Source organism: Podarcis muralis, chromosome 1, assembly GCF_964188315.1.
Source record: "Podarcis muralis chromosome 1, rPodMur119.hap1.1, whole genome shotgun sequence".
Lineage (NCBI taxonomy): Eukaryota > Metazoa > Chordata > Lepidosauria > Squamata > Lacertidae > Podarcis > Podarcis muralis.
The window spans coordinates 109,991,989-110,278,785 of record NC_135655.1 but is presented as its reverse complement, the minus strand read 5'-3'; the positions used below and the strand labels follow the sequence as shown (position 1 = coordinate 110,278,785).

Sequence of the window (286,797 nt, the reverse complement as noted above, 5' to 3'; positions counted from 1 at the left end):
AGCGTTTCCGTGTGCGGCTCTGGCTCGCCAGAGCAGCGATGTCACACTGGCCACGTGACCCGGAAGTGTCTCCGGACAGCGCTGGCCCCCGGCCTCTTGAGTGAGATGGGCGCACAACCCTAGAGTCTGTCAAGACTGGCCCGTACGGGCAGGGGTACCTTTACCTTTACCTTTATGTACCAGGTGCCTTTGGATCACAGAATGATCTACTGTGGCTCAGCTGCACTGAATGCAGTGGGACTTAAAGCTTACACTGATTCTGCTGTAAGTAAAATTAAAATAACTTTTTTCCCCTTTCAGGTTGATGAACAGGGGGATGTAAATGATGTGGACTTGAACCTGTACGTTCCAAAAGCCGTAGATGAGACTGGAATTACAGTAGCAAGTCTGGAACGATTTAGCACATACACTTCGGCTGAAAAAGATGGTAAGATTTGTGTGTTCTGTGTTCTTAAGATCTGCAGTAGTATTTAAACTTTGAAAGGTTATTGATATGTTCGGGATTTTAATTGATATATTCAGGATTGTAGTCAATGAAGCTGCCCTGTTTATGCAAGAACTTGCCCTTGCGCATCGGAATGGCCTTTCCATTCCTTCCCCACACTCCCTCTGATCCCTTCTAGGGGTTCCCCCAACTCACCAGAGCAGATTTGGGAGCAGAGGGAATTCCATTGTTAAAGTGGAAGTCCTTGGCACAAATGGAATTCCGTTACTGGATTCAGCCTTTCATGCATGGGTGTAGGCAGGGGAGACAGCTGCCCCCCCTAAATCGAGAAAATCAATAAAAAAATACTTATTTAACTGAGGTTTTGCCCCCTCCAGCATAAATCCTGGCTATGCCCATGCTTTAATGTTTCGTGCCACAGTGTGTGACTCCTATGTTTTTAATTTATCCTTGCAGTTTGTATATGGAATAGATTGCAAAACATTAACTTGGGTAGGTGGTTCTCTTTTAAAAAGTTACTTATGTATCTTTCCTGTACACGGACATGTATAATGATATATAACATTGTATCCATTATGACCCATCCAGCTCTCTATATAGTGGAATATGGATTGTGTAATAATAATAATAACAATAATGGTTGTGGTGATGATTATGATAATTTTTTAAAAAATCTATACCCTTCCCATCTGGCTGGTATCCATTACCAGCATGAAAATTAAATTTCATCTTTGTAACGATAATGTCACTCATTTCCCCATTCCCCTCCTGTCCATTTCTCATTCTTTCTGAAATCTTCAGGATAGAGACTATGGGAAAATGCATTGGCATATTTAATATCCATTTTCTAGCTCTTGCTGTGGTTTTCTTTGGAACACATTATTTCTAAAGCTGCTAAAATTGTATAGTCACTATACACATATTAAAAAGAGAACATTACTGGCCTACAAGTTTGGAATCTAAAAGACATGAGAAAAAGGGGTGGGGATGATAGGGAGAGGAAAACAAGCAGGCATCAACTATTATTATTATTATTATTAATCATTATTATTTCTACCCCACCCATCTGGCTGGGTTTTCCCAGCCACTCTGGGCGGCTCCCAACAGAATTTAAAACACAATAAAACATCAAACATTGAAAACTTCCCTAAACAGGGCTGCCTTCAGATGTCTTCTAAAAGTCAGATAGTTGTTTATTTCCTTGACATCTGACGGAAGGGTGTTCCACAAGGCGGGAGCCACCATCGAGAAGGCCTGGTCACATAGTTCTTAAAATGACAAGCTTGAATGGAAACTGTTCAGAAAGAGGAGAAACTAAATTACCAACTGATCTTTAAACCGGGTCTATGGAGAGAGGCCTGATGTTCCTTTGCCCTCTGCTACCATTAGGAAAAAGCAAAACAAACAAAAAATCACAGAACAAAAATAAGGGTGGTTTGCTCACTCTGGGAAGTATCTAACAAAGTACTTCGATTAGCACACAAACTTCCAGCTATGCAATGGAACTTCTCCTTCCTCTCCCTTCCCCACAGACTCCCTAAATCTGTTTTGGGGTTTCCCCCACTCCTTGAGCACATTTAGGGAGGGCACAAATGTTTGATTGCACAAATGGAATTCCTAGCGCTAATAGAATTCCTTCATTGGAATCCAATATATATTTTTCAGATACATCAGCCTCACTTTCTAGAGTTGTGTAGCCAATTTTCTTAGCCTGCTTAACATCAGCAGGAAAAATAGGTTGCTGTGTTTAAATGGTACATGGTACAAATTCTTTTCACTTTCAGATAACAAGTTGAGTGAAGCTTCTGGAGGTGGACTGGAGAATGGAGAACAAAGTGATTTGGAAGCTGACAGCGACATGGAAGGCACCCAGGAAAATGGAGTAATTGATGCAGTCCCAGTCGATGAAAATCTTTTTACTGGCGAGGATTTGGAAGAACTAGAAGAAGAACTAAACACACTTGATTTAGAGGAATGAACAAGCAGCACATGAATTTAAAACTACTTGACAACGTTAATACTATCTCCATTCTTATGTGGAGTGCTCTTGGTTCCTCACATGATTCTGGAAAAAAAAACATTAAACAGAAATATCTTTCCCCCCAATTTTTTCCTGATTCAGTCTTAACCAGCTTAATAAACTTCCCAGATAGTACACTGAGAAAGAACTCTCTTAATGTACAATGACGTAATGAAATCCCCGCCAAAAGTAGGAAGTCGATCACAACTTTTCCAGGATGTGTGAAGGGGCGTGTTGCTACCAAGTCCAGGAAGAGGTCAAGAATTTCTTCAGTAGAACTGCATTTGAAATAAGTATTTTGAGTGATTAAGTTTGTGCTACAATACTGTAAGTCGAAGTGATAACAGGTTGAAATGGCTGTGTTCTTAAAAGTGCTGGAATTGCTTTTGATTATTTGACCAAACAAGATACCTAAGGTAGAGATTCATAAAATCACACAAGTATGGTCCCTGCTTCTAAATTTTAAAGTTAATCCACCAAGGTGTAAATAAAGACTATCTGGTTAAAAAAACAAACCATGTTGGTTCTACATTAGTGTATATGCATGTTTTGCAAATATGCAGTAGACCTAAACAAAAGCACTTCTGCAAGTATGATTAATTGCAGTTTAAAGTGTAATTTATAGATTGCCTCTGTGTGAAAAGGCTTCTTCTTCTGCCTGCTGAAAAATCCCAGTATATGCAAAATGTACTTGCCATGACTTCATCATTCTTTCTGGTTTTCAGGCATATCCATTTGTATGTAGTGTAATTTTTGTGAGATTTGGGAATTAGTAGTACTGGAATTCTGCTTTCAGCAATCAAAGCAGGAGATTCCTGCATTCTTTGGACTACAGAGCCAAATGGATTTAAATTTAGCTGTACTGTTGAACAGACAAATAACATATTACAGTGATATTTTTAAAAAATGTCTTAGCCCAGGTAGTTCAACATTAAATACAGCAACTCACTTTGCATTTTTTGTAGCAAAGTTTAGAAGTTTTTCTGGCAGAATAGCTTGCAAACCAGTGATGTGGAGAGAGCTTTCAGACAAATGTTACATTTCATGCGGCACAGACCTCTGGCTTAGAATGTGAATATACCCTCGTTCATTTCAAAAGTGTTTTTAGTCCCATATTTTAGTACGAATGGGATATGTTGCTATATGACCCAAGTACTAAAATCTAGAAATTCTAGATAGATTTTTTTTAAAAATGGAAAATTACCGGTACTTGGAAGGGATATTGTGAACACTGGAAACTGAAAATGCCTTGACTAATCTGTCCAGCTGGTGAGAAGTAATGCTTCATCCAGTACTGGGAGGGAAAGTTAAAACATAATGCTAAATAAGATAATGCTGAAGATTGATTTGTAGAACTGAATGTCACTGGACTAGCCATCAAAGTTCATAGAACCTTCCCAGCCTGTGGCTGGATTAAAATAGAAAAACTTGGATCAGCCTATACCTAAGTGGGATCTGTAGGGTTGCTTATATATTTTATGTGTACTTTATTTTTCACCGTCTCCTTCATTGCTCACTTTTTTTCATGCAGACCTCTTATTGAGTTGAGATTCATTTGAATCACAATGTCTTGCTTATCTGCCTTAATTTTTCCAGAACCAAGTAGAGTTGTGGGCTTCTGTTTGTCATACATCCTGCTTTTTATTTTTTAAAAAGGACTTGAATTATTTTTTTTAGCACTGCAGTATGCTTGTTTTCAAGGAAAATGAAGAGTAAATGTTGAGCATCTTGATGTTATTCTCTTTTTCAAAAGTTTGGAAAACTTTCCTCTCTAAAATGTAGACTGAAGATTAAACAGCAGACCCAGCCATTTTCAGTTGTGGCTAATGTGACCTGCTTATTTTTGAAGTAGCATTACTATGCCAAACAAACCTTAATAAGACACATTCTTTGATTCCTCTATCCTGAAAGTGGGTTAGCCTTTTGAATTGTAGTGGATGATTGTGTTTATACTTGTGCTATTATTTTCCAAAAGACATTGAATAACTTTGTATTCAAGTTCAGTTATAGTGAAGGAAAAGACAAGATCATGTTGAGATTGAATCCTCTGTTTAATTGCAGTGTGCAGTGAACCACATGGAGAAAACGCATCTAGATCATATAACATGGGAATTCTTGTAAATCAGTGGCTCTGCAGCTCTTAATTTTCTCATGTACCTTGTGTTATGAAATGTTCTCTTCCAGAACTATAACATGTTTCCTGACTAAATATTCATTTCAGCCATATTCCTGCACTTGGCAGTGTTTTGTAAAATTATAAATAGCCTTGGTTGAAAGATGACTCCCCCCAAATTTCTTACTAAGTAATATGGTACAAGACAGATTAAACTGGGGGAAGTCTCACAAAATTTTAGAGTAGTTGAAATTTCTACACGTAGTTTAGCAAAATAGTGGCTTTCAAATTTTCATGGTTTGCTAGATTTTGTGTTCCCCCTACTTCAACTGAGGCTGAGGTGTTCCCACTGTTCCTCTGCAGTTGTAAACTTGATTGCCACTAATGATATTTTCATTAAGGGATCCCTGAGAAGTTTGCTAAGTACTCCAGGATTCCCTGAAATATAGTTAGGAAACCACTGTAATAGTCATCTTTTCATATGCGTCCAAAACTGTAGGGACGGGGGATCCCAAACTTACGGTAATCTAGTCAGGTGGTATGGTGTGGTATATCTTTCTAGTCATGTTATAGTCATGACTTTGCTTTGTGGCCCTTAACTTTGTGTTTGGTTGTTTTCTAGAGATCACTGAATTTTTAACCGTGCCTAGAAATGTTTTGTCCCAAGTGGATAATTGGGAGCTCTAGTTTGATCATTCCTAAATTGTAGGATGGTATCCCCGTCAGGTTTGAAATGAACGAAGAGTGGGTGTAAAGACCCTTAGACGCAGCATGTCTTACCTACCACCCAAAGTCCTGGATAGTCCGCAGTGGACACAGCTGTGCTTAAACGATTTTTGTAGGCCTGGGGAGAGGAAACTCCAGCTGTTCCCATTATCCTTGACCATTGACCAAGCAGCCTGAGGCTGCTGGGAGTTGGAATCTGGGGGAATCACAGGTTCCTCACCCTTAGATACTCATGGAGATGATTGACACTTGGGGAGTGGGGGGCAGAAGGTGTAAACTTGGAAAGGGAGCTGAGCTGGAAAAGTTTGAAAATTCTGCCTTACTTTGTTACAAAGGGGTGAGAGAACCTTACAGATGTTGGTCATCTGTATGAGATCTGTAAAGGAACAGCACTTTGCCTACATTTTTCACTTGAAAAGGTGAGTGAAATATCCTCTATTTTTGTACATAGTGTGTGATGTAGGAATCATTTACATCCTGCCTAGCATATTTACTCTTGAATGTGTGTATGTATATTGAGTGGGACGGTCCACCAGTGATCACGATTGGGGAGGTGGCTACTAAAAGAATTCCTATCCTTCAGCACTGAAATCAGTGCATACTTTTGCCTGGGAAGTAAACATGCTTACATGGGTTTAAAAATTGAAAATTGTGATTTTGTAGTCCTCTGTCGATGGAGTTAAGGCAAGGTCTGAATTCAGTGTAGCCCTTTGCTGTGTGGTCTTGCACGTTCACATACTTGTAATAAGGGAGATCCAAAGAATATTATTCACTAGTGAGGGTACTACTCAAATACAGAGCACAACTTAAAACACTTGGTGTCTTAGAATAAGTATTGCCTAGCTACTGTGCAGATCTAGTACATCAGCAAATGGATGCCTTTTGTGACGAGAGAACCAGCTGTTACCTTTATTTAAAACCCTGTTTAAGTGCTCCCATAAGGTGTTTTTTCCAGTTAACTGATGGGCATTGCTGGCAGGTGGTGATGTATATTAAAATAGTTGAAATGGAAATCAGTGAGCCTACAAAATTGCCATTTCACCATCTTCTCAAATTTTCACAGCCCTCTAGTGGCTATCGTGGCTCATTTACCAGAAGTAATGTATTTAATATTAACTCTGGAAGTATATACTCGATTCTGAGCGAACTAGGCTCTCTTGGCATATTTTGCAACCTACAATAAATTAGGCCAAAGATATTTGGGAAACAAGTTACCCACCCCATGTACTGTATTGGCCCAAATATAAGCTGCACCCGAATATAAGCCACACCTTTAAAATTCAAAAAAGACAATACCTGAATATAAGCTGCTCCCTTAAAATTCCGCAGGCACTCACACCCATTCCGTTTTACTGTATGTCTGTTTCAGCAGCGATATCGTAAAAGCCAATTTTTGTAAGGCCGCGAATTTAAGCCGCACTTTAACTTTTCAGGGTCAGAATTTGGTAAAAAAAAGTGAGGCTTATATTCAGGCCAATACGGTATATACTGCATATGCAGAGCCAAGATATGTGCAGGAAAACCTTCACCCCATAAGCAGCACACATTTCCCAGTTAGAAAGAGAGATGTATCCAAACTACAATTCTGTTGTTCGTCTCACTTTAATAACCACCAGGTTTGCATACCCTGTTCTGTTATAAATGCTTTCTTTAGTTTAATTACCTGCTGGTCATTGTGCTGGCATCCAAGAAATGAGCTGTTTCCTATGTTTGTTGCTTCTGCTGTTAATGCTGTGAACCATTAATGAAATGCAGGAGAGCGTGATGTTGAATGCTCATAGACTTGTAGATTTCCTCCTCTGCTCTCAGTCATGTTATGTTATTATCAGAGTGGAAAGTACCCACAGCACCAATCAGATGCTTCTTTCCCATCCCTGCCCCTTAAAGGGAAACTAACCCTGTGAGCCTATACACTGGTACCTCAGGTTACATACACTTCAGGTTACAGACTCCGCTAACCCAGAAAAAATACCTCAGGTTAAGAACTTCGCTTCAAGATGAGAACAGAAATCGTGCTCCGGTGGCACGGCAGCAGTGGGAGGCCCCATTAGCTAAAGTGGTGCTTCAGGTTAAGAACGGACCTCCGGAACGAATTAAGTACGTAACCGGAGGTACCACTGTATAGTTTTACCAAAGAGGAGTTTGAAGCTTCATGTACACATGAGGAGATTTAAGTCTAGATCCTTGTGCATTTGTTTTACCCCATGCAGTCAAATGTGCTAGCAGTTTTTTTGTTGCACCATCCTTTTCAGGCTCTACCATATTATCAACTATTAAATTGTAACCTGCCCCAGGACTCCTATGATGAAGAGTGAGTAAGCAATCTTATAAATAAATAACTTTCGTCTGAGTATAATCCAATGCGCCTTTGAATTGTAGGTTGCATGCTTTCTTGAAGTGACACACATGCACATGGCTACCAGCCCCTTTTAGAAGGGACCACTTTTGTGGGTTCATCCCATAGTGCAGGGATGGCATACCTCAGGACCAGAAACTGAATGCTCCTCTTGTCTGGCCTTTGGAGGTCTCAGTCTACACTCTCCCCAGCCCTCCTTCATAACTTCCTTGAGTGTTTTTGTCTGTCTGGAATGTGTCATTGTTGTCTGATCATGCCTCTTGCTCAGAGGTGGCCTGTCTTGTTTCGCCACCGGAGGCAAAAATGGATTGGGCCACCCTACCACCACCACTTCCATTTTGCACCGGAGCACTCCTCCTTGCCAAACTTGGCAAGAGTGAGGGGGCGTTCTGCAAAGCCCCTTGACGCTCGTCTCTGCCCCAGAGGCAGGGAAGACAAGCGGAAACGCCTTGCGCCAGAACAACCCCCTCTCACTGACTTTGGCAAGAGGAGGACATTCCACCACCGGTGGCAGAAGCAGTGGGGCTTCACCCTGCCTCATCAGTGAGCCGGCTCTGCTCTCACTTGGCTGGATAGAAAGGTGTGGGTGTACAGAAATCATGGGTCATGCATGGCTTTTTTTATCTAGTGACCATTGTAGAGCAACCAACCAAACTCAGTAGGAACATTTGAGTTAAAAAAGAAAGAAAAGCTCAAAGCCAATGACAACTTGCCCTGTTGTTGTTATCACAAAAGTGCTGTAACTGGCTGTAGATAACATGGGTTTAGTCTTGCGGTGAGTGAACAAGTACTCCTTGAGGTAGGCATGTATATCCTGCTGTGGCATTATGGTTCTGGAACTGCAAATGTGGAAACAAAGCTAATCCCATTTAAGATGCTGTTTCTATCCTTTAATCTGTTCAAAATTACGATGCTAAACTGCAAGAAAACAGCAGCATTGACTGGTGACAAAATTTTAGAAAACAGAATTACTGGTTAGAGTCAAATGAGTAAAGGCAGATGTAATCCAGAAACGGAAAACAAAAAGGGATTCTTCCAGCTTTGCCATCTGCATACCAGACTGGTTCAGCCACCAGTCATGTCTCTTTTCCCATGTTAAAGGAAGCATGCCTTGCCTTTAACAAATCAATGTGTGTTTTAAAGCATCTCATGTACATTTCAACTTTGATAACCCTGACCTTTATTTTTTAAATAGGCAAAACTAATTGCCAAAGGCCCGCTGCTATAATGCAATACGTAGCCACTTAAAAAATAAAGATGCTAGACAATTTCCTCCAGCATCAATTGTATTTTAAAGGCTGATTGGCGCATGGATTCTCTGCTAAAAATACAGCCAAGTAAATGCAAGTGGGGCTATCCCATTGATCATTGGAGGGGAAAGTATTGTGGATGAATTAGGAAATTTATCTGCTATAGCAACTAGAGTGCTGCCCTTATATGTAGTTCTAGTCTAAAGCAGCCGAATGTTGTTTTGTGTGAACCTTATGTCTGCATGAAATTACCTACATCTGGACAGCAAAGAAATCAATGCATGTACATAACTGTATGTATGTTCCATAATGTGCAAGCTGGAAAGAAGGTAAGTATACATGCCATTTCCATGGGTACTGATAGGTGGGAACTTCAAGCTCCACTTGCTTGGGGATGGATTTTCCCTCCCTCACACTTTTTTTAAAAAAGAGAGGAAAGAAGTATATGTGTTTTTGCTGTCTAAGATGTAATCAATGGTGTGTGCATGAATGTAATAGGCTGTGCTATGCATTTGAGGGGTGTTCTTAACAAGCCAGAATTAATCGGGAAAAGGGATAAATGTGGGAACAGTTAACATGGCTCTCAGTTGCTATGTATTCACTAACTTCAATTCACTAACCAAGAAACAGGCCACAAAACATTTCTCACTCATTAAAATTATGCGTTTTGATTTGGATCTCCTCTCTGCTTGTCACATTCATCACATTCCAAGATAATCCAGAAGAAGGAAAGAATATATCCCATGTTCTAATAAATAACTTGTGAAATATACAAGGTTACTAGAAGCAAGCCGTTTTCTGTCGGCAACTGAGAACTTTGTACAGCAAAAAGAACTTGGACATCCGCAAATATTTTTACTCTTGGAATGGATGCTGGCTGTTCATGTATCATTCCGTTGCTATTTTTATACACATATAGGAAAATGCCTAATTTTTTCTTAATGCATTTTTTGACATCTGCAAAATAGTTCCTAAGGGGGGAAATGTTTGTTAAGGGGCAGGTCTTCTGAGCATCATTGTTCCATTTTAGAGGCTGGTGGGCTTCCATGTGAGTCTGACTGTGCCTGGCCCTAGTTGGTGGCAAAGTTCTGGTGAGTCATTTATTCATTAGAACAGAGGAAGGAGGAAGGGCGAGACACCATTGATTCTTATCAATATAGAGATTGAGCAGAAACTGAAACGAGCTTTCTGCTCAAGCAACTAACCCTTTAGGTCTGCTTCTTGAACTATATATTGCTTTTCCATAGACCAACCTGATGTCCTACAGCTTTTGGACTACAGCTCCTGTAATCACTCACCATTGGTTATGCTGATGGGAGCTGTAGTCCAAGACATCAGGGCTGGCATAGACCATTGACACTTTGGCAGCCAGGCAGTTCTATTTACCTTCCATGTGTGGCAACTATAAATATTTGGGGAGGGCTGTCAAAAAATCAACATGTGTTGAAATCTGTAGGAGACCCTTGAGCTTATAGTCTAAGCTGCTCTTCCAGTCAGCTTTGCTGAGTGCCCATCTCTCCCACTACCATTCACTGTCTCCCCAGGTTGGTAGAGGTGGCAAGCCTTCCCAGAGTCTCAGTAGAGCATATTCCCACACAAGCCATCAGAATCATTTCAGTGCTGGGGGATTCTGGAACGAGTCCCTCCGTTCCCACCACCAATGAGAGAATATGCTTTGCCATGGCCCCCAGAGGCACCTGCCACCACTGCTAAGGCCCACATCTTTTCCTTGCCCTCTCTAGGTCTGGAGAACAGGGTGGCAGCACGTCCAGGATCAAGGTGTGAGTAGGTCCCCGTTTGCTTCCTTGTTGCTTGCAAGTATTCAAAAGGGGGCCCCTGGTTTTATAAGGGCTTGTGGCTTCACTCGTTACAACTGTCATAAATGAATAACTACGAAGAATGAGCTGCATCAGTTTGGGCATCAATTAGGAAACCCCCTAAACCCTTTGGTCTCTGCTTTTAATCCATGAGCTCAATTGTGCCTTCATGCCTGTGCCATCTATGAATCAGACTGCTGGCCTCAAAGAAACCCTGAGTTACCAGAAACCATGCCGTCTCCAGAGTAAACACTGCCAGGGCTTTGGTTTTCATTTTAATCACCCTCCCATAGAGGCTGCTTAATCAGATTAATGCTGAAGCCTCACTTTTGCTGAGTTCTGGGCCTCCCCACTCAACCACTCAGGGTCTTTTCCTTTCCTTTAGCAATCTGAAGGGGAGAAATGCTTTCGGTGGATTTGCTCAGTGATGCTGTCTGAACCCACCACAAGCTAATGTCGTTCAAGAATCTGGAGCCTGAACCGTCTTTTAGCACCGCAAAACCACCTCTGGTTTTCTAATAAGTTTTCCCCTATTTAATGAATTTATTGCAAGCTGCTTTTTGAGAACATGCTGCACAAAAGCAGCTTTAAAACAAAGATATAAAACTGCCTCCCCACCATCTCTTTAAGATGCATCTATCAATGTCTATTGAGGGACTCGGGTGGCGCTGTGGGTTAAACCACAGAGCCTAGGATGTGCCAATCAGAAGGTCAGCGGTTCGAATCCCCGCGACAGGGTGAGCTCCCGTTGCTCTGTCCCTGCTCCTGCCCACCTAGCAGTTCGAAAGCACATCAAAGTGCAAGTAGATAAATAGGTACCACTCCGACGGGAAGGTAAATGGCGTTTCCGTGCGGTGCTCTGGTTCGCCAGAAGCAGCTTAGTCATGCTGGCCACATGACCCGGAAACTACGCCGGCTCCCTCGGCCAGTAAAGCGAGATGAGTGCCGCAACCCCAGAGTCGGCCACGACTGGACCTAATGGTCAGGGGTCCCTTTACCTTTACCTATCAATGTCTATTAGTCCTGACAGCTGTATACGACCACCATAACATTAGGAAGTTGCCTGAGATTCTACACTGACTTGGAAGCAGGTGGCCAGGGTTTCAGACAGACTTTCCAAGCCCTTCCTTCCTCATGGGCATGAAACCTTTATCAACCTCCCAAGGAAAACATGCCAGCGGTGGGTGAGGTTAGGGGCAAAGGGGAGCTGAGGGAAGAGGATGCAAAGGTTAACTTTGTGCTGTAGGTTAGTTTCTACACACACCCCTCTCTACGCTCCCTCCATGCAAGAGGAATTCTCAGAGTCCCATGAGAGTCAGGCAATTACAACAGCATGGACCACTCAGTCAGTAATCTAAGGCATTGATTCTGTTCTTTGGCTAGCAGCAGACTGGTTGTCTGTAGGTTCTGAAGGTTCTAGGCAATTCGGAGGTAGTTTTCAGTGAAGACGACTGTGGAGATTTGAGTTTAGCCCTGTTTTGGGAAGTTTTCAATGGATGACATTTTATGATGTTTTTATATGTGCTGGAAGCCACCTAGGGTGGCTGCGGAAACCCAGCCAGATGAGCGGGGTATAAAAAATAAAATTATTATTATTACTATTAAGAAAAGTGGTTCTGAAGGAGTTTCTCTCCCATGCCCATGCCTGAAGAAGTTTCTCTCCCATGCCCATGCCTGTGTAGGCCTGACTTAAGACAGACAAAGCTATGTTTTTTTTCTCCTGTTCCTGTTCAATTGACTTCAGTAACGTGTTTACAGTTTATTCTCTCTCTGGACTTTTGTATGCGCTATTCCTGTCACTCTGCACAGAGGGCTGATGAAAGGTAGACTTTTTAGGACCTGACAGAGAAACTTGGGGAGCTGCATATGCCCTCCCCTAGGCCTGAGGCTTCCCAACAGTGTCTGGATAGGCACTTAGAGATTTAACCTGGGACCTGCAGAAGCAGCATCACAACATTTGCTGGGGGATCCTGAGTAGTGATGTGCTATTGCTCTTACTTCCTGCTAGCAGGTATCCCAGACATATCTGGTTGGCTACCGTGGGAATACATTACTGGACTAGGTATGGCACTCAGAACCAGCACTCGGTTAGTCGTCTTTAAGATGCACAAGCCTTTTTTTGTTTCAGTCAGGACAGGTTTTCTTCTCCCACCTGTTTGAAGAGATTAGCATTTAGGCTATACAGCCCCAAGGCAGAAGGAACCGCAGCTTCGGCAGGATGTAGTTATTTACTGACTGCCTTTATAGACTGCCTTTCAGCCGTAACAGCTCCCAAGGCAATTTTACAATTAAAAAGCAGCAACACAGTTCCTGTGTAAAGAATAAAAAGTGAACCATCTTACAAAGCCATGCCCTCACTTCATATGATATTGCCCGAATCCAGGTGCAGAATCAGAGCGTAGCAGGACCCATGAAAAACAGTGCTCAGGGCCCAGAAAGATGTGGCACAATGGGTCAGTGCATCTGGCTGTTAACCAGGAGGTTGCTGGTTTGAGCCCACTCAGAATTCCTCCATTGTAGGGGGTTGGACTAGATGACCCTCAGGGTCCCTTCCAACTCTACAATGCTATGTCAAACCCCTAGCCGTAACATGCCAGGCTACGGCTACCCATTTGCCAGTCCGTTAAGACCAAGGGTTTGGAATGTCTTGATCATTTTAATGTATGCTGCCATGATATTCTTACGAGTTGGCAGTTTACACATATCATAATAAATAATGAAATCCAAACCACCATGAAAAAAGAGTTTCATAAATGGGTGTTTTTATCAATGGAAAACGCAGGTGGGATTCAGCATTGTGCTATTGCAGGCATCCCATCTTCACAAGCATATATTTGGTGGGCAACTGGGCATGAAAGGAAATAGCATTAATTGCAGGCTGTGTACTGCTTAAAACAGGTTCTGTGTTGAAGAAGAGTTTGGATTTGATATCCCGCTTTATCACTACCCGAAGGAGTCTCAAAGTGGCTAACATTCTCCTTTCCCTTCCTCCCCCACAACAAACACTCTGTGAGGTGAGTGGGGCTGAGAGACTTCAAAGAAGTGTGACTGGCCCAAGGTCACCCAGCAGCTGCATGTGGAGGAGCGGAGACGCGAACCCGGTTCCCCAGATTACGAGTCCACCGCTCTTAACCACTACACCACACTGGCTCCCAAGTATTCTTGTGGCCCACTTGGTATGAGGGGTTGAACTGCCCTGCTGTAGATGATGATCGTACTCCAGCTCCCATCAGCCCTGGCCAGCATGACAAATAGTCTAGATCAGATGATGGGAACTGAAGTCTGACAACACCTGGAGGGGCACACGGCTTCCCCACCCCAGTATAAAAGGTTATTCATATTTCTCTGAAATCCAGTAATGAATCTTCCAGCTAGGGGAAGACAGAGATTTAAATACAAAGGCTTGGTTATAACCACATTGACTTGTTTTCCCCTCTAAAACATTGCTTTGCTATAATCAAAGCCCACCTCTCCTCAGGAGCATCATCTCAGGTTTCGGGGGTTGAGAAAATCAAACCAGCGTGGAAAGAGAAGATTGAAGCTGGCTAGGAAGGCCTTCTCTTGGCTAGAGATTCAATATTACATAGTTTATAAAAAGAAGAAGAAAGCAAAGCAGTGTTTTAAAAGACAATTAAATATTAATCCCATTCTATTTAATGTACAGTGTGGTGACCTTAAACCACTGTGCTCAAATTAGATTAGATTAATTTGTACTGAGACATTTGGCTGTCACAAAACAAAACTTTAATAGGATAAAAGTTCACAAGGGAACATCACTAGAAGTTAACTTGGGCCCCAAAGGACTAAAGCATAAGCAAACTTAAAACACCAAATTTCCCTGGCTAATCACAACATGCCTCTTTAAAAAAGAAAACAAAATGTTCCGCTGCAGTGCTCATATAATGGGACATGACAAAAGTGGACTACATAAGGGTTCTTTTTTTATGAAGGACTGCATCTGATGAAGTGGGCTTTAGTCTATGAAAACTTGAGCCGCAATAAGGCTGCAATCCTGGAAGTAACCCATACTGAACTCAGTGGGATTTACTTTTGAGAAAGCATGCATGGGAGATCTGTTAGGCCCCATCTGCACTATGCACTTAAAACAATTTCATACCACTTGGAACAAGTCACAGGTTCCCCCAAAGAATATTGGGACCTATAGTTTATTAAGAGATTCCTATTCCTCTCACGTGGGACGCAGGTGGTGCTGTGGGTTAAATCACAGAGCCTAGGACTTGCTGATCAGAAGGTTGGTGGTTCGAATCCCCGTGACGGGGTGAGCTCCCGTTGCTCGGTCCCTGCTCTTGCCAACCTAGCAGTTTGAAAGCACGTCAAAGTGCAAGTAGATGAATAGGTACCGCTCCGGCGGGAAGGTAAACGGCGTTTCTGTGCGTTGCTCTGGTTCACCAGAAGCGGCTTAGTCATGCTGGCCACATGACCCGGAAACTGTACGCCGGCTCCCTCGGCCAGTAAAGCGAGATGAGCGCTGCAACCCCAGAGTCGTCCGTGACTGGACCTAATGGTCAGGGGTCCCTTTACCTTTATTCCTCTCTCAGAATGGTTTAACAGTCAATCTCTCTTCTCAGAGAACTCTGGGAATTGTAGCACTCAGAGGGGAATAAGAATCTCCTAGAAACTCTCAGCATCCTTAACAAATGACAGCCCCCAGAATTATTTGAGGGAAGCCTTGACAGTTTGAAGTGGTATGCTGTTTTCAATGTACACCGCAGATGGGGCCTTATAGTCTTAAAGGTACAAGACTTTTTTTTTGCTACAGCTGTGCAACATAGTCACTGATCTTGCTTCTTTTTTTGAATAGCTAGAACAACATTACGACATACCAAATAAAAGCCTCCTCTCCTTAAGCCTGCCCTTAATTGCCACTTTCGGATGGGTATCTGAGCCTAACACCAAAAAACAAGAGCATGCCGGCCCATTTTTGTTTACCATCTGGAATCTGATTCTAGAGTTGTTCATTTTGCAGCTGTACCCAAACACTGAGGAAGCAAAATCAGAAGTACAATGTTTTCGACTTCTAGGCGAGATAAGGGTTTTGTTCACCAGAACTCCACTTAGCCACAAGTCGTTCTCGTCTATTCAACCTAAAATTAGTGTTTGTAATCCTTTGTTAGCCGTAGATCAATCAGATTTAGTCATTCATTCCAAAAGGCAGGAATTGTTTTGCAGCTGAATGTAATACATTATCTTGTTGGCCTGCGACCATTCCTCTTTAGTCATATTACAAACTTGTTAGGGTACACTCACATCCTTACCTTTCCTAGTTCTGGTGCCCTTGGGGATTTTTTTTTTTTTAAATTGTAGGGGGGGAGGCACATTTCCATATAAGGATGTGTAGCTACACCCTGAATATGTCTAGACAGCTGGAGGGTTGGGTTGCTGGGGTTTTTTTTTGCAAGGCCTGTAGGGACTGAAGTCCATACAGTAAATGACTCTGTGACTTCCTTTTCTTTGAGATGACTCAGCGTGGTAGGAGGCAGTTTGCTGACTTGGCAAAACAACTGCCTTAATTAACTCAGTTGCTGCCCTTCTGACACACATCAAAACACAAGGAGGAAACAAATATTACGGAAGGATTCTTTTTTTTAATCCAACAATGGTGGGAGTATGAGGAAGAGGGATAATAAACCCAGTAATAATTAACCAGCTACGTTTTCTTCAGGTCTAGGGTTTTTTCTGCTCAGTTCACTTTTCAATAAACAGGATGCTAAACAACTACTTGATGGGAGACAGTAGCGTAGCGTGGGGGGTGCAGGGGGGGGCCGGGCGCACCGGGCGCAACATCTGGGGTTAGGGCAAATCCATGGGTTAGGGGGCGCAAATCCACAGGTTAGGGGGCGCAAATCCACAGGTTAGGGGGCGCAAATCCACGGGTTAGGGGGCGCATATTACTTGCCTTGCCCCGGGTGCTGACAACCCATGCTACGCCGCTGGGGTACAATCAAAAAATTCTTTTTGATTCAGCCTTTAGACTGTGAAACTGAATATGTCCCGGTTCAGAAGTAGCAATCCTGGTCCAGCAAATTCAGAGTAGCCAAGATGAAGAAGAACACAGGCTTCCTACAACTTTCATTAGTTGAGTAAGTAAAGGAAACATGGATTCCTGGTTTGTTTTCCCCAGATAAGCCAGGACAAAGAACAAACTAAGAACAAACCTTCATTACAGAGTGAGACAAACCAGAGCCTTGGTTCAGATACAATGCGAAGTGAAACCATGGTTTAGAGCAGCAATACAACCAGGGGATGAGCAAAACGGTGCCCGTTTTTACTGTGGGTACCCATTCACTCACCCATTCATGCTTAACTAAGGGACCCTCCGTCCACAGCCATGTTGCCCCCCGCCAAGATTTCCTGTTAACCGCACCTGACTGCTAGAACCCCCATTTTACAGGTGGGCATGCTGAGGCCCAGCTCGGTTCGCCTTGTAGTGCCGGCCCGTTTTCCAGGAAATGATTCGGCGCTCTCGGTGCCTACCCAGCCTGATCGTGCACTCGCTCCGCGGTCAGCAGGAGCCGAGGCTCTCCCGCCTCCGGCCGGACCGAAGAGAGAGCAACCCCTGCGAGAGACCAAGGCCGCCTCGCACTCAAGCGCACGCCCGCTCCTCCTCCTCTCCAGACAGTCACATGATGGCGATGATCCGCCTTTCGCTCTCTCCTTGCCCGGCCCCCTTGGAGCGATGGGGGCGGTTCGACGGCTCAAGGCTGGCGGCGTTGGCGGCGGCTGCGCCTGTTTCCCCGCCCACGACCCAGTCTGTGCCCGTCCTGGAGAAACAGGGAACAAAACAAAAAAGGAAGTGGTCAGTCCCACCGGCTGGCTGTGGAGTAATTTTCGCAGCTCCTGCTTCGCCGTGTCGGAATCGGATCTCCCGCAACCCTTCCTTGGCTGGAGAGTTGGGGTGCCCGCAAAAAAATAAAACCAAATCCCAAGGGGGGAGCTTGGAAGGACCCGTCTCTACAGGGCATCTGCTGGGCATCGCTTTTGCTGGCCATGGCTGGGTTCTGGTTGTTTTTGCTCGTGGGCCGCCTACTGGCGCCGGGCAGCGCCTTCAACCTGGACGTGGAGAGCCCAACTGTTTACTCCGGTTCCGAAGGGAGTTACTTCGGCTTCGCGGTGGATTTCTTCGCCCCGGATCTCTCCTCGTAAGTATATTCTGTCACTCGGGCGCATCCATCCCGAAGCGGGAAAAGGCGCCGCGCTCCTACGCCAGGAGGACCCTGGGATCTTTGCAGTCTTTTTTTTTTTTTTTTTTTGTGTATGTGTGTGTGTTAATTATTAGACGCCAGAAAATGCTGGACAAGCCCCAGGAAAGTCCTTGATGGAGCCCTGCAAGGGAAACTGAAACGCGCCTGTTCTGATCTCCATTCTGAGCACAGCTCCGCTTTGGAAGCGAGCTTCATTGGAATGAATGGAACGGAACTTCCGAGCAAAAGTGTGTCTGGAATTGGGATAGAGCAGGCTTCCCTCCGCGCCTCTACGCCCCGCTTAGATACCTCCTCCTCGCTCAGCTATACGTTCTCCCCATCTTCTGCCTCTCCCAAATCCCGCTGATTTCAGTGGACCGTAAGAAATGCACCACAAAGCGAGCCTCCTCAAAAGTGCTTTGAGTTGGACTTAACTCCCCAAGTAAGGGTGCGTAGGCTTTTGGGAGCCCGGATTTAAGAAGGAATCCCGTTGAAATCATTGGAAAGCTACGTGCATATAGGAAGATTTGGCTAAAACCCAAGTACTGAAAGTCTTAGCTCACATTCCTTCTCCCTGATACAAGGCAAGATTGCCTCTTCTTATCCTGGCCATACAAATCCGTGAGGGACACTTTGTATCAGGAGATGATAGTGGTGCTATGCGATGTGAGCCATTTTGATGCTGTAATTGCAAAGGAAGGGGGCGGGGGAGGGGAGACATATATATTTTTTCCTTATTCATAATTTGTTACCTGCTTGTCCCAGATTAATTAGAAGCGGCGGACAATGTCATGCTTAAATCCTGCCTTTTAGAGGACCCCGGCCAACATTTTTTATTATTAATATTATTACTATTGTATAAATGGAGTAATTATGGACAGGTGCTATGTTTCATAATTATATGTGGAAATGTATAAAACTGTGGAAGATGAATCAATAAGAAGTGAACCTCTCTTAAACCCACCCATCCACTGAATCCTAAGCAATGCTGTCTTGAACTTCAGATCCGTTACCAGGAGTAACACAAACTCTGTGTCAGGACATTTGCAGCCCGTGAGCCAGTGTTGATGTGTGATTCAGATATTGTCATCCATTTGAAAGCACTTTTGTCTAATAGGCTCTAATGTGGTCTGGCAGCTTTTCATTTTGATTATGGGGATGAGAGAGGGCAGAACCGTCCAGATTGCACAAACTTTGCTGTGTTAAGTCCCCCAAAATGAGAGGGTCAACTGGTCCTGGGTCCGTTTGTTTCTGTGATGGCTAAACTTGATGCTCTGAAGCAGTGGCGTAGCGTGGGGGGTGCAGGGGGGGCCAGCCGCACTGGGCACAACATCTGGGGTTAGGGCAAATCCACAGGTTAGGGGGCGCAAATCCACGGGTTAGGGGGCATAAATTACTTGCCTTGCCCCGGGTGCTGACAACCCACGCTACGCCACTGCTCTGAAGCCAGGGGTGCCAACTTGAATAAAATCTGGGGGTGGGGCGGCAGGTAACCCTCGCCCCGCATAATCGATCACAAGACACGGCACACGCACACCATTAGAAAGGCAATGCCCATCAACTTGTGGGGAGGAGGTAGCCTCATCAGATATTTTATTAGGGGAGGGCGAAGTCACCTCAGCCCCTAGGAGCTGGTTGCTATGCTCTGATGCGTATTCTCCCAGTCTCACTGTGACTTTCTTTACAGATAGGTGTTTGTGGCAGAGGATATACATTTTGAATGTAACTGAGGTGCTCCAAGTTGGTGCAAAGGTTGGGATATGCTGCTAATGTCATAGTAAAGGTAAAGGGACCCCTGACCATTAGGTCCAGTCGTGACCGACTCTGGGGTTGCGGCGCTCATCTTGCTTTATTGGCCGAGGGAGCTGGCGTACAGCTTCCGCGTCATGTGGCCAGCATGACTAAGCCGCTTCTGGCAAACCAGAGCAGCGCACGGAAACGCCGTTTATCTTCCCGCCGGAGCGGTACCTATTTATCTACTTGCACTTTGACGTGCTTTCGAACTGCTAGGTTGGCAGGAGCAGGGCCAGAGCAACAAGAGCTCAACCCGTCGGGGGATTCGAACCGCCGACCTTCTGATCCGCAAGTCCTAGGCTCTGTGGTTTAACCCACAGCGCCACCCGTGTCATATGTGTGTGTTTTTCCTAGAGGAGGTCCCAGGAATAAGTGGTAGCCTAGGCCTGCAATGATAAAACATCAAACATTAAAAACTTCCCTATACAGTGCTGCCTTCAGATGTCTTCTAAAAGTTGTAGTTACTTATCTCCTTGACATCTGGTGGAAGGGGGTTCCACAGGGCAGGCACCACTACCGAGAATGCCCTCTGCCTGGTTCCCTGTAGCTCCACTTCTCACAGTGATGGAACTGCCAGAAGGCTATTACCAGTTTGTAAGCCCCACAGAACCCAAGGCATATACTTTTGGGTAAACATGAGTAAAAGGTAAAGGTACCCCTGCCCGTACGGGCCAGTCTTGACAGACTCTAGGGTTGTGCGCTCATCTCACTCAAGAGGCCGGGGGCCAGCGTGACATCGCTGCTCTGGCGAGCCAGAGCCGCACACGGAAACGCCGTAAGCGGTCCCTATTTATCTACTTGCACCCGGGAGTGCTTTCGAACTGCTAGGTTGGCAGGTGCTGGGACCGAACAACGGGAGCGCACCCCGCCACGGGGATTTGAACCGCTGACCTTTCGATCGGCAAGCCCTAGGCACTGAGGCTTTTACCCACAGCGCCACCCGCGTCCCTTGAGTAGGATTGTCTTATAAGACCGTTTTGCATATGAACTGTCGTTATGGATCAAACCAAAGGTCTATCATGGAAAGGCCTCTGACCAGATATGGCCAAATAAGTTTTGGGCCTGAGGTAGACTTGGGCAGGGCCATCCCCGCCATTAGTCAGAATGAAGTGGCCACCTCAGGCAGTGAATGCTGAGGGTGGGGCTGGCAGCCAGGTGCTGAAGGACAGAGCTTATCCTGTGCCCCCTAAGCTAGCCTGTTGCCCTCAGGTTTGGTGGGGAAAGCTGACACGTGTCTAGTGTTGAAGTAAAATTCAGCTGTCAATCCCCAGGCAGCTTCTGTATGTGCCACTGCGAGGAGAACCATCTTGTCTGCCTCAGGCAGCAAAATGTCTTGTCTGAGGAGGGGCTGCCTATGGGTAGATAGGCTTTAACCCTTTACTCCAATACGTAGCAGTATGTACTGATCAATCTAGCTCAGTATCACCTGCTCTTGGTGTGTAGGTTCCTCACTTCCAGGATTTATAAGCCTTCTATGATCTGGCTTCGAAATTATGGTGGGCTTTGTTCTACAGACCTTATCTGCATCCCATGGATGGGGGTGGGGGGCAGAGCCAGCAGGGGAGGGGATGTGGGGCAGGGGCAGTGGGCTGGGCAGGGTGGAGCTGGTGGGCATGATCCTGGTGTCTGCATGAAGGGTAATGCCCAAATAGGACTACAGTTGCAATGGGGAAGAAGTACCATATTTTCCCCTGTATAAGACTAGGTTTTTTTAAACCAAAAAATAGGTTTAAAATTGGAGCTTGTCTAATACATGGGTAGTGCTGAGGGATGTTTTCTTAATTTGGAGTCCCCCAAAACAGGGGGCGTCTTATACATGGGGGGGGGGTCTTTAGACGGAAAAATATGGTAAGTGTGCTCACATTCTCACCATACATTTTAAGCAGTCTTATGCCTCATTAACAGTTATGGTTTCCCCCAAGGAATCCAGGGAAGTGTAGTTTGCTAAGGGTGCTGGGAATTGTAGCTCTCCGACAAAGATACAACAGTTTCCAGGATTCTTTAGGGGATGCCGTGACTTTTAAATGTGGCATAAGAGTGGTTTAAAGGAATGGTGTGGATGTCACCCATGAGATGGGTGTGTATTTGGACGCCTATAAATTGTGGGCATCTGCTGTCAGATGGGACCCAAAGAGGTAAAAGAGTAAGAGCCAAAAATAATACAATGGTACCTCGAGTTAAGTACTTAATTCGTTCCGGAGGTCCGTTCTTAACCTGAAACTGTTCTTAACCTGAAGCACCACTTTAGCTAATAGTGCCTTCCACTGCCACTGCGCCGCCAGAGCACGATTTCTGTTCTCATCCTGAAGCAAAGTTCTTAACCCAAGGTACTATTTCTGGGTTAGCAGAGCCTGGAATCTGAAGCGAATGTAACCTGAAGTGTATGTAACCCGAGGTACCACTGTATTACCCATGATAAGTACAATATCAGTAAGACTTGAATAATAATTTTAAAAACCCAATAAAGTATTTATAAATAGCTAAAAACAGCACAGCTGTTTCAACCACATCCTGGAAAACCAGCAGATAATGCCTGCCATAGTTCTTAGATGGTGATGTGAGGCTGTCAGTGGAGGGAGCAGGAAAACTTGTCTGAAAAGGGGCTTTCCGTAATATTGGCATCACCATGGGGAAGGCACAGCTCTCAGCACCTTTGCCTACAGTTGCCATTGTAGGTGTGCCTCTAATGGTGGCTTGCAGTGCAGACCTTAGAAGGTGACCCTAACATGGCTGTTTTGCTTGCACAAGCTTCAACTTGTACAGCAGAACTTCCCCCTCCTCTCTTTTCCTTTGCAGCCCTGCCCCACCTACCCCCAAAATCTGCTCCAGAGCCTTTGGGGGACCCTCTAGAGCAGATTTTGGATGAGGTGAAGGCACAGGGAGAGGAGAAGAAGTCCCAATGAGCGAGAAGAATGCCAGTCGCCTAGCATTGGAGACAACCCAAGCTTCGCCTGCTCATGCCAGCACATCAGGTTCTGGTTCAAGGCCTAAGGGCAGGAAAAGCCAATTCCCTGCTCCCAGTCATTCTTTGTCTAGCTGGCTCGTGGATATATGGGAATGAGGAGGCAACTTCCAGGTAGAGATGCAGGTAGAAGAATAGTCTGGGTTGGAAGTGGGTGTTAAAAGTCAAATAAATAAATCTGCCACATTATAAATAGATTTCCATGTTCCTTATTGTATAGATATCTAAAATTGTGGGGGGGGGGGTGTTAAAAGCTATATCATGGATTGAACTGCAGATCATAGCATCAAAGAATCATAGAATTGTAGAGGTTTAAGGGAGCCTAAGGATCATCTAGTCCACCCCCCACCCCCGCAATGCAGGAATATACAGCTGTCCCATACAGGGATCAAACCTGCAACCTTGGCCTTATCAGCACATGCTCTAACCAGCTGAGCTATCCAGCTGATGCATTATACAGTGGTACCTTGGGTTACATACGCTTCAGGTTACAGACTCCGCTAACCCAGAAATAGTGCTTCAGGATGGGAACAGAAATCGTGCTCCGGTGGCGCAGTGGCAGCGGGAGGCCCCATTAGCTAAAGGGTGGTGCTTCAGGTTAAGAGCAGTTTCAGGTTAAGAACAGACCTCCGGAACGAATTAAGTACTTAACCAGAGGTACCACTGTACACATAATGTAGGCAGGAGGAAAGCCATGCTGATGACCAAGTAGGATGAAGGAAAACAGGTCAGTAGCAGCTTATGCTTACAGTGGTTTGTTCTGCAGAAACTCAGGAGAGCAGTTTTGCATGATGAATTGCAGGAGGAATTCAGGAAATTCCCCGAAACCTTGATGTATGGAACTTGGTATGCCTGGGTAGTACAAAGAGCTTGCTGTCTATCATCTTGAGATGCCGCAGGACTGGAGATAGGCAAATGTTGCCCAAATAGTAAAACGAAAACGAAAACGAAAACCGGGGCTGGGAAGTGGGAGAGTGGGGGAGGATCCGGGAAATAACAGACTTGTCATTCTGACATCAGTACCAGGGAAGATCCTAGGGCAGATGATGAAGCAGTCAATTTGCAAGCATCTTGATAACAATGCAGTGCTTAGTAGTGGCCCCTCAAGCTGAACCTAGTCCATCAATCATGTATGAGCGCACCACCAGTGGTGAGATAAATCACACCCTTGTGCTTCCTGCCTGCAAAACTGGGGGCCAGGATTGGGGAGGGGAAGTGCCTGCAGCCCACAACGTATGTCTGTTGGCCTGTCTTGTGCTTGGTGGATTATAGCTTGAATAGACCTGCTTTATCTTGACAGTAGTCTGATAACTTACAATATCTGATGGTTTAATAAGTGGCAGTTGTTTTGATTATGGGCAGATCCCCATCTAGCAGAACTTGTATGAATCATTCAAAGAAGGAGCAGGGAGACCTCACAAGGATTAGATAAATTATTGGAAGATAGGGCTATCAGTTGGCTACTAGCCTTGATTGATATGCTCGACCTCCACTGTCAAAGGCAGGCAGCAATGCTTCTGATACCAGTTGCTGGAAACCACAGGAAGGGAGAGTGCTGTTGTGTTCAAGTCTATCTTGGCTGTGAGTCCTGGAAGACCTGCTCCCTGCCTTACAGGCTCTTTTCCACCTGGCATGGGAGGGTGTGGTCCGGACTGACTCCAACTACAAAAGCTGAGGCTGCTGAACAGACTCGTGGGCTGAGGTTGTGTGTTTTTTTTGGGGGGGGGGTGCTGTTGGTTTTTTGTAACTTTATTTTAGATTTTGTTGTGATTTATGTGGAAATTGTTCAGTTTAGTTTTGTAACCTTTAATGTTTAATTTATTGTTTATGAATGCTTTTGTTACGTTGTAGATAGGGCTGGGCGATATCTGGTTTTCAACATTGTGACATATCATCAGCTGAACACAGTGGTATATACCGATATATCACGATGTCTGAAATAAGGATGTAACTACTGTATGTAGAGGCAAACAGGATAATGTCCTGGCAATTGCTACTACCGTATTTTTCCCTCTATAACACGCAGATTTTTTCTCCTAAAAAGGAAGGGGAAATGTCTGTGCGTGTTATAGAGCGAATGTGTGGTCCCTGGAGCCAAAAAATCAAGCAAAAGTCAAATCGCGAGTCACGGAGAAGGGAAACCTGAAAAGAGGAAGTGGCTGCTTTCCTGCATTCTGCCTCAGGGTCTTATTGCCCACCCTCCTCTGTTTCGTTGCTGTGATTGCTGAAACGGAACAAAGAGCAGGGAAAGCCCCTCCCCTCCAGGCAAGCAGAGTGTCGTTCTTTCTAATTCCTCTCTGTGCTCCGGTGCTGCTGGGGGAGAGGGAGAGAGAGTGGGGGAGGGAGAGGGGGAGGGGGGGAGGGAGGAGAGGGAGAGAGAGGGGGGGAGGGAGAGAGAGGGGGGAGGGAGAGAGAGGGGGAGGGAGAGAGAGAGAGAGAGAGAGAGAGAGAGAGAGAGAGAGAGAGAGAGAGAGAGAGATGGCTGGCTTGGGGGGGAACTTTTGCCTTTCTTTCCTCCCACCCGTTATATCCCTCTCCAGCATTCTTAGCCAGCTGCTTCTCTGCACACCCCTCTCATGTCCCTTCTTTGTTTTTCCTTCGCTCCCCACTTAAAATGTGGTTACAAAGCATAGATCAACATGGATCCTCAGGATCTTTGCATTGGGTCACCCCAAATTCACCATCAGATCACATAGCATGTCCATGGCTACAGCCTGCACCAAAAAAATCACGCACCCACTGTTGCCTGGGGCTGCAATGGTGCAAAAACGTGGTTACAAAGCATGGATCCACAGGAATTCTCAGGATTTTTGCATTGGGTCACCCCAAATTCACCATCAGATCACATGTCTGTGGCCACAGCATGAAGCACAAAAATGATACATCCACTGTTTCATTCAGAATGTTTTTTCCCTTGTTTTCCTCCTCTAAAAACGATGTGCATGTTATGGTCAGGTGCGTGTTATAGAGCGAAAAATACGGTACTTAGGGCAGAGCTTTCCAAACTGTGTGTTGCGACACATTAGTGTGTCGGCTGCAGTGTGTAGGTGTGTCATGCGAACACTCCTCCTGGGGCTGAGAGGGGGTTAGTTTAACCTCCGTTTTGCTAGTAAAACTGAATTACTGTGTCACGAAATGATGCGTGTCTGAAAAATGTGCCACCACCATGAAAAGTTTGAAAAACTCTGACATAGGGGTCTAAAACTGATACATTTTTACTTACCTTTAGCATACTGTTAAAACTGCTATTTTATAAGCAGCAGGGGCAGCAGAAATCATGAGAGAAGTTATGACCGGCTCCACGATTTTCCCCCATCACAGTTTTTTATATAGCACACAAACACACACACATCGTGATTTGTGATATATCACTATGTCAGATATTATGAAACCATTCTTCTTATGTTCCTGCTTTGCACAGGCTTGATGACTGACCATTTTGTTTCACTGTTTCTCCTTGGTGGACATTGTTCCTCCTTTTGTTATTCTGAAGGAGCGTCTCCACCCCCATCGTTCAGCCCGGACACTGAGATCCAGCGCCGAGGGCCTTCTGGCGGTTCCCTCATTGCGAGAAGTAAGGTTACAGGGAACCAGGCAGAGGGCCTTCTCGGTAGTGGCTCCTGCCCTGTGGAACGCCCTCCCAGCAGATGTCAAAGCAATAAACAACTATTTTACTTTTAGAAGTCATCTGAAGGCAGCCCTCTTTAGGGAAGTTTTTAATGTTTGATGCTGTACTGTTTTTAATATTCAGTTGGAAGCCGCCCAGAGTGGCTGGGGAAACCCAGCCAGATGGGCGGGGTATAAATAATAAATTATTATTATTATTATTATTATTATTATTCTTTAGATGAATTGTGCCCCAGGCATTTAAATGAATGGTGGTATCCGATGCTATTTGTACTCAGAGTGAAGCCATAGAAATTAACAAACTTAACTAACTAAAGTCTATTGATTTCAATGGGTCTGCTCTGAGTACAACTTAGTTGGCTACCATGCTCTTAGAATAGTTGACTTGCCATGTTATATTTAGTACAGCATGACTCATTGTATATATAATTTCCCCCGACTCTGATGCCAAGGAACAAAGACTTGGAAAAAAGCTCTATTCAAATAATTGGGATTCATCTACATGGCTTGGGATCCAGTGAACCGCAGAAGCATTTCTACATGTTTAACGATATAAACATGCCCAAGGTATAAACTTGACTAGCAATCCAAATAAGCAAGGTGTGTACATGGCACAAACTTAGCTGGATGTTTGTCGGCACACAGTTCCGATTGCTGAAGACATAAGCCATGGTTTCAGTTTTGCAAATTCAGCAGTTGTTAAGAAAGAAATAGAGGAGGAATCTTATGTTCTGAAAGCATGCAAATACTAATTATGGGATAAAAGTGAAACAAATTGAAATTTGGCAGGAACAGAGGGGGTGGACACTATTTTCCAGGTGCCCTTTCTCTTATCTCTGTTCACATGGTGGTAAGCAAACTGTACCTGTGGAACTTCCGACTTCCTCTGAAAGAGAGAGGAGCCATAATCCTTGTGGAATGTGGCAATCTTGTGTTGGCACACAGCACACTCTGTGGCTCACCACTGCATCTGCTGATATCTGTAGGATCAACATGCAACACTCCAGTCCTAAACATTTGTGTTGGACAGCATTGATGTCCCTGGCAAAATGTTGCACTGTAAGTCGCTGCAGTGGGTAGAGCAGTTTATTTGCCATATGTTTTGCATTTATTTCCTGGCATGGTCAACATCAGAATTGGGATATTATGGTGTGTGTTTTTTGTTTGACTGCTTCTTTTCTATTTTAAGCTGTCATTTCAATACTGTCACGGCCAAGATTTGCCAAATCAAAACATCAGAAGTAAGTGAGACTGAATAGCTGAGGGTATTTGTTCTGGAGAGTAGATTTGAGCAGAGATGTTGTGAATTAAGGGGAATATGCCTGATGATTTATAGAGGCATGTTGCTTGAAGCGGAAGGAGAGCGGGAGAGACTTTCCTTGAGTACAAGGAACATGATATATTCTAATGACTGCAGGAGGCTGTTTGTTTTATTTTTGGAGTAGATTTGTTTGCGCTTAAAGTGTTTTTGCTGGGGGAGGAGTTGAAGGCCAGAATAGCTTTGGAATATGTTGAATGCCATGGAATTTAAAGACTCATTCCCTTCAACTTAGAAGATCACTAAGCCTCATATGCTGCTGGTTACTCAAACACAGCACATGGAAACATCTGTTGTGTGGAAACATCATGCAAGGCTCATCTGCCATGTAGACTTCTTCTTTGTGGTCTGTCTATCTGCACTGTCAGAGGCATTATGCCTCTGAATACCAGGTGCTGGAAAATGCAGACAGGCAGAGTGCTCATGTGTAGCTTGCAGACTTCCCACAGGCATCTTGTTGGCCATTGTGAAACAGGATGCTGGACTAGATGGGCCATTGATCTGATCCAACAGGCTTTTCTTATGTTCTTATGTCTTACAGCCCAGCCCTGTACAGTCGTACCTCAGAAGTCAAACAGAATCAGTTCCGGAAGTCCGTTCGACTTCCAAAACATTGGAAAACCAAAGCGTGACTTCTGATTGACTGCAGGAAGCTCCTGCAGCCAATCAGAAGCCCTGTCAGATGTTCGGCTTCCAAAAGAACGTTTGAAAACCATAACACTCACTTCCGGTTTTCGGTTGCTTGGAAGTTGGAACATTCGACTCCCAAGGCATTCAGGAGCCAAGGAATGACTGTATATCGTTTTGGTTGAGGTGGGTTAAGCAAGTTGCAGCTTTTGCCATTCCAGCACATTTTGAGCCTAGGTCAGAGAGAAAGAGAACCTTAGGCCTGGTGGCCTTCATGCAGTCCTATAGGCCTTTTAATCTGGTCTTTGGGCTTCAAAGGCCACATGGCTTACTGACTGGAATGTGTCCTTGAAGTGTGATAATGCCTCTTGCTAGCCTGGATAAGGGATGGAGATGTGTGTGTGAGCAGAAACCTCTGAGCTTTGTTTTGCTAGAAGGTAGTGCCAGATTTAGGGCACTGAGCACAGTTCCCTCACACAGAACGCTGAGCCAAGGGTGTGCAAAATAACAACAGCAAAAGCAACATGTATATTTATACGGGTACCTGCTGAGAAGATCCATTTAAAACAGGGGGGCCAACCTGAATAAAATATTGTGGGGACCCAGGAAAGCCCCATCCTGCATAATCAATCACACGATGCAGTGCACACACACCTTTTGAATGGGAAGGCCCATCAACTTTGCGGGGGCCCAGCCCCCCCAAATATTTTGTTGTGGAGGCTGAAGCCCCCTTGGCCCCTAGGAGTTGGTTCGCATGCCTGTAAATATCAGTTGCTGCGATTCACAAGTTGGAAGAGTGCTGCTGTTCTCAAGTCCTGCTTCTGGGCTTTCCATAGGAATCTGAGGGAGAGTCACACTGGCTCTGAAATTTTTTGTGCTAATAGAAAATCTCATGGGACAAGACCTTCCTAATGGTAACCCACCAAGATGACTACAGCCCATGAGCCATGTGCTCTGCCAGGGGATTGACCCCCTCACTCTAGCCACCATTTTTCTAGTCTCAGCTGGGCAGCAAAACCACAATGTTTAGATGGGCTAGACTCTCACATATGGCTGGTGGGGTAGCATTTGTCTTGGTGGACCACAAGTTGTTCTATGCAGCAAATCTGACTATAGAAGGAACAAACAGGCCCTCCAGCAATCCCACCTCAATCTTTTGGCTTCTACATGGTCCTAGCTACGGTTCTAGCCCTACCTAACATTGCAGTAGCTGCCATACTACACTCGAATCCATTTCCTTCAGTGGCATAATGAGGATTCCTAACCTGTATGCTTCTTCGTTTGTTTCCTGCAGGATGTTTCTCCTTGTGGGTGCTCCAAAGGCAAACACAACTCAACCTGGGATTGTGCAAGGAGGCCAGGTGCTCAAGTGTAACTGGAACCCCAACAGAAGAAACTGCCAGCCGATTGTATTCGATGCCACAGGTAATAATATAGCAATATGGGCTTTTGCCAACCCATGGGATTTGGATGAAATGCAAAGAGGAAAGCAAATCAGCAACCTGTTGGAAAAGATTTGGAGCAATAAGGGTCATTGTACACAAGGCTCACTTTGTTGGCCTGTCTTCATGCCATAATCATTCAAAATGGTGGAGGTTCTCTTAGCTCAGTGTTGTGAACCATCTTGAGGGCTCGGGTAGTGATGCCTGTTGTGGTAGGCCTGCTGACATGCATAGTATGCCATTGATTTGGAATGGTTGTGACAAGACAGCCAACACATTCATTGTTGGTGAACAGTTTGGATCCTGGGGACAGAACCAGCAGGATGGGAGGATGTAGCTTTCCCACGTGATCTTGGGAATCTGTACTGCTTGGAAACCAACCCACATCTCCCTGCCATCTTCTGCTTCTTTCTGGCAGCTCCTCAAGGAACTGCAAATCCTAGCAGATAAAGTTTCTCTTGGTGGAAGTGCACCGGATTTGCAAATGTAAGTGAGGGAATGACAGCCTGTGATGAGAGGTAGGGTATAAGCCAATTCGAAGACATCCCTGTCATCACTGTTCGTTCTTGGCAGTTTCAATGTGTTAAAATAGGCTGGCTTTCTGGTGAGCTGGAATCTTTGTCGCCGGAATTAAAGAACTCTCTGCTTTACAGTGGCAAAAACCATTTGAAAGTGCTTTTTATATGCTGGCTATTCCAGCAAAGGGTACGTTGATTCCTTGTCCAGGGCTTAGAACAATGTAGGCATAACATAAAGGACTGGATTCTGGAATTTCACGGAGGGAGGGGGGAGGTTTCCTGTCCCCTCCTCTTCATTGCAGTGACTTGCACCCCCAATGAAAGCCTCTTTGGAGGGTCGAGGACCCCTCCTGAAAAATATGGGATGTGGTGTGGTAGGCTGCTATGAGAGGGGAGAATTGCCCCAAATCAGATTTGAACCACAAGCGAAATTCTAGTTCCTGTTCCTAGCAGCAATCTCATGCCCTGCCCCACATTGTTTAGGAGCTCCCTCCCCAACCCCCCAGGGAACAATACTAGGAGGGCCTCAGGTGGCGGCAGCAGGTAAGAGGGGATGGGAAACTTTCCATTCAGAAAGTTTCTTAAGTTCACTTAGCCTGAGGCTCCAAGTCAAGACGTCCTGAAGTGGGAGATATGCTCATAAAGGCAAGCTTGAATTCCTGTGCTTATGAGTTGCAGATTACTCAGCCCCTCAGTCACTCCCACTAAAGCTAGATTGATTGATTTATTTATTTTTAAAAAGGGAAACCATGTACACAGCATGACTTTGCACATGCAGCCCCACAGCCACTTGTGGACATGTGGTGGAATCCTGGTAAGCGTTCTATAGGGGCAGGCAGTCATTTAAGGCATTTCTGGAGCTTTGCTGGGCTTGCGGGTACACTAGTTGCAGGTTAAGTACTTAATTCGTTCAGGAGGTCCGTACTTAACCTGATACTGTTCTTAATCTGAAGCACCACTTTAGCTAATGGGGCCTCCTCTGCTGCCACGCCGCCGGAGCACGATTTCTGTTCTCATCCTGAAGCAAAGTTCTTAACCTGAGGCACTATTTCTGAGTTAGCAGAGTGTAACCTGAAGCGTATGTAACCTGAAGCATATGTAACCTGAGGTACCAATGTACTGTGTTTTCCCCCAAATCAGCTTCGATCTAAATTGAGAAAAAGAACAACCTAGCTGTGTTTTAAGCTGGCAATGTGTCCATGGCCAAAGTCTGGATCCATCTCAAAGATTCTCCCACTAGCCTGCACACAAACACCTTATAGAAACATGTCATCTGGTTCCAGCTGTAGCCTGACAGTTCCAAAAAACCAGCCCATGGGCTGAGACTGGTCAGCTGTAGTGTGATGCAAGCCCAGTGAATTCCGCTCCCCTTCATTTGACTGTTGAAATGTTCCCCAGGAGAAACTCTGCAGCTCTGGTTTCATTTCTGATGTGCGCGGAAGGAGAAGCATGGCTTTAAAAAGAGTGTAGAATTCCTTTTTCAGGGCAACAGAGCCACGTTCCCTTCTGGTTATTGTGTGTGGGTGATCCCTTCGCCAACAATAGAAAGCCTTGTTTGAGAGCCAAACAACGCTATCGGTCAGGCATGGCCATTGCTGTGACCCATTTAGCATCTGGCATATTTAAAAGGGCCTTGCGTAGCGCCGTCCTCTCAGCCTTCTCCAGCTCAGGAGCTGCTGCCGGTGCCGAGAACTCATGCAGAAAATGTGTGCCAGGGGTCTGGGAAGGGGGGGAATTGGTGGGGAGCTGCGTGCCGACTTCTCTCGGCGCACGGCAGAGGAAGCTGGCAGAGACGAAGCTGAACTCATCCAGCGTGTCATTGTTCAAAGGCTGCGTTTGGGGGCGGTGGGTCACGGGAAGGTCCTTTTCCTATTTATAGCTTTAGTCTAAAAACAACATCTTGCCAACAAGCCCACAAAAGGCTCCTGTGGCAGCAAAAGAGCACATTAAAATATAAAACCCCAACGAAAACGTTTAGAACACCGAGTCCATTACAAAACGGGAGGGAAAGAGGAAGCCAATCAAGCTGATTTTGATAAAATAATATTAGGAACAGCTGATTTGACTGAAACCCTTTGTGAGCAGGAAAGTATTTATCACCTTCCTGTGATATGAGCTAGTTAGAGGAGCCTCCCCAGGTAAGTGTTCTTCATCCTTAGGTCCCCAGGTGTTTTTGGACTACAGTTCCCATTGTCCTCTGCTGGTTTAGGCAGCAGTCAGGGATTATGGGGGTTGTAGTCCAACAGCATCTGGGGACTGGAGGTTGAAAAGTGCTGCCAGCAAGGGAAAGAGCTCAAATCAAGGAGACTCATCTTCACTGCCACCCAGCTTAGACAGTGGCGGCAACAAGAGAAGTTCCTTTAGAGGTTTGACATGGGATCAGGCATCCTGGACCCAAACAGTACAATCCTGCACATCTGGATTGGATGGTGGGAAAGGATTATCTTTCATAATACTAAGAACTTGTTAAATGAATCTAGAGTTGGAAGATTCAGGGCAGTCAAAAAGAAATTATATCTTCACCGAAATTATATCTACAGTCAAACTATGGAATTTGCTTTCACAAGATGTTGTGATGGCCGCTAACCTGGATGGCTTTAAAATAGGTTCCAGGTTTGTTTGTTTTTCAAACTTGGCCCTCCAGCTGTTTTTGGACTACAGTTCCCATCATCCCTGACCACTGGTCTTGCTAGCTAGGGATGATGGGAGTTGTAGTCCCAAAACAGCTGGAAACCCAAGTTTGAGAAGCCTTGACCAGTGATGGCCAAACTTGGCCCTCTAGCTGTTTTGGGACTACAGCTCCCATCATCCCTAGCTAACAGGACCAGTGGTCAGGGATGATGGGAATTGTAGTCCCAAAACAGCTGGAGGGCCAAGTTAGGCCACCACTGGTTTAGACCAGTTCATGGAGGATAAAGCTATCAGTGGCTACTGGCCGCATTGGCTATGTTCTGCCTCCATTTTGGGAGGCAGCATGCCCCTGAATACCAGTTGCTGAGCACTACAAATGAGGAGAGTGCTGTTGTACTCAAATCCTGCTTGCAGATTTTGTGTGGGTAGCTGGTTGGCCTCTGTGAGAGCAGAATGCTAGACGAGATGACCCCTCTTCTGCTCGTAGCTTTACTCAAAAGTAAAGGACTTTACTCAAAAGTAAAAAGGACATGGGTGGTGCTGTGGGTTAAACCACAGAGCCTAGGACTTGCCAATCAGAAGGTTGGCGGTTCGAATCCCCGTGACGGGGTGAGCTCCTGTTGCTCGGTCCCTGCTCCTGCCAACCTAACAGTTCGAAAGCACGTCAAAGTGCAAGTAGATAAATAGGTACCGCTCCAGCGGGAAGGTAAATGGCGTTTCCGTGTGCTGCTCTGGTTCGCCAGAAGCTGCTTAGTCATGCTGGCCACATGACCCGGAAGCTCCCTTTGCCAATAAAGCGAGATGAGCTCCGCAACCCCAGAGTTGGTCATGACTGGACCTAATGGTCAGGGGTCCCTTTACCTTTACCTTTAAGTGTTTAACAGGTCTTGTGGATGTGTTTCAGGATTTGGGCCCTTGTGTGACTGAGTTTGCTATCCTTTACTAAGGTTCTGCAGAAGGAAGCAAAGGATGGACAGGGGCCCCTTTAGCAAGAAGAAACATTGCAGTTTCTCATTTCTTGGAGGGTCCTGCCAGACCTCTCCTCTGGTTTAATTTTACAGTTCAGATCAAAGCTTTTCAACACATGGTGAAACAGGATATGACATTTGTGCAAGGAGCGTGCTTCTTGCAAAACTCCCAGCCTATTTTGAAAGTGTTGCAACTGATACATGGTTTAATATATGTTGATTTTTAGTGTGTATATGACAAAACCTTTAACTGAAGCTGTTTAAAAAGCTGTTTTTGAAGCTATTATGAAACTACAGGCAATACACACAAGGAAAAAATATAGAGGGAGCAAGCCAAAGATCCTGTATTTATTACTATTATATTTATATCCCAACTTTCCTCCAAGGAGCTCAAAGTGGCATATATGGGTTCTAACCCCCTCCATTTTATCTTAACAACAACCCTGGGATGTAGATTAGCCTGAGAGACTGTGGCTGGCTGAAAGTCGTCTAGCAGGCTTCATGGCTGAGTAGGGATTTGAACCCAGGTGAAAGAGACAGAGCACCTTGTAGAAGAATTAACAAAAGATCCAAGGGTGCTTGCGCCTGGCAGCTGATGCACTGTGGGGACTCCTCCAATTTTTTAAAAAAATATTTTTTGAGGAGGCTGGGACTCCTCAGTGTTCAGAGGGCCCTGTGTGCGATGGCAGGAAGTCATGTTGGGACCCCTCAATCCTCTGGAGAAGGTGGCACCTCTGAAAAGATCTAATATAGCTAGGACAACTGAGACACAAAATGGTAGGTAAAGGGTCCAGTCGTGAACGACTCTGGGATTGCGGCGCTCATCTCACTTTATTGGCCGAGGGAGCCGGCGTACAGCTTCTGGGTCATGTGCCTTCTGGCGAACTAGATGAGCAGCACACGGAAACGCTGTTTACCTTCCCGCTGGAGCGGTACTTATTTATCTACTTACACTTTGACGTGCTTTCAAACTGCTAGGTTGGCAGGAGCAGGGACTGAGCAACGAGAGCTCACCCCGTCGCGGGGATTTGAACCGCCGACCTTCTGATCGGCAAGTCCTAGGCTCTGTGGTTTAACCCACAGCGCCACTGGATATGTAAAGTGGCACACCCATGAGAAATATCTTGGGCAAACCAATCCCAACCTCTGATCATGTGCTTTGGGTGTGCGGGTGGCTGTTAAGATAAAGAGGAAATTTCATGAAGATAGCCTTCTTCTTTATTCTTTGGCGATCACTCATAGCTGAGTAAGATTGTCTCCTATGAACACAGTCTTAACAGTGAGTCCGTAAGTGACTGTGGAGGCCAATTCTGGATCCACACATCCTTCCACAGTGGAGACATAGGTTTCTGGGCAGGATTTTATTATGATGAGGATTTGCCAAATGTGCCTTCCTCTTAGCTTGTTTCTCCCTTTCGTCCTGAGTTTGTGCTTCTTCAAAGCCCATGACACCTTTGGTAGAGGCTGTTCTTCAGTTGGAGCCCTCGCAGGCCAATGTTTCCCAATTATCTGTGCTTATACTGCATTTTTAAAAATAGATTTGCCTTGAGAGCATCTTTAAACCTCCTTTTCTGTCCACAAGTATTTTGCTTTCCATTCTTAAGTTGGGAATAGAGTAGTTGCTTTGGAAGATGATAATCAGGCATCCGAACCACATGACCAGTCCAACGAAGTTGATGTAACAAAACCAGTACAATGCAAATGACTACAAGATGGCATACATCTGTATGCCTTCTGAATTTTCTGTTTGTTTGTTTGTTTGTTTGTTTGTTTTTAAAAAAACATTTTTAAGTTGCGGGAATTTGAGAAACAAAAACTTTATGGTATGTCTACTGGATGTCACAATTATGTTGCCAAGTAAGCACTTTTGTGCTTTCTTTCCTAACACCCTTCAGAAGTGTCTGGAACAGATCACTGTCAGAAGTAGGATGCGGGGCTGAGGCAGGTCTTTGACCTGACCCAGTCAAGATGCCCTTTTTTGCTTCAACTTCCTTATTTCCTCATCTTCCTCATTCACATTGGAGCCCCAAAGTGTAATCTCACAAACTGATAGTGGTGCAAGTGAAAAGAAAACACTGTTGGGCATGGGAAGGGCTGGGGCTCAGTGATAGGCCATCTGCTTCGTATACAGAAGGCCCCACATTCGATCACTGACAAGTAGGGCTGGGAGAGCCCCTAGCCTGAAACCTTGGAGATCTGCTGCCAGCCAGTGTAAACCAATACTGAGCTAGATGAATCAATAGTATTACTTGAGACAAGAGAGTTTTGATGCCTTGTGCCATGGCGCAGGTTGAACATTTGGTTGAAAAACACCTGGGCTTCATTTTGGTTCAAGCAAGTTGCAATGTATACCTATGCGCTTAATTTATTATGTGGCCCTTGTTAAATCCAGTATACCTCATGCAAAGCTGCAAGGAAATAAGCTCTGCCTCTTTTCCACCACAGCGTGCAATTCCCGGCATGAGTCATTGTGCGCCCGGTTAAGGAGATTCCTGCTCGGATAGTTTTAAACTGTGTTTACTCAAGTCATAACTAGATGGGAGGATAAAATGCCTTGCTCGTACTAGCCAAGATAGAATGATTTATTTGTGTTTTAAAAGGTTTCTGGAGGAAGAAGCAGTTCTTTCCTGACCAAAGCAGGAGCTGTGCATTTCCAGCGAGGGCCAGTTGAAATGTGGTTGGTGCTACAGCTGTGGCAAAGCCTGGGGCAGCCTTGACTGGATGGCCGGTGTTATTGTGAACATTCCTACACAGCAAACCAATGCTTGTGAATGTCTTGTCGGTTCTTGGAGCTGTTCCGTGCAGCCCAGCAGGAAATCCTGAAGGCCGAGTTCATATATTTATCCTGGTGCAACAATATATCCTCACAGATTGAGGAGCAAGCATGCTCTCTCCCCTCCACAATGCATGTCATGTTGCATATTCTGCAGGTATCCTCCTCCTTGGATGAGCACCATATTCGCCTTCCTCCATCCTGCACAAATGGGCAGAAACCTGATGTGATCAGCATGGCAAAAGGGGGGGAGGTCCTGTCTGCTCTTTCAGCACACACACCCTCCAATATTTATCTGATGAAAATAGGGATGTCAATAATAATAACAACAACAACAACAACAACAACAACAACACCCCACCCATCTGACTGAGTTGCCCCAGCCACTCTAGGTGGCTTCCAACATATATAAACACATAATCAAACATAAAGCATTAAAAAAAAAAAAAGCTTCCCTATACAGGGCTGCCTTCAGGTGTCTTCTAAAGGTCGTATAGTTACCTATCTCCTTGGCTCAGTTGTTGCATAACTTCATACCCTCCAACATTTCTCTGATGGAAAATAGGGACGTCCTAAGGGATCAAATCAGAAACCAGGACAGCTTCTGTAAATCTGGGACTGTCCCCGGAAAATACAGATACTTGGAGGGTGCGCCAGCATGTAAGGGCTTTTGCCATCTGAATGCATATTTAAATGAAGGCTGAGTGCATGTGAGGGTGGCAGGCCTATTTCTGTAAAAGTGAACCTGTCACAGTGCAAAGTGGAGGGGTTGAGTTGAAAGGTAGGGCATCTGATTCCATGCAGAAGGTCCCAGATTCAATCCCAGGTAAGGCTAGGGAAATACCCCTTCTGAAACCCTGGGGATCCCCTGCCCATCAATGTAAGCAGTGCTGAGCTATGTAGTCCAATAGACCAACTCTGTACAGTTTTTCGTCTTGCGAAGCACGGTTTCCCATAGGAATGCATTGAAAATCAATCAATGCGTTCCTATGGAGACTGTCCGGGGACAGAGGGGAAGCGCCGTGCGCCTTCCCCTCTGTCCCCGAACCTGTTTAAAGCAAGGGGCGGTGGGGAGAAGATTGCTTCTCCCCGTTGCCTGCCCCGCGCGCGCCTTCCCCTCTGTCCCCGGACCTGTTTTAAAGCAAGGGAAGGGGCAGCGGGGAGAATCGCTTCTCCCCGTTGCCGCCCCTTGGTTCAAAAGGGGTCCGGGGAGAGAGGGGAAGGCGCGCGCGCCTTCCCCTCTGTCCCCGGAGATTGCGGGGCTGGCAATGGGGAGAAGCGATCTTCTCCCCGCCGCCCCTTGCTTCAAAAGAGGTCCAGGGACAGCGGGGAAGACGCGCTGCGCTTCCCCGCTATCCCCGGAGCTTGCGGGGCAAGTTTCGTTTTGCGAAGCAAGCCCATAGGGAAATGCGTCTTGCGAAGCGGCTAAGAAAACGAAAAACTCCTTCGTCTAGCGAGTTTTTCGTCTTCCGAGGCGTTCGTCTTGCGGGGTACCACTGTATAAGGCAGCTTCCTATGGCGCTCTTAATGGTGGTGTTGTATCTTCCCCTGCTCCAGAAGTCTCTCCCTCAGCTGCTTTTTATTTAGTTATATTTGCTTCCACTATTAGAGCCCTCTAGGAGAGAGAGAAAATGTTTTTGGGAGGTAAACTGCAGGGGTGAGCTTGGTTGGTGGGTGGAGAGATTTGGCATTCCTTACCTGCTCACTTCTTTTGCTCTTTAAATTGCACACTATCCCACACTTTACACTGGATTTAGGCTGACTCGCGTTTAAAGACATGGATCAGCCAAGACACAGGCCCTCCGCCTCCCTCCACCCCCTGCCCTCTGAAGACTAGCATTTGCTTTCATTTATATTGTGTATGTTGCAACGACTGCTGTACTAAACAATGCGCTCTGGAGATATTAACATTGGAAGGCCTCTAAACAAACTGAGAAGGAGGCAGCAACGTCGCAAGCCGTCTTTTCTTGGCACAAAAGCAGACGAAGCATCTCTGCAGATAAATGATCCCTCTCGAGATGCAATAAATCTGCGACTTCTGGCTAGGCTTCCCACCCCATGCAGTCCATTCCTTCTTAGATTTCCTAGCCAACCAGGGACACTGGTTCAGTTTTTGCATTTTTGACGCATCTGAAGGGCCGCATGAAGAGAAGAGAAATGCTGGGTCACATCTTGCAAAGCGCTGTTGCTCCCAGGGCCTGCTTGCAGGCTTCCCATAGACAGCTAGTTGGCGAAATAGCTTTCAACTTTTCCCTTTTCTTGCAAGGGATCCTATTCGGAATAAGGGAATTTTCCTTTAAAAAAAGGAAAAAGTTTACAGCTATGGTTGGCCACTGTGAGAAAAGATTATTGGACTAGGTGAGGCTGGATGACCCTTGTTTCCAGGGGTCCCCTATTGCTGAACTGCAACTCCCATCAGCCCCAGCTAGCATGGCCACTGGGAGTTGTAGGGCAACAGCATCTGGAGGGCACCAGGCTGGCTGCCATTGTTTCCCCTTGTGAAAGTTACTAAGCAGTGATGTGCCCAACATTTTAGCATTTGCCCAACTGCTTTAAGGGGCCCGGGGCTGAGACAAGATCTTGGTGAGGCAACCGCAGCAGCCTTGCCCCTTCTTGCTGCCTGCTCCCAACAGGCTCACTTGTGTGTGGGTGTGTGGTTGTTACCAAGGTGACACTTTGGGGAGAGAAATTTTTTGTGTGGGAGCATAGAACAGGGCCTTTGCTGTACTGGCCCCCTGGATATGAAACACCCACTGCAGATACAGCCACACACCCTGTTGCCTGTTTTTAGACATCAGGTTAATATTTCTTCCTTCAGGCCTCCCTAAGGCAGATTTTAAGATTTGGTTTCTTCTGCTGACGGGTTGCTGTTTAACATGCTTACTGGATTTATGGTTTTTACTGCTGAGTATTTCAATAAACGAGGACGCGGGTGGCGCTGTGGGTAAAACCTCAGCGCCTAGGACTTGCCGATCGTCAGGTCGGCGGTTCGAATCCCCGCAGTGGGGTGCGCTCCGATCGTTCGGTCCCAGCGCCTGCCAACCTAGCAGTTCGAAAGCACCTCCGGGTGCAAGTAGATAAATAGGGACCGCTTACCAGCGGGAAGGTAAACAGCGTTTCCATGTGCGGCTCTGGCTCGCCAGATGCAGCTTGTCACGCTGGCCACGTGACCCGGAAGTGTCTGCGGACAGCGCTGGCCCCCGGCCTCTTGAGTGAGATGGGCGCACAACCCTAGAGTCTGGCAAGACTGGCCCGTATGGGCAGGGGTACCTTTACCTTTTATTTCAATAAACTGTTTGGGTGCTAGTTTGAGTTTGGAGACTGGGTTATAAATTCCATAAATAATCGTGACTAATTAAGAACAACAATGTGCTCTGGAAGTATTGGCGTTTGAAGCACCCCAAGCAAGGAGCTAAAGCGGCAGCTGTGATGCAGGCCACTCCCCACCACTGACTGAAAAAGCAGATGAAACATACTGCCTTGAGGAACAGGTCATGTCTTGCCTTTCCATTAGCTGAAGAGATGTTTTTGAAGAAGCACCTTTTTTCTTGCTCTTCAATCATCAGGCTTGCTTCCAATAGAGGTGTTGGTTTTCAAACTCTCCCAGGGAAACCAGAGTTTCTCAGCTGGGAAGTTAGTCAGACAAACTTCCCCAAACTAAGGCTGATCTTTCTCTACAATATAGAGCCAGAAGGGAGTATGAAGAGTATGTAACAATGAAATCTCCAGCCAGAAAGCAATACGGTATAGAGTAAGGCATAGAATCATAGACTTGTATAGTTGGAAGGGACCCCAAGGGTCATCTAGTCCAACCCCTGCAAACGCAGGAATCTCAGCTGAAGCATCAGTCCACACTGGGGAAAGGAAGCCCTAAGCCCTGACCTAACCAGAGCTATGCATAAACTGAATGTGCGGCCCAGGACATGTTCAAGAATCTTCCTCAGGCGCCGTGTGACTTAAGATTCCTCAGCAAAGAGGATAGTGTTTAAAAAAATCACCTGCAGGCAGAAAATCTGAAAACTATTGCAATGTACTCTTACATTTATGCCAAGATTCTAGCAAATTTCAGTTGCACTTTCTGGTCTTAGGTACAGAGCTTTTGTTTTGCTTGCTTGCTTGCACTGAAACATTAGATCTTAAGTTCAGAAGCGAGTGAAAAATCGTTCTTGAAATACTAAGTATGGGCTATTTTAAGTGCTTCTGTCCAGAAAAAGCACAGAAGGCTCATGGAGCTCATTATGTGCACCGACCATGGCATGTACCTCAGTATGCTCCAGTTTATCACACATTTTTACTTAATTTTGCACGCATGTGCACGCACATACACACACATATCAATTAGTGTACAGTTTGTAAAGTAGCAGGCTCCTATAATATTATATCAAGAATAGGAGAATGATAAGTCCATAATGCATTTGTGAAGAAATGCTACCTTTCGAGTTATTTTATTCTGTTTCATTTCCCCCCACCTTATATAGCTGGCCGCCAAAGCTGTATTGTGTATCACAATATTACATACCAAGGCAAATTAAAACAAGTGCAATCAAGGCAATGCATCTAGAAGGGACTAATAACTGAAAATCTGGCGATGGCCATTCAGACCAGTCAATTGCGCTTCCAGTTTAACAAATTGAGGCTGCAAACCTGTACACACTTATCCTAGAAATTAGTCCCACTGAGCATTATGTCCAGGGACTTCCTTCCTTCCTTCTGAATTGTGTTGTAAGAACTACAAAATCTTTGTGGCGTAGTGGTTAAGAGTGGTAGACTCGTAATCTGGGGAACCGGGTTCGCGTCTCCGCTCCTCCACATGCAGCTGCTGGGTGACCTTGGGCCAGTCACACTTCTTTGAAGTCTCTCAGCCCCACTCACCTCACAGAGTGTTTGTTGTGGGGGAGGAAGGGAAAGGAGAATGTTAGTCACTTTGAGACTCCTTCGGGTAGTGATAAAGCGGGATATCAAATCCAAACTCTTCTTCTAGCATCTTCTACAGCCAGTTCTGCAACCTTATAAGTAAACTTCCTGCATTAAAAACGAATCACCTTATGATTAGATGGAGAGCTTTGCTTCTTGTCTGAAAAGACCCTCAATAGCTCCCTGCTAGAGATTTTGTACACATAACGGTGTGGAATGTAAAGTAGTAGATCTTCACTCATCCCTTTGCCGCATGGTTATAAAATCCTGCTAAGATTTTAAACCAGCTGTTATTTGTTTCGGCTTGCCAGCAAAGACGGAAACCTTTCTCTCCAGGATTTCCCGAACAGGAAGCAATAATATGCCTAAAGAGGCAGAGATTTCCTTACAAGGTGGATAGCATACAAAGGAGTTTAGATTAGTCGCCAGCAGTTGAGCTGAATTACTGTGGAGCTGCTGACTCGTAGAAGAGAGGATCATTCTTAATCATGGCTCTCTTGTTTTCGTGAGAACCATGATAAGCGGTGCTTGCATAACCTTTGAAGATGGCCTTGCTTTGGGTTGTATTCTGGCAAGGCCATCTTCATGGACGGATGCAATACTGCAGCCCTATTCTTTGAGAATATCCCACAGAATATTATGTGGTTTGTGTCCAGAGAAATGTGAACACAGCTTAGCTAATGAAACAGTGCCAGAATTTGTCAACAAGGCTTTGGAGCAGGTGAGATCTTCTCAACTCCAGGCAGTCTTGGCTTCAGAATGGTTTGGGGACAAAAATTGACTTGGTCACCCTGGTGGATGACATAGAGCAGAGTGGGAAGTGCAGTGTTGTTAGTCAAAAGCTAATCTTTTGAGATAGATTACAAAATTTAAGCTGATGTAGCTGGTGAGTCACACAGACATCTGCCTTGTTGGCCAAGCCTGGGGGTAGGGTGCAGGTTCTGGAAATATTTATTGGCCCTCTTGATGTATTCAAAAGATACTGTGAATGCAGAGTTCAACAGGCCTAACAAGGTCCTATATTTATTCCTTTTCATTGGGAAAAGTGGTGATCGTTAACCCCTGCCTGAGCCATTTATCATCCTTCAGTAGCAACTAGGGAAAGTTGGAAGAAAGGTTTCACAATCTGTCTCCTGAACTGGGTAGATTCTGGTTGGGCTGTTATGAGAACGCACTCCATTAGGGTGAAACCATGTTTCAGTGGTAGCACAGCACACGCTTTGTTTGCCAAATTCAACCCCTGGCATCTCCTGTTAAAAGAATGAGGTAGTATGTGATGTGAAATATCTCTGCCAGAGACCCTAGAGGGTTCCCTAAGAGATGGGGAACCTGGTACCCTCCAGATGGGATTGTAACTCCCATCATCCTTGACCATTGGCCATGCTGTTTCGTCCTGGTGGAAGCTGGAGTCTAGTACCACCTGGAAGTTCCCCATCCCTTCCTTCAAGAGACATTTGCATGAGAGTAAACAGTATTGGTGTAGATCGGTGTGTCCTAAACTTGGGCCTCCAGCTGTTTTCAGACTATAATTTCCATCATTCTTGACCACTGGTCTTGCTTGCTAGGGATTATGGGAGTTGTAGTCCAAAAACAGCTGGAGACCCAAGATTGGGAACACTGGTGTAGATGACCAAATAGTCTGATCTATTATAAGGCTTCTTCCTGTGTTCCCAGCATGATCATCAAGTTATGAGGGTCACTTCCACCAAGATAATGAGGACCTTTAGACTGGAGCCATATCCTCATCTCATGGAGACCTTGTCCATTATCACTGGTTCCAGACAGCTAGGCACAGCTTCTAAGGTGCCACTCTGTCTTTAAGAAGATGCAAGTCTTTTAACAGATACCATGTTTTTTCAATAGGTGATTCAGGTCTTTGTAATCTAGTAGGCTGACAATGGGCAACATTATCACTTTTGATGAATGCATGCATCCTTGGTGGGCGAATGAGCCAACTCAAACACCACAGATAGGAGAACTTCAAACAGTTTTGCAAATGCTTTGGGTGGAGTAGCACTTCTTCACACATGTGAATAAGCACACTAAGCTCTGCCACCTCCACCACACCTGGCAGCCATTCCCATTGCCTTTCACAAGCTGGAGGGTGAACTGCACAGTTTAGACCTCTAGATTCCAAAGCACACAGAGAGCCTCTGTAAGTGCAGGAAATTCTGAACTGCATAAGTTTGCTCTGCAACTTGTGGAAGATGGGGTGGAGACCCAGCACTCTTGCTGTTCCCTCTCATGTGTTTAATCAACACATAAGTGGAATACTTGCATAGGGTCACATGTGCACCATACATTTAAAACACATGGGTACCACTTTAACAGTCAAGGCTTCCCCCAGAGAATCTTGGGAACTGTAGTTTAGCTCTTGCAGTGCTAAAATTCCCAGCACCTTTGACAAACTACAGTTCCCAGGATTCTTTGGGGGAAGCCATGTGCTTTAAATGTGTGGTGTGGATATGGCTTGGGCTCCTGTTTTTCAGTGGAACCTGTTCAGTGCATTGCAAGACATCAAGGGCAGAGTAATCAAGTAAGGGGAAAGCTCTCTTTGATATGGACGGCACCAACATTAATGAACTTCCTGTGACAGCTGAAGACGCACTTATTGGGTCAGGCCTTTGCTGGGTGTTATTGCTGTGTAGCCTTTTTGTTAATTATGGTTTTAGATCTACTGGGACGGCTGTTAACGGAGCGTGAAAACTAATTTTGTAAACAAATTTAAAAAGTGATGCATGGATGCATGACATGTAACTCGGTGCAAGGGACAAGCCCGCTTCAGACATTATAGCGCTCATTAATAAAGAATAATAATAAAAAGTCATTTATACCCTGCCCTTCCCAGTTCAGAAAACCGGGCTCAGGGAGGTTAACAACAAATTTAAAACACTTAATTGTAATACAACATAGAAGCAGCATAAAATACAGTATAAAAGCATGAATAACAATAAAATTCAAAGTTCAAAAATCATTTTGGGGGAAATCCATCCAATTGGCATTAGATAGTAACCAGGGCTAGCTGGCTGAATTAGTCCTACTTGGGCCAGCGAGGAGGCAGGGAGAATTAGCTGTGGGATCTCAGAGCAGGTGATCTTTATAAAAGGTTGGGGAAGAGAAGGGAAGGGAAATAAAAGATCAGGCTGAATTCAAATTAAAGGCCAGGCAGAATAGCTCTGTCTTACAGGCCTGGCAGAAGGAGGTTAAATCTTAAGGGCCCTAATCTCATGGGACAGAGCATTCCACCAGGTCAGAGCCATCACTGAAAAGGCCCTGGCCCTGGTGGAAGATAGTCTGACTTCCTTACGGCCCGGGACCTCTAAACTATGGTTATTCATGTACCTTAAGGTCCTCTGCGTGGCATACCAGGAGAAGTGTTCAGATGTTGCAACACTGAAATGTCATTTTCATAGCTCCGTGATGGCGTTGTTTGTCTTCTAGGCAACAGAGATTTTGCGAAAAACGATCCTCTGGAATTCAAGTCCCATCAATGGTTTGGCGCATCAGTGAGATCGAAAGATGACAAAATTTTGGTAAGCCTTCATTTTCAGTGTTTATTGCATGCCATTATCATCGTATCTATTTACGAGCCAATCAATCAAATTGACTTGAGTTTCAGTTAACGTCTTCGTACACCACCCACTCATAAGTGAGTAGAATCAGCAAGCTCAGGGTAACTCCAATGTACAAAAAAATCAGCAGAATTGTTGGGGGGCAGGCAGAATCCACTCAAACTGTCCCATGGGATGTTGAGAGACTGAGGGGAGGCAACCTTTTAATTAAGTAGGTGGGAGAAGATTGTGTCTGATAGGTCACTTCCTGATTCAAATGGAGAAGATGTCCATAGACATCAATACAGAAATTAAAGAACTGGGGGAGCAGGGGACCCAAACAGCCCAACAGAGACTTGGAATGCTCAGTGGGCCTAAAAAAGACAGACTCACAATTTGATTGTGGTGGTGGAAAGCAGAGTGTTTTCAGAGAGATGGCATGGAGTAGCTGGAGGCCTCAACAGAAGCACTCCACGCTGCAGCATTTTGTTGCCGTGCCGCATTTGTATATACTAACAGTGATCTCTGTGAGTGCCCGTTCTTACACAGCCAAAACAGCACCATTCACACATAAAGAGGGCAACATCAACAGGTTTGGAGGAATTCAAAGGCCCCAACATTTTTTGGCTATGTTATAGCACAGAGTCAGTCGATGTGCTCTCCAAATGTTGCTGCACTCCAGCTCCCAGTATCCCTAACCATTGATGGTGTCTTGGGCTGATGGGAGTTGGAGTCCAACAATATATGTAGGGTACCATAGTTTGACAGACCTTTGGGCACTCCCTGGCCTTTAGATAGATAGAGTTCCTCCAGCTGGCCAACACCTTACTGCACAGTCAATGAGCACCCATTCCTTCAAGTGTTTGCTTGGATCATTTGAGCACCTCCATGCAGCAGCTGCTTAACTGAGCTACAGGCTGAGGCAGATGCTGACACAGCCTTGGTGCTTGGGTGGTGCCAGGAAATTAACGGCTAGGGCACCCTGAAAGTTAGCTGACGAGAGGAAGTTTTTGCTTGCGTCGTTTCTTTTCCTTCCCTTCTTGTTATTTTTTTGCGAAACTTCAGCCAAATCACTTTGCGAAGCACCTCATTTGCCTTCACCAGACTGAGTGACTTTGCTTAAGCTGCAGACAAGGCAGACGTCCCCCTCTCTATGGTTGGCTGAGGCAAGCATCGTTTGTCCCCTTTTCGAAAGCATTCCCCCCCCCCCCCCCCCGTTGATTCTCAGCCTCTCACTGCACCAAGTATAATGGTGGACTTTTAAAAAGAGCTTTCTAAATGCTGCCATTTTGCTTCCCCTGCAGGCGTGTGCCCCATTGTACCACTGGAGAACAGAACAGAAAGCAGAGAGGGAGCCTGTAGGAACATGTTATCTTCATGACGGGTCCAAAGCTTTTGAATACGCTCCCTGCAGGTCAAGTATGTGGAGAATGTCTTGCTATTGTAATTACAGCCCTGAATCTATTTTCTGTGTGCTGCCGTATTATAAGCACAACTTTAAGGTGTGTGGAAGAAACACACCCACACCCTCATCTTTGCAACAGTGGTTTAAGGCAGCCATCCCCAGCCTTTTGGGGCCCAAGGGGAATATATAGAAATCTAAGAAACTCTTGCGGTCACCACAAAATGAAAAACTGGCGATGATCAGAACCCTTCTCCCACAAAATAAGAGGAAAAACATCTAGACACATTCCAAAACAAATACAACACAAAAGCAAAGAAAACAGGCTACCCCCTCCCCAAATACACAATCAACCAACCAAAAAGTTTTTTTTTTTAAAAAAAAAAAAAAGCTCATTGGGGGGGAAATCAGAGGGGCAGGAAACCTTGGCAGGCACTTGGGAAGGGGGTATCTGAGAATGCTATGGTGTCACATTGGTGGTTCTAGAACTAGGGTGCGTGGTCATACAAAAACAAAACCTGCAAGACGATAGGATCCTCTGCAGATCAATTGAATGCTCAGTCTGGTTCCAAATTTCACAGCACGTAGAAATTTTTTAGGGATCTGAAGATAGAAGTGGAAATATGATGATCTGTTGGACTTGATTCTCTCGTTCATTTTTAATGTGGAGTCACTGCGATGGGACTGGGCCAAATGACGGGGAAGGCTAAGGGCCAAATGACGTGTGACATTATATGCGTGGTTCGGCACTGTATCATTCATATATATATATATATATATATATATATATATATATATATATCTGTAAATGACAGCCTCTGTTGAAGGCTAGTCATGACCTTGGTGTGTACGGAAAAGAACAAACCACAGGGGTACTAGGACCACTCCTCCATCCTCCAAAAGAACCCTGTTTTTTGGCAAGGTAGGAAAGTTTTTACAATCAGGAGAATAAATGTTTAGGTGCTTTCTTGCAAAATAATAATAGCAAGCCCCTTGCCTATATAACAACTAGTAGGTCTTAGGAAAGGTTACTGGTCTGTATGTACAATGTGTGTTGTTTTTTACACAAGGAAGCACCCTGCAATATGTTCCAGTAACAGATACATCATGCAGAGCTGCTGATCATGTAGTTTGGCTCCAACAGCTGGGATGTAAGCTGCATCCTGTTTGGGCAGAACCATCTACTACAGCCCCTGTGACTTTCCAGGTCACCAAAGGTTATTATTCCAGCTAAGCTGGAACACCAAACTTGGATATCCAGCCGTTTTTGTTAAAACAAAGGGGGAACCCAGTAGGTCCAAATTACTTCCGAACTAGAACAGACGCATTTAGTCCATCCCCAGTGGGGATCAAAATTAACCCTCCACCCCTGTGTGCACACGCATACAATCTATTTAAACAGCAAGAGCCCAGAGAGAGAGAGTGCATTCCAGAATCATTCCCAGGATCAAAGGGGCACGGAATGCCCTGAGTGAAATGTGCACTCTGTTATACACCGCAATACCGATAAGAGACTGTTAGCATTTCTGTTATAAAGCTCTGTATTCAGAGGGATTAACCACATCATAAGAAAGCCTCCTTGGGCTGTCTCGTGGCATGCGAGGGATTAGCTCTGGAATTCCCTTTCTTTTCCTGTTTTAAAGGCAGGCGACATCTCAAAGCTGTTTGTAGGTTGCTGATCTGTAAATAGAAAAGCAGCATATACTCGCCATGCTAGATTTCGTACTTAACGTGTTTAGAAACAGGCAGAGCCCTTTGGATCGATTGTGTTGGCCTTAACAATGGGGGGGGGGGGGTAATTCTGTTTTGACCAGCGTAGGTCAGGCCTGCACAGATTATGAGACCCAAAGCCAAATGAACCATATCAGCAGACCAGAGCCCCACTAAACCTCTTTGTGCTGCCTGGCTGGACTGTCTTAAAAAGGGGGGTGGGGAATGGCTAAGCCACAATGGCAGGCCACAAGACACATAGCTCGGTTGCATCTGGGATGACTGGGCAGCGCTCCCCTTCTGATACTGGTCTCACTGCAGGGGATTAGATGGTCCTCAGGGTCCCTTCCAACGCTACAATTCTATGGGTCTGGGATGGAGCTGCCACTTTGGGTTGGGCAAAATACAGGACAGGTCATGCAAAATAAAGTATGCATCGGGGTGGGGATTGGGGGGCACACACACTTTCATGGCACCAAATTCCCCCCCCCCTTTGTGGAGTGGGGGTTCCCTGCATTCTGCCTCCTGTCTCCATCGCCACCCAGGCTCCATTCTTCCCCTTGACTCACATAGACAGGCAGGGCCATTGGGGGTAGACGGCCAGCTCTCAGGGCGACTTGAGCCACAGCTTGAGCCTCTCACCCACAAGTGGGGAGGGGGAGAGGAGAGGTCAGGGTGGTGGAGGGGGCCAAGTGGCAACAGACCCACACCATGTGAGACCGGTGGGCAGTGGCTGAGGAGGAGCACCAGTGAGAGAGAAGGAAGGAGGGGCAAGGGAAGCAGAGGAGGTCCCTCCTTCCCCTTCTCTCTATTGTCGCTCGCTATTTATGGCAAAGGGAGGACACTCAGGAGAACCTCTCAGACCTGCTAGCTTGCTCGGCTACTAACACAACAGCCCTGCAGTACTTGTAGCTGGGTCTCAAGATACGGTACTTGCTGCCACCAAAAATAAGCCAGAGCACTGTGGCTCTAAAAACTGGACTAATCCTAGCCTAGCCATTAAAGATAATACTTCTAGTCTACATATGAGTAGGCAGTGAGGATGTTCAGCTTCCTGGTGATAGAGGAGCCCACCTGCAAGGGCAGCTCGGCTTTTTAAAGGCTCTTTCTTTTGAGGAAATGACCTCTGACTCTTTCTGGTCAATGGGGAGCCAGCACCAGTTCACCAGGTAGGGCATCTCCCAGGTAAGCATCTTAAGTACCTTTTTTCCCCCATTTGAAGAGAACAAGAGGAAGTTATGTGGCAGCTTGGCTTAGAGCAGTGGTTGTTCCAGATCAGGGTCTTTCTTGACACTATTATGCACAGTGATTTGTGTTAAACATCTTCACCATCTATTGTTTCCCATTTCTCTTGTTCTCACAGCAAGCATTGACGCTGAAGGACAGGGCTTTTGTCAAGGTGGATTCAGCATTGACTTTACTCAGGTAGGGAAGCTATAACTGTATGTCATCCTTTTTCAGTACCTGACAGCAAAGGAGAAAGAGTCTGTAGAAATCAATTCTATAAAGGCATATCTGTCAGATCAGCTTTTCAAGGGGCTTCTTACACTTCGCTCCTGTTGGCTTAGATTTATACATCTGGATGTAGCCTGCTAGACAGAAATCATTTATTCAGCTCAGGATTTCAAAGGGCATGTGAGCAAATCGGGGAAGAATAGGAATTAATAAGAAGGAGATGCTATCTCTCCTACTGGGTTAATTCTGCTACAGAATATAACAATATATTTAAGAATTTCCATTTGCCTTTGTCTTTTAACAACACTAATTAGTATGAAAATCAGAATATATATACTGGTCTCTGTCATTATTTCACTGTGCAACAACAGGTGCAGATTCTTAAAGCAGGGATAGGGGAATTGTGGTATTTCAGGTGTTGCTAAACTACAACTCCCATCATTCCCAACCATTGGCCATGCTGATGGGAGTTGGGAGTCCACCGACAATTGAAAAGCCACAGCTTCTCCATCTCTGACTTAAAGAACGGAACCTCCACACGCAGAAGCAGTATATCTGATTACCAGATAATGGAGGGGGGAAAAGAAACAAACATGAATGGTTTATGCCCTCAGCCCCAGCCAGCCCGGCCAATGGTCAGGGATGATGGGAAGTTGTAGTTCTCAACATCCGGAGGGCATTGGGTTGGGTAGCGATTTAAAGAGTTTTGAAGGGCACTGAATACAATTACCTGGTTTGGATATAGCGCTAAACCATAGTTTAGTGTTACAGGAACGAGCCTGCTGGAACCTTAAGGTTCGACAGGAAGCATCCATTACCTGGTTTAAACTAGCCACAGTTTCTCAATATGTCCAAACTAGGAACTGCGGTTAGGTTAATTTTTTTGTATTAAATCGTGTTTATGGTTTGCATTCAGAGGGGGATGGGGAGAAGATTGCTTGAAGTATGGAATGTTAAGGTAATTGTGAGGGAGTGTAGAATAGCAGTTGGTGGGAATTTGAGCCGTCTATCTTCCACCAGGCCGAAAAGGTCCCTGTCCCCTGCCTTAGACGTTACAAGAAAAGAAACTTACATATTTTTTTCCTTCCACTCTTACACTAGGGAGATAGAGTACTTCTTGGAGGACCTGGAAGTTTTTACTGGCAAGGTGAGACACAGCTGGTAAAAAGCTGACCATTCTATTTAATCTTCTGCTGTCCTCTTAAGGACATTAGCAAAATAAACCATATGCAATAAGTTTCTTTTCTGGCAAGGTTAATTGAAGAGGGGGCTATTTTGAGTGGAGAAGTGGTGACTTTCGCTGTCTGCTGTTTCTCTGCTTCAAACTGTCCCTCCCAGCTGCGTTTCCCATTGCAGGTTTCCTGACCCTCGCAAGACTTTACCTTTGCCAGGGGCAAAACTAGGCTTTATTTCACTCAGGTCAAAGACCCAATATGGCACCCCACACACAAGCATTTGCGTACACACAGAGAGAGGTCGGCAGCCTCAGTGATGCCCCTCTGGAGGCTTCACCTAGGGCAAAAAAAACAGCTTGCCCCCCGTAGCTACGGCACTGCCTTTGCAAGCATGTATTTGGAATCCTGTGAGGATGGAAAGCAGCTGTGGGGTGTTTGGAGTAATAGAAGGGGAAAGGGCCAAGCATCTCCCCTGGCTGTGTTTCTGCTCAAATCCTAAAGTGGCTTTTTCTGGGATGGAGCAGGGTGGATTCCATTGGGGTTTAGTTATACATATTTGCATGTAATGTGTGGTTAGCACTTGGTTCTTCATGTAGTTGATGAATTAAATGCCTGCCTATGAAAGCTTATGCTGCAATAAATACCGTATTTTTCGCTCTATAGGACGCACTTTTCCCCCTTCAAAAATGAAGGGGAAATGTGTGTGCGTCCTATGGAGCGAAGACGCCATAGCCCCGCGACCCTCTCCCAGCTGGAGAGGTGACGCACGGCTATGGCAGGAGCCTCCATAGCCACGCGTCACCTCTCCAGCCGGGAGAGCGCGCGCGGGGCTAAAGAAGCCCCCCGCGACACTCTACCGGCTACAGAGGTGACGCGCGGCTATGGCAGGATCCTCTTTAGCCGCGCGCCACCTCTCCAGCTGGGAGAGCGCGTGAGGGGCTAAAGAAGACATAGCCCCGCAACCCTCTCCCAGCTAGAGAGGTGACGCGCAACTATGGCAGCAGCCTCTCCGCTGCGCCTTTCCGCTGCTCCCTGACCTGCTCTTTGGGGCTGGTGGTGGGCTTCCCCCCGCCAGCCCCAAAGAGCAGGTCGAAAGGTACCTGAAGCCTGGAGAGCGAGAGGGGTCGGTGCGCACCGACCCCTCTCGCTCTCCAGGCTTCCAAGGTAGCCGCCTGAAGGCGACTGAACGCACCTTAAACGGCACCTTGTTTTAGAGCGGGAAAACAAGAGGGGGAAAATTCTCCCCCTCTCTGCGCAGTGCCTCCTGCCGCTTTGCTGAAGGGGCGCTGGGCAGAGAGGGGGAGAATTTTTTTTTCTTGTTCTCCCCCCTCTAAAACAAGGTGCGTCCTATTGTCCGGTGCGTCCTATGGTGCGAAAAATACGGTACATTGGGGTTTGATTGGACTAAGTTGTTACTTGTTAGGAATGAGTTCTGCTCACTCAGTGGGTCTCCCCTCCTCCTTACCCCACAACCCTGGAATCTGCTTCAGGGGATTGGGAGAAACCCCCAGAACAGGTTTAGGGGGAGCAGAAGAGGCAAACTCCCGTCATGTGAGTGCACCTCATTCCCCTTTCTGCTATGCTGAATTCCACCCTCCCTCTTCAAAGCGCCACAACAGATTAACGTGCCTATCATTATAGAATCTTTCTCCTCAGTAACTCTCAATTTAATAAAGAAGTTGTTTCAAGTTGCTTATTTTTACTCCCAGCTCCATTTGCTTCCATTTGTCTTTTTCTAATGTGAACTAGGAGACTGCAAGTATCGTCTAATAGCTCCACCTGTGTTTTTTGTCCCCTCTTCTACTTGGTACCCAACAGGCCAGCTCATTTCTGATAAAGTGGCTGAGATTGTGTCAAAATACAACCCTAAAGTCTACACTACCAAGTATGACAGCCAGTTAGCAACGCGGTCGGCCAATGCTGCTTTCGATGACAGCTACTTGGGTAGGTTACTTGAGAGTAAAACACTAGTAAAAATTGTGTTCCTTGTAAGACTTGAGTCTGAGGTTCTTCATTCCTCCCTCCCCATCCAGTGATATTAGTGAAAGCTAGTGCCAAGCAGGTGCCAAAATGCCCTTGGGAATGACCCATAATACTAAGCAATTGTTTAAGCCATGGTTTGTAAAACAAACCATGCGTTAATGATGAACTGTGCCGCAGATGATCAGATAAACCATGGCTTGTTTCTCCAAAGTTTGTTTTGCTTTCTAGCTGCTCTTGCCTCACACGTTGGTGGTTTGGTGAGTTTCTAGGGCAGAGCTTTCCAAACATTTCATATTGGTGACACACTTTTTAGACATGCATCATTTTGCAACACAGTTTTACTAGCAAACCAGAGGTTAAACTCACCCCTTTCCAGCCCCGGAAGGTGAGCGGGGGAGTGTTCACACAACACACCTACACCCTGCAGCCAACACATTGATGTGTCGTGACACACAGTTTGGAAAGCTTTGTTCTTTGTTTTCAACCTTTTTGAGTCCATGGCTCCCTAAACCAACTACATTCTTCCTGCAGCACCCCCAAAGGGCTCACCCCTCAATTATGTCACCCCTTGCCTGCAAAGCTGGCAGCCTCTCTGTCTCTGGTCTCTGAGCCACCAACACCTCCTTCCGCCTCCCCATCAAGCAAAAGTAGGAGAATCGGATTAGCTAATTAGGATGGCTAAAACATCAGCAGCCAGATTGACAAACCTGAATAGATGCAGGGAAAACTGCCTCTTGATATTTATTTAAGGTTGTAATAGGTCATGCGCATTGATAAGTCATGATTACCCCTTTCATGTTTGACAGGTTATTCAGTAGCTGTGGGAGATTTCAGCCATGATGGCATAGAAGGTATGGCTTATTAACTTTTGCTCCCTCTTTGATATGATTTGGCTTGCCCCGGCTCCATTATTGTTTGCCACTATCTCACCTCTCATCCCTGTTTTGCGAGTCTTTGGTAAATTTTAAGCACTCTTTATTAGGGACTGTGGAGCTTCTGCATAGCTCCTAGCTTACCACTGGACCTAGTTAAGGCTACAGTCTTGCAGCTCATTGCTAGAGGATAAAGTCAAGAGTCCTTAAAGGTAAAGGTAAAGGTACCCCTTCCCGTACGGGCGAGTCTTGACAGACTCTGGGGTTGTGCGCCCATCTCACTTAAGAGGCCGGGGGCCAGCGCTGTCCAGAGACACTTCCGGGTCACGTGGCCAGCGTGACATCGCTGCTCTGGCGAGCCAGAGCCGCACACGAAAACGCCGTTTACCTTCCTGCTAGTAAGCGGTCCCTATTTATCTACTTGCACCCGGGAGTGCTTTCGAACTGCTAGGTTGGCAGGCGCTGGGACCGAACAACGGGAGCGCACCCCGCCGCGGGGATTCGAACCGCCGACCTTTCGATCGGCAAGCCCTAGGCGCTGAGGCTTTTACCCACAGCGCCACCCGCGTCCCCAAGAGTCCTTACCTATGTGCAACTATTGGCAGAATGGCGGCCTAAATGGAAAATGTTTCTGAAGGTCATTGACTACTATCCATATAGGTCATGTCGTCTTTCTTATTTTCAGATTTTGTCTCTGGGGTCCCAAGAGCAGCAAGAACTTTGGGCATGGTAAGGAACTTACACAATATACTTTTAACAGCTGGTATTATCCCAGCAACTTCTAAAATACTGTGCAGTGCAGATGTTAAGTTCTATCTTTTTCATGCAGGTGTCTATTTATAATGGAGACACCATGGCGTCCATGTATAACTTTACTGGAGAGCAGGTATGGTTTTCTCTGCAATGTTTTGATTTACATTATCTATCATTGGTTAGTAGAATCTAGGTGTTATAAATTCACAAAGTAACCTACAGCAAATCAGAGAATGTCGATTTGGGAGTTGTTTTAAGAACAGGGAAACATAACCATAAGCAATCTCCCCCTGATCACATCAGTTCAAACTGGCAGCATATATGGTTGTTGACCAAGTGTACCTGAAATCAACGAGATTATTTTGAAATAAAGGGCTGCTCTTTGGTTAGAGAAATCCTCTTTCTTGATTAATGGGGGGGGGGCATCTTTTAGCTTAAAGGAACCATATGACAGTTGTGGGTGGAGCCAGAGGCAAAAGTGGGAGGAGTAATCCAAAGCCTTTAAAGAATGCATAGCAAGGGACCTCTTTCAAACATTTTTTTAAAAAAACCTTTATTATAAGAAAGAAATAATATTCCAAAATAACATATACAGTACAGCTAAACACATCCCAGATGCAAGTGAGGAGAAGCAAGGGAGTTTTTATTGAGGGGGCAGTCACTAATTCCGAAATATCTTTACTGAAGTATTTACATAAAATGCAACATTTTTCTGTTTAATCTTATCTCCCAGATGGCTGCATATTTTGGATATTCTGTAGCTGCCACAGATATCAATGGGGATGAGTAAGTGATGCTTTTTTCATTCTTCCTGGAAAGAATTGCTTGCCTTTTTATGAAAAAAAAATCTTGTTTAGGATAAAAATAGAAGATTTGAAAAGAGTAATTGAAAGCCAATGACGCACACAGAGTTTCTTCTGCTGGCTTGTTCTGCTGGGGTCCCTGCATGCATCTTATCTGGAGTGCTTGTTTAGAATGTCTCTAAACATTTCATGCATGGCTTAATTGTCCTGTGAAGACATTATACATAGTACAGCTATGAATCCCTCGAGAGTGGCGTGCTTGTAATTCTAGAGGTTCCTAAGCACAGATCTTGTCTCATCATCCCTTTCTCCCATGCAACTCCCTCAATTCTTTATCTCACTTCTTCCTTTCTTTTCCCTTTCCTCCCCTCTCATTCCTTGCGTTACGTATATCTGACAGATGCCCTTTTGAGAATGAATGACACAGCTCGTTTTGTGGGATAGATTAGCTGATTTTCTTTTAAATCATACACATTTAAATGTCTTCTGGCATTCTAATTGCTCTCAGTGTCTTTGGGCAGAAATTTTTGGGTTATATCCATGGTTACTCATACTCGGAGCAGATCCCCTGAAATTAATGGATATGGTTAACTTAGGCCCAGTAATTTAAACAAGTCTACTCTGAGGTGAAAGCTACACACATATAAAAAACACTTTGATTTATTTTTTTTTAATGTTTTGAAAAATATATTGAATTTGACATAGCTCACCATCACCACCTAGTGTCACATTTGTATAATGCACTTTACACAGAATGTTTTGTTTGCAGCTGTATAGCTGAGTCCTAAGTAGAATTTAGTTGGCTACAACCCATTGGCTACACTGCATACATGGGGAAGCTTTTCTGCCTCCCCATCCTGCAGAAAAGTGACCCCTCCAGAACGCCATTCCAGAAAAACGCTACAGGCTGTCACTGGCAAAGCCCACACACCCCTTAACTGTGTGGGTGAATGGATTCTATGCATGCACACAGGACTGTTGGAATCTTCACTTTTATAAATTCTTAAGCCAAAGGAACAAAACTAAAAACATACAGTGGGTATGATCTGCTCAGTGTTAGGCACCTGCAATTTTCATCGTTTTCAAACCACCAAACCTTTGAACCTTAAAAGTACTTCACTTGGCTAGACTGCAGCTGTCGGTGATGTGAACCTATAGTTCTACGAATGTTTCTAGACAGGTGTTTATTGTAGGACTGGGGTTCCTCATGCAGGCACATATTTTTCAGGATCCACATTACATTGTTGCTATCAAAATGCCAGCCCATATTTCTTTCCCTTTTAATCTGGATTTAAGAACATAAAAATAGCCAATGCCCATCTAGTCCAGCATCCTGTTCTCACAGTGGCCAACCAGGTGCTTGAACAGAACATGGACACAACATGAGCACAATGGCACTCGTGGGAGAAAATATAATAAGTTGAAGAAACCTTTTTGCCAGTGACCCATTTGTGATATCTCTCTGACCAGGTTGCACTCATATGGAAGCACCTTAAACGTAGGGATTTTTGCCGTGACTGAAATACTTGATCTCTTCCCCTCTCTCTTTTTCTTCAGTTACACAGATCTACTCATAGGAGCCCCACTCTTTATGGATCGTGGTTCTGACGGCAAACTTCTTGAAGTGGGACAAGTTTCTGTTTATCTCCAACAAGCCACTGGAGGCTTTCAGAGTCAGGCCATGAAGCTGAACGGCTTCGAGGTTTTTGCAAGGTTCAGCAGTTCAATTGCACCTTTGGGAGATCTTGATCAGGACGGCTACAATGGTAAAGCGTTGGGTCATTGGGAGGAATTCAATATTACACTGTTTTGATCATTCTGTCAACACAAGCGTATCTAGGAGCCAGTGTGGTGTAGTGGTTAAGAGCAGTAGACCCGTAATCTGGGGAACCGGGTTCGCATCTCTGCTCCTCCGCATGCAGCTGCTGGGTGACCTTGGGCTAGTCACACATCTCTGAAGTCTCTCAGCCCCACTCAACTCACAGAGTGTTGTGGGGGAGGAAGGAAAAGGAGAATGTTAGCCGCTTTGAGACTCCTTCGGGTAGTGATAAAGCAGGATATCAAATCCAAACTCTTCTTCTTCTTCTTCTTCTACTTGTCAGATAGAACAATTTTCCCTCTCCCCCCCCCCCTACAAATGTTTTCTGGTGGGTTCTCCTGACCCTACAGAGTGGATTTGGGAAAGGCGTGGGCAAGACTATACAGAAACTTCCTCCCCACTCCAAGCCCTCTAACCTTTAATTTTCAGACCTACAGCAGAAAGCCTTTACACTTCAAATACAATTTATTTTGGAGCATTCTTGTGTTTCCGTGGCAGAGATCCCTGTGCAAGCTGAGCCTTTTTGAGGAGGTTCAAACCCTCATTGACTCAGAGGTATTTGCCTCATATTGCTGAGTCCATCCCAGTCAACCGCATGGTGCGAAACTGAATAGACAGGGAAAAGTCCACGGATCTGAACAGAATACAAAGCCTCCAACTCAGTGGAGGCTAGTCCATTAGGGACGCGGGTGGCACTGTGGTCTAAACCACTGAGCCTCTTGGGCTTGCTGATTGGAAGGTCAGCGATTCAAATCCACATGATGGAGTGAGCTCCTGTTGCCCTGTCCCAGCTCCTGCCAACCTAGCAGTTCGAAAGCACACCAGTGCAAGTAGATAAATAGGTACCGTTCTGGCAGAAAGGTAAACGGCATTTCCGTGCACTCTGGTTTCCGTCACGGTGTCCTGTTGTGCCAGAAACGGTTTAGTCATGCTGGCCACATGACCCAGAAAGCTGTCTGTGGACAAACGCCAGCTCCCTCGGCTTGAAAGCGAGATGAGTGCTGCAGCCTTTGGCTGAACTTAACCATCCAGGGGTCCTTTACCAAGGGAACCTTTTAGTCCATTAGGACAAGTGGAACCCTGTTGCACCAACCTGAGTCTGACCTCATTCAGCCATTCACCACGTTTCAGCCTTCCTCCAACCAACTCAGGGATGGACCAGTCCTCGTCCTTAGTCTCTGTGCTGCTTTTGTAGAACTCAACAGGAAGAGGGATGGGGACGAAACTGGAATTAGTGGGCTCTGTGTGTTATTGGCTCAGGCTCCGCCTATCATTGGTGGCCCTGCCTTTTGCCAATGGGCATCAGCCAGCAATACTCCCACTGACTCATATGTGTTACTGCAGAATCATCAGGAGTATTTATTTTGATTCCTTTCTATTTGGATATGCTAAAGATTCCTTGTTGTTCTTGTAGACATTGCAGTTGCTGCCCCTTATGGTGGAGAAGACAAGAAAGGGCTGGTTTACATCTACAATGGGAGAGCTACAGGTTTGAATGGGATGCCATCTCAGGTCCTTGAAGGACAATGGGCCTCTGAGACAATGCCACCAAGCTTTGGCTACTCACTGAAAGGAGCTACCGACGTGGACAAAAATGGCTACCCAGGTGATCTAATAGCAATGCCGGTTCTTGTATCTTGTAAACTAATCCAACATTTATATCACAGGGAGGAGCCCAGTTCAAAACTGCGTAAGAAAAAGAGATTCCATAGGGTTTTGATCTTTACTAGGGATGAATAGATTCTCTCAGTTCTATTCTGTTAGCATCCTGACATTGTGATATCCCTTGGATTCTACACCATTTGTATTCTGGAATGAATTTCAGATTTCAGAATATCTGCTATTTCAGAATATTTGCAAAATCCCCCACCATTTGTTCTCCTATGGAAATATAGTGGAATTAAAAAATAAAATAAAAAAACAACATAACTTTTAAAAGATAGATACACACACACACACACATAACACCCCACAAACCTTCTTGTTTAGTCGTTTAGTCGTGTCCGACTCTTCGTGACCCCATGGACCAGAGCATGCCACAAACCTTAACACTTAACAATTGAACAAAGAGAAATAATAATTTCAGGAATATTTGGCGGAAGGAGGAATAATTTCTTTTCATTTTTCTATTTGCTTTTGATATATTTGTGACTGGATATAGGCAGGAAAAAGAGCAAAAACTCTCTGTTCAACCAAAATTCCAAAAACATATCTTAGAAGTATAATGGACATTACAAACCTTTTGAGTTTGTGTAAACATGTCTGGCAAAGCATCTCCTTAAAATCTAAGACAGAATTCAGCAGATTTAGGTTCCATAAGCATCCCCAATCTTTACCCTTTTGCACCCACGTTTAAATGTTTACCTACTTGCTCTTTCAGCAAAAGCACTTGCTCCTAATTCATGTACTGGAGACCTGTTGCTAATCAGAGAATTGTGTAACATTCAAAAAAAGTCTCAAATCTAAAAACAATATTATTTTATTCTATTTCCAGACTTGATTGTAGGTGCTTTTGGTGCTGACAAAGTTGCCTTATACAGGTAAGTGCTCAAAATTAAGTCAGAGCGGAAAAACCCAATGATATTTGCATTTTACTGAGGAGCAAAGTTTGCTTCACGGTTAGAGGTGTTGCCTTTTTCTAGCATCATGGTCTCCACAGGGTGGAGGAATGGTTCCTGTTATGTACTGAAGTTCTCACCCTGGGCCAGCAGGGGGATACTGTAGATAGTTATGCAAATAAGGGATTGAAAATGACGTTCAGTGATTGGATAGTTTTAGAAAGTTGTTACAGTTATGTGTAATGGAGCTCTATATAAGCAGGCTGAGTGAGCCCTTCAGTTCTGTTCTGGCCTCTGAATAAACAAGAGCTGTTTGAAGAATCACTGTGTCGTCTGATATAACAGTTCCCTCCTTGCTCAGTGGCCTGCAAGCAAGGGGCACAATGTTCTGTTCTCTGGGTGTTCTGTTATTTCCTCCATGTTGCACACAGCTACCTCCATGCATGTTAACCTCTGGCCAGCAGCTGAGCTTAGCAGCAGCTACCATCCTGGGGCTTAGTCATAAGAACTAGGATGCAATCACAAATCTGGGTTTAAGCAGCAGCAGAGTGAATGGTTTGCAATCAGCCGGTTTGCAATCATAATCCCTGATCCATAGGACTAGGTGGACATTCTGTCTGTAGGTCTCCAGTGACCTCCACCAGTGGGGGAGCTCTCCCACCATGAAGGCCCCACTGCAGCACTGGAAAGCGCAGCCCCAGAGGAAAGACCACCGCCGGGGTGTTCAGACTGGGAGTAGCTACTATAAGGTCACTACTACAGTCGTGGGGCAGTGCAGGCTGGTCAGTCTGTTCCCTGCAGAAGGGCCCAATTAGGACCCCAGGCTGATGCAAATGTAGCAGATAATCCACCAGCCCCAGTTAGGACAAGTCTACTCAAAGGTAGGCCCTACTGAGCCTAAAGAAGAGGACAAGGTGGTTCTTTCATGCAGTAACCCTGTTTTGCTTACCACTTGGTTCTTTTCAAAGGGCACGGCCAGTCATTACAGTAAATGCTGGACTAGAAGTCACCCCAACCATTCTAAATCCGGAAGACAAATCCTGTGAACTGAATGAAAATGGCCAGAAAGTTTCTTGGTAAGACGACTCGTTTGTATTTCGAAATGGATTGGGAGCCTCTTCAGTCAATCAAAGGAGGCCATGAGAGACAAGGGGCAAAGGGAACGTGTTTCCCCACACTTCCTGGCCTTATGCAAGGGAGCAAAGGACACAGTTTGCTCCTCGGCGAGGTCCATAGCCTGTGGATGCTCCAAAGAAGCAAGCATATATACAAATCCTTCCTTGCTGTTTAAAAAATGGTCAAAGGCTCTTCCCAGGTGGGAAGCTTAAGTGGATTCATTGTGTAATGTTATACGGTCCCATCTGAAGTATGAACAGCTTTGCAAACGTGTCCTATTCTAAGCCCTTTCCAGAAGCAGGAAGAGCCCATCAACAGAGCTATCTAAATGGAAGGGTGGAAATCTGTTCACCCCATTGGGAGAATGTGCTCTAGCCATCCCCGCCTCCATGGACAAGTCCTGTAAGGATGTGGAAAGGACGTGAGTTGCTTGCGCTTTGTGTCTTGCCAACTCTTTTGAATGGCCAACATAGTTCTTGCACTCCTCCAAGTGCAATTTTATGGGAAACTCCATTTTGCCTTTATAAGAGTGAGGACCGACCTTACCATTAGGTGGGGGAGGCATACCAGTAATGGGCAGCAGCAATGAGGTGTTGAGGAACATAGCTGTGTGTGCTACACAGCCTGCCCTGCATACACACACACATACACACATACACCCAGGCTAGCCTGCTGCCTTCAGATGTGGTGCTGAAATATTAAACTGGCAATTCAGTTGGCCTAAGTACATGGAATTTGGGGAGTTTCTGCCTCAGGCAGCAAAAAGTCATGGACCAGCCCTAATAAGAGCTCAGTTATAGCAGTAAAATCTTACCAAAATAGATAAACTAAGCTCTTAAGAAAGTATATTTAATAACCGGGAGCTGAAGGAAGCAGTGGAGGGAACTTTTTAAAGTTTCTCTAAACCCAACAACACCTACCAAGGAATCTGCACATGCAACTAGATCTTATTAACAGTCATGAAAGGGTAGGTCTGGAAGCCACTACTGCGCTTCTGCTGATCAATAGATGTAGCTTGACCTTCAGGTACAAAGTGTGTTTTGTTTTTAAATGTTCTCTAATTTCCCCCAACAGTTTTAAAGTAAAGTTCTGCTTAAAAGCGGATGGCAAAGGAAGTCTTCCCAGGGACCTCAGTAAGTTCCTCAGTAGATTTACTTACCATGCACTTCGGTTCTCCTCATATTGTCAACAGATGTTCAGTGGCAGTAATTTAAATTGTCAAACTTCTTCAGCCATTCAAAGCCCCACTGGTATCAGACACGTGCAAAACCCATTCCCCTTTTAAATCTTCTGGCTCAGACTTCACACCATTGTTCTTCTCAGTGTATGGGAGACAACTTTGTGGTGGTCTGCTAGCTGCAAAAATCTCCTTCTCTGAGGAATCGGTCAGAGAACCCTGGAAAATGGGCCTATCTGGACTCAGATATGGGGTTCCCTGAGTGGTTTAAAGAAGCATGGAAGTATCAGGGAACAACCGTAAGTTACAGGCTGGCAAAGTTGTAAACATTGTGTGGCACACAATGAGATGAGAGTTGAAGAAGGCCAAGTGACAGTCGGTTGCATCCAGTAGAGCTGTCCTGTTTGCACAGAGACTTCCACTTGCTCTGTGGAACTTGCCCTCCTTCTCCTTCCCTTGTGAACCCCCCCTCCCCAATCTCTGCTGGGGTTCCTCCAACTCTCCCTAGCAGATTTGATAGTGGGGCACAGGGAATGGAGAGCAAAGGGAAGTTCAGCTGTGCAAGAGAAGTCCTTGTGCAAATAGGATGGCATCATTGGGTGCAACTCTTTATATGTATTTGCTCCTGGGTCTGGAGTAGGGCACATTTTGCACAGATGCCATATTGGCCTAAGAAGGCCTAGTTACCACAAACAGCAGCTGCAGTGATAAACCTGTTTCTGAGATGCATCACTCTAAGCTGCAGTCGAGATTTCATATGTTGAATAAAACGTTCCTCTGTCCATAATGAATTGGAAAAAAAATATTTAAAAGAAAGGTAAAGGTACCCCTGCTCATACGGGCCAGTCGTGTCCGACTCTAGGGTTGCGTGCTCATCTCGCTCAAGAGGCCGGGAGACAGCGCTGTCCGAAGACACTTCCGGGTCACGTGGCCTGCGTGACAAAGCTGCAGCTGGCGAGCCAGCACCAGCGCAGCACACAGAAACGCCGTTTACCTTCCCGCTATAAAGCGGTACCTATTTATCTACTTGCATGTAAGGGTGCTTTTGAACTGCTAGGTGGGCAGGAGCTGGGACCGAACGACGGGAGCTCACCCCGCTGCGGGGATTCGAACCGCCGACCTTACGATCAGCAAGTCCTAGGCACTGAGGTTTTACCCACAGCGCCACCCGCGTCCCCATTTAAAAGTACTTTCCAAAAAAAACCAAACCAGAGTCCTTTCTGCTGAGGATAATTCAGACTGAAATTCCCAGGTGTCAAAAAATGTTATTTATGTATGCTACTACTGCGGCCCATGTTTTGTTAGCCCAAAAATGGAAAACGAGCGAGGTCCCAACCAAAGAAGAATGGCAACTTAAGTTGACAGAATATGCACAACTTGCAGACCTAACATATGGAATAAAAGAACAAGAACATACGCTTAGAGAGGATTGGAAAACATTTATTGAATATATAGGAAATAATTGTATACAGCTGAAAATGCTGGCAGCATTAAGATAAATTCAACAGTGTAAGAAAGTTTTGATGGATGCAATAATGGAATACTGAATAGTATAGTTTTTGTAAAATATGCAGGGATTTATGATATGTAAAATGAACCATGGAAAGAGAAGAAGGGAAGTCATTGATATCTGAGGGATGTAAGATGAGTATTTTAAAATGTAAAACAGAATATTTAATAAAAATTAAACGTTCCTCTGCAGAGGAAAAATTATTTGCATTTAGAAAAAGCTAGCATGTTGGGATAAGGCTAGGCTAGAATGTACCACCTCGTACCTGGTCTGTGAGAACAAGGGCTAGCAGCAGCCACTAAGGAATTGTGACACTAATGGGAGACATGCTGGGAAGTTAAGAGACAGGAATGGAACATCCCCACTGAGCAACAGATAATCTGGGAGACCTGAGGCAGCAGTGGAAACAGAGAGCAACGAGAGTTAGTGCCGTGCAGGCAAATAGTTGCTGACTAGCTGGCAGAACTGGGTAGAGGTACGGGTGCTGATGCTAGCAGCCTGTGCTGGCAGTCTTAGTCAGCAGCCCCCTTCCTGTATGGTCCTGATTCTCTCAGCCACTGCTCAGCCACAGCATCTCTTCCAGCTCAGCATCCTGCTTTACCTGCGGCTGCTGCAGTAAGACACGGCAAGAACGTGAGCATTGCTTGACTAAAATGCCTTTTCCTTTGGCGGCAGCTTTCCATGTGGAGCTGCTGTTGGACAAGCTGAAGCAAAAAGGTGCCATCAGGAGGGCGCTGTTTCTCCACAACAGGCAACCGGTCCACTCAAAGAACATGACTGTCCCCAAAGGGGGTCGAATGAGCTGTGAAGAACTTCAGGCATTTTTAAGGGTAAGAGTCATACAAGGCCGCAACCCACCCACCTCCTGCCTTCTTGCTATACGTAGGGTTAACGTTATTGATGTCCGGAATTGAGAAGAGCCCTGTCTGGAGTGCCAGGACTCGAACTTGGAACCTTCTGCGTGCAAAGCAAATGCTCTGCCTCATGGCTACAGCCCTTCACTTTTCTCCAAAAGAATTTACAAATGGCTGCCTCTTATTTGCTTGGTTGTTTTGTTTAATTCCATCCACTATTAAGGTGGTAGGTAGCCACAAGCCTTTGTAGTAGATGTTTGATTGAGTTCCATTCCAGTATAATCGTGCAGTTTTCGTTTTCTAAAAGCAACTCCATTTTTGTTCTCCCTTAGGACGACTCCGAATTTAGAGACAAGCTTACTCCAATCACCATATTCATGGAATATCAGCTAGATTACAAAACGGCTATGGACTCTACTGGCTTGCAGCCCATCCTCAACCAGTTCACTCCTGCAAACGTTAGCAGACAGGTACAATGCTGAGAGATTTAATGGCAAAACATACTTTTGAATCGGCAAGTTCTCCCCCAGTTAATTCTCATGGTTGTTCTTTTAAATGTTTGAAAACACACCCACACAAGCACACGTTACTTTGTTCCTTGGATGTGGCATTGCAGTGAAGTTTGAAATTCCATCTCCACAACAAAGAAGAATGTGTTCTGTAACAGTTCCCCTCCGTCATTTGCCCTTTTCAGTGCCGGATAGCAGGTGTACGCTTTTCAAAAAGCAAAAAATTGCCCTTTGCTATTCCCTCTTACTACATAGGGAAAGAGTTTCACATTAATAGTGCTAACTTTCCCACATAGGGTAAAAGCATGGAGTATATAATGCATATATATTCTGATAGTCTGAACAATTCACATATCATATACCAAATTATTACTATTCTTATTTACAATTTAGGCTCATATTCTTCTGGACTGTGGCGAGGACAATGTCTGTCGTCCGGACTTGCAAGTGGCTGTGGACAGGTACGAGTCTAACTCTTCTGCAAAATGGGCAATTAGTATAGTAAAGACATTTGACCCAGTTCAGACAATCTCACTAAGACACGTGCAGCCCCATTACTCTTTCTTTTCTGGTACGAGCATTCAGGAGTCTTCTGATTAACCATGGTTTCCTGTTCCACCTGAACCAAGAAACTGTGGCTGCTAGCTTCAGGAAAAAGCTAAGACACTGAACCAACTTCAAACCGTGGTTCAGTATCATGCCTTGTTCTAAAGCCGGTAGGCATTGTTTCATGGTTTCAGCGAAATGAGAAACTTTCATTAATTAGAGGTTCCTTGGTTTGATTGCTTGTGCTGTGAAGGGCAGAGCAAAGGGACTGTGCACATGAATGGGTTCTTCCATGTACATAAAGACGGTGTAAAATTTGTTTCCCTTATCTCACATCTTCATTAGTTACTGCTAAATAATGGGGTGGTTCTGTGTCATGTTATCCAGCAGATGGCAGTGCTGTTTCTATACTGTATGTTTTCTGATGCCTAGCTCTTTATAATTAGTTTACATCTAGGCAGGCCAGATACAATAGATTTTTGTACCTTTGCCAAGCTGCACGTACCCGCAGTCCCTCTTCTGCGCATCAAAATGCCCTCTTTATGCCCTGCTTTTTAGTTCTGAGAAGACTAGATGATCCTCAAGAGTCTACAATTCTGTGATTCTCTGGCTCTGCTGTTTAGCTGGAAACAGCACGATACCAAGCCCTCTGCTATAGCTGGCCGTTCAATTGTTTTTGTACAGTTCTGCTAATGTGTTGCATGACCTTCGCAGTTTACAGATGAAGTTGTTCCTGGGAGCACCTAGGAGAAGTGTTGCCACAGGCTCTTTTAAACGTTTAATGTGCTGTAGTGGGTGGGGAGCTACAGCGGTGGGTGGGCAAGTTTCTGTAATACTCTGGTGTTGAAGAAATGTGCTTGAGTGGAAGAACCATTTTCTGAAGGATGGACCATTTAGCTGGTGATTTTAGTGCTTGGGGAACACCTGTTTTTGAAAAGCACTCTGCTGATCTAATGAGTCCAATGTCAGAGTGATGCTAGTACCTCACTGGGCCTGAGGTCTCCAACGTGGCACTCTCAGACATACTACTTAGCACCCACCCAGGCCCTCTACCCCCCCCCCCCATTTTTTAATTAGTTGGGTTTGTTTTGTTTTTTTTGAAATTCTTTGGTCACAGGTGTCAGGTTTTTTTGTTGGAGTTGTGAGGCCTGCTTTCTTTTGCTATGTTCTTGTTTTGAGCAATTTAGATGTTTTGCTGTGGGGCCAGGGTTTGTACATCACCAGTTTTCTTCTGTGGAATGGGCATTTTGTGGTGCCTATAGGTTTATCAGTTTCCCAGATATGCCCCCAGACTCAAGAAGGTTTTTTGTGGTGAGGGCCTGTGCTAGGCTATGATTTTAACACAGCTATGGAAACACATTGATCTAGAGCAGTGGTTCCCAACCTTTTTGAGAGGTTAACCCACAAGTCTAAATGTATTTGGCATGGTGACCCACTGATTATCACATGGATTTTGGACCTTAGACATTTGGCAGCTGTTGGTTTCGTTCATTTTAACTGCAAGTCTTTTTTTATATATATATAGCCATTCCTTGAGACATCCAAGCAAAAAATTACTTAATAGCATTTATGTTGAAATTTTTATAGTGCGTTCAAAGTTATTCATAGTTTTGTTTGTGGGAATGTAAGGACACCAACCATCTGATTGCAGGATATTCAATCACAAGCTATAAAAATGTATTGCAGAAACATACAGATACACAAGCCATGTCAGATGTAAAAAAAAGTATGAGTGGTTTTGACAGTTTTATTTACAACAAAGTCCATCTTGGCAAGTATCAGTGGGGTGGCTGAGCTTGCATTTTGCTGAAGAGTAGATCAATGTGGGGTTTGATGGTTGTCAGACATAGTCTCAGATCATTATTGATACATAGCCTGCTTCTGTATTTCGTCTTCACAGCAGTCATTGCTTGAAAAGGCTGTCTCGCAAAGATATGTACTATCAAATGGCAACAGCATGGAGATCGCTTCATCAGCAAGCTCAGGGTACTTAGCAACATGAAGCCAAAATTTAGCTAACCTCAATTTCCAAAAATTATCTTTGAGGGTCCCCACACACAACAGTTTGATGGGTTGCTATTTTGGAACAAAGGCAACTTCATGGCATCAGTTGCAAAATGGTTTTGCACATGTTCAGACTTCTGTTTCTAAGCAAACTTACCCTTTAACAAACCCTAGCAGCAGATTCAATCACTGTTCACCACAAGGTGCTCATACAGGAAGGGGTTTGTTTTTTTTAATGTGCTTGTGCATAAGATACAAGCTGTAAACAATTCCCGAGACCATATAACACCGGTCCTGAAAGATCTTCATTGGCTCCCATTGGCTTCTGAGCACAATTGAGAGTGTTGGTGCTGACCTTTAAAGCCCTAAACGGCCTCGGTCCTGTATACCTGAAGGAGCATCTCCACCCCCATCGTCCAGCCCAGACACTGAGGTCCAGCTCTGAGGGCCTTCTGATGGTTCTCTCACTGCAAGAAGTTAGGTTACAGGGAGCCAGGCAGAGGGCCTTCTTGGTAGTGGCGCCTGCCCTGTGCAACGTCCTCTCAGCAGATGTCAAGGAAATAAGCAACTATTTTACTTTCAAAAGACAACTGAAGGTGGCCCTGTTTAGGGAAGTTTTTAATGTTTGATGCTGTATTGTTTTTAATATTCAGTTGGAAGCCGCCCAGAGTGGCTGGGGAAACCCAGCCAGATGGGTGGGGTATAAATAATAAATTATTATTATTATTCCCTGTACAAGTACCTCACACTGAGCTGTCACTGGATCTGCTACCAACCTGCAGAGAGTGGCTCCCAAGTGTTAAAATGTCGAGCCTTTCAGCCAAAATGTTATAAGAGGTATTCATCAGGCCAGTTAAGGATTAAAAGCAAACATTATTTGGGGTTTATTATAAAGCCCACAAGCCACTTGCAGGTCACGACCCACAGGTTGAGAAACACTGATCCAGAGGCCTCACTTTTGTTCCATATTGGTCTTGTGCAGTGATCAGAAGCAGATCTATATTGGGGATGAGAATCCTTTAACCCTGGTCGTCAATGCCGAGAACCTAGGAGAGGGAGCCTATGAAGCTGAACTCTTTGTTACCGTCCCACCTCAAGCAGACTTCATTGGCATAGTTCGCAACAAGGAGGTAAGTCTAGTGAGTATGCTGTGAGCAGTGTTTATTGCAACAAGTTTGTGTTTATTTATTGCTGCCTTTATATCCCTTTCCTTCGGCTCCAGGTGGCATACATGATTCTCCCTCTCCTCATTTTATTCTCACCACAACCCTGTGAGGTGGGTTAGCCTGGCCCAGGGTCACCCAGACAGCTTCAAGACTGAGCGGGGATTCGAACCCTGGTCTCCCAGGTCCTAGTCCAACACTCTAACCACTACACCAAACTGGCAATGCAGTGGTGTAAAATTAGAACTGTGCAAAGTGTCCAACCACATACACAGTCTTCCTTTGTTTGTTGGAGTCTACTTGGGTTTTTGATATCACATATCTGGTTGCTGACAAAAGGATGCTGTGGAACCAACGTTCTGCAGCCTGCCACCCTCCTCAGTGTGTTTTGGACCACAAGTCTCATCACCATTGAGAGAGCTAATGGGAGCCCAGCAAAACCTGGAAGGTACCAGTTTGGGGGAGGTTGCTATGGAAGTTTACTGCTATGGGTTTGCGTTATGGTCTGCAGTCTGACCTACAAATCCTGTGGTGGCAAGTCTGGTGCAGGAGACAGATTATTTTGAAATAATCTGCGTACACACGTCCCTGCTCAACTGTGGACCCACTGTGTGGCTCACTCTCTCTTGGTATCAATTGCTCATCTCAAAATGAAAAACGGCAGTACAAATGAGATCTCAGTTCAGTTGTGCTCTTAGCACAAATGTGTGTGTTGCTTTCTGTTTGGGGAGGGAGAGGTATGCAAGAAAATAACATCAGCTGCATTGGCTGCTGAAAATCCTTTCTACGTGATGCTTAGCTCATGTGGTTGCATTTCAAACAATTGATGTGGGAAGCAGCAATATGAGTGGGCTACTCACATGATCAGAAGATCTGTACATTACAAATGAGACCTGGAATAAGACTGCTAGGGAAACAGCTCTGGGCAACTACAGTGAGCTTTAGACAAGACCATTCATTGAGCTTCAGGCTCCTAATTGTGGATTTGAACCTGGGTCTCCCACATCCCAAACCCTAGTTCTGTCTACCATATCACACACTCTCATCAAGTGCTAGTTCAGTGTAGCCCAAACTTTCACTTGGTGGGGGGTGGCTTTCTTGCCTCAGCATCCCAGTTCCTTCATGATAGGCCTCAGTAATTTCACATTATAAATATAATCATTTTCCTTCCTTCAAAATGTCTACTTAGCATTTAAAGTAAGGAAGCTGTTAGGCAAAACTTAAAAGTGCCACCTTTTGTGGCTATTTTGCTTCATCCCTTTTAGTTGATCATATGGTGCTGATGAGCAGTGTGGACCTGCCAGCTGGAAGATAAAGCTGGATGATCCTCTCCTAAACTGGGAGAGAGGTGTCTTGTCTAGCAACAGGGATCAGTCTGTGCAAAGCAAGCCAGGCTGCTAAGACAAAGCTATTTCTGTTGAGGCGCTTAGAGCCACACATTTGGTAATTAAATTAATTCAGGCTCGTGCTCTTACACCTTGGGAAATGAATGGGGCGATCCCAAGGGACTGGGATAAGTGCCTTAGCTGTTGCTGTTTTGTCCCTAACATGGCAATAATTAAGACTGTACAATGCAATAAATGCACCAGAAAAATTCTGCCATGTCAAGATTCCCCCGCCATGATGCATTCAGGATTTACTTCAGAGTTGTTAGCAACTCACTGTATTGGTATCTTAAAGAAGATTTAGGAGCCAAAGTTCTAGGTGAAGTTTTAAAAAATAAATGTTTTGGTAATACAGTCATACCTTGGAAGTCAAACGGAATCCGTTCCGGAAGTCCGTTCGACTTCTAAAATGTTCGAAAACCAAAGCGTGGCTTCTCGTTGGCTGCAGGAAGCTCCTGCAGCCAATCGGAAGCTGTGGAAGCCCCGTTGGATGTTCGGGTTCCAAAGAACGTTCGTAAACCAGAACACTCATTTCCAGCGTTCAGGAGCCAAAACGTTTGACTTGCAAGGCATTCGGGATCCAAGGTACGACTGTACTATTACCTAAGTAATGGAGCTGGCCTGCTAGAGCAGTGTTCCCCAACCTTGGGCCTCCAGCTGTTTTTGGACTACAATTCCCATCATCCTTGACCACTGGTCTTGCTAGCGAGGGATGATGGGAGTTGTAGTCCAAAAACAGCTGGAGGCCCAAGGTTGGGAAACACTGTGCTAGAGTACTGATGAAATGTCGCTGCCTTAAACAAAGCAGCATTGCCCATTTGGAAGCCATTTTGATGTTGTCAATACAGTTCCGAACTTGGACCTGAGTTCAGTTTCCTCTCTAGTCATATGCGCAATGGAGCAAATCGCTCTTTCCCTCTCTTACATCTAGAGAAGTGTGTGCTTAGAGATTACAGCCTGATAATGGATTATTTTCTCTGGACTTGAAAAACACTAGTGATCTTTGCACCACACTTGCCAGCGGAGAGACAGGTTCTGAACCCTAAAATGTCATGTTTGATAGACCGCTCATAACCATTGGAAGTGCTAAAGAATTCAGTGCAGACAATAAATATCATTATATGTCAGAAGGAGAAAGTGCTTAGGGAATGATAAGTATTGTGCTCTTCTCTGAAAACAGTCACCTTTGTTTCACTGCAGGATTTGGCAAGGCTTTCATGCGCATTTAAAACTGAGAATAAAACCCGGCTCGTTGTCTGCGACCTTGGGAATCCAATGAAAGCAGGAACAAAAGTAAGAATTAACAAAAACAAAGGGGAACCCTATGCCTACAGCAGCAGGGTTTGCTGGTTTGGGAGGCAACCTCATACTGACTGCCTTTTGGTTCGGGTTAAACCAACCTCTTTCCAACTGTCACATGTTAAATCCTGTACATCTTCTTTTGTGTTCAAGCTTTCAGCCGGCCTTCATTTTAGTGTTCATCAGGAATCTGAGATGGACACCTTTGTGAAGTTTGATCTACAGATTCGTAGGTATGGGGCACTTAGCACTGTGTACTCACCTAATAACTGGGGCTGCTATTGAAATAGGGGGGGGGGACGGCACACAGGCAGAAACAGAATTAAATTATAAATAATAGTAATATTATTGTCTGTAAGAATATTAAATTGCAACAATGTAATTATATGGTGCATGTACACACACTCTCACACCACATTTCCAGTTTAATACCACCAGCTTCCCTTTTTAGCCATTTTCTTAATTTATTTAAAAGCATGTATGTGTATCTCACATGTTTCAGAAATCTCCAAGCACCATGCAGTCTAAAAAGAAATAATATATCATTAAAACATTTTGCCCGTTAATGTCATAAATGAAATCTTGTTTGAGGATCTTTGTGTACCTGTGGCCTTTTGCATTTAAAAGGCCGCTGCCTCTCTTCCAGAATCTATTGTTTTAAAAACCTGCAATCTAACATCAGTCAGGACTGCATTGCCAATATATTACATTTAACCGCAAAGACTGAGATACTCAGCATATTAGTCGACATACGCTGTAAAAGGAATGTATTGATTTGCGCATCTCCAAAATGGGATGTACAGAGTGAGTTGGAGAGAGAGAGAGAGAGAGAGAGAGAGAGAGAGAGAGAGAGAGAGAGTTTATATTGGAATGCATTCCTCTTTTAAATGGCTGTCTTAAGACCAATGAAACTTCTGGCCAGAGAGAACCTGACACATTTTGTTACCTGAGGCAAATTCCAGAGGTTGGCCCCTGCAAATACAAATAAAATAACTAAATTGACAGTTTGCTGCCCTTTAAATGCAGGGATAGGAAACCTGTGGCCCTCCTGATAGTGTTGTACTCCCATCAGCCCCAAACAGCATCACCAGTGGTTGGAGCCCATGGGTAGGCAAACTAAGGCCCTGGGGCCGGATCTGGCCCAATCGCCTTCTCAGTCTGGCCCATGGACTGTCCAGGAATCAGCATGTTTTTACATGAGTATTATGTGTCCTTTTATTTAAAATGCATCTCTAGGTTATTTGTGGGGCATAGGAATTCGTTCATCCCCCCCCCCAAAAAAAAAAAAAATATAGTCTGGCCCACCACATGGTCTGAGGGACAGTGGACTGGCCCATGGCTGAAAAAGGTTGCTGCCCCTGTCGTAGCCCAACAATGTCTGGAAGGCCACTAGCTTCCCACCTCTGATTTAAAGGAGTAAGTTCTCAGAAAGCAGCCACTCTTCAGGCATTGCAGGAAAAGCAACTCACTTGAAATGGGCTACTGAACTGAACCGTGTACTTTCAGCGCATGCTGCTTATAGGATAGAACCTCCTTCCTTTTACCTTCGACATTAGCACATGACTTGACTCACTGTGCCATTGCATTGTTTCACAGCTCTAACATGTACAACAACCTAAGCCCTGTGACATCTTATCAGGTGGACCTGGCCATCCTAGCAGTTGTCGAAATCAGAGGGTGAGTGATGGCCTTGGTGCCATTTTAGCTAGTGCCTCATTTCCTTCATTTCACAATTACTCGGCTTCTGCTGCATGCTCACGGTGCCTGGTGGTTATTGTGCGCTCCTTGTGTAATTTTAGGGTTTCTTCTCCGGATCATCTTTTTCTCCCAATTCCTAATTGGCAACCCAAGGAGAATCCAGAAACAGAGGATGACATCGGGCCTCTGGTTCAACACATCTATGAGGTAAATCTGTGCTCAAGGCTGTAACCAGAAGGCCATGCCTGCTAGAATCATGCCTTACCTCTTGCCAGAATGGTAAACTAATCGGATGGCCTTGTGGGCTGCAGAGTGAGGTCCACCAGGCAGCTTAGTACTGTATGCAGGGATGTCACACGTCATGGTGTGTTCATGCATTTAAGGTACCGAGACCACCCTTCTACCCTCCTCTCTCCCCCAGAAACAGAACAGAAAGACTTAAGAGCATGCCTGAAAAATGTGTTACCTGCCAAGCCAAGCACAACCCATGAGTCACTGTACTGTAGCCTGCCTGGTGCTTCACAACCTTTGGGCGGTATTTAACATAACAAATATGTATTACAAAAGCATTACACAAGGGCTTTTGGAGACCTGAGGAGTGGGGCAGGATTTTCCGTTCTAACATCTGTAGTGGCAAGTGGCTCAGTTCTGAACCAATGTCACACAGCTTTGAGATAGGTAAGAGCAGAGGGATTTGCTGTGGTCAACCCAATGTTGGCTCTTCAGATGCTAATGGACTGCAGCTTCTATCATCCCCAGCCAACATGAGCGGTGGTCAGGAATGAGGGGAGTTGTGGTCCAACAACATCTGGATGGCCTTTAAAATAGCATAGGACTGCCTGGCTATACCCACAGACAAGTTGTTGGGGCATATGCCACAATAGCCATAGGAGGGGATAGGATTGTACTGCAAGAGTGAAAATAGCATTGTTCTTCGTGGTCATTTGTTTCTCCTGCCTCTCACTAGCTTAGAAACAATGGCCCGAGTGCTGTCAGCAAAGTGATGCTCAATCTTCAGTGGCCTTACAAGTATAACAACAACACCCTGTTGTATATTATGGAATATGAAATTGAAGGCCCCATGAACTGCACTTCCGATATGGAGATTAATCCGCTAAAAATTAAGGTAAGTCGAAAGCATCTTCATATTTTCCATGTACTGAGCAATCCATCTGCCTTGAATGTTTAAAGCAATACAAATCATTGTTAATTGTTATAATGTTAAAGAATATTTTGGTTCATTGTCATCAAAAGGGGCAGCGGGGAATCCAGCGGTTGTTAGCTTGTATCTGCCGAAATGCTTGGGCAAAGAGGTTCTTCTGTGCAAATGTTGAGCGAATTCGTTACAGAAGAGAGGTACAGAGAGAAATGAAGTGACCTTGGGAGGGTGATGATGCAAACATACTCTCATCTCGTCTGCTCAGCAGCATAGACCTTCCCCACTAAACCCTAACCAGCCCATCCCCTTGTGGGCTCACTTGACAACAGCAGTTCCCTGAATGTGGACAGGGCAAGTGACCATTTCAAAATGGCCGTGGGCTTTTTGGTATCTCGTTTATCGCTCTCAATTTCCAATGTATGCTGTTCACCCATCCACAAAGTGTTTAGGAATGTGTCACCAATCCGTACTGATAATCGAACCCTTCTTGATGCTGTAGATGTCAACGCCTCACCAAGATGAAAAGAATGAAACAACGAATGGAGGAGATAGCCGCAGTCACAATGTTAACCGGAGGGACCTAAGCGCAGCTGAGGGAGATGTACAAACTTTGGTAATGTCTGTTTATTGGTTTGTTTGAGAAAAGTTTGAGAATCTTAGGTATGCTTCATGTGTCCCAAGGGATTGCTCTGTAAAGCAAATTCTGATATAGATGCATAGCCGTGATTGACCATGATGGACAGATTGGTTAGGGAAACTCTGAGAAAAGAGGTGAGCAAGCTGGTGGGATGGTTGCCCAAACCTTTGGCAGCCTGCCTCTGTCTTTAGGTAAAGATGCCGAGGCTCTACTGCCTCACTCACTGGAAATCGAAACTGATTGGATGCTTTTTGATGAGTAGAGACCTGCTATATGGTACCTATGTAATGTAGTGATGTTTCTAGGTGTATAGTGCCAGGTGTGTTGGCTCAGCACTATTTAAATCTGCAAATTACATGGGGTTTTTATCTAAATTCCCTTTCTGAAGGAGCCCAGTGAATTAAGCAGGGTTGCAGAATCCAAATCGTTGCAGCCACCACTCTGCAACTTTGCACCTCTTCTTTTGCAGGCTGAAGTTGCCACCAGGGGTTGCAATAAGTGGTCAGCCAAGACTGTACCAGCTCTAGGATTCAAAGCACTGTAAGGTTGGAAGGGAACCGACTCTATGAAAGATTCCTGAGGGCCGTTTTACAGTGACCTTAGCATATATTGCTTGCTAGGTTACGTTTCTCAAATTCCAAACCTCTTAGAGCCTGAGTATTGCAATTCTAGTTCCCTGGGATGTTCCACTAGCAATGCCTCTGAGAAAAATCCTTATACGGAATGATTTATAACCACTAGAACAACTGATTCAGACTGAGCATGCTAAGCTCAATTGGAGTTCTCAGAATAAGTGGTGTAACTCATTTACATGTGTGTAAATACTTTGCATGGTATGAATAATCATACACATGACTTAGATAACCCAGAGCCACAAAATCCTAACATTGGACACACACAAATGGTGCACATCTACATCCTTTGCCACTGGCATGTTCCCCCATCCCCTCTGCATTTGGGTGACAGCAATGGCAATTTGAAATGCAACATGCATGCCTGCAGCTGCTGCTGCAACATTTCCCCCATGATCAGGAGGAAGAGGTTATAGCATTACATCAGCCACTGCAGGGTAGCAAATATTGGATTTTAATGGCCCTAGCGAGAGATGATTTAATGCTGCATGTTTATTGCACTTCAGATGCCTGTGATATACGAGGTGCAAACCTCTACAACTGATTTGCCAGCTTGACAAATAACTCATTGTTCCAAGCCTTTCCGGGAATGGAAAAGTCAGGGACAATGGGATTCTCAAAATCATGTGCTGATGACTTACCTTTGTACCTTGTGGTTTCACAGTTCAAGGGTGCTGCCTCCTGTGTCCAAAAGGTGCTTTATTATTGTAGGTGTGATGAAAAGGAAAGCACACACAAAAAAGGCACCCTTGTTCTTCTCCACCTTAATTTTGCTTAGAACTGTATGCGCATGAAATCACAGAGCATAGTGTGTTCATGAAAAATGGGCATTTTAAAAAATTGCATTCTGAATTTCCATGGTGTCACTTGACAAAAAATAATTCCATCCTATACTGATGGAACTATTTCTGTTTCTTCTCTCTTTCCACATCTGTTCACATCTCATCTTAAGTGCCCTCATTCATGGAACATTCATCTTTCCCCACCCACAACAATAGATAAGACCTGGAAACATGGATAGAAGGAGGTGCAAGCAACACATGAGATTTCTTTTTTCTTTTTTATATATATAATTTTTATTGGATTTTGCACAAATTTTCCAACATAACAACTCCAAAACAACATAACAAATCTTTGGCTATCACAGCCTAAGACTTCCTTCAACCACTTCTGATGATTTTCTAAATTTTGTTACTATGCTTATTGCTAAAAGTCCAATCTTACATCAGCGATCTTAGTACTTTTCACAATAATTTATATAGTCCTCCTTAAAAAACTTATTGTAACCCTACAAGCAATGTTAGGTAATTACAACTGACTTTCAGATACAACATAAATTTCTTCCAGTCCTTTAAGACAGTCTGGTCCTGCTGGTTTCGAATTTTCCCTGTTAGTCTCTCCAGCTCAGCATAGTCCATCAATTTCGTTTGCCATTCTTCTTTTGTTGGCATTTCCTCTTGCTTCCATTGCTGAGCTAATAATATTCTTGCTGGAAGAAATCTCATTGAATAGAATAAGAACAAGAAGACATGAGATTTCTTCTTGCTGTTTCTTTGAAGCATCCAGGGTAGCTTTGACAGTCTGTTCTCTAGCTGAAGAAACTGGAGCAGAAAAAAGGGAATGAGATAACAGGCAGAAATGTCGTTTCATGCCAGTCTGCTTACATGAAATAAACATCTTCAGGGGAAAACAAGTTGCTGTTAGTTCCCAGACATTTTGGTGAATGCCGTAGTGGAAATGTATGTAGGTAAATTTAGCCAGGGAGATCTAGCTAAAAATGGTTCAGGAGCATATGCTTTTTATTCACACTTGACTCCCTTTACCCAAACGTCAACATTTGGTATGAATATCACACAAGTCACCAGCAGCGTAATTCAAAGTCTCGCTGCAGTGGTGCCCAAGCAGGGTGTAGTAGTTGTTACACCACCAAACATGTTAGGTCACCATTGTAGTAATAACAGCATTACAAGCAGCTCTCAGGAGGTGGATCCAACGCATAAGAAATACCGTATTTTTCGTCCCATAGGACGCACCGGTCCATAGGACGCACCTAGTTTTTTGGGGGGGAAATAAAGGAAAAAGTTTTTTCCTTTATTTCCCCCCCAAAACCAGGTCGGGGAATCCAAACCAGGCCGGGGAACAGCAGGATGGCGGCGCTGCGCCTCCCCGCTGTCCTCCGAGCTTGTGGGGCTGCCCGATGTCTGCCCGAAGCGCCGGGCGCTCTGCTTTCAGCGCGTCCCGCGAAGCAGGTTACTATCCGCAGCCGAGGGAGCCCTGCGGGACCTCCCGCGGGGCTCCCTCGGCTGCGGATATCTGCCCGGCGGCGAGGCGCTCTGCTTCTCCCGCGGGCTCCCCAGGCTTGCTGATAGCTTGCTGAAGCCTGGAGAGCGAGAGGGGTCGGTGCGCACCGACCCTCTCGCTCTCCAAGCTTCAGCGAAAGCCTGCATTCGCCCCATAGGACACACCCAGATTTCCCCTTCATTTTTGGAGGTGAAAAAGTGCGTCCTATAGGGCAAAAAATACGGTAAATCAAGAAGTAAATGGAAGCATGGATAGCTCTGTGGTACCAGTTTGCTTTGAACATAACATCTGAAAACTCATGTACAGCTCTTCCTCTCCTATTGTTTTAACCTTAGGGCTGCGGAACTGCAGAATGTTTAAAGATATTCTGCCAAGTGGGTCGCCTAGAGAGGGAGAAGACGGCAATTCTGTATTTAAAATCTCGCCTTTGGACTCAGACTTTCATGAACGTAAGCATCCATTGCTGTTTCTACGACATCTGCCTGCCCCTGAATAATATGGGTTCTAATTTGACATTTTCTTTCTTATCATTCCCATCACAGAAAGAAAACCAGAACCACTCCTATTCTCTCAAATCATCCGCTTCCTTCAGCGTTATCGAGTTCCCTTACAAGAATCTTTCCTTTCCCGAAGATGTCCACAATTCTACAATAGTAAGCTATTTGATATTCAAAATTAGCGCGACCCAGGGCAACACAATTAAGCTGAAAAGAGTTGTCAAAATGAAACACGCATGTGATCTGCTTCCAATGTTTTTACTGTCCTATATTAAATCGTGGATTGTTGGGCTCATTCAGTTTTATCGCATGCTGCTGAAGCTTTTAATTAAATTTTAGCCTTCAATTAAAAGCTTTAGATGCGGCCTTCACACTGCTGCTCCAGAATGGGCTCATGTCTGGCGCTGGCATACAGAATAGCATTGGCGTAGAACTCGGAGCCAGCCCATTGCATTGCAATCGACTAATCACACAATTGCAGACCCAATCCTGTGCATGTTTACCTAGGACATATGTATTCTATTGAGGCTTATTTCCATGTAAATGTGCACAAGATTGCAGCCCTGGACTTCAGCAGATTTATCACCATCAAAGCCAGCAATATTAAGCTAGACAGCATGGAGGCTTCGGTGGTGTTCAATTGGCCCTAACAAGCTTCCCCAAATGGAAGGACTACAGTCGTACCTTGGGTTTCGAACAGCTTAGTTCTCAATTGTTTTGATCCCGGAAGTGACTGTTCTGGTTTGCGAACTATTTTTGGAAGCCAAATGTCCGATGGGGCTTTGTGGCTTCTGATTGGCTGCAGGAGCTTCCTGCAGCCAATCAGAAGCCGCGCTTTGGTTTCCAAATGTTTTAGAAGTCGAACAGACTTCTGGAATGGATTCCGTTCGACATCCAAGGTACAACTGTACTTCTGTTCATGGAAGGCTTTTGCTCCAGTAGCGGGGAGGCGATTCTGAGATTCCTCCAAACCTCCACAGCAGATTTTCAGAGGGTGCAAGCGGCTGCAGGGCAAAGGAGGGTACTGATTAAGCTTGCCTCTCCCACTTCTGCCATCAAGTATCCTGTGAGTGAATACCACGCAAGCATATTCCCATCAGTGGGAGCAAACTCAAAATCCAAGTCAGTGAAGCTATGCGATCATCTTCCGACCAGAAGCTACCTTTATCTTACGAGCAATTCGGCAAGCAGTGCCAGATTCTGCTCCTGCCAAATCACAGCATACACACAAACATACGCCAGGAAAACCTTGCTCCTTCCCTTTCATTGAACAGTGTTTGTTTCTGCCCACTGGTGTGCCACATGCAAGTGAATCATGAAGAATTTCCAAAGCATATCCCTCCAACGCTCTACATTGTTTCTCTATAAAATATGTTGTCATCTCCTCCTCTTTAGGTTACCACGAATATCCTGTGGGGTATTCAGCCAGCACCCATGACCGTGCAAGTCTGGGTAATCATACTAGCCGTCTTAGCGGGATTATTACTTCTGGCACTTCTAGTCTTTATAATGTACAGGGTAAGTGGTGTCTTTAATGAATCATAGAATGGTAGAGTTGGAAGGGACCCTGAGGATCATCTAGTCCAACCCCCTGCAATGCAGGAATATGCATTTGTCCCATATGGGGATTGAACCTGCAACCTTTGCCTTATCAGCACCACGCTCTGACCTACTGAGCTATGGTACTTTTCAGAGTGCATATTCCTATACTCGTCTGTGATTAGCTCCCATTGAACTTGGTGGAGCTTATTGCTGAGTAGGTTCAACCTAGGGGGAAGAAGCCTCTAAATCAGTGGTTCTCAACCTTGGGTCCCCAGATGTTTTTGGCCTACAACTCCCATGATCCCTAGCTCACAGGACCAGTAGTCAGGGATGATGGGTGTTGTAGGCCAAAAACATCTGGGGACCCAAGGTTGAGAAAGGCTGGCTGCTCTAAATCATGGGTGGGGAACTGGATCCAGTCAGTGGGCCAGATCCTTACCTCTGCCACAAAGAAACTTTGAAAGATGGGTGGGGCTGACCACCTGTCAATCCCCCAAGATGACCTCTCCAGAGGGGATCACTGGGCACAAATCCACTGATGGGCACTGGCAGTACACCCGCAAAGGAGATCAGCTGATGGGCACAAAGAATGTGCCCTTTTTGTTTGCAGACAGGTCTGGTTTCAATTAAAATGGACCTATTTCCTCTGCCAGCCTGCTGATTGGCTGCATTAGAAAGTTCTCAGTGGGGCACTTTGTAGTGCACATCCCAGCAACATCAGTATATGCCCTACACTTGATGTCAGGTGCGGGGCAAAAGGCTGTGGATTGGGGAAACTGTCTAACTGGGACCTCTACCAAGCCTAAAGATAGCCGAAGCTTCCCCTGTTCCTCTAAATTGACTTACCTTTTGTGTTCCATATAAATATTTGGAAATCAAAGCCAGAAATCCAGTAGCCAAAGACAGAAATCGGATGAGTAATCTTTTGGGGCATTCAACATGGTTGTAGAGGTACGCGTGCACAATCACATGAAAGCAGAAAACAGGTAGAAGAACAGGGAGTTTGTCGATTTAGCTGCAGCTTCAGATAAACACAAGGAAAAGAACCGAAGGAAACATGTTATGCAGCCTTTGAGATTTCTGTAGCAGTCGGCTGTGAGAGCTCTGGTTCTAGTTGATTCAAATGGACCTCCCCAGGCCTTTTACAGGTTTGCTTACTCAGAGTATTAGTTATACCAGTTTTCAGTCCAACCTCACAGAACAGGAGCTTGCATGGGAAATATTTAAATGTTTTAAAATAGTAACAGTGACTTGGCTGCTTAAGATCTGCATCCAGATGTTTTAAAGATCTGTTATTGCAGAAGGCCTGGCTGAGTTCTGTTGGTGGCAAGAGGTTCAGCAGTAAATAGATTTTTAAAGCGCTGTTGATGTGCTGGGTCAACTAGGCTATGTATGTGGATGTTGTGTGTGTAACAACAGTAGCGTGGCATGTGGAAGTCCCATGCACGTATGCGGATTCTGTGCGCATGGTAAAATGTTTTTGAAATTGGGGGCTGCATTTGTCTAGCTGTTGTGGGGATGCCTTAACTATTTTGATACCCCAGGATGAGTGAGGCCCAGGGGTGTTTATGGGCAGAGATAATTCCCGTGTCACTCCCAATATCCATTGTATTTCCTTCCTTTCTCTCTACAACGCAGGTGGGTTTCTTCAAGCGTGTGCGGCCACCTCAGGAAGAACAAGAACGGGAACAGCTGCAGCCGCATGAAAATGGAGAAGGGACATCAGAGGCCTAAGCAGTGTTTTAGCTGTGTCATTTACCAAAAGGTTCAGAATGGTCAACAACTTCCTTTTTTTAAAAAAAAAATGTGTATTTTTTCTGCCTTGAGGGACAGACTGTCTAGAATTGCACTGCAGGTGTCTTCTGGCATTTACAGTAGTCAGAGGTTAATTGCAAAATGAGAGCAATATGTTAGCCTCCCTCCTATTTAATCCTGTTCACATACGTGACTAATACATGTGCACTGATGAGCATATTTTTAGTGCCACAGCCTTGCTTATCCAGCTCCGGAAGGCTAAAGACATAAAATGTGTTGATTGGTACAACTTGAACTGCTAGCAAGAGTTTGAAGACCTGCAACTACTACATCCGTTTAATGAACTGTGTGTACACTAATTGAAGACTGTCTGGGCTGGACCATTCCACGGTACTCACCAATCCTTAGAATTACTTAACTTGCCACTACATTTTCAAACCAGAAACATCTAAATCGACAAAACGTACAATGTTCTGCTCCAGTTATATGATTTTCAGTGAGTTCGCCATAGAAGACAACTGTACGGTACCCATTTCAGGAATCACTGTCCACTTCGTAGATGCAAAAGATTTATTTCGGTTTCCTAATATTTATGAGAGATCATCCGCCTTTTTCTAGACACTAATATACCCATACTCTGGGAAATGATTGGTTTGTGCACCAGACTTCTGATAACTTTTCTAGCCTTTCATAACTTTTCCGCACTTCAGAAAATTCAAAGCCTATACAAGGAAATGGAAATTCTTCATTCACAATATATTATAAAAATAATTAAGAATATCTGCTTGACCTTACTATGCATAATTTTACTTCTGCTTTCAAAATGCAAGTTTTGAAACAAAACGGAATTATTTCTAGCAAAACTAGGCTGTTGGAGGATGAGCAAGAAGAGGAAATAGAGGGAGTGAAGAAAATGGTGCTTAGATGAATTGGAATTGTAACCTCTTACAAGCCCACTAGAAGCCTTCATCAGATGTGTCTCACAATTTCCAGCTCTTACCTGCAGCCTAAGGTAGAAAACTGAAGAGTTCAGAAGGCCACATCCCGCTCTAGATCTTGGCTTTGCTCTGGGTCTTTACAGATCAAACCCTTAGACATGTAAAGAAGGAATCCTGTTTGTACAAGTAAGTTGACAGGCGGTGGTAGCAGACATGCTGTGTTGAGCGTGTCCCAGTGAAGATACTAAGTGGCAGTGTCATGCTGTCTCAAGTGGGACCCACTCACGGTTGCATTTGCCAGGAAGTTAAAAAAAATCGTCATAGAGGAAAGCAGTGGAGTAATGAAGGGAAAGCATTTTATTCTGAACAGCTCGCAGGATGCATGTTGTTAAGCAGGAAAGAGCCTTAAAGGGCAGTTCCAGTGAATGGGATTTCAGAGGATGTCGACTGTACCTTCACTCTTTCTGGGATCATTGCCAGGATTTGATCTATGGAAGGAAGCTGAAACCTCAGTGTAGATGGTTGGCCAGGTATTAAAGAGCTCTCATGGAGAGCTTTCCTGGAGAAGAGAGACCACTGAGGCGATAATACACAAGAAGGCAAATGTGAAGCTGAATTGTAAGGTTTGGTCTTAGGTGCTTCTACCTTTTCCTAAAATGGGGTATTGTAAGTACATTTAATGGGAAGGATATGCCTAGTTGTAGAAATAAAAAATGTGGTCTATGAGAGCAACTGTGTGCCACATAGATGAACTACCAAAATTGGGAAATGAGGTCGATTTATCAAAGCGATGTGGTTCTGAATTGCTGATTTATTTTTAAAATCATCTCTATTTTCTGTGAGAGGAAAAATACAAAGGGACTTAAGTTTTAGTGTTTATCTCGGGCCTAGTGCACCACATGTATGCACATCATTTGATTTTGGGGGGATATTGATTACTGTACTCGATGACGGTTAGCTGAATTTGTGAACTTAGGAGCAACTGGGAAAATAGAGCTCTACCTATGCCATGGTGCCAGATCTGATGGCCGTTTCATACAGGCAAGTTATCAAGTGATGAGCATGCAGGTGTGAACTAGGCTTAAGAAAATAAAGAGAAGACAATTGCTTCTATGGGGCTCAAAGTAGCACTTTCCATACAAATGCCATACTGAAAGAGGCTATTGTTTGATAAGCATGAACTGCAACTGCAAAACTCAACAGATTGTATCAGTTTCCACTTTCCACCCTGAGTTATTGGATAGTTTTGCTTTGCCACATACACAGTGTGTTCTTCCATAAGGGCCAATGACACTGCAACACTTTGTAAATAGTACTCTAGTTTATCCAAATCTCTTTTTTCTTGGATATCCCCTCCTAGACCATTCAGATGAATGAATTTGTACTGTATGTAAATATTTTTAAAGGAAAGAATGTCACAAAAGTAGGCAAAATGAAATATATTAAGCATTTTATACTTAATAATTTTTTCATGAAGAATATATATTTTGTAGACAGCAAAAGCCTATGCATCAAAATGTACAAAGAACACTACCCCTCCCCAAACCAAAACCAAATGGTTATGTCCTGTCACTTCAGTCTGCTTAATTGGAAACAAATATGGTTAAGATAAGAGATAAATATTTTTTCTGGCCTTGTGGTTCTATTGGTCTGTATCTAGACATAGCTGTTACTGAAAGTATCCTTCTTAACGGTACAGTCCTATGCATTATTCAGAAGTAAGTCCCATTCTGTTCAGTGGGGCTTACTGTCGGGTAAATGTGCACAGAATTGCAACGCAGAGTAAGTAATCAATCAAGTTCATTGTTGAATAGACACATCTTGGTGTCCTATATTACAAAAAGCATAAATTTCCAAGTGGTATATCGTTTAGCAATCTGCCAATTTATATTATTAACTAGAAATTTGAATTTCTTTTGTCTGCAGCTTAACATAACTCGGTGAACAAGCAGATGTAGTCCTATGCTCCCACAGCTAACAGCTGCAACCCAGTGGTGTTGGGAGTTTTGGCATCTTTAAATTTAAATATCTGAAAACAACAAGATTTAGAAAACTGACAAAAATGCATTAATTAAAGATGTAAAGGTAGCACTGGGTTTTTCAGTTCTGTGTGGTGTTAGGGGTGTGTGATAGAGGTTTCGTAATTTGAGAGGTATTATGTTGCAACATCAGTGCTTTTTTGCCAAAGCATACCTGTCACTAACATAGTAAAGGTAAAGGACCCCTGACACTTAAGTCCAGTTGCGAATGTCTCTGGGGTTGCGGTGCTCATCTCGCTTTACTGGCCGAGGGAGCTGACATTTGTTCACAGACAGTTTTTCCGGGCCATAAGCCGCTTCTGGCAAAACCAGAGCAGCGAATGGAAATGCCGTTTACCTTCCCACCAGAGCGGTACCTATTTATCTTCTTGCACTTTGACGTGCTTTAGAACTGCTAGGTTGGCAGGAGCTGGGACCGAGTAATGGGAGCTCACCCCGTTGCGGGGATTCGAACCGCCAGCCTTCCGATCGGCAAGCCCTAGGTTCAGTGGTTTAGACCACAACGCCACCTGTATCCCATCACTAATATAGGACTCCCTAATAATCAAATGAACAATGTATAGGCAACCGCTTTTTAAAAAATACAAAGTGGTATTATATAGTATGATATTTCCTTCAAAGTTATTATACACAGCATTAGAACAAACCATAGAATCATAGAATTGTAGAGCTGGAAGGGACCACAAGCGCTATCTAGTCCAGCCCCCTGCAATGCAGGAATCTTTTGCCCAACATGGGGCTTGAACCCATGACCCAGAGATTATGAGTCTCATGCTCTTATCAACAGAGCTGTGTAATCTCTTCGTAAAAATCCCTTCCAGAAACCAACCACCCATTCTTCATAAGACACTGTCATTCTATTGCCGATAGAGCTGATATCTATCTGTCCATAATGCATTTATGCTATAATATTGGTGCACCACTGCTTCATTTTCATGGCATATTCTGAGAGGTACTGAGTTGATTGAATTATTTAACGGAATGTAATGTTATTATAACTGAATCAACAGGCTGGGAATGGGGCATGATGTTTTTCTGAGTTCGCTGCTCTTTTTTAAAAAAATAATAATCAAATGCAATTCATCTTTTATAACCAGTTTTAATTAATTCCTTGCCAAATTATCAACATATACAGGCCTCACTAAGGAAAAACCAGATGCTGTAATTCTGTCGGGGCATTCTCTCCCTGTTGCGCATATCTCTAGTCACTTAAAATTCACTCACATTCGCAGGTTTGTTACATAATGTCACAGGACATCCAATTTTATTTATTTATTTTAAATGAGTTTAAGGTCATACGGAAACCTCTATCTGTCCTGCTTGACCTGTGATGGCTATTTCAAAGGCAGTATCAAGTGATTTTATGTTATGAATGTTGTGTGTGTGAAGTTGAAGTGGAATATCCATGTGCAAATACACTCAACGAGCAGGCGTGAACTTAACCAAGTATGTATGAACTGCTTCAGTTGAAAATATTTGCAGAGGTGGGGTGGGGGGAGCCAAAACACTTTCTGGGCAGAAAACTCCACTTTCCGTTTCATACACAATATCTCTTATAGTTATGCAAGTCATCACTGATGTTGAACATGCATTTATATACTCATTCCACTTAGGGTTTTCCTTTTACTTGCATAAAGAATTCCAGGGTCCTAGAGAGGAAGTACTTTAGTGCATCTTATGGGCTCTCTGAAGACTTTATATTGATGCAAACACTTCAGATTGAAAGTCAATCTCTTCCATTTGTCTTTTTCCTATGTCTCCTTGCTACAGAATTAGTACCAAAGCCAAGCCCAGGACAAGCATAAAATGTGGAACCTCACACACATGTTGGCCTGAGATGAATGTAGCATATATTGTCTCCCAGAGGTCAGCAGGGCAGAGAGCAAATATACTAAACTGACCTTGCAGGTTTAAGTAGGTTTACTCATAGCCAACCCCCATTGCTTTTAGTGGAACCTGTGCACTAATAATACTGCTTAGGTGTGCAACCTCAGTGACTATGTAATTGCTCTAGATAGTATTATGATCACCCACAGGATTAATCAGAAGTAAGCTCCATTGCTTTCAGCAGAACGTATTCACTAGTAAGAATACTTAGGTTTGCAGCCTCCTTGTCTGTATAATTGCTCTAGAAATGTGATTGCCCACATTGGGTGACACACCATGTACGTTAGCAAAGTTTGCTAGTTGCAAACTTATTTAGTTTTTTATAACTTCTGCAAGTAAAACAATGACTGTACTGTTACTGAGCTGATAGTACACTGCAACTATTGTGTCAAACATTTATTCCTCTAAATATACTGACCTTACAATAATGTTCCATGTCAATTCAACATAAATTAACCCACCATTAAAAACAGTAACACACATTTTAGGTACTTAACACTAATAGAAACCAGTGAGAGACTATGGCCTGAACCCAAATATCCATTCATCTAAGGGTGCTTAATTTGTTTGTTTCTTTAGACAGTCCTTCGTGCTGCTCAGCTGAGTTTTCAAACTCGGGGATTAACTAGACATTATAAGAACAGCATTGCCAGAGCTTCCTTGCAATGTCTGAAGACACACATGGTATTATATTATTGTACTGTGCTCTGCTTTGCCCCAGGTGGCCAACAATGAATTAGGTGAGGCACAACACAGTGCAATTATGTCACATCACTGTACTGCGTTTCTATTTATACCACAGGTGGGGCACCTATAGTGCTCCAGATGTTGTTGGACTACAACTCCCATCGTCCATGACCATTATGTTGCTTGGAGACCCACAACATCTGGAGGGCCCTGGATTCTCCATCTTTGGCCTAGACATTACAGTGAACTGGGGTAGGAGACAGGGAGTTGTCTGTAACATCTGGCTAATATGACAAAGGAGAGCCAAAAGCAATTTATGATCTCTCATGGGGTGGAGGGTTGTTAGGCAAAAATAAAAGTAAAACATCCCAATGGGGTAAGCACAAGACTTTCAGCAGGTCTAAGATAAATCTTTGGATTCCAGCCTAAGTTTGTGGTCTTGATGTTTAGAATGTGTATTTTATTTCACCATTTCCTAATTTTTATATATATATGTAGTGATTTATTGTTTGTGAAACACGTGCGTCATTTTCTAAACAAACCAATGATTGGCAGTGTAACTACCACACAACTGAGACCTTTTCTTAATTATATCATAAATGCACTTTGCTAATATGAATTTCTGGTTACGATGTGCCCTCTTGTCTCAGGACGCTGCAGTGCTATTCAGCCCATCAGTCTGTTTATCTAAACATCTCACACAAACATTTCTTTTCAGATGTCTCACAACCCACTTTAATTTACTATTTGTGATTCCATAGTATATAGGCTGAAATAATATATGTTATGCCATAAACCTGCATCTGTTACTCCAATTTCACTGTCATTCCTTCCCCCAAAGAATCCTGGGAACTGTAGGTGCTGTTGTAGATGCATCCTAAAATATTTTCTGTGTATTTATTTGGCGGAAGTCTTCAATGCACTTTAGACTTTCTCTTAGAAATAAGAGTATATGTTTCCTTAAAAAAATAACAATACATTGAAACATCAGATGTGTAACTGGGTTTGACTGTGCATGAACAGGATGGTCACACTGTTAATGCTCAGGAATTTTTTTTAAAAAAAGCATTTGGAAAAGCAATAAATAAAATCCACCAGCACTTACACTTTAAGCCTTATAAAAGTTCTGTGAATTAATAGTATTTTAAATGTTGAAAACAAATAAAACAAATCATTGTTGTCACTCACAGCAGCTGTAAAGATAGCCTATATGAGATACATTAGCTGTATTACTTGACTTACTACATTGCCCATCCCTTAATCCACAAATCCACTGAAGTTAAAACACTTGGAAAACAAAGTCAGATATATTTTTTAATTGTTCGCATAAATCAGTTGAAGAAATCTTTAATGTAAATAGTAGGATAACTAATGTCTCTTTGTTCGTTGATGAATAAAATACTTATTTCACTCTGTCCTTTGGATTTATTTGCAAAACACAAATATCAGGATATGTACGACTTCACATTCGCAAAATTGCTTTGCATTTTCTCCTGATATAAAACTAGCTGGTGGGACTGCCCAGGACTAATGCATTACATTAATGTAGCAAAAGCTAGTCAAACTGGTGCATGGGTGTTAGTTAAGTGGTTGGGGAAAATAATGTTCATTGTGCTGTTATGATGCAGGCCTATAGACACTGAACATTACAATAGACCAGCTCGAATAAGGCATGCAAAGAGAACATTATGTAAGAATATGAAGTTGCAGGGAATTGGATGAAGTAAGCTTACCCGCACTTTGCTTGGTAGGATCCGTATGTGGGGGGGCAGTGGCAAACCAGGCAATGACCCCAAGGCTTTAGGGCTGTAGGGGTCCCAAGATCTTGTACAAAATCCTGGCTGACCTCTTTATAGTCAGTCTCAGTCTGCTTTGTTATTAACTTAGCAGCATTGCAGGCAAGTAAGTCCCTTCCTTCAAAAGCACAGCCCCCCCCCCCACTGTAAACCAAGCCTATCTGCATCGGTTTTACACTAGTTCCTTGGCTATTGGCTGTCCTGGTGCCCGTTTTTTCCCTGCACATGCCCAGTTGCCCCAGTTTACTCAGGACATTAGGAGTCAGCAGCCTTTTGATTTTAGTAAGAGGAAAGGAGACAAGATTCACAATTTCACAGGTGTTGTTTCACCATGAAATCCTTCAGCTTTTTCTGCTGGAAGGTAACTCAGTTGTTTAACCAAATATCTGCTAAGGCAAGTAAAAAGTTGGAGCTATTTTTCCTCAGTGAAAACTTCCTTGGCCAAAGAAGACTTAAAATCAGAATTGTAGAGTTGGAAGGGACCACAAGAGTAATCTAGTCCAACCCCTGCAGTGCAGGAATCTTTTGCCCAACCACGACCCTGAGATTAAGCCTCATGCTCTGCTGACTGAGCCATCTTCCAACCCTATACAGTGTACACCCTTGCTTAAGACTGAATGCTACCAAATACAGTAGTACTTACTGAGCATCACATCATTTCACCTATCTTCTGATTAGTTTATAGAGCAGTGCAGAAGGGATCGTGGTGACAGGATTTCTCTCCTGCACTGGCTATATTTACTATTACAAATGCAGTAGTGAACTTTATTAAGTTGGGAAATAGGGTCAGCTTAGCTCATGGATTGTCAGGATAATGCCAGTGTGCGAATCTCTAGGCTGTGTGCACACATTTTCATTTTCCCCCTCCAAATCCTATTGTCCTAAAACTGTTTTGTTATATCTTCCTTTTCTGTCTGCTTCAGGGCTTAAAATAACACTGCTTGCTTTGAGGGAGAATTTTGATGCCTCCTTAAAGCTGCATTTTAAGAAGCTCTGAGAATTAGATTGGGTGGGGACACATTACTGTACTCAAAATACTTCAGCAAATGCCTGGGTGATAGGGCCATTAGTGGCTAACAGCCAGATGGTTTAAAGCCTTATGCCCAGAGCATCCTAAACCTCTAAGTGCTAAACAAAAAGGATTGAACAACCTAAGTGCTTATGCCATCAGTCCATAGTTGTCAAGTAGATTCTGGTACAGACCTACTAAACACTCTGATATTGACCACTGTCTTGCTCGATTGGCGTTAGGTGTGTTGCTGTCCATTGTCACAGCTCCCTACAATACTAGTGATACTGAACTAACATTCCCTCAGAATTGTTTGGGATGATCATGCTTTTTAGCAGACAATTGCACTCCCTCAGCAGTGCTTCCAGTCTGTTGTATGGCAGGCCCATACTTGCTTGTTATTTGTGAATTTTATTACAGCTGCTATGTGCAGAGGTTGTTTGAAAAACAGCTGAATTAAAACTCACCTCCTCCTCCCCTACAGTAAAACTGTATATTGTATTCCACTTGGAACAACAAACACAAGGATGAAGGGGAAGGAGCTGCGGGGCTAGGAATCAGGTTGGTGCTAGGTTTGCACGTGTCCCCATTGCCGAAGGCATTTTTCAGTCAAGGCACAGCTATCTCGGGCAACTTGCATGGTAAATAACTCCAGCACGTTGATGTTGCCATATGGAGGAGCACTTCTCACTCCTTCCGCTGGATGACTGACCATGACACAGGAATCATGCCTGAATTTGAGCATCTGTAAACTGGACCGTGTGTAGCCGTCCCCTTTCCTCTCACCCCAGTGCTATATTTGAGAGCAAAAGAAGCCATTTAAATTCAGCTTTCACTACTGTTCATGGCTGCAACTGACACTTCAAAGAAGCCTCCGTCTCTGTAGCATTCCTCTCTATTGCTTCTGTCATTCACCAGTAGTCCATGGATCAGTTTAAGAATTACTTAACAGGGTAAGATTATCTTTCTCAAGTTTCCTTGACATAAGCATTGGCAGTGTAATCCCAATGCTGGTGGGGAGTACGTGTGTGAATAGCACATCCCATAGTCAGGCCCGTCTGCATGGCTCTTCTCAATTTCCCCTGGAAACTTTTCTATTGCAAAACAATAGAACCAGGTGCCCTAGAAATTTTCATCAGGTGAATCTCCAGCCATTTGACCACAAAATGCAACTGCTAAATCATCACTTATTGAACTACCTACAACAATACCTGCGTTCTGGTTGATTTTTCACCTGTGGGTTGACTGCAACAAACAAGCAAACCAGAGCATTCACTCACAAGTAAGCATTTGTTTGATGGTCAAGGAAATATAACTTTCACTCCATGCTAATGATGCCATCTCTATAATAGGAACGGCTTCACCTGTCAATTTTCCGTCTGCCACACAACTGTTATTGTGAACAAGAGCCAACTCTTGTCAGATGCAGGAATCAAGGATAAGGCTTAATGTACATCTCAGGTCTGGGGTTGAAATGCAGCCCTCCTCTCCAAGTCCAGCATTTTGACCCTACATGGCTCCCCAGCCCCAGCCATCTATGACCCTATTCCACAGCTTCCTTGAGTTTTCCCTGGGTATGTTTTTGATCTCTGCTGCCTTAGGCTTACCTGGATGAAGGACAGAGGGGGGGCATGTAAAGAAGCCCTTACGCTTGATGCTCTGCCCAGTTTTGTTAATTGACCATTGCCTGCATTCGGTCCTCGAATGTTGTCCAGCAGGATGTGCACCTTGGCTTGGAAAGGGTTCCCTACCCCTGTAGCCCATGGAGGTCCTCAGCAAACACATTCACCTTGAAGGCGCCATGAGACGTGTCTGTTATGTGCAAAGGGAGGGGGATGTTCAAGAGATACACCAAACAGCATTTCCCAAACTTGGGTCTCCTGCTGTTTTGGAACTACAACTCCCATCATCCCAAACTGGCAAAGCCAGCAGTCATGGACAATGGGCGTTGTAGTCGCCCCCCCCCCAAAAAAACCACAACCACTCTGGAGACCCAAGTTTGGGAAACACCAGGAGCACCTTTGAGGCGCAAGCCCTGCTGCTAGGGGAAAGAAGACGCCAACCCCCGTCCAGTCACCGAGAAACCACACTTCAGCGAGGGCGGGCTGCCTCTAGGGCAGGCACCTCCAAACTCGGCCCTCCAGACGTTTTGGGACTACAACTCCCATCATCCCTAGCTAACAGGGCCAGTGGTCAGGGATGATGGGGAGTGTAGTCCCAAAACATCTGGAGGGCCGAGTTTGGGGACGCCTGCTCTAGGGAGAGCTCCAAAGCCCCTTGCTGCTGGGGAGGGAGGCAGGAACACGGCAGCAGAGCCCCTGGTTATGAAGAAGGCGGGCTCGGCGGTGCCCCTGTGGGTGGGGCGGGGAGAGAAGGGGACCCGTGCTTGTGTGGACTGGGCGCCTGCTCTCCAAAGTGAAGCCCAGGAGAGCGAGCGGGGAGGCGGGCTGAGGCGCCTCGTCGACGGCCGCCTCGCCTTCCTCCTCCTCGCCGTCACGTGGGCGTGAGGGGCGGGCGGGAGTGTGCGCGCGTGAGGGGGACTGGCGTAGAGCGGGAGACCCTGTGGCCGCGCGCGGCTTAGCTGCCGGCCCGGGCGTCCGCGCTCCTTCCCTTTCTGGCCGCCCTCCCTCGGCCCGCAATATGCCTCCGCTGCCCGCTGGCTGGTGGTCGCCATGCCGGGCATTCGCGGGAGCTCGCCGTCCTTCTCGCTCCGGGGGCTGGCTGCCGCGTCGGGGTTTCTGCTTCTGCTGCTGCTGTTTCTGAAGGGGCGCCCGGGCTCCGCAGCCTCCACCGGCGCCGCCGACCTCGCCAGGCGCCCTCCGAAGCAGCAGCCGCAGCGAGCCGCCCTGGCGGAGGCATCTTCCTCCGCCGCTGCTCCAGGTACGTCTCCCCGCACTCTGACCGCGCAACATGCGAGTATTTGCACCCAGAGGCTCCCGATTGGAAAAAAAACAACCTCCCCCACGTAACACCCACATTTTCCCTCGTATTGCGTCGCACCCCATTTCTTTCCCTCGCGTTGCACCTTTTCGTCCCCGGGTTGCAATGCATGCACACACTATCCCTTCTCTCCGCCCTTATGAGTGGACGGAAAGATCCATTCATTCCCTTTAACCTTCTGATCTGGATTGTTGTTATGATGATGATGATGATGATTTAGCAGCGTGCTGCTCTGCTCTCGCCTTATGCCGTTCATCCGTAGTAAGTAGCCCGCCTGGGGAACGTGCATTTGCCTCGTTAGCGTGGAGGGCTTGCGGTAGTAGATCTGCCCTCGCTAGCTTGCCACAGCATCACCCCTGTTCTAAGATCTGGGGAGGGAATGTCGCATCGGGTTGTTTTGTTTTGGATGGGGTTTGCCTGAACAGCGCGGTTTCAGTGGAGAGGCTGGCGAGTTGCTTGGAGAGGTTGCCCAATTTTATAGACGGCCTCCTTGCTTTCTCGCAGAGTTTACATGGCAAGCCCAGACCGGCTTCTTCTCATCCCCATACATCCATCTCTCTCTCTCTCTCTCTCTCTCTCTCTCTCCCTCTCCCTCTCCCTCTCCCTCTCTCCCCGCCCCCCACCCGACGTTTTTCACTTTTGCCACTATACCCGTCTCTTTTCTTCCATGCAGATGGATGAGTGCGATCAGGATGGTAAAATGTATTTACATCAACTGCAAATGCGACGTTCATTTTTTAAAAGGCTACATAGAAAGAACAGGACATCGTGTTCTCCCCAGGAACAGGAGGATGCAGTTTCAGTGGGATCAGGGATGAAACGAGGCTTTATTTCCCCCGGGTCGAAGACCCAGTTTGGCACACACCCCTCCCCCAGGATGGGAGCGTCAGTAGCTCCCCTTTGGAGGCTTCACCTGGGGCAAAACCCACGGCTCCCACCCCCTCCAATTACTGCACTGAGTGGGATGCATCTAATGCACAAGCCCTCTCCCCTCCCAATATTGCCTCATGCCTCTCTCCCCCACCCCCATAATGCAATCTGTTTCTTTATTCACACCATTAATTTCATCATATTGCCTTGTTTGTATGTGCCCCTTCCATGGGTTGCATCATCTCCTCCCCTTTCCTCTCTAAAGCTGCACCTATACACTGACACCAAAGCTCCCTTCTGCTTTCCTCACTTGGGTGGACTCCCTTATTTCTCTCTGGTCCTTTTGCCTCTGCTTCCCCTTTAAATCCCGCAGTCTCCCTTCCTCTTCCCAGAAGACTGGCCCTAGCCTAGACCATGCATGTGCTGCTTGTTATTTATGGATAGTGTTGCTGAGGAGGGGGTCTTGGCACTGTGTGTTTAATGAAGCAGCTTCCTTGCCTCTTGGGGATGTGAATTAGCCCTCCAGTTGCTGTTCCTTTCCCTCTATGGGGATTTAATAGCTGACCTGGAGCAGCTGCTGCTATGCTGTACTTTAAAGCTGATATTGAAAGCAGCTCCATTGGTGTATCGTGATGTGATATTCCTTCAACCATTCCCTTCTATCCGCAGAAAGGGAAATATTTTGTATTACTCACGGAAGACTCCTTTAAAAAAAGAGAGAGAGAGAGAGATGGAGAGATGCTGTTTAACTAGAAGGGAGATGAAAGTGTCTTGGGATTTCTTGCAGCTCAAAATGAGCTTTCTTACCTGAACATTGTATATTGAGGAAAATCAGTTGGAGTTTGAATTCACCATTTTATTTTATTTTTTGTTTTAATGGATCTTGTGCTCTTACTTGTCATGAGTTCAAATATATGTGCAGAGTATGACACATCCAACAAGGAAGTTGCACATCTGGTGATTTGTGATATATCATTGGTGATCTAATTTGCAAAAATGAAACACTGGCTGCTGATGTTTCTGTCTGCATTTTCTAATGCCAAATAATGGTATTTTTTTATTTTTCTAATCAGAATTCTTCTTCTCTCCCTTTCCCCTTGTTGGCTTTCTCTCCCTTGTTTTTTACTCTTTGGATACAGCAGTGTTGTTGTTGTTTTTAAGGGAAATAGGTCAAGATCCAAAAGGATGTGCTAGCTTAGTCTTTAGCTTGCAAGGTAATACTGTTTGTTAAGCTTAGCTCAGTCAATTTGTGCTGGCGCGAAATGGCTAGTGTACGTTAAAACGTCTTCGATGACTGGCAAAATCTATGAGCTCACTTGTTTTTCAGAATACTCTGCTGAGCAAGAAAATGTGTCATTTCCCTCCCCTCCTGGCAGTAGCGTATGCTGAAATGTGATGTTTCTGACTTGTTTCTCGAATCAGCCTTGCATTGCAAATGCTCCTGTACCTTAGCAATTGGTGATTAAAGCTTTGTTTGAGAAACCTTGTTTGTAACTAAGATGCCTGTAGATTTGTACTTCCTTCAGATGCTTGTTATTTAAGCCTTAAGTAGAGCCATAACTCCTCAGAGCAGGGATGTCCAACTGAGGGCCTACCATATTGTGTTGGACTCCAGCTCCCATCAGCCTTAGCCAGCATTTCCAGTGGGCAGGGATGGTGGGAGTTGTAGTCCAAGGACAATAGGAGGGCCATAGCTGCAGGTTCAACAAGATGCTTGTTACATAATGAAGCCGTGGCACTTTCTTAAGTGCTTAAGGAAGCTGGTATTCCTGTGAAACATATAATCATATGGCTAAACTATTACAGTTAAGATGCTTCAGCTCCAAAATGTTTCCCATTTTATTCTATGGAGAGTAAACAGAGCAGTTTAAGTTACATTGAGCTTGAGCAAAATTGTTGCTTTTAATGCTGTGGTGTTGTAAACCTCTTGAAAATGTGGCTAAAATAAGAGGAGGGGAGCAAACATGTTTACTCATTAGAGTCACATTTGGATGCCAAATACATGACCATGGACAACAAACAGTGGTTTTTAAAAGGTCTTTGTAGCAGTTGTGCTTTGGTTACACACCTCCTAAATTATATTATGACTTGTGGTTTTTTTCAATTTAAACATGTTAATTCCAGGCTCAGGATGGACAAAAGGATGCTCTTGAGATTATTTAAAATTACAGTAACAGAATCATATCATGGAATCACAGAATTGTAAAGTTGGAAGAGACCCTGAGGGTCATGCAGTCCAACCCCTGCAGTGCAGGAATTTCAGCTAGAATGCCTAAATGCAAGACTGAATGTTAGCCAAATGAAGAGAATAGAAAGGAGCACAAAACTGGACAGGGGGAGTCAACCGACACTAAGACATATGCAATATGAGGAACATATTGCTGAAAACATTAAGGTTGATAATTTATTTCAATGTATTGAAAATCAGACAAGCAGTTAGACCATTATGCAACAGATGGGTGAATGAATTAGGAAAATTGCAAGGAAACTAAATTAATTATTTGCATCTGTCTTCACTGTGGAAGATGTTAAATAGTTCTCAACCCAATTTTCTGAAGAAAGGCACAATAAAACAAAAGTGAAATAGAAATGACTAGATGAAATTCTGTTCATCAGTACATTAAAATTAGTAAATTATCAAGTGTAGATGGCGAACCCCTGAGCTTTTTGAAAGGATTCAAATGTGAAACTGTTGGCTCTTCTAGCAAAAAATTAGACAACTTGTTCTTGAAACCAGCTTCCTTATCAGAGGAGTGAAAGATCGCCAATATTATTACCAGCTTTTAATGAGGGATCTCTGGTGAATCCAAGAAATTACAGGTCTAGTAGCCTCACATCTGCCCCAAGTAAAATGGTGGAAAGATGTTTGAAGCTACAATGATTAAAAACATTGAAGAATAAGCCTTGCAGAGAATGAATGAACATGGCTTCTACAAAGGGAAGTTCTGCTCTGGCAGCCTTTTTGGAGTTACCGGAAAGCTTTTGTTAAAGCTTCTCATGAATATACTTAGCATTGCAAAAAGAGGGCAACTATTACAGATTGGTAACTGGTTGAATAACAGGAAACAGTTGGTGGGCAGTTTGCAAAACAGAGGAAGATAAGAAGTTGGATCCACTAAGGATCTGTATTGGTACTGGTATTATTTAATTTATTCATAAATGATATAGAGCAGGGGCCAGGAACCACTTTTTCTTCGGTGGGATGGATATAATGTCAGGTGGATCTGATCTGGTTGCACTTTAGAATTGTATCAAAAGTAGTTATGCCAATTAGGCTACTTGGGGAATAATTCCCCCTTGCCTAATAATTCCCACCTAGAATTTAACAAGACCGCACACTCTTGTGTCTCCACCCTAATTTTATTATTTTGGGTTATGCATTATGCATTGCATGATTTTATAAACGAAACACCAGACCTATTTCTGCCAGCAAGGAGCTCACATTCTAAAATAAGACAGGTGGGTGGGAAGGGAGAGACAAAGGCAGGAAGAGCTGAACGTGAGCAAATGGTGTTATACATACCTAACTTTAGTTACAGCTGATTTGAAACCAAAGGTTTCAAAACAAGGTGTGTTTTGAGAAGTGAAGAGTGAAAGGTAGCACTGCATGAATATTCAGGCAGATACTTTTAGCATAGAAGGCAATGAGGGAGGATGGTTGAAGCCCTATTAGCAAGCAAGATACCTTTAGGCAGCTGAGGATGGAAATGGGGGAGTGGAAGTAATAATAATAATAATAATAATAATAATAATAATAATAATAATAATAATAATAATTTTATTATTATTGAATAGGTATGTAACAGGAATAAAAACCAAGACTAGAGTGGGTAAGTTCATGATACGTAACCTTTAAAGGTAAGGGCATGGAGTCCATGCTGGAAGCCAAGCAACAAAATTTGAGGAAGGGGTGTCTTGTGGAGTCAGTGTAGGAAAACGTTGTCAGGGGAGTTTTTGATAGATGTGAGAAGGCTGTGATGGGAAGACCAAGGTAGAAGGTTGCAGTAGTCGAGGTAGGAGATTACTAGAGTATGGACTGAGACTTTAGCCAAGGGCAGAGGAATGGGAAAATTCTGAATTGATGTACAGGGAGAAGCAACATGAATTTGCAACAGATCTCTCTTTGCATTCAAAATGTGTCTTGCAGCCTGGAATTGGGGCAGGGAGTCTGTCTCCTGCAAAGTGAGAGCCCCCCCCCCCTTTGTGAGTTCTGTGTTAGGTGACTAATTCAGGGGTTTCTTGTTTTATGCTTGTCCACAAAGCTGTTACCAGGAAGAGAATCCTGGTTGCCAATAGCAATGGCATTTGTGAATTCCTGCCAAGAAGGTCCTCAGGGTTCTTTTAACCCATGTGGCAATGCAGCACGTAGGATCAGAAAAAAAGTGCTGCAGGGGCAATGGCAGTGCTATATCTGTGAATAATATTAATCTTGCATTTGTGGGCAGCTGTTCTTGCAAGGAGTTTAGAACATATGCCCATTTTATTCTCTTAATCCTGAGAGAGAAGGTCCAGTGCCGCACAACCCAGATCTCTGATCAAAAGTCTGACATTATCTACTACACCAGGGGTGGTTAACCTGTGGCCCTCCAGATGTTGTTGGGACTTGAATGCCCTATCACCCTTGATCATTGGCCACGCTGGCTGCCGCTGGTTGGAGTAGGAGTTCAATCACAGCTGGAGGACCACAGGTTCCTCACCCCTGTACCCCACCCCACACCCCTGTTCCTCCAGCCGTCCACAACTGAGGTGCTATGCTACGTTGATGGACCATGACTGAATCTGCCAGAACAAATGAGCAGCCATTATGTCTTCATTGTGTGGAAAATAAATGATTGTTGGGGGGGAGCCCTTGGCTTCTTGATTATTTATCTGAAGTCTTTATTTTCTGTTAAGATTTTTTTCTTAATCACTTTGTTTTTGTCACGACAGTATGCAGACCTTCTTGGCATTTAAAGCAGCCTTGAAATGTTGGGTTTATAATTGCTCTTGAATTATAGAGTCTGTTTCACGACGATTGTATGGAAGGAGTCGAGCCAACACATTATTATAGTTCTTTTGAGAAGCTCATTGGTTCCCTACCCTCTTCTTTATTCGCGCCTCTCTATATTTGTCTCCATTGATTATTCTCCTATGAAAAATTTAGTGAACAATGTTGAGAGAAAACACTGTTTCCACAAATCAGCCTGCTTTCATGTAAATATCAACTTTGGCCTTTAAATATTTTATTGGACATATATTATTTATTATAGTGGATGTAGCTTTTAAGTTCCATGGGCAGAGCCTGAATTAATTTGACAGTGGGTGTCTCATACATAACATTTGTGAAACGGAAAAGGGGGTGTTGGGAAATAGCATATCTTTTTAGAGATGTCCAGCTTTGTGCATGCCGTCGCCTGATTTGAATAGCACAATGTAAGGTGATGTTTGCTGCATAATATTCACAATCAATAAATGTCCAAATGCATTGGCAAAATCACACAAGCAGTTCTGATAGTAAGCTGAATCTGGAAGCTGGTCTGTAGCCTTATTTGTCTGCTGCGTCTTGTTTCCATGCTTTGTCACTGAAAGGGAAGGGGGGAAACTGGAAGAGCTTGTACTCCATTATATATTTCATACCTAATTGTTGCTGATCAGAGCTTCAGCTTCAGTTAACCTCCAGGGATACTTGTGGACACTGTGCCCCATATGGTGCTTCTTGCCTTATGGCAGCTGTTAGTAGGTCCTGGCCATACATTTGTTTTAGTATTACTGCACTCCTCCAACATTGACAGATAGCCAGTTTGCCACGAAAAATGTGGTAAGGGGTGCTGCCCTTTACTTTCTGGTATGTTTTGATTAGTATTGGAATGATTTTTCAGCCAAAACCTAGAATTTAAGGCATTAGCCTTGATGGGTTTTCTTTTTCTGGTGGTGGTGGGAGGAAGCAGTCTCCTCTATTTACTTGCTTGTAAATAGCCCATGGGACGCGGGTGGCGCTGTGGGTAAAAGCCTCAGCGCCTAGGGCTTGCCGATCAAAAGGGCGGCGGTTCGAATCCCCGCGGCAGGGTGCGCTCCTGTTGCTCGGTCCCAGCGCCTGCCCACCTAGCAGTTCGAAAGCACCCCCGGGTGCAAGTAGATAAATAGGGACCGCTTACTGGCGGGAAGGTAAACGGTGTTTCCGTGTGCTGTGCTGGCTCGCCAGATGCAGCTTTGTCACGCTGGCCACGTGACCCGGAAGTGTCTCCGGACAGCGCTGGCCCCCGGCCTCTTAAGTGAGATGGGCGCACAACCCCAGAGTCTGTCAAGACTGGCCCGTACGGGCAGGGGTACCTTTACCTTTAAATAGTCCATAGCCTTCACTGGAAAGTTTTATTGACAAAAATTATGTTTCTCTCCCTATTCCATCCCTCCAGCATTCATATATGAAGCTGTCTTAAACTGAGTCTGACCTTTGGTCCCCTGTAACTCAGTACTTCCAACTTTGACTGGCAGCACAGATCAGGCCTCCGTCGCTGAAATCTTTAAACTGGAAGTGCCAGGATTAAAGCTGAGACTCTTGTGCGCTGCAGAGCATGTGCTCTGCCACTGAGCTATGCCTTCCCCCTTCTAAGAGAATATTCCTTCCACCATATTGCTCACAGATGTGTGCAAGAAAGCCCCGTCAGCTGCTTCTGCTAGAAAAGCATTAAGCATATACATGCACACACATGCACACACATACAGTGCATTTTCTGTTCCCAAAGAAGACTGAGACACTGAGCTTTCCTTACACTGTGATGCATTTGATGCTTAGTTCGGCCAGCCTTGCATTTAAGCACTCGCCTGGTGGGCACAGGTGATAAGTATTTGCATGCAGCCAGGTGCATGGTGGAGGGGGGATGGCGTGCTCTGCCTGCCTTCTGTGCACATCAAAGAAACGTAGTGGGCTGCCAGAGGAAGTACCTGCCCCCACCCCCACCAGAGGAATGGAATAGGCAACTAGAAAAATGATGGAAACCCCAGCAGGTTGTTAATTTTCAGGGGATGGGATTTTGTGGTTTTATTTGCAAGGCTGATTTCTGCCCCAAAACGTAATACAGTAGGAATGCAAAGGTAGTTTTTAATATGGTAAGGAGGAGAGATAAGAACTTGCTGACTGAATTATGGGAATTGGGATGTATGAAGGGGGTGGGGTGGGGGGAAGTCAGGGAACAAGGTTAAGAAAGTAAGGATCTGAAATTATACATGTTTTTGTCTTTGTCTCTTTTGTGTGTGTGATGTCTTTATAAAATGTGAAAATCCAATAAAAATTTATAAAAAAAAAAAGCAAAGGTAGTTTTGGTGATGGGTTCCTTTTATTTTGTTGATCATAAAGTCATTAAGCACTGCTGCATTTTTCAGCTATGACAGTGATATTCATCTTGCATGCCTGGTGCAGGTTCGTCACCCCTGCAAAAGGTCAGCTGTGGTCCTTTGGGGGACTGCTGTCTAGTTTTTAATGTACCATCTCCAACTTGCTAGTTGCTGAGAATTTTGCAAAGGGTGCTGGAGTAGGTTGAACTGTGAGCTGATCCAGCAAAGTAATTCTTTTGTTCTCACCCAAGAATGCCAATGCAGGATCACTTAGCACAGGTTATTTATGCCTTTCCTATTACCAAATGAGTTCTTGAGTATGCACATTTTCTTTGTAACTTACTACACAGTAGGGGACCACACAGTTCCAGAAACCTGTGCTTGTGTAGCACATTTTACTTATTGTTAAGGGTTGTTGCTTCTGGGTTGTGAAGGAATGTTTGTTTTATTTCTACTGTAGGCTTTTTCTTCTGTGCTAACCATTAGAGCTTGTGATAATGCCGTTTTAGAAAATAGAGAAACTCATTGGCTTTTTAGGTCATTAAAATGAAGTCAGGAGATAAAAAGCTCCTTTATGTGGCCATGATTGAGTGTTGAATGTGTCCTGGGTATATATCAAGATGTTCAATACCATTTTTGTGTTAGTGCAGCATTCATGGTACGCACACATATATATTCAGGGTAATTCTTAAACTTTGGAAGGCTTCCAAACTGTTTCATTTCTCCTGAATAAATTACTGCAGCGTATATTATGAAAACTCATTAGCTGTTTTAATGGTTGAGAAAAAAACCCTTCAGAATGGCCAGTGGGTCAGTTTAACCCTTGTCTTACCACAGTCCTGGCAAAACAATACTTAACAACTAGAGTCGGGTTTGTTCCTTGGTTGTGTTCTCCCTCTACCCTTGCTATATAGTTGGACAAAGCACAGATAGTTAGGCAAAGCAGGAATAGGGAACCTCTGGCCTTGCAGATGTTGGTGGACTCCAGTTCCCATCAACCCCAGCCAACATGGCCAATGGGAGTATGATTGGAGCTGTCATCCAACAGTATGTGGAGGGCCACTGCAAATTTGGAAGTGGTGGTGCTACAAAATTTTGCCATTCATAACAAACTGCCAATTCCTTATCTTTAAAAACCCCAAAAGGTTTGGGACCAAGGTACTCAAAGGATTAGCTCCTTCTGTGTGATCCTCCCCAACCAATAAGATCACCCAGAAGGCCTTTTTGTCCTGAGATGCAGTTGGCCATGAAGAGACAAAAGAGTCTCCATGGCAGTTCCCCGGTTGTAGAACAGTTCCCCCTTGGGCGATTGCAGTAGAGCATGAGACTCTTAATCTCAGGGTTGTGGATTCAAGCCCTGCTTTGGGTGAAAGATTCTTGCATTGCAAGGGGTTGATCTAGATGATCCTCGTGGTCCCCTCCAACTCTACAGTTCTATGATTTGTTTGGTGACTTCACTTCAATGTCCTTTGAAAAACATGTTTATGCTGGCAGGCATTATTTTTAACTTTTGATCAGAAATGTTTTTTACCTCCCCCCCGCCCCCGTTCATTTGTTAATATTTTAATTAACATTCATTCTTAATTCGTTATTGATTGGCCTCTATAATTAATGAATGTTAGCTGCCTTGTGTGCTTTTGCTAAAATGGAAAGGCTGAATAAAAGATCTTTCCATAAATAAATAAAGCATTTGCTTTGGAGATAAAGGACAATTGAAAATTATTCTCTCCTGTATATAGTATTAAAACAGTTTATGAGACACACTGGTTTTTATTATTATTATTATTAAACAGAATTTTAATAACAATCAGCTAAACCTCTTACGTGGTTTATGTAAAGCATTCATTTAAAAATATATATTCTTCTACCTTCTACCCCCTTTGACCAAAAAGAAATTACTTTTAAAAGGACACCATTTACTGTTTTTCTATTTACATCATACTGCTAGTATTGTATACTTTGCATATGCCTTCTGCTGGGGAGAGGAGGGGAAATCATTTTCTGTTTGCTTTGCAATAGAAGTTTACTCCAGCTGCTTCAGACAAAGGATTGGTTGAGTCTGTGATGCATGGAGATTCAGGTGTCCAGTACTACTTCAGAGAGAGGGAACCTGTGGCCCTGCAAATGAGGATGGATTCCCCTCAGCCCCAGCCAGCTTTGGCCCTGGTCAGGGATGATGAGAGTTGCAAGTCCAGCAACATCTGGAGAGCCTCAGGTTAGCCACCTCTGCCCTGCAAGCCACACAGGTCCCTGTGCTGATTCCTAGCATTCCATATGGCAGACTTCTGGTCCTAATTAGCATAATTAGCAGGAGAAGCAAAACAGCCCCAAACAGAGATAGCTACACTGGACAATATGGTACTGGTCTGCAGATGTAACATTTGAACTTGCATTTCTAACGACATAACGAAAGCATTTTTTGAGTGGCACCAAACTGGTGATAGCTTCACCGGTAAGCAGTCTCGGTAGGGACTTTGTGACACATTTGTATAACACCTAGCTTACATTCTGCTCAATAAGCACTGAACAGTAGCAGTAATTAAGTGAATATGTACCAGCTGTCTCCCATCGTTTGTGTTTTCACTAATTGTGGTGAGGCTTGATTCCCTCCCCCCCCCCCCCCCGCCGTAGAATAAGAATATGAGAATGCTCTAAATGCTGAATTAAATAATTTGATGCAAGGGTATGCTAAATATAGCCTTTGGGGTGTATTTGACTGAAGAAAGCTCTCAAGATTTTTCCGATGTGTGTTGGCTTGTGACCTGCATTTTTCATGGGGAGGAACAAGTTTTGACAAACCTGTCTTCTCCTCTTGATTTAAAATAGCTTGTGTGCATTATAAAGTTCAAATCCAAGATTTGCAAATCACATTCAAATGAATGTAGGATCAGTTCAGAACTTCCTTCTCCTGAAATGTATATTGTAACGATGTCATACAAAAAGGCTGTGTATCAAAGTAAAGCACACTTATATGCAACTGGCAAATTAACAAACAAAAGCAACCTTAACACATTGCCCTTCTACCAATTAATAGATAATTTTATCTTAGTCCTGTGACTTGTCAAGTAAACTCGTTTGTTCTATTGAGAGACAGAGGATCATAGAGTTGGAAGGGGCCCAGGAGGGTCATCTGGTTCAACCCCCTCCAAAGCAGGAATCTCAATTAAAGCATCCATGACAGATTTAAGCATCTAGCCACTGCTTAAAAACCTCCAAGGGAGGAGAATCCACAGCATAAAGTTACCACATCAGCTTGTACACTACAAAATCTCATAATTAATAAACATCAGTATATTTGTTAAATATAGTAACTATATCTGCTGGGCCTTCTACCACTCCTCTATCCCACAGTTACTTACCAGAAATAGACTGGAAAGAGAAGCTGCTGAATTGCAACTTATTACCAAACTTAAAACCATGGAGAGACCTGGTCTGAACAAAGACATTGGATTCTTATCTCATTATACATGACAAAGCCATTTTTCACCTTCTCACCCCTTGCTTTTTCCTGTAAGACCTATTGCAGTCGTTAAGAGTCGTCAACAGGCTCATCACAGCTATCTGCCAATCACCCATTCCCACCACCCTTCTGAGTAATACCCCTCCCCACCTTCTCACTATATAGAAGGATCTGGCAACTTCTGTTTCAGTGTATCTGAAGAAGTGTGCATGCACACGAAAGCTCATACCAAGAACTAACTTAGTTGGTTTTTAAGGTGCTACTGGAAGGAATTTTTTTTTTGTTTTGACTATGGCAGACCAACACGGCTACCTATCTGTTACTTACCAGGGTTATTGGTAAGTTAAAGGTAGAAAGGATATAAGTGATATTAAATGGTGGGAATGTGGTTTCAGGAAAACCACTGGAGTGGAAGCACCCCCCCCCAAAAAAAAACCCCAAACATGTTGTGTGTTCGCTCCGTATAGAGTATAAATTCCCTTCTTGTTGGCCTTACAATAACACTATCCATGCTGGGTTTACAGGGCCTGATTATCTTCGGAATAACTGATTTCTTCTTTATAGGTCAGTGCACTTTTCGTATCCCTAATAAGGCTGATCAGGAAATAGCATGTTCTACAAAAGCAAGACTGAGACGTGGAAAATGATGGTTGTTCAGTCAGCTAAGACCAAACAAATCACCCAGTGTGGGGGCTCACAGCTGCTTCGCTTGTGAGATGGAAATGCATGTTGGAGGCAGCCTTCGGGAAATAAATCGTAAGCGTATGCCTGGCATTTTCAAAATAGGGGAGATTTTTTTAAAGGAAGAAAAGATCACCACACTGATTTTATGTCAAATCTTTCATGCAGAGAAGGGGGAGGTAAGATAAAAAGCCAAATCAAACATTACACACATCCTAGGGACAAGCAGTTTCAGGTATAGAGGTTTGGAGTGGAGAAGGGGTGAGAGGAGATGGAAAGCGACAAATGGGGAAAGACTGATGCACCCCTCTTCACCTCTCTGCCCTCTATTTATCCCCCCCAAATTGCCCTTCCTGAAGCCATTTTTCTGTAGAAGAAGTAGCTGTTGGGTTAATAAATGCACTTATGTGTAATGTATAACGTGGCACAAAATATATCCAGTAAAAATTAACAGGGAAATCATCCATTGTTGGTGTTGCTGCTGTTCATCACTTTGCTAGCAGTGATTATAATGAATGCTTGTTAGACAGTATTGCATATACGGTTTACTTGATGAGTTAACATCCAAGAAAAAGGTACAGAGTGAGCCGTTTTACTCTGTTTCTAATTGAGTCTGTCAAAGGATTATTGGCAGGCTGTAAACAAACAAACAAGCAAACAAAACAACTTTTAAACTGCTTTTAAAATTGCTTTACTCCATTGTTCTTCCCCCCACCCCCTTCCCTTTTCTGCTTTCGCAAACGTGCACTTTGGTGATTAAAGCAGTCTCGGAAGCAGAGACGGCACACTCACAACAAATGTTTTCACTCCTACACAACTGGTTTATTCAACCAGTCGTGAATAAAAAGAAAACTCACTAATACCATCCCCTCTTGGAATATATTGGTACAATAACTGTTTTCACTTCTCACTAAGATAGTGTTTTAGATCTTGAACAAACAAACCATAAATTTCCAAAGACACAAGTGAAAAATGGGTCCAGGACAGGGAAACAGCTTTAAATAAATACATACATACATACATACATACATACATACATACATACATACATACCGGGCTCAGGGCTGCTAACACTGAATATAAATACAGTAAAAACAAAAACAAAACAAAAACAGTTGATTAAAATACAAGTTAGAATACAGTTTAAAATGCACCGAAACCAGAGCAGCACACAAAAAAGCCGTTTACCTTCCCGCCAGAGCGGTACCTATTTATCTACTTTCACTGGTGTGCTTTCAAACTGTTAGGTTGGCACGAGCTGGGACCGAGCACGGGAGCTTACCCCGTCACGGGGATTCAAACCGCCGACCTTCTGATCGACAAGCGCTAGGCTCAGTGGTTTAGACCACAGCGCCACCCACGTCCCTAATATAAGCCACCTTATATAGCAATAAAAACTATTCAGTCCAGAGACTATCAAACAATCACAGATTCTAGTATCTAGGAGATGCCATTCTGTATCTCACAGGATAATCCACAGAATGATATTGCACTCCTCTTTTTTGCCCTCTTGTTACTAAAGCATGGTAGTTGCTTTAGTTTTCAAGTTATGAATATACAATGGTACCTCGGGTTAAGTGCTTAATTAGTTCCGGAGGTCCGTTCTTAACCTGAAACTGTTATTAACCTGAAGCACCACTTTAGCTAATGGGGCCTCCTGCTGCCGTCGCGCCACCGGAGCACGATTTCTGTTCTCATCCTGAAGCAAAGTTCTTAACCTGAAGCACTATTTCTGGGTTAGTGGAGTCTGTAACCTGAAGCGTATGTAACCCGAGGTACCACAGTATATGGTTCTTGGCATGCAGAGAGCATGGGTATTTCCTTTCTGTCTTGTAGGGAAATGCTATTTTGCCCACTTCCTACTAGCCCATATTTATAGAATGGTTAGGATTGCTCCTATATAAGTAGGTGCAGGATTTCAGCATTAGACATTGCAGCAAATGGCACCTCCAGGATGCAAGCGTGTCCAGTGGGAAGAGTGTGGAGGGGGAATAAGGAGGGGTCCCTGTAGCTGCTATTTCTAAACAAATCTAGGTAGGAGAACCTATCCCATAGCAAATGAATGCTCAGGACCTTAGTGCTCTTTTGGTGGAAATAACCAAGCAAAAGGCTCACCTCTAAGCAGATAGCACTCTACAGAGCATTACGCCTATATGATCAATGGTTTTAGATTAAGATCCTAAATTGTATAAAGGCTCTATTTGGACTCAAACCAGCATGTTTTCATTGTTACAGCAACCAGTGAGACTGTATGCTTCTTCAGGAAATGTTTGAGCTTTGAAATGGGAGACTTGATTAAATTTAGTCCACCTTGCTTGGTGGTGTATTAGATACTCGCCCTTCCCCTCCACTATGCACCTCTTGCAATGTGCAGCATAGCTGGATGCACTGTGCATGTGCAATGGCCCAGTTCATATCTTCTCCTTTTTCTTCCTTTTTTGAAAGTTGTATGAACTGGTCCTGTGTATATGGTGATATGTTCAAAACCAGTGCATGACTTACTGGAGGTATGTGGTGAAATGCAAGTTTATTTGTAGCAATAGAGTCCACAACCCAGGAACGTATGATCTGTGCTTTCTTCTCGGTCTGCTCCTGACCTGTTTTAAGCAGATGTGTGCACTTATTCCAAATCAAGTTACCGTACCATTGCATGAACTACATTAGTGTATTTCCTCAAGAATTCAGATTTAAAGTCTCCAGCTCTTTTATCTTAGTTGGACCATTTTCTTCTGGAGTGAAAAAAAGCATTCTTTTGAACTAGGAAAGCCCATCCCTACCAAGCTTTCAAAGGATATATAACGTTGATGATTGTCTTTCTCCTTTTGTCTTATTTAGGGTCTATGTTTACACTGAAAGTGCAAGTCAATGACATCATCAGCCATCAATATTTAAGCCAAGCGATTGTGGAAGTGTTTGTCAACTACACAAAAACAAATTCGACGCTGACTGGAAATAATGGAGCAGTATTGATACAAGTTCCCTATCAACTAGGTCTAAGTTTAACTATTGCATCTTATAAAGATGGTTATATGTTAACACCTTTGCCTTGGAAGACTGGAAGAATGCCAAGTGAGTAAGCCCCTTTTAAAATCCTATTATTAAACTGAAGGCACTTGAACTTTCTTCCTGCTTTTTGGTAATCCATCTCATTTTCATCAAATGAATGTGACTTAATGAAGTCACACAAAAGTATGTTGTGCTGAATGCAACTGCAAAGGTAAATGCCGCCGTCTTGAAAGAGTTATAAAATATATATCAAATGCTTCCATGAAAATATTGTAATTAATGCAGGTCTGCCCCAAATATTGAATACAGATTATCTTGAAGGAGGCTGAACAGTTTGTGAAACTAGAGCATATTGTCTCAAACGATAATCATGTGTTTTCCTGATGAGTTGGGAATGGCACAATTCTTACCCTGTGCTATAGGTCATGGAATTATAGAGTTGGAAGGGACCCCAAGGGTCATCTAGTCCAACCCCATGCAATGCAGGAATCTCAACGAAAGCATCCTTTTTTAATGCCTCTTCTGTTTTGTTATATTATTTTCCCTCCAAAATACCAAAGCAGAAAGGCTAAAACAAATTCCCAACATAAACTAATGCATAAAAATAACAGCTTGTGCGTAGGCATATAGTTTTGAAGCTGATGACTTTAAACTAATCAGATTGCCTCATTATATTCTTAGTGGAGAAACTGCTTAGTTTAAACTCTAGTTTTGTTTAAAGTAAGGGTCATAAACCCAGTTTGCACATAGCAAGAAACTCTTGCAAATTTACAGCAAGAAACAAAGGCTTTTGATTTCCTTGTTTCCATGTGAAATACCAGTCCTCTTTTGCATCCTTCACTGTGGTGTCCTAAATTTTACCACTCCGCAGAACTGTAAGTCTTTTTTCTAGGTTTCTTTTCCAGTACATAAACCTTTGTAGTAATATATTCCTATTATTTTGTCTTCCCACAGTATATTCATCAGTCACACTCTCACTGTTCCCCCAAAGCCAGGCAAATATATGGTTGTTTGATGATACAGTTTTAATTACTGGGAAACTCTCTGGTAAGTAACAGCAGTACTAAAGATTTATCTAAGTTTTATGGAAAGGTAAAAAAAACACATGTTAAACTGAAAGTACAGCAAGTTGCAGGGACGCGGGTGGCGCTGTGGGTTAAACCACAGAGCCTAGGATTTGCCGATCAGAAGGTCGGCGGTTTAAATCCCTGCGACGGGGTGAGCTCCCATTGTTCGGTCCCTCCTCCTGCCAACCTAGCAGTTCAAAAGCACATCAAAGTGCAAGTAGATAAATAGGTACCGCTCCGGTAAACGGCGTTTCCGTGCGCTGCTCTGGTTCGCCAGAAGCAGCTTAGTCATGCTGGCCACATGACCCGGAAGCTGGACATCGGCTCCCTCGGCCAATAAAGCGAGATGAGCGCCACAACCCCAGAGTCGTCCACTACTGGACCTAATGGTCAGGGGTCCCTTTACCTTTACCCTTACAGCAAGATGCAAAGGAAAAGGGAGGATTGGGACTGTCTGACTTGAAACTGTACTTTGCAGCCAGTTACCTAGTTTGGATGAATAAGTGGCTGACCTTGAGAAATAAAAGAAATTTGGAATTAGAAGGTCACAATTTATGGTTTGGCTAGCATGAGTATCTGTGGTATGACAAGGTTATAGTTAGGGAATTTAAAAATCATTTTGTTAGACATACTGTATTGTGAGTCTGGAATAGATAGAAGCCTAGGTTCTATACAAAGATACTCCTATGGATCTCAACACCCAAATGTAGCATATTATCTGAATGTACATATAAGATGCACATTGATAAGAGGTACAAGTGGTTCATGCTTGAACATTAATTTTTGAATGCCAGTTAAAAGTTTTGCCAATCAGAAGTGTTAACTGTTTGAAAGAAGCACTGTGAAATTGCTGGCTTTGAATTCTCCCTCTTTTTCAGATGCCAAATCTCAACCAAGTGTTCAGTTTCCAAAATATTTAATAAAACTTCCTATGAACCACCATATCACAAATGTTACAGCCTACCTTACAGTGCCACAGCAGTTTTTGAAAGTGGACCATTTTCTTTATACAACTGGAATTCTTTTAAATAAGTCAGGTATGTGAGATTTTCCACTATCTTTTGAAGATACACAGCAGGGATCTGAAGACTATCCCTTTAAAACATTAGCTGTATAGGTGTTAGACTCACAGGTTAGGACTTGAAATGTAATATTGTAGCTGAATACGCCTTGGAAGTGTAAAGAGTCTCTGATTTTTCTCAAAACACCTTGTTAATTGTGTGATCCAACTCGCAAGAACGTTCCCTGAATCACCCTGATTCATCTTGCAATTTGGGGTATGTTCAGAGCCAGCACGCACCCCTACATTTGTTGCTGGCAGAGATTTGTCATCCCCAGCTTGTTGCAAGAGAGGAGGGAAGTTTTTTGTCTCCACCTTCTTTGATTGGCCAATAAATTTTAAAATCTCCAGTTACATTGGCAACAGTGCCATTGTACAAATTCTTACCAACTCAAGATCCCCACATTATTTACAGAAAGAAAAATGTCAATGTAGAATACTGTATTCTAAACAACAACAACAATAAACTTTTATTTATATCCCGCCCTCCCCAGCTGAAGTTGGGCTCAGGGAGGCTAACATCAAATATATAACATTAGTATAAAAATCAAAAAATAATTAAATTACCTCCTAAAAACAGGTCAAAATCAAATTAAAGTCTAATTAGATGGCTTTCCACAGGGTTAGGGTTGGGAACACTAAATGCTCATCGGCCCAACTGTTTACGCTGATCTTATATGGGCCTGTGAGAATGCTGGGAGGCCTCTTTCATATTAGTTCTTATACAAAAAGAAGAGTCGGGCTGAGCCCTGACCAAAGGCCTGGCGGAACTCCATCATGCAGACCCTGCGGAAAGATGTCAAATCCCGCAAGGCCCTGATCTCTTGTGGCAGAGCGTTCCACCAGGCCGGGGCCGAAGCCGAAAAGGCCCTGGCCGAGGCCAGCCCGGGATCTCCAAGGTGTTATTATTTGTAGACCGTAAGGTCCTCCGTGGGGTGTAACAGGAGAGGCGGTCCCGTAGGTATGAGAGTCCTAGTTTTGTTCCTTGTACACTGGAGCGCTCTCACCAAAGTTTCAGTGTATTCTCCCTTGTTTTGTTTTGAATTAAGTCTCTGTGCCACAGTGTGTGGCTTGTATTCCAGCCCAGTGCTAAGTGTAAGGTTCCGTCAGCCCAAGCTCTTTCCTTGCACAACAGAACCTACAAGGCTTCCCCTAAATCTGTTCTGGATGTTGCTTCCAACCCTTCAGAGCAGATATGGAGATACCTCTGGGGGCATGCCCCCCCCCAGGGGGGATGGAATTCCCCTTGCACTAGTGGGAATCCTTCTCCTAGCCCAATGTACCCCCCCCAAAAAAAAATATGATACCATTATTGAGCTGTATAATGAATGACAATCAATGATGTTTAAAATAAACAAACAATAAATGGCTGCCTAGTTTTTTTTCATTTCTGCCACTGATCACTCCTCTTTCAAAGGGTATTTGAACACACCGAGACACACAGGGATTAATAATGTATGCCTACACCTTTTGCAGCTGACGAATCAGCAAATAAAGCAGCTTTCATTTTTTCCCCTTGATCCTCCTGAAATCTCTCTGATGTGTTTCTCTTTAAATTATTTATGGGGTCCTGCAAAAAAAACAACACCCAGCTTTTATCCTAGGGGCAGGTGGAAGTTAATTGATACATGATATTTGACAGTTTTCTGGCGACCCACATCTAACAGTGTGCACGTTTTGAGAAGGATTCGGATACTTAATTCTGTTCTTGAGCCTTTCTTTCTCTCTCTCTCTCTCTGCAAGCTGTGCCAAGATGAGTCATTTGTGCACAGGTCTGTTAAGTTTGTAGAAATGGAGAGTGACAAATGTGACAATGTGTAATATTACACCATGCATCTGGGTGGTTTTCACAACATTTTGACTGGGCATAGAAATTAGAATTCTTATGGTTAAATGCAGAAGACTTGGAGATATATATTAAGCTAATGAATATTTTAGTTGATACAGTTAATATTTTAAGATGTCCTAAGTATTCAGATGCTGCAGGGAAACGTGCATATTAATTAATTGCTGTTTTTCTTTCTTTCTTTTACATGATACTGTTCAGATTCAGTTTTCCCCTGCATATTTATAAGTAGATCCCATGTTTATAAACTGAATGTCAGAAAGCTTAGATTAGGAAAAGGGTTGGTTAATGCTCAGCCTCTCAGATTAGTGTGTGTTTGTTCTGAGCTAACCGAGTTACATTGATTCATCCATTCCACGGTTGCTGTTGTTTGCCAAAGTGGAAAAGCACTTTACTATCCACACATCTTCGAAATTCATTTTGAACTGATCTTTTGTAGGCCCCTGAGTATCAGGCTTAGTGGATTTACTTATGAATTTTGTTTGACCTGCTACCGATTGTACACTTACCCTACTCTATGTGCTCAAATACAAAAACCATAGTACAGATACCATACTGCATTTTGTACAGGGATGGTGACAATTCTGCCACCTGCAAAATAGATTTTTCGTCTCAGATCTTTGTTTGCAATCCTGAAGCTCAGTTGCCCATCAAAAGTGTAGGAAACATTTGGCCCTCCAGATGTTGCGGAACTTCAACTCCTATTATGCCTGGCCACTGGCTATATTTACTGGACTGATGGGAGTTGTAGTTCAGCAACATGAGCTAGATCAGGCTTCCTCAAACTCTGCTCTCCAGATGTTTGGAGACTACAATTCCCATCATCCCTGACCGCTGGTCCTGCTAGCTAGGGATCATGGGGGTTGTAGGCCAAAAACATCTGGAGGGCCGAGTTTGAGGAAGCCTGAGCAGATGAACCAATAATCTGGAAGTTTAATAAGTGCTGGTCCATACTATTTAAGTGCTGTCATACTATTAAATAATTAAGATTAAATATAGCAGCTTATTTTGATGCCTTTTATCACCATCTAGTGGTTTATTTCTGTACTGCCTCCACTACTAATGGCTATTGAAATTGAGCGTGTGTAGAGACATATTTTCCTAATTATTTTTTTATTACTGTGGTGGTGATGGGTCTAGCTCCATTCTGTATCAGTAGTCAGATCATCAAAAAGTATAATGGAGACGAGGGAAATGTTTGCTTCTGCAAACTTGTCTGGTTGCTGGGTGGAATACTGATTTGCTCCTTTTGAAAAGATTTTGAGATTTTGGAGATGGCTAGAATGTTCACTGAAATATTATTCCCAATAAATTATTGTGAAATGGTATTTTTTAGAGCAGTGTTTCCCAACCTTTTTTGGGCAAAGGCACACTTGTTTCATGAAAAAAATCTCGAGGCACACCACCATTAGAAAATGTTAAAAAATTTAACTCTGTGCCTATATTGACTATATAAAAAGTACAGTGGTGCCTCGCAAGACGAAATTAATTCGTTCCGCAAGTCTCTTCGTCTTGCGAGTTTTTCGTCTTGCGATGCACGGTTTCCCATTGGAATGCATTGAAAATCAATTAATGCGTTCCTAGGGAAACCGCCTTCAGACCAGGTCCGGGGACAGTCTGTCCCCCGACCTCTTCTGAAGGCTGGGGGGGGGGGGACAAGGGCTTTTCTTCCCACTGCCAGCCTTCAGAAGGCTGTTCTGAAGGCTGGCGGTGGGAAGAAAAGCCCTTCTTCCCACCTCCCGCCCCGCAAGCTCCGGGGACAGGAGGGCTTTGCTGCCGACCGCCAGCATTTTAAAAGCCCCTGCTGTCCCGGGGCGATTTTAAAATGCTGGCGGGCGGGAGCGAAGTCTCCGCTGCCCCGAGGAGATTTTAAAATGCTGGGGGTCGGCAGCGAACGCTTCGCTCCCGCCCGCCAGCATTTTAAGATCGCCCGGGGCAGCGGAGAAGTCTCCGCTGTCCCGGGAAGGCAGGCGGGGGGAGCAAAGACTTTTGCCCCCGCCTGCCTTCAGAAGAGGTCCAGGACCTCGTTCCGATGCCCGGCGGCGGGGTGCGAGGTTCCCGCCCCACCGCCCGGCATCGGGGCATCGTTCCGATGCCGGGCGGCGGGGGGAGAGGTTCCCGCCCCACCGCCCGGCATCGGGGCATCATTCCGATGCCTGGCGGCGGGGGGAGAGGTTCCTGCCCCACCGCCCGGCATCGGGGCATCGTTCCGATGCCCGGCGGCGGGGTGCGAGGTTCCCGCCCCACCGCCCCGCTTCGGAGCAGCGTTCCGAAGCGGGGCGGCTGGGGCAGGTGTTCCCGCCCCCCCGCCCCGCTTCGGAGCAGCGTTCCGAAGCGGGGCGGCTGGGGCAGGTGTTCCCGCCCCCCGCCCCGCTTCGGAGCAGCGTTCCGAAGCGGGGCGGCTGGGGCAGGTGTTCCCGCCCCCCCGCCCCGCTTCGGAGCAGCGTTCCGAAGCGGGGCGGCTGGGGCAGGTGTTCCCGCCCCCCTGCCCCGCTTCGGAGCACCGGGAGAAGCGATCTCCCCGCAGCCCCTTGCTTCAAAAGAGGTCCGGGGGCAGCGCGAAGCGCTTCCCGCTGTCCCCGGACCTCTTTTGAAGCAAGGGGCGGTGGGGAGAAGCGATCTCGGGCGCCGCGGCGCGCAGGCGCACTGCTCGCTCCTCTTTCCGCGCAGGCGCCTTCTCTCGCTCTTTCGCCTCCTTTTCTTTCTCTCTCGATGGTCCGCCTACAAAGGAGCGAGGGAGGCGTCCGCCATGTTTGGATTTGCATCCAGCAGGAGATGCCGCCGCCGCCCCGCCTCTCCCGCCTCCCTCCCACGGCACACCAGGCAAGGTCTCACGGCACACTAGTGTGCCGCGGAACACCGGTTGGGAAACACTGTTTTAGAGGACCAATATATGTTATATTGCATTGGAAATGCATTAATATCCATCTTTCTCCGTTTTAATAATAAAAAGCAGACAGTTTAAACAGCTGTACATATATGTAGAATAAGCCTTTGGTTTGCATATAGGAAATTCCATAAATGTTATGACTACATACCTTTTGTGGTTCCAGATGACTAATTTGGAACACCCACCCACCCACACTGAAAATAAAATAAAATCATCTCCTTGTTTATATGTTTAGGTTTCAAAAGTATTGAATTAACTCCCCTTGCTGCAATATGTGTAAACCTGTTTTCGGCTGGGAAAGAACTGAACGTAGATGGTCCCATTCAGATAACATTGCCTCTCCTACCTACTAGTGCTGTCAAAGCAGGAGATCCTATCCCAGCATGGACCTTTGACATGAAAACTGGTGAGTGTGTTCTCTGTTCTGCATTAGCACAGGGCTGAAGCTGTGTAGCTTTAGGATTTTCACTTAGTCAAAGACAAAGAGCACCACATGGTCATTGGGCCTTGCCAGAAGCTAACAAGTAGGCTGCCATCACACCCCCTTCAACCTCAGGTGGGTGTCCCTTCCAGGGATCCAAATACTTAAAAGCAGGAAGCAGAGTTAACAATTTTGTTTTGTTTTTTTAATTAAGTATGTCTTTAAGAGTACCTGAAAAATGCAAATTGGCATAACTCATAGTACATGCTGTTTCTCCACTCTGACATCTTGTTTGTTTACATGGAGATCTTTGATGTGTACTTGGAACTTTTGAACAGGAAAGGTCTTAGCTGTTTTAGTGTTTGAAGTCAGCTCCACATGAATGATAGGAGCTGGAGTCCGGCAATACAAGAGGGCCACAGATTCCCCATTCATGCAGCTGGAAACATCACGGGCACACCTGACCTCTAGAGTTTTGGACAGGGCTTATTGTGCTTTGATTTAAAGGCATCTTACCCTTCTTTCTCCCAGGTGCCTGGGTGAATCGCGGGTTGGGCATGGTGAAGGATGCACAGGATCATCTTGTATGGACATACAGTGCTCCGAGTCTTGGTTACTGGATAGCAGCTCCACTGCCTGGAACCAGAGGTATCCCATGGAAATGTGAAATCATTGAATGGAACTTAGCTGTTGTAGTTTGCAGGAGAATAATTATGTGCAAGTTGGCGGTCAGAACACGGGATAGTGAAGAATGCCCCCCTCCCAACTTTAATAGGAATTATAGGCTTTGTTCCCTGGTCTAGTGGAAATATAAGTACGATTCACAGGTTACTTGGTTGTAGGGCATCTCTGTGTAGTAATGATCGACTTTTTAGCCCTGCCCTCAAACCTTGCACCTTTGTCATCCAGTAACTGTGTGGTTGTGTGAGAAGAAAGGCCAGCATGCAAGCTCCTCCCTGCAAATGGGCCTCATGCAATATAGTGCCGTATCCACACTGCATCCCCTACTTGGGAGCATGAGCTTGCCCACTGGGGTTTTCTTCTCACACAACCATGTATAACGTGATTACTGAAATAGATTTAGAGGCAAGGCTAAAACAAGGCCTCATATTGAAGCCATACACACAAACTGTCGGAGCCTCCGCTACGACTGAGCTACTCCTCCGGTCGAGTCCTTCGAAATCGCCTCCAATGATGATTAATGACCTGAGCCTTTGATAAGGCTCCAGGCATGTTCCCTCATTACGCAGAGTATCCAGCAGCAGGGAAGGAGCTGAGAAATATGAGCTACATTGCAAAGAGTTTTATTTCTAACTACGCAGACAGAAAAGAAATAAACATGCTCTCTCTGTGAGAGCAGAGAGACAACTGAAAAACAAAGGAACAGGAAGCAGTAACATCACATCCGTCTCCTGTCTTCCGTGAGACTTCCAACAGCCTGGAATCTCTGGAATGCAAAACAGAGTCTTGTGACTCCAAGCACTGCACAGTGGCAAGACACAGAAACCAACACAAACAATATGCAAACAGGGCTATATTATTTAAGGCATGAAAAATACTCATAAGAAAAAAGGCATCCCAGCCCAGCATTTCCAGTGTCTTGACTGAGGCAGGATTCCCATCAATATTGTTTGAATGTGTGTGTATATATGTATATATAGGCACTGCTTAATGCCAAAACATGGATCTAAACTGTGGACATCATCTCTGCCCATGTGAGCCACCCCTGTGTTCACGAGGACTGGAAAAATCAGGAGCACATCCAGTGACACAGTGTTAAGGAAAAACAGTGTAAACAAATGATGGGAAGACACCATATATTGTTGGATCCAGTTTTGCACAAGAAATCACCTTCTTTTTCTCTCCCTTTTTAATGGTTATAAATTTAGACTCCATCATTGCCTCGGTCACTAAGGATATAACTGCATACCACACAGTGTTCCTTACAGCCATATTGGGAGGCACCATCGTCATTATCATTGGGTTCTTTGCAGTTCTCCTTTGCTACTGCAGGTAAGTAACAAGATTATAGTGATGTGCAATTATGACACAATGTATTCATGTGTTTCATCCTTTGTCGATTGGAGTCTTGGAATGATGGTTCAGTCTTGTTTTGAAAATATATTTGAGGTATGGCCTCTGCAGTCCTCTGTTCAGTCACTCTGAGAACAGCCTGCTGGACTAGATAGGACATTGGCCTGATCCAGCTATTTTTATGTTCTTACGTTCATGCAGTCATATGTGTAGAAGATTCTAGCTCTAGGACTCTGTACTACTCTTCCCTGTTTTCTAAGCAACATTTATAAATAGAATAAAGGTATGCAGATAAGCTATAAGGGTGTGTAATTCTTGTGTCATTAGACACAAAATGGATGTGTTACATATCTAGGCTGCTCTCCTGAACAGGTAGCTTAAATCCCATTGATGTCAGCCTAACTGCAGTCAGGATTTCAGCTGGTGGGCAAGGTAGAGCTTTAACATTATTGGTTCCCCACTTCTTTTCTTAGGGATACATGTGGTCAGTCAAAAAAGAGGAGGAGAAATATGACAAAACGGGACATCTCCAAAAAGGACCAGACAACATCAACAACTCACATAAATCACCTTGGCATTTCCAAGGGATCACTGAAGCCAGATGACAAGTCTCAGTTGTATTCAGCCACATTATCCTCCTATAGTCCCCAGAGAGGGGCTTCAGCTGAAGGGGAGGAGAGGAAAGGCTGCGACACTTTCAAAATCTACACAGAAGGTATTTCATACCAGTTCTCCAGCAAAAATTCTCACTGTAGCTCACCCCAGTCCTTGGAACCTAGCATAGGAGTGAGGCATTTACAGCCAGCAAAACATATTGGTGGCAGCATTTCTCCTGCTAGAGACTTGCAAGAACGGAACCACTACCTCTCGATGAATGAGGAAATATATGGTCTCACTCCCCTCCCAGAGCAACTAGTGCATCTTTATAGCCAACCTGTTGCCATCCTCCAAACATCTGACCTTTTCCATTCTCCAGAGCAGCTGCATGCTGCCAAGTCTGCCACTTTGCCAAGGAAAGGGCAATTAGTCTATAGCCCAATGATGGAGCCAATGAGTCGGGAAAGTTATACCCAGACATTACCCAAGATGCCCATGCACTCTCACCTCCAGGTGCCAACCTCCAGAGATGAATCAGCTGCATTAGATAGCCAACAAGGCTTATCCCCTCAAGCTGCAAATTGGGGGCGCTACACCAATAGCTTGCTGGAGTCAGTTTCTGTCCCAGGGACGCTAAACGAAGCCGTGGTCATGACACCATTTTCATCCGAGCTTCAAGGCATTTCAGAGCAAACCTTGCTGGAGCTTTCAAAAGGAAAACAATCTCCGCATCCACGGGCATGGTTTGTTTCATTGGATGGCAAGCCAATAGCTCAGGTGAGGCATTCATTCATAGACCTCAAGAAGGGCAGGAAGACTGAGAGTAACGATACTAGCTTGGACTCTGGGGTGGACATGAATGAGCATAATCCCAGTCGGAAACTGGAGAGGGAGAAAACCTTCATCAAAAGCATGCAACATTCTAAGGTCCTTTACCTGGAAGACTTGGATCTCAGTAGTAGTGAAAGTGGAACCACAGTTTGTACCCCCGAAGATCAGACTGTGAAGCACATGCCAGATGGGGGGACTGATCCAGTCATAGAGCAGCACACACAAGAGGTGCCTAAGAAGAAAGAAACGGAAGACCACGAGGCTAGCCCTCCTCCAGCTAAGAAACGGGGAAGGCCACCTCTAACTAAAAGAGACAGCAAGACCAATATCTGGAAGAAGAGAGAAGAGAGGCCACTTATTCCAATAAATTAAAATTACAGTTATGTCTGCATTTTGGTCTGTCTGGTGTCCCCTTGGCTCTTTGCGTCTTATTTGTAAACTTAAATGTTCAGTTTATAAGAGACAACCAGAATCTGGTAACATTCCATTTCTCAATTCGTAGAGAAGGTTACACCTTCCTAAGAGTGCAAACCAGCTCTTCTTGCTTTTCAGCAATTACATGAACAAAGCTTCTGGTTTTTAAAATGTGCTGGGATGCATCTGTTGGGGTGCTCACACATGCTGCAGAAGAAGCCCAAATGCAACCTTCATTGTGTGCTCTGGAATCGGACATTTGACAAGGAAGAAGCACTGCTGGGTTGCATCGTCATGGGGAAGAGGCACACAGTGAGTGAACAACAAGATTTTATTTTTAACAATCAGTGTCTGATACGGATATTTTACCATACAATGTTTGATGTAGATGTCCTGCAAGGCAGCGAGATAAAAGCTGCCATTTTTCATCTAAAATGCAAGATCAGAACCTTTTTTGATACCTTGTATAACATTCCACCGCATTGTTCTCTGTATATACTTGGGGCAAAAATAATAATTCAGGGACTTGTTATCCATATGGTATTTCAAATATGCGGACTTCTGCTTTTCATGTGCTGCTCCAGTATGTATTGAGCCAAATTGTGCTCCATTTTTAGAATAACTAGGTTTGTACATTAGGGCAGAATGTGCCCCTCAGCATCCAAGATAAATATTATTTCGAACTTAGCCAAAATGTTGGCTTTGTAGAAGACATTTCTTCCAGAAACAACCCCATGCTACTGAATAGCCTTAAAAGAGATAGAGACAGAGTAGTACTTAAGCAATTTGATAATGTGCCTCCTTTTTTTGCTGTGGTCCCAGTCTTGCAAGTCCATTGTGCCGCTTGAAAAGAGCCATTTGAAATCTCTTGGACTTCCTATCTGAATAAACTTATCCATATATTTAGCCAATGTCTTTCTTGCATGGGAAAACTGGCCTTGTAGGGCCAGTCCAGAACAGTCTTTGTATTAAGCAAATTCTCCAGTCTGAAAGCAAGCCTGTCAAAATGACCAAGTGAAGGGGAAAGGACCATATGGTGCAGTGAGTTCTTAAAATTGGGTAATACTCCTTTCTAAAGTCCTGGAGGGCCAGGGCCAACCAGCATAGTCTGCAGTGAGTTCAATGGCCCAATGATCTGTCTCTGTTAGGCAGCCTCCTATGACTGAGAGTTCTCTTATTCCAGAAAACAGATCAGAAGAGAACCTATATTGAACTTGTTTGGTTCTGCTCTGTTTCTGTGGAAAATAACAAAGACTGCAGCCCTAAACACATTTATCTAGTAAATCCAGTTAATTTCTGCGGAACGTACTTCCAAGTAGAAATGTCCAGGTTCAAGGCCCAAAGGTCTTAAGACTCATCTGAGATCAGGAGTGAAAGCAAGCATTCTCCCTGTATAGTGAGGCTGGCTTCCTTCCACTTATGCAGTGCAAATAATATGCCAGTGTACTTATGTAGAAGCTAGTATGACTTTATTATCCCATATTTCAGATGGGTTGTGTTTCTTAAAACATAGCATGAAAGTTCCTTCTCTTGGTGTATTTTAAAATCATTGTGTTTTGTTATTTTAAAAAATGGTTCTGGGAAGCCAGAGCGGGTGATACCACAGGAACTAACTGATCAGCATTCTCCTGAGCTCACTCCTAGCTCACCATTCACAGTATATTTGTCTGTATGCACCCTAAGTTTATTCTAACCTAATCTGTGTACTAGGAACACATTTCAGCACTACCTGTTGGTGTTTCTGAATATGAAGAAGGTAAGCTGTGGCTCTGGCCTATAGGACAACAGCCATCCTTGGAGTAGAATTTATTGTAGAGTTTGGGGGGGGGGGAGTTACCAAAAGAAATGATTGCATGAAATGTAACTAAGAAAATATATACAGGAAAGAAGTACATAGAAAAAATGCATGTCAGAGAGGATAGGCTGAACATTTCTTGAGTTTTCTACGCACATGGAATACCCAAACATGTGACCACCACACAACCTGCACTCTGTTGGCACTGTTCAGAAAAAGCTACCACTTATATATCAATTAACTCTGTCACTGATTTTGGAGTATGCACAAAAAAATTAAGAGCAAGATAATGTCAACCTTATCCTAAGCACATTTTCTTAGAAAAATTATTCTAAGTAACTTAAATGGAATTTATATCCAAGTAATGTTAGGATTACAGCCTTATAAAATATTAATGTTTTTCCTCAAATTCTATGACATTTACACTTGTTGGGTTTGGTTGTACTGAACTTTCTAAACATTTGGAATATTAAAATATTTTAAAACTTATTTTAACTTTTTCTTTTGAAAAACATTAAAAGCATTATTGCTGGTAAGCATCTGAAGCCATCCCACCCCTTTCAAATAAAGCATTTCATAATAAGATTTCTGAAGCAATTCTGATAATTCTTAGCATTTTTGAAATTTTATATCAATTCGTTTTACCAACTGAAATTTAAAGTAACTTTGCAGATAATAAAAGACTTGTCAAATATTTGTACATTTTCCACTTGCTAATACACTGTTCCTCTACTTTAAAGCACAACAGTTTATTGTACTTCAACAAATGCGGTGTCTTTGTAAAAAATGAGTATTTTTACATATAAGCTGTTCTGTTGGGAAGTTTTTCTGTTCTTTGTATGCCAAGACTGCAGTCCAACACATGGTTCCACAGTAGTAAGTCCTATTTAGTTCAAGAAAACTTACACTTGGGTAAGTGTACATAAGATGGTTGCCTAAGAGCATGAATTGAATCAGGAACCCAGTTCTGTGAGCTACAATTACTGGGAACAGAGTCTGAAACCAGACATGAGAGTTGTGTGGCTGCCACTGAAAGGAGTCCTTGATACAGGAGTACTGATCCTGCCTACTGTAGCTGTCCTTGCTTTTTCTGCCTCACCAATAAGAGCAAGTGCCCTTTTCCAGCTGATGCTCTTCAAAAGCAACTGCACTGTATTGTTTTCTCCACTCTCAGCAACTGCATGAACTACCATTTAGTGGATGTAATGTGGGAGGAAAGAAGCACTCAACGTGCAGAGCTGTTTTCAGCACTGAGCCACACAGCATCTCAGAAGACTAGTTCCAGCCTGAGTGTTCCCAAGCCAATACTGGTCATCACTTATAAGCTGTAAATACTGAGAACAAGCAGACCACTGCCACTTGTTAATTCTTTGAGACACATGTTAGAATTCTATTTAATTCTCATTTCAATTTCATGACCTTCTGTAGCTCAATCTTTTTTAAAAAAAAAATCTCCATTTTTCTATTCTGTCAGGGGTGGCATATCATGTTTGTGTAACTGCTATGGTACTAATGATCTATTGCTACAGTGTATCTTAAAATTTATAAGATGTTAAAAGAGTTCATGCAATATAATAAAAATATTTTAAAAACTTGCAAATATAGCCTTCGTGATTCTTGGTCCTTTTAAAAACAATTCCTGGACTCGCATGATAATGCATCATTGTTATTTCACTAGCAATGCACTCTTCTCATGAAAAAGCTAATTGCTCATGTAAAGCTATCCCCGCCCCCAAACGCTTATGCACAAGTGAGTAACATGCTTATACAGAAGTCAGTGGCGCTTGCTCTGAAGTAGCCGTACACAGAACTGGAACCTTATGGTATTTTTTTTTTTAATGAAAACCAAAAGATGCATAGAGACATGTTAGTTAATAATTTTTTCCTTGATGTTACAAAATAAAGCTGGGTGTTCTTTCATTGTGGAAGATAATATTTTAATTCATTTTTCCACTTCTATGAACAAAGAAGATTCATGTTTTTATCAACTGATTTTAAGGATGCACATTAGGGTCTGTGTATACTTGCTTGAAATAAGCATTGCCCAATAAATGAGCTGTATTAATAAAAACAGATATAAATTAACAAAGCAGCAGATATGCTAAGCTTGGCTTCCATTCCTAGGAATGTTACCCAGCAGCTACTCGCAAATTTTGTAAAACAATCTCACCTGACAAACCAAGGCAAGGGGATCAAAATTAAGGAATTCTTCATTAATACCTATTCTCTTGCAATTTCAGGCTCCTTATGATATGCTCTGAACCTTTGCTTGAAACTTCCTGGTTCCTCATGGTGTAGTTCTGAGTTCATTCATCCACTATACATGTTTCTGAGTACTTACGTAAAACGAAGTGCTGTAGAAGTAGTGGCTCCAATTCAACACAGCGCATATGTAAACTTTTTAAAAGTAAAAACCTGAGGGAGGGAAAAACCTCAACCCTCTGTTTTGCCCACATGAGCAGCCACTATATGATGCTTCAAAACTTTTTAAAATGGCACATATCTGCAGTTCCAGCTGCTAAATCAGGAGGGAAAACATGCACAGCAGTCATTTGTGCACATGACTTCCTCTCTAATTTTTGATATGCAGGATCAAATGAATTTTTTTTTATTAATGTCAAAATTTAAATGGCAAATTTATGTCTTAATGCTTTATACATTAACAGATTTTTTTCTCATCATGTTTAACGGAAACAATATGGATGTATATGACTTGTGCAGGCATAATGTTGCCAGACATAATTTGCTGTAAGATTAAGTACTGAGTTAAGCCAAGCTGGCTATTTCGCAGATTCCTCCTAATATGAGATAGGAGCAAAAAAGAATATAATAAATTCAAATAGTTCTTTTGAAATATATTAAACTTGCATCCTGATCCTATAAACATTTACTCAGAAGTAAGTCCTACTCAGTTCAATGGGGCTTACTCCCAAGTAAATGTGCACAGAATGGAAATTTAAAAGGCATTTCGAGTTACAGATAAACCTCTCAAGGCAGTGCCAATTGCCTCCTGTGTAAACACATCAGCATGAGGCTTTGGAATAAGAGACAAACCCCTAGCATATCTAGAAAACTTCAAATTTCTGATTTTCTGAGTACTGTGCTGGCTAGAAGCAGAGCTTCTTGTACAAGTACAGTTGAAGCCATTCTGTGTTAGACTCTCTTCACATTCTGAATTATTTTTCTTCTTACAACGCACTTGAATTTGACTTTGAGACTTCTCAAGAACATGGCCAGGTTTCATTTGCTTGACAAGCAATCCTGTCCCTGGTATAAAAAGCTCCTGCTCATCCTGCTTTGTAAACTTATTCTTTGCTTGAGACATAATTGGGGTTACTTCGCCTTTGCTTCGTACATTCTCCCAGGTTAATGGATTATACACAATGTGTCCGTCAATAGGGCAGGCATTTTCTTTGTGCAACCAATGGTCAATGCATTTCCTATGAAACTAAAAAAACAAACACATAATATATTATATATCAGTACTTATCCACCAAAATACTATTCATTGACAAAAGGGTATTTAGCATCAACAAATTATTTGCAAAGAGGTCAGATTCTCCTTCCATTTTAGAGAAAGTCGGAAGCAACTTAAAAGGTTTTATTAGAATAATACTGATCCAAACCTACTTATCTTGGGAGCATTAGGCCAAGCACACTAATATACTGTGGGAAATGCATTTGCTCAAATGGTATAAACTGTTGTAAATCAATAAAATAGCCATGGTGCTCTTAACTGAGACAAATTCCATGACTGAACCAATGCTCTCTGAAATCCATTGCTAACATCTCTTCGATTTCAGGCTAGTGCTCTCCAGTTACTCTATTTTCCATTCTTTCGAGAAATGTATAGAGCGTATTTATTATAAACATAGCAATGGATGGTTTTGAACTAAGTTGTGCACAATGATTTTCAGCTGCATAATACAGCTTCCCCACCCTCTCCTATCCCCACATACCCCCATGTACCCTACTAAATCTGCTACGGTGGTTTCTCTGATCCCCTAGAGCAAATTCAGAAGGTGTACAGGTAGAGGACAGAGTAGGCAAGTTACACTGTGCAGCGAAGTCACTGCACTAGCAGAACTGTTTAGTTGAATGCTGCCCAGTGCAACTGTTTATTGAAGAGGGTCATATAAATTGGTATAAAATATAATACAAATAAGAGACTTGGTTAAAAATTGGACAGCAATAAGCTACACTAGTTTAAAAATTGGACATCTCAAGCTGACTTATACTGAGTCTGAAGACTGATTTATTTACTCAGCATAGCATATTTGCATGTCATAAACATATTTGCATGTCATGCATGTGCTGTAGTGCTGAGTTGTGTGTGACAGAACTAGAACCATATTATGTGCTGAAACAAGTTTTAATTACTGCATCATATTTCTAATCTTAAAAAACACAACAAGTAGTAGAACAATAATGTAGCTTGTTATAAAACTCCAGTTAGCAAATTATATACCGATGGGGAAAGTTTGGTTCCTAAAAACAGGAGAAATGGCTATGGTGTGACAGCTGCTGGTCTTTAGTTCTATTCGAGAAAGCTTTTTTAGTCTGAGAGCCACAGCCATAAGCAACTTCCCAGGAACTGCATGCCAGTGTGGGCAGAGCCAGCAGAAAAAGTGGGTGTAGCAAGTCATATGATTCTTCCCTTTGTACAGCAGGCTATATTCCAGCGATGCAAACGTCAGACGTATCTGCACATACACACACACAGTGGTACCTCGGGTTACATATGCGTCAGGTTACATACGCTTCAGGTTACAGACTCCACTAACCCAGAAATAGTACCTCGGGTTAAGAACTTTGTTTCAGGATGAGAACAGAAATTGTGCTCCGGCGGCACGGCAGCAGCAGGAGGCCCCATTAGCTAAAGTGGTGCTTCAGGTTAAGAACAATTTCAGGTTAAGAATAGACCTCCAGAACGAATTAAGTACTTAACCCAAGGTACCACTGTACTCCATTCCAACAAGCAGGAGACATCACAGTTCAAGGACAGGAGGTGGAACACAGGAATAGTGAGGAACATTGACTAAGGAATGTGTCAAGGACTGGACAGAGGGGCTGAATTTGGCACCCAAACATGAAGTCTCCACCAAGTCTTTAGTTTGTTTCACAACCTTAGTAAACACTTCTTGACTCACACCTAGAATTGTAGAGTTGGAAGGGACCCTGAGGGTCAACCTCCTGCAATACAGGTATGTGTGTGTGAATGTCTGAATGTGTGACTAGTCTCTGCTTAAAAGCATTGTATCTGAAGTAACATTGGGTGGTATATGACAATAAGTGTTTGGGGGGGAAAGCTGGGCAGCTGTATATTTTATTTACCTTGTGATTACACGGCAAGAATCTTGTCATTTGGCCAAGGTGAAAGATCTTCAAGCAGAGTCTACATTGCAAGCCTGGATCAAGTAAACTGCTACATTTTCCAACCAGCACAGTAGGTAATGAGTTTATTATACCCTCTGGTATGCAGCTGTACCAAAAAAAACAACACCCAAACATTTATATTTAATTGCACTAAGTCTTAGAAATTAAATAAAACAAAATCAATGTTGTAACTTGAAGAAGAAGAAGAGGAGGAGGAGTTTGGATTTGATATCCTGCTTTATCACTACCCGAAGGAGTCTCAAAGTGGCTAACATTCTCCCTTCCCTTCCTCCCCCACAACAAACACTCTGTGAGGTGAGTGGGGCTGAGAGACTTCAAAGAAGTGTGACTAGCCCAAGATCACCCAGCAGCTGCATGTGGAGGAGCGGGGAAGCGAACCTGGTTCACCAGGTTACAAGTCCACCGCTCTGAACCACTACACCACACTGGCTCTCAGTGCACATACACAAAACTGCATATAGCCAAGACTCGCCAGGATCACCACTTTCCAATCTAGCCAGGGCCCTAAAAAGCTGACCAAGCTTTTCCACTTTGGCAGCTCATGTTCTTTACTGCAGGTGGGCACAGCCTTTTGCCTGTAGAGTAACTACCGCCACTCCTGCATCCTGCCAGTACTGGCTGAGCCCTCTCCCACCAGACAGAAACCTTCTCGGCAGTAGCAGCTTAGATTGGCCATGGTCCTTGCCAGCTGCTTAAGTTTCATTTATTTTAATTTAAAATGATTAAAATGAGTTACATCTTACTTATCCCTGTGTTTTTCCTCTTTAGAGTTCTCTGGATTAAAACTCTGCAGATTTTCTGAAGTTGATAGTTGTGTTACTGGTTCAACTGACCTCCATCTCTGATTCCTTTTCTAGAGAATGGGTAAAGAGCTAATGAAAGCTAAGCAGTAATTCATTACTTCAAAGTCACTGACAGAAGAAAAATGTCACACACACATCTTCAGTCTTAAGGACTATGGAAGCACAGTTTTTTCCAACAGATATCCTACAAGAAATTCATTGAAATTAGATTGTGCATCACAGCAGCACATAGTCAAAGACTTTATTCAAAGGAAAAATATAGTAGGCTTGGTGAACCTGTGGCCCTCCAGATGTTGTTGGACTGTAACTCACACCTAGCATGGTCAATGATCAGAGATGATCGGCGCTGTAGTCCAACAATAGTTGAAGGGTTAGATTCCCCCAGCAATATTGGATAGGATAGAAAAGCAATTAATAATAATAAATTTTATTTATATCCTGCCCTCCCCAGCCGAAGCTGGGCTCAGGGCGGCTAACAACAATCAAAATAATCCGACATTCTAAAACAATCATTATAAAATTAATTAAATCAAATTAAATTAAAATCAAATTAATGGCAACCATCAAGCCAAATTCTGTGCAGATTGCCGATTGCCAGAGGAGGGGGTCAGGCTGCGCCCTGACCAAAGGCCTGGTGGAACAGCTCTGTCTTGCAGGCCCTGCGGAAGGATGTCAGGTCCTGCAGGGCCCTAGTCTCTTGTGACAGAGTGTTCCACCAGATTGGAGCCGCGACCGAGAAGGCCCTGGCTCTAGTTGAGGCCAGCCTAACCTCTTTGTGGCCTGGGATCTTTAGGATGTTTTTATTTGCAGACCGTAGATTTCTCTGTGGGACATACCAATTGAGAGTCAAATCACACTTGCACAATTCCATATGCATGCAAGTAAATCCTGCTATGCTCAATGAGGTGAAGTATATGGACACATTAGCGGCTTGAAATGCAGCAAGGTCCTTTGTTAGGGTATGTTCGGATTACTGCTTATTCTACATCCAGTTTTCTAATCAGACTGAACCCTTTTTATCAAACCAGCTTCAAACAGCAGTATTTGTCAAGAAACTACGTGCTCAGTATGGACTGTAGCGAGCATAATGTGCATGTGGCTTCAAAAATTAGCAGTGGGAGCACACCAGGTGCAGAGTAAGCAGTACTGTAAACATATCCTTATTCCCTTAACCTTACTAAATGTTTTAGGATTGCATCCTTACTCTTTATTTTGATCCTTGGGTCAAAATTTCTTGGGTCAAAACACGTTCAGAAATGCTCATTTTTGTTCCACAGAGATGATTTATATACAAACAGTTACCAGTTCCCTGTAAAATGTTTGCTGATTCAATTCCTGAATTAAGATAAATTTGAAAGGGGTTGTACTGTACCTCACGAAAAGCAAAGCTATGTGAAGGATGACAAAATCTTCTAAAACATCCATGGCATAGGTGATATTCACTACACTCGGTGCACCTTGAAGCAATGAGGCAAACAAAATTGTCAGCAACTTCCTTATTTCACAAATAAGCATATCTTAAAATAAAGCCGATTGATGTTGAATTTATCAGCGCTTTTGTATGGAACACTCTACTGACACCCAAGCTGTATGCTAGACAAGCCTGTATTACATTTGCTTTTGTAGGTGAAAAAGTAAAATAATTTAAGCTAGCTGGAAGTATTTTGATGGTTCTGAATCATCTATAAAATGTGAGAACACATGTCTTTTTGAAAACTGAAGAACCCTTGGCATTTTATTTTAGTGTCTATCCCTAAAGGGTTGAGCAGGTCAGGTGAAGAAATACTGGCCTATACTGTACCACAATGCCTGGAAATGTCAGAATTAAAACCTATAAAAAGACTCCTATTTCAAAATATAGCGCTATCTAAGGTAGCACATTAGGCCACCTTAGCAACAGAAACATTTGGAAGAAAGTGAAGCTTGTCTTTATTTATATACGCAGAGCAAATCAGGGTATCATTCTCCTCAATGGACTCTAGGGGGACAACAGTCTTTTCCCCCTCATAATATTTTTTAAATGCCATGTTTGCTACTCTTGATTTATTGGAGAAAACCTTTCTTGAATATAGCTATTACCTTTTTTTATTTGAATACTTGTATATAAATGTTTTTAATTATATATTCTAGTCAGTTTCCACTATATAAGAGACTGGAGGGAAAGCAGCTGCAATCAAACAGGAATCTCTCATGTAAGAATAGTTACCAATGTGAGTAAGGTTTTATTGTATTGAAATATAACCCAAGATATGCTTATTTGTATACAAGTAACTATGAACTATGATACAAACAGCTTTTTTTCTCCTGTTAACAGCACTATCCTATGCATGTTTACTGGAAAACAAGTCTTACTTGCCATGTATGCACATAACACTAAACTATGGCTTGTTTTAACCATGGTTTGTTGAATAAGCCATGATCAGTCTTACATACAAGCAAAGAGACCATGGTTTGTTTTGCCATGGAAAATTCTGAACTGTCAAGTAGAAAAGGACATTATTGTTTTGCTACTTTAAGTAGGTAGAAAATCATTCTAGCCAGCTAAAATTTAAGTTGTTTTTCCTCCCACAGAGTCCTGCACAGCCATTAGTAAAGTAGCAATGCATTCTTTAAATTTACATCTTCTGCAAAGCTAGGTTTACTTGCTTGAAATTGATAGCTAGATGCTAGGGCAGGGAAAGGAATCTGTTGCCCAGCAGAATGAGGAGAGGGTTATTCTGGAAAGGTGCCAGAAGTTGCTTAGCCTAGTGCGTGGGCCTTTTTTACAGTCACTTTTGCTTCACACTTCTTAGTGGGTAGGGCACCATTACAAATAAGAATAAACCAGGATCCTGAGTTCATATGTAACAATACACCATGCTTAAAACAAGCCAAGATTCAAAAGCAAAACATGGTTTCAAATCATGGTTTGTTGCCCCACCCCCCACCAAGGTGGGCTCAAATATTCAAACAAGCGACAATTAGGATAAACAAACCATGACTTAGCATTATGTATGAATGTGTCTGCTTTGTTCAATGGAATATATACCTTAGTGTGTTTAGACTACTAACAAAATATATTTTCTATGTGATCTGAAGGAAGGAAAAAGCGAGGGAGCCCAAGCCAGGGAGCTTTACCATCAGCTCCCCGCTGGCCTGAGTGGCCTCTATCTTTTTAGATTTTATATTCTGTATTTATTTTAGTATTTTAACATTGTAAACTGCCTTGGATGCCTTGGCAAAAATGGTAGTATATAAATTCAGTAAATAACAAATAAATTTAGTAGAGCAGAAACACCTACTGACATAATTTAGTAGAAAATCAAAGGGTTAGTAATCATAAAAATAACAGCTATATCCCTACAAAATATTAATCTCAAAGGGTGTGCCTGTTTGTATAAATTTTCTTTCATTTCTAACTGAGGAAAAGTTACAAGTACCACAAGCTCACAAATAAGGATGTAGGACTATACTAGAATACTGTACTAGAAAATGCTTACTTGTAACAATTGCCTTCAATGGGACATACCCTGCAATTATTGCACGGGATTCCAAGATGTCTGTCAAGATGCTGCTTCTCTGCTACAGTGATGAGTCTTTTGCTGTTTCTGAATTCTTCCAATATAAGTTTCAACGGTGCAAAATCTTCCCTACACAGGGGACACTTCACCAAAGAATCTTTTTCTAACTCTATCTGATGATCAGCCCAGATCTTCATACATACTATGTGTATGTTGTTGCCACAACCAAACCTATAGAAAATTAACTATATTATGTATCCTTCTCAAGAAAACTCACATACAAAAAGTTCTATGAAACTATGAAAGCTGTTACAAATATACAGTAGTCTAGATTCATAAGCATATTAACAAGAAAATGTTACCCTGCTGTCTCTGACAAAATTGTGTAACATGTTCTAACTTATCTATAATCATCATAAAAGCTTTAAAGTGGTTTATTTATCTTACATGGAAGGGAAGAAATGACATAGGACAATCACAAAGATTGAGAGGAATCTGGTTCATTTATTGACAGATGAGTTTACAATATTAAAAATGTTCTTAGTGCAGCTAAATTAAAAAAGAGCTAAATGTTTGAAATCCAAGTACAAAGATGGAAATTTACAAATAGATTGCTGATAAAAAAATGAGTCACTTCTACTGTTTATTTTAATGTTAAATAATTATGTCTGCTTCCTGCAGGGGGTGATCTTGTTGGTTGTCACAACCCTTGTTTCCCTTCCCTTCCTCTCCACCTGCCTGGCTGTGTTTTGAAGCTGATATGTTTAACTAAACAGAGCTTCTTTAAAACCACAAACTCTAGTGTATATGAAGCAATAAGCCAAGATTCTTGAAAGCAAAGCTAAATGCTAGTGAATTTTTTCTCGAAGTCACATAACAGAAGGAGATGAGAGGAAAGGAGATGACGTGACCCCAAAGCTTTGCTTGGGCTCTTTCTAGCTTTTGCACCTAATGCTAAACTATACATTAGCATTACATGAAAACCAACATAAATAACAACAACAACAACAACAACAACAATAAGAATAAATAAAATAATAAAAAGCTCAATATGTGACTCTAAAGTATTAAAGAAAACACTACCAAACAAATACTAACAACACAATTATTCTAGACTATATAGCCTTCAGATAATGTAGTCCAAGCAAAACATTTTTGGAGATACTGTGACATAATTATTTAGCCTTCTTAAATAGCAGGGGTGACTCACCTGCAGTAAGTGACAGGAAGCATTCTCTTCAGCAGCTTGTCCTGGCAAATAGGGCACACATCCTCATCATCAATTTGTTTTTGTTTAATGTACCCATCATCAGCTGTTTGCAGCTCCTTGGTGGAATTAGCAGATAGCTTTAGTTGGGGAGCAACTTGTAGACCCTGAAGCACTTGGTTAATTTCTCTTTCCACAAGACCCAACTGTAGAGCATCTGTAGAAAAGTTCAACAATGAAAATGTCTGATAAAATATAATTCTGGTTGTTTTCCAAGTGAATCAGAAGTAGTCAACGATGTAGTAACTCACTCTTTTATATAAAATGAATGGTCTCTCATTAAAAGTCAGATTCCCACACACTAAGAACATGAAAAAATTGGTATGGGGTTGAATGAAGGAATGAAGTTATTTTGGAAATATTGCTTGTGATGCATATGGTGAGTCAATCAGAAGATCAGGCTTCATGCTGTGATTTCTGCCATAAACCGACCACCAAAAAGTGAACTAATGTAATGAAAAATGAAATATTAGCACTTTATGTACTGATCTACAACAGGGGAATAAAAATATGAGGTTAGTTAGTACTTACATTCATGGTCTCTGGGAAGTTTGAATTTTTTCAACAATAACCTAAAAATAAAAAAGCAAAAAAAGGACACAGCTATTCAGTAACTTGACACTGTAACAAAAGCTGCCTAATCAAATTTTAATTTAAAAGTGTATAATCTTTAAGATGCAGCCCATCTTTACCAAATTTGACTCTGACAGTAGCCTGGTTTACACATCACAGTAAGGCAGGAATGCCAGCTTGGCTCCACAACCGTGGGTGCCCAGGGCCGTGGGTGCTATGCAGCGTGCATGGCTCTGACACTTAAATTTGTGGGTGCCTGGTCCCTTCATGGAAAATGTTGTGGGTCCTTGAACACCCAGGGCCCCAGGGAGTTCTTTACTCCTGCAACGCATGAGTGTGTCATCTGAACCTAGGCTCACGGTTAGCAGTCCCCAGTAAGCCATAATTTGGCTTACCATGATGTGCAAACCAGGCCTCTGTACAATTATGGTTTGCTATCATTTACTCTTCTTTTTCTACCTCTTAATTAATAATTCTCAAATATTAATATGTTTACTAAATAATTACATCAACATAGGCAAGGACATGGAACTTTTGGCTATCCAGATACTGTTCTACTCACTCCCATCATCCCTGACCATTGACCATACTAGCTGGGACTGATGGGAGCTGGAATCTAGAGGGCCAAAGCTTCCCCATTCCTGGTATAGAGCTTTCACATATTTAAAGTACTTCACATTGTCTTATAATCCTCACAGAAATACATAAGATCTTATATATATCATTTAATACCTCAAAAAATATGTAAGACAATGGAGTATTATCCCTGTATTGCAGATGCAGGGATGGTGGAGGTGAGGCTGAATGTGAGTGTCTTGCCTAAGGCTTTCATGAGTTTATGATAGAGAAAAAATTCAAACTCTTGACTTAGCTACTGTATCTTATAGTCACTGCAGCATTGGTCTTTGACTGATGGATTGCAACCCGTGGTGGGTCACAACCTGACCTAACAGCAACACTGCCATTTATATGTATGTTTTGGGTTCCCATAAGCATGTCTTGGCTAAATATCTGAACATTTTGAAGACTTATACAACAGGTCTTTTACTCAACATTAATTCTCTGATTTCAATGCAATAAATCTATTTAGGTGAACTTGGAATAGTAGACTTATGATTTTTCACACTCCCTTTCCCTCTCCAACTTCTCATCCCTCTGCATTACTTCCTCTTCATTAACATTTTGGTCCTTGCTACATTTCATAACCCTCTTTCCCTCCTTTTTAGAGGCCTTTCTGCTTTCACCCAGTCTCGTTCTGTCAAAATAGCTACCTGATTTTTAAAAAACCAAATAATTGTCCTTGTGCAATTGTGTAAATATATATATATATATATATATGCAGGTTTTGGTGTCCTCGGGTGTCTTCCCGTGTAAAAGTTGGGGTGTCTAGGCGACGTTTCGACGAGGTCTCACTCGTCATCTTCAGGCTGGTGCTTTCGGCTTCTTGTTACTGGAACAGAGCAGGATCTCAGTGTTTGAGTTCCTATAAATACTGTTGAGGAGGTGTGGCCTCTAATGTTCTTGGGCAGAGAGGAAGTTCCCAGGCTAGTGTGCCTTTTCTTCTTTTGTTTCTTTTCTTAAGAAGAAAAGGCACACTAGCCTGGGAACTTCCTCTCTGCCCAAGAACATTAGAGGCCACACCTCCTCAACAGTATTTATAGGAACTCAAACACTGAGATCCTGCTCTGTTCCAGTAACAAGAAGCCGAAAGCACCAGCCTGAAGATGACGAGTGAGACCTCGTCGAAACGTCGCCTAGACACCCCAACTTTTACACGGGAAGACACCCGAGGACACCAAAACCTGCATTCCTGTACCCGTGAAAATCTACGAAAGCATATATATATATATATATATATATATATATATATATATCTCATAACATCATTTGTATAACTTCATTTTATAAACCAATTTACCAGCAGATATGTTTACAAAGATCCTTTTCTTTCACAAATATTGAGCAGCTGCACGAGTGAGGATTCCCCAGAAAAACCTTACAGCAAAGCAACAAAGAACACATTTAGAAATTGTAATACAAAAATGATACAATGAAAATAAAGGCAAAAGTGGGGGTGATGCTATAGCCGAGTATTTACTAAAATCTTGCTATTCTTCCTGTACTTTATTTACACATCTTTAAAAATAGCCCTTAGTCTACAAACTAACTAGTTGTGTTGATGGCTCTCTGAATGTGAACCTTCAGGATATGTAGTCTGTATTGTCGGCACCAATCACCTGCTGAAACAGGAGTAAGAAAATTGGAATTGGATTCTTTAGGCAATTAAAGCATTGGAATGGATGCTAAAATTATATCGGGGGTGCTTTAAAAAGCACAACTTAAAACGTTTTTGATGCTGGACACATAGGTTTTACTGCTTTTGTACAAGTGAAGCATATCCAGAAATGTTTTCTGTATGTGGTTTCTCACGTGCAGATTTCCATTTTTAGATTGGGGCAAGTTTATGCTGGTCTTTGCTTTGTCAGCACTGAAGAGGTAGCTGTGAAATCACGTCTCATTTCTTGCTAGCATTACATCTTGTAATTCTGTAATTATGGGATTTATTTGGTGCTTTGTAGCTAAGCTTTTTTGGATAGTGTTCTCGAAGCTACAAACATGAGCCTGACCAAACTGCGGGAGGCGGTGGAAGACAGGAGTGCCTGGCGTGCTCTGGTCCATGGGGTCACGAAGAGTCGGACACGACTAAACGACTAAACAACAACAACAGCTAAGCTTTTATCTAATTCTTGAAAAGCTTCAAAAAGGGGGGCTTGAGCTTACTCAAGTGCTAGGAAACCAGAATATGATTAATTGGGAAAATGCAAATGCTATTTTTATTTTATGAGCTCTTTAAGTCACTCATATGTCTGCACTTGAGAAATCTGATTCAAGACTAGAGTTCACAATACAAGATTTGTGCCTTTGCCTTACTGTGGGTATGGAGAGACTGATATTGTGCCTGAACAGTGTGTCTAGCTCCTGAAGTGGAAAATGGGCTTGCAGAGCAGAAATAGCCTTGAGACAGGATAATAACATGGTCTTTTAAGAGTTATGTTCAGAACCCTGGGTGCTGTAGATGGTAACAGTTTCACAGAATCATAGAATTGCAGAGTTGGAAGGGAAACTGAGGATCATCTAGTCCAACTCCCTGTAATACAGGAATATGCATTTGGCTCATATGGAGACCAAAATGCAACGTTAGCATTACCAAAACCATGCTCTAACCAGCTGAGCTATCAGACCCTCCAAGTGCCCCATTTTCCAGGGACAGTCCCAGATTTACAGAAGCCGTACTGGTTTCTGATTTCATCCTAGAATGTCCCGCTTTTCCTTAGGACGTTGCTATTTTCATCAGAAAAATAATGGAGGTTATGGAGTTACGTGACCCCCGAGCCAAGGAAATAAGTAACTCTACAACCTTTAGAAGAAATCCCTGTATAGGCAGCCCTGTATAGGGAAGTTTTTTAAATGTCATGTTTTTGTCTATGTTGGAAGCCGCCCAGAGTGGCTGGGGCAACTTAGTAAGACGGGTGGGGTATAAATAATAAAATTATTACTATGGACTAACAGGGCATCCGGAAGTGAGAGCTGGACCATAAAGAAGGCTGATCGCCGAAGAATTTATGCTTTTGAATTATGGTGCTGGAGGAGACTCTTGAGAGTCCCGTGGACTGCAAGAAGATCAAACCTATCCATTCTTAAGGAAATCAGCCCCGAGTGCTCACTGGAAGGACAGATCGTGAAGCTGAGGCTCCAGTACTTTGGCCACCTCATGAGAAGAGAAGACTCCCTGGAAAAGACCCTGATGTTGGGAAAGATGGAGGGCACAAGGAGAAGGGGACGACAGAGGACGAGATGGTTGGATAGTGTTTTCGAGGTTACCAGCATGAGTTTGACCAAAGTGCAGGAGGCAGTGGAGGACAGAAGTGCCTGGCGTGCTCTGGTCCATGGGGTCACGAAGTGTTGGACACAACTAAACGACTAAACAACAACAACAGGGCATCCCTTATTTTCACTGGAGAAATGTTGGAAGATATGAGCTATGTTGTTTGGCATTATAGCTGCGTGAGGGGCAAGCAGTTTCTTTATTTAATTTATATACCGCCCTATACCCCGGGGGTCTCAGGGCGGTTCACAGAATAAAATGAAGATATAAAACCACAAAATACATAATAAAGATAAAAACAACAACCTAATAGCACCCCCTCTAGAATTCCCATGATTCGGGGGGGGGGGGGGTCGGGACTGCTAGAAGCAGTAAAAATGTGCTTTACATAGATGTTGTGGGTGGGAGAGATTATGGGATGGAGAAGGGGGCGGGGGGGGGGGGGAGTAACACAGGCGACCTGGTCTAGCCAGAGATCTTCCCGTTTCCCTCGCTACTCCCGAGTCCTTAGATGGGGGAGAAACGGCTTTCCTCTTCCTCAGCCTCTCAGCCGCCCTACCCTGTGCTCCGCCGCCCGCTGCTCTTCCTCCTGCAGGACGAAAGCGGTGGGCCCCAGTTCCCTCACCAGGCGCATGGTGCCGCTCAGCGCCTGGTCCTGCCGCCGGCTCAGCCCCGGGGGGGCCGAGAGACGCCTCCGCGACATGAGAGGCGTCGAGCCCAACCGCCTCTCTTTAAAAACTGCCGGCCACCTCAGGCTGGTTCCCATGGAGACGGGAAGGAGCAGCGCGCGCCTCGCGCCTGCGCCGTCAACGCGTCTGCTGGCGAGGCGGTGTGTGAAGTGATTGGAAACCAGGTGTTCCTCCGCCTCCTCCCTTTCTTTGGCCGGCCGCGTTGCTCCCGCGAACCGAGAGAGGAAAAGGAGTCCTCATTTGGGAGCAAGGAGGCACGCGGATGGTTCCCTCGGAGGAGGCTGGGAAGGAAAGCTTTGGCGGCCCCGCCCTGTCCTCTCAAGGGATGCTGCTGTGCCAGGGCCGGCCCACCCACGAGGCAAGGTGAGGCGGGTGCCCGAGGCGGTGGAATCCGTAGGGTAACAGACCCCAATAGTACCCCAATAGTATTCCTCCCTTGTTTCCGATGTAGATCTTCACTCACTCCCTTCTCCCTAGAAGTATTTTATATAATACATATATAACGTGTGTATGTGTGTGTATATATAAAAAATATAATACACAACATATACAATATATATATATATATATATATATACACACACACACACACAAAATACACACACACACACACACACACACACACACACACACATATAAAATACATAGTAGATTTTGGATATGTGTGGTTTTCCTTTAAGAAAGAACATTACAGATTTCCATCATGCTGCTGTCCAGAAGCCCGGGCAGTGCAAACAGAAACAGCCTAGTTGCTCCTTTAGTTCAGTGCATGTATTGCATTCTAATCCTCGTGTTTAAGGAGATTCAGAACTTCAGAAATATAAACGCAGCAAATAAAGCCAAGGGGGCTAAGGTGGAAATCAAAGGGTTCTTTGGGAAATGGTTTGCTAAAACTATTAGTATTTTTACGCCTGACGAAGCTAAAAACGGAGCACCCCCAATCAAACAAATCCCTCAGATATGTGGTCTTGTTATTTAATTATATTACCAGTTTTGTATCAGTGTCCTGGTATCAAATATGTTCTAAGACTGTGAAGGTGTGTTTTCCTAATGACATCATCATGCGCTAATTAAAGGGACTTGGGGTGAGTTTCCATTTTTACCCAACACAAACTTTCACACTGTTCTTGCCTTAAAATTAATAAATATTACTTTTACAAAATGTAACTGGAAGCTTGTTACTAACTACGTAACACTAGTTTTATTTCAAAATAATTTGTCACTTCACAAATAAACATGCGTCTCAAAAGGCTTCCAATACATAAACCTTTGTTTTTAAAATCTTGTTCAGCTACAGATGCAAATAACCATCTCAACAACACACTGTATTGAGCTTTGTGTAGAATTATAAATGAAGAGAGTAGATTGACTTACACAAGTACACCCGCTGTTGTAGCACTAATTTCTGAACTCTACTGTCTGTTACCCCTTACATTCTTGGTTCTCCTTGGGTTATGTTTGAGATATGCTCAGAAATAAGTAGCATTGAGCTCAATGAAACTCCCAGGTAACTGTCTAAGATTACAGCCTAAAGTGGGGGGACGGGGACATGACAGATTTTTGAAAGTGTGTATGATGTAGAAAAAAACGTTTTTCTGCCACTCTCATATTATTCCAACTAGAAATCATTCATAAAATAGAGTAGCTGTAAATTGAGGAAAGTACTTCAGCACACAAAGAATAAGTGATTTAGGCAAATCACTCCCCAAAGATCTGGCGATGACCACTGGATTAGGCAGCTTTAAAATAGGTTTAGACAAATTAATGGACAATAGGTCTATCAATGAATGGCTATTAGGCATGGCAAGCAGCAAAACAGTTGCCGTGTGGAGTGCTCCTGTTCAGGATACAGTGGTACCTCAGGTTACAGACTCTGCTAACCCAGAAATAGTACCTCGGGCTAAGAACTTTGCTTCAAGATGAGAACAGAAATCGTGCGGCAGCAGCGGGAGGCCCAATAAGCTAAAGTGGTAACTCGGGTTAAGAACAGTTTCAGGTTAAGAACGGACCTCCAGAACAATTAAGTTCTTAACCTGAGGTACCACTGTACTTCATTCCATTCCCCTTTTGCCCTCCCCAAGAGTCAGGCATTTTGTACTCAGTGAGCATGCTTGGTCCTCTTTGGGCGTTTCAGAGGTTCCTCCCTTTATATCCATATAATTTTTTAAAAGTTCTTTGTACTTCTGGAAACATGGTTCCTGTCTGCTGATACCACCCCCTTGTGTTCAGGTGTTGCCATTTTCATAAGAATGGCGCTTGTAACATTTGATTGCTAATACAGTGGTACCTCGGGTTATGAACTTACCGTAATTCATTCCGGAGGTTCTTTCTTAACCTGAAACCGTTCTTAACCTGAGGTACTTTAGCTAATGGGGCCTCCCGCTGCCGCCACACAATTTCTGTTCTCATCCTGGGGCAAAGTTCTTAACTAGCGGAGTTTGTAACCCAAGGTGTTTGTAACCCGAGCTACCACTGTATATGACTTACTTGGGGTATCCCCCAGCTTCCTCTGCTCGCCAACCTGCCCGCCATTCTCCCTCACATTACCCCCTAGAGCTTCCCCTTGCCACCTCATGCAACTACCTCATGCAACTCTTTCCTGACCCAATTCTGAAGCCACTTCTTGCTTCTATTCTGCAGCCCCACTCTCCACCTGTGTTCCCATGTCTATACCTCCTTCCCTCTCCCTTAGAGCAGCTACTTTGCACACTAACCACCAAGTGTCATCCCATATGTTCTACTGCATTTTATTGTCACTTTCCTTATGGCAAAAGTGTGATCTTTCAGAGAAGTGTGTTGTGCAAGAGCTCCAAATCCGCTTTAATTGTACAACCTGAATTTGATAGTTGTTTTAAATTGTTCTAGGTGCACTGCTTAAAGATTCTTTGATTAAAGAGTTTATAACTACTTTTCAGGAAGTAAAACCTTCTACGATCTCTTTTTGTATTTTTTGAGCTCTGATAGCTATATGATTCTTAACGCGTTTATGTTTCTGCCAACTAACCCAATATAGCACAGTCAGGAGGCACCCAGAATATCAATCTTATGCATGCCTACAATAAGTTCCAATGAGTTCACTTGGACCTGTTCCCAGGTAAATGGTTATTGTATTACAGCTGCATTTTGCAAGGCATCAGATGTTGTCTGAGAAAACCACACTTGAGAACAAGGAATCAGAAGCACTGAAATGCCAACTCTTTTACAGAGTGGATGGACAGTAATGCACATCAAAGCTGGAGAGGACAGTTGAACTGTACATGCTCTCGAGTCCTGTACTTATTGTGGTTAACATTCTTGAAGGCAAGGCCTGATCCACATATTATGTGCCACATTACATATAAAAGCTCACTGCCTGGCCAAATACGTGATTCTAGCTCTGTCTTCAAGAATATTAAAGACAATAAGTAATGTAATATGACAACAGTGAAACAGTCACTTAATAAAATATGAAAACAGCATTTAGCTTCTCAAAATACTTTTAATATACAAGTTGCATGTTCCATACCAAGCACTCACATTTCCATGTGTCCTTCCTAGGTGAGAATTACAAACTACAAAAAGTTCTAAAACAATGAGTTTCCAACACTCAGTTCAGGCAACACAGAGCTATTTTGGTACCCCCCAAATCCATCTGTTTCAACACATCAGTGACTATGTAACCCTATGAAGGTTACAGTCCCTATGTAACAGTCATCACAATGTTGACCAGGTACTCCAGTTCAGGATACTGTTCATTAGTCTATGCCAACCTGGAGCCCTCCAGTTATTTTGGACTTGTAACTCCCACCAACCCCAAGCAGCACCGTCACACTGGTGGAGCTGATGGGAGCTGTAGTCCAAAACGTGGAAGACACAAGAGTCGGTAAAGGCTGCTGTAAGTTAATCATATTTTTAAAAATACATTTAAGAGAACATACCAAAATGAACATATATTTCCTTTTCTATACAACTTTACAGAGGTATATGCAAAAGGGGCTATATATACTAACTGAAAACCATTCCAAGTTCTGCTACAAACATGCTCTGAATGTTGCAAAATTTTAAACCGAGCAATTCGTTTCTCAACTATTGCAATATATTAGTGCAAAGGTTTAGGACAGCATGTTTTATGTATCTTTAGAATGCTGATGAAAACAAACATTTTATACTGTGAGATACAGACACACATAGACATGGCATATCTGAAGAGCCAATGCTGCAACCAACCACTGGTTCTAGTGGCCATCTCTCTGTTTTTGGAGTGTAAATAAACAGACTGGAGAAGATAGAGCAACCTGATTCGTGTCATCAGGCTGCTTGCCTTCCAATGGAATAATCTTAACATACAATTTGACACTATTTGCTTGAGCTGGAGAGGTAGGAGTTATTTTATGAGATAAGGCCGAGGGGCTTACCTTTCTTCACTGGCTTAATTAATTATATGCAAAAAAAAAAAAATCCTCCCCCAAATCAGGTTCTCATTGGTTTGGATACACATATCAGTTTATTAATCCAAGATACATATGAGCTTTGTGCCAACACATTCCATCTGCGTGCTACCCTTTCCTCCATTCTATGTGTGCTGTGACCAAAAATTCCCTGTTAATTAACCATGTGCTTCCCATTCTCTGATGGGGTGAAAGACAGGTTGCTTGCCTGGAACTGTGGTTCTTTGAATGGTCATCTGTGCAGTTACACTGCCAACTCCACAGAGCAACATTCAGAACATTTTAGAGTTAGGTTTTGCTGGGAAGCCTATTCCCAACCCTATTCCCAACAGAGCAGGCCAACAACAGCACCTGCAGCAAGGAAGAAGACTGCAGAGGGCAACTCAAAGAAAAACAGTACAGGTAAGCAATCTCTGTGGTTTCTGTGTAGTCCCACGTACAAGAGAATACCAAACTGACTTACCTGGGTAGCATGCTTTCCAATACTGACACAAGCACACATAGGACTCAGTTCAGGACAGGTTATAGTAAAATCCTACATGGATGTAAGCCTCAAACTTTAGTGGGATTTACTCCCATAATTACAGCCTTAGTCAGTTAGGTTCAGTGGAAATCAGTGGGCCTTCATCACCAACATTTCACATTGATCAGCTTTCTTTGGATTGAGGCCATGGCAATTCACAAATTAAAGACTAAATTATCACATCATACTCAAAATATTCCAGTATCCCTGGATAGATATTAAGTCCATATATACAAGAGGAGGATCAGGATTACAATGTCCCACCCATGCTCCCACCTGATCTTTGCACATTGCACACAGAGGCCAATGTGCAGAGCTGATCTTTGTGACCCTGGCACCTTTATTTTGAGGTGTGCAGATCATATGGATTGTCTTATATGCACTGAGTCTAGGAATGTGAGTTGCTATGCAAACATTCAATATGCAACTGTCAGGAAGAGATAGGGCAGGTATCCCAAAGGGGCTAGGTCCCACCAGTGTAATCCCAGTTCCTCCTCATGGATCCAGATTTAATATTTGCACAGGACTAGTGAATACATTTAAATATCCACATCTAAAATGACTTTGGGAATTACAAAAAAAGTTTGCTTCTTTTACTAGTTTAGTTTCCTGAAAAACAGATCAATCAAATTTGATGCATGCAAAACGCAAAACAAAAACACAGAACGAATCTCCCTCTTGAAACATCATACTCTTCAAAAAATATACAAAGCATAGGACAATCTAGAAAGGTAATAGTACAGTATAAGAGTTTTGTTGTACATCCTAAAGATTTTACTGTATTATTAACAGGTATAGTTTTTCATTACAACTTATAATGGAGCTGTAGTAACACATACTATTTCTCTTCCTGTATTAAATACTTTAAGGAAGAGTGATTCAAACATACTTTAATTTCAAGAACTAAAGAACACTAAAGAAGGGTATATTGCAGGTTCAGGGCTCTTTACAAAATGACATAGTATCAGATCCCTAAAAGATCAAAGTTGTGGGTTTGTACTTTAATGAAGCAGTTCACAGAATTAGGGTTTCACAACAGTGGAGACAGGAACTTAAGATAACCATTTGCTATCAGTACACCAACACACTTTTTTCAGGCCCAGTATGGAACAACTAAAACAGTTAATGAAGCTACAATATACTAAAGAGAATGTCAGGACTTTCCTAAGTGGGACACAACTATGTGGCTGTTACCATCTGCCATGTTCTTTAATCCACAACAGCGTATCGTGCACTTAGCAAAATAGGAGCTGCAGATGAGCATCAAGATCAATCTTGGGCAATTACAGAAAAGAGGCATACAGCAAAATGGACATGTTTGTTCTATAAGTATGAATGTTTGGAATCGCCAAATAACCATTTTTCTAGATGTGAAATTGGGTTTAATAACATGGGCAAAACGGTAAATGCGAAGTATTACTACTTGAGTTATCATACTTTTCAGAAGGGCAGCTATGTTGGTCTGTTGCAGTAAAAAACAGTGAGTGTTGTGATACCTTAACAGCTCACTAATTATTGTGTATGTTTTTGTGGACCACAGTCCATAGTCAATTCATTATGTGTAAAAGTGTAACCCTTAATTGGCACACATATTGAAGATTACATTTTACACACCCTATGGTCTGTGACATAGTAGCAATTTCTTAACCAATTAACAAATACGTTAATCTTTAAGGTGCTTTTGATTTATCGTAATTTCATCATAATGTGAAATAATATGGACCAAGACACATGGCAGAAGTATTCTTGGCATACATCATGTACTTTGGATGCTAATTACCTTTTAATGTGTGTCAGCTTTCTATTTCTGTGACTAAAAGTCAGGTTTTCACACTGCCATTGAGGTCACCAAATATGCCCGATCCCAAAAATGCCACCAAGCTCAGGTTTAACTGATTCACATCAATCCTGGTATTAGGGGAAACAAATTTAGCAAGTGAAAAAAATTTCTGTCATCAAAATTAACTGCAGTTTGTTGACATAGCAGACAAAAAGCAATTTTGTATGCATCCATGCTTTATAGCCTGAAGTTTTTAATTTCTTAAAGGAAGAACACAGTAAACTATAATACATTCCTCTTCCATTTTACTTAAGCAACAGTTGAAAGTATTTTACCCTAAAGACAAGTTTTTCCATGTATCCAGGGGGAACTTTTGAAACTTACATAGTCTAATAGCTTGCATGGTGTTTAAACTTAAAATAACTGAAGTGATTGCCCAGTATAGATGTACTGCGAATAAATGACGAACAAAATTTAATCCCTTACACTCACAACTTCATTACATTGGATGTGCATTTGTTCTTTGCTTGTTTTTACTGGTGATGTTATGCATGTGTGCTGTGTATGTATTCCCATGTGCCCTTCATTTCTCAAGTAGATGACAAGCTGATGGTCCTATCCCAAGTCTGAGTGGAGGCCCAGTCTTAAATCTTTTATGAATCATTGTAGACCTAGGTTTCTCTGACAGATGCCTGAATCTGATTACTGCATCCCTTGCTACCTTCAGCCCCTTCTTCTCTACTCTTTGTTGCACTTTTCAACATCTGCTAGAAAAATGGAAGCAGAAAGAGCAGTTGCAGCACAAGCTATAGAAAAAGGACTTCTCCCTCATCATTTTCATTTCTTCAGGCAGAAGAAAAGTTAAGACATACGGTGCACGTTTTAAACTTACACATCCAAGCTACTGAGGATGTACTCTACACAACGTTCAGAACAAATGCTGGGTCCCAACAAACTATCCTTAACAGGACAAAATGGCTACTGGAGAGTTAGAAAACTGGGAATCCTACTTATAAATACAGTTGCACTCTGACTTCCTATCTAGAAGAAAGTTTTCCCCTTTAGACAAAGCATGCAGAATTCAATCTTCTACAAGAGACATAATACAGTAACACAGGATACAAAATGCACTGCTACAGGGAAGCCTGAATCAAAAATAAAATGGTGGTTACCCAGAAGCATATAAAGATTACCATTTCTGAAAGAACTGCTTCTGCTGAAAATATTTCATTCATATTAAATGGTTGTTCCAAAGACCAAAGGGATTTATGGTTTGTTTGTTTTTCCTTAATGGCAACAGCAGTATAGCATTTTGGGCAAACCGATACCTTCACTTCAAATTGCAGAATATCCTTCCTCCTTCCACATCTCTATTATGTACTAGCTGTCTCCTTATTGTAGTCCTGCAATGTTAACGTATTATTATTTATTAACATGAACGTAACAGCAGTTCTCTGAGACATGAGTAGGCAGATTTCTACTGGTTAAAATAAATTTAATTTATTTTCAGCCCAACCAGTTTCTTTGTAGTGAGTCATCTAAATTAAAATGTAAATGCAATACAATGTTTCCTTCTGATAACACAGAAGCAGGATACATAAACTCTGAAATATTAAAACACAGCACACCATATTACACATAAAACTTGTTTTTCCATTTCAAGTTTATTAAAACTTTAGCAGTACAAATGATCCAGGCTGTGGATTATCAAAAGACCAAACGGAAGTCCACATTAAAAAAAAAAAAAAATATGTTCCCCAACATGTCTCTAGAACCTGGAGGCAGAATGGAAACATCAAGTTCATCAAATTATCCATGTCTGTCTTCATCAGTCCCAGCACTCGATTCATGATCAGATTTTTTATCTTTACCACGGGCACGATCTCGCTCCTGATTCTTAGATTTTTGGTTGACCTCTTTTTCTTTTGAGGACCGGGACCTGTCTTTTTCCTTTTCCTTACTCCTGCGTGAAGATGATCTTTTCGATTCCCTGTCCTTGCTGCTTCGTCTTTTCTTTGAATCAGGACTCCTATCCTGATCTCTACTGGACTTTTTGCTCTTATTGGTCTCTGAGCTACTACTGTCGCGGCTTTTAGAACGCCTTCTTTTTTCAGCATCATCTTTTTTGTGAGAGCTTCTGTGCTCTTGATTCCTATGCCGGTCCTTACTTCGACTTTTCTCTCTCTCAGAGCTCTGCGACTCCTTCCTCCTTTTGTTTTCTTTGCCTTTAGATCTTTCTGGTGTGCCTTTTCTGTCTCTACTTCTTGATCTTCCCCTTCTTTTTACTTCTCTATCTTTGTGTTTTGAATAATCTTTACTTCTGCTGCGGTCTCGTTCTTTACTTCGGGACCTGGCTCTTTTCCCTCTGTCTCCACTTTTGCTTCGCTCTCTGGTCTTACTATTTGAGCTGTGTTTGCTTTTAGATGGTTCACGTTCTCTGCTCTTTGAGTTTGTATGCTTTTCCGTATCTTTACTTTTAGTATGATTCTGACCATTAGTTTTAGACCCTCCCCTTTTATTTTTCTCTTTACTTCTGCTCCTTTCTCTTCCTCGAAAATCATTGGATTTCTCTTTGTCTTTCTCTTTCTCATAGTCCCTCTCTTTGCTTCCTGATCTCACCTTCTTTTCTTCATGTTTGCTGTGTTTTGAGTCCCTCTCCTTACTTTTTGACACCTCTTTGCTTTTGCTCTGGCTTTTGGATCGAGCCCTTTTTTTGGCTTTGCTTTTGTTATGCTTGTCTTTGTCCTCCTTCTCAGAATTCCTCCTTGTCTCTCTGTCTTTACTACTAGATTTGTGGTCTGTTGATTTCTTTTCTTTTCCTTCTCTCCTATTTGGGCTCTCAGAAATTTGCCTGTGGTCAGATGCTTTCCTTTCTTTTCCTCTTCCTGGGCTTTTCTGATTTGCAGCATCCTTCTTGTTCTCATTAACTTCACCCCTGGGGAAAACATACCATATATATATATTTCTGCATTTTGTTATGAAAAGGTGAGAACTAGAAAAGTCAAAGGAGGAAATGCCAAATCAGTGACTGAAGCTGAATCTGCAGATCCAAAAAAATCACAATTATTCTTTATAGTTGTTGCACATATCTCTGCTGGCTAAAAACTGAAGGAAATTCAAGGCAAAAAAGTAACTTATTGTAATTTGTGCATGTTCAAGTCATGCACGTCTGCTGACATGCGTACCGTTTTCAGCAACAAAAGGTGGGGCAGAATGGGCAGGCTTATACATGTCCCACTCACATGCCTTGGAACACAACCCCTGAATAAATAGGGAGCTGCTTGTACTTAGTATATGCTCTATTGTATACACACTGAAACTGGAAAAGATGTATGTAAGAGTCAAAAAGTAATGCAAATTCTAAGACTACTTCTTACTTATCTCCCTTTATCCATCTTTCTCCGCTTGATATTCTCATTCTTTGAGCTCTTTGCATTTCTTGTCTCCAGTGTGGTGGAGTCTCACTGCGCCTAAAACGATCTCGTGACCTGGATCTTGAAGGTGTTCGGTAGCGCTTTGAAAACAGAAAAAGTTAGATAAAAAATGTGTGCTAAAAAATGTATGCTAAAAACACATTACTTTACCAAAAGGAAAAGAAAAGTTTAAGTTTAAAAGCAAAACAGTCACTCTGAGAATTGCGTAATTTTGGCTACATCAGGCTCCTATCATTCAATCCCAACAATAAGTTATGAGATTTTAAATGTTCTTAAGCCAGGCCAGGAGCAAATTTAGGCCTGTGCTTACAAGAATAGCTTATGCTATTCAGTGGAACAGATCTCCTGTTACCCACATAGGTGCAAATAACCTCAGAAAATGAATACTGCATAGAGAGGAGCAAAGGAATGCAAGAGTAATTCTTTCAGATAAAAGAAAGCAGAGAAACCCGTAAGTAATATATTTAAGTCAAAACTGACAAAAGACACTGTGCTCTATGTGTCTAAGACCTGCTCGTCTTAAAATGCTGTTGAGCTGGTGGGCAGCTTACTGGAATTCAAAACAAAAGCTTGCAAAAACTCGCTCTTTCATTAAACAACAACAACAAGCAGCATTCAGGGTTGGTGGAATCTAGTGTTTGTGGGAGACGTAGTGATAGATACCCTACACAGCTCTGCCATTCATCCCCAAAATCCTTCTCTCCAAAACCTCCTCAGTGTATCCATAAAAAAGGAACAATTACTCTTAAATGCTGTTATGGAACAAGATCACTGTATTACAGGGTAAAAGCTGTCAAAATGCACAGAATAAATCACAAGAAAGGACATACCCGTGGTCCTCTTCCTTTAATTTTTCGTCCAGATCTAGTCACTAACAGCCTTCTCTGATATGTTGATTGACAGTTTGATGGGTTACTAGAAAGGAGGAAAAAGACTTCACTGTAGTTCTGGGATGGTTCTAAAGATGATTCTAGTGCATGCTCTAGTTATCTCCTGTTTGGACTGCTGCAATGCGCTCTACGTGGGGTTACCTTTGAAGGTGACTTGGAAACTGCAATTATTCCAGAATGTGGCAGCTAGACTGGTGACTGGGAGTGGCTGCTGAGACCCCATAACACCTGTCCTGAAAGATCTTCATTGGCTCCCAGTACGTTTCCGAGCCCAATTCAAAGTGTTGGTGCTGACCTTTAAAGCCCTAAACGGCCACAGTCCTGTATACCTGAAGGAGCGTCTCCACCCCCATCATCCAGCCCGGACACTGAGGTCCAGCGCCAAGGGCCTTCTGGCAGTTCCCTCACTGCGAGAAGTGAGGTTACAGGGAACCAGGCAGAGGGCCTTCTTGGTAGTGGCGCCTGCCCTGTGGAATGCCCTCCCAGCAGATGTCAAGGCAATAAACAACTATTTTACTTTTAAAAGACAACTGAAGGAGGCCCTGTTTAGGGAAGTTTTTAATGTCTGATGCTGTATTGTTTTTAATATTCGGTTGGAAGCCGCCCAGAGTGGCTGGGGAAACCTAGCTAGATGGGCGAGGTATAAATAAATTATTATTATTATCTATAATAATAATAATAATAATAATAATAATAATAATAATTTCTTCTATTATTATGTATTTCTGAAGCTCTATCAAACTGTACATTTCCACAAACAGTCTGCTAAATACTCACTTCATGGCAAAAGATTCAAAGGCACAACTGTGAGGATTAAGAAGACAGTGGGTAAAAGCCAACTGTGATCATCTACCAATTGAAGAGACACGGTGTAACAGATTACTCTTCCTGCACCACCCAAATTTGCTTTAGAGGGTTGGGGGTGGGGAGAGGAACAGGAAGTCTGCTTGCATGATATAGGACAACCTTACCAAAAATTGATTTCAAAACACCTCCATCCTAAGGAAATCTCACTGAAATCATTGGCGGTAGGCCTGGGAAGATTACTGTCTTTTTTTCTTGCAAAATCATTTAATAGATCCCATTGCAGTTAAGCATGTGTAAAAGTGCCAGCGCGTAGTAAATAACCGAAGTCAACATCAAGGTAATTCACATGGACCACAGCTTGGGGCTACTCGTAAGTCTGCAGTTATGATCAAGTACAACTTTACCTCTCCCTTTCCTTCTCTCTGCTCTTGGTCTCTTTTTCCTTTTCATCCACTTTAGGAGGACTTTTTCTCATAAGGAATCTGTTTTCTGGTACAGGAGGAATCTCTTCAGGACGGACTGTGGAAAGTGGCTGTGATTCAGGATTTTCTGTCTCACTTTCACTGGCTGAGCTTCATTGATAAGAGAACAAAAGTTATATGCATCTGTTTTAAATGTTACAAATGTTTCTTTTGAAATTCGCATATGCCAAAACAGGAACTTCAAATGCACTATTTTTAAGAAACTATTGTTGAAGATGAAACAAATGTATTTAATATTATAATATGTGTTCTGCCAATATAAAATAAAGTTGAGACTTCAAAGGCAAAAATCTTTTTGCACAAGGTTTATAATGAAAATATATCCCTTCTTTAAGCTAAATCCCTTCCCCAAATACTTGTAGTAAAACAAAGAAAAGGAAATGTCACTGTCATGAGGCTGACTCTGTGGCAACACCTCACCCATCTAGCCGTGCCTGCATGGTTGAACCTAAGCTAGTAACTACAGCAGGGGTAGGGAACCTCTGGCCTGCAGGCCAAGCCTGGCCCCCCAGGAGGTTGGCCCATAAAGTTGGCTTCCCGAAACTATGTCCACCTATCCATCAGCTGACATGAATAGATTCTGTCAGGTGATGGGTGGGATTCAATCCTGCTTTGCAAACATGTTCTCTGTGCTCCCAGAGCATACCCTTGCAGCCAGCAAGACTGTACTCTCTGTTCACCAGTCGTTCCCTACAAGCCCTTTTGTAAACAGTCCTGCCCTGCTTTAAATCTCCAAAAATCGGAGGTATAAATAGCAGTGTGGGGTTGTTTGCAAAAGGGCTTTCAAACAGCCTCGTGCTGCTCTTTGAATCAGGGCTTCATAGCACAACACCATCTATATTGAAAGAAGCAGGCTAAAGGCTTGTTTTACTGTATTTTTAATATTTTATTGGAAGCCACCCAGAGTGGCTGGGAAAACCCAGCCAGATGGGCGGGGTATAAATAATAAATTATTATTATTAAAAATGTGGTGTAGAGATAAGAATCTGGCATGCCAGATAGAAAAAATACCCCACCACCAAAGGAAAAAAACTGCTTACAGAGGGAAAAGATTATTGTTGCCTGGAAATACTTAATTCTGTAGCAATGATAAAGCTAAGGGAACATGATATTAGTGCCTGGATTAGAGAGCACATGAACTGTAGGCAAGACAGGCTCTGAGCTTTCTAAAGGATGTGCTGGATAAAAGTATAAGTATTTCTGACAGGACTATATAAACAATAAAAAGTTAAGTCTGTCACAAGAGTAAATGAACAAAATAAAACATCCTGGTTGCCTGTTGTTTGTGATCCAATGTTGTGTCAACAAACATAGTATGGGGTGAGCTAATGTTGGGCAGATTTGTTCCACTGTAAAAAAAAAATCAAAAACCCATTAAAACTAAATATTTCAGATTTCATTCTAAACTCCACCTGTACAGATATGCAAGAATTTTTATTTTGATGGAGAGCATGTTGGAGATTAACAAAGAACTATATTATTTTTGTAAGACATGAAAATGACATGGAAGAATGCACTACTGATTCTTCTGAGCCATTTTCATCTAACTGTAGCACAGGAAGGTAGGTGGTGTTGTTTTTTCAAGTCTCAAAAATAAATCTCTCCCCGCAGCCTGCCTGCATGTACCTCTTCTTGCTCTTCTTTTTCTTCTTCTTCTCTTTCTTATGTTTTTTGGAATTTTTTTTGTGCTTCTTTTTCTTTTTCTTTGTTTTTTCCCCAGAAGCACTTTCAGAATCAGATGATGAATCAGAAGAAGATTTTGAATCACTTGAACTTTCAGAATCGCTGGATGAGGATGATGACTTGCGTCTTTTCTTCTCTTCTTTCTTGGCTTTAAATTAAAGCAATAGACAAGCAGTTACCAAACAAAACCTTCAAAAGCTTAGGAGAACAGGTATGTTTTCACTGTGGGTTAGAATTCCATTTGTGTTGTGGCCACCCGCACATCCAGCAGGAGGGAATGCCGCAGCTGGGGTACCATTATAAAGAAGGGACAATCCCATGTTGTTACAGAATGAGCTACACTCGCCGGTGGCACAGTGAGAAGACTCTCCCCAACTTTATTCAGGAAACATTTTTTGGTCTTTGTTCTTGGTCTTCCCTGGGGTCACCAAGCAAGAGGCCCACTAAAGCATGGAAGCTGGGTTAGGAGCAGGAACTCACTCAGCTCACAATGAAACAATTATCACAGCAGGAAAAAAGGGGAGGTATCTGAATGCTTGGAGAAACTCCTCTAATTCTGCTGAGTAAACAAACCAGCCAAATGAGGGCTAAGCATACTCAGGAGCCATGGTTGGAAAAGCAGGGGAAAGAGAATAGAAGTGGCTGGATATATTGAAAGAAGCAGGCTGAAGGCTTCAAAATGTCGTCTATCAGCCTGAAAGTGTCCGAAGTGACTTGCTAAGAGTGGGAAAGGAGCACCGTAGGGGAAGGGGGAGGATAGAGGAATTGAAGCAAGAGACGACTGAGGAAGAACACATATATAAGGAAGGCACAAATAACCATTCCATTGTTTGGATAGGTGATTTCAAGGCTCATATTTCCTGATACACATCAATCTCTGCAGGCAGGGATGGAAGAGAGTTGGCCATAGAAAACCAAACTTCTAATCTGTAATGGAGCTGGGCAAGAGAACAAGTGGTGAAAAGCCAATGATGGAGAAGTGAGAGCCAAGTGAGAGGCATGGAGGAAGGAAGAAGACAACAAGGAAGATCTCCTAAGAAAACCCTCTAACTCTCAAGAGGAAATCAGAGCTATAATCCCCTGGGAAGGCATTTTTTCCTTCATGGGGAGACAAATTTTGTTGCAGGCCCCATTTGCTCCCTCCAACAGCAAAATAGGTGCCTATCAGTTTTGAAGCAAATCAGAGCTGCACACAGATGTTAGTGGCTTCTACATACAGAAGGGGCTCTGTAGGTGTTCAGAAATATATAGTCAGCAAATTGAAATAAAAAGCAAAGAAAAAAGCTCCCAACGTGTTCAGTGATCTCCAGGAGCTGCATAATTCAAAATGCTTGGAAACGGAGGGTGTGTGTGTTTCGCCTCCTTTAGTTTTTAACAACCTAAGCATTGTGAAAGAGGGCATAACTTGTTATATGCAGCTCTGATGAAGAACACACATCTTTGGGCATGGAGGCCAACTACAACATTTTGCTTCAAGCTCCACTTGTTATTTATTTAATATACTCTTTGTTACTACTACTTCAATGACAACAATTTACAGAACCGAGATTCCCAGTTACCAATCTTCTGAGTTAGATCTGACACACCTCTTACAAAACTAGAAAAGAGACAACCTTTAAAAACATTTTAATAAAAGAGACAACCTTTAAAAACATTTCACTCTTACCTTTGGATTTTTGGATTAGTTCGCCACAACTTAGTATTCGTACTTCAGCATAAGGTTTACTAGATGCATCTGTTTTCTGGTTTTCTATTTCTCTTACAACATCTTGACCCGAGATTACTTGTCCAAACACAACATGAAGCCTAAATGATTAAAGCTTAATTTTAAAAGCTGACTAGTATCTATGTCACACTGAAATTTTTAAGTAGCTATCCAATTAACTTTTCCAAATGCAAGTAAGATACAAGGGCACTTACCCATCAAGATGAGGGGTAGGTTTGGTTGTTCTTTTGATTACATCAAGGGAAAGAATGACAAAATATAGTATTAGTATTACGGAGATAAACTTGTTGTGTTAAGCCATAAATGAGAAGATATAAGCAGATTCAGGAGGCATTAAACTGTAGTTCAAATATCAATGCATTACAAAGTTGCAAACTTTAATAGTATCTTAAATTTGAAGAATTGTTACAAATGTATGCGGGTTACAGTATTTAATCACCCTCACCTCATGTTTCGGCCAATTCTCACTACAGTGGTACCTTGGTTTACAAACAGCCTAGTATATGACCATTTTGGATTACGACCAATTACAACCTGGAAATGAGTACTCCGGGTTGCGGGTTTTTTTGTTTTTTTTAGTATACAACAGGCCCTGGCTGCAGGAGGCCTTCGTATGTGCCACCTGCGCTGCCCGGATCGGGCCTCCTGCCTCCCTAAGCGGTGCCACGCTGTGGGGCTAGGCCTCGTCACTGACACTGCCCAGATCGGGCCTCCCTAAGTGGTGCCGCGCTGCGGGGCTAGGCCTCGCCGCCGCCACCACCACCTGGATTGGGCCTCCGCCTTTTTTCCTTCCGCATCTTCCCTTTCGCCGTTCAATCTGAGTCCCCCCTGATTGTAATTTAAGCCTTTTCCCCTCCTGTGTTTTCCCTTTCGCCATTCATCTGAGCCCCCCCCCCCCCCGATCGTAATTTAAGCCTTTCCCCTCCTGCTTCTGCCCTTACGCCTCTCATCTGAGTCCCCCCCATCATAATTAAGCCCTTTTTCTTCCCGCGTCTGTCCTTTCGCTGTTTACCTGAGTTCTCCCATCATAATTAAGCCTTTTCGACTCCCCCATCTGCCCTTACACTGCTAATCTGAGTCCCCCCCCAACATAATTAAAGCCTTCCGTTTCTGATTGCAGTGTTCTGAGGTGATATTTGGTGCTTTTGTTTTTGCTATTTTTTGTGTTTTTGTTTGTTTGGCTTTTTCATTTATGTGTCTGTGGATTGTTTTCCGTTTATGATTGATTGAGTGAGTGAGTGCGGAAAGCCCCCCATCCAAACAATGACTATCATCAGTGCAGGTAAGAAAAAATAATAATTTTCATTTTTATCAACTACAATACTGTTTTATTTATTTCTTAGTACAGTACCTTGATTATTGCTTTCATTTTATGGATCAATAGTCTCGATAGATAGTAAAATTCATGCGAAATTTTTGTTTTAGGGGTTGCTTTTCATCGTCTGGAATGGATCAATCCATTTTCCATTACTTTCTATGGGAAAGCACACCTTGGTTTAAGTCTGCTTTGGTTTAAGACCAGGCTTCCGGAATGGATTAAGGTTGTAAACCAAGGTACCACTGTAGTATGATACCAGAGATGGGAACACTGAGGTTTTATTACAAATGAGGAGTATATAAATGTTGTGAAATAAAAAAACAAAACTAAACAAAAATATGTCCAGATGTTCCTGCATAAAAAACAAATGCCCCCACATAAAAAATTATATGTCAGGAAAATAGCTAACTAGAACCCTTTTGTCTATCATCTAGTTTTCTTTTTGAAGGGAATATTTTGCAAGGAGAAACATCCTGTGATGTGAGCCCTCACTTGTAGTCAGAAGTGAAAGTTTACACACAAGTTCATCACCTTGCTGAAAATTTAGCCTCCTCCCACCAAAAAAAACCAAAACCCCGAGAGGACATGCTGCCAACCTTAAGAAGTATGATCCTCCTGGTGCGTTGTTGAAATTATACCCCTAATACATAAATTTTATTTATGATCAAGCAAATGAATGTTTTGAGTATACATTTATTTCAGAAAAGGTAACTTAGTTTATAAGAACTATACTAATAAGTCAACGTTTATAACGATTCCTCTAAAAGCAAGTAACTGACCAACTAAGGTGGCACAGAAAAAGGGTGACAAGGCAAAAAGGAAAAACAAGGAACTGCAGGCAGGCAGAGGAGGGCAGAGAAAGATAACATTTCTGAAGGTACAGTCCCCAATATGTTACCCTACCTACAACTCCATTTAACTGAATCTGGTAAACCCAAGGTTGACTCTGATTGAAGTTTATCGAAGAAAAATATATTTAATATTTTCATTGCAAAGACTTCTCTTTCTGCTGTCTGAGCAATTCTGTGCAGAAACTATTTCACTCCTGAAATGAGGAGAGTGTAGGGCTCAAGTCTTCACCCTTCCTTCCTCCACACTATGGACATACACTGATGAGTAAACCAGGGATATGCTACCTACTATCCACACATAGAGGCAGAGAATAGAACATACAAATCACAAGCATGCCTCTTATTTAACCACATACAGCACCTTGGTGTTAAGAGTAGCATCTGAACTGGCCCTTTATTACTCTTCAGTAAGGCTTGGTGTAACTAAAACAGCTTGCTCTGACAGATTTAAAAATCTCATACTAAACAAACACTACCACTTACAGCCTACTTATATTCTGCAATGGCCACTGGCTACATACAGAAGTCTCAGAAGTCTTGACTATAAACTCATGTTCAGCTTTTCATCAAGAAAACACACAGCAGAGTGCATTCCGACTGCCAATAGTCTACCATCCAGGCAATGATTAGGCCCATACCTCTTTAGCTTCTATATTGGTAAAGTACCAAGTGTTCCCATATGTTAGGATAGTGATAACTACTCCCAAATTAATCCTGATTCTAAACACGGCAGGGCTAAATAGTCAAACTTATCCCATATAATCTTCTATATGCTATCTCCAATAAACATTTAAGAGCAAGTTAACTTTGATATCTTTTAAAAGTAGTCATGCTTTCTAAATGGAAAAGGAGTTAGCTGTTTCACCTGTTCCAAGCTCTAAAATGTAAACTGTAAGGACTACCATCCCAATGCTGAAGAAACACAGTGGAGCTGCATGATACTTACATAAAAAACTGTGAACCATTTGTATCTTTCCCTCTGTTGGCCATTGAAAGGAGAAATTCTTTGTTGTGCTTTACAGCAAAGCTTTCATCTAGAGAAAGCGTTCCAATTACTTCAAAATTCCAAGTAGGACCTTGCATTGGCATTTCTTTAGAATTTCAAATTAGGATTGTCAAAATGCACAAATGTATCATTATAGTGCCAAACAGCATTCAAATAGATAAAAATAAAGACAGAGGTATACTATATAATTCTCAGTCTAATGCACAAAAATGTAAATACTATTTACATATAGACTCAACTATATGTCAAGTCAAGACCATTATATAAGATATAAATATATACGTGAACCTATCTCTTGATATTCAGTACAGCTGCTTAGTAAGACCAGTGCATTTTAAATTCGTTCCAATTAGCACAAGCAAACCAGTGTGTTTTTGTGCAAAGGAGCTCACTGCATGTCATTTATAAAAGTGTAAAAAGTGACAGAAATAATGTGGGGAAAGAAAGCTTGCAATAAACAGACAAAAACAAACTTAAAAACACCTATGTACAAGGTGGGCAATTTTGAAATTTAAAACTAAACGTAACAGAAATTCTATTTATTTGTGCAAATGCAGTCTTGTGCAATAGACTTGCTTATAACAGCTCTGAACCATAATAGCTTGATCGTCATGAAAACTTGAAATAAAAGTATTTTAATTGTCATCACACAATTCAAGTTTTCTAAATCATAAACTGAACTGGTTGGCCGGTAAGCATCAACAAACAGCTACCTTGCAAAGGCAAAGTGTAAGACCCCATTCACTAGCCTGCTTGGGCCAACTGCTACTTAGCATTAATCTCTCAGCCAGACTGCCCAGTCATCTTAAAGATCAGTCTGATGACTGGGATGATGTTCTATTTTCTCTCTTAGGATAATGAAGTGTAAGTAAGATTGAATGGAGGGTTGTTTTGGTTAGTCACCATCAATGAGATGGTGAAGGGTGGGTAAAGGGGAAGAGAAGTTAGATGAATATGAGATACAGAGTTATCAAGCTTCTTAATAAGAGAACTACCACCTCAATAGAAAAAAGAGGAGATCCATTTGGGTAGAAGAGGAGATGTAAGACAGGGAATTGTAATAATAATTATAATTCCTGAAAATTCTACAACAGCACTCTGAATCCCTAGGATAGGGCACTCTATGACCTGTAATAAATAAATTTGCCAGCAGTTTTGGGGCCAAAAAATGCAATTTGCCTAATAGACATATTCTTAAACCAGTGACTGTGACTGGGAGTTGCAGGCTAACCTGATAAAAGACTATGCTTACCTTCAAAAAAGCCACCATAAATTGATTCTCCTCCTCTCCCATTTCCTTGTATTAAAAGAAAAATGTTATTACAAATGAGAATGGGACAATGGGATCTTACCATTAGGGATTCTTTACTGATGAGTCATTGGAGCTAGTCAAAGAGGGTTACAGCATATCCTACTAGCTGAGACAGGAAACCTCTATTGCATAGATGCATGCTATCTCCTCCCATTTCAAGAGTGCCTCGAGTTTCCTTTAAATTTAATAACAACATCAACTACCTGACCTACAAGAACCATCAGGTTCCAGGGTGGGTTATAACCATGTAAAATTCAGAATTAAGAACAGTTGAAACAGATTCATCGCAGGTATAGGGTAGGTCTGTGACTGGCTCCAGAGCCCATCAGAAAAATAACAATTGTGTATCATATAAATTCAAAGTTAAAGCTATCACAGAAAAAAATCTTACTAAAGGGAACCTAAATTTTAATGGAGCTACGCAAATCTTAAGATAGACTTTCATGAAGCAGAATGAGGCTATTCTACATTTTCTTTATATTTCTGTTAGTAAATCTAGTTGTTTTTAAGAAAATGAATGGGCATTATTATTTTAGTCACGTTCATTATAAAAGCGCTTGGCTTCAAGAAATTACGAAAATGCATTCTTGAAACACATTTCCATTTAATAGTCCTGTCAGATGCCTCATGTGCATCTCACTGAGAACCACAGCTTATCTTAAAACCATCATTTATTCGTGAATGTGGCCCTCTTGTGGCTTCTTCCTCCCCACACCCAACCTCTGTATGACATCCACATAAATCAAACGAGTCATGCTAAGTATTGCTGTGTCATCTGAATATAGACTGTGGTTTGTCTGAAAGACAAAAACCACAGCCTGGACAAAACATTGGGGGGGGGGGGGGTGGCATGTAAGAGGCCATGTGCCAGCAAGAAGAGATGGGACACATTTACCATTAAATCATGGTAAGTGACAAGCTAAGTGACATGCAAACCAGAGCATTCTATCCTGACAGAGAAGCTGCAATATCAAGTGCTTTATTCAGGAGGAAGAGAGCATGACCATTCAAATAATAACTTCATACACATTTGTATACTCGGCAAATACTATTTGATATCATTTAGCCAATGTCATACCTTCACTGAAGTCACCTCCTTGGATCATAAAATCTTTTACAACTCTGTGAAACAAACAACTCTTGTAATGTAATGGCTTCTGAGTTGATTTTCCTGTACCTTTTTCACCTGCAAGGGGGGGGGGGAGGAAAGTTAACCCATTAGCTTTTAATGGAGAACCCCTCAGGTACAACAGAAGTACAACTGGAAATCAGCTCTTGATCTATCTGACTTGGACATTCTACTTGTTGAAGCCTATAAAAGAAAAAGAAAAAGTTGCAATATAGTACCAACAGAAAGGAACCCCCTTATTTACTACATTTAACTCAAATCATAAGGACACTGAAAAGAAATACTATGGGTTGCATCCAAAGTAGCACTATGTCATAGTCCTGTCAGCATAAGGATGTCTGCTTTTGCAACAGGAATTCCACCTGCTCCTCACAAGCTTTAATGACTGTGCAATGAGGGGGATTGTGGTAGGTACTTTTTTGCATCCTTACATTAACCACACCTGACAAAATCCCCTCTTCTATGCAATTGCTGAAGCTATAGGAGCCCTGTCCATTTCTGTATCTGGTGGTACCGGTGGTACCTTGAGTATGATCCACTTGTGTGTCGAATGCAGCAGTTCAAACCCCCAAGGGCAGAAAACAGTCTTCAATTCCGACTTCACCATCCTCATCAATGTAGTATGTCAAGCTGTGTTACTTTACACTCAAGTTCATGGATGGCAAGTGAAGAGTGACACCTATAACCCCTGCCCTTCTTTAGGCTTGGAAGAAGGCAGCAATTCTCCCTATCCTGGCACTAAGCTTGAGAAGCACTTAGAAAGCACTGGGAAGTTTCACTCGTTTTTCAGTGCCTCCAAAGCTCAGTGCATGATTAAGGAAGAGCCAAGCCGGTAGCGCTCATAAATTTGGGCTAGCTATGAAAGCCAGCCAAAATTTGTAGAACTATGATGGATTAATTCTGCATATATGAATTTATACCAAAATATAGAAAATTGTGTATCTTCATTTTCAGTACACAAGGAGACGAATATCAAAGTCATTGTACTGTTTTTAACACTGATTGGGAGCCGCCCAGAGTGGCTGGGGAAACTCAGCCAGATGGGCGGGGTATAAATAATAAATTATTATTATATTATTATTATTCCTTTCATATTTTATTACCAGGATTTTCTTGGTATACCATTTGGAGGAACCAGGAACAATTCAATTTGGGCTACATAACAAATTATTCAAGTGAGGAAATATACAAACCTGTACAAAGGCAGCGAAAGTTCTCACATGTCTTTGGGCAAACATCTGAAAACAGCTCAAAGACAACTCTGCCAGCTAAAAGAAAAAGAACGAATGAATAAGTCATCAATAAAGTAATATCATCGCGCTTAAGACGCACTTGTTTCAACCGGACATAGCTGTGTGTTATCAGGTTTAGGCCAGAAGCATCACTCTTACCAGGTGTGTTGTTGATGGCGATGTCAAAAAAGCAACGAGGTCTCTGGCTTTTCACTCCCATGGCTTCAAATTTTGAAGACTGTTAACAAAGAAGCGAGTTCTATTAAATTTGAAGACTTTTAAAATGAAAACTTCAAATATGAAACTCTAACAAACAATAAAAAATAGGGAAGAAAGTAGTCCCCCCCCCTTTCCATGTAGAGATAAAGTTATGCAAACAATGACAGTGATGAACACAAGTATATGGACTTTGGAATGGTAGGCTACTGAGTATGGCAGACATGACAACATAGGGCAAGATGAAACCAAGTGGCTCTCAACTCCAAAGTTCATACCATGTTGGGGATAAATTACAAGTAGAAGGATGAAGGAAAAGAGTAGGGATGGGGTAGCAAATAAACACTTGGTGCCTCCTTGTCTCCTCCAAGTCAATCTTAGCTACTTATTCCAGAAATATATCCCTCTCCACCCAGCCAGCACCAATGCGATCAGAAACACTGCATGGCAGATATTCTAATAGATGGAGACAGGATGAGAGATTAGCCATCAGTTTCTAGCAATTTGATTTTCGTTAAAATTTTCCAATAACCTGAACTGACTGGGATCTGAGTTACTATGTTTGTATGTTTATTTAGTAAACAGAAAATATTAGTAAACCATCTTAAGTTTTACATGCTGTATAAATATCCCAAGGTTTTCCGGTTTATTGGAAATATTTTGTTGCGGGGGGTTCAATAAAGCATGATAAAGTGCTTTATTATATGTATCAACATCTGAAAAATTGCAGTATTGAAAATGCCCAATTTGGCTGTCCTTTATCATACTAATTACTGTTATGAAACAATGCACTTTCATAAATAGGGGATAGTTTTTAAAAGAATATAACATTTGACACTTCTACCCCACATCATTATCAGTACAACCCGAGTCTACACCAAATATGAACAGCTGCACCTTCAAAGCACTGGAGCAACTATGAAGTTTTAACTATCGTTATTAAACTAGTGATACATAGATGCTAATAAATGCATTGGCCAGGCCAGCCTCATAGCCCGTTATCTCCCCTAATTTGGTCTTCATAGAGCATTCATAGCTCTCAAGAGTTGATACAATTACAGTGGTACCTCAGGTTACATACACTTCAGGTTACATATGCTTCAGGTTACAGACTCCGCTAACCCAGAAATAGTACCTCGGGTTAAGAACTTTGCTTCAGGATGAGAACATAAATTGCGCGGCAGCGGCGCAGCAGCAGGAGGCTCCATTAGCTAAAGTGGTGCTTCAGGTTAAGAACAGTTTCAGGTTAAGAACGGACCTCCAGAACGAATTAAGTACGTAACCAGAGGTACCACTGTATGCAAAGCAAAGGAGGTGCAGAAGGAAGAAGGCATTAGGATCTATGATTCAGAATCCGGCCACAAAGACTGAGACCCTACCAAACTTCCTAGCTTGCCTATACTATTTGGAACGGTCCATCCCTACAGAGGTGGGTCCAGAGTAGGCTTCATACTGCAGACTCACAGTAATGTTCAGAATGTTATTTACTACTTAAGCATAATGCAAAAGGGAAACTGATAATGGAACATAAAACAATATAACATATCATGATGATGTCAGCCATCTTATTAACAAGTATTAAGCATGAAGACCTTACTCAAATTAAGGTCTATAAAACTATGGGCTGGTTCAGATGTCAATGGTTCTAGTCCTACAAATTATACGTTTTTCTGGAACAGGAACAAGCAACAGGCTTCTCCCTCATTTAACTGGTGTTAGAGAGCACATCCTGGTTTGCAAACCCAGTTTCTCAGGACACTTAAATATGAAAAGACCAAAGATTACCTGCACAAAATAGGTGTCATGCCCCTCCTTTAACTGTTTTTATGTCAAAATATGGCATGACATGCTCTATTTGGCATGGTATTATTTGCCAAAATATCTGAGGGCAGCAGAACACAGAAGCTAAGGAATTTCCAGCATGGACATGTAACTTGATACTGGCTGAACATTGATGCTTATATGTCCTTTGGAAAATGCAAAACAGGGAAATTTAGGTTTTTAAAAGCAGATTACGGGAATTCGAAATACAAACTAGCTACAGACCACAAACACAAATTTACCCTTCTTACATTTTATTTTTTCATTAGTCCGATCATCAATTCACACTTCCTGAGATTTTTACTCTTTAAAGTTATAATGCAAGGAAACCAGAAATTAGGAGAAAATTTGGTCTTGACACCTTGTTAGAAGCATCTAAGAGTATACCAGCCACTTTCCACTACTAAAATGCACGACAGAGATGGTCCGGAGGGTGGCAACACAAGCATGGGCCTTTTCTGCAGTGGCTCCCCATTTCTGGAATGCTCTCCCCAGGAACATTCAGCTGACACCTTCATTATACACCTATAGGCACCAGGCGAAAACATTCCTCTTTAATCAGGCCTTTGGCTGATTGATCTCCAATGCCCTTTTAAATGTGTTGTCGAAGGGGGGATTATTGGTTTGTTTCTGTTCTTATTTTTATTATGTATTTTGTTTCTTATATTGTAATTTTATGTTGTGAGCTGCCGAGAACTACGCTTATAGGGCAGTATTCAAATTTAATACACAGGACAAATAATAAATAATACAAGGGTTGCCAGAATAAGGAATGTGGCAGTCTCTTAAGAATTACAGTGGTACCTCGGGTTACAGACGCTTCAGGTTACAGACTCTGCTAACCCAGAAATAGTACTTCGGGTTAAGAACTTTGCTTCAGGATAAGAACAGAAATTGTGCGGCAGCGGGAGGCCCCATTAGTTAAAATGGTGCTTAGGGTTAAGAACGGACCTCCAGAACGAATTAAGTTCTTAATCCGAGGTACCACTGTATATTACTGCCAGAGTGCAGTGGTTCATGGCATCTACATGCCTTGTTCCTCTTTCTCTCACTTCCTAAACCTGATCACATGGCAGTTGCACAATGCCAACTTTGCAGACTCTCCACTTTATCTCAGAATTACAAACCACTTTTTTTGCTTTGGTGTGTATACAACTAGCATTAGAAAAATCACCACTTACACTGCCTTACTAAGCCTTAGTAGCATAGTACCCTCCAAGTTCCTCCAAGACATAGGGAAAACTGTGACCATTCTTTAACAATAATTTCTAGATAATTACGGTTAACTACACGATCTTTTGCAGATAATAAACAGCAAACCCTTAAGATACAAGCATTCTCTGAAAACACTACTCGTGTTGTTGCTTTTTAAAGGATTCATGTTCAAATTTAGATTTCTCTAAAACCCTTGAAACTAGGAGCCCTCTCCATGAAATACACAAATATTGTATTTTGCAACTGACATTTTCAGACAATTTACTTGATATACACAACTGAATCCAACTGCCATATTAAAATTTCTATTTTGTAAACTGTGGTACTGAGCAGACAAGGGACAGTATAAGGTAATGAGGGGAGGACAGAGAAGTGTGTAGAACACTCATCTTTCTTCCTCTCTGATTACCAAAGGATTGATTAGAGTCAAATGATTAGATATTACATTTTCAAAATGTATCCTTTAGCCAGGAGAGCTAGAAAGTTTGCTCCTTTGAAACTGAAAGCCATGGACTGATTTTCATACAGTGAGTTATTGTTTTATGAGACTATTATATGGAAGATGTATGACTTTGCTATTAGGGATTGTTGTCTCAATGTTTCATGGTAGATAAGGAAACAAATACGAACTAATGCCCCTTGGTAGTTAATTGTTCACTGTGGGAAACCAAACGCACCAATCTCATAATAGCTGTAATTTATTATTCATGTTTGCATATTCATGTTTGCATAAATGGACCCAACATGCTGAGAAGTCAAGTTCTGCAAGGGATTCCAGATGTTCTCAATGTTCTTCACAATAAAGAAAAGCGGTCATGACTATGAGTTCCCCATACAGAAATACTAACCTAAGCATTGCTAGCAACTTTGCAGAGTGACAGATGGAAGGAACTTAGATGAAAGGCTAAGAACCATTTGAAAGCACAAGGCAGATGTTCCTTCAACAAACTGTTTTGTCTTTTGAACTAACACTCCATCTCCGAGAGGCCTGTAGGATGATCAGCAGCAAGGAGTTGCAGCATGTGACACTCCTACCTTTCCCTAGAGGTGAAATGCAAAACCGTATCAAGGCAGAGCTGTGTAGGTAGAACAATCCAAGCCCCTCTGTGCTGAGTGGTGGTGGTGGGGAGGTTTGGACTGGGCAGAGGTGCCCCTCCGTCAGCCTCCTGCTAGCCACCAGAGGCATAGAGCTCCCCCTTTGTCCACCAAGTGTGCAGTGCCACTGACAGCAGGTGGAAAGCCCTGAAACAGCAACTAGAGGAAAGTCCCACACTGAGACCAATCACTGCACCAGCTCTAATCTGGCCCAGTAATCCCACAACCCACCTTGTGCCCTGGTCATTGTAGTTGTCGGGCTGTACATTTAGCACAGAGCTTTCCAAAGTGTGTGTCACAACATGTTAGCGTGTTGGCTCCAGTGTGTCGCGTGAACGAACCCTGTGCTCCTCCAGGGGCTGGAAAGGGGTTTGTTTAACCTCTGGTTTGCTAGTAAAATTGAATTACTGTTGCAAAATGATGCATGTCTAAAAAGTGTGTCACCAACATGGAAAGCTCTGATTTAGCAGAAGCCTCACCACTCCATAAATCCTGTTGGGCTGGGGAGAGGAGTTTGGATTATAAGTCGCACCATCTCACAGCATGGACTTCAGTTGTGCCACACCTGCCAATAAGCTCATAGAAAAGAGTATGGGGAAAGGAAAGGATTAATTCAAAATCTACATCACAGAAGGGTCTGATCTGTTTAGCAGACTACTGTGTTTACAGAAGTGTGGCCTGCACTCTATGTGGAAGTTTTCTTTTCCAAGGGTTAACTTTTAAGTTCCCTGCACATCAGAACTGTATGTGTCAGCATCAAGATTTACTGCAGCCACCAATATTAAACAGAGGAAAATACATATCCTTGCTTTGAGTTCAGGCAGCAAACCTATGCACATATACATTGGAGTAAATCCTACTGAACTCAGTAGGACTTCCTTCCAAGTAAATATGCATAGGACTGGGTTGTTAGGTTGCTAACTCTGTATTCAGTGCAATCAGTGGGATTCTTTCTCTAGCAAACATGGCTTGGATAGGAAAGTTTGTAAACAATGGATTCCCCACAGGTCAGTCACCATTTTATATGTGTGTGTGTCAATGTAACACAATAAACAAATAGCTCCTCAAACACAAGAGCAGGAAATCACCGATAAGTTACAGTATAATTGTTTAAAAACAAAAATATCATGATAACCAAATCTCTTTTTGTACCTCCAAGTTGGAGGTATAGGATATAAACTCCCAACATGCTGCATTTTTTCTCAATTTTCTGCATTTTTAAAGACACAAATTTTGTGTTATGGCCAAGTTCCATAAGTTCTTTTATCATTAGGTTAACCGGAGATTTTTTAGTCTTCTATTGTTGAGCTATGGTGATCTCAGCGGCTAGCCATCATTTTTCAATATTTAAGAAGTGCTCTGTTGGATCAGACTGAGAGCCCATCTAGATTTTAACAGTGGTCAGCTAGATGCCTCTGGAAAGCCAGGAAATGTGGCATAAAAAGGGAGAAGAGTGTCTTCAGCACATAATACTCAAAGCTGTACAAGCAGACATGTGGTTTTCGTAGAAAATTTTGAATTGGACAATGTTCCTATAAATTTCCTGAAAAGTTTTCCATTGCCATAAATTGAGAGAAACTTAATTTAACACGGTTAGTTGACAATTAAACAAAATTGTAAAAGTGTGTCATGATAATTTTACATGTGATATAAATATCTGAAAGGTTTTTCTAATAGCTAAAAATAGTGGAACTGAAATATTTACTTGGGGGGAGATAAATAACATGCATTTAGTGAGGCTTATATTTTCTATTCAAACAAACATAGCTTCACTTGAAAATTATTTCAATTAAAATACTTCCAAATATTTTAAGGCATGACACTGACACATAATCACAGTCCCTTAGTTCCTTAAAAACAAAGTCCAAATACACCTTTCCTCAATGGAATATGCTCTGACCCTTGATGGTTTTAATGGCTCTTTTTTTATCTGTTCCAGTGCTATTGCATCCTTTTTGAGACAGGGCAATCAGAACTTCATATGGTATGCCAGTTATGGCTGGAATATGCACTATGGCAGGGGTTGGCAAGGTTTACGTTGCCTGGGCCAGTTCACTCCAGTGGAGATCCCTTCATGGGCCGGATTGCCCGCGCGCCCGCGTTTTCCGGCGTCTGTGCAGACGTGATTTTCGGCACTGCGGAAGTGAGTCCCCGTGCCACGCTGGTTTAGTGCAGCATGCCAGGACTCGCTGAGTGGGCAGCTTGGTTCGGGGGCGGCTCATGAGCAGGTTAAATGACCCCCATGGGCTTTAGGTTTCCAACCCCTGCACTACGGCAACAGTATTTTATTTTTTAGTCCCTTTCCTAATAATGTCCAACAGCCTACCTTTTTTCACTGCTTCCTCTGTCACAGTGAGCCGTCCACCACTACCCCAAGATCTCTTATAGCAGCCAGTCATAACCAATTAAGATCCCATCCATCAACTTTTACCTCAGGTAAGGCCTTTTCTTTCTTTCTTTTGCCTTGGGGTGCATGATTTACACTTACATTGAAACTCATTTGACATTTTGCTGCCCCTTCACCACATATGGTGTCTACTGTGGCCTTCACCATCCTAAATAATTTGGGAGTCACCTGCAAACTTGGCTGTGATCATTTTGAATGACTTGAGATGCATCAGTCCCAACACAGATGGGGGGGGCACTTCTTCCTTCCATTGATAAAGGAACTTGGTGAGAAAGCAAGCCTTACAGATGTTTCTGGAAAGGCCCATTCCCCTTACATTTCAGAATGCAGTTTCAGAAAGCAAAGCACATTACCATTGCATACATGTCACGCTGCACATAACTTCTTTCCAAACAGAGACGAGCAAAGTGATCCAGTTCTCGAATAAAAGACCCCTACATTGTCAAATAGCATGTGGTGTTTTTTCTGTTTTTGTTTTTAAACTTTGTGCTTTCCACTGGAGCCTGTCTGCTATCAACCTGCATACAGCATTGGGGGCGGGGGCAGGGAGGAATCAGTACAGGTACAACAATATCACGTAGCTTTTTATCACACTTCGGTGTGTGCAAAATGTTTCCTTTGGGCCATGAGTTTACTCGCCTATCCCTCCCCGCTGCTGTGCACGTTTATCCCGCGACTTCTTGCCCCTAGTTAAGGTATCATTTTTAAAGCCAACTGCCAGGCCACCTTCCTTTCCGCCCCCCCCCCTTTAATTACAGGGACGTGAGCGCCCGCTTTCATTCATAACTATTTGCAACGGTTCTCGAAACCGCCTCCCGCGCGGCCTCCCAAGTTTGCCCACCCGAACCCAGTCCGCGTCTCCCGGAGATTGAATCGCGGGAACACCCTCCACATTCAAGGCCTGGCGCTTCTCCCTCAAGTCATTCCCCGCCGAGAAACTACCTCTCGTCTTCCCCCCGCCTTCCCCAACGGCCCACCCGGGGACTTGTTGAGGGGGCGACACTCGGGCCGGCCCAGCCCTCTGCGGAGTCGGCCGTGAGGGAGTCGGCCCGTCCGCCCGCCCCTCGCGAGGCAGATTCAAATGGAGAGAGAGGACCGAGCCCTCTCGCCTCCCGCGCCATTGCTCCCCTTTTCCCCTTCACCACGAGGCCCTTAAATATTCGCCGGCGGCGACGCCGCGGCCCCTCGGGCGGAGGAGAGCCCGGCTCAAGCCACTCACCCGCCCGCCCGCCGCCGCGCTTGCCCGCTCGGCCCGGAGTCTCCTTTCGCCGCCGCCGCCGCGCTCTTCACCACCTCGCCGCCGCCATGTTAGGATCTGGTGCAGCACGGACTGCGTCAGTGGAGGAGGGGAGGGAAGCGGGGAAGCCTTGGAGCGGCGAGGGCGGGACGGGGCGCGAGCGAGCGAGGATGTCTGCCGAGGAGAGCGGGCTGGAGGGGAGCCCTCGGGCGCCAGGGCCCTCTCTCGACCTCTCCAGAAATGGGGGGACGGGGGGACACGAAGATGGGAGGAAGATCAGATCTGTCCGACTCGCCGCCCCTTTTGGCGCGCACGCCCAAATCCCCTCCACCCTCCAGGCCGGAGCTCCAGCGCCTGCCCCTCTTCTCTGGGGATATAGAGAAGGAAGGGAAGAGACAACCAAACGGGGGGGGGGGGGGAGTGTGCAGCCGCCGCACCTCAACCCAAACGATGCCCTCAGTTTTTAGGTTTGCTTGCACTCTCGGCAGTAGGCTTTCCTCTAAACGCTCTGGGATTCAAGTTTCCAGTCCTCTTGACGGCTCTTGCGCTGGCGCGCCGCGTCGTTGTACTTCGGCCGCACCGCTTTGCGATCCAGGGAGAGCTTAGGGGTGATAGACAAACGCATGCCGCACACATTGGTAGGGGCACGTTGTATTTGACATACAAACATATTGGTATTTATTATTATTTATTAAATGTTCTTTTTTTAATAAAAAGTAAACTTGTAGGAAGGTCAGGCCGACCCACGTCGGGAGTGGAGATCATCATCTTCCCACACCGCAAACTGAAGGAGGGGAAATGGTTCTAAATGTTGTCGAGGGGTTCAGGCTGCAAGGCTACACTTTCTAGGAGGGAGTCTACTTTTGTGTTAAACCTGCAATTTTGCTGCGTTTAACCTTTCTTAGGGTTTCCTACTGTCCAAAAAAAGAGGGGAGGAAATCACTAGTGGCATATATTTTCCCAGGAATAGCTATTGCCTGGAAGTGTCTTAATTTTCTCCAACATAGCGCAGACTTTAATTTGTACTGTGTTAGAAAATGGGTCTGGTTGCATCCCTTCCCGACCCTGGATCTCCAGATGTCGGGTGGCTGGGGATGATGGGGGTTGTAGTCAACATCTGGGGGGCCCAAGGTGGGGATTTCTCAACCTTGAGTCCCCAGATGTTTTTGGACTACAACTCCCATGATCCCTAGCTCACAGGTCCAGTGGTCAGGGATGATGGGAGTTGTAGGCCAAAAACATCTGGGGACCCAAGGTTGAGAAAGGCTGGTTGCGATCTTGCATGATAATTATCAATAGCCCTTGGCCAAAAATAAATTCGCAGATCCCTAGGGAGAGGCAAAGTCTAATAAATCAGCTTAAGGCTGGTAGGAGTCGTCCTGGGAGTGCCCTTTTTAAAGCAGCTTGCCATCACACTTCTTCACCCCACCAAATAGTTGTAGCCTAGATTCGCCACAAGCAATGTTGCACAATGGAAAGACTACAACTCCCGACAGGCAAGGAGGCTGTCGGTGGAGCATGCTGGGAAATGTAGTAGCAGATTCTTCAACCAAGACTCAGACCCGATTGTTGTATATAGGACAGAAGCTGCGGAGCGGCTGGTAAGTATGTATTTTTTGCGGCCGGTGTGGACGGAGTTATAGACATTTATTTCATTGTTAGCCAGTTGTCTCTCTATGCGGGGATATTTGCTGCTGGAGCAGAGGTGGTGATCTCCCGCCATGTGGATTCTAGGAGGAGCCTGCTTTGCAATAGGCAGCATGGTCGTGTGATCTGTAGGAAGTCTCCCTTTTCCTGCGTGCGACATGCTTCTGTTGAAAGAGATGGGCTTAGACTTCCTAAGCAGCGCAAGGGACACAAGGATCCAGGCTGTTCACGGGGGTTCAAACTGTTACCTTCACAGCTGCAGAAAGGTGATAATGTCGATACGTTAGAGGTTGTACTAGGTTTATGTGTACGGGGGTGGACTTATTCTCACGTGGCTTCTACAGAGGGGGTTTTGTTTTGGTTTTTTTAAAAAAAAATATTGAGAAGGAGCTTCACTATTCTGTATGAAAATGAGTGGATGTCAAGACACATTGTTTTTAAAAATAAAAAATAGACAATATAGTGAGTTTGGATTTGTTGGAAAGGTTTTGGTTCAATTCCATCTTGAAATTAGGAAAGAAGTACAATATCATCATTACCTCAGAACACCTGTGGGAATACATATTCATATAATCCTAGAGTTGGGTGGAACTTTAAATGTGATCTAGTTCAGCCCTCCGCTGATTCAGGAAATCCACATATCCCAGAGGGAGGCAGAACCAAGTTATCTGCGAGGTAATTGGTCAGTTAGTTAAGTATTTCTATTTATTTACTTGATGGGGGGGGGGCAATTGCAGTGGCTTGATTCACGCATATTGCTATATTACAGCTTAGTGCTATATGGACAGATTTCTCAACTATGGTTTGTTGAAACAAGCTAACTTCATAAAACCTGTGCTTTGAAGTTGGCAAGTTTCAACAAACCATTGTTAAGATGATCTACGCTTTATTTGAGTTCACTTTTCCCGGTGTGCAGCAAAATAAAAAATGGAAGCTGAATCGAAAATGGAAGTGAGAGCTTCCAAATTCCTCTATAGCTACACCAGAGGAGGGGAGGAGTATTGAACCTGAGGCTCACTGCAACTCATCATGTAACACTAAACCATGACTTTGTGTGAAGTTTGAATGCCAAATATTGTTTGTTTGGGCTATTGATAGGCTACAGTATTGATACAGGCATGCACAGGCAGACAGAACAATCAAATTTTGTGGTTTAATAACTTATTTGCAAGACTAATTCTCTTAAACTGCTCCTTTTGCAGGTTCTTCAGAATTATTTCCGCTTCTTCAACAATAACTACAAAGAATAAGGAAAAAGCAATATTATATACCTGAATGCTTTACCTTGCTGCTAGCTTGTGGTTTGCATCTGACTGGAAGTGAAGAAGCCGCATTCTGGACATGTTTCAAAAAACATAAAAATCACAAAAATGCTTTCTGTAAGACGTTTTTATTTATTTGCACTGAGATGTCGCCAGTGTCAGACTTGGAGTAGTGATCCCTTGTTAAGCCAGCTAAATAACTGCATAAATGAAGATCAAGTGTTTGACCTTGTTGGAAAGAACAAAACCAAACTTTCTGAAAAACACGTGGGAAGGGCAATTGATATACTTTGGGGGTTTCAAAAGAAGAAGCCTGAGCCTCTGAGGCTTACTGATTATGTAAAAAATCACTCCCAGTTTCTTATACTTCGCATTTTAGCAGAAAACAAGATTGAACAAATGGATAATGAAGCATTAGTGGATATTCTGTATAATTTACTCAGGTAAGCCATATAGTATGATGCTGAAATGTAATGGGGGTAAGTTTATTAATCTGGGTTTAAAAAAGTAATTGTGTTTTAAAAAATATATATGTTTAAACTGAAGCATCCTGGTTGCTGCAAAAGCACAGCTCACTCGTACAATGCCTGTTTAAAATTTGCTCATATTTCTCTAAACAGTGTATGATCTAATGAGTCATCCTTCCCTGTGTCTGACCTCCATAAAAATGTATGAGATTACTCTCACGTAGCAGATGTTAGGTGTACAAGGCGGTGTAGGGACTGACAGTTACAGGCACAATCAAGCCAAAGCAGAGGTAGCTTGGCTGCTAGTATTTTCTCCCATTAATGTCCTGATGTTAGGCAGTTCAGAGGGAAACTAGACAATCATTGCGGAGATGACAACAACTTCCAGAGGGTTCTCACTATTGGTTACTGCAGGGATGGGGAATCTGTGGCCTTCCAGTTGTTGTTGGACCACAGCTTTCATCACCCGTGGTCATTGGCCAATGCAGGCTAGGGCTGATAGGAGTTAGAGTCCAAAAAGTTTGAAAAGCAAAATACAAAGTTCCAGCAGTGGCTGACTTTCTGTCCCAAGCAGGCAGAGCAATGGAGAAGAAGGAGAGCCAAGTGTTAAGGGCTGAATGTGAGCAAATGCAGTTATGCATATTTACGGTTGGTTACAGCGGAGATGGGAGGAAATTCAGCCTCTCCTTAAAATATTCCATTGGCGCAAGCCTTTTTGCCTGCCTGGCATAACAACCTCCCCTCTTCTACCACTTGCATGCTGTTTGTGGGTTCTCCCAATCCCCACAGTGCCAATTTGGGGGAGCAGTGGGAGGCAAGGGGGGAACCCCATTGCACCAGTGGCAGCCCTTGAACTGGCTCCTACTAGTGGAACTAGGAAGCTGAACCTGGCCCAGGGATTTAAGTGGTTAAGTAAAAGGTCTTGAAGAAAATGTGGGGTTTAAAGGGGAAAGAGAGTTGGCATCCGAGCTGCACAGTTCCAAGCACTGATCTGTTCATAGTTGTAAGAGGTTTCCCAGAACGCGCAGGGAAAGTGTTCGATAAGTACAAAACTCTAGCAACCTGCTATTTGTAATACATTTAAAACCGCTCCCCCCCCCATCTCTGTTAAAATATCTATGCAGAGCATTTTACTTATTTTTTGGTCCTTGTGAAGGTTTGGAATTGAGGCCCATGATTCGCTGGTTGAAGAGCTCGTCATGGAATGCTGGAGAAGATTAAATGGGCAAGTACACATTAAAATTAAAATCCTATAAATTGAAAGCTTGAGAGCTCATGCTTATAAAAACTACCGCAAGGTTAGTACTGACAAGCTTAATTTATTAAAAGTATGGTAGGCCCCTTTCTCTCTTCAAAGCTGAAGTAGTTGTGGGTTAAGATAAATTTGCACTGAGGACCATTGTACCAATAAAGGCAGCTACAGATTTAAGAATGTAACACTCCTGGATAGATTTTGAAAGGTGACTTTAGGCTTAAATTTGATAGCTATGTAACTGGCAGTAAGGCTAACTAACCTCAGTGGGATTTATTTCAGTATAAGATTGATTGCACTGTTAAGATTCCTAAATGAAAGCAGTGGAAGACTTGGTTTTAAACCAGTTTATAGAAGAATCTATAAAGATTTATGGGAGAAAATAACCTCTGCTCCAGTCCGCCCTTCCCTGAGGAAGTTAAAGTGTACCAGAACAATAAACTCAAGAATCTGGGCTAATATCTAAGCTTCGTGAGCGATATACATACAGTGGTGCCTCGCAAGACGAAATTAATTCGTTCCGCAAGTTTTTTCTTCTTGCGAGTTTTTCGTCTTGCGAAGCACGGTTTCCCATAGGAATGCATTGAAAATCAATTAATGCGTTCCTATGGAAACCGCTTGCCAGGCTGGCGGTGGGGAGAAGGGCTTTTCTCCCCACCGCAAGCCTTCAGGACAGGTACGGGAACAGAGGGGAAGGCGCGCAGCGCTTTTCCTCTGTTCCCGGGGCTTGCGTGGGAGGAGGGTTTTTCCTCCCCACTGCCAACATTCAGAACAGCATTCTGAATGTTGGCGGTGGGAAGGAAAACCCTTCTCCCACCCCAAGTCTTCAGGACAGCCATCCGAAGGCTGGCGCGGGGAGAAGGTCTCTCCGCCCCCCCGCCAGGCTTCGGAGCAGCCTTCCGAAGCCGGGCGGCGGGAGGAGGTGTCCCCGCCCCACCGCCCGGCTTCGGAGCAGCCTTCCGAAGCCGGGCAGCGGGAGGAGGTGTCCCCGCCCTGCCGCCCAGCTTCGGAGGAGGTCCGAGGACAGTGGGGAAGACGCGCTGCGCTTCCCCGCTGTCCCGGAGATTTCCCTATGGGCTTTCGTCTTGCGAAGGAAGCCCATAGGGAAATTCGTTTTGCGAAGCGCCTCCAAAACGGAAAACCCTTTCGTCTAGCGGGTTTTCCGTCTTGCGAGGCGTTCGTCTTGCGGGGCACCACTGTAAAACTATTTTTTTAAAAAAAATCACAAAATCAGCAAAATTTAAAAAGCAGGTATATGCTGTATGTTAAATTATGTGACTCAGTGGGCTTGGTGACATGAAGATTTCAGCAGGGATTTAAAGTAGTACAGTGGGGGGGCCTTATGTATATAGGCAGGAAGTTCAAGGGATTTGGAAAACTTTAATGTTCAGTGCTGTGGTCAGTCACAAGCTCACTTTGGGATACATGTTGCTTTTTCCCTCTTGTGTCTGGTCTGCACCCTAGAGCCCTCCCTGTCCTCTCCCCTGCCTCCAGTTCTGATGCTCATTTAAGTAAAACTGCTAAGTTGTACCTGACCTAAGGTGGTCACAACAGCAGTACTACCACTGTACTTCAAATATATGCTAAATAAGAAGCTGATCCCCAAATTCATGTTGGGTTAAAGATGACCCCCATTCTGAAATGGTTGAAGGCTACCAGTCTAGAAATGGTATTTACCGCTTGCCAGAGGGGGCTGAGGCTGGTTATTTACATGTTTCTGTATGGTCCAATGAAAGTCAGTCTAACAGTCGTGTGGAGCCTTAATGGACAGCTCTTGAGTTAGAATTCTCAGTATGCCAAATTTGATTGGTGGGTACAGATTCAGAATTTTCAGTTAGATGGTGTGATTGGCTGGGGCTAGACTGGAAGGGCCAGAAGAAGTGTATATAATACTACTGGGTGCTGGTCAGCAGTACTTAGTTGAGTTAGGTAGGACACACTTCTGCTTGTCTAGAAAGCATGGGTCCAAGAGGTTTTTTTTGCTTGACCCGCTGCTGGGAAACCTGCTGCTTACCACTGAAGAGGGACAACAGAGAAACCAATTGACATTTGTTCCAGTTCAGGTTTTCCCAGGGGAAAGCAATGGGACAAGTGGAACTGTAAACAAGCCCTTGGTCAGAGTTGTGGTTGGTGGCCAGTTCCACCAGAAGACAATGCCAGGATTAGGGAAGAAGTTAGATCTGAGAATGGCCAAAGACTTGCTGGGGGATAGCTGAATCAAGTGGCTTAGGCCAGAGTTTTGGCGGGGGAGATTTGTTTTGGGATGACTGGTAGGAGTACCAGAAATATTATTTCCATGATAGTACAGTGAGACAAACCTTTGCTTCAATAGATCAGTGAAGGTTTGGAAAAAACAAACACTTCCAGCAGAGTCCTCAGCTAACATACTGATGAGGCTTAATGGGGGTGGGGAATATAAAAGGTCAATTTGGCTATAGCATTTTAATAGGGTAACTAATTGCAGTGTAAGGTAGAGCTGCCATACGTCCATTGAAAATGGCGTCCCGGCTGAATTTTTGAAAATTGTTTATAATTCTCCAGGAAAACCCAGGAGTATGTCAGCCCATTGCAAATTTCCTTTAAAAATAGCTTTAAAACCTTGCCCCCCTCCCTCCTAGTATCATGAGTGGACTTTGGTAATATGGTGTCCTCAACGAGGGGGGGAGAATTGCCTCCACCCCATTCTTATTTCCACAATAATTACTTTTGGTATAATTGCTTTTATATGCATCTTTTCAGTAGGTACCTATATAAATATCGGGATGATGATGATAGTGATGCACATACTTGGCTTGGCAGGGGAACTGCTCTAAATCTAGCGCTGGTGGTCTGGGTTTAGCAGAACCATTGGAGTGGAAGTTGGGTTTTGTTATTATAGAGTAAGCAAGTAAATACCCCCCTTCCCTTCACAAAGGGCATCAGCCCTCTCAAGGCAGCTTACAAGGTAAAATAACATACAACAAACCACACTTAATAAAACCAGCAGTAAACAGTAAAAAGAAAACCAGTCCAGAAATGTTAAAATCTGTTTTACAAGGTACTTGAAGTAGTAATCTAGGATGACCGATGACTGCAGGATGTAAAGCTATTATAATTTGTTACCAAGGGACAGTTGCAGGTTTGTTTGTTATTTTTAAATCAATAATGTAAGTAAGCAGTGAACTGCTCTTCAAGAATCTCTTAAATTTTGTATATAGGTAAATGTTTTAAAGCTTTTGTAAAGCAGGCTTTTCCTTTTATATCCTCACAGACTCAGCATGCCTCTACTATCTAAATTTGCAATGTGCCTACATGACCAACAAATGTACTTTAGTCCTCTCACTGGTGATATAGCTGATATTGTGAATAGGAACTTGGATTCCATACAAGATGGAAGGTAATCTTAATTTAATAAATGTCTCAGAAGAATTGAGAGTATTTTTGTTACGGTTCTCATGCATATACAGCACTACTGTAGCATACCTGTTTAGGCCTCTCTTGTTGTTTAAGTTAGCTGAACACAATTCTAATGAAGGTGCAACTGATAGGACACCCCATATGTGGGTAGGTTCCTTGTGGATATCATTTTTACTGTTTTTTGTGCCTGTGGATTTAAATCCTCTTCCACTGCAATCCTACAGTCCCTAGGAGGGCATTGCAGGGACCCTAGGATATTGCAGATCTCTCTTCATTGGCAGAGAAAGATCTGCCCTTCTGATATGGAAATATTTCCGTTGTTTTGCTTGAAAACACTCCGGTCTGCATAGCATTAAGAAAAGACTCAAGAACAGCTTTGCCTTGAAGGCAAAATGCTTTTTCCTTTAATTTTTGCCTCTTTCAAATAGTTTCAAAAAAAAGATACCCAGTTTCATTCTGCCTCAAAACCTTAGCCCCCTCCTCAAGTCCTTTCCATTTTTAATGTAATGTCCTTTTAAATATTGTTGGGTTTGTTCAATCACTGCATACTTTTTTTGGAATGTTTTTAGGGTCTTGTCAATTTTGATGGTCAGCATATCTGGTGTTATCTCGCAGCATTTTAGAGATCGGTTAATACAGAAGGCAGAGTTTCTTCTGGAAACCTCGGAATCTGCCCCCTTGAATAATGCCAGACGATTTGTACAGTTTCTCCGGAATGTCAAACTACCACATCGACCACTGCTGGACAAGTGCAACAAAGTTTTTCTTCAGGATGCGAACCAGCTAGGTGTTGACCGTGTGGTTATCATCCTTGGACTTTACCAGGCTTTACAATTCAGCAACGTTGAGTTAAAATTAGTTGCTAAACAGAAACTGATGGAAGCAATGGATGACTACAATAATTCTTCAAGCTTCCCTCGACTGTTTGTTACCCTTGCACCCATGGCAGGACCAGAGGTCAGAGAACGGTAAGTTTCACTTCTGGCTTACTTGGTGTGCATGTGAATACATTTTTCCTTAGAAAAGGAAGTGAATTTTTCCATGCTTTATCATCTGAAGACCATTGCTATTTGAGGCAGAATAGACTGCAGTTCAACAAAGGGAAACTACAAATGCAATGGAGTTGTGCTCGGCTTATGCTATTAATGGTGAAACACCCTCCTGTGGACTTGCCTTGTTACTATTGCTGACCCAAATTGACAAAATAGATTTCAGGTTGCATATATGCATGCACACACCTTGCCATTGTCTTCTTTTTCACTCCATCTGTGACAAATTCTCACGTTGTGCTGAGGAAAGGCGACACAACATCGGCCTTGTTGAGCACACTTAACTCCTTCCTCAGGAGTAATGGAGACTGCAGAATTAGTCACAGGCTCAAATCCAAAGAGCTGTGCACAGAGTTTCTGTTACCCTGAAAATGTCTTCAGAAATTTGAAGTTCCATGGGTACCACCAATAGCACTCTCTATTCTCTTGGTCCATTTGAACAGTTTTGGCATTTTGTTGCAATATTTGGACTGCTCTTTCATCTCAATATGCATTTGTTGATACAGTGGTGCCTCGCAAGACGAAATTAATCCGTTCCGTGAGTCTCTTCGTCTTGCGGTTTTTTCGTCTTGCGAAGCATGGCTATTAGCGGCTTAGCGGCTATTAACGGCTTAGCGGCTATTAACGGCTTAACGGCTTAGCGGCTTTAAGAAAAAGGAAACAAACTCGCAAGAACTCCCAAGACGTTTCGTCTTGCGAAGCAAGCCCATAGGGAAATTCGTCTTGTGGAACGACTCAAAAAACGGAAAACCCTTTCGTCTTGCGAGGCATTCGTCTTGCGGGGCACCACTGTACCAACAGCCAACAATAATTGCTTGTTCCAAAAGTATTTCCGTACAAAATCATGTGGTTTGTGTTGCCGTTTTTCTTTGCTCACAATGGCACAAGAGATGAGGGGCCTGAGGTCACTGTTCCCTACAGAAAGAACAAAATCTAAGGTTCCAAATTTCACCCTTCACCAATCCAGAACCAAAAGTGTACTATTTATTTGCCTTGGATCAGGCGCATGCTTTTCCTGCATTGTCTCATATGCAGCCCTTGTGATGGTGGAAGAGCACATTACTGAATCTGGGACTTAGGAAACATCCTGTATGTGTAGCTGTTATTAGTAAAGGAACCACACCATTCTCCTGCTCCTGAAGACGTTACTCATTCAATGTGACCCTAAGTTAAAATGCTCCTTTCTGGGGAACCTCTAATCCTAAACGTTTACTGGAGGTGTGTGTGTTTTAAGGTTATCTTTCTTTCTTTAAGATACATTAAAAGCTTCACTTTGTGGAGTCTGTTTCCATTTCCCCAAGCACGCCTCTTTCCCTTTTTGAAATAAGAGTGATATACACAACTCTGTGACCTCTTAAACTGCTGGAAATATGTAATATTTTGTATGTTTATTTTTAGGTTAACTGAAACTGCTCTACTAGTGGCAGATGAATTTGACCATCAGCAAACATTGGCAGTGGCGGACACTATGCAAGAAACAGAAATCAGACATCCACAACTGATTCAAAAGTAAACCTTCAGTACAAAATGGCGACTCAAAATGTTCTCAATTTCTGTAACTTCCCTATTCTGACTGTTCAGAATGCAGCAAGTGAAAAATTTGTAACTTCTGTTTAGTTTAAGAATGACTGATACAGAACGCTGAATATGCTTGCACTATATGATATGCCGTTGACTTGCCTTACACCACAGTCCTAAACACATCTATTGGAAGCAAGTCCCATTGATTTTAGCAGAACTTGCATCCAGGTAAGCGTGCCTAGGATTATGGTGTAACTCATCACTGTTTGGTTGACATTAAGCTCATTTGACTTAAGAGTTTTTTGTGGAAATGTATGCTGGAATGTGCACACGACATGTCCTGACACAATGGGTGTTAGTAAACCTCAATGAAGCTGGTGAACAAAAACAGCAAAGTTATTTTGTCCTACTTTGTGCCTGAGGCCAAACTAGGCAAAACATTTAATGCGTCTTTACGCTTAATGTACCTGCTTTTAAAAGGAAAATCTCTCCCCTGAAGCTGCTTTTTGCATGGCCAGAAAGAATCCCATAGTGCCAATAGGAGGTTTTCTTACAATGCAAATAAGCAGCTTTAGAGAAGAGGTTTTCATCAGAATGGCAGCAGGAGAAAAAATGCTTAAATCCCACCCACCTGTTGCGTTCCTAATTTCAGATCCCTCTCACAGCAGCTATTTACAGTTTTAAGCATGCATATTAAATATAGGAAGGTATTTAACATCCCATCTTGTTTCCCTGTAGGGTGGCTTGGGGTAAAAATTAAAGAGCAGAGAGAAAAAAATTTCCCTGCATCTACTTGGTGTTTTTCCTTTCTCTGTATGGTGCTCTGAAATTGCTGCAAATACAGTGACCAGGATCAAGACCAGCATAAACTTTTAGACTCCCTTAAAGTATGAGGGCCTCCAAGTGGATGGCATTTTTCTTCCTCCTGCCATATATGAGTAGAGGTGTTTTTCACTCATATATTGTTTGTGTGTGTTGGATAGGGTCCACTGTCTTTGAAAGCGGGTAACACTTTCTTCCCTTAGTCTCTGAAAAAGTTAATTTAGTTTATAGAATGCTATGGTATACCCAGCTTGACTCCTTCCATTCACAGAAGGCTCTGGGATTCAGCTGGCACTTAGGTAAACGACAGGGGTGTTTGACTTGTTTTGGTCAAATCCTCTGCCTCCAGAGCAGACATTTCAGGTTGCAAGGGGCTGCAGGAGAAAGGGGGATAAATACAAATTGCTTCCCCATTTCCATTAATATTAGCCTCTACTGTATCAAAGAAACATCCATTGGATCCAATCATCTTTTTATTAACTATGTTCTTTAATCAAGGACAGGAGTCCAGATTTCTGCCAGTGAAGGCAAGGCCAATATGAACCTGATTTTCAGATTATACCATTTTTATTGCTGGAATCTATTTGCAGCAGTGTATGGGTATCCCAACTTTGTTCAGGTTTCTGGATATAACCCAGTGATTGCCAGCCTTTCAGGGCAAAGGGATGGTCACTTCTGGAATCTGAGGGAGTGCCACAGGGTACCAGCTGCGAAATAACTGCCATGGAGGATATGGCATAATACAAAATGTACAATTCTGGGATCTAGTGAAATGTGGGCGTGTTTAAGGGTGTGAGCTCATTGTAAAAGAAGCTGAGCCACTGCGGACAGAAGCAGAGCAGGAAGAGTAAACATTCTATCATGCATTGTGGATTTTTGAAGGGACATTTACCATGTCTTTTCGTGGGCACTTCAAAGAGGTATTCCCAGGCACAATGGCACCCACCGACATCATGGTGGTGACCCCTGGCATAACAGCACATGAAATGCAGGACATCGTTATCAGAAAGCATTGACAGATCCCAAGCAAGCCTGGTTTTGCTGTTGTGCCGATGTTACAGATACTCCATTCAAAATGACCCGTCTTGTAATTTAATGTGTGTTCATCTCAGGGCCAGGGCAGTTTGTAAAATACATCTTCACTGTTATTTGAAGGGATTTTAATTTCACCCTGAAATTTAGCCTCATCTGCTTTTGGTTTTCAGGATTGTGTCTCTGCTTTACAAACATATGGATCTCTACAAACCAGTAGAATTGGCCAAATTGGCCTACGCCCTCCTCCTATTTCATTGCTCCAATCCTGAGATTTATTCCAAATTACAAAGGTTGCTCACCAGGTAAGAAAGAACATTTTATCAGCAAATATATTCTGATTATTGCTTTCTTTATTAATTTGTTACGTTTGAATCCTTCCCTTCTTCCTTAGCAGAATTCAAGGAAGTGTTGTTGTTGTTTAGTCGTTTAGTCGTGTCCGACTCTTTGTGACCCCATGGACCAGGAAGTACGGTGGTACCTCTGGTTAAGAACTTAATTCGTTCCGGAGGTCTGTTCTTAACCTGAAACTGGTCTTAACCTGAAGCACCACATTAGCTAATGGGGCCTCCCGCTGCTGCCGCACCGCCGGAGCACGATTTCTGTTCTCATCCTGAAGCAAAGTTCTTAACCCGAGGTACTATTTCTGGGTTAGTGAGTCTGTAACCTGAAACGTATGTAACCTGAAGCATATGTAACCCGAGGTACCACTGTACTTATCAAAATTGCGGTTTGCAGTGATCATCTTAAGAAGGCATTCTTCCTCTTGCACATGGGAAGAATATCTCGCTTCTAAATGAAGCAAACTACTGGCTTTAGAAATAACATTTTTGTGCAAATGTCCATTTAATTGATATATTAATCAATTGAAAATGTCTTTGATCAGGGTTCTTCCCTAATTTCCATACCCTTTTAAAATTTGATACAGTGGATACAATTTCTTGCTAAGGAATTATAAGTGAATTACACCGGGGAATAAGCTCAGTCTGACCCAGTTTGCTGTATTTGTTCCTATTTCAACATTTTCAGAGTATACGACTAGGGATTTAAGTAGCTTGCAATGATATCTGTGGCAAGAGCAGCTGGTGTGGGTGGGTGGGTTGTTCGCCTCCCAGCACTGGTGTCACTGTAGCTTACCAGGGTTGGGGATGAGGTGGCAAGGAGTTTGGTGCTGGCCACACCAGCAGGAGCTGGCCACACTGCTCCCCATCTTCCTTCTGGTAAGCCACAATGATGCCACTGCCTCCCATACCCACTGCTCGCTCCTGATCGGTCAGATTTCTTTTCAAGCAAATATGCAATTGACCTGGGTGTAAAGTGCACTAAAAAATATTTGTGGCCCGCCGATTTTCACTCTTCATCACTGACAGATGTATATATCTCTCTGTTTTGCATTCCAGCTGTTTACACACTAACGTCGTACCGACGGATATTTCCATGCTCATCCGTGTTCTTTCCTTGCTTCCTAACTCCTACATGGATGAAGTCATAGTCACTCGAATGGAGGCTGTGATGCCTCAGTGCAGCCTGAGTGATTTGAGTTCCTTCGCCACAGCTGTTATGAAATGGATTCGACGGGATCAGCCCTATCAGCAAAGCCCCACGGTGCAGTACGGAAAACTTTTGCAAAAAGTCAATAATTGTGCACTTGAGAGACTTCAGAAAGCCAACGATCTGGAACTTCTGTTAGACGAGTTGAAATACATCTCTGGAGACTGGTTTGAAGAAATGCTCCTTGAGGAAACAATGGTTGCTCTTCAGCGCTTGGCGGACCAGATTACATGGACAAATGTGCCAGAGTTGTCATCTTTTTTTGCCAGAACTTCCTATCTCTGCGTTCCATTACTTGATAGAATAGCTGCCGTTACCGTTCAGCATATAGATAAGGTACTAACGCCACATGATCATTTCATTTCCCTTGAAAGTGATACTACAAACAGCATGCAGTGTTACGTTTCGTGTGTATTCTTATTTGGACATAGTTTATCAGAGCTGTGTCCCGTCCCCCCCGGTGTATTGGGTCTGCATTGCACACTACGCTGAATGATTTGATTGCTACCCCAGGAACATGTATAACTTGCTCACATTAGGGAGAGACTGAAGACGACCCATTTTATAGAAAGCATATCCCCATTTACATGGGTCTTATATTCCAAATCCCCATGTGCATCTGTGAAGTTGCATACAATGGGGGAATTGGCTGTCGGCTCAACAAAGCCCCACTGATGTGTGGGGAAGGAACTTGATGATGTTTACAGGCCACCTTCTGAACTTTTGTTGCTTTTTGAATAATAATAATACCCCACCCATCTGGCTGGGTTTCTCTGGGCGGCTCCCAACCGAATATTAAAAACATTATGCAACATCAAACATTAAAAACTTCCCTAAAGAGGATGTCTTCTCAAAGTCAGATAGTTGTTTATTTCCTTGACATCTGGTGGGAGGGCGTTCCACAGGGCGGGTGCCACTACTGAGAAGACCCTCTGCCTGGTTCCCTGTAACTTGGCTTCTTGCAGTGAGGGAACCACCAGAAGGCCCTCGGAGCTGGACCTCAGTGTCTGGGCTGAATGATGGAGGTGGAGATGCTCCTTCAGGTATACTGGAGGAATTATTAAAATCTGGCAGACATAGATGGTGAATGCTGACTGTCCTTTTCTCCCCCACCCCCTTGCTTCTTCTCTAGGTTTACAGTTCTGAGATTTACTCTTTTCTCCGTCCCTTTGCTACTCTAAATTACGACCCTCCCCAGAGTGAAGAGTTTTTTGAGGCTTGCCTTCAGCACTTGAGCTCTTGCTTGGGTAAGTTCATCAGAGAGGAATGGTAGCTGGGTGACATTTTCCCCAAGGTGCCAATTGGCAGTGTGATGAGTGCACAAGGCCAAATAAAATCTTTTTGAATCAAAGAAAACTGATATGATTCAGAACCATTTGTTGTTGTTTTTGGGGAGGCCGCGGGACGACGACAACAACGTTGTGCTAACTATTCTAAACATCGGTAGGTAGAAATGAATTTAAACTGGTGAGCAGTGAAGTGGCAGCTCTTCCTTTCCCCATCTTTCAAAATGAGCACAGCGCTAAGCAGGAGCACGTTTTAAACGATTTGTGCTTGCTGATACAAAAATACCGCCACAGATTTTAAGACAAAGATTCATTTGGTTATTTCCTGTAAAGGACGCTTATGAAGCTGCTGCTGAAAATGTGCCGCTCGCAATGTGGGAAGACCCAGTTGCGCAGCCTTAGGCATGGCAATGTATGGAGAAGGGGCTGGAAGGCAAGGACTGGGTGAATACGAGTGTGGGAGTACTAGCAGTGATTTTCTTACATAAACCATGCTGGAGAGGATGTGGGCGAAGGATCTATTATTCTGTCCAAATGAACGTCAAGACCAACAGCATGAAAATAAGCTCTATCAGTGTACAGTTAATCGGGTTGTTTTTAGGACTGTGACATTTGCCATCGCATTCTTCCTTCTGTGATGGTTCCCCACTGTTTTCCACCCGCCCTGTTCCCAGTCTCTATATCCCTGCTCCTTCTGTTCCTCTGGACCATTATAAAATCTGAACCTCAGTTTCCAGAAGCAGAATAAATAAGCAAATGTATGCAAAAACACTCAACATTTTAGCCTTGTTCATGTGTCACTTGTGTGTCGGGTGTAGCTGTTGAGAAAGGAACAGGGATGCACTTTTATCCCCACCCTTGATAAGTTCCTGTGGCGAGGAAGGGGCTCTGTGTGATTGTATGGGTGTGGAGAGTTCTAGTTTCCCATCTGTTTCTCCACTTCTTCAGAGATACTGTCAGTTAAAGGATACACTAATATATTTGTTTTATACAGGTAGTTTTGAACCACATCTCCTTGTGCTGCTTGGTTTTGCTTTGGCTGTTGCTGAGTATTTTCCGGAGAATGTGATAAAGGCTATATTTAACATCGAATTTCTGGCCAAACTAGATGCCCAGCTTGAAAGTAAGAAATAATTACAAATTTTAACAAGACTCTTGCATTTTGTAAGAGATTGTGTGTATGTGTTTTCTTTTGCTCAGAATAGGAATAGCCAACTGCATTTTTTGATACTACTGTCTTCTTGGTTTCCAATAATCTACCTTGGAATAATATTCCTATGTTTGAGTTAGGTTGTTTTCAACAAACCACGGTTTGCCAGTTGAGAAACAACAAACCATGGTTGAGCCTGAGGCTTGCCTAGTATATTGTTTAATGGGATATGCGGGCGTGACCATATCCTCCACATGTAAAAATGGGCAAAGCACAATGATTCTTTTCTTCAGATACATACTCTGCCTTGTTGCATAGCGAGTGTGCAACATGCAATTCAGATATTATCTACCTAGGAGAAATATCAACCTACTTAGTATTTCTTCCTCTTGCATACTACTCCCCAACACCATCATGGGAAGGAAGTAAAATCTGATTCAGGCTAAACTGTGTTTTAAATGTCTTCTCTTTCCACCCAGCGTGAAGGAATAAGGATTTTCAGTTGTGATTATAAATGAGGTTACTTGTTTAGAGAATCATACATCAATCTTGAGTCAGGTAGTTCTTCCCATAAATGCTCCCCTAAGCTAGGTCAGGAGTAAAACATTACTTTCATTTTGTTTTTAAAATGAAGGTACAGTTAAAACTAGCATTTTAATTTAGTCTGTTCAACTATAAATTTTCATCCGATTGAGACTTCATTTATTCGTTTGGGCATTTCTGTACTAACCAATCCACTACATGTCATCTGGCAGTTTCCATTTTTACTCAGATGTAAGTCCCACTTTTCTCAGTGAAGCTTTGTTCACTGTGCGTAGAATAATACCTTTATTACTTGCTTACTTTCATCCCCCTTGTGCCCTCTCTACATGGGGAAAGGAGGAGAAGGCATGGTGGACCCCCCCCGAGTTGTGGCTATGTTTGTGAGGAAGTTGTCCTCTGCATCAAGACAAAACAGTGGTTTTTCTTTTCCCTCCCAGAGGGGAATAGAGGAATGAAAGATCTCCTCACCTTCTCTATCGTCTTTTTGAAATGCTTGTAGATAGGAGCCCTCAAAATTCCAAACAGCCAGAATATTTTAAAAGCCAAAAGGGGTAACAATGTTTCTCGGCTTCATAAAGAAACCCAGAGTGAATTTTGACTTCTGGTTGTTGTTGTTTTGCTGAAGCCCTATACCAATTGAGTATGAATTCAACAGGGCTCTATGTAAGGTTGTGTTGATCAATGTCTTTTCCCTTCTGCATGTATTCATTTTTTAGAAAGCGCTACTAGTTCTCAGAACCAGCTGCTTCTGCAGATTTGCAAGGCTACCTCCACAGCCTGTAGTGTTGGAAGGCGTTGGAGTTGGGGAGGCAGATCAGACCCCATACCTGTACCAACTTTGTATTAGACCTGCTGCCAGCTGGCTGTGAGGGCAGCTTGGGAGTCTGTGGATCCCAGGCCATCTTAGCCCTCAGAAGGCCCCGTTTTGTTGGCTATCCGTTGGGCTCTGCCAATGGGGGTAGGGTGAGTGGAAGGCCGGAGGTCTGTACCAGTGGAGGTGTCAGGGACTGGGCAGAGGAGGAATGGTGGAGACCACCTCCCCATCCTGACCCAGGGAGGAGGAAGAGGAAGACAGTATAGATTTACAACAGGGGTTTGAGGGAGGAAGCAGCTCAGAGGCAGATTTGGGAAATCATGGGAGAGCCAGAGCTGCTGGCTGACATGTTGTCATTAGAAAGCATTTCAGACCCTCTATCTATCTGCCAGAACTCGATGAGCCTTAAAAGTAGGAGAGCAGAGAGCTCAAAGACAGAGGGCACTTAGTGGCACCCGTAGAAGTGACAAATAAGGAAGTGGGAGAGACGGGGGGTGGAGATTCACTTGGGACAATGCCATTATCCAAGCGGCTGGGTCCTATAGCCTCTCTCTGTAAAGATTGAAATAAAAAAGAAGTGTAAGAAACTTCTCCTTGTCTTTATAATCTCCTGGGCAACCAGCCAGGAGCCGCTGACAGCATCCTGACAGGAGGCTGGCTGAGCCAGCAGAAGCAAGCAGAGGGGTGCCTCTGTTCAATCCAGTTCCCCCGCAGCCCAGTGTACAGTGGTGGGGGCTGGATTGCAGCTTAAGAGACTTCTGATTTGCTTCTGCGGCCGTGTCCTTTGTCTGAAGGGCTGCTTGCTTTTGTACTTACAGAAGTGCTGTCAGGCGTACAATGGTGTAAATAGTGTTCGTTTTCCCCCTCCATTTTTAAAAAAACCAGCGCTACCGGGTTCCTTAAACCGGAGGGTCCGCTTACGGCTGATGGAACTGAACCGAGCGGTCTGTCTGGAGTGCCCAGAGCTCCAAATTCCATGGTTTCATGAGCGCTACTGTCAGCAACTACAGCGAAAAGGTGAATATTTAATCTTTTAAATGACAGTTGCATTATGGGTGCCTCAGTCCATTAAAAAAAACACCTTTACAGAGTCATATTTATTAAAACTCATAACATTTCAGAAATGGCTTAAACTTCAGTTATGTCCTTGTCAGCCTGCTTTGAAGTGCTATATGAAGTTCTTTAAAAAAACAAAACAGAAAAGATGCTGACAAGCTCAGGGTAATATCCATTTGGTACCCTTGCATAACGTATCTGCTAATGGAAGAATGCAGGAGGTGATTCCCCCCCCCCCCATTTCCTCTCCCCACTGAAGCCCATAGCACCATCTGAAAATCTGCTCTGGAGGGTTGGGGAATCTCCAGGATGGGTTGGGAGATGGCATGGAGCGGGGGGACAATTTGGCAAAGATCGCCTCCCTTCTTCCTTTAGCAGATGCCTCTGCTGGAGCAAAAGCTCAAGGAGCATCACCTGGATTCCACCTTCTGATAACGTAACACGCGTCGTTCTTGTAAAGTGATTCGTGATATTTTGTTCTGTCTTCCCTTTGCTTCTGATCTGGTTTTTATGCTTTGTTTTTGTTTTCAACCACAGGCAGTGGTAGTCTTAGCGCGTTGCAACAGCAGATTCACGGACTGCTGGGAGAAATTTTGGGAGGAAGCCACTTTGCCAAGGTGTCTGTTCTCACCCCATACTACTACGGAATCGGTGGGTGTTTAATTCATGGGAAATCCTCTGTGGTTCAGCGTTTCATGGGAAACTCTCTCAGAACATTTCTCAAATGTACAGAAGCAAGTCCTGGCTATCCAAAGCAAGTCCTGGCTACCCCAGAGGCTTTCCAGACAATCTATTTATAGCTATCTGAATGCAGTGTTGTTTATTTTTCCTTACTGAAGGCCTGTCCTGATTCACAGGCCCAAAGGAGGGCCCGTGCGAGTGGTTTGATGCAGGGATACCAAAGAAGGATGCCTCAAACACCATCAGGGCCAGTTCTTGTGCTGGGGCAACCCAGCCAGATGAGCGGGGTATAAATGATAAAATTATTATTACAGTAGTACCTCAGGTTACATACGCTTCAGGTTACAGAGTCCGCTAACCCAGAAATAGTACCTTGGGTTAAGAACTTTGCTTCAGGATGAAAACAGAAATCGCTTGGTGGCGGCAGTGGGAGGCCCCATTAGCTAAAGTGGTGCTTCAGGTTAAGAACAGTTTCAGGTTAAGAACGGACCTCCGTAATAAATTAAGTACGTAACCAGAGGTACCACTGTAGTAGTAGTAGTAGTACTAGTAGTAGTACTTATATGCTTTTATTTATTTGCTATTCAAAAAACAAAACAGCAGTTTACACAATTCTACTTAAAACCACACAATACAGCTATATAGAGCGCATTGCATTAATCCAGCCTCTGGGTTACCAATGTACGGGATACAGTGGCCAGGCTCTTGCAGTTGCTGGATGCAATGAGGTAGTATGAGAGTCTTGACAACTGTGCTCCCCACCCACTTCCGTAGCATTTCATGTTGTTTTAAAGTTTAAATTATATTTTAACTCAGCCTTTTGATTGCAGCCGTGAAAATTCCTCCCCTGATTCCTCGCCCCCAAGCAGAATTCCTCACAACTGGGCTACTCCCTAACTTTCTCTTTAAAATAGCTACTGCATTTGCATGAAACTTGTGGAAACTGTTGGGCCATGGATAAAAATGCTGTTGGGTGATGCTTTGCATCTTTTGGATAATAAGCCCCAGTGAGGAGCATATGTAATTGAAATCAGTAGCACGTCCTTCCAAGTAATTGTGCTCAGGATCTTGGTGTGAAAAGTTGTACTATTGAAATCAGTGGGACTGGAGTGACATAAGCAGTAAATAGTCAGCCTGTGTGTAACAGAGAAGTTTTGCTTATAGGTTTTCTTTTCTTTTCTTGTAAGTGGCGGCCTGTGTAACTATTATCCTAGCCTTAAATAGTGAGTGAGTGCTCTGGGAGCTAAAGTATTGTTGAAGCAAAGTATGAGCCTGGTGAGTACCTGGATTGTAGATCACTGGAGCCCCGTGTAAGCTGTTTCATGCTTTACTTAAGAATCTGCTCTTAAGTATACAGCTCTTAAGTATATACATATGTGTCTGAATATACAGTAGTAGTGCTTGAGTAACATTGTGGTTTGCAATATTGCACTGGTGGAGGAGTCATGCCCCACTGTAAACATTAACTTCCTATTGTGACAAGTCCTGAGATGATAATTTTTATTTCAGACTTTGAGTGTATTCTTGATAAAAACAAGAAGCCTCTTCCGCATACCGAACAGATTGTTGTCATGGCTGACTTGAAGGGAATGCACTGGGAGCAAGATGGCCTGTTGTTGGGAAGGAAAGGGCTGCCGCCGGGAGCTCAGAGGTGGTTACATATTTTCTGTGTGCTTCTATGGTCAATAGTCCTCCTTCTTTCATACTGTTTCATGCCAAGTACAAATTCAGGAAAGACTGATCTGTCCCATTGTACGTATCTGACTCCACTTGCTCCTAAAGAGTAAGTGAGAGGCAAGTTGCACTTACAACTTTAGTCGCTAACAACAACATTTAAAATAACAGCATTTAAAGTCAGTTGCTCCTTACTTTGGCCTGAACCTGAGTGCCAACTTCTGCTGCTATGTAAACTGGGAAGCATATCTTTGCATCTGTGTGTGCTCTTCAGCCGTTAATATTTTTGACTTGGAGGAAAATGCTACATTGTGAAATGCACTAAGCTTTATTACAAGGCCCTTAGGGTTCTTGGACCAAGGCAAGCTGAGTTGAAATAAAAAAGGGCGTTCAGAAGGATATTTCATTTCCTCCATTAATTTACTGCATTTTATTCCGGACAGACACCTTCATTAAGTCTACACCAATCCTAATGTAGAAACTCCCTTCCTTATTGATAGGACAACCTATATTTTCTTTAGTTACTTGCTCAATGGAAAGTTAATTTCTAGCTGGCTGTGTTGTTAAAAGAGTGTCCGTTTGAGTATTCCTTAAACTTTATTTGCTCTGAAGAAACCTTGTTAGATTTTATTGTTGTTCTGGACATATGCCACATTTTTGCAGAGACTGATGCACATTGAGATGTGACAGATATCTCTTGTTCATGGTTAACCATTCCATTTCAGTGGAGTGAGGTATTATAAGTGCAAAGGAATAAACATAGGTTGTCTCCCTCTACTGAAAGGAACTGGGAAAGTTCTCCTTGGCAGGGAAACTGGAGGCATCAGCCTTTAGAGGCCCCTTGCTCAGAAGAGACTGATGCATTTGCAGTTTAACATTGCAATACATGTTTTAATATGATAAAACTCTGCACTTTCCCTTGCCTCTTTTCACTTCTGAGGTGAGACATACCATATTTTTCGCCCCATAGGACGCACCGGCCCATAAGGCGCACCTAGTTTTTTGGGGGGGGAAATAAAGGGGGGAAATTATTTCCCCCCCAGGCATGGGGCTGGTGTGGGGGAAGCCCGAGCTTCGGCATGCAGGCAACTCTCTGCAAGCCGTGGGAGCCCAGCGCCGGGCTCCCACCGCTTGCGGAGAGCTGCGCGAAGCTCAAAGCCTGGGGCGCGCTGAGCTCAGTGAGCCCCAGGCTTTGGCATGCAAGCAACTCTCCGCAAGCCGTGGGAGCCCAACGCCGGGCTCCCACGGCTTGCGGAGAGCTGCGCGAAGCCTGGAGAGCGAGAGGGGTCGGTGCGCACCGACCCCTCTCGCTCTCCAGGCTTCAGCGAAAGCCTGCATTCGCCCCATAGGACGCACACACATTTTCCCTTCATTTTTGTAGGGAAAAAAGTGCGTCCTATAGGGCGAAAAATACGGTACATACAGTTTCAGGAGTTTTCTGCCCCTATTATCTAAATGGCTCACTTTAGATTCTGAGTAGATTCGGTTTTCAGATTGTTGAATTTATAATCATGCACATATGATTGTATTGTATTCAGAATTGCAGTGGATTTTCTGGATTCAAAAGCCTTTTGTAAGAACTTGAATCACCTGAAAGGAGAAGCTGCTATGAAAAAACGACATTTGGAGATTCTAGGATACCATGTTGTTCAGGTATGTTCTCTATATTTTGTATCAATATTGCACATAATTGCAGAGTTTATCTGACAATATGTCAATATTCTTTATTTGAAAGTTTTTTTATCATAAATATTCAGGGATGTGTTCTGCTAACTTTTACTCAGGGTAGACCCATTGAAAATTAGTTGGATTCAGTCCTCCACCCTTCTTCCAAAGGTTGCTTTCTCTTCTTCTCAAGTTGTTCTCAGCTGAATATTATTATTACCACCACCACCACTTCCCAAATGGTCTTACAATCTAAAAACAGACAGGGGGTGGGGGTGGGGAGACAGCAAAGGGGAAAAGATGGAAACAGAGGCAGGAATAAAAAGAGGAAGAAGATGCCATTTTTTCCCCAGTTGCTCATGTTTGGATTTAGAGTGGGACTTCGAGCTTGACAGTCATTCCAGAGGCGTCAGCAAAAAGATGGGCTTTGGTTTGAGGAAAGTAAGAGAGGCTATTTAAACTTACACAATTGAATAAAAGGTAGAGAACTTAACATTGAGTTTTAAAAAACATTGAAAAGAATTACACAGTCGGAAGATGTGTTATCAAGTTCATCTCACAACCTGTGGACCGCCATATGTTTGTTGTTCTACCACAATTCATATTATCCTTGCTCTTTGGCTAAGCTGTCTAGGGGAGGGGTCAGCAAACTTTTTCAGCAGGGAGCCAGTCCACTGTCCCTCAGACCTTGTGGGGGGGCAGACTATATATATATATATTTTGGGGGGGGAATGAACGAATTCCTATGCCCCACAAATAACCCAGAGGTGCATTTTAAATAAAAGGACACATTCTACTCATGTAAAAACACACTGATTGCCAGACCGTCCACGGGCCGGATTTTGAAGGCGATTGGGCCAGATCCGGCCCCTGGGCCGGATTTTGAAGGCGATTGGGTCGGATCCGGCCCCTGGGCCTTAGTTTGCCTATCCATGGCCTAGGGCTTCCAACATCTGGGGACCAAGGCTGCTATAGTGAATACCATTGGGTCATACCTGCTGAAACTATTGAAGTATTCTTTTCAATCTGTTTTTGCTACCTAATATGAATAATCTTTCCTTACGTTAAGTGGACGAATGAGAGCATCTGCCTGGCAGCTACCTACTTTGTTTTCGTATCTTACCACATTTACCAATATTCTTCATAGTACTGTATAGTATTTTCAGCCTATTGTAGCTAAAAAGAAAGGGAGACACCTTTTTTCAGATGAGTTCCCTATCACAAGCACTTCTGTTTGCGCAATGAGGCTTCCCCTCTGCCTTTAGGGATATGCAAAACCATGGGCAGACATTTAAAGAACTTCCTGCTCTGTATGAATTCAGTTGAGGTCTGGAGAGATGGGTATCTTCCTAGCAACAGTATTTGATATAGTTAGCTATGACCAAGGCTGCAGCACTGTGTAAACTTACTCAGTGAGTAAGTAGAACTTACTTTTGAGTGAATCTGCATCTTCCCATTGAAAACAGTCAACTTATAATAATTTAATAATAATAATTATTTATTATTTATACCCCGCCCATCTGGCTGGGCCTCCCCAGCCACTCTGGGCGGCTTCCATAAAAACCACAAATACAGTAAAATATCACACGTTAAAAACTTCCCTGAACAGGGCTGCCTTAAGATGTCTTCTGAATGTCAGGTAGTTGTTTATCGCTTTGACATCTGCTGGAAGGGCGTTCCACAGGGCGGGCGCCACTACCGAGAAGGCCCTCTGCCTGGTTCCCTGTAGCTTTGCTTCTCGCAATGAGGGAACCGCCAGAAGGCCCTCGGCGCTGGACCTCAGCATCCGGGCAGAATGATGGGGGTGGAGACGCTCCTTCAGGTATACTGGGCCGAGGCCGTTTAGGGCTTTAAAAGTCAGCACCAACACTTTGAATTGTGCTCGGAAACGTACTGGGAGCCAATGTAGGTCCTTCAAGACCGGTGTTATATGATCTCGGCGGCCGCCCCCAGTCACCAGTCTAGCTGCCACAACTTATTGGGATGATCCTGTTCTTTAGCCTCAGTGCAGATGGAATACTGTCCAGTTTCCTAAACTTAGGTGGCCAAGTGCTATGTAACAGGAAACTGACTAGTGTTATGTCTGAACATGTTTTCACTTATCATGTTCCCCTCCAAATCAGTTTACAACCAGATCTAGAAGCAGCCGTGTAACCATGCCAATACAACAGAGATTCTTGTTAAAAACAAGTATCTTGATAGGTTTCCCTTGCTATATTTCTACAGTAAACTTTATTTTATTTCAGATCCCTCATTTTGAATGGAATTCCATGGAGCTGTCATCAAAGGAGGCATGGATGGAGTATCTAAAGAATAAAATATATGAAAAGGTTTGATACGATCACGTGAAGAAGACACACAATCATGAAGTTATTTTATATGGACTATGGAACATTAAATATTTTCAGCCTGGTGTGGCTTTACTGAAATCCCTTTTTAAAAATGAAATCATCAAAACGCACACTAGGCTCTAGTTCCACAAGGGTGACCCACATGCGGAAGCAGGTTTACTCACCTGCTGCCTATGCGGATGTGCCTCTGGATTTACATTTGGACCTGGATTTTGATGCTCCACTAGATCTCTTTGAAATGGCTGGATAATTCTTCCAATGCAGATGAGAATGCGTTTCCCCATCTGTAACCCTCCTTTCTGAACCCCACTCCCCGGAGGGTTGGAGAACTTCCAGAGCTGCTCCCCTTCCACCCATAGGAAAATATCAATCATACATACACTGACCTCTCAGAATCTTAGCTCAGACACATTTGTGTTTCTCATATGCATACAAATGGGCAATAAAAGACGATGGAACAAAAAGCCTACTGGAAGTCATTAGGATGGAATGTGTCTCTGCACCTCAAAATTTCGCTTTAGGTCCAAGTGAAAGTAAATCACACTTGCCTGTTCCCCTCAGTTTATGAGACCTTTATACCTGCTTCTTCCTCCTACAGAGCTACTTCTAGCCTGGTGAATTAGAAAGCTACCACACTCTGATTTTTGAATTGGTTCCAGCTAGTAAATGTGTCATGTTGCTATTTAAAAACTATCTTCCTCTGCTAAGAGCTGGTGAATTGCAGTAATGTTTCCTTCCCAGTATGAACCTCCCCTCGGGTCTGCTGCTGCCGCAGCCGTTGAAAGAACAGGAGACATGCAACAATAGCACAAGCGCTTGAGTCTGCCAGGCATTGTGAGTGACAACCACAGGTTGCTTGTCCGTTGCAGAGAGGCAAACCGCTCCTCCAAATAGTTGGCATTTATTTCATGGTGTCCCCCTCCTATTTCAGGGCTGGCCCATGCTTTAAACCTGCAGAACTCCACAACTCAGCAAGTATCACCCCCATATTTTAAGGGGAAGCCAAGCTGATCTTTAAAAAATGGCGGTGGCTTCCATAACCTGATTCTCAGAATGCAAGCACAGGAATTGGCTATACAGTTAAATGAATACCAGGCAGAGGAAATTTCTGCTTATGCAGGAGAGGGGAGTTGCCTGATATATTTTTTTAGAAATTGTCCCTTCCTATTGCAACTCCTTGATCCATATGCTGTAGTGTGCCAGAGGATCTTCCAATCCTCAGGCAGCGGAGGAAGGCGAGGTATGGTAAAGTCCTCTTCTGTGATTGGTGCAGAAGCTCCAAGCCCATTTTATGTGAAAATAGTTTTGAAATGTATAACAATCCAAGACAGCCTGGAAGATTGGGGCAATAAGCGTATTTTGTATATGAGGCTACAGCAAAAATTGCACGGGTAGGAACCATTTCTAGGTGAAACCTCCCAGACTCATTTTTAGTCAAATTCAATTTTATTCAGTGTTACAGCAGAATTTACTTCAAATTCAAACTGTTAGTAAAAACTGAGGGTGGGGGGCATTGGGCACCTACAGAAGTTAATACGTATAAGACGGATACATGAACAGTTTAATGAATCAAGGTAGTTCTCAATCTCTGTACAGGGTAAGCTTGCACAACAAAACCAGAGGGGGCCAATAAAAAATAAAAAATCATCATTCGTCAATCTTCCTTACACTTTACAGCTTTGAAAGCTTAAAGAGATTCAGGCCAAGAGAAAGACAAGAGGCACCAGAAGCATAGCGAATTTCTTTCAGCATCCCACACCACTCCTTCTTCTCGTCGTCATACCTGCATGGACAAAAGTTACTATAAGTAGGCACCTGAGATCATAGAGCAATGAATCCCTTTCTATGTTTACAAATACCAACCATGCATTAGGATCCCAACATAAAAGTCTAGCTATGACGATAAGGCTTTAATCTCCATAGTACATCATTGATTTAGTGACTCATTTCACAGCTCTGGAACTGTTTGTTATTTCCCGACGTTCTTTTTCCTTGTGGTCCTCCAGCTGTTATTGGGCAACTCCCATTATCCATGACTGTTGGCCATGCTGAAAGGGGACGATGGGAGGGAATAGGAATCCAATGACCCAGGGCGGCCAGTGGTTCCTGATCCCTGCTTTAAAATTTCACGACTCAAGTAATACTGTCAACTCTTAACTGAATTATCTGAGTTATCTGCATCAGTTTATATCGTATATTTCTGTTTTGAACATGTAAGACCAAAAATCTTAGGGGTGCTTTCAACACCGCACTATGTAGATAATTTTGGAATGATCTCCCCTTCTCTGCCCATGCGGTCCCTAAATCTGTTCTTTTCCCACAGAGCAGATTCAGGGACAGTGTGGGGCCAGCGCAAAACTAGCCAAACACCACGTTTGAAAGGCAATCTAGCATAAACCCTGCATAAAAGATAGACAAATCCATCCACCACTCCTTGGTACAGACCTGTCTCCACAAACACCTACACAGTACTCAAGCAAAGAGTCTGGCCTGTTTGTGGGTAAAGAGGTTACTCCTCAGACCTGTAAAGCATTTTGACAATTTTTTGATTAACCTGAAGTTAAGATTATTTAGTCCTCTGAAGTGAGTAATATTTTGTAGCAAATAAAAGGTGGAATTAACAGGCTTCAGATGAGATGATAATATACTATGACAAAAGATTGTCAATAAAAAATAAGCTGACATTAGAACATTTACAAAAGCAGCAGTTCTTCACTGGATTCTGGAGATGACTTCGTGCAGTGTGAATATGAAATATTTTAGTCTCTCATACAGTATCCTATACATGTCTACTCAGAAGCAGATCCCATTAAGTTCAGCAGGAGGGCCGGCCAACATGTATGCAGTTACGGTCTTTGTTTAGCAAAAAGAGTAATATTCAAACACAACTTACTTCCAGATGTCGTTCACCTCATTAGGTGCAAATTCCTTCGTTTCAAGCTGAATCATTGCAAAGCCTCCAATAGCATACAAGGAGCCAGACAGATCAACTAAAGAAATGGAGCTTCTCTCTTGTGGAAACTCTGGCATAACCTCCCATCTGTAATTTAACAAATATTAGACAATGCTCAGTTTTAAAACATAACTTTGGTATAACAGCAGAGCAGGAAAAATATAAATATATTGTTTCCACTTCATTCATGCAAGGACTCCTCCTGTGAGCAGAACTCCTTCAAGGAATGAAGTGAAAATGTTGGATACAACCCACACTTTCTCAGATATGCTGGAAAACTGCTGGCCAAGCTCCAACATATGGTGAGGTGATGGTGCCAAAACGGGGGGAGTTCTGGGGTGGCAGCAGGGTTCAAAATTATCAGGGCACCAGGCGCATTTTGCACTTAAAGGATCTCCACTTGTGAGCACCTCCAAAAGTCTGGGTGCCATTTTTTTGCGCCTGGCTGACACTTGAGGATTTCTGAAATGTATGTGCTTTGAAGTATACGCTAACAACAGGCAATGAGGAGTTTAACAATGAAGAGTAGAACGTTTTGAAAACTGAAGTACGGTACCAATATTTTATTTAAATAATAAAAAGTGTTGCCGACCCACCCACCCTGGTGGCGACAAGACATTCTATTCTGGCACCCACAACCCAGTTCCCAGAAGCCATTTGGCTCCTAGCTTTTCTATCCCAGTTTCTAACACTGGGTGGCGGTTACCTTGCAGGTGTACACACAGCTATAGGACCACTGCTGCTAACCCAGAGCTCCACCAGCCTTGCCCTGTCACCTCATCCCATCTCAATGAGTGCAATGCCACCACTAAGACACCACCACTCCTCCAACTGCCTACCCCCAAATCACTGCTGCACTGGCTGCCTCTGCTAATGGAAGAAGGGAGGCAATATGGTACTGTCATTCTAAACACAATGCCCCCCTTTCCAAGACAAATCGTGTGAATTTGGTAGTGGGTTTCTGCATATCTGTAGCAGGGAAACCTCTGGCATAGGTGTGGCCAATGAGAATGAGACTGGATATCACACTCACTTGTTAGTGGTGAGATCAAATGCTTCAACGGAAGCTGAGAGGCCCTCTTCGGTAACGCCCCCTGCAATCACAATTTTGCCCTTATGTACAGCGATGCCAAACATAGAGCGAGCCACTTTCATAGGGGGAAGATCACGCCAGTCTCCCCTCTTGGAATTGTATGCAAACACTCTGTTAGTGCATTTTCTGTGGAGAGAAAGAAACAACGTGAATTGTTCTCAGAAATCACAACTCGGCGATCAAAATGAAAAGGTGTGAACATCTTGCAAGACATTTCCACTTCGAGGACAACAGGCATTCGGATTTGGAAAAAAGTTTCAAATCCAATCCAAGCATAACACGTTGGGACCAAGAAAGAACTTCTGGATAGATATGCCAAACACCTTAACATCCCATGACTTTAAATGGGAAGATAATGCATTAATTTGTGTCCCGAGTACTTTCTTTTATTTATATTGCAGATGTCAACTTCCTAATATTTTTCTCTATCCTTTCTTAGAAGCCTTGGCTTCTGTGGTCTGGATCAAAAGTCCCCAGAGAAAACATCTCACAGCATCTTGAGATGGAAAACCTGCTTCCTGCCTTGCAGTCCTTTTCCCACCTGGCATGGGAGGACAGGGCCCGGACTGACTCCAGCTACAAACGTTGAGGCTGCTGAACAGACTCTTGGGTTGGGTACTATTTAGGGTTTTTGTTGCTTTTGTTGATACTAATTTTTTGTATCTTTACATTTAGAACTTACGATTTATGTGAAAATTGTTCAGTTTGGTCATGTACATTTTGGCATCCTTTTTATTTATTCCTTTTGACTACATTTATGCAAATCTTTTTAGGGTGTAAGCTGCCTTGAACATGGTTTTAACTATGGAAAGGCGGCATACAAAGAGGAGGATGTTCCGCTCCCATGATATTTAACTAATGGAATACCCATTCTTCTTTTCAGCAGTGGCTCATTTCATTATGTTACAAGTTTTCCATTAATTCTGCCATCCTCAGCCAATTTGTTGCTACAGTATAGTTCAAGAGCAAATCAACATATTCTCCCAGAATGTTGCATAATATACACACAGCCAAAAACCAATGCTGGATATTTCTAAAACTATAGGCTGAGGTTTCACCCCTCCAGTATGGTGACACTGAACACATGCAATGGGACATGCAATTGTGAACCTCCCTGAGACCTGTGGGTATAGGGTGGTATAGATTTTCAATCAATCAATCAATCAATCAATCAATACTAATTCATACGATCATGGGTTCCAGCCCTTTTCCTCTCTGAAGCAGTTTCCCCACTGCCTTTAACTTCAGTTATGGTTACATAGTCACTAACTTTAATCAGTGTTAATCAGGGGTTGAAACAGGGCACAAGTAGAGATGTTTTACCATGTCCATCCCCCCCATTGGGACACTTTTGAAGTACTCACTTATCATCAGTCTTTCCTCCAAGACAATATACAACTCCATTGTGTGAAGCAGTAGCATGGCCATAGACTTTGAGGGGGAGCTTTTTGACCTCATTCCATTTGAGGGATCTGGAATGGAAGAGGACCCAGTAAGGCAACAGCAAATTCAACGAGAAGCTCCAGTAAACACAACAATATGAAGGCACCTACGTGGGATCATAGCATAGTACTGAATCCAGAGACTCCTCAGTTTGGAGGTCTTTGCCTGCAATTACATAGATCTTGTTCTCCAGTTCACCTAGTCCAAACAGGCACCTGGCTGATGGCAGCGGAGGAAGACCAACCCATTCAGAAGTGATGGTATCCAACTATATTTTTTTCCAAAATTCAAAATAAGAAGTACAGTATTAGCGAAGACATACAAAAAGAAGACATACAAAAGAGTACATAGGCCTGAAAGATGATAAAACAAGAGCGCTCAAAGAGGTAATAGTAAACTGTGCAAAGGAAGGAAGGAAGGAAAACTGAAAAGAGGGTGGGCACATTGTAAGATAAAAGGTAGAATAAGCAGGTGAAGAAAAGAAACAGTACAGAATCCATTCCTCCCATCCTGACTTTTAACCACACACAGTGAAGACTGAATGTGCTTATTGAAAGAGAACTCAGAAGGTGAGAGCTACACCCTTTGGATGTGTGCACATGATTTGGGGGAGGGCTAACCTACCAAAACTAGCCTACCTTTAAATGTTTCCCATATGGGACTCTGCTAGCAGAGATATCATCTGTAGGCTTGAATAGAGATTACAAATAAGTAGATCTGATCCATGACAACATTCCCCTCCTCCCCAATTTAGAAACCTTTATGCATTGTGTGTCGTCTTTCGTCCCATCCCACAAGCTTCCCCAACTTGAATCTTGATTATACCGTCCTCCACCCCACCAGACCTCTGTACCAAACTTGCGAGTCCCAATGCACCTTTTGAAAATTACTAAACTATGTCCTGCCCTAATAATGCTTGCTATGTTTTCCTGGCTATACCTTTTTCTTCCTTTTTTTATGACTGTTTTCACATTCAAACTTTCCAAGAGCTATTTTATCTCCCCCGTCTACCCACCAATTCTTCTACTTACCTGGACATGTTTTTCACAGAGGTGAGGAATTTATCTCTGGATTGTAGCGCCTCACCCTGGGCTGAGCTGAACAGGGGGCTCTCTTTTTTTGCAAAATGTTTTGCAAAAAGGAGGTCCATTATTATGGCAATCGTTTGTGGTGAACATGAACTGGGATGAAAATGTACACTCCCTTTAAAGCAGCCAGAATTGAATTATTTGGGTGTTGGGTGAGAGCAGGAGAGAAAGAAATCTGAACAAGACAGGTGAAGTGAGTGGATGAATATTTAAATTTAAATACAGCTTGTGTAAAGATGGGCCAAGACAAAGCCTTGGCTGAGTGAGCAGCTACAATATGCCCCAGTCACTTGGAGGCTATACTGAGGGTAGGGTGGGGGATTGAAAAAGAAAAAGTAGAAGGAATAAAGAGTAAATAGAGAAATAGAAGAAAAGCAGGTAGCTGGACTAATAAAGACCAAACATGGCAGTTACCTGAATGACACCACCTTGTGTAGAAGACCCTCCATTTATCAGTTGTTTGTTATGCCTGAACTTGTGGAAACACTGGTTATTTTAAACTATGGCCTGTTCCAACAGGCTTGCAATTTTGGCTTGTTAGAAAATACAGGTTAACAATTGCTTAAACTAATCAAACTGTTCCGATGCAACAAGGAACTCCAGTTGGTTTAAAAGTGAACACAGATGCCTCTAATCTCTTCCTTGCAGCTGTGCCAGAAGAGATGGGAAGGGAAAGTATGGGGGGTGGGGTCTACCTGCTGTTTGTGCAGGTAACGCAAAACTATAGTACTGCAGACAAAATGAGACATCTTGCTTCACTCCATCAATGGCTTAAGATATTTGGGCTCAGTTATTGACAGGGTAAAGTTTACATTGTGATGAACTTAAAAAAGAACAGAAACAAAGTGAGCAATGTAGCACATTTTGACCTAGAAGTCTACATGTACCCAGAATGCACACAGCCTGCAAAAGCAATGTCCATAAATATGAACTGCTGCTGCTGAAATGAATGGGGAGACCCTTGGAATTGTTCTCTCTCTCTCTCTCTCTCTCTCTCTCTCTCTGTGTGTGTGTAGCAGGTGTTATGCCCATCAGGACTCACTGTATTAGAATGTTTAACTATGGACAGATCCCCCAAACCATCTTGGGGGCTGTGGTTCTGGGAATTGTAGCTTTGTGAGGGAGAAAATACAGTTCCCAGGATTCTTTGGGAGAAGCCATGTGCTTTAAATAGAATTTAAATGTATGGTGTGGCTCTGGCATGTATATGACGTAAAACAGGGAAGAAACAAAAGCAAACTAGAAAACATATAAATATGGACAGGACGCTAAGGCCCACATTAAAACCCTACTTTACACGTGTTCAGATGTTCATCTGAACAGACATTCAAGGGGAGAGGGATTTCACTTGTTCCTGCTGGCTCTGCCCCCGCTCTCTGCTCACATTTATGCAAGTATGAACTGCATGTGAGCAGGTTCTTTCAGACATTTCACCAGGATAGAGCTGTGATTTTAAGTCAGAGCACACATGATGCCACAGCTTGTTATACAGTACAATTTCAGTTTCACGTCAATAACATTTTGTAGACCAATACAGTTGGTGCTGTTGACAAATGTTTTTTAAAAAAGCTTTTAGAGGAGAATCTTCTAATATTATAGAGAAAATCAGACAGTTTAGAAAGCGAAAGAGGATCAAGGGTAATCTGGAAGGAGTGGTGAAATTATTGGATCAATGGTAAAATTACAGGATAAAATTATTATGCACCTTTGGATTTCTAAACTCTTATGACCGTGAACTAGAAAGACAATACAGGATGTACAGCTCCTACAGAAAAGTTGCACACCAAAGGAGCCACACAAAAGCTATGTTTTTAGCATGTGGAGTTCAATTATTTCTTCCCTCACCAAACAAACCAGAGATTTATACCTGGAAAAAGTATGACTGGAAAGGCTGCTCCTTGTTCTCTTCATCCACATACAGTCCTCCCACTACATAAACCTGCTTCTGTTTAGTGACTATGCTGGAATGATTTCTGGGAATCTGTTCCGACAGCGCTGCCAGGTAACATTCATTCTCTGTGGGGTCATAAGCCACAGAAGCAGTATCGTTTATGAGAAGAATAAGGTCTTTAGTAAACATTCCATGCCTCGGAATATCATTTAGGTAACCAGGAAGCAAATCTTCGTCCCCCACGTCACCATTAACCTCTCCTTTGCCCGATTTCCCTGCACCTTTGGTTGGCTCAGGCAGTTTCCCAGCAAAGGCATCTTTAATAACCTTAATCTTTTTTGAAAGATCTGGGTTGCTTTTGATGATTTCATCCTTCTCAACATGCTCCTTGAAATATTTCTCGTCCATCAGGCGAAAGCGGATGCAGTCAAACACTTCTCTGAGGTTCTTCGCTCGATTCTCTTTATCCGCTTGCACCCATCTCATCACAGCCTCAAAAACCACTTCCTCCTTTTCGATGTTCAAGCTGTCTGGCGAAATCACGGAGATCAATTCGTGATGGGCGAGCTGCCTGAAGTCCTCTTCTTTGCAAATCTTCACAAAGTGGTCTGATATAAAATCACGGGCGGACAGGGCAAGTCTCGGGCAGTCGAGGAGGAGACCTAATCTCAGGATGGCCAGGCAATTGCCAACAGCAAGTCTCTTCTGGAGGTAAGAAACACAGACAGTGAAAACGGAAGGGATTTGAAAGCGGCTTGCCAAAGCAAAAATATCTTGCACGTTAGAATCGTTGAGGTCAATGCTTGCAGAATAAAGGTACTTAAGAATCATATCTAGGATGACAGGATCAACATTGTCCAGCACCACCTCTTTCTTTTTCTCCTCGCTTTCCTCCGATAAGAAGTACTCACGGAAATAAGGACTACAGGCTGACAGAATCAGTCTGTGGCAAGGGAGACTTTTATCCCCGGCTTTTAGGGAACAATCAACAAACTTTTTCTCTTCCAAAAGTTCCCTAAGGCCATCTTGAAGAAGAGTGGATTGATAAAGCCGAAGCTCTTCCGCAAGTTCTCTTCGGGAATCCATTTTGTGGAACGACTAGGCAAGGAGGTAGGAGAGAGAGCCCTCTTGCTGGTACCTAGGTCTGCCTGAAAAAGGCAGATCAATGTGCTCTGCCCGGCCTGAAGCTTCTGTAATTTAATCTTGCCAGCTAAATATAGGTACAGACTTTCACAAGCTGGAATTTAGGGTGGATGGTGTGGAAAGAAGAGTGGAGCTTGCAGCTGTCATGGGTTGAAAGAAGCAACTGTTGCTTTTAGTCACTAGGGAACCACTTTTACTTGGTTACACACACTGAATCACCAAGATTACTTGCAGAATATACTTAGAATATACTTAGCACCTGCAGTCAGCCAAGGTGCAGAATTAGAACCAAGGCAGTTACTATGAAGTAGGTCTTTAAAATGCTAATATTACTCAAGCAAGATGGGGAAAAGTGGAAGCCAGCAGGTGGAACTATGATAGCCATTCATAACTGAGTCATTGCATTCATTTAAAAGATTGTTTCAGAAAAATCAGGCCAGTGCCTATGCCTATTAAAACAAATTCCTATGAAATATCTGCTAGATACAAATATAAAGTTACTTTCATTTAATAACATATTCACCCTTTAAGCAATGGGACAATGTCCACTGATTTAAAATAAAAGCAGGATTGCGTCCCAAAATGTTAGTGATCTAGTATGTGTGCTTAGCCAGACTGGGTGTACTTTTCATATCATTCAAGAATGATAATGGAGCTGCTGCTGGAGTCAAAGCAAGAACGTAAGATTTCTGGGAACGCAGTGGCTACTTATTAAATGAATCAACAGGTACAATTCTTCTACTACTGACATATAAATTCTAATTTTAAATGTACCACCCCTGCAATTTTATACAATTTACTGAAATTCACCTTTATACTTTCATAATAACTTTCATCAGAAGAAATGGGTTGGATGTAGGACTAAGTTAGTCACACTTATGATCCATTGAAAAGGAAGTGAAAAATTTAGTCATGAGTAACTGAAATTTCAGTGATTCCAATGGGACCTAAAGTGTAACTTAGGCTGCATTCCTGACTCCACCTACCTGACAGTAAACCTCAGAATTCAACAGAACTTCTGAGTAGACATAGGATTACACTTTTAAATCTGGAGCTAGCCCTACATACTTATTTAGGAAAGATTAACTGGGTTTTTTCTCAATGTATCCTCAACAGATCAGCTGCTAAAATAACAGCTGGATGAACAAGTCATTTGACATTTTTCCATTTACAGAAATTGTGTGCATGGTATGGTCTCGTGAAAACTTAGCAGCTGCCTCTCTCAAACAATAACTGACATTTATTTTTCCATGCAGCATACTGTTAGTTCACTGCATGGAAAAATTATGTTGTGATACTCCTACAGGTAAACAAATTTGACAAAAACAAAGCTGGAATGAAATTTTTGATGAATTATAGTATTATGCAATTTTACATGTGTGCGCACACACACACACACACACACGTCATTCTGTTTGGGACTCGCTTGAAGACAATGGGTGGAATTTATCACTGTGAAGCTTTATTTAGTGGAATTCCCAGGTGGAATTCAGTGGAATCCCCAGGTGTGATGTTACTGGCAAGGCAGAATCACAAATGGTGTGGTCAGTCTGCACCAAATCAGTAGTCGGTAATAGCTAGTATGTAAAATGGAAATAAATATTGAACAGATAAAAAGGTACAATGACAAGACAAATTCAACATTTGTCACAGCAACCAGCAGAATTCATGAAAGTAAACTTCATTTCTTAGCATATATCCAGGGTAATGGAATGTGCAGTATATTGGTGGAATGAAGTAAGAGTAAGATTTAATGACTGGGTCATAGTTGGAAATTCAGAAATACCACGTATTATCTCATGTTATTTCCTTAAAAATATTTTTATTTACACTCATATGAGACCAACACATATTCTAAATAATCAAATATTTTTAAATAATTTTAAATGTAACCACTGAAAGCACTGTATACTTTTACAAAACTGTACATTCCATGAATATATAATCAAATATATTTTATTATAACATGACAACTATACTGTACATCATTAGCTCTTCCTTCTTGTAATAGTTTTCTTGTAAATATAATCATCTCTATAAAACAGGGAGCTGTAGCTTTTTCAATACATGACTTTTAGAGACTAAACAGATTAATTAAATGTTGCTTTAAAATAATGTCAACCCATTACTTCCCAGAGTCCTTGCAGTGTGAAGCCATCTTTTAGTTTTTCTATGGCGAGCCCCAACTCTTCAGAAAAAACAGGCTCACGGTCCTGTTGCTTTTTTTCAGGAAATGAGGAAGAGAGGAAACGCAAGAAAACAAAGGTTAATACTGTATAACCAATTAGGCCATTAGGAACTAACACACTATTAAGTTTTCACAAAAAAAAATATATGAAACCTTACCTTATTTCCATCAGCAAAATACGCCTACAACAGAAAAGTAAAAAAAAAAAATTCAAAACCTTAAAAAGTAGTTGTCTAAGGGTGCTATGTAATGTTAGTCATACTCAAAGCAGACCCACTGAAATCAGTGGGCCTACAATTAACATTATATATCATCTTAAATATTTTAATTATAAACAGCACAACCTTGTGTATGCCTACTGAGAAGCCCCACTGAGTTCTATGGGGCTTAGTCCCAGGTAACTGGATAGTATTGCAGCCTAAGAATTGAACATTTGTTAACTCAAACACAGACACCAAGTAACTCAGTTCAATTAAATACTTTTGGATCTAATTATCTAATTATCTGTTATATCTGAAGTGGTTATTAAAACCATGCACTGCTATTTTGTTTCATTTCCCCCTTATTCAGTATGAGTAACTACATTTTACACTCTATCAAATAAAAGAAAAAACTCTTCGACTTGACAGATTTATAAAATATAGTATTAAACAAAGTATTTTTTTTCTGCCAGTTTTCAACTGCCAGTTTGTTTAAACACAAAGGAAATGCTTTGATCATACATAACCTACAGCAATTGTGAGTAGTAATTAAAACAGCTTTTTCATTTTGATACACCACACTGAAACAGAAGTCAGGACTGTTGATTATTTCAACAGCATTAACACTTAAGAAATGTGTTCTAGTGTCATCTTTGGTGACTGTCAAACAAAGAGTGAAATATTCATATGAGAAAGTTATTCACATTTCTTTCCTTAATGAAGTAAGGAACCCAAAGGTGCTTAGCAACTCACCAGATATTTGAAGGCATACTGAAGAGGTAGAAGATATGTGATAGCATTTTGATCTTTGAAAAATCCAGTGTGATTGTAATAGATGTATTGTCACAGGTGCTCACTATACTGTGCAAGGGACTTCTGCCTGTGCTACAGGATTTCCCCTTCCTGCTCCCAAGAGTCTCTGGAATTAAGGTGACTTTTAAAGGACCTCAGAAGTTTTATTTTGTTTGTTTTTTACAGGGCAAAAAATAACCATGTGTATTCTTATCACTTCATGCAGATGGACCACAAGAACAGCATAGCTTCAAAGTGATTGCCAGCTGAAATGGAGCCACTCTGTTTAATCACAAACTCAAATGAGGATGAAACATGCAGGTGAGCAAGATATAAACTACTGCAAGTAGGCTCCCATTCTTCACAACCAAGAATTTTTTTGTGAAATACAGGGTTGGACGCAGAGATGAATGGAACTCCATGCAGCGGGGCTTTCCTGGCCATCCCCCCCCCCCCCGCTCTAGTCCTCCATTACCAAAAGACCACCTGCTCCCAAGTGTCAAGGGACCCCCTGAAAGAAGAAGAGGAGGAGTTTGGATTTTATATCCCGCTTTATCACTACCCGAAGGAGTCTCAAAGTGGCTAATGCTGGGCCAGTCACAGTAAGCAATAATTCACGGCTTATCATAAATGCTGTCCAATCACTTCCACTTCTCTCTCCCATAATGCAAATGGGAGGATCAAGCCACAAGGTTTACCGTGATATCTGAAATGGGGATCATGGTTTTTTCTTGGCTTGTCAATTATGGCTTGTCAGGGAGAGAAGCCAAGCTTTGCCGCTTGATCATCCCACACACACTAGAGCAGGAGTGACGTGGAAGTGATCAGGCATTATTTACAGTAAGCCATTAACTGTGATTTACGGTGACGTGTGAATTGCGTCACAGAGTTCAGGGGGGGTCAAAGTATGCATAGGACTAGATAATTTGAGGTAAATCAACAGAGGATTATTATTTTTCTGTAGAACCTTACCACAAAAGCATCTGTCTGCTCATCTGCCTCAATCTCTACATCATCCTGTATTTGTTCCACAGTCAGATCTTCTAGCTGCTGAGGCTGAAAATTAATAAATGAAAGAAAACACTTTAAAATCTAATCTTTAAATCTTGTTAAGTAAATAGTAGCTAGTTTAATTTCTATAAATCGTATTTTTAAAATAGGAATACCTTTTCTTCCATTTCATAATCTACGCCAAATATAGGATTAACTGAAAAGACTTGATGCAATGATTTTATTTCTTTTGCTGTTCCCTCTAGTTTTTCCACTGGGTCAATCTTAAATCCAAGCACATAACCACCAGTCTATAAGAGAGTTTATGTTGAAAGAAAACATATCCGATTGTTATCCCACAGTATGATGACCCAAATTCAGTAAAACCATTTTGGCTGAAATTGTGCCACAAAATGTTACACTGTATCAACGATAAGCCACAGTTTTATTAGGAAGATGAGGCAAAGCATTATCAATGTAAATCATGCTCAATTATTTAAACCATTCAGATATATTGAAGCAATACAACATGTATATTAAATAAATATGGCAATTAGCGGGGCTTTGCAGTGTGTTACATGTTCATTATTAGTCATCATATTTTTATGAATGGCTATAATTGTAAATATAGTGTTACAAAAACAACGGAACAATTCTAGGTTGACAGCTATTTTTAAGTACTAATCTCAACTGTGCCATGTGGAAAGTAATCAGCAATGACACATTCAAAATTGCGTTTCTGAAGCTATTTATTCACAAACAGTTCTACTCCCAAGAACTACTAAGGAGCAAATCATTTCAAGACTCTAAACTTTTACAGGGGCACAGAACTCAAAAATAGCAAGTGACCAAGCTGATATGCTGGTGTCTCATACAGAGATTTGATTAGTCACCTGGTGCTCATTTATCATAGTCATTATTCTGTGAACTCATAACTAAGCTCTTCAGATTGAAAAGATCATACTACCATGACATCCTAATCAAAGCAGCAACTTCCTCAGGAATAAATACCACCAAGTATAGGTGCTTGATTGAAGATGTTTTAGAAATGTCTTAATGGAGTTTTGAATGGAATGATTAAAAAACTGAAGGAAGTACAATACACTGAGTTCTTACCGCCTGAGAACTCTCAATGACAAGTGCCAAGCCAAATTTTGAGTCTCTGATCTTTACTGAACGCTGGTTGAAAAGAAAAAACAAACAAAAAAAGTGTCTGTTAAAAAGAATGACTGAAATATGACTCCTTAATAGAATTAACTGAAATTACTGACACTGACTCCATGAATTACTCTCTTTCCAGTCACTTGTAATTATAAACGCTCATGAATTTTTAGTGGAGAAGAACACTGAGAACATTGAAAAGTTGGAAAATATCTTATCTGGAAACTTTGATAAGAATTCTGTTCATATGCCTCTGACAAAAAACAACTATAATGCTCAGCTAGCAGCACTGGCGAAATACCATGGAAACCATATAAACTGACCAATGTTTTAAAAAAACTAGTGTACCATAGTGGTAAAGAGTGTGAGCTATGAGCTGAAATCCTCAAAAACCTCAAAAAAGGCTACCACACCGCGTTCTATGAGTTGCTCCTCGAAGTCAAGTCGCAACTGTATTAACGGTGTTAAGAAAAAGGAAACAAACTTGCAAGACGTTTCTGTCTTGCGAAGCAAGCCCATAGGGAAAATTGTCTTGCGAAGCAGCTCAAAAAACAGAAAACCCTTTCGTCTAGCGAGTTTTTTGTCTTGTGAGGCATTCGTCTTGCGAGGTACCACTGTATGTGAATCTGACTGCAGATTTTGGATGTGGAATATCCTCCATGTTCTCTCTATGAGCCTAAAAGCTGACCAAACACAAAGTTTTGTCCATCAGTGTATTTCTGCATAAGGACTGCCTGATAAGGAAATATTAGATAATGCACGTCACAGCAAACTTATCCAGGACAAGTTTCTAACACCAAAGACACTGTACCCCTTCCACCATCATCCAGCTAAAAGACTATTCATTTCTACCACCAGAGGAAATACATACTGTAAACCCACAACTTATGCACATTTAACTTGTGCACATTCAGCTCTATGTGCTTTGCAAATTTAAAAATTAAAACTAAAAAGGGGGTGGGCATCTGGGAAAAAGAGACTTTGGCAATCCCACCCGCCACTGAACCCTATGTGTTTTGACCATACACAATTTTGGCTTTAGGCACAATCCCTGAAATGTAACCCCCCATGCAAGTTGCAGGCTGACTCTATGTACTTCTAAGATTTATCAGCTTTGTCAAGTATATATTAATATCCATTGGCACTTGCCAAAACTTCCATAGTATTTCTTTGGAAATTATATATACAACAATTAAAATAAGGTAACCCATATTAATATTTAGGCAAAAATATTGTGCTGTTATTGTACAGTACTTACAATTTGTAGATATGGGATACTGACATTAAAGCTGTCATTCATATTAGCATGCCAAACTACTCTTACATTTGTAACAAAAAAGGTACCCAGATTTCCCTAGGAAAGAGAGAAATTATAATTAGTTGGTACTAGCCTTCTATAACACTATATTAGGTCCCTCTGCATTTAAAATGTAAAGAGAATAGCATTTTTTATTTACTAAAACTCACATTTAAATACAAAATCCATTGGTGAAACCCTTACTGCAGCAAACCAGGGTTGAACCATAGTACAGTATAAGAAGCTTTCCATTGCATCTACAGGACTCAAAATAATATACCATTTAAGTTCAATGGTATGCAAGACACATATGCCAAAGTTAAAATAGCAGTATACAAAAATAACTTTTTGCTCTGCAATATTGCTTTTGTGTCTATTTTCACACACTAAAATAGTCACCACACTCTGTTTCACATGCCAAATGAATATGGGTTGCATCTTGAGAAATGCAAGATGAAGGAAACTTGTGGAAGTGATCTTCCAACCTTCTGCAGTGGCCTTCTAAATCTTTCTCCTCAGGAACAGGGACCCTCTGAAATGGGGTGGGGTGGGATACAGAGAACTCTGGAAGATGGATGGACTGATTGTGCAGAACCAACTTGTACCAGGATAGCTGTTCTTTCCTAAGATGGTTCTGACCAATTTTGGTTAATTTCCCTCTCCTCCAGCAGCTCCTTGTGACCCAGTCAACACCACAATGGAGGGTCCCCTGAACCTCAGGAATGTCTTTTGGGGATTGGAGGACAGGACAGTAGAGTGGGCAGGGAAGTCCCCTACTGTGAGCTTCCTTCCACTCACGGTTCTCGGGAAACAGCCTTATGAAATTCAAGTAATATGACAGAACTTGCACATAAATATTAAAGAGCTAAGAATATTCCGCTGAACCTCAGTGCCATGTATTTTTCAAGTAGTCAGTTTCACAAGGTGGTTACAGAACTTCTTTGTCAGATTTTGCAGGAAAGGTTTTAAAAAAATCACATTCTTAATTTCATTTTATGAATATATCACACTGTACCTGATCACTAGATAAATTCCAGACACCATTTATTTTGTCATATACTTGTTCTTTGGGTAACAATCTCAGCTGCTTGTTTTGAATTAATGCACATCTCAGCTTAAGCTCACGGTACATTTTTGAAGTTTCATAAGCTCTAGGAATAATAAAACACGGTTTCAAACAATGATAAAAATGGGGGGGAAATATTTATACTCCTCACCTAACCAATTTGCCTCCTCTAACTTGAGCAAAATGGAAGTAATTATGCCAGAGATTCTTGAGTTTAGCTTGAAGGGAAACCTCCACAAGGGATGCCCTTCCTCATTAAGATCATTTATCCTAAAAAGCCATTTATCTGCCCATCCTGAGAATATTCTTATCTTGAAATATAAGGGTTCCTTTGTGTATTTGCATACATATGCATTCCAATCCCAAATTATTACCATTTCCTCACTGAACAAAATATATGCAAAACTTTCATTCTAAAATTTATTGATTATATGGCATATGCAACTAAACCAACTAACTTCATTAGGATTGTGCTTCAGCAAGCATTTCCTGCTTCTGTGCAAGACTAACACTTTTTAAAATAAAAAAAGCTCAAGTACCTGTGTACAGCAATAACAGAGGCAAAAAGTCTGGGGCTTCCAGGAACCACATTTGTAAATATGAATTCAAAACGTGTATTGTTACATTTGGTTAATATATAAAGTGCTTCTGTCTGGCCTCTTAATTTCTGTAAGAGAAAAGATTTATAAGATTTAGTATATTAGTACTGCAGTTTCCAAAAGAAATTAACAATCTTAATATTTATGTATTCTCAGTATAATCGGAAACCAGTAACAATTTCCAGGGTGGTAGCCATGTTAGTCTGTTGCAGCAAAAGTGTCTTCTCACACTTTAAAAACTAATCAATTGCTACAAGCTTTTGCATAGTAGAGTCCACTTTATTAGATTCAGGAATTTATTACCCTAATCAAGATAAAAGGGTTTTTATACCACCACTAGTATTAATTAAGTAATTAATTGGAACTGCTTGTCTTTTACCACTACAAGTATTAATTAACTTACCAGTGCCAGGATATCTGTGTTACACTCAACACTACTTTGTGAATGTTCACTTTACTTATTCTGCATATACTTATTTTGTAGACATAGGTGTATCCATCTAAGTCCAATTCAGAGGACACCCACTGAAATCAACTGGTCACTCTGAATATGACTTAGCTGAATACAACCCCTAAGCTTTAAATGTTGTAGTCTGTATTTTTCTGCATTTCATTTCTCTTTGACTTTACTGCTTACACGTTTTTTTCTCTCTATACACATTTTGCCAACTTAGGTAGCACTGATGGAGCTAATGAAGTGGACTTTTCTCCAAAAGTTTATACCATAATAAAGACATTAGCCCTTAAGGTGTCACAAGGCTTTTTGTTGCTTTTGAAATTCATAAGACTTGCTGACAATTAAATGTTTTTTAGAAGAACTGGAAAATCATGTCATTTGACGAGAGCACGTTATATATTTCAAAATACACTCTAATTCAAAATTTGTTTCGTAAACTCACCGAGTTAGCAGTTCTTGTTGTTGTGCTTACAAAACAATTGTAGCCAACAGCTAAGGAATCAGGGAAAACAAAAACAGTATTGTTAAAGATGTCTTTGAATATCTCCAGATATCTGTCTGGTATATATTGTTGTCTGGAATAGAAAATTGCCCAAATTAAATTTAACCCAGTGTGCTAGTTGATTCCAACACAAGGGTTCCCGCTATCACAACAGGTCTTCCTCCCTCTCCACCCCACCTCCCCCAAATCTGCTCTGGAGGATCAGGAGAAATCCCAGAACAGCACAAAGGGGAAGGAGAGGGGGGTATTTCCATCTGGCAAGCAGAAATGCTTGCTCTGAACGAATGGTCAGAAGAGCCCACCACTAAATTGAATTCCTCCCAATGAAATCACTGTGTGACAGCTATGTACTAACTGTAGTTTCAGGAACACATGCTGCTACTATAATAGTAAATCGATTCACAGGTAAACCCAACTAAATTAAACTAAACCTACTCCCAGGTAATTGTTTATACCACTGCAGTCTAATGAGACTTGCTTCCAATAACCAGAGGCTGCAATTTTTCCAGTGCTTATTTTTCCATGGAACATTTTCTGTTTCATAGTAACAATGAACAGATGCCAAAACAGTTTTAGCCAAGTTTGGCACCTTCAGTATTTTTTGTTTTTGTTTACTAAATACAAGTAAAAAAAAGCAGGCTAATCACTGTCTAGGGCAGGGTGGTCCAACACGTGGCCCAAGGAGCACATGTGGCCCTCAATGCCTTTTTGGTGGCCCTCAGCAACATTTGATGGGCCCCCCCCCCAGTCCTTGTGCTGCCTTCCCAAAGCCAAGGGACATAAAATTTTGGCCTCGCTCCTACTCCCCTGGGTGCAACAAGGGAGTGTGGAGCCTGCAGATTCTATGTCAAAGTACTCTTGGGACCCACTTGGAAAGAAAAGTTGGGTCACCCTGCTGTAGGGCATGAGAAATTTTCCAGGAACCCCACAGCATTGCTTACTTTTGAGAAGACATGTGCATAGTTGTTTATCTCCAAAACTTTTATTTTACTTTTCAATCGAGAAACCTTACAACACACACACACAAACACACATACAAAGACAGTTCCTTCCCTCAGGGTAACAATCCAAAAAGACATGACACAAAAGGAAAATGGATCGGGAAGGAGGAAAAAATAAGCAATCTCAGGTGCAGGAGCTTAGTTTCAAGTCCTTTCAATGACCAGTAGGCAGTGGGAAAGTTCAAGAAGAAGAAGTGCCAAAGTATCTGAGCACACTGTTAAGAGTGCCCTTCTTGAAGCTTGATGTAGTGGCTGCTGCCAGAGGATAGATAGTTAATCCTGGTATCAGAGTTTTCTTATATAAGAGATGTATGGTGCAGACCTACCCGCCCCCCAAGCTAAGTCTATCCATGGTCTCAGGTCCCAACCCACGTTTGTCCACAATTAACTACATGTTTACAAAAAGCTAAGCTACCACAAATGCTATTTATATGAACAGAATTAACATCACTTTGAAGAATACTATTTGTTAGCAGGTAACTGTATCTTACTAGACTAGATATACTGTAGAAAAACAGCTTAAGAGCTAAGCTGACATGCCCTTGATAAAGAGCATGAGCAAATAAGAACAGCCTGAAAAATTTCTGCCCACCTAGTTTTATAACCCAGTAAAGGGCAAACCAAGTTTCTGGTTGCCAGCACACTGGACCTGAAAGGAGGCTGGCCACAGTACGTCATCCTTATTTATAATTTTTTAATATTGTATCAGTCTGAAAGTTGTCCAACATTTATAGTAGTGTGATGAGTCATATGCTGAATCAGAACGCTTTTTATATGAAGTGACCTTAGGAAGTATGAAACACTGTGGGCTCCCCACAAAGAAAATAGACAATTGCAGTGTGAGTTGGTAAGGGACAATGCAAAGTCTGCAAGGCTTTCTTATTTTCAGGAATGCCAGATATACCTAAGGAGATATAAGGAGTATTTTCCAGAATGTTTTGAGAACATTTACCAATGCATTGTTTACACGGGAATAATTATGTCAATTCTAACTACTAATACAAAGATAGTATACATAACGTTAATAGAGTGATGAAGGTTACAGTAAAACCAGAGCCTTCCACTCTGATCCTAATGGTGTTTCACAGCTCTGAAACTATTGGGACTTACTTTCAAGCATATGCACTTAACACTGGGATGTAAATGTCTCTCTCTGAAACAGCAGCAGTACCAAGTAAAGGAGAAAAGCTTTTGATTGACCAGTTATTTTTTTTAATGGTATAAAAACAAAGGAAGGGATACTTACAGAGGTTGACTCTAGGCAATACAATGGAGTGCCAAATAATTCTCAAGTTTGTTACCAAAAGTCTGCCTGGAAATAAAAAAAGGGAGGGGGGATCGCCAGATAATTTATAGCAAAATTATTCTAATACTTGACAGACAGAAAACACAAAGGCTACCCTATTCAATCCTGTGTACTCAGTCAGGATCTTCTACACCCAATATCCCCCATCCATTTATTAATGTCATATATATAAAAAAACAAACAAGTGGGATGTGCAACAAAACGTGGAGCACTCCTGTCCTGGGTTTCAGCCAGCCATGACCTTCTCTAATATATTCCATTCCAGCCCCACCACATCTTTGGTTTTTTTTCTCCCAAAGAGCCAGCTTTTGATACTGTGGTCACTTGGCTTGCTCAGTTTGTGATGCTTTTGTACTACTGAAAATCTAACAATCTCCACAAGCCTACTGATACCTCCCTCTTGTGCATGGATGGTGATATTTTGACTACATAAGGATTCCCACTCAGAGAATGAGTTTACTATTTGGGATAGGGTCATTGCTCAGTGGTAGAACATCTCCTTTGCATCTGGAAGGTCCCATGTTCAACTCCTAGCAACTCCAGGTAGCACTGGGAGAGAACCCTGACTGAAACCTTAGAGAGCCAGTTACTGTAAACAGCAATAGGGAACTCGATAGGCCAATGGTCTGAGTCAGTATAAGGCAGCTTCCTATTTTCCTACGCAGAATTCCAAGAATAATAACCCATTCAAATCTGCTGTACAAGAAAATAAGCAGAAATGAGTGAACTGCAACTATATTCGAAAAAGAGATTGGGCAACAAAGTCAAAATCTTTCAGGACCTACATACTATCTAAGATCTGCAGGAGGGGAAGAAAGGGAGCTAATACTACATAAATCACAATGAAAGGATATAAAGGCAAGTTATAAATATTTATAATAAATAAATAAATACACATGGCAATCTTGGACATCTGAACCGACACATTATCGTAATCTCTAATAATAGCAAACTCAGGTGGCCCAGTGCCAATCACTTGGGAAGCAAAATGCTGCAATCCAAAAATAAGGTCATGGCTTCTACATATGTGGGGAATCCCCCAGGCATGCAGAAGAACACACATTTGTGAAACAATAAAATAACGCTGGGCGGAAGGTGGGAAATAACCCTCCAAAAACTGCCTGACAAGAACCTGCAAACTTTTAGCTTGGAACAGAGTGCAGGTAGCGTTTGAGAAAGAGGGAGAAAGGGTCAATAGAAACCAGAAGTTGTACCTTTCTCTCCATTGTTTCCTTTGGTATCTTCAATAGGATCCAAACAGTCAATGAGAACTTCTCCTGGCCTCATTTTCATTTGCCTATAACAATATTGCATGTTAAGTTGCTGCTTCAGCCCTTGGTTTTCTTTTCTTTAGGTAAACCAGTAATATCCCAATAAAACACTTCGGGGCAATAATGGTCACCATGCACACACACAAATCCAAGATCTATAATGACTTTGAAAAAAACTTGTCCTCTCCCTAACCAAAAAGAGTCATGTTTCCATATGAAACACTAATTGAAATGGCAGAGTTGTGCAATGAAATTCACCTATCTGCATTTTGCATTACTTCTCATGAGTACTGAAAATGTTAATCAAATGTTTTAACTGTAGGTTCCAATCAAAGTAGTTCCCTGCAAGGAGGAATGTATGACATCTTGGTAAGCTTGTTTCCATTCTGAAAGAAACAAGTTGTTTTTTTAAAGTGCTATTAATCCATCTTGTTATTTAAATAATCCATTGGAAGCCACCAGTGTCAAGGAATCACACACAGGTGGGTGCACAGAATACCATGCAGGTGAATGAGCAGACCAAGTTCTCAGGCCCTTCCCTAGGCACAGGCCAGAAACCAAGCAAGCTGACAGAGGATGGAAAAACATCCTTCATGCCCATCACAGATATACAGAGGGGCTGCTGGAGGAAGGTAGGACTCTCTATCCTTTCTCAGTCAACCTCCTTGTCCCCAGCAAGCTAGCAATTTTTCCTGGACTTATTTACAAAGTTGCAATTGGTCCCATCTCCGGGGCAAGTAGCAATGGTCAGTTCCCAGCCAACATGACCAGCATAGCCACTCTTTTATCCTCTATGAATTTGTCCCAACACTTATAGTCATCACTACATCTTATGGCAGCGAATTCAAGCTATCTTGCATCAACAGGCACATGGTACATATTTACAGACCTGGTGAAACAGTTTATATAAAGTATAACCTGTATAAACAAGTCTAAAATCACGTACTTGTCTGTTCTGTCCAGGCCAGAGACACCTTTTTCTCTTTAAGTATCAGCCATGGAGAGAGATATTGCTGCATTTTAGATTGTCAATTTGACCAATTACCAATTTAAAAAACGACAGGCTACACTTTATCCAGTTTTTTAAAAAAATCATTTGCATCAGCCACAAGCCACAGCGAAGGAATAAATAAAATGCAGATATAGCTAGATGGTTGGCTATACAAAATACGTTCCGAAAAATTACGGCTATACAAATAAAAGAGTTAATAACTGTCCTTGACCATTTATCCAGTTTGATTTCATTTCTTTTATCCCCTTCGTCCTCCAACGAGGCCCCCCCCCCCACTCATCCTCACAATAACCCTGTGAGGTAGGCTGGGCCTGAGAGATAGTGGTTGTGTGAACGGGAGAAGAGCTAACCCGCAGATCTAATCCGGAGGCTGCATACAAACTGCATTTTAAAGCACATCTCCCCCCCTTCAAAAGAATCCTGGGCGCTGTAAACTTTAAGACTGACAGAGTTACAATTCCCAGCAATTCCTTAAAAGTACGACGCCCATAATTCTTTTAGGGAGCAACAAATATGCTTCGGACGGGCTTTAAAGGTGTAGGGAAAGTATATAAATTCAATAAATAATATTGATATTGACATAATAATATATCAAGTGCGACTTTTTTGTGTTGAGAGGAGAGGCCGTTGGCGTCCAGGGACCTGAGGAAGCCCGCTTAACAAATAAAAGAGCCCCGAGATGAGCCATGCCCTAAAGAACGTGGGGAACCAAAGACGCGTGTGCGAATCCCGAGTTTTATTTTTAACGGCGAGGGCGGAACCCTCGGCGCCCGCAAGATGGCGCTGACATGCTTGAAGGAAACGGCGCTCTCCGCTCTCGGGCTCGCGAGGCCCGGAAGAAGCGGCCGCTTTGCCAACGGCTACTTAGCGAGGCCGGGGTCGCGAACTCCCTGTCGCGACGAAGCCGCCCGCGCGGGGGACACAGCGAGAAAGGGAGCCGCCGTTCGCGCGAGAACACTCACTGAGAGGTGATGTCGAAGCGGACGTCCCTGTCCTCCCACAGCGAGTCCGCCGTGGCCGCCATGGTGACCGCCGGGCCCCGTCTCGGCTTCCGTGCGCCGTTCCTTGGCAACTCCCCGACGGGCGCCGGCTGGGGACAAACTTCCTCGGCGCGGCGCGCGAAGAAGCCTATTGTGCGCATGCTCGGGACTTCTAGGGCTGTGCGTGCTTTTCTGCTGCAGGCGATCGGCGCTCTCGTTAACGACGCTTGGCGGATCAAATTAGGGATGCCAAGGCGCGCCTGCGGGGTGCATATAGCAAACTGGTTTCCTGGGCCCCTAAGAATGCCAGGCGGCCGAGCCAACCTCCCAGGGCTCTTGCAAGGAGAAAAGTGGGGAGAGCAATAGTGGTATGCCGCCTGGAGTTCCCTGGAGGAAAGGCGGGGTATCAATAATAAACGTTCCATCGAGCCCAGTCGGTGGGATTTGTGCGCGTTGTTTTCTAACAAGATTTAAAAACCTCCTCAGAAAATTTGCCTGGCTGGGACTAGGGATGCCGCCCCTTTCGGAGGGAGGGTTATCTCCCAACAGCCAGCCGAAAGATGGTCAAAACCTTACTTATAGGAAGGATTCTGGTGGTCCCTAAATGAACATTCCTTTATTGAAATGATTTAAAATGTTTTCCTTATGTTTTTCTAGGGTAATTGCATTTTTCTTCTTCTTGTTTTAATGTTTGGCGGTTTTATGTTTTTTTTAAAAAAAATAAATGTCAAGTTGTTTTTTAAAATAATTATTTAAACATGTTTTCAGCACTCTTGGGCTACTTGAGGAAAGGCAGGGTATTAAATGTGTTAAATAAAATTAAAAATGTTTAGGCTTTCAGAAATTATTATTGCCATGAAATATCACTAAATACTATTATTGTGACAACAGGTATTCTGTTAGTTGGTGGAAAGGTGTGCATGCATATTAAATATAAGTTTGAGATGCCAGCAACTGCAATATTTTTAAATAATGTACAATGTGTCTGAAGTTAAGATTTTTGTTAACCACGCGTGTGTGGTTGCTCAGAAATCCCACAGACTTCAAAAGGACTTTCTCTTAAGTAAGCATGCATAGATTGCAACATTAACATTAAATCCACAAGGCACTTGAAAGATCCAGGTAAACTTATGAATTGGACAGAGACTACAGCCTGTATATAAATCTATTTTGAAAGAAGATTATCATTTATTCTTGGTTACATTTTTCACAAAAGCAAACATTCAGTTCTAAATATCTTCCTCATATGAAGTGATTAAAAGACACAGTCACTTTTAATAAACACAGTGAGATGAGATGTTAGTTTTGCAGATTTCTCAGATTTTTCTAGTGGCACAGAAATACACTTAGTGCAAAAAGTATTTTAGTATATTTTATGCATAAAGTACCTCTTGCACGTTTAATGCTGATAAATGTATGCTAGTAAACAAAAACAAAAAACATGGAATGCAGATATTTATGGGCATATGCTGACAGAGGTAACAAATTAACAACCCACTTTGAAACATATATACAGCACTGATGTATCTACCTGCAGTGCCAGTATTCTACTGAGCAAGCAGTAGTTTTGTGAAACTAGCATGGCATAGTGTTTGATGCCCACATTCTAATCTCTTATATTTTGGTTCAGCAAGTTTTAGGACTGAGCCATATTAATATACAATTTATTTGGATACATTTAATGTAGCTTTACAGGTAATTTTGCCATGCTGCCTGCTTGTCAATATTCACTTTCAGCAGCATAATTGGAATGCTATGAGCTATTTTAAAAGTACCGTATTTTTTGCTCTACAGGACGCACTTTTTCCCCTTCAAAAATGAAGGGGAAATGTGTGTGCGTCCTATGGAGCGAAGACGCCATAGCCCCGCGACCCTCTCCCGGCTGGAGCCTCTATAGCCGTGCGTCACCTCTCCAGCCGGGAGAGCGCGCGCGGGGCTAAAGAAGCCATAGCCCCGCGACCCTCTCCCGGCTGGAGAGGTGACACGCAGCTATGGCAGGAGCCTCTATAGCCGTGCGTCACCTCTCCAGCCAGGAGAGCGCGCACGGGGCTAAAGAAGCCATAGCCCCGCGACCCTCTCCCAGCTGGAGAGGTGACGCGCGGCTATGGCAGGAGCCTCTCTGCTGCGCCTTTCCGCTGCTCCCTGACCTGCTCTTTGGTGCTGGTGGTGGGCCTCCCCCAGCCAGCCCCAAAGAGCAGGTCGAAAGGAACCTGAAGCCTGGAGAGCGAGAGGGGTTGGTGCACACCGACCCCTCTTGCTCTCCAGGCTTCCAAGGTAGCCACCTGAACGCACCTTAAATGGCACCTTGTTTTAGAGCGGGAAAACAAGAGGGGGAAAGTTCTCCCCCTCTCTGCGCAGCGCCTCCTGCCGCTTCGCTGAAGGGGCGCTGGGCAGAGAGGGGGAGAATTTTTTTTTCTTGTTCTCCCCCCTCTAAAACAAAGTCCATCCTATTGTCCGGTGCGTCCTATGGTGTGAAAAATACGGTAACACTCTTAACCATGTTTTGCTGCTATATGCATGAGCTGGAACCAACTAGTTTATCAAGTGATGTAAATGACCAAGGAGTTTGTTAGTGTAAAATAATGTTTTTAGGATTAACTTGTGCAACCCTAACCTGTGCAATACTCCTTTCTCAGAAGTACGCTTCCATTTTGGGGTTAATTGCAAATAATTGTGCATAGGGTTGCAGCCTTAAAGAAGTATCAAATTTCTACCCCTGAGTAACATTTACCTGCAGATTCCAACAGATAGAAATCCTCATTTATTCCGGAATATAGTCCATAGGCAAACTGAAAATTGTGGAGCGAGAATTTGATGTGTGTATAAGGAAAGGGGTAACTACGGGTTATAGTTTTGCTGGCCCTATTAGGTTCTTGGAGGCTGCTAGCTCTTGGGAAAGTCCTATAAAGAGCCCTCATACAGGAATTCATAACATTTCCTGGCAAACATAGTACCATATAGCTTTCTAGATTCCCAGGGGTGAAACTACATATTACCAGGAAACAACAGGGTTCTTAACATCATGTTTCTACCATGAGTTAAATGAGACCCTTTTGAATTGGCAAATCACTCCTCCCCATTGTTTCCTGGTTATTTATTGCCCCGGCTGAGCTCCTAAATTAAAAGTGAACGTGGCAGGGGGCAGGGTAAAATCAGCCGCAGTATGGGGAAGTTTCTATTCACAATATAAGATACAACGTTTATTTTTGTTTTATTAATGTTTTACAATCTACAAAGCATGCACGATTGTTTCAGATGTGAAGGGTGTTATCCAATGATATGGTTTCTGTGAGTAGAACAGAAAAGGAAGCAGCTTTCAGAAATCTCCCCTCCCCCCCTTGTCGGCCCGCCAAACCACCTAAATCAGCTCTAAATCCAACCATTTGAAGCAGATTTAAAGGCTGTTTTCCTTCCCATTCCCATGACACAATGCCTTGCTGTCAGCTGAGCAGTGTGATGATACAATCCAAACGTATGTGTGGCCTCAGTATGTGTCTTAGCATTGCACCTGCATGTAAGCTCTGTTTCGGAAATAGAAGATAGACTGCTCCATTGACTTCAGTAGGACTACAGTGGAATAAGTGGTTTGAGGATACCAGTCATCTTTCCTCTTGTTAATCAAGTACAAAATACAAAAAGATCTTAATACATTTGCACAAAATCTCCCCTCTCTTGGCTAACAATCTTTTCTGTTGAATTCTGCTCGGTGAGCGTCTCTGTTAATATCCTTCAGCCATCTGTAAAATAGGACAAGTTATATAATTTGTACTGATAAATAGGAATTTCTCTATTAAAGCAAAATTAAATCCGAGTGTTGTGTCCAGAACTTGTTTCACCATTTCCTGTTATACTGTTTCCCCAGTGTAACCAAGTTGCTTATCAGAGCATCATTTACGTTAGATTTGAAAATATTCTGTGTACACATCATACATCTAAAGCACATCCTCTCCAAGAATCCTGGGATCTGTAGTTTGTTAACAGTGCTAGGAACTGTAGCCAGAATTTGTTCCCAGGATTCTTTGGTGGGGCTGTGCTTTAAATGTATGGTGGGTACACAGCAGACTGCAGTTCTCTTCTTTGCTAGAGGGTAAGGAGTTAGGATTTCTCCCTCGCTTGGAGAATCTGGTAAATGGGAAAGTGAAAGAGCTATTTATCCAGGCAGATGTGTGGGACAAGATTGGAAGAAGTAAACAACGCAGCTTCAGGATGCTCAAGGCATTGATCTATTCTAAGAGGACGCGGCAGAATAGCTTCTTCCTCTAGCAGATTATTGGAACTCATAGAGGGAGGGAAAAAAGAGAAGACCCCCTGAGACACAGTGATCCCCAGCTGCTGCTTGTCTTTTGGCTAGGTCTAAGTCACAACCTTCCTCCACCCTCTTACAAATATTTTGCAGGTGATTTTTTTTTTTTGGGGGGGGGGGGGGGTCCCGCCATGCAGTTTGAGAACATCAGGTTTAAGCCCACAAACCAGTGGGACTACTAACAGTATGGTATTGACAGTGTGTGGCACAGGTCACACAACCTGTATTATGTTGAGAATTACTTTTTCATGCGCAACCTTGATTTTTCATATTTTATTTCTGAAGCTCTGATCTTGGGTGAGAGTGAAAAGACACACAAGTGTAACATGAACCTCTCCACGATCATGAAACCCTTGAAAGTGTGATCCTAGACAAGTCTATTCATAAGTAAATTCCAGTTTGTTCACTGAGGCTTACTCGCTCATAAGTATGCATAGGAAAGCAGCATTCTTTGAAATATTGGGGCAGTGTCAGCACAGGCTCTTCCCAGAACTACAAGAGTCTGTAGAAAAGCCTCGGTTCCTACCTCAAGAGGAAAATACGCAGGTCTTTTTACAGTCTTCCTCGATATCAAAGCGGTTAGCATTTCCATCGCAGCCACCGTACCAAAACTGAGCACAAGAATTGGCTTGCTTATCATAATACCATTTTATAATATACACACGGCATGGTCCTTGATCTAATCTTAATTTACATTGTGGAGGGCTCAAGAGATTTTCTTTAAAACAAAAACAAAAAAATATAATTATTCTCATTATAGTGCTTTACAAAAGTAATTGTGGCAATAAAGTTCAAATTTAATCAAACATTTACCATATTAGAAGTTAAATTTATGAAGGTAGTGCCGATATACGCTACCCCCCCCCACATGATGGATGGATAAATGGATAGAGTTTCTTCTTCTCTTCAGTATTTCTCCAATCTTGCTTTACTCACATCTCTACTATTGTTTAAAACTTTTCCTCTCAATTTTTCTCTACCCTTATTTAAACACACCTACCCACCCCTTTTCTGTGTCAATCCCTTCCTATATTCAAACCTGTTCCTGCTCATTTTCTCAGCTGCCTCATGTGATAGAGATAAAAGATGTGGAGCCCTCAAATATTCCACAGGACAGGCGTCTCCCCCACTTATGTGAAGGTGGCGTTCCTGGGTACCACGTGTTTATGTGAAATCACATATAAAAATCGGGTAATCACCCTCTAAAGCTCTGGAAACCCACAAAAATCCACTGAACTCCACAATTGCTCCCTCCAAGCCTCTCTCCAAACCCCAACTCTCCACAGGCTTCAAAGATCTGTGCAAAGACTCATGGGATTGCAGTTACAAAGGCTCATGGGATGGCCATTTCCCCCCTTTTCGCACAATTTTTGCTGTTTTCCCTCTCTTTCTGCCCCCTTCACGCCCTTTTGCAGAATAAACGGGTTTATTTACTTTCAGGCGTCGTGCATATGCGCAGTTGCGCATAAGTCGAATGCGCATAAGCGGGGAGACGCCTGTACCTTCTTTATACTTTACTCCAACTTCAGCTATTGTTTAATAACCCAATTTTCCTTGCAGTTCCCTCCCCCCTTGCTTTACTCAAACATCTGCCTTCATTTTCCACACCCACTGCCGCTTCATGCAAATCCCGGATCGCGAGGAGGCACTGCAAATCCTCCAATGAGGGTTGCACAACGACATCATTACATTTTTATTATATATAGGGGAAAATGGAAGAGCGTTAAAACTTTGATACATGTAATGACCTGGTTTGGGTGTAGGTGGCATGGAGGAAGCTGATGAATGAGAAGGTGGGAGCGTTTTCTCTGCTGTTAGCGATGCCAATGGCGGTGATGACGATGGTGATGATGGCAATGATGGCAGTGCTGAAGTAACTGCTGCAGAATATAATGTTATACACACAGAGAGAGAAAACCATTCAAGAGATGGGATGACATGTCATGTAGCTGATGAAGAAGATTTTAATCCCTGAAGGTTTATGCCATAATAATACCTGCAGTGTCACAATATTATTTGTTATTTTTGCTGCAGCAGACTAAAATGGCTATCCCTCTAGGAATTTAAGGAAAGGGTGGTGAGGTTTGTTTGTTTCTTTTTGTTTTGCCTATGAGGCATATCCTGTTAAGAACTAGATTGCAAAAAGGATTACCTTTAACAGGAGACAAAGATGAGAGATCATCAGGTTCCACATCGTAGTTCTCATGAGATGACCTGTGCAATTCTTTGGTCTGAAACAAATTCAGTTTTGTTAATTTTAAAATTTAGTGGGGACTTATCACCAGTGAACTTACATTTACTGCCCTCAATAACTTATGCCCCAAATATCTGAAAGGCCAACTCCTTCCCTACAGACCCTCTTGGCTGAGAAACCTCTTGGTAGTTCCACCGCCCTCAAAAATTCATGGAGTGGTGGCCCCATAAAGGACATTCTCTGTGCCCTAAGCTGAAGAATTCCCTCCCCACAAAGCTGCATCTGTCTCTTGCATTGTTCAGCTTTGTCATATGCTGAAGATGCACCTCTAGTCTTTTGATATCTGAGATATATATTTTTAGAACTCCACCTATTCTTCTGATTGTAAATTGTTTTAACTGATTTTAATATTGTATTTTTACATTGTTGTAACCCACCATGTCACCTTATAGGGAACAGCAGCTTAGATAGATAAATAGACAGATAGATAAACAAATAAATAAATATTTGTTCTGTGATACAGGGAAACCTAATAGAGACCTGCTTCATTTTACTTCTGTCCACAAAGAACCACTTGTGTTGGTTCTTTGCACATGAAAGTCATATATGCTTCAAGTTCAAGACTAAAATGTAGGTTCCACAGCTTTCAAATAGTCTTTTCCTGATTTATGGAAACATGAAGCATCAATTAGGTGATTGCAGCAGGCTTTAGATAAAATTACCTTTAAATTAAAAGCATTGGAATTAGATCCTTCATTGAAATAACTTAATGGCTAACTAAGCTACTTATTTAAAATAAGTATTCAGTTTCAAAATACTAGCTGTAAAGGCAGTTATTTGCAACTAATTTTTAAAGAAAACCTTATCATTTTGTATTTTTCAGCTGTGAACTGTCCTGGGATTCGGATGAAGGGTGATATACAAATTTAATAAGTAATAATAATCACTACAAGTAAAAAGAGAGAATCCAGAAAATATCCAGTAGCCAATGAGTACCGGGATTAATGGTTGAGAAGGCTGGCCAAGATTTATAGAATCCTCTTTCACTGTTGTTTCAAATTCATTTGATAAAACTGACTGTCCATTATTACTGTTTGTGTGCAATATGTATTGTGAAGAACGAGAAGATACTGAGTGGATAGATGGTCCATTTATGCTTCCTCCAGCTCCAATCCGATTATATATTAAGGCCCCATGTTCATCTTCACAAAACTGGTTAACAAGTTTGGACTCCAAAGCTTGAAACAAAAGAAAATAAAAATCCATTTAAAAATCCCAAATGTTGGAAAAAATACATTTTGTTCAAGAAATAATATTACTCTTGTAATTTTCACTGTGTTGAAACAATTTTTTTTTAAAAAGTTATTGTTCCTTAAGTCTTGTGATAGCTGTTAGAACATTATTTTCTTCACATATGGCAACCCCGAAAGCATAGCCATTTATGTCAAAGTAAATGGGTTGTGTCCAGCTAAGTTTTACTCAGCAAACCCCTTGAAATTTGGGGACTTCGGTTAATAAAGCCCATAAATTTCAATGAGTGTGCTCTGAGTATAAGCCTTTTCCTCTGATGGGACTCAAGGCAGTTTACAGATAATAATAATAAGAACCATTAAAAACATAGAAAAAACAAAACACCCCCCCTATAAAAACCATACAAACACTGGCGGAGGAACGGGGGGGGGGGATGGGGAGAGTGCACTGCCCCCGGCGCCATCAAGGAGGGGGTGGTGCCCATCACGGCCGCCCCCCTGACACAGGCTGGGCACCACACCCCCAGGATGCACGCCACGCCCCCGCGGCAGCACACCACACCCCCGGGATGCAAGCCCCACCCCGCAGGTGATGTGCCACGCCCCCACCTGCTCTCCGCCCCCAGTGCCGGAGCATGCAGCTTCGCAACTGCATACAAGTAATTACAATAAAACAGCATGGCACCCACCCCTCTGCAAAGCAAGAATTTGCACATCATATTTTATGCTTTTGTGCTTGCACAAAAGTTGGTATATTTTGCCCTAAGCATTTATTAACTGCTGCAGAAACTACAATACGAAATTCTTATTTGTGTAAATTTAGGGAAATGCATAAGAAAGTCTTGCTTTAATTCCTACCCCCTTGCCCTGAGTTGAGAACAACAGAGGTCTTAGCAGAGTTCTCCCTTTGAGAATCTCAGCTTCTCATTCCTGTTTGCTTATGTCCTGGGTCACAAAGGGAGAAGAGAAGGACTGGGTGATCCATTCTATTTCTGGTCCATGTCAGTGTTGTTTATATTCATTCTTAAGTCTTTTCTGTCCTGTTTCCTTATTAGTGTGGGGTTTTTTTGTTTTTGTTATTTTAAAAAACATATATTACCCTTCAACTATGCATGCTTTTACACTTCAGCTATGACCACTCTGACATGCAGACCCCAGAGCATTGAATGTGGGTCAATGCAGCCCTTGGCCTGAGAAAAGTTAGCTATCTCTATAGCTTTGGGATATATGGATGAACATAACATTCCTACATGGCATGCTCTACATCCACTATGTTGTTCCAAGATCTTTAGTGAGGGATGTAGAGGGTAATCTTTGACTGGAGGCACCCAAAAGCTTGAAGAAGATCTGTGGGGACCAGTAATTCTTTTAAGAGCCATGATTACCTGGAAGAGTATTAAAGTCGTCAATGAGGTACATATGTTCTCTGTCAGGGTCCGATGCAATGAGATTCAGCTCCCGCAAGAATTCAACTTGTGTTGGGTCTGAAGTGTTCACAATTCCAATGGCATACATTTCGATGTTAGCTGCATGAGCCTCTCGGACAGCAATATCCAACTTGACGGCTTCTCTCTTATCCGCTTGGCCATCTGTGAGGACTATGGCAACTTTCCTCACGCCAGTTCGAGCCCCAAAAAATCCTTCCTGTGTTGCTTTACGGATGGCTGTGCCTGTGTAAGTGCCTTCTCCCATATATAACATCTTCCGGATTGCTTGTTTCACATCCTGTTGAGTTGTGTACCTATTCAGTCCAAATTCAAGCCGAACCTCCAGGCTGTAGAGGACAAGGCCAATTCTGGTGGCATTTCTCCCTACAGTTACTCTGTCTACCAAAGCAGTGACAAAATCTTTGATTATTTCAAAATTCTCTGGGCCCACACTTTCGGAGCTGTCAATCACAAACACAAGCTCCATAGGTATCTCCTTGCATTTGATACCGCAGCCTGCAAAAAAGAAAAACAAACCAAATCCATTCAGATAGACCATATGGCTTGCTTTAATTATATACTATATTCCCGATGTGTGATGTATATGAGGATAAGTGCATTTTTTAATTTAAAAAGGGCAAACAATTGCAGCCTGCTATGAATCGACTTAACAGCTACACTCTTCTTAGGATAGAAGTAAGATTGCAGATGAAACAGAACCAATTTAAATTACTTGATGGCTTTAATGGAGACCTTAGTATGACCGAGACTTTCAAATTATCTATTGCTAATGTGAGATTCACACTGCTCACAGTGATAGATGGAATCACAAGAACCCTCCCACAGTGACAAACTCCCCGATAGGTCAGAATCTGGCCACTCCCCATTAGGTCAGAATCTAAGATTAGCCACAATCAGGCTGTAGACCGAGGACTGCTAATATTTGGGGACTGACAGAACACTTTCTCCTTTTGACTTAGCAATGTAGGCTAAATTTAAAAGTGCCTGCCAAAGGCAGACATCTGTTAGTGTTCTAATTCTCACGGCTCTTTTTGGGTGATAAACTATTTAAATGTGAATTTTTAAAATATTAAATTGACATCTCAAATGATTGGGCGACTGTCAGGGGTTCAGGGACAGAGGCACAGGTGAGGGAGGAGACGGAGAGCGAGGGGGAAGAATCCCAGGACAGCGAGGAAGAGGATGACAATGACTTGAGGGATTCCATGAGTCTTTCAAGTGAATCGGAGGATTCCCAGAAGGGGGCACCTGTGGTCAGGCCAAGGGGAGTCACAGGGGGGACTCGTCAGGAGCAGGGGACCAGCAGGGGAACCCAAAGTGGGAGCTGGGAGTCGGGACCGGCTTCTCCGCCAGAGCGCAGTGAAGGGGGTGGAGATTCCAGTGTGACAGGGGAAGCAGGTCCGAAAGCAGAGAGGGAGGGAAGATCGGAGCAAGACATCCTCCCGGAAAGGGAGGGGAGTAGTGCGGGAGTAGTGTAACTGTCAAGAGGAAGGTTAGAGGTTGCGAACGCGCGCCAAGTTCAAATGTGGAGGCGCGCGGAAGAACAGGGAGCCCGGAGGAGGAGCCAGGTCCCAAAGCACGCAGGAGGGGGGAAGAGCTGTCTGGGGATTCCGCGTCAGGGGAATCCAGGAGGGGCGAAACCCCAGGGGGCAGGAAGACCCTGCGGAAAAGGAAAGAAAGGAAGAGGTGGAGCAGCACAAGCCTCTTAAAGTGGTGCAGAGGAGGGACTGACTCAGAGGGGACTTCAGCGGTCTAAGCGTAACAGACGTGGGGCTGCGCGCCTCGGCTGTGGAGCGTACAATACACTGCAATAAACATCTTTGTATATAAACTGGACTTGGCGTTGGTCTCTTGTGAGCTGGGACCTGAGGCAGCCCTGACAGCGACCTTTTCATTTCCCCTTGGAGTTGCAGATGTTTCGATAATCATTTTCTGGGAGGAGGAAATGATCAGCACAAACAGGCATAGGACTGGAATGAGAAGGCTTGTTGAAAACTTACCACATATCTCTTTAATCAATTTAATTATATCTTCTCTCTAGGTTAGAAAAGACAAGAGTGCACATATACATTATCTGACGTCTGCTTTATTCCCAGAAATTTATAGCACGGCCTCTGCTAGTATGCCTCAGATTTCAGGCATTTTTCATCATCAGAGTTGTTGCCAATATTGTTCATGCAATGAAACTTAAGCACTTAAGTACTGGACCATTCAGTCAATGCTTAAATGCTGCAATGCATCATGGCTTAAGGAGCTTTAAGAGTAGATGCAAATACCCCTGGAAGTTCATAGGCTGCCTTTTGTGTGTGCAGGGGAATATTATAATCCCAATCAGATGCTGCAGCACATTTCTTAAAATATAGAATTTATTTCTCCTAATGGAGACATTTCAGTAAGGCAACTTTTCCACCAGCTGCATTTCACCAAAGATTATTTTACCGTAGCCAATTCTGTATTGGCTTTTGTATGCATCAAATCATTTTGCCTGAGTTGCCCAAGGATGTAAGATAGGATGTCTTTGGTGTCCCACTGTGCTGGTGTCCCACTGTGCTGTTTGTGTGTGCGGAGTGCAGTGGAGCACCCCTGGTGGCAGTGTTGCTGCTTGCTAGGACAGAGATGGTGAGTTCAAGGGAGCTTCAGGTGTGTGTGCATTTGTGGGGTTGCCACTGCGTTTGCTATCACTTTACCTCACCTCATCCCCATCTCAGTAAGCACAGCACCTCCACTGACTTAGCACAAAGGTGAGTCAAGGTGGGTGAGCAGGTTAAAGTCCACCAGTGCAGTCTTTCAGCAGGAGGACCAGACATCCAGCTGTGGGTGTTGAAGACAGAGCAGCCCAAGCAAGAAGTATCCTGATCTTAAATCTGAAAGTGAAGATCCATGTACTATCTGGACAGAGCTCCAGAGACACCAACATCAGCACACCTGGAACTGAGATCTGTACCTCCTTCAGCCCAGGTCAGTTCCCTCTACAGCACCACTTTGACAAATACACATTTACCGGTAATAGTTGGTCGGTTTCCTACAAAAACACTCCTTTATTTTTGTGACTTCTTCTAGTGTTGTATGGCTACCATGGTTTCTGACTTATTTTTTAAAATAATATGTGATGTCTACAATGTCATTTTTATTTCATTTGGCCTCCTTTATCCCTCTTTTCCCAATAGCCAGGAGTATTATAAAGAAATACTCTGAACAACATACTTGGATATTCAGTGAGCTTTCTCTATATATGCCTTCTTCAAATAAAGCATTAAAAAAAAATCTTTCACAGCTGCTCAGTGACACATACAGAGATTGAGATAATATTGCATAAATGAAGTTTCTTTCCAAAAATATTAATTGCTTACTGTTAGACCTTGCTCGCCCTTTGCTCCGGTTCTGCCCTAAAAAGACAATAATTCATTAAATAACAATAACAATAACATTTTATTATTTATGCCCCACTCATCTGGCTAGGTTTCCCCAGCCACTCTGGGCTGCTGACATAATATCTAAAAACATAAAACATAAAGCGTTAAAAACCTCCCGATACAGGGCTGCCTTCAGATGTCTTCTGAAAGTTGTGTAATTCCTTGACATCTGAAGGGAGGGTATTCCCCAGGAAGGGTGCCACTACCAAGAAGGCCCTTTGACTGGTATGATTTCCTTGCTACTGTTTTAAGGTTGAAATTGTTTTATGTATTTTATTTTGCTGTGTTAAGTAAGTTACAGCATGATTATGAACCATTCTGAGATTTTTTAAATTAAGAGCAGTATTTAAATGATTTTAATTTATAACTAACAAACAGCATAAGGAGGGTTGTGGTTGTTTGTTTAAAAAAAGAAAACAATCGACAACAAATACTTGTGTGGGGAAAGGAATTTGGAGAGAAGAAGTCTCCTGGGAGAAAGGAGTATTTAATGCTTTCCCTGCTCTAAATTGTTCCCCTTCGTGCCACTCCTCCCACTCCCATGGGGTTCAAATGTGTGTCATTTGTAGTTAGATGATTTTTTAAGTGAAAAAGTATTAATGATTTCTTATGCATATTATTACATACAGGTTCTCCAGCTGAACCAGGGTCACCCATGTTTCCCTTCTCTCCTTTTCTTCCTCTTTCTCCAGCAGCTCCACGATCACCCTTGGAATTAATTGCACAACATTCGTAAGGCATCACATTAATCACCTCTGTTTGAAACAACATGCACTGGTGGGAAAGACTAGATAGTATTATGTGGAAGTTCCCTACATTTTGCAGCAGAAATGGACTCTACCATATGAATTCCCATTGCATACATTAAAAAAAACCACAATGCATGACTTGACAGGCCTGATCCATCCTAATTTCTTGACCACTTAGCACATCAAGACATAATTAAAGCCCCCAAACTGGCCAATCCACCGAACCAACTCCCCACTCCACCCTCAGCAGACTGGGGTGTAGAAGGGAGAGAACTCTGGCACTTAGAGCATGATATTGTAGTCAGTAGCCATGTAACTGATGTGATTTTCTGGAATAATCACAACCATTCTAAGTGCTCAAGGTATGAAGAAACTCCTTTTGAGTGAATTGATTGGTGAAACCTGTCAATCAGGCTAAGAGGCAGCAGATGGTAGGGAGCATAGATCTCTTTTGCTTGTGATCACCAGCAACAGGGGTTCAGAGACATACTGCCCCTGATATTAGAGCGGGTGGCGCTGTGATCTAAACCACTGAGCCTCTTGGGCTTGTTGATTGGAAGGTCGGGGTGAGCTCCTGTTGCTCTGTCCCAGCTTCTGCCAACCTAGCAGTTCGAAAGCACACCAGTGCAAGTAGATAATTAGATACCACTGCAGCAGGAAGGTAAACAGTGTTTACGTGCACTCTGGCTTCCATCATGGTGTTCCGTTGCACCAGAAGCGGTTTATTCATGCTAGCCATATGACCTAGAAAGCTGTCTGTAGACAAACGCCAGCTCCCTCAGCCTGAAGCAAGATGAGCACCACAACTCCATAGTTGCCTTTGACTGGACTTAACCATCCAGGGGTCCTTTACCCTTTTGCCTTAGAGGTAGTAAATAGTCATCATGACCCATAGCCATTAATGACTATATTTAACCCCCTTAATTTAAAATTGTCTAATTTTCCCATACTATATATTTCAAAATGCCCATAACATTAATTCCACTGCTTTTTTTGTTTTAAATAGATTACGAGTAACTTCAAACAGCTAAACTGGGTAACAGGTAGAAACCTGTCTTTAGATTTTGATACCATACCTTGGGTCCAAGAAGCCCTTCTCCAGGAGCCCCACGGGGTCCCGGCATTCCTTGAATTCCTTGCTCACCCTGAAGGCAAGGCAGAATTGTTGACATTTATTGTCTTCCCTAAATCAACCTTCATTGCTTACACAAATTTGATTAAAAGTAAAAATAAAATAAAAAAATTAAGGGAAATGATTTTTATTTGAGCTGTCTGTTCATAAATAAGCTTACATTGAAAAACATTCCAGCAAATGTAGCACTTCACGCATACTGAATTCTGCATATGTTCTCCTTGGTGCCACATATTAATATTTTCATCACTATGTATGTTTGTAGTACAGATGTTGTGACCCACCATGGATCATGACCCAGTAGTGAGCAGCAACCCACCAGCCGAAAACCAATGGAGTAGGTAGTGGCAAAGTGCTACAGCACCTTGTGGCCTTCAATATGTTGTTGGATACCCAGGACCCATCAGCTCCATCTTCTATGACCAAAGATCAGAGATGATGAAGGTCCACAGGTTCCTCATCATTAAGCTACAGGTTCCTCACCTGTAAATCTCAGGTAGCTGAATGTCACTTGTCTGTGTAAGATTCTGGATGCTGACTGCTCAGGGGTTTGCATAACTAGTTGGCATGACAGAGTCTTCTCATTCATTATCAGAATTAACCAGACAAATCGCTCTACCACCATGCACCCCAGTCCCACAGAACAGAGAAAGAGATATCAATCTGTCAAACCTTTTCTGTATCTGAGCTGCGCCAAATTGGGTCAAATTAAGCCACAAGCTCCACTCCTGCTGGTCCCCTTCCATAAATTCCTTTTAGATTCAGCTTTGCAATCATACTCCCCCTGGAACCCAAAGGCTGCCCAGTGGGTCATGGGAATGATGCCACCAGGTTGCTAGTCGTCATCATTTGTGGTTGGAACTACAGTATGATGGTATCTGATTGTCTTCAAACCTCTGATTTTCAGACTTGATTAATGACAACCTTCTTGGCAAATACTTTTGGTCTGGTTTGTCTTTCCAATCTATATCAACCCATAACAAAGTTTTTAACATCTCTAAATTGCCAAAAACTGAGCCCAACCCAAATCGCATGTAAAACTGAATGCAAGAAATGTTAATACCTTTGGTCCTTGGATACCTTCACCTGGAGGTCCCAAGGCTCCAGGTGGTCCTTGTCGTCCAACATTGCCCTGAATAGAGAAACAGCATAGCATCCTTATATGCCTGCAAAATGTGATAACCATTGCCACATTTCACGTCACTTCTACTTAAAATGTTTATGAGATACAAGTGGGTTCTTGAGAGTCCATGGCTGGCAGCCAATGTATGTTACAGCTCAATCCTAACCATAGATCTGCTAAGAAGCATCACTTGATTTTAGTGGTACTTATTTCCAAATAAATATGTTTTATCGTTGTCTTAAACAACAATCCATACATCACATATCCCAAGTTACTCTAAATGGTCAATGGATGATGTGGTTTGTGAACTATTGACTTTGACCTGTGATGATGATGATTTAAATCAGCAAATTAATTTAATTAGGACTTTGGATTAACTTTTTGTCTCTGTCAATGCCTGTTATTTATTATCTTTTATTCCTAAATTAATGCAAAGATTATCAGAGCTGCAGAGAGATAGGGAAAGAAGACAGTAATAATTTTCCCTGAAAATATATGTTTCAATTTGAGAAGTAATTATAACTTACTTTAGGCCCTGGTAGGCCTTCTCCTGCTGGGCCTGGGAGACCAGCTGGTCCTCTGATACCGGGATCACCCTAAAAATATTTTTTTTAAAATAAATTTTCCCAATGTCCAGTTTTACTTTTTCATCCTTATTATTACTTCTATCATGCTAAACAATCATTGTGGGAAGGAATCATTAAGGAGAACAAATTAAGCAGAATAAAAAAATCAAGGTTTAAGAGACACCACAGAGGGAAAGGTAGATAGATAGATAGATAGATAGATAGATAGATAGATAGAGATAGAGATATATGGAAATATGAAGTTTATATATCAGGGCAGTAATATTTAGCTAAGAACTGTAATATACATTTCCCAACAGTATTAGATAAAAACACTACAATCATTTTTAATAGAATAAACCAAACTCCTGTTAAGAAGCCTTACAGCCGAATCAGGAAAAAATAATTTTATAATTTTACTTTAAATTACCAGATTTTACCTTTGGTCCAGGTAACCCAATCCCTTCAGGGCCTTGATCTCCTGGAGCTCCTGGAAGACCCGGAAGACCCTGAAATCAGAAAGTAAATTGGTTAACTATTAACTGCTTTGCAATGACAAATGTTCCATATTCCCCAATATGGCGGCACACATTATTGAAAAATGTCCATAAGTAGTTTGTCAAAATTGCATTTGCTTACAGGTGGGCCAGGGTACCCATCTCCCTTTGGTCCAAATGGTCCCGGTGGTCCTGGATGTCCACGATCGCCCTATTTGCAAAAAAGAAGAACATATTCACATTTTTCAACAGTTATTAGTTGCTAGATGTTTATTTTCTATTTTTTAATTTGTTTTTTAAAATTTAAATGAGTATACCAATTTGGTTATTACCTTAGCCCCAGGAATCCCTATTCCCTGTTCTCCAACTGGGCCAGGAGGTCCTGGTAATCCAAGATCACCCTTCAATTAAAAAAACCCACAAATATAACCAAAAATATACATATGCAACTAGAGAGGTGAATTTTGAATATTATGTACTATCCTTTTAAAAAATGAATCTGCCTTTATTTAAGGGCTGCTACAAATGTCACAAAATTCCCATATGAAATGGATTACAACTCATGCGCAGGTGATGCTTGTGAACACACATTAATTCTATGATGTGGAGATGGTCTTTCTTTTGGCCAGCTCTGATTGGCTTTTTTTCCGTGCATACACAGACATGTGCATGTTCACACATGATGATCCACATTCAGATTTTGCAATGGTTTTGACCCGACAGTGCTTTTCAGGTAGAAATCTTGCCATACTTGGCGCTCAGTAATATCTCGGATTCAAGGACCGTCGTAATTGCAACCGTCGCTAGGCCCATTACTATGTCCAGACTGAACATTACGAAGCAACAGAAATGAGGCCATTACCTTTGGTCCCATAATGGCCCGTCCAGGGAGACCTGGCATTCCAAGACGTCCAGGTGTACCGGGTTCACCCTACCATTATAAAACAACAACAACAACAGCAATGACTTTGTAAAGGAACAAAACAAAATTAATAAAAGATCATTGAGATGTGAAGCTTTTTTCAAAGCCTCACTCCTAAGCATAGCTGTCAACTTTTCCCTTTTTAAAAGGGAAATTCCCTTATTCCGAATAGGATTCCTCGCAAGAAAAGGGAAAAGTTGACAGCTATGTTACTAAGGGCTCATCCACCCTTACTTCTTTTGCCCTGCATGTTCTTGACGCAGGTCTGAGCTTTAAAGTTCTGTATCCAAGAGCTCTCACCTCCCTCCTGTTACTTTCTCCAGGAAAACCCACTCTTTAACGCCAATCAGAACAAACAACAAATCAGGTTTTTTGCAGTTTGCCATTAGTTCAATTCAGCAGTAAAGAGCAAGTTTTCCCAGGGGAAGCGCCAGGGCTGGTGGGGGGGGGGTGGAATCAGTCAAGCACAGAGCTTGAAAGAGCAGACCTATGCCTTGAAATGCCACATAAAATGAATTCAGGATGAGCCCTTGGTGAGGGCTCTGTTTTCACTGTGGGCCTTTCTAGATAGGTGGGTTGTTTTTGTGAGTCTATTCTGAAACTTCTCTTATTGGCACAATAATCCTGCATTAATGGCGGATTTATACTGAACCATCCACACACCACACATCCACTTAATCCGCTGCTCACCAACGCTTCCCCAAGTCACACCACTGTTGCTCTCTTGTGGGGCATTTTTGCGTTCACCCCAGTGTGGTTCACCTTTACTACATACACAGCACAACAGAACAATGACCCATCCCCTCCAACAGCATAAAAATCAATATGGCTCACCTGAGCCAACAACCTAGCCCGCCTCCCTCACACAAATCAGCCACACCGCAATCAACTAAACAGAACCAACCAAGCTCGGGAACCCCTAACCTCTCGCAATCTCAATAAAAATAAATGAATACATAAACAAAGAACCTACCCATGTGATGCTGACACCCCCCCCCTGCTACACTAAGAATAGGCAGAAGAGTGAAAGACCAATATCCCCATCTTTCTCCCCTCTCCTCTAACTGCAAGATGTCTATGAAAAAAATGTCTCTCACCAAATGTAAATGAACTGTGAGAAAGACCATGAATTGAAAGTGGAGACAATAGATGTACCATTCCCTGTTTACCTGTTTGCTTTGTAACACAAAACCCCCTATAAAAAGTATTTTTTTAAAAAAGAAAAATATGGAACAAGTACTGATAAAAAAAGGAAGCACCACAAAACATTTGCAGTAGCAAACAGTACTGAAAGTCAAAACAAAAAAAATTCCTTCCAGTAGCACCTTAAAGACCAACTAAGTTAGTTCTTGGTATGAGCTTTCGTGTGCATGCACACTTCTTCAGATAACTTCGGAACTTCTTCTTGTGTATCTGAAGAAGTGTGCATGCACACGAAAGCTAATACCAAGAACTAACTTAGTTGGTCTTTAAGGTGCTACTGGAAGGAATTTTTTTTGTTTTGACTATGGCAGACCAACACGGCTACCTATCTGTAACTAGTACTGAAAGTGGCATCGTCTATTGCCATCCAGGTAATTTCATGAGCACAAATAATTACAAATGCATAATAAAAGGGACTTCTGGAGGGGCTGTTGCCTTTCCTCCCTTGGCAACTGCTCCACCACACCAACTTCTGACACCAGACGTGGTAATAAAATAATAATAATAATAATAATAATAATAATAATAATAATAATAATAATAATAGTAATAATACTTTAGCCCCTGCAGGTCCTGGCACTCCAGTTGGTCCTGATAATCCACGTATACCTCTTTGACCTTGATCACCCTAGGAAAAAGTTGAAAAATCTGCTTTATACAAAAGCTACTTTAACTTTCTCAGAGAAGGTAAAAAAAAGCACACATAATTTCATGACCAATTATAAATAAATTCTTGCCTTTTCACCCTGTATGCCAATTCCAGGAGCACCTTCTGGACCACGGGGGCCAGGTAATCCTGGTTCTCCCTGCAAAAGAAAAAATGATAATGTGGTAGCATATCATTGTATATATTGGTGCAATTCAGCGGCTAAAATATTGCTCTGTGAATCAAGAAGTCCCTGTTTGGAATTCTCCCCTTCACCAAGGACTCATTAAAGGCCCCTCCAGACTGGTGGGTTTTTGTGTGTGTTTTTTTGCAGGTGTATTCTGCAATGTGTCATTCATGCAATAATAGAGAATTAGCAGTGAATTTATACTGGGCCATTCACATATCATTCCATTTTATCTGTTGTTCTTCGATGCTTCCCCAGTGTTACCGCATTTTTGATGTCAGGAGGGGCACTTTTGCACCACAGCGCAACAAAAGCAGGACAGCAACAACAACTCTGCATATTATTAGGAGAATGTATATGTTAGCGAAACTAGCATACCATAATTATTTATATGAAGAAAATTGCTTGCAAAAATTCGAGTGTTTTGCAAAACTGCATAAAAATATGTCTACTAGGAGAAATTCACATTAAATGCTGAGGATTTTTGAAAATAATAATTTCAAATTGCTGCAGGAATCTGGACAAGGGAATTTAAAATTGAAAGAAAATGAGGAACCGAGAGAACTGAAATTGGCATATCCTTCCATCCCTATCTCTAGGTGTTATCACATGAGTGTATCCAACACATCACATCACACAGAACTAATCCCTTGGCTATAGATGAAACCAGCCTAGATTTGCCAAATGGCATTTACAGTAATTCTTTTAATTTTAGAAACAGACATGCTCAAATAAAATAAGCAAACCTTTTGGCCTGGTGCTCCATCTTCTCCTGGCAGGCCAGGTAGACCTGCTAGTCCTGAAGAACCTGGTTCCCCCTAATGTCAACGAGAAATGGAAAGTTAAGGACACAAATAGAGCCCAACTGGATCAGACCAAAGGCCCGTCTAGTCCAGCATTTTGCTTTCTCAGTGGCCAACCAGATGCCTCTTGGAAGCTCACAAGTAAGACACAAGCACAGCAGCATTCTCCTCATTTGCGGTTCCCAGCAAATGATCTACGTTGCCTCTGATATTTGAGGCAATATACTGTATAGCCATTGTAAACCAGTAGCTGCTGAAAGCCTTTCCCTCTCTCTCCTGTTTCTGTAATCCCTGGTACTCAGTTCTCCTAAATATACAATAGAATTAAGTCCTTGAACTTTAAATACACGGGGCTACTTATGCAATGCAAAAATAATTAAATGCCTTATTATAATGCAGTTTTATACCGTTTTAATATACAGCTTTTAGAATGCTACTTTACCTTTGCTCCAGGTTCTCCAAGACCTCTTTCTCCTGGAGCTCCAGTTTCTCCTGGTAAACCTTGATCACCCTTAAACAAAACAAAACGATATGAAATGCTTGAGCAACATAAAGAACATCTGCTTGGCTTATTCCGTCTTCAGAGAGAGACGATGGGAGTACATCGGTAGAGAGCAGCACCATTTAAACCACTATATACTTGGCAAAATTGAAATGGTAAAAATAAAACCCTGAACACCTTGGCAGGGCTTCCATATCACACTAAGCTATGGTTTAGTTTTATGTGCATGAGCCCAGCATGGCTGAGAAAGAGGGAAACCAGAGGCTTTCACTTCAGTTTTCAAGTTACTGTGGTTTCTTGTTATACCCAAACTCCACTCCCAACCACATTTGTTGTTGATTACACTGCCCACATGCGAGAAGTTTGCTTGGTGGGGATTTCTGCCAAAATCCCACATAGTTATTTAAAAATCAAGCAGTTGCAGTTCTGGTTGTCAGCTGAGTGAGTGACTGAAAGAAAGCATATGGAACCTGGTGCGAAAAGAAACTGGAACCACTCAATAATACATGATAGAAGGATAAATAAAACACAGGGGGAGACTCCTTCAGAGCTACTTTTTCCTTCAACTTCTCCAGTCGTCAAATTTCAACTATCTTGCTCATCACAGCCAGCTCCCAGCTGACTAAAGTCTCCAGCCAATCAGAGTCTCCTGTCCTGCAGACCAATCACAGAATTAAACCCAACACTGACTTGGCTCACCTTTGATCCGGGCAATCCCTGTCCAGGTGGCCCTCTTGGCCCTGGTGGTCCTTTGGGGCCTTCTACTCCCTAGAGAAGATGTCAGAAAATGAATCCTGGAGAAAGAGTTCCCTAAGCAAGGCTTAAGCAATGTTTAAATACCTGCAAGCACCAAAACTCACCTTCTCTCCTTGAAGTCCAACACCAGGTAATCCAATAGGCCCAGGCAAACCAGGCGGGCCAATTTCACCCTTATAAACAAAGCATTGTTACTTAATACAAAATATAAATGCAAGTTACTTAGGCTGCAATCCGATACCCAGGAGTAAGCCCCACTGAACTAATTGAAACTTAGTTATAATAGACACATATAGGATTGTGCTGTAAATATTCACTGGCTACAATTTGGACCAGCTCCTTCGAAGCCATTGACATAGTCTCAGTACAGAGACGTTGACAAATGCATGCTATATTTTCTTAGGATGCATTAAATGCCAGCCTTTTATAGATGCTGTCTCCGGCACAGTAAGGAACGTGTACAGTCTTCTTTTCTTTTTGTACTTGAACTTAACTTTCCCACAGAATGAAACCCTTCTTATTTCATCTCACACTTTACTATGAAGAGATGTTAAAATGGGCTTTGGGTAGTTTATTGGGCATAAATCTATCTGAGAAACTACAGTATTGTTCAATCGCCATTGAAAAAGCAAACTCTTTATTTTGCTTCATTACACTCTTTGTGACTACTATCAGTCACAGGTCATTTAGACTTTGCAAATCCCCTGGCATATTTACTGCTCACCTTTTCACCCTTTATGCCAATGCCTGGTTGGCCTCGGGGTCCCTTTGGACCATCAAAGCCACGATCTCCCTGTATGGAAAGACAAAATTGCATAGAGGTTAGAAAATGTGATCTGTGCTTTATCCTTAAAGTTCTGTTTAGTACAAATGGACTGATTGCTGGCAATGTAAGGATATAATTCAAAAATACTGAGAATGCAAAAGGCAGTGCTTGGAGTTTATTTTCTCTTGTGCATCAAAGAGAGTTCCCCGCCCACCTGATGAGATCACTGTTGAATTTGAAAGTCATTACAAAGAGATGAATAAAATGATTTATCTTCTTTCCATTTCAAATGTTTATGTTCCGGTCCTGAATTCTCCACATTGATGGGAAGAATTCAGTGCTTGCCATATAACAAACATGGCTTTCTTAATGTACATGATTCATCTACATAAAGATCATGATTCACCTATTGCACACTTTTTGGCAATGTTATGCTCTCTTATAGTGGAAAATATTGTTATTTATTTAAGGTGCTTAGACTCACCATTTTTTTGTGAAACCAGGGTGGTTTCCAGTAATTTAAAACTGCAGATGGCCAACAGCACTATCACCTGCCTAGGGAGGGGAGGAGCATGAATTTTCTTTCGCTTCGACACCCTCCATAAGGGAAAAGAGGTAAAAGGTCTCAGACAGGTGATTAGTCCTGCTAAAACTGAAAGTACCAACTCTCTGTTAAGCATTGTGTGTTGCAGACCCATGTGCAATGTGCTCCTGGGGACGGAAGGCTGAAGCGGTGAACAGGTGGAACAAATTGGGAAAACATCTTAAACTTGAGAATTAGTCACAACTTTGTAGATTACAAATGTAGATAGGCTTTGGCTTAAGATGCTGGGTCTGTATTCTGTATCAGCCTCCTACAAGATGGCTGGAGTTTTGGACAGGGTCATGCCACTTCAAGATGCAGGTCAACTAAGCTGCCCCGCCCCCAGGCCTCCACTGGAAGTTCTAAGGCCCGTCCACTCTCCATATGGCTTCAGGACAAAAACTTCCACTCAGATCCATTTACCAGGGTACCCTGAGATTTTGCACCTGCTCAAGGACAGGGGTGATGCACCAACTCACCCCACCCCTGGAAACAGACTAAGGAGTCAGCCCAGTGCCTTATCTACCACACAAGCCACTGGATACAGAGATCCACCACTATCTTCCTATTCCTTTGCACATTGTGTTCTTGATGTAGCCAGAGATGTGGATGGAGAAACCCCCTTTTTCCTCAACCACATTACCCCAGCTGAATCAGGCTGTTGATTAGTATCAACAAGGAACAATCTTTTGCTTCTAATACTTCTTTTATATATTTTGAAACTTCTTGTTTAAAAATAGTACCCGTCAATCTTGAAAACAGGCCAAATGTTTGGTTCTTCCTTTTGACAGGTTTGATTTTGTTTAAAAACGGGAAATGTAACATTATAATTTGCCTAGATAAGAAAACACTTGAATGTACAAAGATGTATGAGAAGCCTTACATATATCTGTTGACATTTCATCCTTGCCTTTCTGAAGAACTAAGTTCTATTAACAGTGGAGTTCTGGCTAAATGCCAGATTGGTTAATTACATTTGTTCTGCCTGTTTAAATCTCCTTTGTAGTTTCAGTTTGTTAATGCATTCTTTACTTCACTAAGCTGTTGTGAAGTGTTGCTGTGTGTTCGCAGGGAAGCAATTGCTTCATGTCATCCCAGGAATGGTTTGATTTCTACAGGCGTGTTCAGCTTTATATATAAAAAGAGAGATGAGCTGAATTTTTCTTTTTTCCTGCTACTGGCTGCATTCCTAATCATATTGATTTGAAATAGTAATTGTTGGTTCTGGCTTTATATGCTTTACTTGTGGTTTTAATGTGCAAGTGTACCCTGTCTGGGGACTTTGGGGTGAAGGATGGGTCATAAATAGTTGACAAAAATAAAAACATACCAAAGATGCTATAAGATATGATAATACAGTGGTACCTCGGATTAAGTACTTAATTTGTTCCGGAGGTCTGTTCTTAACCTGAAACTGTTCTTACCTGAGGCACCACTTTAGCTAATGGAGCCTCCCGCTGCCGCCGCGCTGTAGTCATGCAATTTCTGTTCTCATCCTGAAGCAAAGTTCTTAACCCGAGGTACTATTTCTGGGTTAGTGGAGTCTGTAACCTGAAGCGTCTGGAACCCAAGGTACCACTGTAAAACCATTAGTGATATGAGCATTCCTGTGGAACCACAGCACTCATGCAAAGGAAGCTTCCCACAGGTGGGCAAAAGGTAGATAGATCCTAATCTACTGGGGAATCTCAGGGTGATTTGTAACAGATCAATAGGAATTATGGTCTGAACAATAGCAACAAGGGGGAGGGAAAGCTTCTTCCCACTGCCTAAATTAGGCTGTGGAGATGAAGAAAGTTTGAAGGGGAAACCAGGACTAGATTTGGGTAGGGCCAGATTGTGAGCCCAGACTCAGCTCTGAAAACAAATTCCTGGGTTGAACATGTGTTCTGAGGCACCTTGTTCCTTAACTCTATGTCCTCAAAGCCTCCACTCCAAACCACTACTTTGCACCCAGGTCTGATTGGTGGACCTTGTAAAGGTAAAGGTACCCCTGCCCGTACGGGCCAGTCTTGCCAGACTCTAGGGTTGTGCGCTCATCTCACTCTATAGGCCGGGGGCCAGCACTGTCCGCAGACACTTCCGGGTCACGTGGCCGGCGTGACAAGCTGCATCTGGCAAGCCAGAGCCGCACACGGAAATGCCGTTTACCTTCCCGCTAGTAAGCGGTCCCTATTTATCTACTTGCACCCGGGGGTGCTTTCGAACTGCTAGGTTGGCAGGCGCTGGGACCGAACGACGGGAGCGCACCCCACCGCGGGGATTCGAACCGCTGACCATGCGATCGGCAAGTCCTAGACGCTGAGGTTTTACCCACAGCGCCACCCGCGTCCCTGCGGTGGACCTTGAGGTTGTAGTAAAAAACAAAGTAGATCCTTCAAGTCTGAAGACTACCCAGCCTTGCCATAATGCTTAACAGCTTTGTTTACCTCTTACCCTCTTCTTGGAGCATGCCCCAGGTCGTTCTGGGGAGTGGGGAGCTTGACTCTATCTTTTAATCCAGCTTCCTCCCTCCACTTGGTTAAGAAATATAAGTCCAGATTGTTGTAACAATTGTTTTCTCAAAATTTATCATGAGAATAAATAAAAACAGTTGAAAAAAGAAAAGAAAAGAAAAGAAAAGAAAAATATAAGCCCAGAGCTGATGCAGCTTGACTGAATGGAGTGGGACAGCTCTTTTATGGCCTATGTCACTGTACAATCTTAGATTCTTACTGTGGCTAATGTCGTGTGCACATGGCTTCCCAAAACTGTGGTGGGAGAGCACTGAACGCAGAATACATGGGAGTGTGTCCACAGCCTAAGTGCTAAAGTTGTTATTGATGTTGAACAGGTCTCCAGCTACAGCGTGCAGGTTCTGAGGACTGGGTTACAATGAAAAGCAACACATATCTATGTACGTTTTGATAATTCCAAGTTTGGAAATGGGCTTGCACAAACACTTTAAAGGTCATTTATATGCCATGGCATTTTTTTAAAGCAAAACTCTTTTGTACCTTTGGTCCTGGAAGCCCTTCTCCTGGAGATCCCCTTTCTCCCTGAATACCTTGCGGTCCTTGAGGCCCCTGTAAAAATGTTTTTGAAAGCAAAATTCTGGAAATCAATAGCAAATCAATCAAAGTAGGATCTTCATACATCTTTGTGGTTTGGAGCCTAGTCTCAACCTGCCCTAAATTGCTAAAGTAATGCTATATTTATGAAAAGCAAAAGTAGCTTTTTTCATGATGCATCAAACAGCAGACAGCTATGAACTCCAGGTATAACAAGTTATACTGGATTATGCTAGGAGTCCCCCCGCTCCCGGCACCATTAAAGAAAAGGATTAAACATGTGAGCTTGCAAGGTTTACCCTGTAAAAGCCTGAAAATGCAGTCAAGTATAAGATCAACTTTAATAATAGATTCTTTATGGGCTCACTCAAGCTTAAAGTTAAGCAAGTCTTTTAAAACAGATGCAGTCGTTTGCACACATTCTAGGGAATTATTTCCATATTGTCTTGTTTGCTGAGGATATTGTGTGTGTGTGTGTTTGACAGAACCCCTAGAGCAGGGTTTCCCAAACTTGTGTCTCCAGCTGTCTTGGGACTACAATTCCCATCATCCCTGACCACTGGTCCTGCTAGCTAGGGATGATGGGAGTTATAGCCTCAAAACGGATGGACACCCAAGTTCGGGAAACCCTGTTCTAGATGCATTGCGGAGGATGCTGATGACACACACATGTTCTATGGTGCTGGAAACTCACACAGAGTGTAGGCGACATCTAGTAGGAAATATTATAGCTCTGCATAAGTTGAGACGAACCCCCTTCCTAAAACAAACTCAGTATTTCCCTGCAGATGAATGTTTAAAATTTATTTCATAAAATGTATATACTGTGTTGATTGTAAACAACAAACCCCCACCTCACAAGTGGTATACAAAATGGGCGGCTGGCACTGCCAGTATAACTGAAGAACTACCAGGATCCTTTTGCTAATTAGTATGTTTCATTCTCACTTCTAAAGTTATGTTTGTATTTACTATGAAAAGTTAGAAACTATCTCAGAATGAAGCAGGTAAGTGGATGTATAAATATGAACAAGAAATTTGGAGGTTGCCAATGTGGTGACCTCTGGATATTGTTGGGAGTCCAACTCCCATCAGCCTCAGTCAGTGTGGCCAATAATCAAGGGTGATGGGACTTGGAGACCAGCAGTATTTGGAGGTCCACATATTGGCTACTCCTGAAACTGGATGAGTAGAGTGTAAACATTTGTAGACACCCCATCCCCCCAAAAAGGGAACTGAAAATGAACATGCTATAGAAAAGGAGAGCAAACAAGTCAAGAAGAAGAAGGTGGGAGACAGGAAGCCACAACAGAGGGCATCACCATAGTCAAGAGACATGATAGAATTAACACAGTGGTCATAGTTTCCATAGATGGAAGACAAAAACACAAATGGAAAATGGAAGGAAATAACACAGCTTAAAGACATAGAGAACAAGAGTTGGCAGTTGCTCAGATAAAAGAATGAAAAGACCAAGAGGTATCTCTTATTCTTCTACAATCACACTCCCGTTCCATCTGAGCCAAAGAAAGACATGGAGGGATAATAGAAGGATGTCCACAAACCAGATACACAAATGGGGTGAGATTACACAGCACAGAAGAAACAAGAAAGCAATCAGAAAGAGAACGAGGTGAAAGATCTGGAACCCAGAGTTGCAGATCATCTCCATTAAAGAGATAACTACTTTGGAAAGAACTTGTAAGAGAAGCTGAATAAGAAAGGCTGAAAAAAGTAAAGAACCAGGAACCAAACCTTGAGTGGATCAGAGCCACTCTTTCTTTTAATGTGCACCGATTTTTGCATATAAAGGTGCAATTATTTGTTACTAAGGGATTTCCCCCCTGTGTGATCTCCCCACGCACAGTACATACCGGTAAACCTGGTTCTCCAACTCCAGGTGGCCCAACAGGGCCTGGTCTTCCTGTTAAACCAATGTCACCCTTCAGAAAAAAATATGTTATGTTTGGATTTGAACAAAATTATGGACACTGAAATGAAGCAGCATTCTTTGATTTAATACAGTGATATTAAGAAGACTAGAGGGAAGTAAAACAAATCGGATACCAGTAATAATAACTTCATTTGCCCCTCTGTCTCTCTAGATATGTCAATTTTTATTACCAATAAACTGCTGAGAGTTACACCATTCTGTGCGTTCCCTCCCCCCTTTTAATGGTATGAATGTATTTGAACTACATCCAGAATACCTTTCAGGTATTACAAAGACATCATTTATCCTTGTTTTAAGTTGTTTTTGGGTGTTTTTTAAAATCCAGCCATATATTATTTCAGCAGCTGTCCTTCTGCACAGTAGGCTATATGATTGGCATTTTTACCTTGGGGCCAGGCAACCCTACTCCCGTTTCTCCAGTCAGTCCAGCAGGGCCAGGCAGGCCTCTTTCACCCTTTAGAAAATTGCAAAACAAAAGAACTGATTTCAACTTTTTGATAGGTTTCAGAGAGAAGAAAACCTGCTCCTCCCTCCCTCCTGCCCTTAAACTAAGGTACAATAAGCCCACAATTTATGTTGGGGTTAAGTTCCAAAGCCAAATTCTGTATGGTCAATTGGGGTTCAATCTTAAATGGGATTGCCAAAGCCATTTTTCCTGGAACCTCACCCCCTTTTAATTTTTTGCCACACGTGTAAAGCTGAATGTGCACAAGTTAAATGCTTGTAAGTTGTGGGGGCATTGCTTTCGCAATATGTATCATAATGCTTCTGCCATGATAAAACTAGCAGATTGCTTGGAGTGGGAGTAATAAATGAAACAAGACTGGGAAACACATCCAAACATAGAAGGAATTAGCAGAAGTAGAAAAGATGGGTGAGCTTTCCCTGTTGTGCTCCTGCATTGAACATTGGTTTGCACCGCCCTGTCTTGCCCTGCTTGTGAATTCCAGTTTAACAAGGATGATTTCTAAAATCAATTCTGGAATCAGAGCGTGCCCACTATGTTGCAGCTTCCAGTTCCTTTGCATCTTTTGCCCCTTGAACAATGTCATGGTCTCGCTGATACACTGCCAGAAAACGAAAAAGGAAAGAAGTCTTGATGTGACTGAGCATATGATTGCACCAATATTTTTTTTAGTGTGCTATTTCATCAATGCACAGCAGTGCTTTTTGGGGTAGAACCGCTAATATTCTGCGGTGGGAGGTGTTGCGGCTGGGCATCCGGGCCCTTGTGGTGATCCGGCTCGGGGGCAGGGGATTGATGCCCCCCTCATGGCAACCCTGGCCACGTCAGAATATGACACTAAAATTTAATTGGGGATGAAAGTAATAGATGCATGGAAACTGACCCATCTACATGTGCCCAACTCGAAGCGGATTTTACAATCAATCCCCCTCTCCATGAGATTCTCAAGAAAAGCACTTTTGAAAGAGTCTAATGTGACCTTCTGGGTTGCTACATGCACAGTAACCAGCATGAAAGCCAAACGCAAGCTGAATTGCTATGAAGACTGTTTTCCTCACGGAATACAGAACAGCATGGTAGCAAAAAATAATCTCAAAGTGGAAGAAAGCAGTTGTGTGTGGATCTATTTCTTACTAATTAATACTCATGTTCTGTCCCATTGTTGGAGAGATGGCCTGGAGAAAAAATAGCTTTCTCTTGCTTTTGAGAAGAAATTCAAGTGTCATAAAAAGCCTCAACAAGGTGTTATTTATGAGCTGTACTTTAATGGTTCCCTGTGGCTTAAAGCCATACAAAGCTCTGAATGGGCTGAAGTGCCTTGAAGGGGATTTTTTTGTGATGTGGAATGTCATATGACATCTCGCTGTTGAATGACAACGGAGTTGATTCTTGCTTCTTAGATGTTCCATTTGGTGGTTTTGCAGACACGGCCGGAAAAGTCAGTTTCAGCACAGCTAAGATGGATAGAATTCATAGCAGAGGAAATATCTGAATAGTAGCAACATTTTCCTCAGGGATGAAGAGCCTGTGGGCCTTTCCAGATGTTACCAGATTACAATTCCCATCATCCTTGATCATTGGCCATGGTGGCTGAGGTTGATGGGAACTGGGAGTCCAACCACACCTGGAAGGCAATGGGTTTCCAAGCCATGGTTTACAGGGGCAGCCAGTGTGGAAACCTCCATAGGTTGTTGGCCAACGGTTCCCATCATCCCATACCATTTGTCATGATGGCTGGGGCTGAGAGGAGTTGGAGTCCAACAACATCTGCAGGGCACCATGTTTCTTTTTAACAGTTTTTGGTTTTCCAGTTTCATATGGCGCATGAACCGGGCCAATGTGAGTGAAAGCAAAAGTGGGCTCCAAAATTGCAAAGGTAGCAGCAGTCTCTCACAGCGTTTAGAATTAAATTAATGTTAAGAGTCTTGCCTTTGATCCTTGCATTCCTTCAGGTCCTTGGTCTCCAGGCAGTCCTTGGGAACCCTGTTAAACAGGAAGGCATTTTTTATTTATTTTTTAAAAAGACCTTGGCCGAGTGCATCATTAAATAGGAATATGACTGTTGTTAAGTCGTGGGTTGACATAGCAGCCGGCACAGCGATCTCTTCAAGTAGCTCTTTATTATGGTAAGCTGGAATAGAACTGACAGTGAACAGCTCAGCCGGCCTGTATTTATAGGCAGCCGGCTGTCACATTGTAACCACCACAGCCCAGAGTTCCCGCCTAAAATAACTGCCGCGGACCTGAGTGAAAACTATCTACAGACCTGAGTGAAAACTATATACAGTATCCCCCTGTTGGCCCAGGGTGAAACTACACTACATAACACCCCTCCCCACCGAGATAAGGCGTTAGTTACAATCGTAATGGTTTCCTTATATACAGCACTACGCGTAATGGTTCAATTAGGCACAAAAGCATATCGGTTACATTTCCCATACTTAGACCAACAGTGATACCTGTCCAACAACATAGTCCTTTAAATGAGTTGGGCGCTTGGAAACTCTGCCAGACCGCCGGGGACTGGTAGCCAAGTCCGGAGGGCCACACAGTTCTCGCTGAGGCTGTGGTGCGACCCTAGGTGGCGTTGGAACCAACTCCCCTGGATCCGCTGCTGTGAGTGGAGCCTCCGCAAGTGGAGTGGTCTGAGTCTGTTCTGAGACGGCTTGGTTCGGCTCCACGCTGGCAGTTTGCGAGGGAGGTGTAGGTGGGGCCTCGCCATCTGTACGTGTCTCTTCTGGAGCCGCAAGCGCAGTTGGGGGCACCTCGGTAGTGTCCAAGTCCCCAACCCTGCGCCTAAGTTGGTCTATGTGCCGTCGCCACAAGCGCCCGTCTTCGAGTGCCACCTGGTACGAGCGAGGTCCAGTGACTCCCACTACTGTGGCTGGCACCCAAGGGATGTCCCCCACATAGTTCCGGGCAAAGACCTGGTTTCCTGGGACAAATGACCGTGGTGCGTTGGCACAGCCTGGGGGTTCAGCCACGGCAAAGTCTGGGTGTAGCCGGTCGAGCGGTGACCTGAGGCGGCGGCCCATAAGCAGTTCCGCAGGACTCCTCCCTGTGGCCGCATGAGGGGTGATGTGTTGCGCGAACAAGTATTCGGCGACCCGCTCATGCCAGTCTCCCCGGTCCAGGCGCGCCAGTGCCTCTTTTGTCGAGCGCACCATTCTTTCCGCTTGCCCGTTGCTGGATGGATGAAAGGGTGCCGTTAGGGCATGGCGGATGCCCAGTCCCAAAAGATACCGCTCAAACATGCCTGATGTGAACTGCGGTCCGTTGTCAGAGACAAGGACATCAGGACACCCATGCGTTGCAAACAGGCCTCGCAGCACCCGGATGACAGCTTCGGTAGTGGTGGAGGGCATCAGGGCGACCTCCAGCCATTTGGAATAGGCGTCCACCACTACCATAAAGGTCCGGCCGTGAAAGGGGCCAGCCAGATCGATGTGCACCCTCGACCAGGGTGTCTTTGGCGTCTCCCACGTGTATCCCTTAGCTGCCGGTGGTGCAGGCCTCGACTCCTGGCACGCTTGACAGGCGGACACCCAGGCAGTGATGGCATCGTCCATATTAGGCCACCAGACGTAACACCGAGCCAACGCCTTCATTTTGACAATTCCCGGGTGGCCAACGTGCAGAGCCTCCAGGACGCGCTGACGGAGTCCCTGGGGAATCACGACGCGGTCTCCCCACAGCAGACAGCCGCGATGAGCTGAGAGTTCATGTTGTCTGGTTGCGAAGGGCTGGAACTCCGATGCAAAGGGCCCTTGTGGCCACCCCCTCCACACCCAGTTGAGCACCCGGCTGATGGTGCGATCCTGGGCAGATGCGGAGGCCACAGTGGCAGCCGACACAGGCGCTGCCGGAAGATCCTCAATCAGAAGGAGCGATGAAGCTGGAGCCGGGTCTTCCACAAATGCTGGAAGAGGGCAACGGCTGAGGGCGTCGGCATGGCCCATCGATTTCCCCGGGCGGTGGATGAGCCGGTAGTGGTAGGCAGCCAGGAAAACAGTCCATCGCAGCATGCGTGGTGAGAGGACCGGTGGAGTTGGACGATCACCGGCGAGGAGGTCCAGGAGTGGCTTGTGGTCAGTGATGAGGTCAAAAGTCCTGCCATAGAGGTATTCATGAAACCTCTTCACTCCAGCCACAAGTGCCAATGCCTCCTTGTCGAGCTGGCTGTAATTCCGTTCCGTCGGAGATAGTGTCCTGGAAAAGTAGGCGAGCGGTGCTTCTCTTCCATCTGGAAAACGGTGACTAAGGACAGCCCCGATGCCAAAAGGTGAGGCGTCGCAGGCAAGGACCAGCGGCCTGGATTCACTGTACTGTACCAGCACACTGTCCGAAGAAAGGAGAGCCTTGACCGCGTTGAAGGCCGCCGTCTCCCGATGACCCCAGGCCCAAGGCGTCTTAGTGCTAAGGAGTCGGTGAAGAGGCTCAGCCACTGTGGCTTTGTGGGGCAGGAACATGTTATAAAAGTTCAGCAGCCCCAGGAACGCCTGCAACTCCGTTTTGTTCTTTGGAGTGGGGGCCTGCTGGATAGCGCGGATCTTGGATGTGGTTGGATGAAGACCGGAGGCATCGATAAGATAGCCCAGGAACTCTACCTGTGGAACGGCGATCTGGCACTTCTCCCTTTTTACCTTGAGCCCGGCCTCCTGGAACCTGGTCAGCACGGCACGGAGGCGCTCGAACAGCTGCTGGTGTGAGTCTGCAGACACCAAGACGTCATCAAAATATGGTACCACGCCCGGAAGCCCTTGCAGGAGACGCTCCATAAGGCCTTGGAAGATGCCAGGAGCCACACTCACCCCGAACTGCAACCGGCGGCAACGGAATGCCCCCCGGTGGGTGACGATCGTCTGGGCTTCAGCAGTGGCATCATCGACTGGCAGTTGTTGATAGGCTTGGGCAAGGTCCAGCTTAGCGAAGACCTTACCCTCACCCAGGGAATGCAGCAGGTGTTGGACAACAGGAACCGGATAAGCGTGCTGCTGAAGTGCCTTGTTGATCGTGCACTTGTAGTCAGCGCAGATTCTCACCGACCCATCTGGCTTGACAGGCGTGACGATGGGGGTTTCCCACTTTGCGTGGTCAACCGGCTCCAAAACTCCTTGGGCGATCAGTTTGTCCAGTTGTTCGTCCACCTTAGCCTTGAGAGCAAAGGGAACCCGGCGTGGCTTTAGCTTGATGGGGGCGACTTGTGGATCCAGGCTAAAGGAGATGGGCGTACCTGTATATTGGCCCAAGGTGCCGTCAAAAACCTCGGCAAAGTCTTTGACCAGACCCTCAGTCTCTGCGTTAGAGATGCAGTTGATGCCGGTGACTTCCAGGCCGAGGGCATCAAACCAGTCTAGCCCTAGGAGGCTTGGCCGCTGACCTTCGACCACCACCAACCGGAGCAGGCCCGAAAAATCCTTGAAGGCGATCCGGAACCGGCCAACGCCTACCACGGGAACGTCGTTTCCCTGGTAGTCTCTCAGGTGTACGCGGTGAGAGTCGAGTTGCCTTTTGGACACTCTGGGTACCAGTCTTTTGATGGTGCTCCATGACACGATGGACAGGGCAGACCCGGTGTCGATCTCCATGTCACATGGAGCTCCTTCAATGAGCACCGTGACGTTCAGCTTGCGTCTCGTAGGCGAGTCGGTTTGGCCAATCGTGGTTCCAGACGGGCAGCGGCAGTTGGTGAGAGCGAAACAACTTTCCTTGGCAGACTGGAGTGAAGACTTGGACTTGCGAGTCGATGAAGGGGGGTTGTCAGACGGAGCCGATCGGCAGACCTTAGCGATGTGGCCCCTTCTGGAACACCTCCTACAGATGGCGTCTCTGAATCGACACTTGGCACGGGAATGGTTGCCTCCGCAGCCAGCACATTCCGGTTGGCCCTTGGACTTCTGTTGGAACTTCCTGCGCTCCCGCTTTGTCTGGTGCACATCATCGTCTTCACTGGAGGATGCCTCCTCACTGCTGGCCTCTTCATGATGCACCGGAACGGGCTCCCTAGCAAGACGCAGGCTGCTGGACTTGCGGATCTCCTGAGCGGAGCGTTCAGCAGCTTCTGAGGCCACAGCCTCCTCAATGGCTTTCTGTAGCGTGAGGTCTGGCTTGGCTAGGAGACGCCGTTGCAGATGGATGTCCCGGACCCCGCAGACGATTCGATCCATCAGGGCATCGTCTAAGTCTCGGAACTCACAGTGCATTGCAGCCTGTCGCAGGGCGGTGGTGTAGTTGTTGATTGACTCCCCCTCTGCCTGGTTCCTGTGGTAGAACGCATGGCGGGCAGCAATCTTGGACGGCTTTGGTGCGTAGTGGTTGCGGAGCTTCTCTTGGATCGTGTCCCATGGTGATGCCTGGACTGCTTCAGGCGCAACCAACGCTCGGGCCGTCTCAAACACCTCAGGCCCACAGAGGCTGAGGAATAGGCCCCGCTTCCGATCCTGTGATACTGCTGTCAGTTCGTTGGCTTGGAGGTAGCAGTCGAACCGAGCGAGGTAGGAGTCCCATGATTCAGAGGCTGGCGCAAACGGCGGTAGAGGCACAAGTGAAGCCATGATTCCGATGCCGGCGTGAAGGGCGATGGATGGAACACAGTGCTCTAGCCAGAACAGTCAGCTCTGAATTGGTTCTGCCCAGTGATTTCGCTCAGTGATTTCGCTCTGTGATTCAGCTCAGTGATTCAGCTCAGTTCAGAGGCTGGCCGCATCTGGCTGTGCTCTGATGTCCATCTATCCCATCCTCGTCGCCAGTGTTAAGTCGTGGGTTGACATAGCAGCCGGCACAGCGATCTCTTCAAGTAGCTCTTTATTATGGTAAGCTGGAATAGAACTGACAGTGAACAGCTCAGCCGGCCTGTATTTATAGGCAGCCGGCTGTCACATTGTAACCACCACAGCCCAGAGTTCCCGCCTAAAATAACTGCCGCGGACCTGAGTGAAAACTATCTACAGACCTGAGTGAAAACTATATACAGTATCCCCCTGTTGGCCCAGGGTGAAACTACAACTGTTTTACTTTAATCCACACAAAACAGTTTATTCAGTGTTCAAATAATTGTGATATTTGCCTATTACATTCACTTACCATCTGTTTATCCTGGTTTGTTTTGCATTGGAGATGATTACACTGCCTTTCGTTTCATGACCTTCAAAAACCTGTATCATATGCATTTGTTTTTCCATTTGAAGCTCTGATCTGTAAGTTTCTTTCAGTCTGTTGTGCTTTTAGCTCATAAAACCCATTACTAGCAGACTGGCAACCCACAAGAAAGGTCTTTCAGCCTGCTGGGGAATCCTGACTTGGGCATTGCTACCTTAACCGTTTTAGGCTAATGGTTAAAGAAAATGGCTGCGAAAAGGTTTTCCCTTCTCTGTGACCACAACCGCCCCCCATGTGTGTTCCCCAACCCCTTTGTTAAAGGTATGTGAGGACTACAGAGACTAGTTCTCTAAATACAGGAAGAAACAGAAGAAGGTCAGTCATTCATCTGCTGTTAACCATGGGTTACTGATTTATTTCATTTATTAAGCACATCCCATAAAACATCCTGAAGTGATTTAACTATGAGAACACCAACAATAAAAACATATTTCGAGCCCAATACAAACACAGAGAGACAGAAAAATCTCCACTTAAAAGCCTTGTTGGAAAAGGAAGGTTTTCAATAGGCACCTTAAAAACATAATACTAGAGATGGTACCGGTCTGATATGTAACAGGAGAAAGTTTCAAAGGGGAGGTGCCGCCACACTAAAGGTCTGATTCCTACACTGTACAGAACAGACTTCTGGATGAGAAGTATCTACAGGAAGTCCTCACCTGCAGAGTGCAGTGATCAGTTGGATATAGATAGCCCACAGTTCCAGGGACATGAAGAGTGATGGGATGGGGAGTTGGCATCAGTGACTGACAGCCAACATATAATTCAGAGGAGGGACAATTTAGCTTCAGAAAGATGGCAGCTAGCACAGTCTTGAAGCAAAGCACTTCCACTCTTTGTTCATTTACCTGAAGACCTCGGAGGCCTCTTGGTCCACCTGGGCCTTCTGGACCCTGAGTGATAAGTGGAGAAATTATATGTGAGCCCATATACAGTGCAAAATATTACAAATCGTACAGTGAATCGCCAGCAAGGGAAAAACAAAATGATTCAAATGTGGGAAGGATAATTGAAACGTGGGCAGAAAGGCTAACGTCAAACTAGATATTTAAAAATCCAGTTTGTATTATCACGCTCTCTGCAAATATGTACCTAGCATTTCAGGACTATTTTCTCTCCAATATGTCTCTCTTTCTCCCTGCTCCTACCCATGACACCCAGTGTGGTATAGTGGTTAGAATGTCAGACATGGACCTGGAAGACCAGGGTTCAAATCCCCACTCAGACATGAAGCTCACTGGGTGACCTTGGGCCAGTCCCTGCCTCTCAGCTTAACCTACCTCAAAGGGTTGTTGTGGGGATTAAATGAGGAAAGGGTTAACCAAGTATGCTACCTTGAGTTCCTTGGAGGAAAGGTGGGCTATAAGGGCTAATAATTATTATTATAATTGTATTGTTTACACAAAGGGATGCGGGTGGCGCTGTGGGTTAAACCACAGAGCCTAGGACTTGCCAATCAGAAGGTTGGCAGTTCGAATCCCCACGATGGGGTGAGCTCCCGTTGCTCGGTCCCTGCCAACCTAGCAGTTTGAAAGCACGTCAAAGTGCAAGTAGATAAATAGGTACCGCTCTGGCAGGAAGGTAAACGGCGTTTCCGTGTGCTGCTCTGGTTCGCCAGAAGCGGCTTAGTCATGCTGGCCACATCACCTGGAAGCTGTACGCTGGCTCCCTCGGCCAATATAGCGAGATGAGCGCCGCAACTCCAGAGTCGGCCATGACTGGACCTAATGGTCAGGGGTCCCCTTTACCTTTACCTTTATTGTTTACACATTGCTCACACTACTAATGCAGCACTGGGCCTAGCAGTTCTATGAGCGGTACCGTTTCTGATTATACAAGTCCTTACATTACAATCTGATGTAGTTGACCATCAGATAGTTACTTACTCTGTCACCTTTTATTCCTGGTGTTCCACATTCGCCTCTTTCACCCTTAGATTGAGAAAAGCGCAATCAATCATTAATGTTATCTCAGAACTTTTGAAAAATGTGTAATGTTCTTGCCAGTGCTTTATCACCCACCCATTCCCATTCTATTTCAGATGCTAAATTCTTTGTCCTCAAATCAATATGGCTGTATTGGTCTTTAGCATGAAGCACCTAGTTGATTCAAGAAGGCGAAAAATCCGTACCTTTTCTCCTTTGTATCCAGACTTTCCCTGATGGGAAAAAGAAGAAGAGCAGAATGCATATTGATTAAATTACTACTGACACTAAACAGTAATCACTAATTCTGGTTCCTGCTCCCCCCGCCCCGGCTATGTTTTTAGCTGCTCCTATTTTATCTGTAAGCTGCATTGAATCCCTGTCAAGGGAAAAGGTGGGGTATATATACATATATCAGCAGCAGCAGCAAAATTTACGGCAAGTACTAGGAAAATAAATCTGACTTATTAATCCAGAGTTTTAGAATGAGTAACAGAAATGACAAATTTATTGGCTGGCTCCATCCAGCCTGCTTTGCTTGCATTTGGTGATTAGGGTCTCTTTGCCTTTGGGGTGGGGAGGCACTGCCCTCTCCCTCTGTTTCGTTAGAAACCAAACCCTAGAAAAGTTTCAGGAGTTGCTCTGCCGATTTCAGAACGGGTGCTGCTTTCCATCACTAGATCTGTGTGATGAAAAACACTCCAAAAACAGACCAATGAGCTCTTGTGTGTAGAGTGAGTATGAAAATATGTAATAAAGCTGGTTCTGCAAATGCCATTGGGTACCATTGCGAGTGCCAAATGCCAGCCATTTCCCGTGTCATTCCAGTTCTGGAAATATGGCAGAAATATTGCTGACATGATTTGGAAGCACACGAGCAACCTGAATCACATGACAGAGGTTTTATGTGAGACCTTAGGACTTGGGAGTAGCAATGGCTCACATGTTGCTAAGTTATCGTTCAAAGTGGATCTTACATAACCATGAGTAGAATGAGCAGCCCTTTTTATGCTTTTTATTGCCCTTTGAAATTGCTGCTTACAAGTTATTTTCTTCACACCCTTCTTTATATTCTCTTGCATTTTAAGAAGGCATACCCAAAAAGTAAAAATGAGATCAAAAAGGAGCAGTGATATATATGGGGCAGATGTGTTTTTAAATAACAGAGTTTCCCTCAAAGTAAATAAATACATAATAGAACACACACACACACACACACACACACACACACACACACACACTCTTTTTACCTCTGTTCCATCTCTTCCTGGAATTCCATTTAAGCCTGGTTCGCCCTAGAAGCATCAGGGTGTTGGGTTATTACTTTGCTTAACGTTCTGTAGTCAGTGAAAATGTTGTCAATTTAAGTTAAGATTACATTACATATTGCTGAAAACAGATAGGAAAAATGTACCCTGCTGTTCAAACTAGCTCCATCTTCAATGCAAAACATAATTCATATTCAGAAATGTGAATGTTTTAGAACCGTGGTTCCCAACGTGGGGCAACCCCCCCCCCCCACAGGGGGGGGGCAATTTGATTTTTAAAGGAGGCAATTCGAGAATGAGTTATTAACAGTTAATGGCCTTTTAGGCTTCCTCCACATGAATAGGAGTTCACTTTTTGAATAATAAGAATTATATGTCACGGGGGGCGGGGGGCATCAGGGTTTTAGAGATGCTTAGGTGGGGCATGGCCCCCCAAAAACAAAATGTTGGGAACCACTGATTTAGAATGATTTATACCCCCTCAGTTGTAAACTGCCATGTGGCGACTGAGAATGCTTTTATTTCAACATCCTCTTGTCTTAAATTACTAATGTTAATCAATGAGCATTTCAATTAAATCAAATGTCACGTTACCTTCACGCCCTTTGGACCAGGGGCTCCATCATCTCCAGGACGACCCTTTTTACCCTGGAAGCAGAAAAGCAACAGAGGGGAGTTAAATGGAAAGCCTTGTGTTTAAACCTCATCTGTTAATTGCATTTTAAAACATGCAAAGAAAGGGGGGAGATCCCTTGGTTTATATTCTTACTATTAAGAAAATGATTCTATGAGTGCAGGAAATAAGTAAAGTTCTAAAGATTTCCCCCTCACACCTGAAGCTTAAATCAAAACAAAAAAAATTCCTTCCAGTAGCACCTTAAAGACCAACTAAGTTAGTTCTTGGTATGAGCTTTCGTGTGCATGCACACTTCTTCAGATACACTGAAACAGAAGTTGCCAGATCCTTCTATATAGTGAGAAGGTGGGGAGGGGTATTACTCAGAAGGGTGGTGGGAATGGCACACGAAAGCTCATACCAAGAACTAACTTAGTTGGTCTTTAAGGTGCTACTGGAAGGAAATTTTTTTGTTTTGACTATGGCAGACCAACACGGCTACCTATCTGTAACTAAAGCTTAAATGCAAGTCATGCTCCAATCAGTGCAAGAGCTACATTGGTCAGAATGCATTTTCCCGAGTCATTCTCAGCTTTTAAACAGCTCATTGGTAGATAATAATGTTTTCATGAACATATGTTTTCTATTAGGGTGTTTCCAGGTACCCTTTTTTTATTAAGCATTCACCCTGTGCAATTAGATGATGTTATGCTAAAGCAAGTGTTGTTGTTGTTGTTGTTGTTGTTGTTGTTGTTGTTGTTAATTACATTCATATACCACCCTTCATCTGAGGATCACAGGGTGGTTTACAGTATAAAAGCACAAAAATACATAACAAAACCCTACACTTTCCAGCGCATTTTCCCACTACAGTGGTACCTCGGGTTAAATACTCTTCAGGTTACATATGCTTCAGGTTACAGACTCCGCTAACCCAGAAATAGTACCTCGGGTTAATAACTTTGCTTCAGGATGAGAACAGAAATCGTGCTCCGGTGCAGCAGGAGGCCCCATTAGCTAAAGTGGTGCTTCAGGTTAAGAACAGTTTCAGGTTAAGAACGGACCTCCAGAACGAATTAAGTACCCGAGGTACCACTGTACTTGTTGCAAATTAATAAATAAATATATCCAATCTTTTGGGGAAGCAAGTTTGTTGCACAAGACCTCCCAAGCCACTTACAACCACACAGCATGATATTGAGCCCCATCCCAAAGAGTCTAAGGGCTGGAAGTGCTCTTAGACTCTTTGGGGGGGGGGGGACACACACACCATGATTTGATTCTAAAGGTGCTTCCACACTTGGCATTTAGTGTGAAATTGCCATGCTTTGCTCAGTTGCTTTTTGTAGGGCATCTTCATGGCACCATTATCCAATCATTGCCATGCTATATTTTTCATGTGGTTCTTCTGTCTTTTGTCAGACCATGAAGCAGTCCCTTCCAGACAGGTGTTTATTGTGAGACTGGTGATTCTCATGCACGCAGGGTTTCAGTAACGTTCACACATCATTGGCATCAACATGCCAGCTTATATTCCACCCCCCCCATCATATAATGCTGATTTCCCCTTTCCAGCTGCAATCTCTTTGTGAAAAACCCTTACACTTTCACATTCACACTAAACCATGATTTGGCTTAGCATTACATTATAGCTGTTATGCAGGTAGCCCTCATCTGTACAGCTGAATGTGAAGGCTCTCCACACAATCAAGGACCCTATCATTTATGAATGAACATCTTATTCTCTCTGGATCACTCAGCTGTTGTCTCTGAATATGTATTTAATGAAATAGATAATACTGGTAATTAATAAAATAATGCCACCAAAAAGATTTACTTTTTATTTTTGCAATGAAAAAATAAATGGTATTGGTAAACTACTCTGGGATTGTTTACAAGCAAGTGGTGTATAATTTTTTAATAAAATAAATAAAGTAACAAGAAAGTAAATGGGGGAAAAGATACTTACAGCAGGGCCAGGAAGACCCCTTTCTCCTTTTTCACAGTTACATATAGGAGGCTGGGGACACTTCAAATAGAAATAACCATACAAATTAATCATCAGTTCCCACCTAGGCAGAAAGCTCTACAGCTCTTTTATTTTCCTATAATTTATTTATTTAACCACAAGTAGGAAAGATCTAATCTTGAAACCGCATCCTATTGCTTTACAGTACTGTTTTCTAATCAATATTTTCACAGTTTCCACACAACATGGTCAAAACTTACATTTCTCATTTCATTATTGAATCCATACTTCTTGTTCATGTTTCAGCTTTCTGGCTGGTGCTGAATTTTGTGTTCCCTATTGAAGTGATAAATTTACAAATATCTCCATTTCAGATTTTTCTAGTAGTCCTGGGTGAACTATAGCTGGACGGAATCTCAAATGTCTGTGTGGTGTAGAAGTACTCTAACAACAGTGATTCAGTTCTTTTTCATATACAGCAGAGTTAAACTTTGGTCTTTGCTACCACAAGATGTTGTGACTGCCACCAACCTGGATGGCTTGTTTAAAAAGGGATGAGACAAACCCTTCTTTCAAGACTATCCATGTCTACTAGTCATGAGGACTGTATTATGTCCAGGATCAGAGGCAGCATGGTTTGGAAAGCCAATTTATTGGCACCACAATCAGGACATTATAATTGTGATTGTGTCCAGCTTGTGTGATTTTCATAGGCATCTTGTTATCCACTGTGAGGAGACAATAAAGGTAATAAATAAAGGTAAAGGGACCCCTGACCATTAGGTCCAATCGTGGCTGACTCTGGGGTTGCGGCACTCATCTTGCTTTATTGGCCGAGGGAGCTGGCGTACAGCTTCCAGGTCATGTGGCCAGCATGACTAAGCTGCTTCTGGTGAAGCAGAGCAGCGCATGGAAACGCCATTTACCTTCCCGTTGGAGCGGTACCTATTTATCTACTTGCACTTTGACGTGCTTTCAAACTGCTAGGTTGGCAGGAGCAGGGACCGAGCAACGGGAGCTCACCCCATCGCAGGGATTCGAACCGCAGACCTTCTGATCGGCAAGTCCTAAGCTCTGTGGTTTAACCCATAGCGCCACCCGCGTCCTGAGAAGACAATACTGGACCAAAAAAACTAAAATGGCCTCTGGCATGTTGGATGAAGGCTCTTCTTATTTTCTTATGTGATACCCTTGGGAGTTAGCATTAGGTTATAGATATATTTAAACTATTGCTGGAACCGGAAACTACAAGATGCGTCAAAGACCAAACAAATTTACATTTTCTTATTTCACTTTTTTAGTGCTCATCATTTAGCAAGACTTATTCTTCTTTTTCTATTTGTTTTAATTTACTGAAATGGTAATAATGAACATAGTTTTGGAAAGATAGTTTGTTGTTTCACCACCACTCTTAATTTAAAATGCTGTAGATGTAATCCATCGTCCCCAGTTCACAGTTAAGACTTACCCCTTCTTCTGCCAGTTCTTTCTGGGGAGACAAATAAGTGCAAACAAAATTAATTATTTTATAAGTAATAAGGCACACTGTGAGAAAAATGAAAAAAGAGACATTGCTGGCTGGGAAGGTCCTGACATAGGGCCAAAATATGCCTTTCTTGTACACAAACACAACAAATCATAGGAAGAAGAAGGTATTTCTGGTTGTTCAACGCATAGATATGTGCTCCCTAGGGATTCAATTAAAACCCACAAATTAGGAATGCAGTGTAAAATATCACTGTATAAAAGCCTACCATCATGTAAGGAATGTGTCCCCAGAGTTCAAGCACTGGGGAGAAGGATGCTTAATCCAAATTGGAGAATCCTATGCTGCAAGCCAATTAATTTTGATGGGATTCTTTTATTGTGAATATTGATTATGAATGTTTACATGTAAATGTTTGAGTAACTGGTTTTGTACTTTGTAAACTACAGGAAGCCCGTAACTTATGCACAGTTAACTTGTGCGCATTGAGTTTTACAGGCATGGCAGACAGATAGATAAATAGATAGATAGAGAGAGAGAAAGAGAGAGAGAGAGATCTGGGGAAAATGGCTTTGGCAATCCCACCCGCCATTGAACCCAATGAGTTTTGACTAGACACAATATTGGCTTTAGGCACAATCCTCGAAACATTACCCTTATGTACATTGTGGGCTTACCATACTGAGAAGCAGTGATATTAAATATAAAAAATGAATGAGTGAATGAATGTCATGATAGAAATATTGCTTCTACCCCCTAAACTAGCCTGCTGCCCTCAGGAGGATGTTTTCTTACATTCAGCGTCCAATCCAGTCACCTTCAGCATATGAAATGCAAAGGGGTACACACTCCCTCTTGTCACTTACTTCAGGCAGCAAAATGTCTAGGGCCCAGTCCTAGTCAGCACCCATTAATATTGAATTGACGAACCTTAAAAGTTCAGAATTGATTATGTGGCCTTGTGAATAAAAGTGAAACCAAGTTGTGCAGCAACAACAAAAAATCTAGTAGTGTGTGTGTGTGTGTGTGTGTGTGTGTGTGTGTGTGTGTTTAATAAACTACCACAGCTGAGATAATGTTGAAGCTATGGCCTTCTTCAGTCATTCTCGTCCACATGGGAAGGAGGTGAGAGGAAAGCCATGTTGTGTGAAGGGTGTGGCCTTCTGCTCTTGTCAGTTTTTGGGTACAACTCATTTGTGAAAGGACTGAGACAGATGCTGTCACTCCCTGCTTGAGCTTGAGAAATGCTGCAGTTGAGGTGACACACACAGTTAAGGAATGGGAGCTGGAAGTGGTGGTTGGCATCCTTCAAAAGATAAAAGGGCAGCATCTAGCGGTCACAGCAGGAAGGAGGGGTATGGGAGAAACAGAGGAGAAACACAGAAGAGAGATTTACGAGTAGGTAGAAGGAAAAGAGACAAACTGCAAAAGAAATTTATGTTGTCTCGGGGAAGGCAATGAGGAGGGAATAGAGGAAGAAGAACAGGCAGAAGCGGACACTGTACAGGAGGTGTCAGGAGAAGAATTATGTAAGGGAAGGCAGGCAAGAAAACACTGCATATAAAGCAAAACACAGCAGAGTCCTGTGATGAAAGGCGGGTAACAGAACTCTGAGTACGTTCCCCACCAGGGGCCTCTTTGAGAACAAGAACTCCTGGGGCGAAGAGCAGGGATAGAGGCGACACCATTATTATAAAATACTAGAAGTGCAGAGTACACTTATATTCTGTTAAGTACAATATACGCTTTATATAGGCCCCACTGAAATCTTTGTCCCTACCATTTCTTTGAGAATTCTCTCCACAACTCCTTTCTCTTGCAGATTGAAGACAAACCTGGATGCCGGGACACTGGCCAGGAGCCGTAGCTTGGCGGCATTGGCCACCTCCTCGGCCACTCTGGTCATCCCCACTGTGAAGAACACGATGCCTTGGTGTTTAGCATCGGCAGTGGCTGAGAAAATATCTGGGTTTCTCGGGTGGTCCACTCCGTCCGTCAAGAGCACAGCTACTTTCACGCTCCCGTGAGTCCCCTCGGTCATGTAGAGCTGCGTGAGGTTGGTGATGGCGTAAGTGGTGTAGGTGCCGTGGCCGATGTAGGTGATGGGGGCGATGCGGGATTTAAAGGCGTCTGGGCCCTTCCAATCTCTGAAAGTCTGCTCTATGAGGACAGTGCTGCTGTACTGCAGCAAGGCTGTCCTCCAGCTGAGGGAACGTCCAGAGCTGAGCTGCAGCCCTTTCATCCTGTCCACTATCTCCAAGATAAACTTCTTCTGTTGTTCGTGATTGAAGTTCTTTGCACTCTCCGAACTGTCCAGAAGGAAAGCCATTTCCAGAATGCAGTCTTCATCTAGAAATAACGCGTCGCCAGGTAAATAATTTACATTACAGCCACATTACGGGAGCTATGGTTTGTTACAGTTCTCAAAAGCATCTACCCTCTCCATAGAGAACTGGGGCTCTGGGGCGGCATGGGGGTGGGGTGGGGGAGAAGGGCCTCCTAACAACTCTCTCAGCATCCTTCACAAACCACAGCTCCCAGAATTATTGGGGGGGGGGGGAGGCATGACTGTTTAAAATGGTACTGTAGTAGACCACACTGAGAGCCAGTTTGGTGTAGTGGTTAAGAGCGTTAGACTCGTAATCTGGTGAACCGGGTTCGCATCTCCGCTCCTCCACACGCAGCTGCTGGGTGACCTTGGGCTAGTCACACTTCTCTGAAGTCCCTCAGCCCCACTCGCCTCCCAGAGTGTTTGTTGTGGGGGAGGAAGGGAAAGGAGAATGTTAGCTGCTTTGAGAATCCCTCGGGTAGTGATAAAGTGGGATATCAAATCCAAACTCTTCTTTATATATATGGTGTGAACGTGGCCTAGGTTAATCATTTGATAACTGTAGAGAATCTTACTCCCATTAGAGTTGGGCTGAAGTGACAAGAACAATTTCTCAGCAGTCCCACCCACCTTGAAATTGACATTTTGCCAATATTTCAGGGGTGAGGTGAAATACAATTTGGGGGAAAGGGAATGTGAGCAGCTGCCATTTTGTGTGTTTTTTACCCCTGCCCCATCCCAGTAAGTAGCAGCAACACCACTATTGGGAAGTGGCACCAACCCCATCACACTGGCCACTCCTGCCTACCACTTCACCACAGCCCTTCCTCTCAGGTGTGTTCAGACTTTAATACATTTCAAAGCAATCCCATCCAGATAAACTTTGGGATCAGAACCGACCATTTCAAAGAATCTGTTAAAATTCAAAGTAGTCACCTTGGTCACTTGGACTGGGATACTTTTCTACTGCATTTGAGAGGAATGGTTTGGGCTTCTGTTTTCTGATTCCATTTCTTTTTTCTTCGTTGGTGTTTTGTGCCAAAAAGACTTGGTGGTCCAGCAGGAACAAAAGCCACCATAACCTAGAGGGCATGGTTTGCTTTGTTGGCCAAAAAGACACAAGAAATTGTGATTGCGAAAGCAAAAAGACACAAGAAATTGTGATTGCGAAAGCAAAACAAAGCACACAATACAAAAATGCAAAACAAACAAAAGCTAGTTTTCTACTTGCAAAATGGAGATTGCCTTGTTACCACCTTAGTGAAAAGGTTTTATGATGATTTTTAATTGTTCTTTGATGGCTTTTAAAAATGTACTGTAATTTAATGTACATTGCTTACAAATGTCAATGATTAAACAGTACAGTGGTAACTCGGGTTACAAACACTTCGGGTTACAGACTCCGCTAACCCGGAAGTAGTACCTCGGGTTAAGAACTTTACCTCAGGATGAGAACAGAAATCGTGTGCTGGCTGCATGGTGGCAGCGGGAGGCCCCATAGGTAAAGTGGTACCTCAGGTTAAGAACGCTTTCAGGTTAAGAACGGACCTCCAGAATGAATTAAGTTCGTAACCAGAGGTACCACTGTATATAAATACCTTAAATAAACAAATAAAAGCACATGATCCATTCATCTAACATTTTCTAGGAAATGTCACTTGCAATGATACCACTGCATGCAGCAACAGGTTTTGCCATATTTACTATGTCTAAAAAAATATTATTTGGCAAATTTATATCTTCTCCTTCCTCCAAGGAGTTCAAGCAACTTATAGTATTTAAGTTATATTTCATTTCCACACACACACATCAACAGTCCGTAGACTGCAAACATGTGGACAGATTGTTCATTTTAAATTCTATAATACTACAGCATCTAGGTTAGAGGCAACGAATAGTCATAAGTAACAAAAACAATAATCTAGAAAGTACTTTACAGTAGCTCTTCAAGGAATGCTGATTGAGAATGACTTGCGCTAGAGCACCTGGAATGCTTTCTGGCAGATCAAGGATTTGAATTCCTACTCCAATGAGTACAGTTTTCTAGCCACTATGCCATACTGGGTTATTTCCATAGGTTTTATCCCACTCTGCTGCCAAAAGACGGGAAGCAGTCAAAAGGTCCAGAGTGGAGCTGAAGGACAGGTAGGCAGAGCTGCACAGCAATCTTTGCTTGCCTTCGATAGGTTGAGGTGGTGGCACAGCTTGAAACTTGAACCACGACAACAAAGAATGTGACAGATTGTGCATCTACACCTGCAAATTAACTTTTACCCGTATGTTTCTATTTAAGAGGGATGCATTACATATAGATCAGTATGTCTCATTCAAGAGGAATCTGTTGCATATAAACAGCTGCCCAAAGGCCTGGTGTTTGATGCCAAAATCAATGTCAAGTACCTGATTCTATAATAACTCGCATGCTGCAACAATTTCAATTTCACCCCTGGGAGCTGTTTCCAAACATGAAATTGGGATTTAAAAAGGAATAATATTCACACCAGAGATATAAACAAGCCCCGTGCCTCTGTCCTTCAGTTAGTTTTACAGTTTCCTCTGCTGTCACTTTTATGGCTTGCTGGTGGCAAAAACTGCCTTGATAAGAGTTTGTTGGGGAGTTTCAGTCCTCCTTGCAGAGATTTCACTGCCCTATATTCTACACACATAGTCCCAGCATAAACACAGAGAAAGTGCCAGTCACATGGATTTTTTTTTTTTTTTTGCGGCGATAAAGATCTCCCGACACATAAATCTGCTTCATGTATCTTTTGTGTATTGGTTTCAAACCGTCTGAGGAATGAGCAATAAAAAGCCTACAGCAATCCAACTCCCTGCTAAAAGGCTGGTGCCTATAAAAGATATCTTAATTCTTGCACAGTTTGCCCTTGCACAACACTGCAGTCGTCTGGGGGCGGACAGGCAAGAGAGGATTCTTACCTCTGTCTTGTTGGATGCACCAAGTTCTGTGGTGACGAGTACTGTGTCTGGGAGAAGAGACTTCTGCCTGAGGTTGCTGCCTAGGCTATTACCGGCTCAGAGCCTTCCACTCTTGAAGTGAATTGCAGAGGGAGCGGGGGGGGGGGGGAGCAGGAGGAGAAGAAGAAAGTTTGACAAAGGAAAGGGACCACTCCTCCAATCATCTAGTTCCACCGAAAGCTACAGCCACACTGACTCAAATTCCATCCAGGACACATTTATTCACACTTGTTTTACTCATCCCCAGGCTAAGTAAATCCACGTGTGGTAGTATGGCAACGTTTATATCCCACCTACGTACTCACACACCTGGACTCAACAAAGTTGTTTAACTCATTGGGGGCAAATGATTTTCGTTTTTTCTTTCAGCTGCGGAGAAGAAACTGTTTCTCTGTGTGTGGTGCAGTGGAAACCTCATTTATACAAATGGAATTGTCAAACATGCCTGCACCTAGGTCTCATTATTCTGAGAAATATTTGTTCCATAGTTCAGGTTAATATGAGAGGCATCATAGGTCAATTTTCATGAGACCTGGAAACTGGACTTGAGTCTCGGGGGCAACACCAATTAATGTGGTCTCATGTGTCATCTACAGAACTCATATTTTCCTTAATTGTTTTGTCAAAGTAGCTTACTTGCTTAAAATACACACACATACAAACACTCACTCACTTATGGGCCCTGATGGGTAAACCCAGAATTGCTTCATCTACCTATCAGTACAGCAAATATTTTAAAAATCTTAACATGCACCTGTATCAGGGCTAAAATAAATGTGATGTTATTCACATCTTTAGTCCATGTTTATTATCCCCCAATAATTAGCCAGGGTATCACCCCATTTCCCTTGAAATGTTGTGAGAGGAGTTTCCTGCTTGCATTTCCCCCAGATAGCAAAATTACTGCAGAAATCACAGTTCAGTAGTCTATCTGGATCTGGGTTCAAGCCTAGGACAACCTTACAAAAAAGAAAAGAAAAATGGCACGACTGAATCCTTAAAGTTTTCAAAAGAAGTGCTCTTCTTAAAAAATGAGAGATAGATAAATAGGTTCTGTTGCTGGCTGAAGAGGGACCAGACAGAACAAAGCAGCGACGCTTTCCCCCCAAAGAAACATGTTAAATTCAAATACGTATCTGTAAGAAGCAAGAAATCCCCCTATCCAAATTATCATTTGTTACTCATGCTTTTGTATGTGTGTGCATATTTATTTAGCAGCAACTTCTTAGCTGCATGGTGTTCTTATGATGAAGCAGTTCTGTTTTGCTTCGGGACAAAATTTTATTTTGCCCAGCTGCTTTCTTGCCTGGGTGGCTTAGCAGATTTCTCGCAAGTTTTATGGCCAAGTGCACATGACACATGACAACATTCTCACTAGAATTCCTGGTATGTGACATGTTGCATGCTACATCGGGCGCTTACAGACTTGTAGCTGCCTGAAATGATAATATATAACCCGCAACTTGAAATATACTTTTAAGTGCTGAAGTAAGGGGAATGCATGTGTAATTTTAAGATTTTCTGCAGTTACACAGAAAATTAAGTTGGTATTTTTTATTTGACCTAACGACTTCTTTTTACTTGTATCATTGATAATAAAAATAGTAATAACAATCATTTTAAGTAGAGATTTTTATCCCAGTCTGCCTCTGTATTGAATTAAAAATTGTTTTTATATGAATTTGTTTACATCGTTCTCTATCTGAGATCATCCTATACATATATTTTGTTCATGTTTTTATTCAAAAATCGCCTTGGGGTTTTCCTAGGAAGCAAATTAATGGAAATAAAATTGATGATGATGATGATGATGACAAACACAACACAATAGGGAAAAATCAGAAAGAAAGTCAGTTAGTTCCAGACTGTGGACTCAACTTTGATTGGTGTTTGGTATCCATTTATTTATGTATTTATTTCATTCCGTCCTCTTCAATGTAAAGATTCTCAGAGCAGCTCATAATATAATGCTAAAACAAAAAACAAAGAATTAAACAACCCAAAACAGAAAGTTTGACAAAACATAACAAAGAAACATTGGAAGATGCCTTATACTAAGGTAGACCATTGTTCCATCTAGCTCAGTACTGTCTACACGGACTGGCAGCCACTTTTCAGGATTGTCAGTCTCAAGTTTCTCCCAGCTCTACTTGGAGAGGCTGGGGATTGAAACAGGGACGTTCTGCATTCAGCTCAGATGCTCTACCACTGAGTTGCAGCCAGAGCTTTTTTCAGCCAGAATCCACCAGAACTCAGTTCCAGCACCTTTCAGGTGGGCGCCATTGCCATTACATATTTTTTACCTATTTATAAGAGAACAAGGGAGGCATTCATGATGAGTTCTGGCACTTCCTTTTCTAGAAAAATAAAACTGGTTACAGCCTTTCCCCAGCAGCATCACAGGCAAATGAAAAACAGGATTAAATCCACTGGCGAAGAACAACCGGAGAAACGAAAAGGATTTCAAGAAACTTGGTGCCAGAAGAACCTCTCTGGGGATGTGCATGCTGTGGACTCTAAGTAAACAAAATGTTATTTGTAGTATTTCATGGCCTCGGGACAGTTTTTTGACCATTGAACCTGGAAGTGATTTGCAGGACAGAGGGCAAAAAATCATGACCCAACCATGGCATTTAGTGTGCATTTTTTATACCTGCAGGCTGAGGTTAAAGCGTGCATGCAGTCGCTTGCCTTGCCCTCAGTGTTAACAAACATACTTTGGAAACGATGTCTGGTGATTTAAATGGAGCAGGCTTCCAGGTAAGAATGATTGGAACGGTGGCCCAAGGCACACCTTCTTTGAATAACTCCTGTACGTTACAGGCTATGTTGTTTACATAAGAAGATCTCTGTTGGATCTGATCATGGGCCCATCCAGTTCAGGGCTAGCCAATATGGTGGCCTCCAGAAGTCAGGGTGGTGTAGTGGTTAAGAGCGGTAGACTCGTAATCTGGTGAACCGGGTTCGATTCCCTGTTCCTCCACATGCAGCTGCTGGGTGACCTTTGGCTAGTCCAGGGGTCTGCAACCTTTAAGACAAAAAGAGCCACTTGGACCTGTTTCCAAAGAAAACAACAACTGGGAGCCGCAAAACCATTGCGACATTTAAAACAAATATATCTCCAGAGCCGCGATCTGACAGCGGGCGGGAAGGTGACGTCGGGACAGTGCGTGACTAACGCACGCACCGCCCCCATGCGACGTCACAGCCAGTACAGCGCCCACCACAGTGGGGAGTGTCGGGGTGCACAATGCGCCTCCTCCCCTCGCTAGTATCCGCTCCGGAGCCGCGGCAAAGGTGTAAAAGAGCCACATGCGGCTCCAGAGCCGCGGGTTGCAGACCCCTGGGCTAGTCACACTTCTATGAAGTCTGCCAGCCCCACTCATCTCACAGAGTGTTTGTTGTGGGGGAGGAAGGGAAAGGAGAATGTTGGCTGCTTTGTGACTCCTTCGGGTAGTGATAAAGCGGGATATCAAATCCAAACTCTTCTTCTTCTCTTCTTTATTGGACTACAGCCCACATTGTTCCTGACCACTCCAGTGGTGCTTATTCTTGAATTAACTTTAGTTCTCCTCTCAATATTTAGAGTAGATGTACTGTACCTAACTACTATAAACCGCTGGTCATGAAGTTCCTTGTGGCGATACAGCTAGAAATTCCCAGGAACTGTAGAGAAGCAGAACGTCTCTCCCTTAAGTAAGAATAAGAATAGGAATAAGAATATTATTTATATGCCACCCATCTGACTGGGTTCCCCCAGCCACTCTGGGTGGCTCCCAAGAAAATATTAAAAACACAATACAACATCAGCCATTAAAAACTTCCAGAAACAGGGCTGCCTTCATATGTCTTCTAAAAGTCAAATAGTTGTTTATCTGTTTGGCATCTGATGGGAGGTCATTCCACTGGGAGGGCTCCACTGCTGAGAAGGCCCTCTGCCTGGTTCCCTGTAACTTCATGTCTCACAGTGAGGGAACCGCCAGAAAGCCCTTGGAGCTGGACCTCAGTGTCTAGGCTGGACGATGGAGGTGGGGGTGCTCCTTCAGGTATACAGCTATCCTATTGGTACAAATGAGTTTGTCAACTAGCCTTGTATGAAAAGCTGACCCAGCAAAGGAGAAAGGCATGGGAGGAAATCGAAACTGTTAAATTTATGATGATTTGGTATCCTTTTATCCCATTTATTAACAAAAGTGATTCCATTGAATGATGCCCCGCCCGTGCCCTAAGCTCCCTCCCTCTCTCTCTCTCTCTGGCCTGAGGATCTGCCGTCCCCTATTTCTTCCTCCTTAAAGTTTCTTTAAACCGTTTTCATTCATTCCTTCTACTATTGTAAAAAGTGACACTGCGGTAAATGACTCTTCTGACTGCTGAAAATGACTATATCTATCTATCATCTATCTATCTATCTATCTATCTATCTATCTATCTATCTATCTATCATCTATCTATCTATCTATCATCTATCATCTATCATCTATCTATCTATCATCTATCATCTATCTATCTATCTATCATCTATCTATCATCTATCTATCTATCTATCTATCTATCTATCTATCATCTATCTCTATCTATCTATCTATCTATCTATCTATCTATCTATCTAATCTATCATCTATCATCTATCTATCTATCTATCTATCTATCTATCTATCTATCTATCATCTATCTATCTATCTATCATCTATCTATCATCTATCTATCTATCATCTATCTATCTATCTATCTATCTATCTATCTATCTATCTATCTATCTATCTATCATCTATCTATCTATCTATCATCTATCTATCTATATCTATCTATCAATCTTCCTAGGATATCCATCAATGCAGAATTGAGTAAGTACAGCAGTATTCATGACTGCCTGCCGATATGCTGTCATCAAGGTTCAGAGCTTCATGGAGTCAAAAACTATTCAGGTCTACAGGCTTTTTCTTACTCACACAGATGTGTTTGCTCAACACAACCAAAGCATTTGCGAAGAATATGCCGGTGGACCTGCAAAGGCCTGGAGCCTTTCCAAGCCACTCATCCATCTCTAATGATGTTGAAAAACTTTAACAAGAAACCAGGAATGCCAGAAGTCTGACATACTGATATGTTGCTACATGAAATGCATAATTCAACTGTAAGCAGCCTAAGGCATTGCTTCATAGTGAGGCACTCCATTAAATAACATTATAGCTAAGGCTAGGCAGCTATCCAAGCTTTAGCAACTATTCATATGTGTGTATCTGCTGTCTTTTAATAATGTACTTTCCGCAGTGTTGCATTAAACACAGCAAATGATTCATTTTAATCGTTTTAACACAAAATGAAGTATCAGAAAGTCGCAGGGAACACTGTAATTATTAGTCGTTTCAGGAGCATTTTGCCCAAGCCTCCAGTGACAAGTGTTGAATCCAGGAGAACTCCCAAACCACTCCTTCCTAGGGGGTGCAGAAGCACCATGACCAACTTGTGTATTTGGCAACCTAGAAAGGCAATTCTTGCTCAGTATATTTATGCTTACGATATACGCATTGGGGTTTTTTTCTTGTTGCTTTGTTATTTTACGTATAATGCTTTTAAAACACATCAAACTTCTTGTTACACCCCATCCTTTCATTTTTTTTTTTTAATTTAAGCATCTTTAACCCAACTCGCGTGAGACCTTTGTATAATAAAGCCTTGCAATTATGCTGGCAGTAACCTTGGAGATAACAGTTCAAGCCTTAGCAACTGCATGGCAACCCACACTGCAGAACTGATACATTTGTATGGGGGGGGGGGGTGAATAGGTTTTTTGCTTACAGATCCTGGCAGCAAAGAAGCAGGTTGGAGCTAGTGGATGTGAGGTGTAAAAAAAAAAAAAAAGTTGAAAACTATGATGCAAGAGGAAGCGGTGGGAATAAGGTGGGGGTGGAATACCACTGAGGGGAGAAATGTGTGTGTGTTTTTTTTAAAAGGCAGAGGTTTGAGTAAAAAGGGACTGAGGGACACTGCAGGGTTGTTTTTAAAACACAAACAAACTAGTTTTAACAAGGAGAAATAATAATAATAATAATAATAATAATAATAATAATAATAATAAATTAATAATAATAATAATAATAATAATAATAATAATAATAATAATAATAATAATAATATGCCGCCCATCTGACTGGGTTGCCCTGACAAAGCCTTTCCAAAATCCTTTCTTGCTGTACTCAAATTTTGTTTTAGTTGCCACTCCCTCTTACCAGTCATTGCTCGCTTTACTCAGAAGCCTGCCACTGTTTAAAATAGTCTCGTTTCAGTGTCCAATCCTTCTCGCTATACTCTTAACATCTTCCTCTTCCATTGCTCAGTTGCTTCATGTGTGAGAGAAAGGATGCATAGCTATCAAATACTCCACAGTACTTTACTCAAACGTCTGCCAATGTTTAAAACTGGCATATTCCTCTCAGTTCCTTCCAACCCTGCTGTATTCAACATACTCTTATTTTAAAGCACCACTTTCCTCCTCTCAGTGGTCCTCTCACTTCCATGCCATGGCCACTGCTGTTGTGCAACCTCTCTTAACTTTTGCTCTCCTACCCTGCCTTGACTTCATGCAAATCCAAGATTGTGAGGTGGCTCTACAAATACTCCAATGGGGGCTGTGCGATGACATCCTTACGTTTTTGTTATATAGATTCACATGAAGTAATTCCATCCCTGACAATGAGGAAATATGCGGAAAGTAGGAATTTCTGCATTCATTTAAGTTTCTGTCATAATTCTCCAACATTCCTAACAGAGGGAGTTGGGTACATTTAGCCTGGGAAAGAAGAGGAGATATGATAGCCATCTTCAAATATCTCAAGGGCTGACACATGGAAGATGGAGCAAACTTGCTTTCTCCTGCTCTGGAGGGCAGGACGTGAACTAAGGAATTCATTCAAGTTACAAGAAAGGAGATTCCAACTAAAAATCAGGAATAACTTTCTGACAGAGCTGTTCGACATTGGAACGGGCTCCCTTGGGAGGTTGTGGACTCTCCTTTCTTGGAGGTTTTTAAACAAAGATTGGATGGCACCTGTCATGGATACTTTAGTTGAGATACCTGCATTGCAGGGGGTTGGACTAGATGGCCCTCAAAGTCCCTTCCAACTCTACCATATGAGACCATAGCGCCATAAAAGACTCCCTCCATTTCTTAACATCTCTGAAATGTATACATTTTATTATTTTTCCCACTTTGCTCTGTCTCTGTTTTTTGTTTTGGTTTTTTTGCAAACCTGTCAAAAGGGTGCCTCTCCTTTCCTTCAGTGTTCGGGGCACATGGGATTACAAAATAACCCAGGTGGTTACGCAGTGATCCATTGGTAACTTTCCCCTTCCCAAAATGCTTTTTGCCCAGCTAAGATCACAACTGTTATCTAAGCTTAGGTGGGCGGAGAGTAAACTGCTTGTAGAAAGAAGTGGTAGTGAAATAACAGAGAGTTCTGCACTCCTCACCTCTTTTTGCTTTTAAATCAGATCCCCTCACTCCACACACACCTTCATTTTCTACTGCAACTGACACATCTAGTTTGGTCCTCTCATTTTCCACATGTGGCCACTAGGTGCCAGACTTGATTCAAATTTAGATGCTTTTAAGAAGACTCTGACTGCAGCCAAGACAAGCAGTAGTCCTTTACACTAGCTTTGAGATGTCAAGACTAGCAGCTAGCAACCCAAGCTGTTCATGTGCTTTGCATTTTTAGATTTTCGTGTCACTCCTAAGTAAAGGCCATCTGGGGAAACCCAGCCAGATGGGCGGGGTATAAATAATAATAATAATAATAATAATAATAATAATAATATCTGAAGAATACAGGGAGAGTAAACATTTCTATTTTCTTGGGCATCAGGGCTCTTGAACTGTGTCACATGCATGGATTGAGACTGGAACTTTTCCTACATTAGTCAGTTTGTATTTAACCTTTCAAATGCCATCCAAAGTCAGGTTACTGGTCACCAGTGTTGACACCTCAAACCCAGTGTAAAGGACTGCTTCCACCTCAGAAAGGGATAATATTAAGTGCTAGAAATCCCTCAGTTTGGTATATATATAAAAAATGTGCTTGCTTGGTCAGCTATGGAAACTAGGTTAGCTTGTGATTTAGGGTATATCCAAGGTGTAGCAGCTTTCTGCTTATTTCTTTTGATAAGCAACATGTCCTCTCCTAACGGATACAGCTCAGGACTGCAATACCTCAAGGACCGCCTCTCCCCATATGAACTGCCCCAGACCTTGCAGTCATCATCTGAGGCACTTCTTCATGTGCGTCCTCTACAATATGTCCAGAGAGCAGCAACACAATAACTGGCCTTTTTTGTGGTGGCTCCTCGCTTGTGAAATGCTCTCCCCAGGGAGGCTCCCCTGGCACCTTTGTTACATATCTTTAGGTGCCAGGCAAATACATTCCTCTTCTCCCAGGCCTTTGGCTAATTTAACAACCTATGGCCTTTTAAACTGTGTGTGTGGAAGGAGTATGGTTTTTGTTTGTTACTATGGTATGTATTTTGTTTGGTTTTATGTTGTAAATTGCCCTGTGATCCTCAGATGAAGGGCAGTATAGAAATTTGACAAATAATGATAATGATATTCTGAAGCAGAATTGGTTCAGAGAGGGTACAAATGCATATCAGCCAGCTTGTATTAGATACACCTTACCTGACTTACTTCAAAATTGCCTCAGCAAGTTAGTTATCCAGTCTCTCCAGCATAATGATGAGCCTGTGAGTCTATGATTTCTTTGGTCTTGTAATCCTTTAATTAAACTTTCAATCTATCCCCATTGAGTTATTCTTCTCCATTATCCCAATGTATCATTAGGTAACAACAAATGCCTTTTGTTTACAAGGCGTTTTTTTCTGTAGGAATTAAGTATCACAAGAAGAAGCTCATGTCTTGTGGCACTTTTACAGACTGGAACGTGAAGCACCGAGATTATAGGCTGCTGAAGAATGGAGAGAAATCAATGTCTGTACTTGTGTGTTTGAGCCAGAATGTCACCCTTTCCCATTTCATATAAAGTGGGAGGAAAGATTAGTAGCTCTCCATCCTTCATTTCTTCAAATTTCTTCCAGCCATGTTGTAATGAATCAGAGCAGGTTATTTTAAACGTTACATTTTAAAAATATTCAAATCTCCGTCCTTGCATTTCTTCAGATCAAGAAGGAGCAACAGGTGGCCTTCCAACTGTATCTGGACTACAGCTCCCATCAGCCAGAGCCAATATGGCCGGTGGTTATGGATAATGGGAGTTGTAGTCAAACAAAATCTGGATTGGGAAGGGGCAAACTTCCCCATCCCTGGTTTAGATATTCATGTGTGAAGACCAACACGCAATAATTATTCTAGGACTCTCCTCCACAGCATGATGGTGGTGATCTCTGTATTGGATCCAAATTAATTTTATTTATATATGTGCTGCAGCTGTTGTTGTTTCTCAAAGGGCTTTATATATCTTATCATTTTTATAAATGCAGTTGTTCTGTGGGGAAGGTTTATTTATTTATTTATGAATAAATAATTATCTATTTTTTTTATAAAGCACCTAATTAACATGCTCCAGACCCTGTACAGAAAATTTAAAAATACAAACAAATTAGGCTTTTTATTGCCTCCAGCAGCCTTCACCAACCTTGCCCCCTCAAAATGTTTTGGACAACAACTCCCACCAGACGCAGTCAGCACTGCCATTGTAATCCAAGTGAGAGTTGTAATCCAAAATATCTGGAAGGCAGCATGTTGGCACCTGCAGGCTCACCTTCTAAAATTCACAAGATGGAGGGGGGGGCGGAATAAGGGGAGTACAATATCAAACCAGGAGAGACTTTAAAAGTAAAGAAGGCAAGTTAAAGAGTACAATAAGTAACCCAGGAATTTGGGAGAGGCTACCAAGTAAACAAAAAAACCCAAGTAGATTATCCAGAGAAAACAAGCAGAGGGGAATATGAGTTTTGAATAAGTTCCTTAAGTGAGACAAAGAAAAGGCCAGCCAATTATTTCAAGGAACAGAGTTTCATACTTCAGGGGCCCCAAGGATGGAGACAAGAAATAGCAGAGGAGAAGATTAGTGTTTCATCAGCAGAGGGACAGAAGAGGAGAGCAGAGAGAAAGCAATGGAGATTATAGATAAGAAGGGGGTAAGGTCATGAAGAGATGTAAAGGTTAAGAGAAGAAATGTTTAACTTGATCCAAAGCAAGGGAGGAAACCAGTGAAGGGAAACAGGTGTATATGCTTTACCTCCAACAACATACTTGCAAATGCAATTGTGCTTCTTTGTGTGCATGGGGTGGAAGGGAGAAATTCTCCACCTGGGAAAGAATCCAAAAAAAGAGCTGGATTGTACATGAAATCATGGACTTGGAAGGGACCCGAGGGTCATCTAGTCCAACCCCCTGCAATGCAGGAATCTCAGCTAAAGCATCCATGTCAGATAGCCATCCAACCTCTGCTTAAAAACCTCCAAGTCCAGCACCTCTTGTGGGAGTCTTATCACCTAAGACACAAATACAATAAAGCAATGCACAAATTCAAAACATACAAACGTGAATGTTGCAACAGGCAATCAAATATCGTATATAAGAGCTGAGAGATGCAGTCTAATTCTTCTGTTTTTTATCCTTAATAAAAGCACCTTCAACAGGCTTTCGTTTTTCAGCTAATACCCTCCGCTTTGAAAAATGTGGGCTTCATACACCTCACACACTGAAAGCATCCCCTCCCTGAATCCTGGTCACTGCAGTTTATAAAGGGTGCTAGGAATTATAGCTCTATGACAGGGTAACTACAGGTCCCAGGATTGTCTACGGGAAGTCGTGTGCTTTAAAGTACTTTATGGTGTGCACATTCCCTAAAACTTTGCAGATGCAGTTGTCACAGGCCTCCATTGACTTATTACAAAATCCTCAGAGAGCCACAAGTTGTAGGCAGATTCTAAAAATTGAAGAGCTGGACACTGAGGGCGGGAGTCAACTGTGTTGCTGTGTGTGTGGAACAAAGTCTGCTTGCACAATGGGACTTCCCGCTGCCTTCGCTCTGAGACTTCTCCAAGTGTACTTCAAGTCCCAGAACAAGTTTATAGGAAGCACAGGTAGAGGAGGGAGAGGGAAATAATATTGTGCAAGGACACTTTGTCCTCCATGTACATACCACACTTAGCACAATATTGAATTCCACTCTGGGTTTCAAAATCTGACCCTGGGAACCTTCTGGAATTGACCGATTTCTACCCATGCATGTTTTTAGAAGCTGCCATTTTCTTCATTCATCTTTTCATTCATTCCTTCATTTTCAGCCTTTCTACCCTGTACTTTCCACCTCAGCGAAGCTCTCATAGAAAGGAGAGAATGGAAAGGAAGAGAAAATTAAGCTGCCAACGTCGTAATGCTGTTATACAAATCTATGGTGCCTCTGCCTTTGGAATACTGTGTACAGTTCTGGCTGCCTGACCTCAAAAAGGCTATTGTAAAGTCAGAAAAGAAAAGAAAAGCCAAAATTATCCGTAGGAATGGAGTAACACACACACACACACACACACACACACACACACACCGTTGAGGAAAGGTTGCTGCATTTGAGGCTTTAGGGGAAAGGTGAATTTGAAGTGGCATCCTAGAATTTTATATAATTATTCATGGCACACAGAAAGTGGATGGAGAAAGGTTTTTTTCTCCCCCTGTCATAACACTAGAACTAGTGGGCCTCCAATGAAGCTGAACGTTGGAAGATAAAGACGAGTTGTACTTCTTTGCACTACTCATAGTTAAACAATGAAACTCGCTCCCAAGGGGAATGGGCAAACTCATGGAGGATCAAGCTGTCAATGTCTACGTAGGAAAAAAGGTAAAGGACCCTTGAATTGTTAAGTCCACTATGCAGTTGTGGCGCTCATCACTCTTTCAGGCCGAGGGATCCAGCGTTTGTCCACCAACAGCTTTCCAGGTCATGTGGCCAGCAGGACTAAACCACTTCTGGTGCAACAGGACACTGTGACTGAAACCAGAGCACATGGAAATGCCGTTTACCTTCCCGCCACAGTGGTACCTATTTATCTACTTGCACTGGTGTGCTTTTGAACTGCTAGGTTGGCAGGAGCTGGGACAGAGCAATGGGAGTTCACCCTGTTGTGGGGATTCGAACCACTGACCTTCTGATCAGCAAGCCCAAGAGGCTCAGTGGTTTAGACCACAGCACATCCTGCAAGATCTACTAGCCATAATGGGGCTTCTTCTGAATACCAGTTGCTGGAAACTGCAAGACGGGAGAGTTCCCTTGTGCTCAGATACTGCTTGCCGGTTTCCCATAGGCACCTGCTTGGCTGCTGTGAGAACTGGATTGGGTTAGAAGGGCCATTGGCCTGATCCAGTAGGCTCTTCTTATGTTCTGACAAGTCCAACAACATCTGGAGGGCTTCCCACCACCATGCTCCGACAGACCTGTATAAGTCTCTATTTTTCTCCCCATGAACCTGCCCAGTTCCAAAAGCTCTATTCTTCTGGCAAAGCAAGGGATTCAATATACTACCAAAGGCCTTTTTTTAAAAAAAATAAATCAAAACAATCTCCAGAGAAGTTAATGCAATGGGTTCGGAGTAAGTGCAGTGTGAAAACAGAAATGGTACCTGTCTCCTTCCTGACAGTGCAGCTTTTAAGATAAGAGATTTTCTATTTATCAGCAGGTTCCCACCCACCCAGATACGATAAGCATAAAAGAACCAGACTCTCTTCTCTCAAGCACCATGTGGAGTAATCCATTAAGGGAAGGATGACCCCTACCTTCATTTAGGGAACTGAGTCACCTTTTTTTTCAGATAACAAGATCTTCCACCAGCAAATCCTGCAAAACCCAGCTTTTCCCCTGAGAAGACAACAAAAGGTTTCAGACAAATAAATGCCATTATCTCTTGCACCTTGAGATAATTAGGATGGTTTCTTAAAGGTCAACACATCCTTTTTTTTTATCATCCAGTTGCTGGTGCAGGGGCTGAGGTTGGGCATTTTGTGTATGTGAGATAGAAATATTAAATATGTGTCCCTCAGACAAGGACACATATTTGAAGGACATACCCATGAAGAACAATAGGCAATTTAAGCAAACAGACGTATAAACCTTCCTCTTCAAGATGGGAGAAATATCTTTCGAAACAAAGTGAGCAAGCTTCCCAATTAAATATTAACTTTTCTGCCACGGAGGCAGACATATAAGCTACGACATAAATATAGCCATTCTTTTGTGGTTAAATAGGAGCTGAGTTTACTCCCCATTAGTATTCTCATATATTTTCAGCCTCCTATGTGAGCAAATAAAAATGTGAGTATCAATCACGTGTTGTAGGCACACACAATTTCCTAGACACTTTCTAAGGCTTGCTTTACTCTAGCGGAGAGGCATGAATTAGTTGCTGATGTAATAAATTGTTTGAATGGGTTTTCCAATCTGACAAATGTTTTTTTTTCTGCTGGCTCACACATTCCTAATAACTCTTTTTAAAGCAGCATCATTTTTGGGCACTTTGACAGTAGTGGATTAAAATTACCATGCTATAGTAAGTGCTGTGATAGCAGAACAGCTCTGTCATAAATCTAAAGGAGCAGATGTAAAAATATTACCGTAACTTTCCCCCCTTTTGCTTAATGTCTTCAGCAAAGATAGAGAGTAGCATCTTCACAAGCCCCACACAAATCTTTTGAATATCTGCTATCTAATTTGGTGCCTTCCTCAAAACGGCAACAAATTAATGAGCCCTACAGTAATTATTCGTCTGCTTGATAGGAAACTAAGGCACACCCTTAATTTCCATGTCAGGATTGGGTCTCATTTAAATAATTTGTCTGACTAGGCCCCAAGGAACAGCTCCAGTTCACTACATCCATCCTTCAGTTCCAACCTTTTCTTCACAGCAGTGCTACGCCAATACTGCCCATAATAAGAATATAAGAAAAGCCTGGTAGATCCGGCCCAATGGCCCATTTAGTGCAGCATCCTGTTCTCACAGTGGCCAACCAGAAACCTATGAGATGTGCATAAACAGGACCAAAGCGCAACAACATTCTTCCTTCCTGTGGTTTCCAGCAACTGGTATAGCAGGTCCTCCCTTAAAGAGGGCACGTGTTGCAGTGAGACCTGGCAACCAAACCCTGTGTTGTGGGTGGGTTGATTGAATAGCCACAACACCCAATTGGTAGGTCCCCTTGATGCTGGGTTCCATCAGGCCAATGGGACGCAAGCTAAACGGATCAAGGGACCTATGCATGTGACCCAGAGCTTTCTCTTTCGGTGTGCGCGCTTGACCTTGCTATGCCGTCATGTGTCATCTGTCGTTGGGACAGGGGCACGGCAGGAATTTTCCCCATGGCTGATTGGCTGGTGCCATTTGGGTTTCGCCTGCCACGTAGCAAATCGTCACAACTTGTAAGGTTGCGGATAAGCTCTGGTTCAAGTGATAGGGATGGGAGAACGCTCTCACCATCCCTATGTGAAGGGTATTCTGTTAAAGGAATCCAGGGACTCAATGGTTCGGTCAACCCTTGAGAGGGAGTTGTGCCCGTGCCTGAGTCCAGGGGGGCATTTGGGTGGCGGAGATAGCCTGTTCCCGGCTTTCTGCTTATCCAGGTGTTCACCCTAGGCTGACCTATGCTGGTGCCCGGGGTCAGCGCTACCTGCAATGGTGCAGGGAACCAGAGCCTCTACAACCACTCACTTGCTGTAATCAATAAAGATGTGGCCTAAATTCTACCAAAAACCAACAAAATTTGAATCTTGTCTGAATTTATTTAAGGGGGAGGTTTAAAGGTCTGAACACGCAATCAGAAGGCCATGTTTGTCACATTTGGATGAAAGAGAAAATGTGGTTTGAGACAATCCAGGAACAGAAGTGTCAAATCTTTCCTAGGGCTGTGTGGGTGGGTTTGAGGAATGCGGGGATTTGATTAAATGATTTGTACCAGGAAGGATGCCATATGACATGAACGTTAACTTGACCCTCCGAAAGAACCATAGAGATTCATGAAGGATATGAATATTAGTTGTGGGGAACCAAGTCTGGTCTTCAGATTTAGCGTGCCCCTAAACCAGGGGTCGGCAACATAAGGCTTAACCGGCCCATAGACCCCCGTCGCCTGCTCGGTTGGCTCCCGTGCACAGTGCTAAACAGGCATGGAGCAGAGCAGGGATCGCCTTCCACGATGGTGGCCAGCTTCTCATTGGCTGCAGGAAGCTCCTGCACCCAATGGGAAGCTGCGCATGCCTCCTCTGCACCGGAAGGAGCGCCAGAAATAGCGTATGCGTATGTGCGCACTCTGGCCCACTGTGGCATCTGCGGGACTGTGAACCGGCCCAAGCCACAAAAAATTTGCCGACCCCTGCCCTAAACTTTAGGTCAGGCTTCCTCAAACTCGGCCCTCCAGATGTTTGGAGACTACAATTCCCATCATCCCTGACCACTGGTCCTGCTAGCTAAGGATCATGGGAGTTGTAGGCCAAAAAACATCTGGAGGGCCGAGTTTGAGGAAGCCTGCTTTAGGTGGTGGAAGTTGCTCTAAGATTAGCTAAAGGTGGACAATATATGGAATTGCACCATTATTTACGGGTTGCACTGTTGTTTTTGATTTGTGAAAACCTTCAGAACTGCAGTGGGGCAAAGAAGCTCCTTTTCCACTTTACTGTCATAGGAATGTAATGATGACTATTTTATTATTAGGCTGTCCGTCAGTATGTTTTTTATTATGTTTTTAAAACTGATGTTCTGCAATGAGTTTTTATTGTTGTACACTGCCCTGGGATCTTTTGATAAAGCGTGGTATATAAATTGAAATAATAATAATAATAATAATTATTATTATTATTATTATTATTATTATTATTATTATTATTATTATTATTATTTCATAGCCTGTATAATGTGGACAGCACCTGCAACAATTACCTCTGCTGCAATAGCTGGAATATCCAGATAACTGGACAGATAATCACTGACAGGGCAGACAAGTTCAGAGAATCAAGATTACACATGCTGACTTTTTTTACCATTTCCTGAATAAAATAACCATAAATCATAGTGTAATCTGAAGCCTCCGCTTCATGAACTTTGGACTATTAAAACAGATCTACTGTACCTAGTCATTAACAAAGGATTATGGGGAACAGGGCTATTTTCAATGGTGCCCCTTATAAACTGCCTGATACTTTGAGGTAGGGTTACAAAGAAATGTTAACCGCTCAGGATTAAAGTTATGCTGAATGTGGCAGAGTGGAGTGTGTGCCGCCTGCGACTTGCATTTCACGGTTCCAGCTTCTGCACCAGCAGCTCTAGAGAGGGTGTGTTTGCGTTTCTCTGCTCTTGCTCCTCATCTTAAAAGCATCTTTCTAAGTGGAGTTGCAAGTGGAGTTTCAAGAAGAGAATGCGGTGGAGCACATGGTTTACGTGAAGAGTTTGGCTTCAATCCCCGGCACCTCCTGTTTTAAAGGGTCAGGTGGCAGGTACTTACAAAGCCCTCAACTGGAGACACCCTGGAAGGCTTCTGTCACTCACAGGGCACGATGCTGAGCTACGGTGCCCAACAGAACACATTACAAGATGAACAGAGGGCTTCCAACACTGTGCTGGCCTTGTAGGGCTGAAGTAGGAAACTGTGGCGATCACACAGGGTCCCCAGACGTTTCACCGTCTATTGATCCCTGTGCCGCCACTTTATTTCTCGCTGCCACCACCCAGGCCCTACCTGGTAAAATACTGAGTCCAGCCAGGGTTAAATTGGAGCATAAACGTCTGTTTATTTATTGCAGTTTAACAAGCGTGTGGTTTCATAAACGGTCTCAGTCAATTACAATCATGGGCTGCCTATCCAGACCTATAACCTCCACTACCTGCTCTCACTCACTAAACGACCTCTCAGATATTTACTTGTCTTCCTAGCTCCTAACTGTTCCTGACTCAGCTTATTTTGTTACACTAACTCAACCTACCCACAGACTCTATCCCAATTCACTCCCACTCCAACCAACCACCCAACTCCCAACGAACTCTCCCTTCGCCCCTCCCAGAGCTGGTTTTATGGTCCCTCTGACTCCACCCCCTGGGTTCTGATTGGGTAATCTGTTTAACTATTTCACCTCCAGCACTCTCATATGTTAACGTCACAGAAACAATCAATAACAAGGGATGCTTCCCTTTGCCCATCGCCTACTGATTCCCCTGGGCAAGTGTCATCTCCAAATCCCAGAACCTGGTTAGAGGATCCCCTGCTTCAACTGTACATTTCCTGCTTGGCGCTGCAGTGGGAAGCAAGAATCATCCGTCTCTGGCGTTGTACCCTAGGATCTCCAGGGATTCCCCAAGCACAGAACAAGCGCTGGGGAGATCCCCTACTCCCTCTGCAGCCCCAGGCTTGAGAGGGAAGCCTGTCACACTGTGCTTCTCAGAGGCACAGAGCAACTCAGAGTGCTGGTTCCCCCATCCCACCAATGGCTTCATGTTCCTCCAGCAAGTGAATGTCGGAGTTATGAGCATAAGTACATACGGGAATAGCCCCTTTGTGGCTTGCTTTCTTTATCTATTTTCTGCCTAGTGTTCCGGAATTCTAACTCTGTGGGAGTACAGGAGATTAGAAGGGGAACTGTGTCTGAGCTCTGGCAAACCTGGTTATTGTGATGAAAGTTTGTCGGCATTTAATGATTGCTGTCATGGCCCGTACTTTGACTAGGTACCTGTGTCTCTCTCTGCCATCTCTCTCCTGTGAAGTGAGCTCGCAAACTGACAGCTCACACCTGTCATGGGAAAGTGGAGCAAAACAGATGTCCCTCAAATCACACCCAAACAACAACTGCTCCACACAGAAAGAATATCGAGGGTCCTATCCAGATCTTTCACAAGACTCACAATTTTTCTACTATAATAAAAAGGTTTTCTTTTCCTCTTTTTTTTTTCTTCTTTTTTTAAGTACGTGATTTCAGAATATAGCGGTACCTCAGGTTAAGTACCTAATTCGTTCCGGAGGTCCGTACTTAACCTGAAACTGTTCTTAACCTGAAGCACCACTTTAGCTAATGGGGCCTCCAGCTGCTGCTGCGCCACCGGAGCACGATTTCTGTTCTCATCCTGAAGCAAAGTTCTTAACCCGAGGTACTATTTCTAGGTTAGCAGAGTCTGTAACCTAAAGCGTATGTAACCTGAAGAGTATGTAACCTGAGGTACCACTGTACTAACTGAATAATCATGATGAAGGATAATAATAATAATAATAATAATAATAATAATAATAATAATAATGCAACTATACCACTATAAATTGTAAGTGTCAGAAAGGTCACTTTAAGGCAGAGTGTTGTGTGGGACTGTTCAGAAATCCAACCACAAATGCATTCTGCAACATTGTCAATGGCATGTTGCAGAACATATTGGGGGTGGGGGGGTGTACCAGTAGTTTGCAACTGATACAAAAATGTACTGCTTCCTAACACCAGATGAAATGGTACTGGGTTCACAGATGTTTTATCTGCTCCTATTATTCTGCACATAAAATAAATTACTTAGAAAATACATTATAAATACATTATAAAAGTAATTAATAGGAAAATAATATTAGCCATGCCTCAGTGCTCAAATGGACTGCAGCACAAGGCTTTGTTACACTCAGTAATCCTGAAATGGGAGTGAATGATATTAATGAGAAAATTCCCCGATATGTTAGCATCATTACATCATCAATATATGCGACGCTTTATAAAGTAACGTAAGCAAAACAAAACATTGTTTGGGTGGCAATTCTGTGAGTTTTCAATGGAGAGAAATAAAGCTTGGGCACTGCTGCTAATTGGCAGCAAACCATATTGTGCATTTTTACCTGAGAGCATCTGGTCAAATCAGGGTCCCAAATGACAGTCTGCTCCAGGTTTGGGGTCCTGGCTTTTGGACCGTCTTCCGAAATATTGCTCACACATTGATACGGTGCAGGATATGGGCCACACCAATGACCTTGTCCCCAGTGTTGCATGCTTCACTTTGCCCTACTACCCAGGGTAAGGACTTCCCTGGGGCAAATTCTTGTACTATAGATGCAGGTGCCAAGGGGGAAGCTGGAGGGTGCAATGTTAGTGAGTCTAACTGGCACAGCCCCACTCCCACCTTATATCATTTATTGATTTATTGCATCTATATCCCACTTTCCCCCTTCAAGGAACTCAAAGTCCTAGTCTGACACATTAACCTCTGAAGGGAGGCTTGTAGTTTCCCCATGTTTGCCATGTTTGAATGAGAGAGAAAATGTGGTTTGAGACAAACAGAAGCACCAAATATTTCCTAGGGCGTCAAGGAAAGCCCCAGGCTTGCTGCTGCTTATTCTCATAATGGCAAGGACCATGGTGCATTCCCAAAGAAAATTTTGGGGGAGAAATATGCAATGTTGTGTGGCACTGATGCTTTGCTATAGAAAAATGGATGAATAACTCTTCAGCTGCTCTGTTGCATTGTCAGCCTAATGGATGCTGCCTGTACTTTTTCTTTGAACTTTCTGTATTTAGAATCATAGGGACACAAGAAGAGAAGAAGAGGAGTTTGGATTTGATATCCCGCCTTTCACTCCCTTTAAGGAGTCTCAAAGCGGCTAACAATCTCCTTTCCCTTCCTCCCCCACAACAAACACTCTGTGAGGTGAGTGGGGCTGAGAGACTTCAAAGAAGTGTGACTGGCCCAAGGTCACCCAGCAGCTGCATGTGGAGGAGCGGGGAATCGAACCCGGTTCCCCAGATTACGATACTACCGCTCTTAACCACTACACCACACTGGCTCACAAAGCCTCATACTGAGCCAGACTGCTGTTCTGTCTAGTTCAGAACTATCAGTACTGCCTGGGATTTCAGAGAGCAGTATTTTAATTTGTACAGCCTTACCTAGGGTGCTAGTGGGCAGCTCAGTAGGTTAGAGCGTGGTGCTGGTAACGCCAAGGTTGCAGGTTCGATCCCCATATGGGACAGCTGCATATTCCTACGTTGCAGAGGGTTGGACTAGATGATCCTCGAGGTCCCTTCCAACTCTACAATTCTATGTATTGTATTTTTCGCTCTATAGGACGCACTTTTTCCCCTCCAAAAATTAAGGGGAAATGTGTGTGCGTCCTATGGAGCGAATGCAGGTTCCTTGGCTTCAGCAATAGCAACGCGAAGCCTCCGAAGCGCAGAGGGAGTGCTCCCTCCGTGCTCCGGAGGCTTCACGTTGCTTTCCCTGAAGCCTGGAGAGTGAGACGGGTCAGTGCTCACCAACCCCTCTTGCTCTTCAGGCTTCGAAGATAGCCACCTGAAGCCTCCAGGTGCACTCTGGAGGCTTCAGGCTCCTTTCGCTGAAGGGTAGGTGCCCCTTCAGCTAAGGCGCAGTGCCCCTTCAGCTAAGCAGGAGGAGAAATGGAAGGGGCTCTGTTTCTCCTGCCGCTTCGCTGAAGGGGCGCTGCACAAAGAGGGGGAGAATTTTTTCCCCTTGTTCTCCCCCTCTAAAACAAGGTGCGTCCCATGGTCGGATGCATCCTATAGAGCGGAAAATACAGTAATGCTGGGGATTTAACCTGGGATCTTTTGTGTCCAAAGCTGGTGTTGTACCACTAAGTGAAGGTTTATGTTAGCGGTCAGGTAAGGTGCAAAAAAAATGTTTCCTTTTCATAAAAGCTTTGAGTTTTCCCAAGACTTGACTGTGGATGTAGCTTATTGCAGCAAGTAACAATTATTTCCCCATTTTCATTTGTACACTTTACCTATTTAGGAAACTGGAGTTTGGCTTTTGCCATAATTTTCTGTCCCTCTTTAATCATTTATCCTCTCTGAATTTCAAGACGCCTCTATCTCAAAAGCTTGATTCGTTTTGACACACAAAGTGAACTCTGGTCTGAATTCAATTTTTTAACCTTAGTGGCCAGGTCAAGTGTTTGATTTACCAGAAGATTGCGCAACTACTCCGAACAGGAAGGCACTATCAGCTTTTCTGATAACTAACGAAGTGCAAAAACAAACATTTCCCAAACTGGGGAAACAGTCCAAATCATTTCATATCTTCTCAGATTATCAGAAGTATCATTTCCCTTCCCGATACACTTCACTGAGGTCAGATTTTTGGCAAAGGTATTGACCCCACAGAACAATTGGGGCAATACATTTATCGGACCATTCATGTTCACCATCGTATTAAAGGTGAAGATGCTATTAAAATAATTTGAGGTTGTTTTTTAAAAAAAAAATATGACTTAAACCCAGATTGATGTTA

At 43.0% G+C, this 286,797-nt stretch overlaps 9 protein-coding genes and 1 long non-coding RNA gene across 20 annotated transcripts in view; 4 read left to right on the top strand and 6 right to left on the bottom strand.

Moving 5' to 3' along the window:
* ZC3H15 (zinc finger CCCH-type containing 15) overlaps nt 1-2,980 on the top strand; it is an 11,248-nt gene extending 8,268 nt beyond the window's left edge. The window contains exons 9-10 of the mRNA XM_028747978.2: nt 301-427; nt 2,230-2,980. Coding sequence (XP_028603811.1) covers nt 301-427; nt 2,230-2,423 — 321 coding nt within the window. The 3' untranslated portion in view covers nt 2,424-2,980. The remainder of the gene's footprint in view (nt 1-300; nt 428-2,229) is intronic.
* Nucleotides 425-17,349, bottom strand: LOC144324931 (uncharacterized). The gene is made up of 3 exons (XR_013390239.1): nt 17,113-17,349; nt 6,968-7,035; nt 425-1,739 (listed from the first exon to the last, which is right to left on the bottom strand). It is a non-coding gene; the product is annotated as an uncharacterized LOC144324931 (long non-coding RNA).
* Nucleotides 17,350-17,513: 164 nt separating this feature from the next.
* ITGAV (integrin subunit alpha V) lies at nt 17,514-88,334 on the top strand. Its single transcript, XM_028747966.2, has 30 exons — nt 17,514-17,887; nt 29,552-29,682; nt 44,945-45,036; nt 46,359-46,473; nt 49,530-49,591; nt 50,723-50,768; nt 52,615-52,740; nt 53,586-53,630; nt 54,337-54,380; nt 54,481-54,537; nt 55,138-55,190; nt 56,765-56,973; nt 58,441-58,632; nt 59,521-59,566; nt 60,553-60,660; nt 61,775-61,833; nt 64,063-64,217; nt 64,574-64,711; nt 65,144-65,211; nt 68,283-68,430; nt 71,049-71,141; nt 71,301-71,380; nt 72,744-72,824; nt 72,947-73,052; nt 73,813-73,971; nt 74,504-74,617; nt 77,910-78,023; nt 78,117-78,227; nt 79,467-79,589; nt 81,252-88,334. The coding sequence occupies exons 1-30, from the start codon at nt 17,736-17,738 to the stop codon at nt 81,345-81,347; spliced, it is 3,123 nt and encodes a 1,040-aa protein (XP_028603799.1). The 5' UTR covers nt 17,514-17,735; the 3' UTR covers nt 81,348-88,334.
* A 3,905-nt stretch (nt 88,335-92,239) lies between these two features.
* FAM171B (family with sequence similarity 171 member B) lies at nt 92,240-122,547 on the top strand. 2 transcript variants are annotated; one of them, XM_028747898.2, is made up of 8 exons: nt 92,244-92,604; nt 107,822-108,055; nt 108,947-109,039; nt 109,938-110,096; nt 115,091-115,261; nt 115,808-115,924; nt 117,166-117,289; nt 117,784-122,547. In XM_028747898.2, exons 1-8 carry the CDS (start codon nt 92,397-92,399, stop codon nt 119,108-119,110), a joined length of 2,433 nt encoding a protein of 810 aa, XP_028603731.1. In that variant the 5' UTR covers nt 92,244-92,396; the 3' UTR covers nt 119,111-122,547. The 2 variants fall into 2 exon arrangements, with proteins under 2 accessions (XP_028603740.1, XP_028603731.1); XM_028747907.2 differs by lacking the exon at nt 115,808-115,924 and having other exon boundaries at nt 92,240-92,604.
* On the bottom strand, nt 121,444-137,460 carry ZSWIM2 (zinc finger SWIM-type containing 2). 4 transcript variants are annotated; one of them, XM_028747930.2, is made up of 9 exons: nt 136,999-137,455; nt 134,406-134,482; nt 132,446-132,486; nt 131,858-132,071; nt 130,627-130,878; nt 128,520-128,604; nt 127,088-127,197; nt 126,282-126,429; nt 121,444-124,395 (listed from the first exon to the last, which is right to left on the bottom strand). In XM_028747930.2, exons 1-9 carry the CDS (start codon nt 137,137-137,139, stop codon nt 123,904-123,906), a joined length of 1,560 nt encoding a protein of 519 aa, XP_028603763.2. In that variant the 5' UTR covers nt 137,140-137,455; the 3' UTR covers nt 121,444-123,903. The 4 variants fall into 4 exon arrangements, with proteins under 4 accessions (XP_028603763.2, XP_028603754.2, XP_028603776.2 ...); XM_028747921.2 differs by having other exon boundaries at nt 136,933-137,454; XM_028747943.2 differs by lacking the exon at nt 130,627-130,878 and having other exon boundaries at nt 136,933-137,457.
* Nucleotides 137,461-145,437: 7,977 nt separating this feature from the next.
* PPIG (peptidylprolyl isomerase G) lies at nt 145,438-167,971 on the bottom strand. 2 transcript variants are annotated; one of them, XM_028747880.2, is made up of 13 exons: nt 167,636-167,971; nt 159,822-159,900; nt 159,624-159,698; nt 158,380-158,487; nt 157,242-157,286; nt 155,930-156,017; nt 153,009-153,038; nt 152,755-152,894; nt 151,032-151,236; nt 149,328-149,495; nt 148,057-148,141; nt 147,170-147,306; nt 145,438-146,727 (listed from the first exon to the last, which is right to left on the bottom strand). In XM_028747880.2, exons 2-13 carry the CDS (start codon nt 159,880-159,882, stop codon nt 145,602-145,604), a joined length of 2,268 nt encoding a protein of 755 aa, XP_028603713.2. In that variant the 5' UTR covers nt 159,883-159,900; nt 167,636-167,971; the 3' UTR covers nt 145,438-145,601. The 2 variants fall into 2 exon arrangements, with proteins under 2 accessions (XP_028603713.2, XP_028603720.2); XM_028747887.2 differs by lacking the exon at nt 167,636-167,971 and adding an exon at nt 163,763-163,931.
* A 113-nt stretch (nt 167,972-168,084) lies between these two features.
* On the top strand, nt 168,085-192,936 carry FASTKD1 (FAST kinase domains 1). 2 transcript variants are annotated; one of them, XM_028747842.2, is made up of 15 exons: nt 168,085-169,254; nt 170,503-171,005; nt 172,186-172,254; nt 175,532-175,657; nt 176,247-176,645; nt 178,125-178,235; nt 180,275-180,406; nt 181,502-181,988; nt 182,785-182,899; nt 183,933-184,061; nt 186,331-186,462; nt 187,039-187,152; nt 188,692-188,833; nt 190,395-190,509; nt 192,768-192,936. In XM_028747842.2, exons 2-15 carry the CDS (start codon nt 170,671-170,673, stop codon nt 192,855-192,857), a joined length of 2,496 nt encoding a protein of 831 aa, XP_028603675.2. In that variant the 5' UTR covers nt 168,085-169,254; nt 170,503-170,670; the 3' UTR covers nt 192,858-192,936. The 2 variants fall into 2 exon arrangements, with proteins under 2 accessions (XP_028603675.2, XP_028603686.2); XM_028747853.2 differs by lacking the exon at nt 168,085-169,254 and adding an exon at nt 169,283-169,566.
* On the bottom strand, nt 192,720-202,530 carry KLHL41 (kelch like family member 41). Of its 2 annotated transcripts, XM_028747859.2 has the most exons (7): nt 201,317-202,530; nt 198,472-198,629; nt 198,283-198,390; nt 196,859-197,044; nt 195,766-195,912; nt 194,541-194,655; nt 192,720-192,827 (listed from the first exon to the last, which is right to left on the bottom strand). In XM_028747859.2, exons 1-6 carry the CDS (start codon nt 202,424-202,426, stop codon nt 194,544-194,546), a joined length of 1,821 nt encoding a protein of 606 aa, XP_028603692.2. In that variant the 5' UTR covers nt 202,427-202,530; the 3' UTR covers nt 192,720-192,827; nt 194,541-194,543. The 2 variants fall into 2 exon arrangements, with proteins under 2 accessions (XP_028603692.2, XP_028603691.2); XM_028747858.2 differs by lacking the exon at nt 192,720-192,827 and having other exon boundaries at nt 194,300-194,655; nt 201,317-202,528.
* Nucleotides 202,531-204,285: 1,755 nt separating this feature from the next.
* BBS5 (Bardet-Biedl syndrome 5) lies at nt 204,286-217,481 on the bottom strand. 2 transcript variants are annotated; one of them, XM_028747860.2, is made up of 12 exons: nt 217,288-217,481; nt 215,257-215,339; nt 213,983-214,048; nt 211,676-211,725; nt 210,717-210,844; nt 210,127-210,262; nt 209,073-209,168; nt 207,770-207,832; nt 206,830-206,964; nt 206,636-206,719; nt 204,830-204,853; nt 204,286-204,702 (listed from the first exon to the last, which is right to left on the bottom strand). In XM_028747860.2, exons 1-12 carry the CDS (start codon nt 217,464-217,466, stop codon nt 204,601-204,603), a joined length of 1,146 nt encoding a protein of 381 aa, XP_028603693.2. In that variant the 5' UTR covers nt 217,467-217,481; the 3' UTR covers nt 204,286-204,600. The 2 variants fall into 2 exon arrangements, with proteins under 2 accessions (XP_028603693.2, XP_028603698.2); XM_028747865.2 differs by lacking the exon at nt 207,770-207,832.
* A 990-nt stretch (nt 217,482-218,471) lies between these two features.
* Nucleotides 218,472-266,022, bottom strand: LOC114584541 (uncharacterized). Of its 3 annotated transcripts, none has more exons than XM_077937022.1 (37): nt 265,507-266,022; nt 263,506-263,668; nt 262,021-262,589; nt 260,223-260,243; nt 258,755-258,814; nt 256,764-256,817; nt 256,152-256,196; nt 255,108-255,134; nt 254,863-254,907; nt 253,825-253,869; nt 247,748-247,801; nt 245,738-245,806; nt 245,273-245,341; nt 243,345-243,413; nt 239,724-239,792; nt 239,104-239,172; nt 238,943-239,011; nt 238,184-238,252; nt 237,685-237,756; nt 236,843-236,911; nt 236,662-236,733; nt 234,843-234,911; nt 234,313-234,381; nt 234,123-234,191; nt 233,924-233,992; nt 233,445-233,513; nt 232,858-232,926; nt 231,739-231,807; nt 230,541-230,621; nt 229,851-229,886; nt 228,501-228,537; nt 226,438-226,995; nt 224,799-225,040; nt 223,761-223,839; nt 223,357-223,485; nt 222,135-222,326; nt 218,472-221,042 (listed from the first exon to the last, which is right to left on the bottom strand). In XM_077937022.1, the coding sequence occupies exons 2-36, from the start codon at nt 263,660-263,662 to the stop codon at nt 222,136-222,138; spliced, it is 3,609 nt and encodes a 1,202-aa protein (XP_077793148.1). In that variant the 5' UTR covers nt 263,663-263,668; nt 265,507-266,022; the 3' UTR covers nt 218,472-221,042; nt 222,135. The 3 variants fall into 3 exon arrangements, with proteins under 3 accessions (XP_077793148.1, XP_077793142.1, XP_077793153.1); XM_077937016.1 differs by having other exon boundaries at nt 223,357-223,488; nt 265,507-266,021; XM_077937027.1 differs by lacking the exon at nt 223,357-223,485.
* Between the last annotated feature and the right edge of the window lie 20,775 nt (nt 266,023-286,797).

Excerpts from the sequence above, each read along its gene's own strand:
- ITGAV (XM_028747966.2), top strand. The coding sequence starts at position 17,736 with ATGGCTGGGTTCTGGTTGTTTTTGCTCGTGGGCCGCCTACTGGCGCCG. Across the intron at positions 68,431-71,048 it reads GCATAGTTCGCAACAAGGAG|GATTTGGCAAGGCTTTCATG; the intron begins GTAAGTCTAGTG and ends GTTTCACTGCAG. Across the intron at positions 73,053-73,812 it reads TGGTTCAACACATCTATGAG|CTTAGAAACAATGGCCCGAG; the intron begins GTAAATCTGTGC and ends GCCTCTCACTAG.
- FAM171B (XM_028747898.2), top strand. The coding sequence starts at position 92,397 with ATGCCGGGCATTCGCGGGAGCTCGCCGTCCTTCTCGCTCCGGGGGCTG. Across the intron at positions 92,605-107,821 it reads TTCCTCCGCCGCTGCTCCAG|GGTCTATGTTTACACTGAAA; the intron begins GTACGTCTCCCC and ends TGTCTTATTTAG. Across the intron at positions 108,056-108,946 it reads GAAGACTGGAAGAATGCCAA|TATATTCATCAGTCACACTC; the intron begins GTGAGTAAGCCC and ends GTCTTCCCACAG.
- ZSWIM2 (XM_028747921.2), bottom strand. The coding sequence starts at position 137,139 with ATGGGAACCAGCCTGAGGTGGCCGGCAGTTTTTAAAGAGAGGCGGTTG. Across the intron at positions 132,072-132,445 it reads ACTTCCCAGAGACCATGAAT|ATGCTCTACAGTTGGGTCTT; the intron begins GTAAGTACTAAC and ends ACTTTTCTACAG. Across the intron at positions 127,198-128,519 it reads ATAGCTTTGCTTTTCGTGAG|AAAAGGAATCAGAGATGGAG; the intron begins GTACAGTACAAC and ends CCCATTCTCTAG.
- PPIG (XM_028747880.2), bottom strand. The coding sequence starts at position 159,882 with ATGGGAGTGAAAAGCCAGAGACCTCGTTGCTTTTTTGACATCGCCATC. Across the intron at positions 158,488-159,623 it reads CTTTCGCTGCCTTTGTACAG|GTGAAAAAGGTACAGGAAAA; the intron begins GTTTGTATATTT and ends CCCCCCTTGCAG. Across the intron at positions 152,895-153,008 it reads CCTACCCCTCATCTTGATGG|GCTTCATGTTGTGTTTGGAC; the intron begins GTAAGTGCCCTT and ends TTAATCATTTAG.
- FASTKD1 (XM_028747842.2), top strand. The coding sequence starts at position 170,671 with ATGCTTTCTGTAAGACGTTTTTATTTATTTGCACTGAGATGTCGCCAG. Across the intron at positions 184,062-186,330 it reads ACTAGATGCCCAGCTTGAAA|CGCTACCGGGTTCCTTAAAC; the intron begins GTAAGAAATAAT and ends TAAAAAAACCAG. Across the intron at positions 186,463-187,038 it reads TCAGCAACTACAGCGAAAAG|GCAGTGGTAGTCTTAGCGCG; the intron begins GTGAATATTTAA and ends TTTCAACCACAG.
- KLHL41 (XM_028747859.2), bottom strand. The coding sequence starts at position 202,426 with ATGGATTCCCGAAGAGAACTTGCGGAAGAGCTTCGGCTTTATCAATCC. Across the intron at positions 198,630-201,316 it reads TCCAGTCATACTTTTTCCAG|TTGGATACCATCACTTCTGA; the intron begins GTATAAATCTCT and ends AAAAAAATATAG. Across the intron at positions 195,913-196,858 it reads TTTGATCTCACCACTAACAA|ATGGGAGGTTATGCCAGAGT; the intron begins GTGAGTGTGATA and ends GTTAAATTACAG.
- BBS5 (XM_028747860.2), bottom strand. The coding sequence starts at position 217,466 with ATGCGCACAATAGGCTTCTTCGCGCGCCGCGCCGAGGAAGTTTGTCCC. Across the intron at positions 214,049-215,256 it reads AGGAAACAATGGAGAGAAAG|GCAGACTTTTGGTAACAAAC; the intron begins GTACAACTTCTG and ends TTTTATTTCCAG. Across the intron at positions 204,703-204,829 it reads ATTTTGCTGATGGAAATAAG|CAACAGGACCGTGAGCCTGT; the intron begins GTAAGGTTTCAT and ends CCTGAAAAAAAG.
- LOC114584541 (XM_077937016.1), bottom strand. The coding sequence starts at position 263,662 with ATGCCCTCTAGGTTATGGTGGCTTTTGTTCCTGCTGGACCACCAAGTC. Across the intron at positions 239,012-239,103 it reads TTGGACTTCAAGGAGAGAAG|GGAGTAGAAGGCCCCAAAGG; the intron begins GTGAGTTTTGGT and ends CATCTTCTCTAG. Across the intron at positions 231,808-232,857 it reads AAGGTATCCAAGGACCAAAG|GGTGAGCAAGGAATTCAAGG; the intron begins GTATTAACATTT and ends CCTTGCCTTCAG.